Source organism: Pseudochaenichthys georgianus, chromosome 5 (assembly GCF_902827115.2).
Source record: "Pseudochaenichthys georgianus chromosome 5, fPseGeo1.2, whole genome shotgun sequence".
Lineage (NCBI taxonomy): Eukaryota > Metazoa > Chordata > Actinopteri > Perciformes > Channichthyidae > Pseudochaenichthys > Pseudochaenichthys georgianus.
Genome location: NC_047507.1, coordinates 23,219,658 through 23,449,548, shown reverse-complemented (window position 1 = coordinate 23,449,548; position 229,891 = coordinate 23,219,658). Strand labels below are relative to the sequence as shown.

The 229,891-nt window shown below is 39.6% G+C and overlaps 17 protein-coding genes, 1 long non-coding RNA gene and 2 other non-coding genes across 29 annotated transcripts; 8 read left to right on the top strand and 12 right to left on the bottom strand.

The window, feature by feature from the left end:
- Positions 1 to 1,052: 1,052 nt before the first annotated feature.
- On the bottom strand, positions 1,053 to 3,111 carry rabif (RAB interacting factor). 2 transcript variants are annotated; one of them, XM_034083466.2, is made up of 3 exons: positions 2,990 to 3,111; positions 2,352 to 2,497; positions 1,053 to 1,506 (listed from the first exon to the last, which is right to left on the bottom strand). In XM_034083466.2, exons 2-3 carry the CDS (start codon positions 2,493 to 2,495, stop codon positions 1,258 to 1,260), a joined length of 393 nt encoding a protein of 130 aa, XP_033939357.1. In that variant the 5' UTR covers positions 2,496 to 2,497; positions 2,990 to 3,111; the 3' UTR covers positions 1,053 to 1,257. The 2 variants fall into 2 exon arrangements, with proteins under 2 accessions (XP_033939357.1, XP_033939358.1); XM_034083467.2 differs by lacking the exon at positions 2,990 to 3,111 and having other exon boundaries at positions 2,352 to 2,698.
- Positions 3,112 to 4,373: 1,262 nt separating this feature from the next.
- adipor1a (adiponectin receptor 1a) lies at positions 4,374 to 15,481 on the bottom strand. The gene is made up of 8 exons (XM_034082613.2): positions 15,379 to 15,481; positions 13,589 to 13,840; positions 13,394 to 13,507; positions 8,227 to 8,398; positions 7,952 to 8,138; positions 7,255 to 7,442; positions 6,955 to 7,148; positions 4,374 to 6,186 (listed from the first exon to the last, which is right to left on the bottom strand). Exons 2-8 carry the CDS (start codon positions 13,733 to 13,735, stop codon positions 6,058 to 6,060), a joined length of 1,131 nt encoding a protein of 376 aa, XP_033938504.1. The 5' UTR covers positions 13,736 to 13,840; positions 15,379 to 15,481; the 3' UTR covers positions 4,374 to 6,057.
- Positions 15,482 to 16,789: 1,308 nt separating this feature from the next.
- Positions 16,790 to 36,421, bottom strand: inavab (innate immunity activator b). Of its 3 annotated transcripts, XM_034082114.1 has the most exons (11): positions 36,350 to 36,421; positions 36,130 to 36,233; positions 27,963 to 28,077; positions 24,759 to 24,892; positions 22,875 to 22,997; positions 22,518 to 22,749; positions 22,299 to 22,352; positions 21,462 to 21,768; positions 20,135 to 20,263; positions 18,733 to 19,438; positions 16,790 to 18,440 (listed from the first exon to the last, which is right to left on the bottom strand). In XM_034082114.1, exons 3-11 carry the CDS (start codon positions 28,015 to 28,017, stop codon positions 18,360 to 18,362), a joined length of 1,821 nt encoding a protein of 606 aa, XP_033938005.1. In that variant the 5' UTR covers positions 28,018 to 28,077; positions 36,130 to 36,233; positions 36,350 to 36,421; the 3' UTR covers positions 16,790 to 18,359. The 3 variants fall into 3 exon arrangements, with proteins under 3 accessions (XP_033938005.1, XP_033938004.1, XP_033938006.1); XM_034082113.1 differs by having other exon boundaries at positions 36,130 to 36,415; XM_034082115.1 differs by lacking the exons at positions 36,130 to 36,233; positions 36,350 to 36,421 and adding an exon at positions 31,585 to 31,772.
- Positions 36,422 to 39,927: 3,506 nt separating this feature from the next.
- gpr25 (G protein-coupled receptor 25) lies at positions 39,928 to 41,299 on the bottom strand. The gene has a single exon (XM_034082510.2). It carries the CDS (start codon positions 41,297 to 41,299, stop codon positions 40,184 to 40,186), a length of 1,116 nt encoding a protein of 371 aa, XP_033938401.1. The 3' UTR covers positions 39,928 to 40,183.
- An 18,491-nt stretch (positions 41,300 to 59,790) lies between these two features.
- On the bottom strand, positions 59,791 to 80,652 carry gdf11 (growth differentiation factor 11). Of its 2 annotated transcripts, none has more exons than XM_034083564.2 (3): positions 79,695 to 80,652; positions 67,048 to 67,421; positions 59,791 to 63,146 (listed from the first exon to the last, which is right to left on the bottom strand). In XM_034083564.2, the coding sequence occupies exons 1-3, from the start codon at positions 80,107 to 80,109 to the stop codon at positions 62,766 to 62,768; spliced, it is 1,170 nt and encodes a 389-aa protein (XP_033939455.1). In that variant the 5' UTR covers positions 80,110 to 80,652; the 3' UTR covers positions 59,791 to 62,765. The 2 variants fall into 2 exon arrangements, with proteins under 2 accessions (XP_033939455.1, XP_033939456.1); XM_034083565.2 differs by having other exon boundaries at positions 59,791 to 63,143.
- A 2,538-nt stretch (positions 80,653 to 83,190) lies between these two features.
- Positions 83,191 to 88,589, top strand: LOC117446731 (tropomyosin Per a 7.0103). The gene is made up of 6 exons (XM_034083097.2): positions 83,191 to 83,434; positions 83,702 to 83,776; positions 84,696 to 84,734; positions 84,961 to 85,122; positions 85,273 to 85,356; positions 85,858 to 88,589. Exons 1-6 carry the CDS (start codon positions 83,336 to 83,338, stop codon positions 86,347 to 86,349), a joined length of 951 nt encoding a protein of 316 aa, XP_033938988.1. The 5' UTR covers positions 83,191 to 83,335; the 3' UTR covers positions 86,350 to 88,589.
- A 689-nt stretch (positions 88,590 to 89,278) lies between these two features.
- On the bottom strand, positions 89,279 to 98,060 carry avil (advillin). 3 transcript variants are annotated; one of them, XM_034083614.1, is made up of 19 exons: positions 97,987 to 98,060; positions 97,530 to 97,604; positions 96,867 to 97,063; positions 96,684 to 96,792; positions 96,415 to 96,525; positions 95,162 to 95,367; positions 94,978 to 95,056; positions 94,276 to 94,374; positions 93,972 to 94,125; positions 93,754 to 93,854; positions 92,877 to 93,014; positions 92,541 to 92,699; positions 92,278 to 92,457; positions 91,377 to 91,534; positions 91,113 to 91,257; positions 90,041 to 90,229; positions 89,859 to 89,960; positions 89,694 to 89,804; positions 89,279 to 89,392 (listed from the first exon to the last, which is right to left on the bottom strand). In XM_034083614.1, exons 1-19 carry the CDS (start codon positions 98,044 to 98,046, stop codon positions 89,279 to 89,281), a joined length of 2,487 nt encoding a protein of 828 aa, XP_033939505.1. In that variant the 5' UTR covers positions 98,047 to 98,060. The 3 variants fall into 3 exon arrangements, with proteins under 3 accessions (XP_033939505.1, XP_033939508.1, XP_033939506.1); XM_034083617.1 differs by having other exon boundaries at positions 89,694 to 89,768; XM_034083615.1 differs by having other exon boundaries at positions 89,892 to 89,960.
- Positions 98,061 to 102,995: 4,935 nt separating this feature from the next.
- On the top strand, positions 102,996 to 106,780 carry olfml3b (olfactomedin-like 3b). Its single transcript, XM_034082132.2, has 3 exons — positions 102,996 to 103,174; positions 103,937 to 104,222; positions 104,797 to 106,780. The coding sequence occupies exons 1-3, from the start codon at positions 103,076 to 103,078 to the stop codon at positions 105,579 to 105,581; spliced, it is 1,170 nt and encodes a 389-aa protein (XP_033938023.1). The 5' UTR covers positions 102,996 to 103,075; the 3' UTR covers positions 105,582 to 106,780.
- Positions 106,781 to 107,884: 1,104 nt separating this feature from the next.
- Positions 107,885 to 114,463, bottom strand: cdk2 (cyclin dependent kinase 2). The gene is made up of 7 exons (XM_034083342.2): positions 113,766 to 114,463; positions 112,982 to 113,059; positions 112,763 to 112,883; positions 112,484 to 112,654; positions 111,876 to 111,977; positions 111,579 to 111,782; positions 107,885 to 108,801 (listed from the first exon to the last, which is right to left on the bottom strand). The coding sequence occupies exons 1-7, from the start codon at positions 113,879 to 113,881 to the stop codon at positions 108,697 to 108,699; spliced, it is 897 nt and encodes a 298-aa protein (XP_033939233.1). The 5' UTR covers positions 113,882 to 114,463; the 3' UTR covers positions 107,885 to 108,696.
- Positions 114,464 to 119,815: 5,352 nt separating this feature from the next.
- On the top strand, positions 119,816 to 127,468 carry pmela (premelanosome protein a). The gene is made up of 12 exons (XM_034082509.1): positions 119,816 to 119,878; positions 121,414 to 121,509; positions 121,610 to 121,756; positions 122,379 to 122,510; positions 123,149 to 123,310; positions 123,446 to 123,730; positions 123,983 to 124,990; positions 125,077 to 125,241; positions 125,359 to 125,461; positions 125,763 to 125,968; positions 126,058 to 126,148; positions 126,904 to 127,468. The coding sequence occupies exons 1-12, from the start codon at positions 119,821 to 119,823 to the stop codon at positions 127,052 to 127,054; spliced, it is 2,604 nt and encodes an 867-aa protein (XP_033938400.1). The 5' UTR covers positions 119,816 to 119,820; the 3' UTR covers positions 127,055 to 127,468.
- LOC139433824 (uncharacterized) lies at positions 126,958 to 129,985 on the bottom strand. Its single transcript, XR_011643228.1, has 3 exons — positions 129,633 to 129,985; positions 127,689 to 127,772; positions 126,958 to 127,046 (listed from the first exon to the last, which is right to left on the bottom strand). It is a non-coding gene; the product is annotated as an uncharacterized lncRNA (long non-coding RNA).
- A 2,604-nt stretch (positions 129,986 to 132,589) lies between these two features.
- prph (peripherin) lies at positions 132,590 to 138,653 on the top strand. The gene is made up of 9 exons (XM_034083356.2): positions 132,590 to 133,193; positions 134,940 to 135,000; positions 135,476 to 135,571; positions 135,886 to 136,050; positions 136,133 to 136,258; positions 136,348 to 136,568; positions 137,534 to 137,586; positions 137,801 to 137,874; positions 137,963 to 138,653. The coding sequence occupies exons 1-9, from the start codon at positions 132,646 to 132,648 to the stop codon at positions 138,035 to 138,037; spliced, it is 1,419 nt and encodes a 472-aa protein (XP_033939247.1). The 5' UTR covers positions 132,590 to 132,645; the 3' UTR covers positions 138,038 to 138,653.
- A 1,195-nt stretch (positions 138,654 to 139,848) lies between these two features.
- On the top strand, positions 139,849 to 150,346 carry timeless (timeless circadian clock). The gene is made up of 30 exons (XM_034082120.2): positions 139,849 to 140,525; positions 141,138 to 141,249; positions 141,369 to 141,522; positions 141,730 to 141,844; positions 141,968 to 142,030; positions 142,167 to 142,268; positions 142,390 to 142,545; positions 142,626 to 142,759; positions 142,980 to 143,067; positions 143,169 to 143,345; positions 143,453 to 143,670; positions 143,750 to 143,853; positions 143,997 to 144,166; positions 144,258 to 144,383; positions 144,528 to 144,679; positions 145,526 to 145,623; positions 145,700 to 145,823; positions 145,920 to 146,121; positions 146,230 to 146,369; positions 146,526 to 146,605; positions 146,696 to 146,819; positions 147,139 to 147,221; positions 147,314 to 147,468; positions 147,581 to 147,797; positions 148,058 to 148,126; positions 148,278 to 148,396; positions 148,540 to 148,816; positions 149,127 to 149,166; positions 149,259 to 149,365; positions 149,666 to 150,346. The coding sequence occupies exons 2-30, from the start codon at positions 141,168 to 141,170 to the stop codon at positions 149,794 to 149,796; spliced, it is 3,807 nt and encodes a 1,268-aa protein (XP_033938011.1). The 5' UTR covers positions 139,849 to 140,525; positions 141,138 to 141,167; the 3' UTR covers positions 149,797 to 150,346.
- Positions 150,347 to 152,032: 1,686 nt separating this feature from the next.
- On the top strand, positions 152,033 to 167,686 carry LOC117446787 (transmembrane protein 198-like). 3 transcript variants are annotated; one of them, XM_034083207.2, is made up of 5 exons: positions 152,033 to 152,523; positions 164,986 to 165,219; positions 165,842 to 166,417; positions 167,035 to 167,183; positions 167,444 to 167,686. In XM_034083207.2, the coding sequence occupies exons 2-5, from the start codon at positions 165,066 to 165,068 to the stop codon at positions 167,591 to 167,593; spliced, it is 1,029 nt and encodes a 342-aa protein (XP_033939098.1). In that variant the 5' UTR covers positions 152,033 to 152,523; positions 164,986 to 165,065; the 3' UTR covers positions 167,594 to 167,686. The 3 variants fall into 3 exon arrangements, with proteins under 3 accessions (XP_033939098.1, XP_033939100.1, XP_033939099.1); XM_034083209.2 differs by having other exon boundaries at positions 167,035 to 167,112; positions 167,444 to 167,586; XM_034083208.2 differs by having other exon boundaries at positions 167,035 to 167,124; positions 167,444 to 167,586.
- On the top strand, positions 156,447 to 156,520 carry trnan-guu (transfer RNA asparagine (anticodon GUU)). The gene has a single exon. It is a non-coding gene; the product is annotated as a tRNA-Asn (tRNA).
- Positions 159,908 to 159,981, top strand: trnan-guu (transfer RNA asparagine (anticodon GUU)). Its single transcript has one exon. It is a non-coding gene; the product is annotated as a tRNA-Asn (tRNA).
- A 983-nt stretch (positions 167,687 to 168,669) lies between the features above and the next one.
- Positions 168,670 to 175,821, bottom strand: mmp19 (matrix metallopeptidase 19). The gene is made up of 9 exons (XM_034083206.2): positions 175,570 to 175,821; positions 175,017 to 175,102; positions 174,746 to 174,876; positions 172,663 to 172,875; positions 171,867 to 172,112; positions 171,319 to 171,444; positions 170,753 to 170,917; positions 170,020 to 170,147; positions 168,670 to 169,777 (listed from the first exon to the last, which is right to left on the bottom strand). Exons 1-9 carry the CDS (start codon positions 175,663 to 175,665, stop codon positions 169,547 to 169,549), a joined length of 1,422 nt encoding a protein of 473 aa, XP_033939097.1. The 5' UTR covers positions 175,666 to 175,821; the 3' UTR covers positions 168,670 to 169,546.
- A 5,729-nt stretch (positions 175,822 to 181,550) lies between these two features.
- suox (sulfite oxidase) lies at positions 181,551 to 192,854 on the bottom strand. Of its 2 annotated transcripts, none has more exons than XM_034083777.2 (5): positions 192,711 to 192,854; positions 189,609 to 189,679; positions 189,172 to 189,340; positions 184,677 to 184,949; positions 181,551 to 183,584 (listed from the first exon to the last, which is right to left on the bottom strand). In XM_034083777.2, exons 2-5 carry the CDS (start codon positions 189,665 to 189,667, stop codon positions 182,361 to 182,363), a joined length of 1,725 nt encoding a protein of 574 aa, XP_033939668.1. In that variant the 5' UTR covers positions 189,668 to 189,679; positions 192,711 to 192,854; the 3' UTR covers positions 181,551 to 182,360. The 2 variants fall into 2 exon arrangements, with proteins under 2 accessions (XP_033939668.1, XP_033939667.1); XM_034083776.2 differs by lacking the exon at positions 192,711 to 192,854 and adding an exon at positions 190,433 to 190,486.
- Positions 192,855 to 201,670: 8,816 nt separating this feature from the next.
- Positions 201,671 to 208,868, bottom strand: mcrs1 (microspherule protein 1). The gene is made up of 14 exons (XM_034082937.2): positions 208,666 to 208,868; positions 207,160 to 207,302; positions 205,406 to 205,544; positions 205,140 to 205,304; positions 204,911 to 205,020; positions 204,712 to 204,820; positions 204,266 to 204,404; positions 203,694 to 203,769; positions 203,533 to 203,561; positions 203,335 to 203,427; positions 203,159 to 203,241; positions 202,973 to 203,060; positions 202,318 to 202,445; positions 201,671 to 202,068 (listed from the first exon to the last, which is right to left on the bottom strand). Exons 2-14 carry the CDS (start codon positions 207,300 to 207,302, stop codon positions 201,982 to 201,984), a joined length of 1,389 nt encoding a protein of 462 aa, XP_033938828.1. The 5' UTR covers positions 208,666 to 208,868; the 3' UTR covers positions 201,671 to 201,981.
- Positions 208,869 to 210,361: 1,493 nt separating this feature from the next.
- cyp27b1 (cytochrome P450, family 27, subfamily B, polypeptide 1) lies at positions 210,362 to 218,944 on the bottom strand. The gene is made up of 9 exons (XM_034082184.1): positions 218,525 to 218,944; positions 217,248 to 217,438; positions 216,675 to 216,865; positions 215,572 to 215,772; positions 213,557 to 213,720; positions 213,297 to 213,463; positions 213,120 to 213,201; positions 211,906 to 212,103; positions 210,362 to 211,473 (listed from the first exon to the last, which is right to left on the bottom strand). The coding sequence occupies exons 1-9, from the start codon at positions 218,735 to 218,737 to the stop codon at positions 211,360 to 211,362; spliced, it is 1,521 nt and encodes a 506-aa protein (XP_033938075.1). The 5' UTR covers positions 218,738 to 218,944; the 3' UTR covers positions 210,362 to 211,359.
- Positions 218,945 to 229,891: the final 10,947 nt, after the last annotated feature.

Sequence of the window (229,891 nt, the reverse complement as noted above, 5' to 3'; positions counted from 1 at the left end):
CGCTTCAACAATTAACATAATAGATTTGAAATACATAAAAAATTAGGCAATAACTATTATTTGCTTACTGGCATCCTGAACTCAATGGTTTCAACCACCTTTACACACATTGAGGGTATTTTTGTTTTCAATGCCCAGTACAGTATTCGAAACATAATACTCGACAACCATAATGTTTATGTATGTAGGTGTGCATCACACACTAAACAACAATCACAACATCATAGATCCGCTGGGTGCCATGAAATATTACATACGACATCTAGTGGAAAACTGCAGAACTACACCTTAAAGGTAGGGTAGGTAAGAATGGAGAAACCAGCTCGACTCGAGTGCGCTAGACTTTGAAAGTACGCAGCCTAAAAAAATCTGCCCCTTCCTTCAGACTTCCTTACAGAGCCCCTCCTCCAACACACAAACGTGCACATGACCAATGAGGGCACGAGATAAATTTGTGCACGAGATGGAAGGCTGACAGGCAGGTAGGCCATCCAGTTATTTTAGCCGGGCCGGCTATGGCCGTGCTTTTTACAGCGCCACGGCTTCAACAGATGCATTTTTTTTTTAAAATGTATTTATTGTATATGTATAATCATTTAATGTATTCATTGCTATCGGGATGTTAAGAGCATTCCATGGAATATAACAAAAAGTGTTTCTGAAGTAAATTACCTACCCCACCTTTACAGTAATGGAGGTTTAATAAGGTCAATGTAACACAATGTGTAAACTGTTAACTAGTTCTTCAGTGCAGGTTACTGTAAAGTTAACCATCATAAGGTTGCAGCTCTTTATACACCAGTGCCAAATGTTTAATATTTATTTGAGTGCAATCTTTAAAGAATTTTTCAGTTTTTTTCTTTGGAATTGAATGTATTTTAAATGTAGAAAGAATGGAGAAAGTTCCCATCACAGGTTTACAGAGCCCCACATCTTCAAACCTGTGTTTGGAAGGGATTTTAATCTCATAAATTAAACTGGAACTGATATTTCTTTGATTGAAAGACACTGAAAGGACAATATATCACGTTATCCAAGAAACTACTGCAGGATGGGATTCAATAACAGCTTCCCCAAAACATCTTTATTAGAACAAGATAATCACACTGTCAGTGTGATTGAGAAGAAAGATAGTGTCACCGTCAGTAATCATAAACAATGTACACATACCAGTGTATATAAGTGTGTGTGTAATGGATTAAATCCATGAAAGATGCATAGCTTGCCAGCACATTTTTAAAGTTCATGTAGTTCAGACTATACATTATTAACCCTTTCCAATGCAACGTAGAAACTTTTCTTGTCATCCAAAGAGTGCCAGCCAATTGGTCCAATCTCACAATCTGCACAGATGAGATACTTGATTCTCCCCACGTCCTTAGTGAAGCCCACATTCTCAAAAGTGTACATGTCGTCCACAAACCAGTGGGCGGTCAGAGTGTCCCCGTCCGCTGAGCCCTCTGTGGTGCTGAGGCCGCTCTTTTTCCGCATGGATGGGAGGAACAGCTGTTGGGGGGAAAACAAGGCCTCAGTTGACATCAAAACACTAACAAAGGAACAGAGTTTTGGAATTGGTATTTACATGAAAAGACTGCCATGTATTCCTCTTTTATTTAGAGTTACCCCTAGTTTGAACAAAGAGATATCACCTTTTTCTGTCATTTTTGCATGAACAACGATCTCAACGTATACCAAAAAGGTTTGCTATTGTTTTTTTATCAACTGACAAATTCTTGCAGCTGCCCTGGCTACCTGTTGCTTTTCAAGATCCTCTTCCTGGCTTACAACGATATAAAGGCTTCCTAGTAACTAAAGCTCTAAAGGCCTCTGGTTATATTGTGCCTGCAGTTCTCTAATTTCACAAGCCATCTATGTCCTTTTTATTCCTTTAAAGTTCCTAAAGGCAGGTGTGAGTGCTATAATTTATTAAGTAACGGAATGGTCTGCCAGTTGAATTGCATATATATTATTGATATGTAGTTACAATTGGTTATTTGCGGTGAGTGTTTTCGTATTGTTTCATGATTTTACAACACGTGTATGGATGACATCAGTATTAATGGTTGATGTTTTTAATTATCTTGTATTTATTCGATATCCAGGACAATGGTTAAATGGCATTGTCTTAGTAGGCTGTATGGGCCCTATTCTCCAGTCTCAGAAAGTTTCTCAGGGTGTGTTATTTCACTCCATTATGTATTATTTATGACAGTATTTTAACTGAAACTGTACTGAAAATAGAAATGCTCAAGGTGTGTACCTAACAAGTGAACCTATGTACAGATTTAACACCCAAAAAGCAATATATGAGCCCAAGGATGTGATCAGTCGCCTCATTTCAGACAGCTTACCTCCTTCTCTGCAAACACAGCCATCCCGGGGCACAGCACCTTGGATCCGCACCGCTGACACACAACAGTCTTGATGTTCTTGCCGTCCTCAGAAACCAGGTCGGACCGGTCCGTGCTTTCTTTGGACTCTTGATTGTTCTCCATCTCTGACCGTAAAAACAAACAGCAGATTCACGTTGATGTACATGCACTAAAGGCCTGGGACACAGTATCTCCCACCGGACTGTCCAAAATAACAGTAACTGTAATTAACCGTGATTAGTTAATGTTACATTAGAGTGCCTATGAAAAAAAGATGGGGCTTACACCCGGTGGACCGGAACTACAAATACTCGGAACCTCAGTAGTGCGGAAGTCCGTGACAAGAAACCCTCTAATATTTACATTTTTCATCATGCAACAATATCTTTGTAGCAGTCATAACGCTGAACCCCAGTCTAATATATGTATGTTAAAAGGCCATTTGGATATTCGCTTGTTTGATAAATGACCAAATAAACGTTAACTGAAAACCCCACCCCTGGCATTTAACATGCTAACATCCATGCTAACACTGAATTCAACAGACTTAGAATGAATAACCACATTATATATCTATATAAAAGACACACTCTTTAATAAAGTGAAACAGCCCTTACCTCAATATTGAAGTAAATAAAGTGTTAAGTATTACAATAAAATCGTAAAAGAAGACAGGTTTGCTTAAACTAGGCTAGCATTCTAGCTGGTCCTGAAGTGTACCAGCCACTAAATGCTCCCGTTCAGAAACACAAGTTTGTTCTTTGGTTCCTCATTAAACAACCTTCGTGATATATCCTGCTATTTCTGATATGTTTTAAAACTTTAAAATTACGAGAGAATGTGCCTACTTCCGTTCATAATAATGTGACGACGTTTGTAAATAAGTGAAATAGTGAAATTGAGGGTAGCATGGTTAATTGTAACTGTCTACTCCTAAGACAAGAAGAAGTAAGCACTGACTCAAAAGATACATTGAAAAGAGTGAAATGGATAATAAAAAACGTAAATAAAACAATGTAAGTCAATAAGTAAGTATTGTTACAATTTCAATGCAATACTTTTCTGTAAACAGCTTTTAATTGAATTATAGTTGAAGAATAAATGTAAAAGGTACATGATATGCCTATTAATTAGTCAAGTAGAAGTATGAAATAGCAAAACATGAACAAATCCTGGCTGCCAGTTTGAGGAGTCTGTGTTGTTTCATACATTGCTCTCCAACACTGATGTTGTAGCCACATACACTCAACCTTAATGTGTTTACAGACATTTCGGGAGAGTTTAAGCGAGGTGAATGCTTGTTTGGCTATATGCAAAAACCTAAATGAGCCACAACAACTCTCAACTGTGACACTACAGTACAGTGAGAGGCTGAACAATTATCCATCAACAGAGCATGGGAGATGAGTGCAAACACACACTTTGTCCGTGCATTAAGCACTGTTGTATAAAGCTCCTATAATATGCATAAAGCCCAGTAAGAATATTTTTTTCCCCCATTTTAAAATGAAAATATTGAAATTGTGACGCCTTGAGGGAGGCATGCATGATCTCTCGATTTCAAATAATGTTTGATTATTAGTCCCGATAGTGTGGCATTATTTATAATCAAATTCAATAATGGATCTATTTATTAAACCAAAAAGGAAAGTATGTGCTGGTGATGGACATTACAGATGCGATCACATCCCACATCTCTCTGCTCTAATTGATCTCCAACCAGCAGCGGATCCCAAGAAATCAAACAAGAAGCAGTTTTTTTAACAACGGTTTATGTGATTAAAACATGGTTACTCTTGATCTCTATAATTGAGGGAAATTGTTAAGAGAAAGCAGTGTTTTAGATACTCTGATGTAGACACACTGTGTGTGGTATCCAGACATGTACTGAGCATTAGACCATGAATCCTGTTGTCTTCACAGTTGACTTACTGCGGATATAACATTTGCAAATGTCACAGGACTACTTTGTGAGAAACAAATGACAATAGAACACCATGATTTTTTTACATGTGGAAAATAATTTATTACAATAATTTTCCAAGATTACCATTAATAAATATTTATGTTTACATTTCAGTGAAATGTATGATTTATCACTTTCTACACAGGACATTACACAAAGTCAAGAATACACATTGTTTTAGTCGTTGTAATAAAGCTCGAATAAGTTGATCTAGAAAAAGGAGTCTTAAACAGCAGTTGATACAACCTATCCATGGAGTTGTAAGTTCAATAATGATTCGATTGTATATATGGCAAGGAAAACAAGAAAAGTCAACATCTGGAAATCCTTGAAGCTCCTTTGACTGTTAAGATAGGCCGTTTTATTTAAAAACATTTCCGTTGGCCTAAGGCACAGGAATACTAAAAGTTTATATCAATCATACATAACACATTTTAAATCCCATATGGTGATTTAAAGTTTTGAATTTAATAGTATACACTAAGGTGCATTAGATATTTACACCTCTCATTGCATTTGAATCTAGCACAAAAGAAATATCTTTAGCAGACAAAAACACAATTTGACCGATCCAGATCTGTACATTGTGCGTCGCCCAGGAACTATTACTTGAGAAATTAGTAATTGTATTGTCTGCCTGATGGCAGGGAAGTTCTTTCGACTTCTACATTTTAGTCTAAATACAAGTGAGCAGATCGATTTTTGCAAAGTTGCAGCTTATCATGCTATGCTACCATTTGAAAAAGCATTTGCTTGGGTCTTAAGTCAATTATAACAATGCAGAGAATATCAGTGAAAATCTCAGTTTTTAACATCGTAAATTTCTTTCCTTTCATTTTGGCAATAATTTTGATGAGCATCAAACCTAGTGTTAGACACATCTATACATCATATTTTTAGGATTTTGCTTCTATGTTCCTTTCTAAATAATGTTGTTTTGTATTTATTTATAAAATGTAAGATTGACTGGGCCTTAAGAGTACAGTTTTTTTTTATTGCAGAGTGGGCATGGGTGGATTTGTAGCACTCCTCCGAGATTTGACACACCGCCGCACAATCAGTGTCAGCACAGTAAGAAAACATCTGGTGGCATCCATACACATTATGTGTATACTTTTATCCTCCTAGTACAAATGTGTGTGCAGACCCTCAAGCACATAAATGTGCCTGGACTGCTCCACACCTCACTCCTGGTGGACAGTACATTCATCCTCTGGCATGCATGGAAACTGGGAGGGAGGATAGGAATGGTTTACAGTATGTGCCCTCTGCTACAGCACAAATCATACTCTCTGTGCAATCGTAACGGATTATGAAAAGGCTGGGGTACTAGTGAGCTTCTAAGAAATTACCATCAGTTACAGGAATATATATATATGATTTTGGTTAAAATTCCATTTTGACCTTACTTGAAAATGTAGACTTCAAGTTTCATAATTATTGAAGAAGTAGTGCCCGTTGAAGATTCCCTCCGTAGTTCAATGGCTAGGTAATGCTACTTTATTGGAGCAAAAAAGAGCCAAACAGAAAGAAGACCACCAAAACCCAAACAAGATGTTAGCAAATCAGAAGTACAGAAGGAGCAACAAGTGAGACTATATTGAATTCCAGCAGCATTTTAAGTGATTGTGTGTGTTTTGTGTGTGTGTTTTTGTGTGTGTGTTTTTGTGTGTGTGTGGGACTATAAAGAAAAGTATGAGGAAGTCACAGTCAGGCCTCTCAGAGTAGAGTGTCATCTGTGCATCCTCCCTCGAGGCCGTAGCGAAACTCCTGCAGGTTGGAAACCCCGTAGAAATGGACAAAGGCCGCGGCCACGACCAGAACGTGAAAGATCTGATGAGAGTGGAACTAGAAGGAGAGGAAGAAATATTTTTAACGGCTTCATTTATAATCAAACACCTGTGTTTGATCAAAGAAAAAGAAAAATACCTCTTTTGACCACAGTTGGGACTGAAACAGCCACTGTGTCTGTGGGCAGAAATGTCTAGCAGTGCAAACTAACAAGGTGTAAGTACTCTACTAATGTTAGGGTACTTGTACTTTAGGACGTCCAATTATTGTACTTTATACTACACTAACACTTTTTTCTTTTTACATGCAAACTATATGATTAACTAATGAAAAATGATGCTTTCTTATCAATTAAAGGCCTCACAGACCTTCATAGATGTTTTCATTTATGTAGCGGATAAGATTTACTCAGGGATGTCCTGGCAGTTTTTGTGAGGTCATTATGTACTTTTAAAATGATGAAGTTGTAGATTTCACTCTAAAAAAACTAACAAAGCATCTATTTTTGGACCTTCAAGACATAGGTAACACTCTGAAATGGGCCTGTTTGCATAGTTAGTGCTTTATATTTAACGTACACTTTGCTAGCAATACTTGAGTACATTTATTTAAGTAGAATCTTAATTGCAGGAAACTAGAACGTATTTTACACTGTGGTATTGTCGAATTCTTTATTTTAAGCAAAGGGAATGTGTAAACATTGCAGATTTCCACCACGTTAAGGTGAATGAAGTATAATATCATTTTAGTTAGTTGGCAGGAAACAAAAATATTTGTGCAACTTTTAAAGTTCTGTAATATAATGTAATAACATCAAATACTAACCCAGATGTCACACTTCCCAGGGAAGTAGCGTTCAGGGATCCTGGCTGCATACAGGCCGGCCCCAGTGATGTACATGGCGCCCATCAGGTAGAACCAGCCCATCTGGCCCACTGTGGTGGCCTTCACAAAGCCCTCCTCGATGGTGAAGTGCATGGTGGGGACAATGCCGCTTAATCCAAGACCCATGAACACACCTAATAGAAGCATGAAATCCAGTTACCTACAATAAAAACTCCACAAAAACATTGCAGAGAAAAAGCTCATTAATACAAATGTACAATATCTTTAAGTGGTTGTCACCTGCTCTTGTAGGTCTGTGGCGAGGTGTAGAGAAGCGTTCCCACTGGGCCACTATGATGGCGGCAATGCCGAGGACACAAACAATGGTGAGGTAGATAAGTCGAGGCTGAGGGGAACAATAGAAGGAGTAATACAGCCAGGGCACGAAGGAGCCCATGATCAGGAGGGCGATGCCCGAGTAGTCAAGCCTGAAGAGAGGGGAGACAAAGAGACAACAGCTGATGATTCTCATGTTTCTAAACACATGTTTATTTCTTTAAAACTCTGCTGTGGAGTTTTTGTTTTTAAGGGAGGGACATCAATATGGTCTTTATTGTAAAGGTACATATCTCAGTGTTCGTTGAGCACGATGCATTGACATAAACTAATCTGACTAAAAGGACGGCTAATGGGAAAACTAGCCTTAAGCTAACTCGGGTACATTTACAGTTCTATCATGTTGATTAAGGTACATTAGTGTCCTTTGTCCTTCATATTGATTTTGACAAAATAATGGACCATTTAAACTCAAATAATAGTGGTGGGTGTGCCCCTTTGTTGGCAAGACCTGTAGGTCTAGGATGTCTGACATTTAAACCTGTTTACTCCAAGAGCAGTGTGTCTAAAACAGTAAAACACTTTGACAGTTACAAATGATTCCCTTAAGACATGCAAGGTGAGAATGTGAGAAGCCGTGTAAGGAGGTGCGAGGTCTTACTTGGAGAAGGTGCGGGACACTTTCTCAGAGTGGCAGTAAACGGTATGAAAAAGCCAGGAGAAGCTGAGGCAGAGCACAGCTCCCAGGAAGAACATCCCCAACACCACTTTCTCTTGCAGAGGGGCCATAAAATACACGTTGGGCCGCAGCATGGTTAACGTGCCCAGACAAATGAATAAGATCAGCCCTGAGGGAAAAAAAGAGGCCAATTTGACAGAGTTGCCAAGAGAAGAAACCACACATTTAGTAATGTTATCAGCGTGTTTTAAACGTACCTAACAGGTGAGTCCAGATGTTTCCTGTCTCAGTGTGAATTCTAAAGATGCTTCCAAAACACGCCCGGAAGGAGGGCATCGGGGGACGATGTCCATGCAGGAGGTAATCGTTGTCCTTTAGCCACTCTGGCAGCACATGGAAAGGGATGACCCTCCAGCGCCCCTCCCAAACCTGAAGAGTTAGAAAAGGTGTCACTCGGAGACATATTCATTCACTATGAGGCTCTCACAATTGGGGATACTGCAGTGACTACAATTTGCAACAGATCATTACTTTAAATGTAGTTTATTTATTTATTTATTTATATATATATATATATATATATATATATAGTTTATATCTCACTGAAGCCAGTATCTATTCTGTCTTCATCAAACAGGTTAGTCAGATCTTTTTGATCAGTGTTCTTATCGATGTGTTGTGACGGTATTTCATGGACAAATATGTTGTTTGTTGTAAGCTGACATTGGTCTCCCACGGAGATTTGTATGAGTCTCATACAACACAGAACATGTGTCTGACGTGGCAGACACACACACACACTAATGACTCACTACACAGCAGTTATACCTTAATCCCTGGTTGTTGCTGTTCACCCGGATCGGCAACCGTGTGCCCATGAACCTCTGCTGAACTAGTCATATTTCTACAAGTGCTTTAGAGCAGCCTTTCCCAAACTCAGGGTCGTGGACCACGGAGCGGACCGCCAGCTGCGCGTCCTCTATAACCACAGGAAGATTAGAGGGAAAGTGACCGGCAGCATGAGAAGGAAAGCGAGAGAAAGTATCAGCCGCACGGACGTGACTGCTGCAGTGTGATGCACATAGGAATACATATGGGGGTTATTCCCTATCTTTATTCAAGAGCGTGGTCTTTAAATTTGACAGCATACTTTATTGATTTCACGTTCAGAATATGTATTTCTTTCCCTCAAACCCTGTCCTCGCACTCAAATAGTGCCTGCTTGCGCTTAGATATGCTCAGCTTCTGCTCAAACTGTAGCTTGCACTCAGATATATTGCTGCTTACAAATTTCCTGTGTTCCAACTTAAAACCTTCTCCTCGCACTCAGGCTGTTTCTGTGCGCTCGTGAAATGTCTGCTCTCAGATTTATGCTGTGCGCGCTTGGATCTTTTGTGCAACAACCCTGTCAAAATCCCTCTGTGGGGATTCCCCACAGTATTGAGTATGTAAGTCGCTTTGGATAAAAGCATCTAACAAGTAACTAATGTAATGCACTATAAATGCGGTTGCCAGGTCCACATTGGGTATACAGCGTACGCCGGCTGGTGTTAAAAATCACCCAATAACCCAGCAATGTTAATGATAATATCTTCTCTGTTATTTTCAGGCATTCAAAAGGAGCAGAGGGGCACTGAGGGCATCCTATCAAGTCAGCCTCCACAAAAAAAAAGTTAATCAGTTGCCAAGTGTTGGAGTTTCTTTGTCTCTCAGAGTGTTTTACAATAGCTCTGTTCATTTAAAAGTGTTTAAAAAATATGTGTAATTTAGTGTTCGGGACAAGTATCTTCTTAAAATATTACTGACAGCCAGCAAAAAGGCAATCACCAAAAAATGGCTTGTGAAAGATCCACCAACAAAGGGAGAATGGATAAACATTGTAAATGACTTGTTTCGCATGGAGAGGCTGACTTTTTCTCTAAGACTCTGTAGTGAAAAATGTGACAATTACTGGTCCAAATGGGTTTTGCACATGAAGAGGGGGGTCACATAACCCCGAGATATTTATTTTATATTGCTTTACTCCTTTTGGTACAATAGTCTATAATTCGTGCATAACTCTGCTTCTACTGTATGTTTCACACAGATTGGTTGTGAACCCGTTGTGAGGGAGATCTTCCCATATCACAAGAATAATTGCTGAGAACATGTTGATGATGTATTACCCCAGTGACCTGTATGTTGTATGTTACTTGTTTGTTTTTTTCCTCTGTATTGTCTACAAATGAAAAATAAAGTATTAAAAAAAAATATATATATATGTGTACATAGTTTTTGATCTAGTGACAAACATTTAAATGTGGTTTCACCTGTGATGTACTGTATACTGCACTTCCTATAGTGTTTTGTCCCTTTCTGTTTACAACATGTTTGTTCTTTGTTCATTTTTGATAATTGTATAATTTAAATTTGTACTGTATATACTTGACTGCACTTCCCACGTTTCGTCTTTCTGCTTTGATCCTTATTTTTTCTGGGCAAGCTCAAAGGGAAGGTTGTTATGGTAAGAAACCTAACTGCTGCGATGCACTTTTATAATTAAATAAATATTTTCATTTTAAATTCATGGTGTGTTGCATTCTTTGTTTATAACTGTAGATATTATGGAAAATCATGACATTTTTTTAGCTTGGGTCCCTTAGGACCACAACATTTCTGTTTTGGGTCTCATGCTGAAAAAGTTTGGGAACCCCTGCTTTAGAGGAACAAACTAATAATTATATTTTTCAATATATTAGAAATAAGAATTTAATAGAACATTTAAACTGCATTTGAACAACAATAAAACATGACCAAAGTAAAGAAAGGAGCAGTAACAATTAAAAAAGGAGTTGTATTTTGAAAAAGTAAAAGCATGCAAATAAATAGCAACACATTAAAAAAAATTATGTAGTTTTTGGAAAGCTGCAGTTAACATTAATGTCTTAATCCCTGGTTTTATGACAGTTTCAGGGGGCCTCAGGTATTCAGGAAGATTGTTCAACACCTGGTATACAGCTCTGAGATGAACTGCGTGTTGAGTTTCAGCTCCTTTTAAATTGCTGTTGCAATATTAATGTGTGGAGAGATATTGCGTAATGTCATGAGATATTTAATTAGCCTTATTATGCCACATAGGAACGTTTAACAAACAATATTTAACAATCATGTTTTTCCCATTGAGCTGAATCTATTGTTGAAACCAGAGGCAACTTATATATTTATAACAGTAACACTTGTTGGTTTACAGTGCATGACATTAAGGATTTTGGGATCCCCCCTAGAAAATTTTGATTTTTGCAGGTCTTAGATGCCGTCTGGTGCATTCTCTAGACCCGCGGCTCCTTTAAGACTAGTTGCGGCTCTTTTAAGTCCCACTTATAAAAAAAAAAAAAAAAAAAATTGTCAGCAGAATTCATCAACATTTCATTATCACTCACAAGTCACACATCAGTCTATTAAGCCGCCCCCCCCATCCCTCTGAACAACCAATCACAAATGATTTCAGGTTTCGCGCTCTGATTGCAGGTGCGCGAGATAATTGCTCCGTCACACTGGGAAAACTAGCTTACAGCACTATGCAAAAATGGTAAAGGAATATAGGAAACGAAAATATGAAGAGGAATATCAAACATTTAAAGAGGACTGGGAACTGGAGTTTTTCTTCGTCTCCACCGGTTCGGGAAAATGCATCTGCCTGCTTTGTCACAACGTCATTTCACAATTTAAAAAGGTCCAATTTGCAGCGCCATCACGACACAAAACACCCGAAGTTCAGTACCGACTTTCCGAAAGGTGGAGAGTTGAGGGCTGAAAAGCTGACGAGACTCAAACAGAAACAAACTGCTCAAAAAAACGTATTGCACACTAATACAAGTGAAAGAGCGACAGAGGCATCCTGTGATGATCAGTAAACATGCTGTCTGTTATCTGTTGTTATGGGCAGTCAGCAATGTGTGTTTTGTGGTTGCAGTGAAAATAATAAATCACAGTTATTGCACTGTACATTATGCTTTTCATTCCTTAGTAACATATTACTATTATCCATATTCTCAAATGCATAATGGTTTCAGGGAGGAAAGGAGCGTTTTTGGATTGTGGCTCTTGCAAAAATATTTTTTCGTCAATGTGGCTCCTGATTAGGACAAGGTTGAGTACCACTGCTCTAGACTGAATTATAAGATGAACCACAATATGGTATTGTACAATTTCAATTTTATTCTTCATTTCACTTGTTTGTTTGTTCTTGTTTGTGTTTCCTCGCTTGCATGCCCTGCATAGCTATAAGAAATACTTAAGTTGTTGGTCAAGACACTTTCCATCTGATGAAAGCAAATGCCTTCCCAGATGTAAAAAAGTAGAAAACATTACATTCAGTTATAACTGCCAAAACAAACATTACTTACACTATTTTGGCCCCTGTTAAAAATGTTTGTAATGTTATCTACTGTAAGTTGGTCGAACGAATGCCTCCTCATCCGGAAGCTGACCGCGCAGACCCGAGCAGCAGTCGAGAGGAGCCGAGCGCATCCGCGAAGCACACAAAATGGCGACGTCAGAGTTCCCGTTAGCCGGCAAATCTAAATCTCTTCGGTCAAAATTATTTCCCTTTAGCGCAATACCGCTTCAGTTGTGCCACTTATGTGACAGACAAGAAGAGTATGTGACAGACCAGAATAGTCAATTCTAATGTCTAACACGTAATGTGGAGAAAGAGATGTCCTGTATGGGTTGATTGTGCGTTGATCTGTTGGTAATGCCTCGGGTTCCGGTGGGCATGTAAACAAATGCATAATGCTGCGCTATACTTTGTGGCCTCACCCGGTTGCATAGCGACACTTATTGTTTAGGTAAGCAGGTAGTCATATCATTAGCTAGAACTAGCTGGATCTGATCGATATGGACATAAACGCGAGTAAAGTCTAATCTGACGGGAGAGAGAGATCAGCTGCTGCTGACGAGTCGACACGCAGCTCTGCATGATCACCTGCAGCGGTGAGCGGACAAAACACACACTTCAGGTTAGAATATCACACGCAGTTATAGATATGTTTAGTTTTACTGTCGGGTCATTCATTACTGGATCCGCGAGCTGCATGATACTGGCATAATAGATTGCCCGATCGGGCAACCAGCAGGTGAGGCTTCATTGCCCGAGCTAAATACTAGATGGCCCCGGGCCATCGGGCAGTCATTAATGTCGAGCCCTGGTTTATTTCCAAGCTTTAAAAACAAAGGTGCTTGATTTGATCTGTGCAATTTATTCCAAAGATAAAACATCCAACTGACTTTGTTCTGACCTAATAGGCAAACCCTTCCTAAGTGTCAAACATTAGTATAAACCTTCGACTGGCAGTGTGGTTTGATGAGATCTTGATGGATTGGTGCCCTAACCTGAATCGGTACCCATTAAATATTGTTTATTAAATGAAGAATACATCACACCTTATGTACAAACTCCTCCATCTTCTCCATGGCATGGTGGGCCTGAAGTGGTAAGGTCAGGACTTCTTCGACCTCATCATCCTCCTCTTCCTCATCAGCAAGCATTGTGGCTCCCTTTAATGAAATAACAGGAGAATACTGAAGCAATTGAGCCATAACAACTATTCTCTGGGGAACTTTGTGGAACAGCCTTACCTCTGAGTGGACGCCATTCGATGCTGCAGGCCGCCCCCCTCCCTCCTCCAACAGTGGCCCGAGCTCCATCAGCTCCACATCTGGGACATGGCAGTCCTCAGAGATCCGACAGTCTGCATCACTTGCAGACCCGTTTCGGCCTGACATAGGGAGACTGCCTGATGACCCACTCACAGCCTCTGTATTCTGCTTCAGAAGGTGCACTTCAGTTTCCTCCTGAGCAACAATAACCAAAATCAGCTTTACTGGCTACTGTTGACATATAAAAGACATATACAAGAAGAGATATGAGTCAAAACTATTCAAATAAAAACATGGAGCTATACATAAAAAATAAACAAAACTACATAAAAATAAGCCAACATAATCACAATTACACACAGGCACAATTAGAATGAATGGCCAAGTAAGTATATGCAAATACAAGGAATTGTATGTGTGTTGTGCTCTGAATGTTCACAGAAACAGTTATACAACTAACTATATATATATATATATATATGTTTTGTATATACACAGAATGTGTCCTTAAGTGCATTTAACAGGCATTATATAGATAATACATAGATATGCATGTTATAAATGTGGCCTATACATAATTGGCCCATAATTAAGAAATATCCATCCATCAACCTTTTTGAAATTGTACCAAGCTGCAGAGAAGGGATTTTACCATCAGTGTAAGTAAGGGGAAAAAATAGTATTTTTGTAGGCCAACCTATAGCCTATAAATGCTTATCAGTAAGAATATACAGTCTGACCTGTATTAGCCTATGTTTTCAAGAAAGTAAAGTTTAGGGGTTTGGGTCGTGCGAGTTTACAATCCCTTCTTTGGAAGGCAATATAGCATAGCAATCCAAATGTTTGTCCTTATCTTATCTTATTTGTAATTGCAAGATGAATCTTATATCATGGCTTATGTTTTGGCCTCGCCCTCAATAAACGGGTTGGTCCGGAAATCACTTATTGGAGCATTACTAAATGAGTCTGTATACAGTGAGCATATATTGATGCATTCAGTACAGCACATACAGTCTGCATAGCCCTACATACAACACTGACACGCTGTTACGTACTCACGATGTTGTTTTATGTAAATGACAAAGTATTATAAAGCAGTAAGGTTATATAGTATTATAGCATACAGCAGATCCCTAACTTACATAAACATGTATCTAAATCCTGAAATAAAATGGCTGATATTTAATCTGGGTCGCATGTGAAATCCGTGTTACATCGATCAGACAACGGCAGAACAAAGGACCGGATGAACTTATGCAGATCAATGTCAACAAGAACACATTTCGCTCGACAGACGTAGTAGTGACAATACTGCATATATAATACAGAAAACTGACATTTGATACACGGTTGCCAATAGAAACAAAGCGTTTAGCATAGCCTGGCAGACGGCTGGTGATTAGCGGCGTCAGACGGAAAATGGAGTACAACATGTAAACAACCGCAACACACCGCCCAACATACGTGGATCCATTATAATTATACGGTTGTGAACACTTTAAAGCATGGAGCAGAACGACATTTTAATAAACCACCTGATACGCGAATAAGGTATCAGATCATGGGTCGCTTATATCGTGTTGCTAACGTTACCTTTAAGCTAGCGCCGAGCGGATGCTAACCAGTCGAGCAGGCGACACTGGTTTGAGAATAAACGTGAACCAGCGGCGAGGTAAAAGTCCTCACGACGACACAACATATACCCTGATCTAGATAGACTACTGTACTAACATCCGTTATTGCAATTGAATTCAATGTACACAAGTTACCTGACAAGGTAATGTTCAAACCAGGAAGGTGAATTATTTATCGATATGCGAAAACACAATCCTTTCCGGAAGTTGAGAGCTCTTCCGTAAAACCAACCGCAGCCCTCTCCGTTTTTTTCCAAAATAAAAGCCCCGAAGAAGAAGTAGAACAACCAGAAAAACTAATATATTTTCAAACTTTGCAAATCAGTCACTCTAGTTGAGGACATAATGTTAAAAATATGTCTTTATTATATAAAATGCATTAAGGATATTATAATCAGCAGAGAGGCCTGTGTATGTAAGTATGTGGCCTGTGTTCTTCCATTTTTTATATTCATGCACTTTTAAATATTAAAGTATAAGTATAAAGTATTTAAAAAAGAAGTGCCAACATTCACTGATTAATACATAATAATAATAATAATAATAATTATGAGAGCATGTATTTTTTAAATCGTGCTTACAAATTATATATGTTTCCCTGCATGACACCTTCTGGGCTCTGTGGATGATAAAGGAATCAATAGAGACATATAACTTAAGTTACATGTTATTGGTCTCATTCTACTGCCGTTGTGTGCTCTTCCCAGGGCACAGATACAGGCTCTTGTTTGCAAGCAATACATAATCCTTATGAATATGAGAAAACGACAGATATTGTTTAGATATTTCTTTTCTTTTCACCAAACGCAATGCAAGTTTAGTTTGAGATGGATATCTAACTGCTTAATCAATTAGGTATAAAAAAAATGCAAAATGCAGCTTTTCTGTATTATTAAAGTGTATGCTTTGACTGACACTTTTTTTAAAGACATACACTTGAACATTGAGAAAGTGGAATGAAGATTAGTTTGACTATTTCTCTATTTTCATAGGCAATACTTAACAGAGAACATATTGGACAGACTAATACATCATTTAAATAATTGCAATTTAAGCTTGAATAAATACTTACCACTCTCAGGTTTGCACACATTTGGACCAGGTGGATATGCCAACATTGGAGCTGAGAATGAACAATAGTCCCTATACACAGTGAAGGAAATAAGTATTTAAACCCTTGTAGATTTTGTAAGTTTACCGACTATAATTTTAATGGTAGGTTTATTTTACTAATGAGAGACAGAATATCAAAAAGATGATCCAGAAATGTACATCATGTAAGAGATATAAATTGATTTGCATTTAATTGTTGGAAATAAGTATTTGAGCCCCTTGCAACCAACAACGATTCTGGCTCCCAGACTGGTTACATAAGTCCTCTTCCTTAAGAAAGTACTCATAATATAAGAAAAAGGTTTTTAGTAGTAAGAATATTAGCACAAAATATAATCTTCCTTATTTACACCTGTGCTTTTCTAATATGACATGTCAATATTTCTACTTTGGAAAAAGCAAGATAAAAGAGGAAATGATTCTCAACACTATATGCAAACATTATTTTTTATTTTCTTCCACAGGGTAAACACTTCACAGATTTATCATCAGCAACGTAACACATTATTATTAGGTTCACTTAAACTACTTTAACTGATAAATTAAAAAAAAATACAGTAAAAAAGAGGCACACAAGGTTACATGATTGTGTTCTGTTTTTTTCTATATACACATCTCAAAACAGTCTTTACTGCTGCTGTATTTTGCAAACTCAGGTCCATGTCTTTTTCTATTTCAAGTCTGACTTTCCATAAGTCAAATGGTGCATATCACAATAAATAAACACATACATAGATCACTATGAGGGACCGGTCAGTGTGAAGCTGTAGTTGAATTTGCAGAAGGTTGCTTTCATTTGAAACGTTGAAAGCGTGTTTGATCGTGAGACATGATTGTGAATCACACATTGTCAGTGGTTTGAGAGCAGATCTTAAACACACTGACAAAGATCTGTTAAAGTTTGGGATATTTCAATTTGATTTGAACACTTTAATAGCTGCCAAACATCAAGACTCTGTTTTTGTTAAATTTGCTGCCTTTCAGCTCATGTGAGTAAATTAATATTTAGTTTCAACTACTTTATTAAGTCTATAAGTAATTCAAGTTAACTGGCAGACCCACAGACACAATAAGTAGAAAAACAAGACGCATTTCCCTCTAAAAGTACATGATTATGAAGAAACAACTGGGATCTTAAATTTAAGCAGCTCAAGTTCATTAACATGATGAAAAAAAAATCATGGAACATTATACACAAAATGTAGCTAAAAAAGGACATGTTACTGATTTACATTATTTTACAATTCATTGATTTCATTCGAACAGCTAGAAATTGAGCACCCCATCTACCACACAGCAAAAAGTAAACTTCTCTGTCTTGAACACTTCCTCAATTGAAGTTGCATAATTTTGCTACAGATTGCAACATCTAATGCAGCACTCTGTTGTATAACTAAGTAGTTATAGACATGTACATGATTAATTGATGTTAGTTCTTGTGAGATTACCTTCAACAGGGACCTTAATGTAACTAGTTAAATGTTACTTTTTAAAAACATACATTTTTCACAATCTGACAACAATGTTAAACTGTGATGGGCATTTCCCTGTTAGAGCTTCCAAACTATTGGCTGACGATTTCCGTTTCGTTATGTCATATCATAGTCAATTCGCATATCAAAATAACCCTGTATTTAAAGAAGCAGAAACTCTGTGGTCTTGTTTGATAAACTTAAATATGAGTTTTGAACTGTGGCAGGTTCAAACAGCTCTCAGTAACATTTAACAAGCATTGAATTCATATAGAGTGGACAAAAACAAGCAACCGGGGTTATCTTTACAGTCACTTTAGTAGCCATATCATTTTTGTATCAGATTGTAGTGTAAGATGCATTCGTTATTATGCCTTAATGCAGGCAGAAAGATAAACAAGAATCATGAAAAAACACACGTTTTTTAGGGGCTTAAAAAGTAAATTTGACTGGATTTTCTTAAGACTCCACTTTGGTTATTTGGTAATAAATGCAGTCGCCTCTCAGTTTGCGGTCCAAGGTGTCCTTGGTTTAAACTTGACTCATAAAGTGAGAACCGTCATCTACCACCCAGCGAGTCTCCTCTCTCTGAAGAGCCCTTCTCTGGATAACCTGAGTTAGCAACAACAAAAATAGAAACAATATAAGTAAATTATTGAAACCATGTTATTTTACAACATGAGTTCACCCACAGGTTTCTGATCAAACAGGCACATTTACCAAAATGCTTCTTAAGCCAGAATTTCTTATCTTAGTGATTAGGTGAATAAAAACAATTTCCTGTCATGAAGAACTTATTAAATTATTCATTATTTGGTTAATACTACTTGTTTCAGTATGTCTGTTTCTATGTTGACAGATTGTAAGATGTGTGTCAAAATATTTTTGTCTGCTTAGTGCTTACCTGCTCATGGTACTTCTGGTTTTGGTGAAAGGCGGTCTCCCGAGCAGAAATGTTTTTAACTCTGACGGCCCCCTGTCTGTCCAGAGAGCAGGACCTGGGGGACTTCAGCTGACTGCGGCGGTGCCACGAGGTCAGCTGCTCGTTCACTACTTGTTTTGGAAGGCCATTGGACCGGTACTGCGGATGCTCCCACTGAGCCGGGGAGGGGGAGAGTCTGATATCAGGAGGTAGAGGCCTCTGTGCTCTCTGGTGGAGCACAGCAGGGTCTTTATAGTAATACTCATATCTGTTGGGAGGACAGGGAGCCTGCTGGGTGTAATAGCCCCGTGCCAAGTCCAGTTCAGGTCGGTAGGCTGTTTCTTCAGTGTAATAGGCTTTAGGAAACCCGGGGCTGGACTGTTGCCGGGGGTTATGGTAAAAGCCAGTGCTCTGGAAGCCTTGAGGGCCACAGCTGCCCCCGGGACCAGAGTGCACAAATGCAGACTGATACTGTTTGGGTGAATCACAGGGCAGCTCCTGACACGGTGAGCTGTTGTAAGATGAAAACGAGTGTTCAGAGTTGCTATCCTCAGAGTTGACGTAGTTTGCGTAGTTCACAGCAGGAAGAGGAGCATCCGGTAAAGTTATTGCAAATTCTGTCAGTCGCCTCCTTGCACTTCTTGTGCGACCTCGCTCCCTTTCAAATGGAGACTCAGGGTTGGGTATTCTGTGAAAGGAGCAAGTGCATTAATATGGCTACCCAGGAAAACGTTTTTTTTCTTCAAAAATGCACATCTCACAGTCACTGTTTAAAATAATAATAAATGTAATGTGCAAAACAAGGTAAATAATAACATTTGCAGTAAATCACAGCTTTAGCTTAGGCAGTGGTGGATAGTGGGCATAAGTCGAGTCGTTTTTTTTAATTTATATTTTTATTTTACTTCTAAGAGGTAGTTGTTTTTTGCAGAATACTTTGTACCCTTACTTAAGTAAATTAGTAACAAGTTACAACATGTTTCTACTTCTACGTTATAACATTGGGCTACACACTTCTTGCTACTTTTACCATCCAGCTAAACTCACACGCCCAACAGGGAATGTCCAACAGCAAGAGACAAAAGCAGCCCACACAAAAACACACCCAAAAACGGTGTCCAAGCTTTGTTATTACCTGTTGGAACAAGCCTGATCGTATAATTGATGTAATAAATTGCATGTAATTAAGTTACTCAATACGTGAGCAGTTTTTTTACCAGATACTTTTTTACACTTATTAAGAAGAGTACTTCTTCTATCCGAGTCAATACAATTATTATAGTTACAGTCATTTTACCGTTTTAGTTTTTAGTTTACAGCCAGCACTGAATATAGTTGCGCTGCAGACATACAGTACTGTGGAGGTGAATGAGGGGGCGGCTACCTGAGGGAGAGCTGTCTGTGGACTCTCATCTCTGGTGTGGAGGGCATGCTGTTGGACTGGCTGTGGCCCAGCTTCAGGTGGGAAGCAAAAACAGCCTCCAGCGGGGGTAACAACTCCGTTTTGAATGGACTGTTGAACACACAAGAAACACATTATATTACATTTCTTTGTTTATCAAAAAATATTTTTCATAATGACATCAACATTAGAAATCCCAAAGATAAAGAAAAGAAAGCTAATGGATGAAGTGGAGTCTTGTAGTATTACAGCTGTTCTGCCTCAGCCGTAGAAGGACTACAGTTATCTATTACCCTGACAAAGAAGAATACAATTATCATAATATGGAGTTTTTAATACAGGAATTTACTAGTGGACAATAAAGCCAGGGTTCTTCCTCTTTGTCAATGTGTCATTTTGAAACCGGATGTACAGAAATGAGTTTCTCCCTTTGGCTGCTTTTGCACCAGAGCAAAAGCAGATGGCAGTGTTGCTCATATATGAACCACTGTCATTTACTCTGCTATAAAAGAACAAATGAGTTTGCACAAGATATTCAATTTCTAAATGAGCTTTTGCCCAGCATTGTTGAAAAGAAAAGACAAGTGTATTCTTGCTGCTGGATATTGTGCTCATGAACGAACACTAGCAACAAGGGAGTAACCAATCAGGGTGCCCTCATAGCCTTGAGGTTAGGCGTGGGGCGAAATGAAATACTTACATCCTGATTATTCAGGCCATTGTAATTGCACTTTAAGTTATTATCTTTAATCCAGATAATCATCAACCTTTTTCTAAAGAAACAGATATTTTCATTGCTTCAAATGTAGTACACATCTTTTTGAGTGAATAATCTGTCGCTTTTAAATCAGGTTCACAATCATACATTATAAGATTCCACTGTATTAATAAATAAACAAACTGTATTTTTCAACTTTACGACAATGACAGAAAGCTAGGGAGCTTTTTTATGCCCCATATTCACAAATATATCTATAATGGAAATTCACCACAATTAATTTATTGTGAATGTTTTTTGTTTACTGGATTAGCAATATAATCCTATATCAGCCCATCCCTGTTTGAGGTAAAACAGACTTCTTCAGTTGATGCACAAGGATTTGTTTCTTTTTCATTTTCATCAACTTCGGTTTTTCCCTAGAGTTTCCAAAGAATCCAACCAAAGTCGCCTCACTCACAAGCTTGCAACTAGCAACCACAAAATCTGCATTTCACACAGTTTACCAAGTAAAACAAACCACACTTTGCTTTCCCCAATTCTAAAAAGTTGATAAACAGGAATGGAGTCATGATGGATGGTTGGTGTTACCTCGACTTGTTGGAGGAGCGCGACTTCCTGTTCTTCTGGTAAGGTTGGTCCAGACTAGACTCTGTCCACGGGGAGTGTTGGATGGGAGGAAGGTCACTTGCAGGGCTTGAGCTGAAACTGGGCGTAGACGTGAGGCTGGGATGGGGAGACTGGCTTGGAGTCTGCGGCAGGTTTTGTGGAGCCGCAGATGGAGACATGTAGGAGCCTTTTGAGAAGGATTGTGAGGACACAGAGGGAAGCCGGGGCGGGTCTGTCTCTCCTGGATCAGGGAGTCCTGAAGACAGCTGTGATGACTGACTTGTCACTTCTAGGTAGAAACAAAGAATATATGTAGTGTATTATAGCTGCAGAAAACTATTAAGTGTTAATACAAATATATTTCCTCCATAGATTCTTTATGTATGCTTTGAAAAACATATTTTATTAAGATGCACCATGAGGACCGCAGTATTTGAGAAAATGTTTAGTGGACTCACAATTGTATGTTTTATAGGTAATGGATAAGCAGTGACTACCAGCTTTTAAACCACAACAAAGTTTGTTTTGCTCTAATTCTCATTGACAGATTTTAAAATGCTGTTTTCAGACTTCTAAATATAGAGATTTCCTGCTACCCTGTTTTATTTCATACTAAACTAAAGATGACTGGGGTTTGGACGGACAAAACAAGAAATTAAAAAACATCCTCTTGGACTTTAAAAAACCGGGATGGACTTCTTTTTTTACTATATTCAAACATTCTAAAATAGGGAAACAACTGATTGATTAATCTAAAAGATCTAAGATTCATCAAAAGTTAAAATAATTGTTAGTTGCAGCACTAAAGGTAAATCTTACCTTCATCTTGCACCACAGAATCAGACAGAGAGCTGTCATCAGATGTACCCAGATCTGAAAAACAGAAATAAATGCATTGATTCACATGTGAACATAATACATTTCTACAAATCTATGAAAATCCAGAGCTCTTTAAATCATTCATATTCAAATAACTTCCTGCTTAGGTGTAGTGAAATGGATTTTGACAGAAAACTATCTTCTAGTCTGTGTTCTCACCGTGTTGTGCAATATTAAAAGCAGGAAGTGGTGATGAACGGCCGTGCTCCAGGCGAAGCTGAAAGGCCGTCTCTTGCAGACGTTTGAGTTTTTTCTCTTCTCTCTTGCACTGCTGTAAGCGGCTCTTCTTAACAGCCTTACTCGGGTGAACCTCCTCGCAGAGCTTGCGTGCTGCCTCGTATATCTTCATCTGAAGCGCCAACTCAGCATCAACAAAACTCAGTTCTGACTCCTGTGAAATGAGGGAATGACGAGAGAGAGACAACAAGTGTGAATTGAACATTGTATGTCCTTGATGTTTACGTATTCTTTGAAATGACATTATTTAGTATTGCGTTTTATAAATGCTGATTTTACCTCTGCTCCTCGAGGGAAGCTTTGTTCATCAAATTTGAACGCAGCTCCAATACGTCTGCGGATCTGCGGAGGCTTCTCTCCTGGCAGCAGAGGGTAATCATCTGACAGCCGGCCTGTCAACTCCTAAACCACACAAAATATTACAAATCCAAATGTCCACAAAGATGCATTTGAATAAAACGAAAACTTGAATGATGACAGATCGTCTGGCTTGGTTTATCAAAATAAAGACATATTTTTTTTAATGTTATTAAATCCTTTCAGTTGAGTTGTCCAAATAAAGTATAATTATCAATAAGTGTTTTTAATGATGCCAATCAATGCTTTTTATCCTTTCGGTTAAGTTGTTTAAATAAAGATAAACCATCTCTTGAGAGTCCATTGAACCATGTCTTTGGCACTTTTGAAACAATGTATCACATTCAGTTCTCTTTACATGTTGAGGCACATATAGTTTCAAGGAATCTGTTGCACAATTCATCTCTGCATTTGCAGAGATTTCCTTTCACAAGACATTCTTCAGGTCTCACTTTCTCACTGTATCGAGTGTCTGTGCCCAACCAACCACAGAGCACGACATCGCACCATTACTGATTTCATTAACGAAGAGTCACAGAAATGGTTACTTTGAGTCACTCCTAACCAGCCACCTTTGCAGACAGACAAACACGTAAGCCTGTTCTTTTGTCACTAAAAGAAGGGAGAGGCATCATGGCTCCCATTAGTTTACCTGAGCATGTCCCGACAGGAGTGCCCAGCCCGAGTGTCAACAGGAAAGAATGATCTGTTCTGGGATTTTACCCCACAGCACTGACATATGGCAGAGAAACTTTCAAAAGAATATGTGTCCCGTTTCGAAACGACTGGATGTGGCAATTGATATTCTTATTTGGATATTTTCCAATGCAGAAAGAGAAGTAGAAATATTGAAAATGGAGAGGTGACGAGAGCAATATTTCATGCTGGATTTAAATCCAAGCTGTCATGAGAACATTGAAATAGCTTTGGCCAACTTAACCACCAGAATACCTCTTCAAAGGCTGTGATACATTTAAAAAAAATCTCACTGCAGCCGCATGGCATTGTCTGAAAGGAAAAGGATGATGTTTGCATTCTGCTCAGTGGTAAGAGCCAGACTAATAATGTCATTAAGGAGGACGGATAAAAAGACCTTGTGTTCCCTCTCATTAGACCATGACTGTGACATTGGGAAGCTGAGGCAGATACATTTAAAAGATGTATCAAATTGTCGGACATCAAAGTCAGTGTTTTTAAACCACTAACATTTTGGCTTGAAAAGAACAAGACCTTATAGCATCAGAAGTGTGGACACACAACTTTCTGACCCAAACAGCATTTCTAATAGATCCACATTAGTGGGGACATGGCTGAACACATCTCAGAAATGTCCTCTCTTGCAGGTTACTTTGTTCACCTGCAATAAAATGCGTCATCTAACATCCTGTACTAAAACTACCCCACCTACTAAATCCTTCATTAAAAGGACTGCTTGCCTCATTACGTAACAATTGTCTTGAATTTGAATTAGTTTAGCTGTACTAGAAATCTTTTTAAACCAAATTGAATGAGCTTAGAAGTTCAGGGTTATACGAGACATTTATTCTGCGACATGTTTTTAACATAGTTCTTTCTGCAGCCTCATTCGTTTTGAAACAGTTTAAACCTTCTGATGTTAGGGGTAGGAATCACCAGAGGCCCCACAGTACAATATACTCACAATATTATAGCAATCTGTTTTCTCCAATAGAATAAAAGATTTGACCAGTTTCTTCCAATCCCGTTGAGTTATTCAGATATACAGTATAAGCTGTATAAAATATCTCTCCCCCACCCCCAGTTCATTTGCAGATAACTTGTACTTACAGCTTCTCGGATGCAGACTTTCTTCAGCTCCAGTAGGCAGATCTCCAGTCGTTCTTGGAGAGCCTGGTGTTTGAGCTTCATGGCTCGTGTATGTGTGGTCACATCCTTCATGTGTGTCATTGGGCTGTCAGAGCCTGTGAAATGAAGGAAGCGCTTTTATATATCTCAGATAATGAGACTGTTACACATTTTGTTAGAGCCATTTTCCTTTCATCATTTTGGTTTGAATGTTTGGCTTAATAATATAAGGATTTAGAATAAACTTTTAACTATTTATTTTTGTGAGTCACACTACGCTTTAAAAGATGTTAATTAACGTCTTACTTATTTGCTGTCAAATGTGTGCTGTCAAGGTATGATGTGCGTGTCTATATGCCTATATATGGCATGACAATGGAACACAGCTCAGTGTGTGATTGGACGGGAAGCGGTATAGTCTTTTGACCATGTTCTTTTTGTTATATTTTTGATACGGAGAACTTTTAGTTAACTTTGAAGTGAGGACGTTTTTCTTCATGTTTGTATGCCGCCTTGATCAAAGAATAAATCTGATGTGATTCAACGCTACAACGATCTCCGCAAAGTTTGTTTGGAAGCAAAGAGAGGCGCGTCATAACCAACAACCCGATAGAGAAAAGTGGCTATTGAATGTAGAAACGGATTAAAACGCCATGACACATTTGTTATGCAATACAAAGCAAAGCCAAAACACAAAATGTGTGAGAACAAATTAGTGTTTTTAGCCACAATGAAATTAAAGGAAGAAATGTGCAGGGGAAAAGGAACATAATAAATCTATATAAAAATCACGAGCTGAGTGATATCTCAGATACAACAGCATTTGTTAATGTATCAGCCGTCTGTTTCATTTTATTTGTCATGTATAGCAATACAATTCCTTAAAAGTTAAAAGATTAAGTCATCAAATGTTGATTTAATTTCCAATATTCCATGTCTTTCATGTTCATAATAGCCTGTTCTATTTGAATGCATTTATATACTTGACTTGTTTTTCTGTTGCCTTGTAAGTATTCTGGCCTGCTTGTAGTATGCTACCATCAATGTTATTTTACAGCTTCAAATTAAATCTGGATGCCACAGATGACACCGTGGTTTCATTCAACACAACGTACATTTTGTTATTATCGTTGTTTTCTTTATTGGCATGTAGAATGGCTGGTTGGATCTTTGTAATTATAAACAACGTCTGAGTGTTCGACTGGTGTTGTCTGTAGCCTCGGTGACTAATGACATTAAGATTAGTTTCAGGGCTGTGGGAGTGGCTTCGGGCCAAAGGCATTGAGTGCTGCATACCTACAGAGATTATTAACAGGATCCCTGCAGGTACTGACAAACATCAGAGCTGCGACAGGAAAGAAGTGACAGCACTACAATAGGGCAAATAATTTCTCTTCCTAGAGTGACAATCCCCCCATTCTTCGTAGGTTGACCCTTTTTCATTGTATAGGGTAGACATCACGTGGCTCAATTAAGCCGCAAGGAATGTCAGAAAGGCCATTACTAATCGGTAGACACTGCTGGGCGTAGCAAAAATAAGACTGTCAAAGTTTGCTGTTAATTCTTTGTTATTGTTACCTTATAAGACTGAGGGAACTATTTGGATGACTTCCTTATTGACTGCTGCAACCTAAAAATACGATTTAACTTTGGAAATACAAAGAGCAACACCTTGAGCTGCACCTGTTAAATCGATTTGTCCTGTAACTTTCCAAAACGCAAAGATATTCAATTTAATGAGAATAAAACAACAACTGAAAATGTCTCATGATTGAGAAGCTGGAGCTAGAGAATTTTTGCTTGAAATAAATGAGGGAGTTGCGTGAAATCTGATTTGAGGCAGCTTCAGTTGGGTGAAGAATGAAACTTCTGTAACCTGCTCTTCACTTCAGGCTACATTAGCTCAAGTTGCAGTGGGCAATCTAAGCTTCAGGTTTTCCAAAAATATGATTTTTTTTCAAATAAATGATCCATATATATATATATATATATATATATATATATATATATATAGACAATGTAACAGGGCAATTTTTTTATTTGAAGTTTAATGTGGATCACTTACGGTGCTTGTTGTGCAGACACTAATCTGATATAAACTCACAATGTACCGCATGCGTTTTAGAGCCTGCTCGAGTTTTCACATGACAACTTGTTTTCTTGAACAACACAGACGCACTTGTTTTTACACTTGCTGGAATTACCCCAAATACACATCTGCTGTTTGCTAAAGTGTGGAGTTGATTTAAGAATATTTATTAAATTTGATTGAATTCAAAAGTGAGTCTTCTACCAAGAAAACCATAGCGTTATTGTTAACTCCTTGAAATCTGCTATGTGTTATTCTCTGAAAGGATGTCATGTTGCTTAATATTTGGTGAAGCACAAGAGTGACGTATCCAATAATGACCTAGCAATAAAAAAGGCGACCTGGTGTGTCGGGAGAATATTTATGTTACTAACGAGTCTCAATTTAACAGCAGGGAAGTAGAGCATAACAAGTTTGAAGTAACGGCCCGTCCACACAGCGGCGTGTGTTGAAGCTTCCAACGCTTCTGCCCATTCACTTTGAATGGGGTGACGTCACTTTTAGCCGAACTGCATCGTGAGAAGCGACAAAGTTGAGCAATGTTCAACTTTTGACACCTCGGCAGAAGCGTCAGCCAATCGAATCATATGCCAGTACAAGCTCTAGCCAATCAAACCGCTGCTTGTGTTTCAGGGGCGGGAGATTCATGTGATTGGTTGTTGGTCGAGTGTCAGACACGCCCGCTGGCAAGCGTCAACGCACGCCGCTGTGTGGACGGCCGTAAAGTGTTTCTTGGCAGAAAGCTATCAGCATGAAAGTTATTTGACATTTTTCATGTATCTTTAGGTCATTTAAAAGCAGGTGCAGCGATAAGATTACCAAGGGCTGAACTAAGGTGTGTCTTAGTTTCTACCTTTGTTTGCCTCTAGCAAAGGGTCTTCTGGCTGAAAGAGATTGATTCTTTGCTTTATAAATCAATTTGTAATTTAAATCAATCAAGTCTTTCACCATTTTGACAGAGTATACCTTTCACGATTGAATATTCTAAAAAACGCATAACGTGTATTCGTTCATTTACTGAAAAGATGTTTGTGATTTAGACTTTTTTGTTAATGTGTGATTCCCAATTACAACAAACAAAAGACAAGATGTTTTACCTGAGTGAAGGATGATGCCGCTGTCAGTGTCACTGATCTCTCCGTTGCCCTCCATGTCAGTGGATCCACTTACTGTTGCTATTCTTCACTGGGTAATGTCGACCCTCACCATTTCCTGGGAAGTAATATTTCAGCTTTAGCATCCATCACAATTTTCAAGGTTTTAGGTGTAATAATATATATTTAATTTATATAGCGCTTCTCATCTGCCAAGACAAATCTCGAAGTGCTTCACAACAAGGGATACTGATACGCTTTGAGATAATAAAAGACAAATAATTGTAATAATAATAAGAAATCAAAAAATAAAATATAAAATAGAGTACAAAAATAAAAGTCGGAGATAGCGATAAAAATGGCAGTACTCCAGGTGTACCGTGCTCAAAGTTTATTCGAAGGCCTGCCGAAAGAAGAGGGTCTTAAGGCCGGTTTTGAAGACCTCGGTGGAAGGGGCAGATCTCAGCTGATCTGGGAGGGAGTTCCAGAGGCGCGGGGCGAATGAGCAGAAGGCTCGGTCTCCCATTGTTCGGAGACGTGTGCGGGGGATGTAGAGAAGAGGAGCGTGGCTGGAGCGGAGAGAGCGGGTAGATGTCTGGGTATGAATGAGGTCACAGAGGTATTTTGGGCTTTGTCCATTCAGGGCTCTGTACGTGAGGAGCAGAACCTTGAACTGGATCCTGTAGTGGACTGGGAGCCAGTGTAGTTTTGCAAGTATGGGGGTTATGTGTGCTGACCTTTTTGTACCGGTGAGAACTCTGGCTGTGCTGTTCTGGACTAGTTGCAAGCGGTTGATGGATTTGGCTGGGAGACCGGAGAGGAGTGCATTGCAGTAATCTAGTCTCGAGAAGACGAGTGCATGAACCAGTTTTTTGATGTCATCAGTTGAGAGTGAGGGCTTCAGTCGGGAAATGTTTTTCAGGTGAAAGAAGGAGGTCTTGGTGATATGTTTGATGTGGGCTTGGAAATACAGAGTGGGGTCAAACCTCACACCGAGGTTGGTGACAACGGAGGAGAGAGGAATGAGCTGACCATCAAGGGAGGGGCTGATGTTGGCGGCCTTGGCAAGCTGGTCGGTGGTGCCTATCAGGATTGCCTCCGTCTTGCTGCTGTTGAGCTGAAGGTAGTTGGTGGTCATCCAGGAGCGGATGTCTTCCAGGCAGGTGTTTAGTGTTTGGATAGTGGTGGTATTGGGTTGTGTTTTGATGTAGACCTGAGTGTCGTCGGCATAGCAGTGGAAGTTGATGTTATGTTGTCTGATGATATGACCCAGAGGTAATAGATAGATTAAAAACAGGATCGGCCCCAGCACTGAGCCCTGTGGGACCCCGCATGTCACTGCGGTGTCGTCAGACCTGGAACCCCCCAGAGACACGTGGTACTTCCGGTTGGTGAGGTAGCTTGAGAACCACTTCAGAGCCGTGTCCGTCACCCTGGTGTAGGTCTCGAGGCGGTGGAGGAGGATGGTATGGTCCACTGTGTCGAAAGCCGCACTCAGGTCAAGAAGGACCAGGATGCTGGGTGACCCAGAGTCGGCTGCCATCAGTAGGTCGTTGGCTACTTTTATTAGGGCTGTTTCTGTACTGTGTGCAGGGCGGAAACCTGATTGGAAGGTCTCATACATGTCATTGTCAGACAGATGAGACTGGAGCTGTGCGGCCACGACCTTCTCAAGTACTTTGGCAAGGAACGGGAGGTTGGAGATAGGTCTGTAGTTGGAGAGGAGTTCTCGGTCGATATTTGTTTTTTTAAAAAGTGGGGTAACAACTGCTGTTTTGAAATGGACAGGCACCTCACCAGTCTGTAGTGACTTGTTGATGAGTGTTGTCAGGAAATTAACCAGGGTTGGCGAACAGGTTTTTAGCAGCGGGGTGGGTATGGGGTCGAGGGAGCAGCTGGTAGGCTTTGATTTGCCTATGATGGCTAGCAGTGCAGATGACGTCACCTCGTGTAACTTACATTTAATAGAAAATAGGGATAATTTGTGTCAGTGTTCAAACATTAGAACGGAAAATCTGAAATTTGACTGAACAAACAACGTGTAATATTTCACATTGTATTTCTGGTTTTATTGTCTTTTGTAAAAATCAAAAGACAAAATCAGAACACATTCAGACTGTGACAATTCAGCCAAAAAATCAGTGCAGTGTTTAAGCCAAACCTCTGGGAGACCATATAAGGGGAAAATACAACTGATTATATAAAATAAAATGACTACAAGCGATTAGGCTACAAGCACTAGATGAGTCAAAATGTAAACCCATGTCTAAGCCAAACAGCCTTAACAGAGGCTTTCCAAAGACTCATTACTTAATACTATGACCTGTTGATTGAGTGATTCAGGTGTGACGGGCCTTCTGACCCTATACAGTCAGGTGTAGTCATAGTCTCCCACAGCATGAGTACACACGCATGTTGCCAAGTTTAGGCAGTTTCGTGCGACTGCCTGTTTGTTAGTCTGTGATGTCATATAGTCACCATTATCTCACTCCCTTAGATAAGACTCAGGACTTATGAGCCATAAATTCGGCTGGTGTAAAAAAAAAAAAACCTATGAAACTTGTGGGTTTGATTATTAACTAAGAAAATATATGGTGGGTGCATACCAACACACAGGGGAGGTTTGTCACAGCTTGGGGGGGGGGGGGGTAAGCTTCCCAGCAGGCATTGAGTTGTGGAAGGAATAGATATGGTGAAGTCATGACAACATGCAAGAGTTATTTCTAATATATTTTATGTCCATTCTCAAGGTGACGTTCAGCAATCCATAGAATATATATCCCCTTATAATCCTATACATGACATAAACATGAGACAGCCTCTAAACAGCTCACATGACTGTGACTAGTCTTCGCTCCTCCAAAGAACCAACAATTGGCTGCTGTGTTTGCTGAATTAAGGTGGAACAGCTTAAAACAGCGCTGTTTCAAACATAGATCTAAACATGCTAATTTTAGCCGAAATGTTCTCTACAATATACAAGATTGCAAACAATGAATATATACATAACTATTTGCAGCAGTTTGAAACCCGAAAAAACAAATAGAGAAATAAACCCACAAGGGATGAAACTACTGATCTTTTTCCCCATGGTAGATTTTGTTCTCACCTACAGTCCAAAATCTGACGATAGACATTTTTGCTTGATTTCAATTATCAAGATACCTTTAAGGGTTTTTCAGTCATGAAGGAGATTGAATGTACCGATCAATTAAGTAATAGTTTCCAATAAAAGACAAAAGGAAGTTCAAATCTGGGGACGTCCAGTCATCGGTTTTTAAATGTTTTACATTTTCAGATTCCATATCACTAGTTAAGGTGTGCCAACTAAAGAAATTCCCTGAAACACCTTGATGCTCTGTAGATATGCAGTGTCGTACTGAACTACAAAACTCTAGCTAAAGGCAATGTTCCTCATTATTTTAAGTCAAGTGTCAGTGTACGTTTTAAAGAAAAAACAATTACAACATACTGATGGCATCAATATCACATATAGAAATATCAACTCCACAATAGTTAGGAGGAGAAGAACAGCTATGTCACATTAATCCAAATAACAGCCCCAAGAGGACAATAGATGAATTCAGTACAGGAAAACTGGACAACATATTAAAAATCCACTTACTTTATGAAAAACTTTTAAAAAACTGTCAAAATCCAAAGAGTGAAAACCTTCCCTCAGTATTCCCGACTTGAATGGAAATGCAGAAAACCTGAGCTGAGTGGAGTCCGGTCAGGAATGAGAGACTCGCCCAGTAAGAAAGCGCTGCCTGCTGAAGAGGAGTGGCCACATACAGAGGGCTGAACACTTGAGTCAGTATCATATAACTTAGTCAGTGCTCCCGTCTCAGCTTGAAACTGTGTCAAGAACAATGACAGAGATAAATAGAAATTACACTTTGCTTTACCCTCTTATCAGCGTCTAATGAAGGTGGTGCAACCTGACATGTGTCCCAGTACAAAAGCACCATTACTATACAAAAGTAGACGGGACATCAAAGGGCTCAAGATAAAATAAATCTACCAACAACACTCAACAAGCACTTAAGTATAGCATCAGTTTAAGAGCTGAAGTGATTTGTCAATGAATGAATTAGTTGATTTTCAACAAAAGAACAACTTTTGTGATTTTTCAGCAAAAATGACAAAACACTAGCTGGTTTCAGCTTCTCTTTATGATGGATGATAGAACATTTGGTTGTAAACTTCACCTTCCAAGCATTTTGTATTTGACAGATTAATTAATACAAATATTCATAGGTTTGCAGCCTTAGTCAGTTTATCCTCATGATGTTCGTAAACACATGCTGTCAAAGGGCTTGTTTAGCTGTTTTACCTCCGTTAATCTCTGGGTTCAGGTTTGTTGGACAACATGCATGTGTCTAAAGCCAGATATCACGCTTTCATCACCGGCAAAAAGTGGCTTTATGACTTGATAATTAACTGTTGATGACTCTTGACCTCGTCTCTTTTATTCAGAATAAACTGTTACAGTTCAGCTCTGCATGTACAAACAATATCTGGTCAGTGCATTTCTACTGCCATCTCCTGGAAGTTTAAAGGAGTCAGTAAAAATGGATAACAAATTATGAACTTACAAATGAACTAGCTTTCAAACCTTCACCACTCATCTTCTTACTTCCGGGCTACCAATACAGAAGCCCTTTTGTGGCCTGACATTTTTGCCGTCACTTAAAAAAGAGAGAAACACATGGTGGTGGGTTAGTCCGCATGATTTATAGAGACACCTGCTCGCTTTCTGCATGGCTGACATTCATATGAATCTCAATATTCATTTTGGCTTTCCAGGAATGTTGGTGCTCAGACCCGCTGAGAAAAGGTCCAGCAATTCCCAGACACTGAAGAATCAGTTCTCAAATTACATGGCACCGGGGAAAGCAGAAGATATTTGGTTTGGTAACTTCTACATTTAGGTTTCATAGTGTGAACTCAAGCAGGGGGAATTCACACATGCCTTCACGTTTGCTTTGACAATGTAGTGAAATATTAGACTGGCCTATCACAGATCAATGACAAGTTGACAACATTTGTGTAGGCACCAGCAGCTTATAACTAAATATTTGAAAATATTTGTTCTAGAAAGCTTTGACTCTAGATCGGCCAGGTTGGATTTATGTATATTAAATGAAATTGAATTACAAAAATGAACAGTGAAACCATTCTATAGTTTCTCCATCAAGAGAAGGTGAAAATGAGAGATTAACTGAATGCAGTTGATCACCAGTTCTGATTTTGAAGTCTGATCTAATAAAACTATAATCGACAGCATTTTTTTTAAATGTTCTTTCATGGAATTAAAATGACTCTGTATGTTGATAATACAACTTTAACTCGTAAATAACTTTAATACCAATAACTGCGCCTGGTTAAACCCACCTTCTTTGTTACGAACGTTGGCCTATAGATTATTATTGAAAATGTTAATCTTCAACTGTTAATGTCCTGCCCAGTGCATTTCTTGGTTCAACGATCATGAAAGTATAATTGCTACAAACTACCAGCGCCTGTATGGTTAATATAATGAAAGAACAGCAGAAGCGTCTTGTGTAAACAGGCAGCATACCAAGCAGTTTGATAACCTAAAATCAGATATAAAGGAAGTGATGTCATAGAGAACAAAAACAATCTCCTCTGTTCATGGGAAACTACAGATAAGAGGTTATAGCAACACTTCTGGCAGCAGATTTGCATTGTAAATAAGGAAGGCATGAAAAATGGATGTTATTGTGTCTCCCAATGTAAAACACTCACAATAAGTATATCATGGTGAATTATCTTTATCTGGATAGTCAACAATATCCACTATTGTTGTAGAGATGTGAAAAAAAGCCTTGTTTCAAATACATATTAAAAAAACGACTCACAACATAGATAAAAAAACGCAACATTGGGTATCATTGTTTATTTATGCAGGGAACTTTTTTTTTAAAGGAAGTTCACTAAAGCAACTATAGGTGTTGTATCGTTGTTATAAATATTATTTTCTTTACAAAATGTAATCTAAAGGGATTCCAATATGTTTAATTTTAGGGATAATATCCTGAATTGCAATTTTTTGACTAGAATTATTGTGACACTAAGTGATCATATCTTCCCATTCCTAAAAGTGACACTTAAGAGTTGTAAGGAATTTAGCTGTATCACAATTTATCTTCTTTAAATAATGCATTAACAACAGCTGTGCAGTTAAGTCCATCATGCTGGATGTGAAGACGAGTTAACAACTCCCGTCACACTGCTGTACATCACAGACACTCGTCCTGTGAAGAAGTTGCCAGTTGGTGGATGTCATGGGTAGTTTATATAAACCAGGGATACCCAAGAGACACAGAGAGAGAGCTTTGTGTAGGCAACACAGCAGCTGGCCAAACAAATTCTTTAAATATTTTTGAGTCCTTTTATAAGAGTACGGCTAGACCACCGTTGCCAGTGTGTGGAGCCATCAGCTGCCAGGGATTTCCCATTTTCCCCTCAATATATTGCAGTTTCGCTATTCCCCCAGGTGCAAAAAGGTCATCTTGTTGTAATGAAGCTCAAATCAAGGTAGTGTCATAAAATCACCACAAACCTTTAAACTTGAAAAAAGGCAAACAAAGTTACTCTTAGAGCTGCTGGGTTCCCTCCTGCCTCTTCCTGCCTGCAGCCAGCTTCAAGTTTTATGTTGCCTGAAGGCTCTAATTGACTGTAATAAAGATGTGAACAAATACCACGCGTATCTCAAATGAGGAAGCCTGCAGATAGGGTGTGCCTTTTGTGGATAGCTGAATTAGAAGTTTGTTCACCACAATGCAAATCAAAGTCTATTCTAAATGTTGGCCAAGCCCTACACTGTGCGAGTGAACAAGCCTAAACACATCAAAAGCATGACACAGAGACATTTATACATAAAGCTCCCATTAAGTGGCTATTATATTTAGTACTTAACCGTGAATTTATACTGTTTACATTTTCCATATCAGCCAGTTCAAGCTCTTTGTTGAAGCACAATGATGTTTACACAAAGTGAAATATTATAACCCAAAAGCCAATATGTTTACTATGGCTGTGTTACATTTAATTAACATATTCTAGATAACTTGTGATGCTACTTTCCTCTATATTTTATCTGACCTATTCGGTTTATTATGAAACTAAATGTGCTTCAGATGCTAAAAAATAATTATTTTTTTTACAAAGTTTGGCAGCACAGCTAGAGTTTGTAATGACTGTCCCACCGGCAGGTCACTGAGGTTCTAGGGGTTAAGCCACTTTGTCCTCTCGCGCCGGGCCAATGCTCAGGAATGTGTAGGCAGCAGAAATGTTTCAATGCACAGAAATCACAACACTAACAAATGGGACTGCTCAAAAGATGAAAAAAAGAACACCTTACACCAAAAATATATGATTACATTTCCATTTATACCCTAGCAATAATTTTCATTGTTCCTCCCAGACATTTATTCTTTAAAATGATGTGAGTTTCTGTTAAAAGAGGATGTTGCATAACTTCTCTGCTGGTCAGTGAAGTCAGGTTTATGGTGTCATGTTGGTTCTCTTTTACACAGAATTGTCACATTCATAAAATACCTGGGACTGACTGTCCATACAATACAGGCTTATACTAAGAAGAATGTATTCAATTATATAAATTAACTCACAAAATTGCATAACTATAAATTACAATAATGTTTGAGAGATTTACTTTCATATTCGAGCTAAAACTACTGGGAAAATAATAATAATAATAATAATGACATAATAAATATGTAAAGACAATCTGAACACAACACAGTATAAATGGAGGAAGATTTACACAATAACGTCAAATTGTACAAATAAGCTTGAGTTAAGTCTGGACATCTTAAGGGTTTAAATTAGGTCAGGTAACGTTATAGGAAACGATATGTAGAAAGGATAAATAAATAAAGATATGTTGTTTTTCCATCTGCTAACTCACCTTCAAAAAGCTGCAGGGCCTCAGCTGCAGAGAGTTTCTCAAAAGTTTACAACGACGCTTTAGTTGTGAGCATTTCTCAAACATTTTACTCACATACATTGTTACTTTTCAAAGAAACAATTAGTTCGTTAGCCTTGACAAATAATGCATTTCGTACATGCATGCAAAGAATGTACAAAAAAACGTCTAACTTCATCGCTTTTTTGCTCTTACCTTAGTAGCTAGTTAGTTAGCCTAGCATCGTGCCTCATCTGTATCCATACAAACTGCGCTCCATCGGCTCCCAGTATCCCAGATTTGAGCTGGAAGTTTATCTCCTATTTACAATAGAAAGGAACTGAGGGGAACAACACGGAGCCCTCAAATGTACGTCTTTCTATACTAAACGAGTCGATGCATTACAGTAGAAACGATTAATTAAAGTTGTACTCACTAAACTAAACTTTTGTTGGAGAGGCTACTTCTACAGACCAGAGAAGTAACGCATAGCTGTGCTGCCTTCAGGTGCCGTCGAAAACACGAGTGAAGCAACAACACACTGTATTTACCATGGTAACCCGCTTTTTCGATAAACAAGGTAGCTTACAAACGGAATTCAAATCAAGTGACCAAACTACGATAATTTACATCATGAAGAAAGGACTCAAAACAACTCAATATGGCGAATTCATTATTACTTTAAGGCGTTATTTAAGGTTACTGTCATTGTTTTGTTCATCCACTCTGCCGTTTTGTCCCTTGATTGCTAATATGAATGAATAGCCACAATATAAAATAATATTTCGTCTGGACATATTGGTTTATTTTTCATTAAGTGGACATTGAAAGGGCTCCAAGTACAACTTACAATTTAAGTCTTGAATTCACCAGCTAAAAAATGGGCTTGTGAACTCCTCATGGGTCATCCTCTGTGGGCGGTTTACCGGCAGTCACCACCTTTTCATGGGAATGTAATGTTATTCCGCAGATTTTGACGTCACCCGCGTAGGTATGTCGCTGGCATGACTAATTCATCCGGTATAACTACAAATTGTGTGTATAACCGAGGAGAACATTATATAATTTTTTTGAATGCACTAAAATTGACGATTAATCATATCAATTGTGCTAATTGCCTGAAAGGGAACACACAAGACAAGGATGTATAGCTTGATATGTTATGAAGCAATCAATCAAAGCTGATTTAGCTAGCCCGATACCACAAATTATAATTATTGAAGATATATATATACACGTGGTCCAAATGTGCCTGTGTAATGGATGAGGAAAAGTGATATATCAGATATCAGATATATAAGTCCGTTTTTCTTTATATCAGTAGCCTACTTTTTTCTTTTGCAAAAACAACAATATGCACACACAACTGTCTCAGTGGTTTTATCTTTTCCCATGCACGTTTCTGTGAATACATCTGAAACCATGGTTCTCTAATTGGTTTCATTGTTTATCTTTAAAGTTATGAAGAATTGTTCTTTGGAAAAGCATAGCATATTATTGAATACACGATTCAACAATAAATTACATGTTTGTCCAGATTGAGACGTTTCAGTACAAACCAAAGCCATGATCCTTTGTTGTTATAAATGTTAAATCCTCAGTTTACATGTCACCAGATATCAATAAGTTCACAGGTCACAGGTTCACATGTTCATGTCAATGCCTATTAAGAACACTAGACAACATGAGTTTTTCTCAGAAAGCTGACTCTGTACAGATCAAGTAGAGCTCATGTTGAGAGTACTTTTTAAGGAACAAGAAACCCACAGTTAATCACATAACCTAAGAGTTGCAGTGTTGAATTGTGTTTGAAGTGTTGCCTTATTGTGGTTAAACTGTGAAATCTTGTTCATTGTAAGTACTTTGTCTCTAAATGGAAGGGGCACCTTGTATGGCAGCCTCTGCCTCTTTATAGGTGAATGTTGACTTGTATTTGTAAAAGCGTTTAAGGGGGCGCAAAGACAGTGCTTTCATATTATTACATCAATACACCAGCTAGCTCCAGATGAACCTGTATTTTTATATGAAAGCCTACTATTATATTTTTTTGATCATCATTGTAACATTTGATTGAATCTTCCCAGAAACAGCAATCATGCTCACTAGACAAGTTGAAGAAAAGTTGACTTTTCAAATTGCATGACTGAAGTTTTGAAAATATGAGTTTTGCAAAGAGTCTTACAACCACAGAAAAGGAGCAGCGCTGTGAGAACTGAGAGTCTCTCAGACTGCGATCAGGAACTGAATGACAGCTCGCCCACTGTGCCAAGGTCACACCTTTCATTATGTGTGTACCAGACTGGCAGAATAAGTTACTCAGTTCATTAAAGGGTTTCTATTCTGGACTTTGATGCCAAACTATATCTTCAAAAGGAAATAACACATTACACTTCTAACAAATCAAAAGTAGAATTTGTAAGCACATTACATCTTATTAATAGATTAAAACTGTTATATTACAGTTGCGGATTGAATTCATCTATAGCTTTCATCATTGCACTTTATATCCCATCAATTCAGTGAAAGTCAAAGTAATGGTCATGCGGTAGGGTTTTCTCTCAACTATTTTAAATAGAAAAAAATAAACATCTAAAGGTACATTGTGACAAATAATTCTTAATTTTCTTATTCCAATTAAAAAACATTAAAAAAAAATCAAAATTGTCTGATTTGTCGGCCACATTAGAATATATCCTGTTCTGTCGTTTTTTGAAAGTATGCATAAACGGTGTTACAGCAATAAAATACTTAGTGTTATGCTGTTTATCTTGATACCAGACACATATGAGTTTTTTGTTGAGGGAAAATTCTAGACGCCGTGGCGTGCACCAACCGATTGTTTCACATTTGAAACTACACATATAGAAAAACAAGTGGGCACACATGAACATTTGAACTTTCATATACCCAACTCTAGCCTTAACACTCATGTGAATACCTTTGATTTACGAGAAGTAACATTTGGCCGTGCCTCAGGGACTCTACTTTGTTGGCAGACGCTAAAGAAAATCTTATAACGAGAGATTAATTACTGTACAATGTTTTTTCTTAATCACAATTAGAAACACCAAAACAAGACTTTTAATAGCTAATGCTGATACGTGTTTGGTCCATTATAACACATGGACATTAGGAAGTTGTATTGCGAATGTCTGCATAATCTGTGAATTATTGCTTTAAAACGTACCATTAATAAAACATTTAAAACAGCATTTTAGAAACATTTCAGTAGGGAACTGCAGAAAAAATGTACAAGGCTCTGCATGTTATAATTTAAAATAGCAAAAAACAACAGATAGTTTACTTTACAAAGGGAAACAACATGTTATTTCTTATTAGAGAATGTAAGAACAAGCAACTACAACTGAATAGTAATTACAGCATTTATTTAAAGAAATTCTGCCAAGCTCCAAACATGTTTATAACAAAATGTATTTAAATTAAAATAACCTGACATTTTTGTTTATTAATTTTACATTCAATTATAGATATTCTGACTAAACATCATTGTATTGACTTCACATGCCACGGTTTAAAGATGCAGCTATTTATATGCTGAGGATTGCAGTGAAACTCACATCTTTGTACCGTTTGTTTGAGAGGAATCACTAAGAAGTCATTTGCGACTGACATCTCTTTTGAATTAAAACACTTTAATTATTTCATCCTTGATTAACAATTATTTTATGGAAAGTTTATCAACTCATCATAACATTTTTTTTGTTCAATTATTTTTACTGTAATCCCGCAACTAAAATATACCATGTTGTCCAAAGTTAAAAACACAGTCAGTTTAAAATAGTCATTATTTTTTCAGCATTTATTTTTTAATACAACTTAATACATTCCTGCTTTTGATATATATAAAAGATAAGAAAATGCAAATTCAATTATTCTACATATTTAAAGACTATATTTAAACCTTTTAATTCAAACAATTTCAATCTACTTTTGTTAAAAAAATTGTTTAAGGTTGTTCATAAAATAATAAGATATCAATTACTGACTCCTAAATCTAAACTACTGCATGGTGTACCATAAGCAGATATAAACAGCATTTGTTGTAAATGAGAATACAGAAGAAATATGACAAAGCAAAATCACAAAACTGTACTTACTCAAAACAAATGTATTGCCATGTGTCTGGTTTTACTTTGTATTCAAACATCCCTTGAGAAAAATGTGCACAAAGTCTCTTATCATCACGATGAGCACGACATAAAGCACTTTTCTCCCTTCAAAGTGAAATAATTTCAAATGTCCTCTCCTCCTACTCACACATCTGGAGCTTAGTTCTCCCACCGACTGCCCCAGAGCTCTCTGAAGTGCCAACATTGGTGAAAGAGGCTGAAGAGTGGTGGCTCTGCAGGAACTTCTGCTTCCCTGTGAACCTCTTGCACAAGTTCTGGGCACTTCGTCTGAAGCTATTGTCCAGGAAAAAGTAAATGGCCGGATTCACACAGCTGTTGAGGAAGGCCAGGCATCCCGACAAGAGGAGCCCGTTACTCTGCCAAGACTCAGCTTCACAACTCAGGTCAGCTTCGGAGAGCTTCGTGCTGATAACGATAACTTTGAAGATGTTAAAGGGGAGCCAGGACACCACGAAGGCCAATATGATGGAGAGGACCATCTTCATGGAGTGCCTGTGCCGCGCTTCAGCCCGAGGATTGGCAGCACAGTTCTGATTGAGATACATAATTATGGTGCCATAGCAGAGCACGATGATCAACACAGGGATAACAAAAGTGAGTAAAGCCATGGCGAGGCTCAGGCCCAGAAAAAAGGGTGAGTTGTTTTCTTCCACGCAGGAGAGTCCATCTCCTGAGGGCTCCACTCTGCGGTACAGAAGAGATGGGATACCCAGCACCAGAGAACTCAGCCATACAGCAGCACATGTCACCCGGATGCACCTGCTGCTCCTGAGGTACCTCGAGTCCATCAGCTTCACCACCGCCAGGTAGCGGTCCACACTCATGCAGGTAAGGAAGAAGATGTTGGAGACGCGGTTCACAGCTATGATGAAGCTGCTCAGTTTACACAGAAGGTCTCCAGCTGCCCCAAAGTCCCAGTGGCCGCTGCGGCTTGCAGACATGGCCCACAGAGGCAGAGTGAGGACAAAGACGAGGTCTGCCAGGGCCAGGTTGACAACAAAAGTGTCCACCAGACGCCGACTTTTCCTACCTTTGCTGCCCACCACCAAGATCACAAAGAGGTTGCCCAGGAAGCCTGTGAGGAATATCATGTAATACAGTATGGGCAGGAAGATGTTGGAGCCACTAATGTGTGAGCTGGGACAATCCACCGTGGCATTGAAAATAAACAACCCAAGGTCAGTAAAGTTCTCACTGTAATTGTAGTAATCATAATACTCGGTGAAGGCGTACATCGTGAGAGATCACAGAGAGGCTCTGCAGCTGCTGTTGTGTGGCAGGGTGGTTAGTCTATGCAACATGCAGATACTGGGTATTGTAAAAAAACCACAGAGAAAAATAGATCCTTTTTCAACTCTTACCTCTCTGTCGGTGATAACTTCCTCTTTGTTACATTTCCACATGTGATTGGCTAAAAGGAAGAAATTGCAACCTTTTGCTTCATTTCATTAAAGTATCAGTTCACAGTTGCAGTGGTTTGACCTGGTTATGACTTTCCTGTTTGCAATCTAACTTAAATGATTACATATTCTCCTACTGTGTGTGTGTGTGTGTGTGTGTGTGTGTGTGTGTGTGTGTGTGTGTGTGTGTGTGTGTGTGTGTGTGTGTGTGTGTGTGTGTGTGTGTGTGTGTGTGTGTGTGTGTGTGTGTGTGTGTCCACCTCAAATGTCATATCTGCCTAATACAGAGGAGGACCAGAGGTGAAATAAGTTATCAGTTTTCTTTTTTTAAAGGTAATTTGTACTATCACAGTTGTTATTTTACTTAAGTTATGCAAATACAAGTAAAAGCCTTTAAATGCACACAATGTATTTGCATCAAAAAAGAATATCATCTTTATTTATTTATTTAGTTATAATGAAATATCATATTATTGAATAAAGCGTATTGATGCATTATGTTCATCACTAAAAGTTGCAGCTGGTAAAATAAGTAGAATCTCTGAATCTGAATCTTCTTAATCTTCTTAAACTGTCAGATACTTTAATGGAGTACGAACTACAGCCTCTGAAATGTAATTGGATAGTAGCAAAAGTAGCATCAAATGGAAATCCTTATATAAAGTTAAAGTACCATAAAAATGTACTGTTACTGTTTATTTATACTATGAGTGTGAATTACCTTCCACAGAAAGTATTTGTCTTTAATCACGGTGTATTGGATGTGTGTAACCAGTAGAGGGCAGGTAAGATTTACTTGTGTTTCCTGTGTGGCGACCTCCTGCCTGCTTGGGTTCAGAAGCAAATGTTACTGATCTTCTGCCCAAGAAATCTTTTGTTTCACTGCGTATTTCCATTTTATTTGTGAAAAGACACTTCCAGTTCAAGCTGTGAATAAGCAGGATGAATCAATGTCAGATAATATATCCGCCTCCTTTTATTCTTTATTCAAATCAGAGTATTTCACACATGTTCAACAAATATTATTATGTGCAGGCTCCGTTCACTTTAAATCCTTAATACCTTACATTAGTGTTTCCTTTTAAGCTACAGAGAAAGTGCCCTCAACTATTCGTGTGTGAGGCCCCTCAAAACTGTAGATCCACATAATGTTATCACTTCATACTGTATTAACGTTACATTCATCATGACCATGTTGTTCTGATTAAAGGTAACATTATAGTGTCCCTTCAAAAGATATAGACTTTATAAAAGAAGACACAAATTAAACAAACAAGGTTAGTTCAAATCCAATATTCATCAGCAGTCCCTTGGCAGCTCACCTTCAAAACACACAGAGAAAACATATTACAAAACAACACAGCAAGCAATAACATTTACTCAAAAACAGAACTAAAGATGACGTTTTAAATATGCAGATATCAAATGTCAAATGCTGATCATGGACAAGCAGCTATACTGTCTTATTGAAACTTTTACTTTCAGTTTCTCGATTTGAACAGTTTTGTTTTCATGTTCACTCTGTTACCAACTATGTGTAGAGACCAGTTAGCACTGACTCAGCATAAATGATTGTTTAGAGAAAGTGTGATTGTTGCCAACAATTAGATAGCAAACTGATTTCTGCTGTGCACAAGTCAAAAGGTGATTAATATATATTTCATCTTGTTTGTCTATAGTGTAATATTACCATTGTAATCTTTGTCAGATTATCCAAATACATGGAAAGAGCCTATAACTTACTGCCATGTTGCTTGAACCTGAAAATGACAAATAAATTGAAGATCATTTTCATGCACAATGGGCTATATCCTGGTCTGAAGAAGCAGGCAGCGTCTTTTGATAACATGATCTTACTGCTAAAGCTGTTGTTTTTAATCAGCTGCCGGGGATGTACTGTCACAACCACACAAACCAAGATGAACCCTGAAACTGCTTGACGAGGCATTGTGCATGAGCAGATAATCTTTACCAAATACTACACTGGTGCACAGGGTGGCTGTGGCTCAGTGGGTAGTGTGCTGGACTTCGAATCAGGGGATAGCAAGTTTGAGTCAGCAAGACACTTCACCCCAAATTGCTCCTGTGGGGTTTGTCCACAGTACTGAATGTATGTAAGTCGCTTTGGATAAAAGCGTCTAACAAATGGCATGTAATGTAATGTAATGTTTCCGTATGGATGGTATGATTCAACCAGCTGCTCAATGAATGATTAGGATGATCATATCAGGAGATATTAACTCTGTAGTCCAGCTCTCAGCTATTGTGCTGAGGATGTTGGAGGACAGTCCGGAGAACGCCCTATTGTTCTGCAGGACAGTTTCAGTTAAGAAAGCAAAGCGAATGAAAGACCTCCTTATAGGATCCCTGCTCCACTTTCTGGCATTGTGCGTTATTCAAACACTCTTTGTAGTGTCAAGGTGATGGGTCGATATACTCATCACGGCAGAAAATCCTGTCAGTCCCGCTTTGTTCGGTTTGACGACGTTCTCCCTCATGCTCAGCTGTACCTTTTTCCTTTAACAAGTTTTAATTATTTCTTCTGCATTCTTGCTGTCCTGTCAGTGGAACACTACATTCCTCTCCTCGAATAAGTGCTGTCTCACTCCAATTGAGCAGAGTAAATGTGAGAGCCAGTGAATGGAGCAGCCTCAATAGGAGAAAATAAACAATTGCATTGGTCCATGGGTGCAGCGGGGGAGAGCGGATGAGAGGAAGGGAGAAAGGCCTCCCTAACGTGCTAAGATTCCCATGGATACTCAGTCCTTTTTCTGTTGAGAGGAGGATCTCGTAAAGTACTTCAACAGTGGATGATTTCTCTTTTCCTTTGACCCTGTTTTTATTTGAGGAGAGAAAGGGTGGTATGCGTCAGGGTGATTGTTAGACATAGGGGGGTCACATGCACACACGTGCGCACTCGTATACACACACACACACGTACAATTTGCTCCTCACTTGTCGAGTGCTAAGTTTAAAAATGGAGTCCATTGTTTGGGTGTGAAAGGTTCTTGTTTTAGCTGTTTAACTGAATCAAAAGTTCCTTCAACACAAAGGATTGCACCCTCAGGCCTCCATTATGTGTCATTTTAAGTGAGGAGGGGCGTTCAACTGTTCCTGTTGTTAAAAAAAAAAAAACTTCATATTTTAAACCCACTTTTTTTAACCTTCACACAACGGATTTTTCTCTCATTAGAAATCACATGATGGATGCATTTTAGCAGCACCTAAAAGCCTAAAGCACAAAAGTAAAAAGTTCTATAGGAATACAAAGAGTTCAAAAAATATATATATTATGATGAATTTATCACAGTTTGTGAGTTTGTGCATATAGGCAAAGTCCAATTTGAGGATAGAAATAGCTCAAGCTAGAAAATTGATATCAGTGAGAGAGCATTTTTCAGATTTGAGTTGATAGGTGGTTGATGATCTTTTCAAGATGATATCCAGGCCCGGCTTCATTAAGATATTGTTGGGTTTTGGCTACCATTTGACTCAATTGTTCTGGGGGCTCACTTAGATTTGTGTTTACTAGCTTTTAACTTGGTGGTTTATGCCTGAATTCAATCATTTGTTCTTCTTTCACTTTGACTTAGTATTAAATTGAGATTCTGGACTTGTTATCGTTATTTGTATGATCACTGACTGCTTTCGAGTCATGCAGTGGATGCATTGCATTGTGGAATTGATGGCTGACATTTCTTTATTTGTTCTGAAGACAGATAGTGAATGTTGTCTAGAAGGCAACTCCAAAGAAATTGGGGTGAAAATGCTGAATTTAGCTGATGCTTTTAGCTTACGTTTTTGTTATCCTGGAAATCACATCTAAGAAAGTCAAAACAGGATGCCAGTGTGCAACACAGTTCAACTTTGAACATAGCAAGATCATCATAATGAAACTGAGAGCATAAGTGTCTTGTTTTTAGGATAGCCTACTATGTGGGTATGCGGTGAAAGATGCTCAGGCGTGTCCCCTTTTTGCCGTTACAGCAACTTCTATACTGCTTCATAAGGTTTACATTTTTTAAGCATGGTTATTATAAATTAGGAAAAAAATTGTTTTGCCCACAGTTAAATGTGTGTTCAGTTTTTTGTTATGTTTAATTGTAATGGGACATTTTACAGCCGGGGACGATATCCTTCCCCCATATCAAAAACAGTATCAAAAACACTGAGTTCCACTGACTACATCTTGAATAACAATTAAAATCTAAAATGTGACTTAGATCAACTATCATTTTCACTATGCTGTTAAGATTAGATTTTAACATCTTTGGCCCTTTTGTTTTCCATATGATTTTGAATGATCTAATCCTGTTTCTTGCATACTTACACCACATGTTCTTGTTTTGCTGTTGTATCTGATGCATTATTTGCTAATTGAACTTTTCGTGACAAAAACTGGAGGCTTTCAGTCTAAATGTGTCTCACAGAGTGCAGGTTATCCGTCAGAGCATTTAGTAAACACTGCTTAACTACTCAGAGAGGAGTCATGTTTCATCTGCTGCTGAGAACTTAATGAGCAGCTTTGAGAGAAGACAGGAGAAGCCTGTTGGCCCTGCGGCGGGATCAGGTTTGTGTGGAGGGGAGACTATAATGGCTAAATCATTAAGTAGGGAAATCATTATTGCACTAGCACTGCTGGCAGCTGGTGGCAGGAGTGTGAAAGACCAGGAAACATAAGCTGATACATGGAAGAGGTGGATGATCTGAAAATGCATTTCATTATATGTTTGACACTGTCCTGCATATATTACATTTTTAAAGTAGGTTTTTCAAGCTGCAAATTGTGTTATATGGCAGTAATTGCATTCTGCAGCTATTAAAACGTTTTGCAGTCGTCTTAAAGTAGGAGTGTGTAGGATTTGGGAAATGTATTTACAGAAACCAAAAATATAATATTCTTAAATTATGAATACATGTGTTTTCTTTTGCTGAATGAGCCCTTTGTATCTACATTGGAGCTATTCGTCTTCCATGGGGTTCACCAATCTTGCGCCATCATGTTCCTCAGTGAAACCAAACTCTGGCTCAACAAGGGCAATTCATGTTTTTAGGTTACCTGAAGCCATATGAGGTGTTCTGACAGGGAGGGGTAAGCGGAGCAGCACTGCAATCTGCATCGTCACTGCTATATGGCACTAAGTCTGATACAATGGGCCTTTGTTAGCCAGATAACATTCACTGATGTTAAAACAGGGCCCAAAACATCAGGCTTGATTCTACATGAACCTGTACCGTCTCTGTCCATGCTCCACATTCTTCTGCCTTAGCTCAAAGCTTGATTAAAACAGCCCATACAGTAGTCATGACATTACAAAAACAAAAGATCAAACCGACCTGATTCAAGCACAGGGGAAGTAGAACAATTACAGCCCAGGCTCAAACGTTAGCGTAGAGAATAAAGGTCTACTACATCCCTAACCCACAATAACAATATTTCTTAGCATGCAGTCATATCCTAATGAAATAGGTTGTCAATATGAACACTGTTTGTCACTTTTGTGTTTTCATGCATATTTTTTGCTGGGATGTTTTTCAGCTAAAGATACCATCAGCTCACATTAAAAAAGCATACCTCATTTAGATTAAAATTGAACTGCGATGTATCCCAGAATCCAGACTTTCTGTGTTTCAAATGCCACACATGTGTTAAAAATTCAAAATTGGCCTAATTATCATGTCATTACAATTAACTTTCTAAATCACACTAGTGAGGCACAACAGACTTTTGCTTTGCCACACTAACTTATGGGAGAAGGGTTGTAACAATGACAGCTTTATCACTTTCATTAACAATTTGCATCAATTACAGTCTACAATCCAGTCTTAACATCTGAGCTTCATTAGAGGCATAATGTAAAGTCAATACAATTGCTTTAACTTTCTAGTTGTTTTATGATGCAGATAATTTGTTAACCCAACACAATAATACCAAGACTTGTTATGAATTGAAACACTTTGGTGTAACCCTAAGAAGAAATCCTCTTTTTCAAAAGATACTGACAAGGAGAGCATGGACATTTGTAGAGGCTGCAGACTCGACCCGTCAGGTGTTCTGCTGTGACTGGACTGCCCTTGTCTCCCAGGGGAACGTTTTTGGAGCAGATGGCTGCCTCAGTGGGCAACGTTGAGTGTCAGCTGACAGTAAATGATCTTCTCAGCGAGGGGCCATTGTGTTACGGCTTGTCCTTGTAAAGCGAAGAACAAGGTTGTATGAAACTGTAAACGACGAATGATGAAAATCATCATGATCTACAGAGCGGGCTGGGATTGGTGGCTGACATTGATCCTCCTCATTTGAGCTGAGAAGAGCATCTGCTGCCGCCGGGCTGATTAGGAGATCAGGAGATGATCTGGTCCCGGGGTGATCCCAGAAAGGTGAAAGTCTCAGCTGTGTTCACAATGAGGGACCTGATCTCCAGGGGGAGAGGGGCACGCAGGTCCCCTCTGAAGCCAATCCTCATCTTTATAGTTGTATCTGTGTTTTGAGGGTTGTATTTCTTGGCCCTGTTACCACCATCGCAGGGACGTGCACAGACATTTGGAGGGGCTATTGCTCTAAACTGGAAAAAGGGCCTCCCCCCCGAAAAAAAACACAAGACCTTTTGAAAATTCTAACATAAACTCATAAAATAAAAACACAACACTGTCATTGCAAGTGACACTCAGTTGACTTTTATGTCCAACTGCTAAATTCGTTATTCAGGCACATTTTTTGATGCGGTCCATATCTCATTAAAATATCTAATGTTAGTAACTATTAAAGAAACAATGGGGACAATTCTGTTTTAATGTAGTTTTACCGTTGTTACTGCTGTGCAGACATTGGCTACTGATAACATAGGGCTTCTATAATTACCTTAAATAAACTAATTAATTAAACCAGTTCAATACACATTATTCTTATCATTCTTTATGAGCGTAGTAACGGTAAGGTATCTAATTACTTATTTATTTAGAATTCCATAACTTAATAACAGAGATGGTCAAGCTAAAGTGGAGACATGGCAGAAATCCTACAATAAAGCGGGACAGTAAAGTGTTCTCCGTGAGAGGGCGATGAAGAAAAGAGAGCGAGGGTGAGGGAGTTTACGGAGCAGAGTAAAAGACACAGAAAGACAGAAGCACAATAACAAGTATATTTAGGTGTTTTTTTTGTAAGTAACCGACGGTGTCAAGAGGAAGTAAAGTCCCCTGGTTTGTCCCCTATACTCTAACGGGCAGGAGCCAGTGCAGGCGTTTGGTGTGATCACCATAGCCATATGAGGTTGGACTCGGAGGGCTTTCCTTTGCTTCCAGCTGTCAGATTGTAAACAAAGTCACGTGACTGGGGGCAGATGACAGCGCCGACAAGGTGTGTTTCCCGCAGCGAGATGCTACAATACTAATTGTAGGCTTATCATGTTGTTTCGGCCACAAGAGAAAACAAAAAAAACTCTTGCTCTCTCCATAGGGGCAGGCCAGGCAAAAATGGCAAAAGGGCCGTTGCCCGGGCAACATTAGCCCGTACCTGTGCACGTCCCTATCGTAACAGTTTACTTGTCACATCTTTCGTTACGACAAGCTGATTGATCCGTCTACACAACCAAATGTGTCAAGACTATGTCCAACCCAGTCTCATAAAAAAAACGTGTAATAACTACGTTGGTCCACAACGTAGGACGTAGTATTTCTACAAAAACGCCTGTGAAATTGTAAGATGCCTACGTTTTTTTTCACCATTCATTCCAATGGCTGGCGTCTATGTCACGTGATCTTCACATTTCTCCCTGCAGAAAAAAAAACATGGCCGAACTTCGTTTTATTCTCGGTGTAAAATGCCTATTTTAAAGTTAGTTTGGCCATTAAAATGCCTTTTGATGTCATTTGATGCGATAAATATGAGTTGTTATTTCAGATTATGTGTGCAGTGGATGCACATGATCTTTAGTTTGCTAGTTATTACCTATATACAGTCTATGGTTATTACGAAGATTACTTCAGGAAATTGTGTCTACAACGTTTTCATTGTCACCAAGGTGGTTGCTAGGGATGCTGCTATCGATATTATTTCTGTTATGTTGTGTAACTGTTTAATGGTGTTATCTTTATTGCTACCCCCGTCAATGTATAGTGTTGGTCCACAGCACAAACGTATTAGTTTAACAAAATCCGCATCTAAGATTGTGGCATAGATACGTTATTTTCCTCTGTGCAATTCTCCATTTACTCAACAATAACACATAATTATCCTTGTGTTTATTTATTTGTTTGATTAATAAACACAAGTTGGAGTCCGTCAGGACCGAGGGTCGGAGCAGCTCATTTGCTTTACAGAATATTACACCCGGAAGTAAGTATTCTCTCCGCTTCGCTTGACAAACCCCGTGATAGTCCTCAAGCTCTGTGATTGGAGAGTGTGCCGAGCGTCGAACAGCACTTGAAATGGGATGGAACCACGGCAGACTGTCCAAAACTGGATTTGAACGGGTCCACCCCATCCCCCCCTCCCCCACCCCGTCCCCAGAACTACACATGCTGGCTATTGTGTTTCGCAACATGTTCTATGGCATGTCTCTACTAGGGGTTGTAGTTTTAAAAGACGTTTTCGTATTTCCCATAATAAGAAGTTGCCAGTATTAAACTGTGTACATCCCTGGAGGTTTAGGGGATAGGAAACACTCAAATTTAAAACATATAATTAATAAATGGGTGAAAATTGCTTGTGCGCATAATGGGCAGCATTACCCACATGCCAGCTAAGGTCAGAAGAGCTTTATTTAACAGCTGGTCTTATGTCTGTGACCCCTCCTGTTGTTAATTGATGAGCCTGAAACATGCACTTGTCAAGGTTCAGAGGCACATTTTGCAAATATGGCAGTAGCCATCGATCATCTTAAGATAAGATATACTTTATTGATCCCAAGTTGGAAACATTTGCGTTACATCAGCATGTGTAACAGTTGTAAATATGCAGTGGTGTTTATTTGTAAATCATTTAGTATAATCACACAAATTCTGTGTTTTACATTTAATAATTCTGTGTTCTTTATTTAATGATTGTTCAATACCTGACAAGGCCGGAGATGAACAACTTTGGTCGCAGGTTCCTCAACAGTGCATTACAAGACTATCAATATGTGTGTACCTCCACCATTAAACTGTCGTATTCTGCACATTTCTTATACTATTTACATACATCTTATATAAGAGTATAATACATATGTATAATATCAGTTAAAATAAGTGCTTCAACATAGTTAACATTGCTAGAGGTATACACAAAGTTTTTCATTCATTGCATAACTACACCGTTTGTGTATATGATATGTCAATAAACCTTAGAAAATCTTGAAATCTTGAAAGGGATGTGCAAAATAGTCATTATATACAGTCTTTAATGAACTATTAGTAGAGAATAACGAGTAATGAATATACTTTATAGGGATCCTATTAATATCTAATAATAAAAATAATGAAATTCAATAACATGCTTTAACCACTAGGTGTCCCTTTATATCAGCTGTGCACCTTTATGGTGTAAATACAGCCTATCTACCAATTGGATCAAATATAAAAGTCAGCCGAATTAGTGTTGATACTGCAAGGAGACGTATTGTGTGAAAATAAATGTAAGATGTTGTTTAATTGTTGATATATTTATGATCCACGTCACGTTTCCAGTGTTGGCGGCAGTTCCTCATGTTTGTCTAGAAGTCTTCTCATCAGGGCTCTATAAATACAGAACTACGGCAGATATGTAATATGTAATGCAGCCGAACTGTGTATTACAATGCCGTTATGTGATGACTTTCAAAGAGAAAAGCAAGCACACTCGGAATAAAGTGTTTTCGGTCTGTTTCCGGTATTTGTTTATGACGATGTGATGTGAGATGTGAGACTGGAATTGCACAGGGGAAAATAACATATCTATGCCACAATTTTAGATGCGGATTTTGTTAAACTAATATGTTTGCGCTGTGGACCAACACTATACATTGACGGGGAAGGAGGTAGCAATAAAGATTACACCATTAAACTGTTACACAACATAACAGAAATAATATCGATAGCAGCGTCCCTAGCAACCACCTTGGTAACAATGAAAACGTTGTATCGACACAATTTCCTGAAGTAATCTTCGTAATAACTAGCAAACTAAAGATCATGTACATCCACTGCACACATAATCTGAAATAACAACTCATATTTCTCGCATCAAATGACATCAAAACGCATTTTAATGGCCAAAGTAACTTTAAAATAGGCATTTTACACCGAGAATAAAACGAATTTCGGCCATGTTTTTTTTTTTCTGCAGGGAGAAATGTGAAGATCACGTGACAGACGCCAGCCATTGGAATGAATGGTGAAAAAAAACGTAAGGATCTTACAATTTCAGAGGCGTTTTTGTAGAAATACTACGTCCTACGTTGTGGACCAACGTAGTTATTACACGTTTTTTTATGAGACTGGGTTGCTATGTCTCACCTCTTGCTATGAGTGAGCCTCTCACTTTGTTTTCACTCAGTGGGGCTGCTCACACAGATTTCATTCTCAGTTTGTTATTAGCTGTGAGGACCTGTTCACATTAGGAGTGTTTTGGGTCAGCAGGTCAGAGGACAGGCTTACCAACACCTGGGGGACAGAGTTCATCGCTCAGAGAGCAATTAGGAGCAGAAAGGCTGAACCCCGACCAATGACAGGCAGGCGTATCACTCCTGGCTGCAATAAGAGGTCATCAGCGAGAACATGCATTCGTTTGTAAGGTGTTCAGAGGTATCATTGTGTGTGGGTCAGAGGGAACTGTGCATGCAGAGCAGGAGCAAGAAAGCATTGTTGATTTTCAGAGAAGATTGTTTGTTTTTGAAAAGATAAACAAAAAGGGGTGGCTTTAGAGGAAGGGGTGATGAATGTGTTGATGGTGGCATTTTGATAGGGGTAATTTTGACCTGACAGGGCCCAGGCTCTCTCATGAATCAAAATGTGTCAGCCAGGCGCTGGAGATGGAGGGCTGCTCATTGTGGCTCTGACACCCATGTGAGGGGCTGAGGCTGCTGGGGGTCAAGTGTGACACCTCATTAGGACGATGTTGATTTAGTGTGGCTGCAGCGCAACAGACCTCCTCCCATGGGGTATGGAGAGGCGTTTGAGTGAGGGGGTGGGGAGCACCGGGCTCCGGACAGAGAATGGGGGGCTACTGCTCTTCATCCGCAAGGCTGTCATCTGACAGCTTGCAAATCATGCACCTACGCCAACACACCCTGCCCCCTCTTTAAATCTCACCCTGTCTCTAGCTTTTAAGCATGCATTTATTTACCTAAGGCGCTGCGTGTAATTGTTTTTTAGAGATATACATGTGCATCTAATCTAGTTTTGTGTTTTTTTAATGTGGGGCCCTCTGGTTTGGTCAGTTTTCCCCCTCACTGAACCCAACACCCCTGACAGAATAATTTCGACCTTTCACCTTTGATCTTTGATCGATTTGAAATTGTTTTCTGTAATGTCAAGATTACTTCTGTTCTGATAAGCTGCAGTTGTGCCCCGCAACTCAAGTGCAAATTGTTATTTGCCAATTTCACGAACGGGAGTCTGAAGGTTTAGGAATTGGAGCTTCAATGTTTAAAAGCATGTTTAAAACCTTAGCTGATCCTGTGCATTATTTTGAGTTTTGAACTTTAGTTTGAAATTGCTATTGAGAGGGAAATATTTACCGAGATTAAACTTTGAAAATAACATTTCATTTTTGTCTAATACTTGCTAACATGCGAAAGTCAAACTTGAAGTAATAGTTTCATTGTTAAACCTTACTTAATTGTTTCATTTTTAAATACAAATAAAAAAGATGTTTTTATTTACAAAAATGTCTCTGTACACTCTCTGTTAAGCTTTTCCTGGTTTCTCATTAATACCACAGGGATTGATTTTGAATATTTGTGTACACAAACTCAATGTTGATCTTGAATGAGCTTTTGTAACTGTTTTGGATAATTGATAAGGCTGAGATGGGCTTTGCTGTTATTTTTTCTGAAGCATTAGCCCACAAAACAAATCTGTTAATTTTCTGATAATTCAAAAAGTTGAACATTAGGGATTTGATGGCAGGGTGCAAAAAGTGTTCGGGACAAATTTTAACTTTGACCTTTAGATGTAGTGCCCCCATCTGGCCAACTTGTCATATTGCATTAGAAATGTACAGGCACAGTTCATGCAAGTCACAGTTAAAGTTGTATTCCTGATACTTTGTGCAACATTGAGAACTACTGTGGTAAAAAAGACAAATATCAAATATCAATTAACAATATTCATTTTAATTGAGTTATATGTTTTATGGATAGCTAATATGTGCATTATTTAAATGTCAGCATCCCACAATGCCTTGCAAATGGTTAAAACTATTATGATTGATCATCTCAATTATTCTTCCATGCTGGCTTTTTATTCAGGTAGCTTGACTGATCCATTCATGTCAACTGATCCTCTGTCCCCTAATTTCTTCTCTGTTATTACATCTCAGTTTCAATTACAGCACAAAGACACACAATGCTGGACTGTCAGTGTGTCTCATTGGCTCGGAATTCATTGAGAAAATTAATGTCTGTCTTAGTGTCTGTGGCGGCTTGAATTTGATTACTGTGACTCAGAGGCCCTCACCAAATGTCATAGTTTGTCACCGGGCAGTTTCCCCCTCGTTCTGCACCACACAAAAGACATTGAGTTACCCTTTATTGCATGAACTCATCATGCATACTTAAATCCAAAATGATGGAAAGCGTTGAACCAAAGAAGTGTCAAAATCAGAAAGTGCATGAATAATGAATGAAATCACAGCTATGGTCAGTTATTATCCAAATAAAGACAATGGTTTTTGGCCTAAAAATTAAGGATTGTGTGATCGAGGTAATAAATAGCTTTCAAGTTTGAACTAATATTGCCAATAAGCCTGACCGTCTTTAGTCCCATGGTCTCTGAGATGTGCGCGCACACACACACGCACGCACGCACGCACGCACGCACGCACGCACGCACGCACGCACGCACGCACACACACACACACACACACACACACACACACACACACACACACACACATACACACACACACACACACACACACTCAGTCACACACACTCAGTCACACACGCACCCACAAACAAAGGTGCAGGGGGCCATCTGTCTTTTCTGATGGTACAGATCTGGGAAAACAATGAAGGTCTCGTGACATTTCACAGATTTCCCTCTAAACACTTCACACTTCAAACACACAGATCTCTGCTGTTTTCCTCGCCACTGTTGTCTTTGATCAATTAAAATCTTATAAGTTACAGAAACTATATTTGTCACCCACTTATTAATAAATCCTTCTTGCCAAGAATGAATGATTTATGAATGCTGTTATAGCCGATGTCACAGTCCACTTTTGTTGCCTTTGAGATTTTACTCATTAGTCTGAATAATAACTGTCACTAATTCAAGCTGTTCTCGAATGGCTTTTTGAATAGAAAGAGAGGGAGAGAGTGCGAGTGAGAGAGAGGCAGCAATAGAGAGGAGAGAGGCCTGAGAGATTAACTCCAGTGAGCTCACTCTGAGAGGCCCAGGAACGGCTGAATATTGTTCTAGTGGTGGGGAGATGGGGAGATGGAGGGGGGGCCGAAAGGAAAAAAATCCCTATGCAGCCAGAGAAATGAACTTGATGATCTCAGGGGGGCGGGGGGAGGATCACCATTCCTTGCTCCTGACAATCAAAATTAGATTGGCCAGCACTGTGTCAACACTAGCCTCAGTTAAGGCATGACAGGGGAGGGAGGGAGCGCAACCCCCCCGTGGGTGTTTGAGAGTTTGCCATGTGAACTATGGAGACCCCACAGTGCCTTTCACTGACTGCTCAGGCCTCAAAGAAATGCACAGCCCCTTTTTATAGGCCAGCACTGTAACCGACAGCATCTCTGCCCCAAGCTCTATATTTTGGCAACTCGTTATTGCTGTTTTTGCTGCCATGTTGCATTAAACCCTCACAACCTGCACAACTGGGACTACAATCTGCGAGGCATGTGAATCAGAACAAACAATATGAACTATAAATGTGAGCAATAGAGCATTAGTTCTGCATTTCTCTTTCACTCATCCTTATAATTTGAATTTTTAGGTTATGCAAAGGCAAATGTATTCAAATAGAACAATTCATACTTTACATGAACAGAAAAAAAATCTTTAAAAGAACATTTCTAAAGGAAAATATTTGAGGGAGAAAATGCAAACACATTAATGCTAAATAATAAATGTACCTGATATTTTTGTGGCAATTTATCTTGTATTTAAACCAAATATGAATATGCAAATATGGAAACATCTAAATAAAAGCTTCCTAAAATCAGACAAGCAACAAAGAGAAATTAATTCATGAACGTGTTTGAATAAAACAAATATTATTAACATGAGCTTTTCATATGTCATTTTTCTCAAAGTTTCTGTGGAACATTAAAGCACACATGTTACAATCACAGTAAATTGTTCATTTTTTTAATGTTTTTTGTCATTTTCTTGCATGAATGACACTGATGTCTGTGAAGGGGGGGGGGGGGGGGGGCTGAAACTCACTTGATCAAGGGTTGTGTTTTTGGAGGTTTGATCAGTGACCTGGATTATTTCAGTGTGTCCTGCCCATGAGAGAGGGAGTGCAGCTGTGTCCTCATATAACCTTCTCAATTGTTGTATTATATCATCCCCATAAATGTAATAGGAGAATTAACAGCTTTAACAATACTTTTGAGAGAAATAGCATCTAGATGTTTTTGTAGGTTGTCATTACCTTTGTGTCCCCACCCTACATCTGTAATATTAACTGCACTGCATGTGGTATGCTACAGATTGAAGATGTTGTTCCAAAAACAAGTCAGATTTAGGATTATTACCGGGCTGCAGGACGACAGCGTGGGACAAAAGCTTTTGTTTTTCACTCTCAGGCTGATTCCTGTTGTTGCCAAAAGTTAGATGTCCGACTGACTTTCAAGTAATCACACACTGCTGTGAGGAGCATTCAAAATAATTGGATGGAATGTGCAGATTGCCGAGTATTGGCAGAGGAAAAGTGGCCTCGTGTTTTCAGTCATCATTAAGATGTTGTACCTGTGCGAAACACGCAGAGAGTTCATTGCTCACATCCTGAATGAAAGATTTTTCTCTTTGATATGGTGTTTCAATTTCATGACCTAGTTTGGATAAATTGTAACATCTAAGGATTAGGATTTGTATTAAAAAAGATCTACATCTACTTTACATATGAAGATAATTGTATGATACATACAGTAAATACATTCCTTTCTTTTTTAAGACACATCAAATAAAATCAATAACATATTGGGACTTTTTTGATGTTTTTTTGCCATTTCTTCATAATTTCTGTTCGATTTTGAGTCAAGATGGATGGGGCAGCTGTAGACAGAAAGGAAATGCAGCAACGGTCTTGATGTCAGATTCAAACCTGGGCCTTTGCGGTAAGGATTTGAATAACTTCTAGGAACAAATTATTTCATTAAACTATAGTCAGTAGACAAATATTTACTGCTCCTGTGCTGTATGTCATGTCATTTCCCTTTAATTATTTTCAGATACGATTTCACTCAGATACGATTTCACTCTCTTACTTTGAAACAAATCTGTGTATTCATCACTGTTGTCCATCTATCACGGGTATCAACTGTACTGGTGAATCTTTAATGTTGTTGCATACCCCACAGAATAGAAATTGTAAAACTACAACAGGATGTACAGATATGAGTATAATTAAGGTCTGACTGTGAGAAAGGAAATCCTCCAGGGTTGGGGTGGGCATCCTGTCCCCATGTATACTCTCAGATCTGTGGGATGGCTCAGAGACATGCAGCCCCTCAACAGCATCTACAGCAGAGTCAGCATCAACCCAGATGGTGTGCTGCAAGCACAAAAGAGTGACAGCTGTCATTCACTGAGACCCTGAAACTCTGCAGGGAACTCCACCTACTGATTAACAAAATGTGGAACAAAATGAAAATGGATCAACATTAATAGGATTCCTCAGACCAAAATGTATTTTTTTTTAAATCACAGTTAAATGTAATTGGATTTTAAGACACAAAACAATACTTGTAACATGTTGTCTGTTGAGTGTTTTGAATAAAAAACATTTAAAAAAAAAAGTAAATACTTCAATTTTGAAACAAATCGGACATAGTTCAAGAAATAGTTTGCTAATGTAACATTAATGTCGTATTTACTACATTAGTACAACAGAGTGAAACAGAAATTCAATATGCAATGAACCACACGCTTCACTATTATTCCTTGTTGAGGATTTGGATTCTCAATACTTACATCTTGTGTCTCCCATGTTTTATTGTCATGTGAGATTCTTTCATCCCTGAGTCCCCTCTCTAAACATAGCCGGTCACTGAGCTTGAAAAAAAGGTGTTACTGATGACTGTGTCCAGCAATTTAAGCTATTGAGAGCTGCCCCCAATTCACCTTCTTTCTTAACTTTATGGCTATAATTGCCATAAAACTCTTCCCAAATCCTCCCAGCCCCCGCCAGCCTTTCTTGAAGGCTTTGTAAAATCTTCCATAATTGCCACTGTACTGTACTGTTTTCCTCCACAAGTGCCTCCATTGCGTAGTGTGGTCTTTATTTTATGAAGTTGGGTCAGAGTTCATCATGTTAGTAGTCATACAGCTTTGGGTGCAGCATTCAGCCCCTAACACTTCATGTCCAGCTTGTACTCCTTATGTGCCAAAACAATAAAAACATCCATCAATGTCCTCCCTTGTCTATGTAGGGCGGGTATGACTGATGATGTGTACGGCACATTGATGCACTTGAGGGGCAGGGGACTGTGTGAATGTTTGTTTATGTCAAGTGAGGATTTGTCAAAAGGTTTATGTCATTGTTGGCATCAGTCTCCTCGAGTTTGTACTGGGTGGTCTTTGTGTGTTTGCATCCGTAAAGAGCTTCGTTCTCACTCTCATTTGCCCCCTATTGATTCTCTAAATTAGGTTGATGAGAGGCCCTCCTATCAGGTGGCATATTAATTGGGTCAGGCTGGATCTTATATGACATCCAAATAATGGCAACCCGAACCCCAAGACTAAACCTTTGTCCCCTGAACGCTCTCTTTCACCAATTAGCCTCGCGGTGTATCTGCTTGCTGCCACCTCTGCTGCCCGTTAGGCTACTGTTTTCTAAGAATCAGGATGCCACCGGTGTGTGTGTGTGTGTGTGTGTGTGTGTGTGTGTGTGTGTGTGTGTGTGTGTGTGTGTGTGTGTGTGTGTGTGTGTGTGTGTGTGTGTGTGTGTGTGTTTGTGGGCATGTGTGTGTGCTTCTGAAGGTGTCAGAGCAACCTGGGGGGAGTTCACATTCTTGAATAAAAAACAAATTCATATTTAATTTTCAAAAACTGAAACCATTGATTCCCGGTTTGAATTTGACTACTTTAAGGACAACATACTAAATAAATAGGAAAATTAAAATTTTAAAACATCACCTATGTTGATAGACTATGATTTACAGAAAGTATCTGCACAGATATTGAAATATTTATTACACATTTCTAATTTCAAATCTATCGCCACATGAGATGACAATGATGATCTTGATCTATGATGAAATATTGCAATATTATCAGTAATATGACCTGGGCATTATTCTCAAGGAAAATTCCAACCAGTGCTCCCTGGGATGAGAGATTTAATAATAATTGCAATAACTGATTATTGCCATAGGTGTCGCCAAAGACAGTGATAACAAAACAGACATATTTGAGATTGTCATAAAGGGAACATACAGTAATGTAATGTGATCATTTTCATACTTGTATTATTTCTACTCCACCCAGTGACTTCCAGGAGTTACTCAACTGGCTTGTTGTATTGTATGCCTTTGTTATTCTATATGACCCTGTTTCTGTTTATTTGATTCTCTTTGCTTTTTAATGACTGTTTTTAAGTGCCATATTTCTTAATGCTCTTAATGTTAAAAAATGTTGTAAAGCATTTTGAATTGCCTGTGGGTTGTGTTGAAAGGTCCTATATAAATAAACTTGCCTTGGGTTACAGCAGGAAAAACAATTGTGCATAACATTTTAGTTACTACATTTTACAGTGCAGCAGCCATGGAGAAACACAAGTATTAGGCTTACATTTTGTTTTACTGCAGAATATTTTTCCTTTGGTCTATACATTTTTTTTTATCCCATCCCAGTTTCTCAAAGTCCAAGTTGATGTCCTTAAATCTCGTATTTTGTAAGCCCAACACTTTTTAGAAACTCCATTTTGTTCACCAGTCTTCAATTTAAAAAAAAATAAACAGCCAATCCCATAAGCTAAATAAATGATTTATTGTACAAAAGAAAAATGACAGTAAATAAACAACAAAAAAAAGCAAAAATAACAATTGAACAGTTATTCATATGCACAACCATTAAACTACAAAGTTGGGGTGATTTCTTTTTTTTAAACTACACAATGAACGGAGGAAGGACGGGGGAAAGTGAGAAAAACATTAGAAGCGGCGAACCTGTCCAAAATATCATAAATTTCAACATTTGGGAAGGTATTTACATAGAGATTTCTTACTCTCATATATTTATATGAAAACACTCTCACACATACCAGTATACAAACACTAAAATTCAAAATGCAACTTCTCAACGAGCCATAGATGTGGGCACAGCTAATTATTTCTTTTGACCACACATTACCAGAGCCGCTACCATCAGTCACTCCGTCAATAACTCAATCTGAACCTGAGAGCAAGGGGACCCTGTGGTTTTCATCTACATTTTTGGGGGCTTTCTTATAGGTTAAATGTCTGCACAGATTAATTGATGACAAATTTAAAAAAGCAAGGTTTTTAGGAGGCTAGAGTGAGGTAGACAGACTTTGAAATGCATTGTAATTATTATTAATAAATAGATAATTGACCAGTTGAATTATTTCCAACCACTGCCCCTAAACCAGCTTTTTCCTCCCTTTGAAATGTTCTAGCATATTCCTGCGATCACAAAAGTTACAGCACACAACATGTCATCCTCTACTTTGGCTAACAATCCCTGGATACTCCTCCCATTCTTGCATGGGTGCTTTCACTTAAAATACACACAAAGGCAAAAACATGTCTATGCAAGACAGTTAAAACATTGTTTAAGTCAAAAGGACGTAGTCTCTCTAACATGGTAACAAATTAAAGTTTGTGGGCGGGCCATTTCCAGTTAAAGCATTCTATTTTCATTGATCCAGACACTTAAGCTACACATGACTTATCACCCAAAGTGGGAAAGGAGGCCTTTCAGGCCACTGGTACGCTACGTCCAGGTTCCAGATTGGATAAAAGTGTGTGAGTGTATGGACAGGCCCCCGCTTCAGACAAAAGTCAGGAAAGCGTGATGGTTTCAAAAAGAAGTGATAACCTCTCTAGTTCATGGTTTATCACCAGAAGCTTGAATATTTTTTTTTCTTTTTTATGCTATACTGGACAAGCTCTCTTGTGCTTGGTAAAACACAAACAACACTTTACCTCCTCACGCCATGAACGTTCCATAGTGCAAAATTTATTGTTGGTAAGGTAGAGTGCCCCAAAAAAGGTTTTTGTACCCCTTTTTTAATATATACATATATCATTTATATATAATGTCAGAAGGCTCTTCCTTTATCCAACAGCATAGTGCTTTCGTTTACAACAAAAGGATATCTTTGCTTTGACATCCAGGAGACAAAGACAGACTTTTAGCGTTTCTAATCTACTCTGTGTTCAAGCACTAACAATATTTTACGATGATGACAAAACAGTTGAGGTGGAGGCGGGCATTTTAAAATGCAATCAAATGTTTTCTAATCTAAAGTCTGTGGTTGAGTTACATTCTCTTGATTTCCTTGTGTTATGTGGTTTGTTGTGATTTTTAAAAGCTATTATTTCAGAGCACAGTACTAGAGTTAGAGGATTTTGCATTTTTATCTTTTTTGAAACTAGTATTGAGAAAAAGTTAATTAACATCAAGTGTAATGGATGCAAACAAGTATGAGTGTGAAAAGTTCAAGTTATATTTATGTTATCATGTTTCAGCTCAATAGTTCACAGCAGGCTGAACATTACAGTCACTCTGTGTTTTTATTTCAGGATCTTTGCCCTCTGTTTGTCGTATAACTCTCACTCTCAAGCCTCTGCAAGTTATGAAACAGTGCATTTGCATCTCATTCAGGCAAAAGTTGAAGGTGTGACTGGTATTTTCCTTTTGTCACGTATAGAAGAAAGAAAATGTGTCGGGTTCTCGTCATCCCGCGGGATCCTGCTCCTCCTCCTCTCCCAGGCAGTGCCGAATCACTTGAGAGCGTTTCTACATTACACTTCTTAGTTTGAGACTTTAATGTGGAAGTAAAACCTAAATAAGTCTTATCTACCTTGGCAGAATGTCAGAAATAGCTACACTGGCTCCATTTATTCACGTTGAAAGATAGAGATAAAATAGCACAAGCTGTTTTCTCCCTCTTTTCTTTTTGAGTTTTACAAGACTGCAAATAAAAAAGATCAAAGTAACTGTGAAAGGTTTTGTGGACACTCGAGAATGTCACACTGGGGTGTTATACATTAATAGAGGGTATAGGTTTGGTTTCGGATCTCCTTTAACACTTAAATCTCTAGAGCACATTTCTAAACATCTGTAAACAAGATTTTGGATTTATACTAACAGTATTTCTATAGGTAAACCCTCCTCACGTACGTGTGGATTTAGTTCTCTTTGTTAAAGTGAAAGATTGCAAAATAATTCTGATCATGCCCCGTTGTAAACATTTTTCTCATTCTCAAGTAAATGTATCTGTAAAATTAAGTTTCTTCCAAACTCACCTTAGGACTGAAATTACTTTAAAAATATTGTAAATGCTTATGTCTCCTGTCAACTCGACCCACTAACCTGGACATTTCACAAAGATGCCGTTAAAAAAATCAACTTTGAAAAACCCACAAAACTAACACATACTCTATAACGTAGTTGTGTCTCATTTACTGTTTTCAGAAGCTGCTTCGCAAAGACAACCTCTTTAAATCATTCATGATGTATTTCCATCACTCAGTCCTTTGTTGATTCATGTTTAAATTATAACTTTTTTTTTTTTTTAAAACACCTTGAATCAATTTAATTACTGGAAACATGGAAACCAAGTGGGATGATTTTGTTGCTGAGCAAAAGTGAAATCTGGCTCCGAGGAGTGGGTTCTGGTGCCAGGGGAGACTCCGTAAGGGTTTTGGGTGTTTTGAAGCGATGGTGGCTGTACACAAGTGTGTGTCTCCCCTGCAGCCTAAGAGCAGCCACATCTATCCACCACCATCCCTGGGATTTTGCCGTGAATGATCTGCTGCTTGTCATTGAAGTAGAGCATGTTAATGGGGGACATCTTGGTCGGGGTGCAGCAGGGCCCTGCGGAGCCTCTGGGGTTGGCGTGCTGCACCAGGTGGGTGTGCGGGTATTTCTGCATGAACATGTACTCGCACTGGCCGGAGCAATAGTTGGCTTTGTAGCGTTTTGGGGCAATGATCCAGTCCCAGCCAAAAGCCTCGAAATCCACAGTCAGAGGGTAGCGGCAGCAGCGGGACTCGGTGGAGTGCTCGTCGCAGTCCAGGCCGAGGTTTCTCCGAGAGCGCTTGGTCGTCTCGAGAACCTTCACTTCCAGGAATGGCTGCTGGAATCAGGGGGAGGAGAGGCAGGACAGAGAGAAAGAGGTGGTTATAAGAGAACAACAACGCAGCTGATAGTAGTTGAGGAAAATTCATTTACTTGACAACATTCTGGGCAACCCAAACACAAAACATCTACAAGACATCACTACTTAATGCCACTGTTCACCTCATGTATTAAAGTGACATACACTAATTAGCTTTTTTCAAGCGTTAGATGAGAATATCTGTACACCTCTAGTGTGTTTCAATTAGGGCCTAGAGTTGGGAGGTTATTATCTTAGCTTAGGTAGGAGGAAAGAGCTTGTTTTCCAATGCCCATTTGGCAGTGATTACTGGAAGCTCCAAACTTATGTCAAGTCAACTGCGATATATCAATATATATTACAATATAACTGCAATCCCCCCCTGCCTGAAACACCTCCATTGGACTCCTTTGTTTACTTCCGCGACATAGTGACATCACAAGGTAGCACTCGTGCTTCTATTGGCTAGCTCTCCAACACATTGTGGTAGGCTACATCTCTAAGCGGTTGACCAATCACAACAGAGCCGGCCTAGAGCTATCCTATCAGAGCAGACTGGGCTCTGGTTTCAGACAGAGGGTGAAAAGAGGTACAGGCAGTATGAGAAAAATAAAGAGCTTTTTTGAACATTAAAGCATGAATAGAACATTAATGGTTAAAGTAGTTGAAGTATAAAGTGGGAGTTACGTACTGTAACTATTTCCTGACGGACAAACGCCTATCCTCCCCCCCTCCCCCTTTGCTGGTTGCATGGCAACCTCACGGCAACCACAAGCCTCTGGGTAGTAACAGTAACTGCAGCTGTTAGCAAAGAAATTGTTACAGCATACAAGTCTCCTTAAGACCTCAAAATGCCGTTTTTACAGTTCTGTTTGTGCACAGATTAAACAAAGAGCTTTGAAAGGGTGCTGGCAGGCAGATTTTGAACAGAGCTGGGCTAACTGTTTTTACTCTTTCTAAACGTTATGCTAATGCTAAACTAATCACCTCCAAGCTTTTGCTTCATATTTATTAACACACAGAGTAGCATCGATCTTCTCATCTCTTGTGTGATTCCCAAAAAACAGGAACTAGTCCTTTAAATCCTGACATAGTAGCTGTAAAACCAATTAAAATTCTTTAACATATTTGAATGGTTTATAATCTAAAGAATAGTGATCTGGGGTGAGAAGAAAGAGGGAACAGGATTCTTAAGAAATGTTGTGCACGGTAGCTCACAGCTACAGTTAATGAAGGCCCTTCCATCTGTGCTTTTTCTGCAACTCAATTCATTCTTAAGTACATAATGTCTTTGACAGGTTGAATAAGACAAATAGCTTTGTAAAGTTCCTATGGATTTAAATAGGCAGAGTGTAAATGTTGTCTTCAAGCAAAGACAAAGAAAACTCAGACAAAATAATTTGACGTGTCATTCCATATGTCAGCTAATCTATAAACTCAGAGAGACTGGACTACAAGCCACAAACTTCTTCTGATAGTTCAGCGTTAAACACTTAAGTATTGATTTAAGATGCCAGAGTAGGCCTACCGACATGCATATCTGTAGTTGGTTTGCTCAACGCACACAGCTGGCCATTAACAGGAAAGAGGCCATGTGTTGCAAACTGTGGTAAAACCCCCAACTAAGACGTTACAAGATAAACATTAAAACAGCGTGATACAATATAAAAGGTACTTAATCTAATTTACACTAACATAAATAACAGTTGCTAATACCTACTTTTTTTCTCCAAACAAAAACATTTCCACTTGATGCCCAGAAAAGAGCCAAAGGGACAAATTATATGAATCAGAAGCTGAAAGTGATAAAGAATTTGATATCAAACTGCTTAAAATGAAATAAAACTAATCCTGTGATGGTTTACAGGACCATATGAATGAATTGGTCTTTTTAAAGTACGAACACAATGCCACATTTGAGCAGCGATTCAAAGAGCATTGACAGAAACCATCCATGGATGACTCTGGTTTGATCCATGACCCAGGAGGTCATCTGCAGGCTACCATAACCTTGACCTTTGGGCAAAGCAAGCAGATCAAATATTTTACTCCATCATGTTTGTTTTACAAAGCCTTCCACTCCCCACAGTGATTCCAGCTGGGCCCGAGCACAGTTTTTGTGACGCATTCAAAAGAGGAAATAAGCTGAAAGGCCGTTGGGGTGAGACCATGTCAGCTTGGCCTTTAGAGCTTTTGTTGTAGAAAAAAGACCCAGAGAACAGGGAGAAGCAGAGTTTGAGTCTTTCTTTGCTTGTTGTGTTTTGTTTTATTTTGGTACGCTTGCCTGGGTTTTGGATCTTTTCCCTTTTTTCCGAAATGTAAGAATAATATTGCACACTGCTGTGCGATCAGAGGGCATGGATTTATTGGCCAAGACACCAGAACTGACCTCTGATATGTCTTGTGAAGACATGACCCAAATGACCACTTGGTACATATTTGGTGTTGCTTAACGGGGATAAGTGGCCTACATAATTCAACATAAATGTAGTAGGCTATATATCTGCATTCTGTCAGGAGCAGTAACTCTGGGATTACTAACCAGATTAATGATTTACGGGTGTTTGTTTGCTTTCAGACTGAAGTTTGTATTCATGTGCAAATGAGTCTAGACCAATAAACACAGTAAATAAAAATAAATATACATACAAATCCTGTTTTTAGGGTTTTAGGGCCAAGAGGAGTCCTTCAGCTCAATGGTTCATGGTACAAATCTTAAAAGAAGTGTCTAAACTATTCATCTTTTCCTATTTCCCATTGTGGCTATAATTTTCGTCAATCTCTGAAAGGAAAGTATGAAGAATATGTAAATGGTGTGAAGCGGTAGAAGATGGATGGATGGTGAATGGTGAGGTCGCATCCACACAAAGCAGAACTGAATATAGCATAGTCATGACTGACATGTCAAAGACTGCAGTGGTGATGTATTTAGGGTCAAAAGTACATGATGCCTTAATAAATACTGTATTTTAAGTTGTATTTATTTTATGTCAAATCCTCCATCTGGTAATATGGATATGATTAAAACAAATTATCCACAATTATGACACAAATCACAGCTGTTCCAAACAGTATAGTTTGCTTCTGTTTTTTAAATGTCTTGTCTTTTATTGTAATATTGTCACTTGGGAACCAGTTGAAGTCCAGCTGGGTTGTTACAGATGGTGGAATTCTTCCAAAGAACGAATGTTCAACTCTTAGGTTTGCAACAACAAACTAAAGGTTTGTCTTTTAAAGACCAATTAACCCAGAAGTTATGGAAATGAAGGGTTTGAGTCCAGTCTTCAACAAGTTGAGCTGTTTCATGCCAAATTTACAATCAAGGTTTTTAATTGACACCACACACTTGTGTTTGTGTTTGAAGTGAACCTCCGCAATAAGTAAGAGGGAAGCTATTCTCTGCTTTTTGAGGTTTCCACTATCCTGTAGTGTGTTATATAGGTTATATACTGCATCATCTATTAACTTCACTGAAAAACCACAAGGCATGCAAGAATATTGTAGGACAATAGTTGTATATATGAGTACGGCATCCTGTGTATTGGATTATAACTTGAGAGCGACTGCGAGCAATTTTGAGCTAATATTAAAACTAACCTATTTTTTTAAAGACAATAACAAAAAGCTATTGAGAGAAAAGGGGAGGTGAGGTTATGCCATCATTCTATTTTCTATTAATATTTATTAAAGTGAGTTTTAGTTCAGTCCAGGTATCAATACAGGAGCACATTTGTCTTTAGATCTATTTTCTTTTCTTTTCATGAAGAAGTTTGGTTGTCCTCCTTTGGTTAAAACATGACAATATATTTGCATTGATCAAAGCTTAAAGGGAAGTACCCCCCCCCCCCCCTGCCCCTGGGACAGGTCTGATGGTGCTTACCAGCCCCTCCTCCCCGGGTCGCAGCGAGGTAACGGCCAGGTCATTGCCGCTCTCATCAAAGGCGTTGATGTCGATTCCCCAGTTGGTGTGGGGCTGTTTGAACCAGTTCTGCAGAACGTGCTTAAAGTCAATACTCTGCCAGTGGCCGACCCTGGAGTTGAGCTCTATCTTCAGGGAGCGGATGCGGATGTGGCGGCTGCCCTGATCCGTGACGGGCTTCAGCCGGAGGATCTGCAGGTAGACGGTGGAGGTCTGCTGCAGCGGCCGCAGGTAGACCCACAGCTGGGCCTTCAGCACCTTGGTGAACATCAGCTTGGGGCTGAACTTGAAGAAGCAGCAGCTCGGCTTCCCGTTCACCTGCACCAGGGGCTCCGCTGTGGACAAGAGGACACATGTAAACATCTTTAAGCAGTATACTTCATAATATATCATTAAGATCATCAACATTGAAATAGCACTGAGAACTGTTTCTATAATGTCATTCCCAATTTCTGTCTCTTCTCAATTCCTGTTGCATGTCTTCTTTCAAAGGCATACAAACACCCCCAAAAAGAATGTTACAAATAACTTGATCACAACATGCATTTGCATTAAGTAGTTTTGCTCTTCTGTAAAAAACATTAAGGCTTCAATGTTTTCACCAGAGTTTCTGTTGATTGAATTTGGAATTTAGCAGGCTGAGCTTTTTCCAATCCATCCATGCTCATCACACTGTGCGTCAGAAGGGTCCAAAGCACTGTGTTTAGAAGAGCAAAGGCATAATACACTGCTGCTGTAACAAAATGATTTCCCAATTTGGGATCAATAAAGAATCTATCTATCTATATATATATCTATATATATATAGATATATATATATTCTTTCATCTACTCCCACTCGATGTACATTTCCAAGTCACAAATCATGGAGTGTTCAAAGTAGTTGTATTAAATATTATAAACTTACATGCCCAACTCACAGTTTCTTTTTGACTGCCATACTCTGTCTAACTTCAGATTTGAGCTACATTATCTGATGAGCACACGCTGGTGTTGTTTGGTCCATTCAGTCAAGTTACATTTGTGATCACATAAAAGTTGGAGAACAGTTCTATTTGCATATTAAAACAAGGATCTGTAATGGTGGCCAGTGGCCAGATGGTAACCTTAGATTCCCCTGGGTCAATCGTAATTAAATGGTCTACCCCACATCACAACTAGCAAGAGGTTTTTTTAATGGCTCGCACTTGCTGAAAATATATTTGTGGTGTGGATTAAGGGTTATGTCAAAGAACACTAGCCTTCTCCTAAAATAGGCAGATTTATTCCTGTCGTGATCCTCGGCTCTGGAGTTTCTGTGATTTGCACCACATGTCAAATCCGCTCATGGTTCATTTACATATACTTCCATCTGATATAATGACATCCATCCATTGCATTCATACATTCATTTCCATGTAAAGCGTTCATTTATGAAGGGAAATGTATTCTGTATCTATCTGGCATAATAATGTGCCAACTGAATACAATAGAATATCTAATCTGCCCATTTTCTCTGAGCATATTTGACATATCACAAATCTAGATTTGTGCAAAAATAAACATTTCACCTTTTTTTGTCAATAATCTTGTAGAGGAGTGTAGTTGTTTCTCCTCCTGAAAAAAGCAGATAAAAACAGTTCGGACCTGTCAATCATTGCTAAATCTGAGGTTGCTCAGGCAACCTGCAAATGCTTCCTGGGTCAAAAGGTTATTTGGCACCTCAGCCTAGTTAAGAAATGGGATCAGGGGTCAAAACCGTCAGCCTCTTTACATCTCAGGGGTGCTGGGGAGGGGCAGCCCTAATAGCCAGATTGAGTTTGAAGGTCAAGGTCGACCCCATGGCAATTGTAAAAAGCCTTTTTTTCGAACCAGAGAAACAAAACAAAATCCCAAAGATACATCAACGCAAAATCAGCCACAGTTTGTTTTTGTTTTGATTAGGGAGGAGATTCTCCAGCCAATAGTGATTTGTTTATCAAACCTCAATTGACCGAGAGAGAACACTGCACCCGGCTGTTTTTTTGTTTTAGTTTTTTTACACCAAACAAGTGTTGTAATTGAATTATGGTCATGCATTGAGGGATATGAATTCACCGAGGTACAGATGGGCTATCCATTAGAAGAGTCCAGGGCGAGCGTTGAATAAGGGCCAAGCCGGGGACAGACGTGGTCCTTCAGCCTGTATTTCCAGGGACAGTCATTAGCGAGTGTAAATTATACAGTGTCTCACGCTGGACAAACAATATGTCAATGTTCCTTTTGGTGGGTTGCTGGGGTCACAGCAATTAACGTGGATGGTGTTGTGTTTGCTCATCAGCACAAAACTGGGAATGAATCATTCTGCAGTTTGTTTGGGGTTTACTTGTGTTTACTACTTTTTGTTGTTTGTAATCGCTGCAGATGGGGACTGACACACACCAGCTCTTCCTTTGCAAACAGGTTGTGCTGCTTTTGTTCGGCTTCCCGGAGGATAAAAGAAACAAACCACTAAACACAGCAGAGCTGAAAGGGTTCAGCTTCACAAGCAGAGGCCTTTTCTTAAGGAGTAATCTGAGAAGCCCGGCCCATACACCGTGATCCAGTAGGACCTGGGTTATTAAACACACATGCACAACATATGAGCTCCGTCATGTTAAACAATGACTGCATTGATAGGTGAAATCAATTTGGGCCTTTATAGATCCTGGAAGTTACAAGTAAGAGGCAAACCTTGTAGGATGATTGCCTGCAGCTTAATTACACCCTACGTCTTGGCAGAGCGTTCCACTTCTGCAACACGAGCAGAGCTAGCTTGTAAAGATCAGAAACCAGTGGGACATTTAAAGCTTCTACCTGAAATACCTCATCTCCTGCTGCCATAACACAATATTGCTTAGAGAGCTCATATTTTTACTGCAACTGCAGGACTGTTTTTATGGCTAATTTCCTGAACATTTTGCTCAGTTATTCTTCAGTGCATAACTGATTTCAGTCCTGCAGTAAGGACATGCATTCTGATTTTGCATTCAGCACCACCTACTGGAGCAACGACACCTCTCTCCTTAGCCAAACTGGAGATGCAGAGAGACAGATGTCCCTATACAGCAATACAACTTATTTTATTTTTAAAAGCAAAAGACAAGTTAGGTGAAGTATGGACGCAGGCGGTGTTTTTCCAAAGGAAACAGGGTTGTTTGCTTTTCCTTCTCATGTTTCCAGCCTACGTCATTATTACAGCAGCTTATTTCCCTGTGGTATAATTGCCGCATATGCAGCGCATGAATTTTACTGCCAGCGTGCAGCAGGCCTGCAGGTGAGCCTATCAAACATCTGGTGGGCTCCCTGGGTACCTGTGTCCCATAGTGAGCCAGAGCCTCCTATACGTGCATGTTATGGGGAAACATATAGCATATAAGGGTTTATTCAGCATGCCATCTGTCCGTTTTAATATGACCGTAGCCTGTTTCAAAGTTAAATGCTTTCAATAATCAAATGCAGTAACGTTGAGCCAGTTAAACAGTTAAAAAACAGATGGAGAGGGAGAGTTAAGATGTAGCTATTCACTGAATAGTTAACACATGTTACAAGTGAGGGGGCTGTATGCTATGTTGGCAGTATAAATGGTAGACTCTAGTCAAATGGTTCTATCTTTGATTACCATGGAAGAGAAAAAGTAAACATAACATGATAAAATACTCAAGAAATACAAGAAAGAAAGTTTAAGAAATCTAAATTACAGAATTTTCTTTGTTAAATGTGAGGCAAACAAATTATTTCGCAATGAATGGTGTCAGTTTGGCAGGACTTTATAAATAAACCTTGTTTCATCTCAAAATGTTTCTGAATTAAAAAGAAAATTACACCTTTCTCATTAAAAACGTATTTTTGAGTTCACTTCCTCATGCAAACTCGTGAAAGGTGGCGGTGTGCATGTTGTGTGCATAGTATGTAACATGTGCCATCAGGTGAAAATATGTGGCTAAAATGAGGCGGGGAAAGAAATGGTCATATATTGTTAGTGTCCACAAGGACAATGCAAAATGGTATAAACCTAGATAGGAGTTTGATTTGCATATATATCTATATATTTTTTTCTTAATGGGAAATGCAAATGTGCTATTTTGCGGTGAGTGTGTGTTTGGGAGCTCTCGTGTTGAATAAATGTGACTCTAGGGTATCCCCACGCACCTCGGCATATTAATCATCGTGACACGTTCACGACCCTTCTAATAAGACAGGGGCCACAGTGCACCCCCTCAAACATCCCATCCCACCCCAGCCCCACTCCCTCTTTGTCTCTCGGTCAGTCCCAAGGGACGGGAGAGGGTGGTGGGGGAGGCCTGGCTCGAGCTGGGGATAGAGAGGAGGGGGTGTGTGTGTGAAGTTAGACCCCCTCATTCAGAAGCCCTCCCTTGAGACAACGGCAGGCACAAGACTCCTATTAGGACTGAGCACAGTAGCCCCCCAGGAGCAACAAAAGACACCTCCTAATGCTCCCTGTTCTAGCTCAGTGAACTCACACACACACACACACACACACACACACACACACACACACACACACACACACACACACACACACACACACACACACACACACACACACACACACACACACACACACACACACACACACACACACACACACACACACACACACACACACGCGTGCGTGCGCACACACGCACACACACACTCACACTCACTCACTCACACACACACACACACACACACACACACACACACACACACACACACACACACACACACACACACACACACACACACGCACACGCACACACACACACACACACACGCACACACACACACACACACACACACACACACACACACACACACACACACACACACACACACACACACACACTCATTCAACTACACATAAACACAACTACACATAAAACACAACTACACATAACACACAACTACACATAACACACATACACATTGCTCATGACCATCTTTTGCATACAGACTTATTGTTTTTGGTGCTGGGGTTGTATGTTAGTATTATGAGGGGGACGTCTGCGCACGTTGTATGGGGACGGAGCATGAAAAGATTGAGCGTGCAGTGAACTGCGATAAGATGGACAGCTGGACAGCAGGAAGCATGCTGGGGTCTCATCGCTTGTGTTTGTGTGCATCCACACATACATGTAAGACGTTAACGTTCAAGGACAAGGATGTTTCCAAAAGTTAAATCCAAACTTAGTTTTTACACATTTTGTATTTAGCAGATATCTAAAGACTGTTAATGTGTTTCTATTACAGCTGCTTTGGACTGATGACAGGCTTCAGATTATGAGTTTTGTGCTACTGTTTTTAAAGTAAACACCACTGCAAGGTTGACAATCCAACACAGCAGTAAACAAACTATAATGCCCACCATGCATTGCAGTTTATCAATTTCATATTTAAAAGCACAGAGAAAATATTTTGACTAATAAGGCACAAATAAAACTGAAATTAGCACATTATTAGTATATCAGTCAAAGTAAAAGAAGCAGATTGTGGTATGATGAAGCCCTGAAGTGGAAATTATCTTCAAAAATGTTTATATTGCGTTTAACGGGTTTCATCTTTTAGTCAACAGGGATAATTTGTTGACCAAAACGTACTGCAAACTAAAATGTGTTGTTCAAAATGTATTTCTTAGCCTTGGACTCCAACTGAAATGTGCTGTGACTTAAGGTTGTGTTACTATACCCAAGTGTGTATGGCTTTCAATTTGGCAGTGACCCTTGAGAGATTATTGTTTCAGAAACAACTGCAGCCTGAGGCGAGGGCTTCAGCGGGGACGTAGAGGTGACTGATGGGAAACGGAAGGAGGGGAGTAAACACTTTAGAGGCGGGAAACATTTCAGCCATTCAGAGGATAGAAACTAAAAACACACTAAATATGTCACAGAATAAGGTAATGTGCAATATTAGATTTAATCAAATCAAAGACAAAACCTGCCCCTATTGCTGGTCATGAAGATGCTGTGCTGTGCGTGTCCACTGCATTGGTTTTCAACTAGCAAACATGTTACCCTTGGTCGAGGATCCAAGTGATATATACTAAAAGAAAGAGTTAAAATACTGCAGACCACTGATTGGTCAGAGAGGAAAGTCACTTGCGAGACACAAAATCTGCACAACCTATACCTTTAAATAACCATGGTACTGTTAATAGAAAATGCAATGATGTTGATCATCACATTAGTGCATTGCATTTACCATTTAATGCGACGGAAACAAGGCAAGTTGTTACCAAGGAAATCTGCATGCCTACAACAGGTATTTTTTTTCACAATTTTGGGTCTCTTACTAGTACTTACATATGAACTATTGCTCGAAGTAACGAGCACAGCTAACCCAACACAAAAGCCCTTCAACAACATTCATAGAATACAAAACAACAACAATATAGAAACAAACCCAGTTCTGCACTTTGTTTGTTTATCTCAGTAGTTTTGCTAAAAAACGTTTGGCAGAATTTGAAAATGGAAGACTGATGATCTTCTGCTCACTGTTGATTGTGTTGCCTTGTTTGATGGAGCAAACTGCATATCTAAAATCCTCTTACAATATCACATGCCACACATGACTTAGTGTACAATCACTTTGTTGTAGTTCAAAAGGACTGAAGTTCGAATTTGAGATCATGTTTCTCTCTAGTGAGTATTGTTCATTTTAAACAGATGTAGTCTTAGTCTCTCATTAAATGTCCATGCTCCATGTAGCTGGAAGTACTTACCAGAATATGTAAGACAATAAAGTCCACCTCTTAAAGCAATTTGATATCAATTTGCTCACACTATTTTCCTACTTTCAATTAATGAGTGTTTGTTAATTAATGTCTTCACGCCTCTTTTATGATTGGTGTTTAAATGAACTACTGAGCTACTAGCATGCTCTCTTGCAAAACAATTCCTCGAATTCAGCAAAGGAAATCATAAATATGCACCTCACTATGGAGTGGGGGACTAATCAGTATAAATGCATTTACTGTTTCTTAATCAAAAGTCATCTCAAACTCAAACGTTTGTGTATTATTTTGTTCTTACATGAATACACACACGTGGACTATTATGATTTTTTTCATCACTTTAATTGCAAAAAAAGTGCCATATTTCTTCCTGGACGTCTTTCTATTTTAGCACAATCCCTGAAGTATTCCAAAACGATCAATCTAGGCCAACAGACAACAGAAGTGTGACTAACCCTCCCCGTAGGAAGCTTTCTCTTCTATACTGCTTCCTTGAGATTTCCTAGGCAAAGTGAACATATCGTTCCCTTAATGAGCCGCGTTGTACAGCATGTAAATCAAACTTGGCTCCTGTCCCTAAAGAAATCACTTCGACTGTGCATTTTCCATAATGAACTTCCTGGGGTGATGCGAGTATGGCAGCAGAAATACAACCACGGGTGATAAATACAGCGAGAAGCTGCTCTCCCTTGCCACAGCAAAGAGGCTAATTACATTTTCATGTAGGTAATCAAGAGGTAATCCATCGTTAATTGTGCTTCTATCCGACACAGTGGCTCCCTCAAGGGATCAAGCATTATGCCAATGCAGCATTTCCTTTGCTTAAACGCCTCTTAGATTTAATGGACTCTTTCATAAACTGATCCTCAGCAGCTCCTCGCACACGACCACACAGAGCCTTGGCGCATCCATCAACAATAATCCCCTCAATGATCTCCATTTTATCTTTTCACTCCCCTCCTCCTAATCATTCATGTCCCTACACAGGGCTTAATTACTGGTGTGAAGTAATTATTTCCTTTATTAGTGAAACGTAACATCTGTTTCAGGTCTTTTTAATTGTACCTATAAAACCCTTGCATGATTTCTGTCCCTTTAGGATGGGACTGGGATGCTTCTTGCTCCCTGCGGACTCCCTCGCCTCCCCCCCCACCCCCATTCATACCCGCTGTGTGAGCCGTGGTGCACCCAACTCCATCTCTCTCTGAAATCCTTTAAAGAAGCAACGAGTAGCTCACAGGCAGCGAAGGCAGATATTATTTTTACATAAGAAAACCGAAGATATTCATGCAAAGCCATGCCTCCAAAGTGACATCAGTGCACTCTTTCATCCAGTATCCCAACTTCTCAGGGTTGTATTTTGGTTAGGCACACATACAATTCTTCAGCAACATACTTTAAAATGGCAGGAGAGAAGACCGGCTGCAGGGACTGGTACACAGGAGCGTGGGAATAGGGGAAGGAGTGAGATTCCTGAGGTCCTGGGGACATTTTGTCCCTGTATTAATAGACTTTGGTCCCTTTGAAATTTTATTAGCCATAAAGTTGACAGTATGTTGTGCAATTTCTACAGACCTTTTTTCTTAAGATTTTACTTCTTTTAAACAAAGCTGTCGTGCCCCCAAGTGTCCAAACAATTCAACACAAAGTTTACTTTTCCTCAACTGATGGCAGCAACTACACAGGGAGAACAGGTGTCATCGTCAAACTGAGACCTCGACGGAATAAATAAATCTATAAAAACCTCACATAGTCATCAACTTCTAGCAAACACTGGCCAGTGAGTTGAAGACAGTCCGGCTTCTGCTGCTCTGTCCTTTTAGCGCTCTCCCTCTTAATTTTTATGGTTCCTGCACCTTCAGGAAATGACCCTTTTATAGGGTCAACACTATAAAAGACTTGTTTTTGTGTGTGTGTGTGTGTGTGTGTGTGTGTGTGTGTGTGTGTGTGTGTGTGTGTGTGTGTGTGTGTGTGTGTGTGTGTGTGTGTGTGTGTGTGTGTGTGTGTGTGTGTGTGTGTGTGTGTGTGTGTGTGTGTGTGTGTGTGTGGTGGGGGATAAGTGTTCAAGTTACTACCGGTTCGTCTTTGCTGCCAAAGAAAGAGACCCGATGAGGTTAATAGTCTCCTCTTCCAATATATCACATAGCTGTGAACTCTGTGACCCTTTTTGTCAATAGGAGAACTTTTCTCTGGAGTGTGTGTGTGAGAGTGTGTGTGTGAGAGAGGGAGAGCATCCTCATGTGTCTTCACAAGTGTGCACATGTGGAAATGTGTACATTCGTACCTTTACATGTAGATGTTCGTTTTTCAACTCAAGAGTTGTCTAAATCTATGCTCAAGCTGAAAGAGCCTCTTCTCAACAGGATTACATAATAAAACAAGTACAGCCCTCCTAATGTTGGTGTACATAAAATCATGAAGGAAAGATAACACATTTTGTTATAAAGTTATTGCTTATAGCAAGATTAGCTGATTGGTCATTAGAAATGTTTCACGCGTGATCTTCTTCTAAAACTGCTTTTTCAATCCTTTAAAAGGGTAAAGTGTTTCTTGCAGATCATTACTGATTTCATATGCTTTGAACACAATGCAATGTATAAATGTAAATGTGGAATAAGGCTCAGAGGGCCTGCTGCTCTCAGCTGGATTCTCTCTTACTGGGCAGTTTCAACATTACTCATTATTTCACAGCACAAATATAAGTTTACTCAAGGGAAGACAAAAATAAATAAAGCTTTCCCAAGACAACCCAAACTAAGTCATACCAATGAGAAGTATTTTCTGTATGATGTCCTTTTGTTGTTCTATTTATGTTTTTATGTTTCATGTGGAACTACTTGAGCAGGTCTCCCTTGGAAAAGAGATCAATGATCTCAATGGGATTTTATCTGTATAAATAAAGGTTTGAAATGAAATGAAACATATTTGTCCTGCTTCTTAGTATTAAATAGAACAGTTGAATAGTGGGTGTCAGTTTATCAGCATCACCACATGCATACAGAGACAGGGAGAATAAAAGGAGAAGGTCACTGTTGGGAGAGGAAGGTCTGGGCTTAATGTGGACAGGTGACAAATGAGAGACTACTGGGGTCAGATTGTCACCCCACCTCAGGCAAAACTGAACACACATATGCACGCACAATAACACACACAAATCAACGTAAAACAAACGACTCATATGTAAATGTAATAACATTTGTTAATAAAGAAAATCATCACTCATTCACGATGCTGCGCTGGAGAATAACCCTGTTGAACTGCTCCAAACTGACTCATTTTTTATGTACAGCGAGCGGTGCAGTTACCTACACAACACCATATGGAGGGAGATGTTTTAGTGCTGCACTATGATATAAATAGCTGTACTTTTCCATGAAATGTCATAGTAATTAGAGACCAGGAGGCATGGACCCTCTCAACCCCCACTGCGACACCCACGTACCTTGAGTGAATACTAAGAAGCAACTCTGGCACAGGTCCAGTTCAGTATGTACTGTGTGAACCCACATGGCCCATCAAAGGCAGTGTGCACCACCGTGAAAAGGGTGATTGGGTTCGAGGTGCGCAGGGAATAGTGTTTGAAGTCCTCCTTCTATCAGAGAGACAGAAAAGGCACTTTTAATCCTGTGGGATCACTAAGGCGCCACAGGCGAAAAGAGATGCACTCATTCTCTCAACTCTTCCATGAGTACCGGAGGAAAAGAAGAGGAAGGAGAGAGCGGGCTAACAGGGAGGAAGGTGGGGGGGTAGAGGGAGGGGTGAGGGGTGGCAATGAGAGAGAGATGGAGAGAAGGAGCAGATGATAAAAAACTGCAGCTGACGTGAAGAGATGAGGCAAACAATACAGAACAGGAAGTGCTGTAACATGACAGATACAGTGGTAATATCAGACATTAGCTCCTCTGGCTCTGCATGAGGCCGTTAGAAAATATGCAATTAGCCAGCGTCATGCATAATGTCTTTTTCTGGCTTGAGATGGTGTCATATCACTTTGCATGGTGTGTTGTGTGTGAGTGTGGGAAGCAAAGAGCATAATTCACATTTAGGAGATGGTAGATGTATCTTGTAATATGCAGATTAAGTGTGTTAAGCATGCCGTTTCATTGTATCTGCACAGGTGGAGACGGAATAACTCTATGTAGGGTTAATCTGCAAATCAGAGAGATAAGAAATTATACATTATCTCAATTGTCAGCATGCATAACATTTATGTGTTTTTTCAGCAAGTAATGGAAATTGGAACAGAGGGAGATATAGATGAGGATCAGCATTAGAGCTTGAAGCACTAACACAATTCTTTAGTTTAAATATCACAAAAATAGCCTATAGATAAAGAAAACGGTTGACAAATGACATGTCAAATGCTTTACGAGGACTCTTCAATTCACCTGTTAGATGTAACTGTGCACCATTCTCCATTAGAGTGAATGAACTGCATTGTTTACAGGAAGAAGACACAACTCTCAGAGGAAACAATTATAGGGTGAACAGAGATGTTTGCAAGTGGCATTTCAAAACGAAAAGTGAAAAGCCGAGGTAAAGAGTGGTGGGAAATGGAGATTCGTTTCAGATGACATTAAGAGCTGGCAGTTGTAACATGTCAAGAGAAGGTTGATTTGCTGTTATCAGAACGATAGGTGGGACTGTCAACATATTGATAGATATATAGATGTAGATATGTACAGATAAACAGATATATATATATATATATATATATATATATGTATAGATGTACAGATAGATGTGGTATAGATATATATCTAGAATAATGAGCATGTAATAATGTCAAACAGCACATAAGGACGAAGGCTCCTGCACACAGGCGTATCTTTGTTCACTCTGAGAAAAAAAAACTGATTATTAGGAGTGTGTTTTATCCGCCTTGTGCAGAATATATTACGTGTGTAAATGTTGCTGAACCCCACGATTCGCTAGGGAAAGGTCACACACTCCCCTCGACCCTAAGTGATTCTCTGTCTTTGTGTACCCGTGGTGAAAAAAAAAAAACGAGCTGCGCCCATAAACTTCGCATTTAAAAGGCAAGTGCGGCCGAGGGGGGCCGCTGCATGAGGGGAACAATAGCAGCTTTTTGGACACACTTTTTCTCACTGCGATGAACAGCAGGGAAACCGGTAGAGCCTCCTATAAAAGACCGATAGAGCACAGCTGCCAGGGTTCAACAGTAATTTTATAAAATGTCTCCAAGGGGCCTGCCTGCGGTTTATCAGTGGATTTATGGGGAACTATAAGAGGGCGAGCAAATAGTTAGAGGGGCAATAATCAGAGGGCCTCACGACGTGATCATAACTCCAGAATTTAGGGCCTTTATGCAAAATAAAGACATAAAGGATAAAGTGGTGCAACTGCTATCCAAATGCATTACCATTAATCATTAATGCACTTGACATTCACACGGCTCTGTCATGCGTTTACTCACAAACACATCATCCGAAAGAGAGAAAGTTTGAACATGACAGCAGGTGGACTGAGAAGCTTAATATTAGACTGCTGCTCCAACAGGACTCCATCATCACCATGAAAACAAAAGTTCATCAGGCCATATTGGAGCTGTCTATTTCAGAGTGACCTATATGCTGCTGATTATTGATTTATCAGCTCCACGTGAAATCCCTATTTTGACAGCCGTGGCCAGCAGCTGACCACAGTTTTTAGTCTAATGTCATCATTCTGCTTTAGGAACACAGTATAGAGCCCCAATCTAAAAAAGACAAGTAGGGTAGGTCAATGACTTGAATGAGCACCAGCTGCTCCACTGTCCACGCAGCAGGCCTGAGTCACTTGAGCCTAACTTCTCCACAAGTACGCGCATGACGCATTTGGAGACAATATTGTTGGGTTGTAAACTATTACTCACGCTCAGATGCCATGGTGATCACGGACTCCGTAGTGGCGTGGTACTCATCCTCCTCCATAAACTCATCCTGGGACGACGCGTCTCCCTGGAAGTCGTGATGGTCCAGCAGCTGCTGGAGCGGAGGCGCCTTGGGCAGCAGCTGATTGACCACCTCCCGGCTGATGTTGGGCGCGTGCTTCAGCCGTAGCTTGCTCAGGATCTGGGACTTGATGGTCTCCAGTCTCAGCACTTTGCTTTGCTCCCTCCAAACACAGGCGGAACACTCGTGAGAACCGGCGTCCTCGTCCAGCAGGGACAGCCCGGCATCCGTGGGCGTCTCGCTGGCCGAAGGCAGCAGCAGATTGGGCTCATCGCTCCCCGACTGTCCCAGGGAGATGAGCACCATCAAGCACAGCATGAAGTTGTACCTCGGCATGACGATGCGTGGACACCAGGCAATGCAACTTTTTTCTTTCTTTTTTTGTCTATTCAATCGCTTTATCCCGTTATATCCCCTCTCTCGGATGTGCGCCGCACTTTGCCTTATCCTACAACAGGCAGGGTATCAGTGACATGCATCTAATCCAATACAATCACCCCGAAGTTTTTGCGATAAATAAGATTTTGCAATCAATTTAAAAAAAGAAAAAAGTACGTCCCAGTGTGTCTCGGTGCAGGCTGTCTTGATTGAAAGTGAACAAATTATCTGCTTGTTAAATGCATAGCCCGCTCACGTGTTGTATAATTGTTGTTTTGGGGTCTTCTGTACAATTTAGTCCATGGAGGTGTGTATGTTCAGAAGTGTCACTGAAAAATGTGCAAGTGCGGTCAAAAAGGGGCTCTTTATATATCTCAGCTGCCCGGTGTCGTAATCCGTCTCCATTGGCTAAGATTGCAACAAAAGGCTTTTAGGTCTGTCACCAAGTCAAGAGGGACAGAGCGAAGGGAGGGTGCACGCACTGTTATGAGAGTATAAATGTTTTTACAGTGCACAAACAATGTCTCACATTAGAGATACTGCCCAATTAGGTTATTATGATGATGACAAAAACTATGGGTCATTGCGCCTGTTGTTAAAAAAGCTTTATTATGGTGTACAATTAGGGGAAAGCTTAATGGATTCAACACGAATGCAGCACATCCTCTCGTAAATCACACACATCTTAATATTTACGGTACATTTGAACAAGAAACCGACTGATGGGTATTGTTCATAGACCCATACTAGATGCAAATTATTTAGAAGTTGCACGTGCCTATCTGATGCATGACTGAGCGTCCGAGTGTCCGTGTAAACCAGTTAAGTAATTACTGGCCTACTCATTCTAAATCATGGCCTATAAAATTCAAGTGTGCTTTTAAAAAGGCTGCTTCTTATGCTAATGTGAAAACTACGTCTAACTGTCATTATTAATTTATTGATAAAAGTCATTCAATAGCAGCAAGTCTGCTTAGCCTACTGTATAAGTCTTTATAATGTATACATAGCTAGTTGACAATTATTTGATAGTTGTTATAATCCTTGCGAAAATGTAACACATTAAAAAAGAAATCATTGTGAATAATAGATAACTCTTCTTTGTCTCACACGTTATCCATGCCAGAATGCCTTAGGATCAGATACCAGAATGTATCCCAACCATCCATGAAGAGATGCTGTATTCATGGTTTATATCTGCTAAATAAAAGTTGTGATGGAACTGATTTCTTAATGTACTTCACTGGACCAGTTCTATCCTGCCCTCAGTGAACCATCACTGACCCACTAGTGTCACCTACTGGAGGAAAACACAGTTGCAGTTGCAGAACGGATCATGTTTGAGTTATATTATGAGCAATCTTCCACCACTGTCTGAATATAAGTGAATGAATATATGAAATCCATTTTGAGAAAAATAATAAAACAACTTGAGTTATCTTTGCAGCAAAGGGTGGTAATATTGAAATAGTTTTGTAGAATAAAAGTTGCATATTACAAACAGAAAACCATATGAGTGGTAGGCTATCATTCTTCTAATCTTACTATTACCCATGATGCTGAAATATTTTTTACATTGAGTGTACAACACATGTAAGACAGTGACAGGCAGAAGATCCAGGTCCAGATTTTTCTCTCCAACAATCTCATTAGCAGAGTCACAACCCAGAGCACCTGGCCCACACCATGAAATAAATGGTCATTTTTGGAGTATTCAATGAATGACTATAGTCATACATTGAATACACTCTTCTACAGAGGAAAATAAATATTAAGTCGTGATTTGCATTGTACATGATAAGCATCTACTTCTGTATATTGAACAGTATGTTTACATGTGCTTATAGTAGATATGAATATTAACCAAAATGCACATCAGCACATAAACAACTCAGGCATCAGGAGGCGCTTCACTTTCTGACCTCTGATGCTGAGCTTTTGTCACGAACCACAATTATCAAGAAACTCAGGCCATGATGATGATGCTATGGAACAAGGAGAGAAATATGAAGCAGTTCATCCAAGCTCTTCACTTAAATACATTCAATCAAACTGACAGCTCTCAAGCAGTGGTGGATGTACTCACTGTAACTGAAGTAAGAGCAGTTAGAGCAGTAATAACACAGTTTAAAAATATTCTTTATATATTTGATACATTTCCTTCAAGTTGAATCTTATCTTATGTAATGTTATGTACTCTTAAACCGTTGGGAATTTATCTTTTCAATATTGGTTGCATTGGCATGCATAATGGCGTGGCTATCGAACTTGCTTTTGTGATATAGATGGTGACACATGTTTTACAAAAGGAATGGCAAAGATAACAAATACATTTGTACTGCAATTGTGTGGTAGAAATTGTGAGGGTAAGTAGGCCTAGCTGTTTCTTGTAGACCCAACTGCCCTTAGCGTGTGTTTGAAGGAGTAGTTCAATGTATCTGTTGTTGTGCACCCAAAAAAAGTAGTGTGTGTTGGGGCCCCTTGCTACAGATAAGAAGTCTCTGTTCCACCTACAAGCGATATTATTTCACATAGTTGTGTCTAACTGTTAGCTAAGATCAAACTGTTCACTATTTCACAAAAAGTAAGATAAGTGAAAAGTAAAGTAATAGGTTTAAAAGTTATAGGCCTATCTTATCTTCAGCCTTGGGTATCTTTGGGGGTGGGTCCATGGTATGAGCAGTGCTTGGCTGTCCAACTTGATTGTGTTATGATTTTGATAACACTATAAATGTATGAGGATTAGCACAAAAGAAGATTAGTTTTTGTATTGTTATTGTAACCATGCACACTTCCCTCATCTATGCTAGGCTACTTCAAGTTTGTACAAATTACACTTAGACTAATACACCATCAAGCTCACCTGAAAACAGTTTAGCCTTGTTGTCATCAATTATTTCAGGACTTGACAAGCGCCACGGTGCCTGAGATTACCTAAAATCAAACAATTTACATTAAAATGCCGGCCCACAGTTATAAAACCCTAACCTTTGACTCCTCTGTGGGCGGAGTGAGGGCGTTGTGTTTAACGGAGTTTGGTCCCCGCGGCTCTCCGTAGATCACGGCCTGGGCGTCGGCAGTTCACTCACTGCTGCTGCTGCGTAGGAAACAACAAAACACCTCTTCACCCACAGAGAGCTCGGAGGTGTTTCTTACGTAAACCTCATCTAAAACATACAAAACAATGCATTCAGTCACGCTGGAAAGCAATGGTTCGCCAAGGAAACGGACAATATCGCGGGGATTGAGCGAAGATGAATCTCTCCGCAGCATTATAAAAGAGGTGAGAAATCACGGCGACGATACCGAATTTTGTTCAGAGCTAGTGTTTAGACAGTCAGTTTACTTTTAAAAAACCTATACCGTTAACAACGTTTTGAATCTATTTAATTATCGGTTTAACACTGACGTCTATCCAACGGCATCAATAAACCGTCAGGCCTCCAGCTTTACTTCACTTCCTTAGCTGACATTAGCTTGTTGTGGTTCTGACTAACGTTGTGATGCTAGGCTCTTCCTCCGACTTAAGGTGTCTTCTCCTTTCTTTCAGACCGAGAGTTCCTCCAGGCGTCTGACACGAAGCGACAGCCGAGCAGGCACCCTGAAGAGGAGAACCGACAGCCAGGTAGGAGCCCGGTATCACATGAAGATCATGTGAAAGATCAAAACACCTCGAGTTAAATAGTGTATTGATCTCTAGCTGCAATCACTTTCATTGTCCTGGATTTCTACAGTGTATGACTCATGTGTCATTCGCATTGCAATCTAATGATAAATACATGTAAGTCACTTAGTATATTTAAAATGTAAGTACTATGCTAAAGTGCAGTTTTGAAGTACTTTAATAATCTTTATTTGTTATACTTTATGCCTTTACTCCACTACATTTCAGAGGGATGTTGGTAATGTTGCTTTATTACGTTTTAACTGACAGCTTAAATCAGTTTAATATTGTCCTTGAACATTGAAGATAATGATGTCTGTGGCATTCTTTTCTGTTTTATACATTTACCAGTACTGATGTAAACTATTATCGATGACAATGAGTTTGATAGATATAAAGCTGTTGTTACACTAAATTCTGTCCACCATCACATTGCATGACCTGAGTAGAAATGTCAGTTATATTGCTAATGTTTTTTTATTTTTATCATACTTAATCCCATGTTGACTTTTTGAGAGCGGTTATCTAACATGGTGCAGGGCAGTATTTAGAGGTCACAACTTTTGATAGCTGCTTTTTCAGTGATAAATTGTCAGATTATGTTACACTAGACTCGAGAATGAACTACACAAAGATAGAACAAAGGGTAGGCAATGTTGGAGTGTTAGTGCACTTAAAACAGACTGATAGCTTTAAACGTTGCCACAATTGTTTTGTTATTTATTGTTCGGGTCATATTATAGTTTTTATGTGTAAACTAGAGGAGCAAAAGAGAAAGATCCTATATGGTCTTTTTGAGATCATGCATGCATTTAATGAATTTAATATAAAAACATTGTTTACAAATGAACTATTTTTAAATAGTTTGTTTTCCTTTCAGCACTCGGACCAGGACATCTACATGGGACTCCCAGAAATGGTGAGTATTTCTTACTGTTTGTATATTTATTTCAATATTACTATTTCAAGTAAAGTGCTATCAGGTTTATTAGATCAGTGATGCCTTTTCCGTTACATATTGAGGGATTCCAGAGGATTCCTCCCACTGATAGCTATGAGAGCTCATTAAACACTTGTCCACCTACTGACTGGCATTTGTTCCCTAAAGTTGCCCACACTGATCTGTATGTGTGTCTGTGGTGTAGCTGGAGCTGCAGGCCAGCTATGACGAGGTGGTGCAGGAGCTGCGTGGGCTGGAGGTGGAGAGAGAGACTCTGTTGTTCCAGGTGGACGTCCTGCAGGACACGCTGGAGGGTGTGGAGGAGCTGCTGGCTGAGGCCCACAGGGAGGCTCGGGAGGCTAGTTCGGTACGCTCAATAACTCTGAAACGTTGCTTAGCTTCAAAACAATTAAAACAAAAATATATATGGCTCCACCCTATCCCATCCTATCTAATGAGACGTTTATTTTGTGTTCCTTGTATCAGATCTAAAAGCGTTTTTCCTCTCTATTTTTAGGAGTTGGGACGAGAAAGGGAGGCCAAGAGGAAACTGGAGAGCACGGTCAGCTCTCTGATGCAAGAGGTGGAGAGACTGAAAGAGGTAATGGGACAATTAATGTTGCAAACTTTACAGTAGCACAAGGTTTCTGAATGTAAATATCTGAAGTCTTATGGAACTTGTTATGAGCATTTCTTATTTAACACAAATAAGGGAGAATGGTGCATGTTTTTATTCCCCGTGGATATCTTATAGTAATCACCTTTTCCTACCAACTTGTACAAGTTACTGACTGTATCACTAGCCATGGCAGTGCATGAAGTACTGTAAAGGTACACTAAAGTCATGCAGTATTAAACTTGATCATACAAAAATATATTTACCATGATGAAAATAAATCTGAAATTATTTAGCAGTGATGTTGGTTTTTCATTAAGTATCCAGTAGAGATAACATTTCACAATCATGTATTTAGTCGCCTATAAACTGAGAAATGAATGGCTTTTCTTTGCTGCCATATTGATAAGAAATAGCAAATAGAACCATATTTAGTTTTAACTCAAAGAATCTTAATTTAATGTCCAATTAAATGTGCGTTTGCAGGAGAGGAATAACAAGCCATCTGCTCCAGAAAACACACATGAAGGTGTGGACGAGGTGGACCAGATAACAAGACAAGGTGAAGAAGTGAAAAATGATTCAAAGGAGTTGATGAAAGACTCGTCGCTGTGTGAAACCAGAGCTAGTGCGTCAGAGGAAGTGGTAGAGAGCGACGGGAAAGAGGAAGAGAGCCTTCTGATGAAGCTGCGTATGATTGTCCATAAGCCCCTGGGCCACATGCCCTCTCTCGCAGTGGACAACCTGTTCGCAGACGGGGTCCTGCTGAGGTCTTGCGAAAACGGGTTGGAGGAAGGAAGAGACTCCGACAGCACAAGTGCCTACGAGGATGCATCTGCCGAGACTCCAGAGCAGGACAGGGAGTTTCCGGGTGAGGAGGGCGAATTGGATCTGCCTCACGATTCAGAAAAGAGTTCTCCTAACAACGCTCCGGTCAATGGGGATCCCAAAAACCCTGAAGCTTGCGTTGTGTCTTAATCTGTTTCATCTACTACTACTGGGCAAAAGGTCAAAGGTTATTGATTATTAATCATTTGGTGCGATTCAAGAGCTCTTTGATTTGAAAGTTACCAACATCGATAGTTTTGTTCTTTGATAACCACAAGGTTACGACGTACCTCAAAAGTTATAACTAACTAGTTGATCAATAGAAAATGTATCTGTAACTAATTGGACAATCTATTAATTGTCTCAGGCAGACATTTTACTAAATGGGAGTTTGAAAACGTCACCAAAGACCAAAAGGTAGTTTTCCACTAGTTTTTGTAATTTTACAACTTAATAAAGAATTCATCCTTAGCTTAATTGATAATGAGAATAATGGTTAATGGCAGCCCTAGTTGTAATACACTGTACGTTTAAATTCACAACAAAACAACTCAGGACTCGGGTGTTTCTCCAGCTCCACTAATAATGACTACTTAATACCATCTGCCAATAGTTTATTTTTAATATCCGTCTTAACTTTTCTTTGTTATACATTGATAGACATGGAAAAAAAGTCCATGCTGCTTTGACCTTTTACCTCTTTTAATCTTTAAATAAGCTTTGTTGTATACTAACAGCTGCCAGGACACAACATCAGGATTTACCTGTAGACAAAACACAGTGAGCTCTGAGGAACTGGACAGGGACAGTTCATGTTCATCACATTTGTAATTCCAGTTGGAGAGACATTTAAGACACACGCGTCAATGCATGTAAAGATATGTGTTGTTACTGTCCCCAGCTGCAGAGCTCACTGTAAAGAAAGTGTAGGACATGTTTATCGATTTTTGGAAGCTAAGAGCGGCTACAGGTAATCCAAGGCACTTGTTGGAAGGGTTAATACGATACAAATTAAAGTAAGGGAAAATGCCATCTTTTTGCTGCCTTGCTAATCTTTAAAAGAAGATTTATTTTTTTATCTTTTATATAAACTTCCCTTTTTCCTGTTTTTACGTTGAGATGAGGGAAATTGATTTGGCTGCATTTGCACTTTCTAAAGTTCTTGTGGCATAAATGTGTCCGATTACATTAAAGCAACATTCCCTTAACAACCACACCTGTCAGCGAGAAGTGATCAGCTGACCTGCGGCAGGCTGCCTGCATGGTTACACTGTACTTGCACATATGCAGTGAAACTTGCTGAAAACTAGTCTCTTTGTGTGTCTGATTGCTGTAAACACTTTGTATTTAATCGCAATTTTTTTTTTTATGTGATGTTACATTCCTTAAAAGCTTAAATCAAAGTGGACCCTTTCACCTCATTTGTGATAGTGTGCATGTGCACCTAAGAATGTATATCGATTTCCAAACTGCACATGAATTGATCCGTCATTTATTAGTACTTTTGCATGCAGTACACATTTATTAAATCATACTTTGATCCAAGGTATATACTGCAAAGATTTTGAAGGTACCTTTGTGTTGTTGCAAATGTGTTTCTACGGTGAAAGGCAAAATTAACTAATTGTTTACTTAAAGGGAGAGAAAACTACATGACGCTACCAATTTAATAAAATCACAATTTTCATATCTGATGCGGTTACATGAAAAACACGAGTGGAACATCATTTTTACTGTCATTTTAAAAAGGGGTCGAATGTTTGCAGAATTTAGCTGCTTATCATTTTGTGGGTTTGTAATATTTGTATTTAATCTTTTGTACTACTTTCATCACAACGTCTTATCACATAATGTTGGCTCACATGAGAATACTTGATTACCGGTTATGTTGGCGGCCATGATGCACAAACAGCTGCTTTCAGATGGGAGTCAGGTGTTACTGTCGTGCTGAGTGGTGCCACTGTAGTCAGTTCTTGATCAGGTCAGATGGTTTTACATGAACACACAATCATTTGTTGTTTTTGTCATCAACAATCCCTTTCATGTCATGATTTGTGTCTAGGTCAAAGGACTTGGTTTGTTGTAATAAACCAGTAAAGTGAAGTTACTTTGACTTTAAATCTGATCAATCATCTTTTATAATGAACTTAATCTCCTTATACAGCGCTGTTCAGCATTGTAGGCAAACAGACTCTTTTAGTGACAATTTCTCGAGGAATCCCATTGGTCCAAAAGAAATGTTCTTACTGTAATTTGGTGCATTTTATTGCTCTATATATTGTTGTCCTGAGCTTTGTATTTAAAGTTCAAATGTATCAGTAAGTTACAACAACGTATACTTGTATTGAAATCACATTTGAGACATGTCAAAATAAAAAGGGTGAACAATGCTGATGCTGATTTATTTTTACTTCCATATTCTTGACATGATAATTGGATCACACATTGTCACTGTTATTTTCCAACACAAGTCACAAGCTTATCAGCAGTGATAAACATTCACATCATGTTGGAAGTAACTTTTAAAATTAAGTTTTTATTTTGCTCTCTGAATTGTGTACGCCGGACGTTTGTCCAATCGATGGCAGAGCAGACCTTTATTAAATGTAGGAGTCAGAGCCTCCTTACATTTGATTTGTTGTTAAGTGGGAAACTCATGTTTAATACAATTGATAGTATTTTTTTTTATTAGGTGATGTTGATAATTTAAACCTGTTAACATATTCCATTTAGTTCCGTTTTTACTATTCAGGTTCTTAGCTGTATCTGTTTTTTTAAAAGTAAAACACATTTAAATGAGTTGTTTTTATGTCTAAATGTTATCTTGTGTTTTCATCAGTACTGAAATTCTTCTTATAGGTTTTCAGTGACACACAAATAATTCATCTGTTGATTGTACAACATCAACACAGGATACAATTAAGTACTGAAGATTGTATTACATTGATTTGGAACAATCAATTACAATATAAAAAGATGAATATATGCATTACATTTCATCGGAAATCAGATTGAGCTAAAGTGGAACGTTGCTAGTTATAGATCAGGAGGGGCTGACACACAACAGATATGAATCTGATCAAAACATCCCCACTTCTTTCTTCATTTTCAGTTGTTTCCACTGTGGCATGCTGGCAAAGTAATCTTTGTTAATCCCAAACATGTTGTTGAAGTCAGAGTCGGACAGGTATTTCTGAAAAAGCAACAAGGTACATGTTTACATCTCACAAACAGTCTATGGGGCAAAGGCATAAATCAGACATAAATTACCTTTTGTTATTAAAGAGTACATTTGTGCTTTATATAATAATAAATAAACATTGCAGTTGCTTTTTTTTGTAAGAAAAAGGCCCTTAAAGGTTTTATTATCTCACACACACACACACACACACACACACACACACACACACACACACACACACACACACACACACACACACACACACACACACACACACACACACACACACACACACACACACACACACACACACCTCTTTCTGGGTTGGGTCAACACCTTCGGGCAGCTCATTGGTGAGCTTGTTGACCAGGTCGTCAGGTGGAAAACACTGAAAGCTTTTCTCACTTTCCACACAGCTCTGCTCCTAAAACTCACAGTAAGGTTCAGGTTAGGGTTAACAGATGAATTGCAGTCATACATTCAGATGGTGGTGGATAGAAATTGTACATACCAATGCAACGCTAACAGGTGATACTTCATCTCCCAACTCCTTCTTCAACTCCTCATAGCTCTTTCCTCCCTAAAAGAAAGATATTTGATGTTAAGTGTATGTTTAACTCATACATTTATGATGCTTCATTTCAGTTCAGAACCACTCACACTCCACTTGGAGGGGTCCCAGGCTGCGAACCACCCAGTGAAGGTGGGCGGCTCAAAGCCCTGCTTGATCAGGACGATGGGGGTGTCTGGGTCTCTGGCGCCGGGGTGTGTGCGCAGGTACTCTCTGCTGGTCACCACTGCTTCTTTACGCTCCACCTCATTGGCTTCTTTACCAATCCAGAGAATCACCTGAGACCAACGATGAGCAAAGGCACATATTATATTTCCCTAAGTAGTATTGCACAAAACAACTTTAGGGGTGGCATACGTTGCAGCACGGACTCCTAACTCAGGAGTGGTTATGGAAAATGTCTCTGAGCAAGGACCCTGTTGCTATAGCAATAACACACATGTATCTGTTATAAACAAAGATGGGATTCATTGATCAACAGCCATATCATAGACTTTAGGGTCTATTAGTACAATGTGTAATTATGAACACTATTTCAAGTTACAAACAACTGTTGACTAAATTGTAAGGCATACTTAACAACAGTGGCCTTCAAAATGTTTGAAAACAAAGGCTGCGCTGTAGCCTATTCACATGTTGAGTTATATTAACTTGCTTATGATTAGTTATCATGCTGGTAGTGGCTTTAGTTTCTACCATTAATTAATTAGTTGAGCTATTTGTCTTTCCGTCATTTTCTTCTCTGCTTAAGAAACTATTAAGGCTCTTTAAAGTCCTCCTCCATATAGGAGGACGTTTAACAAAGGAGATAACTTTGACCGTTAACAGGGTTTTGTCTAAAATGTAAGGACATTTCTTAGAAAACATCATGAATATATGTTTCTTTGGGAGGAACTCTTTGTACTAGGAAGCTGCATGATTAATGCCTACAGTACATTGGCGCTAAATGAAGTCAGTTGCCCCGCCATGAACAATGGGAACTTGTAAATGTCTATAACTATGTATCCTGTAAATATAATGTATAATGTCCTTTATTGTTTCATGTGGAACCTATATGCTGCAGGTCTCCCTTGAAAAAGAGATCTATGATCTCAATGGGACCAATCTGGTTAAATAAAGGTTTGAAATTAAATGAAAAAAATGAACAGTGTCGCCTCACACCTGGTCCCATGTGTCCAACAGCATGACATCGTCCTCGTTGAGGTCATCCTGCGTGAACTGGGTCACTTCAGTCACGATGAAGCGTCCCGTCTTATTGGAGCATTCAAACAGGCGCGGCTGTTGGTCTAAAACGCTCTGCTGTAATCTACAATAAATCATATTGTCATATATTTATATAAGTCATATAATAGAAAATAAGCTTTTCACCCAATGTCTTCATTAGTCCTTTTGCAAATATCAGTACTGTATTTGTGTCATCATCACCTCTTGTCATTAGCATAGGGAGCTTTCCCTCCAAGCAACTCCCAGAATTCAAAGGGCTCCTGACCCTCTGCCACAATCTCCTCAGAGCCTTGTTTTGACTTCTGGCAAATCACAGAGCTCACCTCCTTAGCCATGGCTCTCTCGTCTCCACTGGATCCCTGGTGACAAACTCTCGGTTACTTTGATCTATACACTTTATGGCTGACATTATATGGACATCCACATTTTATTAAAAACCAAATGTGATTCTAGATTATATCACTCAGCACAATGGATATTAACCTGCAGCTATGCTAACATTCTTCATTGAATTAAGTCTTTCAGATAAATTGTTTAACCAGGCTGCAGGGATTTCTGATTGCATGAGTTGGGCGATAAGGCCCGTCTCACAGTCTGCATTATAGTTCCAGACCTGACTTTGTGCACAAGGGCCTCCTTCAAACTGTTGGCACAATGCTGGAGGCACACTGTTGTCAGACGTATAATGTATTTTTTACTTTTACTGTAACATTTTGGCCTTAGCATCTTTGCCTCTGTCAAGGTGGTTTTGTTTTCAGAAAGGGTTATGTGTTTTAAGGCAGGATTACAGACAAACTACTAACCCAATTTTCCTTACACTTGGTGGAATGTTTAGCAGCCGCCATTAAAGAACATAATCAATTTTGTAGCAGATCTACAAATATGTTTTCATTATTTAAACATTGCTATAGGGTATTTGGCCTTAGCAGAGATGTGCACTCACAAAGTGCCGTTCAAGTTATATGTTTACCTTTATGTAACTACAGATACACAAATGTGAACAAAAAATGTTATGAAAAGTATCATCATGAATGTTTGGTCACCCTGCAGCTGCATGTCGGTGAATGATCAGTTATATGATTTTAAACACCTCTTTTCTTACCTTTCCACACCACAGGTGGATTCCTGATTGGCTCTTTAGTAGAAACACATCATTGGAGTTGAGAGAGCTGGCCAGCGCAGGAAGCTCTATGGCTTTGGTGTTGGACGGGTCAGAACCGTGAACCTGGAACAACCTGATGGGCGGCTCTGGGTCAGTGCCCCCTTCTCTAGATGTGCCGCCCTAACATCAAAACAGAGTTTTATTCTGTATTGTAATAAGAAACTATATATATATCTAAATACATCATTTAAATGCAGTTGTACCTCATATATGACCATTTTGCCCTTGAACATCGCCATAAAGTGTCTTGGTTCCTTTCCCATTGTTGTTCTGACTTGGACTGGCTCGTCACCGTACTTCTGATCCAAGATCACTGCCTGAAATGCTGAGGCTGCAATTTCATCCTGTGTCGCATGACGCCCCTGAAACAATAAGTGGTAGTTTCATCATTTGATACAGTAATAAAAGGAACATTTAATGCAAGGACAGCAAAGGGCAGCCATCTTGTATGGAACTTTGTAAGAAAGGATAAATTGTCAGTGTATGATCAGGAACGACTTTTATTGTGTAAGACATTGGGTGTTAAAGCAAATTCTCACCTGCCACATATAGAGCAGGTAACTCTTCTTGTTGTTAACCAGATAGGTATACAGGATCAGGTAGCAGTCTCCTCCATAAAAGTATCCGTGCCATGAAGGGTCCACGAGGACAAGCTCCAGGTTTTCAATTCTCCACATCTGAACACATCACAAAGGTTTATTACCACAGAGATGCATTCGATGATGTGATCATGTTTATTACATACAGGGAGAAACCTTAAGTAATACAAAGCATTCATTTTGTCTTGCTCAGATATGTCAAACTCAATTTATATTCAATACGGTGTCCACCAGAGGACATGTTACAGTTGTGCGGCCCTACAAGGGTACAGCTTTCTTACAGAACACATTTTGACATGTGGCATTAACCAAAGCACAGGTGTAAATAATTCAAGTGAATGTTGAAATGTTTCAACACGAGCATAAGCTTACACTTTGTAGCAAAGGCTATCAGTCTATCAACGTTGAGGAACATATTTAATTTGAAATGTTTCTCATCTGTAAAACAGTTTAGGGGAAATAAACGTTCAAAGCTGTGAAGTGAAACAAACATTGTTGTGGAATAGTCAGGATCAGTGTTTTCTGTTATTTTTGCCGTGAGAGACTGAAGTACACCACTATCCAATATCCTAAACAATACTAAAAGCATTCATTGTTTTGCACTCCAAACCCAAATTCATGTATTGAGTCTGAGGAAGTGAAGTAATGTTATTGTTATGTATTTTTACATAATCATAAACACAGGAGAGAAAACAATTCAGATCAGACTTAGAAAAAGGTTTTCCTCACTGGCCTCTCCGGGCATCTGTACCTTGTACTGATGAAGCTGACATTATTCAATCATACGTTTTTGCAAAAGATGAAGTGCCACAGATACCTCCACTTCACCGGAGCCATTGTCCACCATGCGCTCCTGTGCAGCGACCTCTGGCATGGCGTGCATCAGAGAGGCATCAAACTTTTCCTGTGTGATGTGAGCTAAAGCAAAGTATGGTAAAAAACGAAAAAACGTTAGAGTTGATATGTTTATCTATCAAAAGCAATAGGTTATTTTAGTCTGTGCTTGTGTTTGAGTTAATTTAAGAACACACATACCCACTTTCCCTCTTGTATGCACTTTTCCCAGACCTTGAGTCTGGTCCTTCACAGTCCACCTCTGGAACAGCTGCTTAAACAGAGCTGACTCCGCCCCGTCATTTACCGTCTCCACATTTGTTGTCGCAGGGTAGCTTTTCGCTTTGATGAACTCCTGTAACAGCCACACAACTTAATAAGAAATACAATCAAGCAGAAATGATTACAGGGCTATGTAATAATACTGCATTCTAGGTGTCTACATTACTGAGTGTATCCAAGAGCAACCAGACAGAAGATAAGGATCTACGTGGACGTCACTCACCAAAGCTCTGGACATGGCAACCTGCCTCTCAGCTTTGTTTGCTTTCTTTCCCTTCCATACGAAGATCTTTGTTCCTCCTTGATCCAGGATGAAGCAGTCCTAAACAGATAGTTTCAATAAATATTCATGACAAAATCATTTGTGTCCAAACAGTAGAGTTTAAAGCCCTAAGCTGTGCAGGACTTGGTGAAATGTCACAGTAGACCCCCTAAGACTAACCCCCCCCCCCCCCCCCCTAGTTTACTTGCTTTGATTTAAACTCAATTCCTGAATGACTATAACATAATGATTATGTAGGTTAATTGAAATGCAGCTGAGAATTGAGACAAATTAGCCCTAATATTGCTGTGTGTTGTAAGTTTAGACTACACCAAATACATAAAAGAGGTGTATCCTATGATATGTTTAGTTTTGCACTTTCTAGTTTTAAATACTTCCTAAAATACTATTTCTTAGATCTCTCTGTTAAATCCCACACATTTAGGCTATTGTAAGTCATCCTCATTTGATATCTGATGGAATATTTCATTTCATATTCAATTCCATTCACTAACACCCACCCTAAAAAGTCTGGCGCCTTCCACTTTGACAACCTCTGTCCCTTGTTGTACAACCATTCAAATTGTTATTGCTCTAGTGACACCTGTCTGGACGTGGCAGTATTATATAACATTTGCATCCTTTATTTGACGACAAACTCACCTCATGGCTGAGGAGATCCTGAACCAGAGGTCTAGAAGCAACTTCTGTGACCTTCATCTTTCCATCATCATCTGACACCCTAAACAAAGTTGAAAACAGATAAAAAGAAGAAGGACACAACTCTCTACTTGAAAATGAAAAGCATGAATGGAACACGAGATGTCACAGAGGTGGGGCAGCTCACTGGTAAAGAGTGAGTTTTGATTTCTGTTCCTGGTCAGCAGTTTCATCTGGAGGTCCGACCGTCGGCTTGGAGCTTCTTTTGCCCAGAACACCCTCCAGGACCTCCATGTTCTGAGGGGAGTTGCTCTCTGCGTCCCCCTCGATCACTCGGATCTCCGCCCGGCCTCCTCTCTCTCTGTCCCGGATGTCCTTGGCCAACAACATGCCCTGAAGCATAACTCAAAGAAATGACTTTCTGTCTTACTTGTGAGATTCCATTAAAAATACATTTAATACGGAATTTTGAGATGATTAAATATTAATTGTTCTTTTCTATTCGTTCATCTTTTCTTGGACATGTAGCATTTTTTCTTAAATCCCACTATAATGATAGAACTATGTAACCTAAATATTGGCTTCATATAAAAACATTACTCATATTATAATATATATGTATTATTATTTATTTATGTTCACAGTCTTAGAAACACCAACTGGTTAAAACAATGTATTTATTTTACTAGTTTTTTGTTTTGCCAAATTTTGTTCATATTCTAGTTCTTGTCTGTTCTTACATGTTGTAGTATTTTAAATCACCACCTGTATATGTCACACTAGCTGTTATGTGTAATACTATTTGCACAAAAACCCAGAGTAAACTAATAGCTACATTTACAAAAAAAAGTGTGTGGTATTGACAAAATGATATCAACACCTAGAATATGAATACATGAGCTGTAAGTGTTAGTCCACACTGCTTTGCTGTTAAAAAGTTTTGAAGTGAATGCATCATTCAGTGCCTCAGGCCTGTTAACAGGAAGTAGGAAATTAGCTTTGACTTCACCCTCCCAGAGCTTTCCATACTGGTGTAATGATGGTATTTAGATCTGAAGAGTCCAGCATGGAAAAAGACTTGTTTCATATATATCCAGAAATATGATGGAATGAAAACCTCAAAGAGTAAGTAATGGTTTTCTACGTAATTCCAACTCTGTTCCTGTACTTAGTAAAATATAGCTGCTGTATTTCTGTCATGTTTAAGGCTTATCGTCATCTCTTAATGATAGTTGCTGGAGGTTTCTTGATGTTATTTGGTTAATTGTTAATGCAAGACACATTTTCATGAGAAAGGACAATACCTTTTTATCTTCTCTTATTTAAGAGTAAAAATATTGAGTGAATGCTTTTAGTGTATTTTATGCTCCAGTATCTTTCTGTGTTTCGATACGGATCCGCGCCAAAGAGTGGACACAGGAACCCAAAAACAAATCTTACTTTAAGCATTTCCTGTTTGTTACACGTGGGTCCGTTCCACTGAACAATGGTCTTCCCAATGTCCAACAAAAACACATCTCCAAGGTTGAAGCTCGTCCAGCTCATCTCCACCTGAATCAAATAAAAACATAGAGCAATACATCAGCATTGAATTAGTCTTTGCATCATTTTTCATGACAAATGTATGCATAATGTCTGTCACATGAGTTTATTTGAACAACACATTCTTAAGGCTATGACATGTACAACCCTGTAAGGAAACTGCCCACCTCTCTTGCAATCACTCTTTTCCTCCCTTTGACATGAAGCAGTCTCTTCACATCGTAGCTGTTGGTTTCAGTGTGCCTCATTCCTGATGCAACGCCACCTTTCTTATAGCTAGACAAGAGAGAAGATGAGATTTATTTCACTCTATTGTAACATTGGCCTCCTGTCCTGGCAGTCTGACTTACATTACTCCTTGTTTGAAGTAGCCCTTGAAGGCATCAGACTCGTGGCTCTGAACCTCGCGGTGCTGGACCGGAGTGGAGCCCAGGAACTCGTCTAGCTGGACGGTGTAAATAGCAGCTGCACCCTGTTCATCCTGAGAGGACTGACAGCCGATCCAGTAATGGACGTCATAAGCGAGAGAGCTGCCTACCTTCTGAGTCTGTGGGGAGAGAGCAGTGTGTGGACCAGGACGTTATCTGATGATCAGGGCTAGTAACAGAATACATTTAAGCAGGATATATGATCACATTGCCAAAAATGAGTATCTATAATCAGCCCAGTTTACAATTAAAATGTGTTTTTTAATTATGATTGATACTACATTTTATCATTACACAGAAAAAGTAACCTTTTTCTTGTTACGAAACCGCACCCCACATTATGACTGCATCCTTATTTTAAAGTAATGCAAAGTTATTCAGACTAAATAAATAAGAATATACTAATGGTTTACCGTGTTTATTGCAATTATTGTAATTTGTATTGAGTAACTCTATTTCAAAGTGGTTAATTAAAAGCACATCTGTCTCTACTTCCTGTAAAAAGTCTGCAATTACAACAGCAGTCTTTACTAAACAAACAAACAAGCAGCCATATCTTCTAAAACCACACCTTCTCAGACTTACAGACAGAAGTATGTAGCAGTCACCCTCGTAAAAGTTTCCATAAGATTTCTCTGGGATTTGTACCAGCTCCATGTTCTGTGCGCACGCACGCACGCACACACACACACACACACACACACACACACACACACACACACACACACACACACACACACACACACACACACACACACACACACACACACACACACACACACACACACGCACGCACGCACACACACACACACACACACACCACACACACACACACACACACACACACACACACACACACACACACACAGTGAGAGAGAGGAAAAAACTACATTTCAGGTCTAAAATTACCAGCAAACTTTCTACACATCATCACTGCTGTTTTAGTCATTTCCTCAGACTTTTTTTCCCCTTGAAACCTGACTGCTGATAAACATGTTAGACTAAAGTCACTATTGAACCATTTACCATAAAATCAAATTACCTCAATTCTCCAGATTATAATTCCCGCGCTGCGAGTTACTGCCCTGAATGTGTACTCCATGTTGCTCGGATGCACTCGAGTGACAATGTAGACTTTTGATGCTTTGTTTTCTGAAATTGGAAGAGGAAATGGTTATGAAAACTTAACTGTTTTGGTCTTTAGTTTAGTGTATTTGTTTAGTTGTCAGGGACTATGTACAAAAAGAACATACATCTCAAAGAGATAAAATGCTTTGCACCAGATTATAGCATTGCTTTAAGAACATTAAATGTTAAAGGATGCAATTTCCTTGAGAAGACAAATGTTAAACTATTTTCTCTAGATTTCTGTCTAACTAATATTAAGCCATCATGTTTAAATCTTATAGTTCATATATAATCAAACATACCTGGTATTCTTGTTTGATGACTTCCCTTGTCCGTGTATGGTGTGCCAACAGCTGATCTTCTATCTGATAGCAAAAGCCCTCAATCCTCTTCCCCTCTCTGCCTTCAAATCATTTGCCTGTGTTTTGCATCTTTCAGGACCTCACACGGTATTCTATCCAATCACTAAGGAAGGAACACAATCCTGTAGGCAAATGTTCTGAAAGAAAAAGGATTGACTCATATTCAAATGCACAAACACACACTGTCACTCTGACCCCCGCCATCTTGTCTGTATATTTTACACTCGGCCCTGTACCACCACGGTATGAACTAATGCACAGCTATGAGTCGAAATAATGTTCGTAAATAATACATTAGTGTTAATGGGCTTTGAGAAGAATGGTTTATATACAGTGAGATGGGTTTCTATGGCGACATATACTGTAAAAGCAGAGGTCAGAGAAGTACTCTGATCGGGTATGAGTAAAAGTAGAAGTAGTAGAGTGCAGGAATATTCTTGTGACAAGTAAAAGTCCTGCAATCAAAAGGTTACTCAAGTAACAGTAGAAAAGTATTAGCATCAAAATATACTTAAAGTATCAAAAGTAAAAATACTCATTCTGCAAATTGGTCCATTTCAGAATAATACATATTATATGTAGTGTTATCAGAGCTGGTAAAGGTGTAGCTAGTTTTAATGACTTTGAATACTGCAGGGTAGCTTGTAAATGTACTCCAGGTGTAACTAAAGTCTGATTCAATAGTTGATTATATTTCACATCATTCATCCAAATCTGCAAAGTAACTATAGCTGCGTAAATGTAGTGGAATAAAAGTACACCATTTAACTCTGAATTGTAGTGGGTAGAAGTACAAAGTAGCAAAACATTGAAATACTCAAGTAAGTACAAGACTACTACTGTAGACTAAACCAGTGGTTCTCAACTGGTCAGGCCTCGGGACCCACTTTTTCCTTAGTCAAAGGATCGCGACCCGACATTTTTAACCACTCAAATCTATTCAACAAAAAATGGTGTCGTAATATATATATATACGCTTTTCAGCATAGGCCTACATTATTAAATAAAGTGAAGTACAGTGCATATATCCCTTATATCCCTTCACAGAACAAAAGTATGCTTTTAAAAAATGTTTAATGAGATGATGGAATCAAAGCTGAACTGTATAACATAAAAAGGCACACATGCTGAAAACCTCCCCCAGGAGATTTTTTTAAATACTAACATAAACTACGCATTCTGGTACACTCTGAGAAGAAAATAAATAAATCTATTACTACCCAACATTTTAATAATATTTTATGCCATTGTTTGTTTTTCACTTTGTCCTGACAGCTTAACTTGCTGCTCCTCACAGAGAGAAGAGTAAAGAGGAGAGAGTCTGTGTGAATTACTTTAAACAATGGTCAGCCCAAGAGAGTACATGAAGTACTGAAGAGTACATCTTTGAAAAATAAAACAATCTGGGGTTGTGGAGTTAGACAGAAGTGAGCGTAGAAGAGGTCAAGCTGCATCGTGGGTTATTTAGACGGCAGGCTTTGACAGAGAAAAGGAATGAGGAAAATATATTGTTACAATGTATAAATAATGCAATAACTAATAATATGTACGTTACTTCATAGCGTGCATGTCAACACACAAGACAATCTCAACATGTTTGTTTTGTTTTCCTTAAACACACAGTCACTCCTCAGAATCATTTTCATACACAGCACATGAATAACACCCACACACACACACACACACACACACACACACACACACACACACACACACACACACACACACACACACACACACACACACACACACACACACACACACACACACACACACACACACACACACACACACACACACACACACACACACACACACACACACACACACACACAGTTTCATAACCACCTGTTAATGTAATGAAACCTAAATGAATGATAAAAAGGATGTATATTCAAATAATCAAATCCTTGTTCAAACAAACCTTATTCAATGACGGTACAGCGTGGGGTAAAGAAGTCATAAAGGTGCCATGCACTACCACGAAGAATAATTACCATATTATAAAAGATGGCAAATACAATGGACGTCTGGTTGTAGCAGCATCAAACAGAATCATCAGAGGTGCTTTTATTCCTGTGTATGAAGTTGAGGTGGCCTGATTATAAACACGTCAACTTGGTTCAGTTACATTTGATGAACAGATTTGAATGTTTTTTTTAACAGTGTCATTGTCGTCATGTTTAAAGTTTTAAAGACTCACTCCACATGATTTAAGAAAAAGGTGGAGTGTGACTTCTGTGAATTCAACTGTATTTCCAACCCAGTCTCACGGCATTTCGTGTTCACAAACAGGATTTGTAATCTATTGATTCGTGTTCACCATCACGATTTCCCCCTTTTTTTCGTGTTGCACAGCACGATTTTAAAAGCAATGTATTTCTACTGGTAATGTGTTTCGTGCCTGCAGCACGTCTTTTTCTCCGGTCGGGTCGTGGAAGACCGGAAGCTGTGTGGTTCATACAAACATGTTCTTACTCAATATCAAGCCACAATTATTGCTTTTATTTTAAATTGTATAATTTCGGACTTTTGTTGCCGTCTGTGAGGAAAATAAATGGGGCTCAGAGCCTCAGAATACTGAAATCTGTATTTTTTAAATCTTTTTTTCCTTCTAATTTGTTATTCTTTTCAAAATAACACACTGTTATTTACTCACCAATAACACACAATTATCCTTGCTTTTGTTTATTGGTTTAATTCCATAATCTCAGTCTTTTTTGGCGTTCGTCAGGAACTGAATTTCAAAATAAAAATAACCGGAAACAGACGTAGGACTGTAAGGGACATTTCGAGCATCATTGCGATTGTCAACATTTCTGAGTTTAGGATGGCCGAATACACTACACTACCCATAATCCCCAGCTATCGTTTAGGACTACAGTCCCCATGATTACTCTTCAAGCTCTGGGATTGGATGTTGGAGTGGCAGTGCGCCAAGGTTACAACGAGCGTCAAACAGCTGTTTGAAATGGAACGAAACCACGCCAGACTCCAAAACTGGAATCGAACGCCCCCCCAGAACTACACACTACACTATTGTGTTTCGCAAAATGTTCTATGGGACATCTCTACTGAACGTTTTCGTTTTTCCCACAATTAGAAGTTACCCACATGACAGCTCATTGTTACTTTGTAATTCTCCACTACAATTCAGAGGTTAACCTGGTATTTTTACTCCACTCCACTTATTTGAGTTACTTTGCAGATTCTGATTAATGATGTGAAATATAAACAACCCTTAAATCAGACTTTAGTTACAGTAAAATTCAGGTAAGGTGATTGTCAAGTGCCAACAATCAGGAGAGATATTTGATAGTTGGTGCTTGAGAAGACTAAACATTTATCTTTAATTGACATGAATGGAAACGAGTAATAAAGTATATTCATTACTTGTTATTCTCTACTAATAGTTCATTAAAGACTGTATATTATGGCTATTTTGCACATCCCTTTCAAGATTTTCAAAGGTTTATTGACATAATCATATACACAACTACGTATATCTGTGGATCTCCCGTGTTAACCCTTAATGTATAAAGGCTTCATGTTGTTTTAAATAAATATATATAGCTTTATATCTGTGATGTCAAAGCTTCAGAAACGTTATAACTTCTTAAAGCTTTTATATATTTCTTCATCTAGAGGAGTGTGTTTTTGGAGAGGTGAGAGCAGATGTTATGAGTCACAGTTCCCGCTCTGATTGCATCAGTGATACAGAACAAACCACCATGCTTTAAAGAGTGCCAATGGGCTGTGTGCTGAAAGGCGCGAGCAGGAGCTCAAAGACATCCTGCAGGGATGCTGAAAATGTCAAAATGCAAAACTATTGCATCATATTTTGTTAAGAATAAAAATAATACTGTTTTGATTTGCAAAGTCAATTTACCACGATTTACATAATGAGAGCATGAATAAAGGACCAAAAGCAATGCCTGCACACAACTTAAACAAGATAAGACACAAGATCTGCCTGCACCAATGATTCATGTCAAAATAAACGCATTGATTAGTTCATATTGTATTCAATCTGTCATTGTGCTGCTAGAGAGTTTAATGTAGAGAGTAAATAGTCTTCCTCATAACACAGTGCCTCTATGACTCCTGCCTCCACTCACATTACGCCTCCTCCTCCTCCGTAACATTGATGTCCTGTGTTTTATGGAAAAAGCAGCCTTCCCCTCAGAGCCTATACCTTTAAACATTTCATGGCCGGCTCAAAACCATTACAAATAACAGAAGGCAACACTTGGCCCTGCAGCAAAGAAACTATGTATTTATCTGAAACTATCACAAGCACTTAAAAAGAACAAGGTTTGTGCAGTTATGCAGTATTTCCTTTTGTGTATGCATGAGGGGAAAGAAGAGACAAAGGGAGGGACGGGAAGCCTGGAGCGCTGGGAGCAGAATTTGTATATTTGTTTGTCAATCAGGTAAAAGGTCAAGTGAAAATTGAAAGCAGTGTCTTGTCTCACTGAGGGTCTGTGTTCCTCCATCTTCCCCAGATGTTTCTGGCTCCTCCCAGACAACTTCTGAAACATTCCAGCCCACCTCTGGGAATCTGCTGGCTCCTCCACTCTCTCTCTCTCTCCGCTCCAGTCAAAACCTCTCCAGGAGCTGAGGACACCGGGCTGACACAAAATGAGAGTACTTGTTGTCTTTGTAACTTTGGCGTGCTTTGCCAGCGCTCAGCACCAAGCACTGATTGACTACTTGGAGCGGAGGCTGCAGACTATCGAGGTAAGAATCCTTTTACTTCCCTTTACCTCCTTGTACCTCCTTGCACCTCCCTGTCGAGCCCTGCGCTCCAGAGTCCCTCTGAGGGGAAACTTCCAGGGACAGGGCATTGGCAATGAAACGCAGATGTGAGCAAATCCTGAGGAAAAGGCTGGAAAATACAGCTCTGTGAGCTCCTTGTCTGTGTTCACAGACTGAGATAAACATGTAGTTTACAACTTAGAAGAGTCCATATTTGCATTGCATTTTTCCTAACGTCACATTATGGAAACGCTTTTTGGTTCCTAAAATGTGTATTGGCAAAATGAAGTATCATGATGATGTTTTAAAACAGTGATTATTTGTTATCATACAACAACACATGCCAGAATTTCAGTTTTTACTGTTGAGACCTGTGGAGAAAATTTCATTTCCTTTTCCTGCTCCGCAGGTCAGATGTCAGGGTCTGTTGAGGAGAGAGAGAGCTGGTATATGAGTCAGTGTTTTGCTAAAAAGGCCTTTGAGCAGGGAGGAAACTTGCCACGTGCGGTCGGAACCTGGTTGTTTGAAGGATGAGCTTCCTACTTATTATGCCCTTCAACTTCAGTCTATTTATTTATACTGGAAAAAACATAAAATGATGGCCTTGATGCATTTACAGTTCCTGTGAAATGACAATTGTGTATGGCTCACATTACTACTGACAACCATGTTGGATAAAAACAAGTGAGACAGCTTGTATAATAAAAATAATAACAAATGATCTGTCACCTTGTTTGAAAACAGGACCGGATCTCTTTGTGGCATGAGCAGACCGCCCGCTACGCCTCGGAGCTGAGGGAGCTGAAGCAACAGATGGTGTCCCAGCTGGAGAGCCTGGATAAAGAGAAAGAGTTTCTGAGGGTGACTCTGGACGGTGTGGGGACGAGGGTGGACCGGGTGGAGCGGGAGCTGGACTACCTGGAGACACAGAACGGTGCTCAGCCGTGTGTGGACATCGACGACAAGCTGATAGAGCAGCAGGTGATGCTGGTGAAGGAGAAGCAGAAGGCTAAGTACTCAAAACTATCAGGTGAGATGAGATGTGAAGTGTGTTCTGTTCATCAGAACACACGTTGAGTTTTAATGGGGATGAACATGGAACAAGGGCTGCATTTACAATAACCTGAAATGGAGAAAAGCATATTCTCAAGTTTCTGAATATATAACAGTAATTATGATTACAGAAGAATATTAGGCCTAGGCGTAAGAGGAGACAAATGAAAGAAGACAACATTTTCTCCATTTTGTAATTCAAGAGTGAAGTCAAACTTTAAGTTAAGTTCCTGGGATAGGAATAAAGGCCTAAATGCTGCGACTTGGGATCTATTTTTGTGTCACAGAAACTAAAGACTAGAAATCACAGGGTATGGTTTTAAATGCTGGACTTTTCTTGGCAACTTCCTGTTCTGTTCTATTGGTGACTTTTTCAACTTTCAAGGCGCCCTTTAGCTACTTTAGTGCTCATACCGGTAAGTTTATTGACCTAAACATTATTCCTTTAAAAGCAGTCATGAGATCTTTAAGTGCTAATGCAATGTAAACCATGTCAGCATGCGTGCCAGTTGTCACTTGTCAAATAAAGCCTGCTGCCCTCTCCTTTTCAGACTGCAGTGACATGATCTCCAGCATAAAGGCCATGAAGATCTTGAAGCGAGTTGGAGGGCCAAAGGGCATGTGGACCAAAGACACAGGCAGGGGCTCTGGGAAGGTCTACATTTTTAACGGGACAGACGAAGACACCATCCACGAGTTTGCCTCCGTTCAGGACTTTGCTCGCTCGCAGGGCATGTCTCTGGCCACGAACCTGAAGCTGCCGTCTACCTGGAAGGGAACAGGACACGTTGTCTTCAACAATTACGCGTACTATATAAACCAGGCAGAGGAGATGATGGTGGTTAAATATGACATGAAGAACAGCTCTGTGACGGACAGCGCTGTGTTTCCAGTGCAGGACCATCTCCCCGTGTACGGCCTGACCCCAGAGACATTGATGGACCTGGCTGTGGACGAGGAAGGCCTGTGGGCCATTTACGCCACGCGGCAGAATGAGAGGTACATCTCTATGGCCAAAATGGACGCCAACACGCTGGACATTGAGCAAATGTGGGACTCAAACTGTCCGAGGGAGAACGCGGAGGCGGCTTTCATCATCTGTGGCACTCTGTATGTGGTCTACAACACCAAGCAGCCCGGGCGCTCACGAATCCAGTGTGTGTTCGACGTCAATGACATGGTGACCAACGAAGAAGCATCACTGGTTTACTTTCCAAAGCGTTACGGAGCTCACTCCAGTCTGAAATACAACCCTCAGGAGCAGCTGCTCTACGCCTGGGACGACGGCTACCAGATCCTCTACAAGCTTGTCATGAAAAAGAAACTAGAAATCTGAGCTAAATAATATTTTAAACCATCCTCCCAAATCTTCCACAAACACACCAAAACAATGTATAGGTCCTTAACTACAAATCATGTGTACTTCATATTACTGCTGACAATGCTTATGCATAATGTGGCACAACTTTAGAAGGTGTGACTGGTTTCAAAGCGGTAATAATCAGTCTTGAAATTAACTTAGCTGTGTCATCCAATGACCATGATGTATTGGGTTTCATTCCTGTTGGGTTCCTATTCTTGTAAATGCTAATCTCAAAAACGCCATGAGGGGATTTCTTCCAACTTGGCACAAACGTCAACTTTCTCAATTATAAACCGATTTCAATTTGGGTTGCCAAGGGTCACTGCGACCTCACACACTCAAGTTATATGCTAATCATGACAATTGTAAACACATGTCTAATAGGATAAAATGATGACTGGACCAGTTAATGACCAAATGCAAGGCAATCTGTTGCTTTCAGTTTTGTCAATGTGACATACCATTTTATAACAGTTTAATTCCAGACTTTTAAAATGTAATAAGTAAATGTTATTAATTATTATTATTATTAAATAGTCTCAACAATTGTATTAAACCTTTGTTTTCTTTAATAATGCACATTGACAATGACAAAGTTGCAACACTTCATCATAGACAATCACTTTGGGCTTAGAGTCTGACTCTCCAAAAACAAACTTACTTTTATCAAATCTGATGAGAATTGTTGTCGTATTTCCACATCTGAAAGGTATCATGTGATCTGTTTATCTGACTTCCTATCAGACTGCACTGCATATCTGTTTCCTGAATCTTATCTTTGTCGACTGGACCGTTAACTTACCGCACTTACTAAAATGTGTATACCAGGCAATGCTTAGCTCAGAATGTAGTGGTAAAATGTAACATTTAGTTATTCATAAAATTTCATTTTGCAGCTTTTTAGTTCATCAGCCTTTACATCTTTAGGGTCAAGCTTGTTTAAAAACGTCAATAACTGTCAAAGTCAATATCTATGGTGTTGTCATGTGCTGTCTGCCTTGGCAACAACAGACAGCCTCAGAGATACAATGAATAAAACACATGATACGTGAAAGAAACAGCGAGCTGGCTAGTGCTGTTATATTTCTGTTTTTGAATTAGTGGAGCACATAGGTATTTTGTGGCCTTTGCTTTGTTACTAAATAAAACAACAACATTGACAACTATTTGAATTATGCCTCTCATGTATTGCAATTGTTTATTAATTTATAACATATCTATTTGATATGGTTTGCTTACAATATGATATTTCCCCATTATCATCTATTCCTATTTCCTCTTTACTATTGGTCATTGTGAAAATAAATTGCAACTACACCAATTAACATAGTGAGTCCGTCATATTCTGTGTGCACATCGAAGCAGAAAAAGCCCCTGAGTGAGGTGTAAACCTTTTAGACTTTGGGGCCCCTCAGTGGTCACATGAGAAAACACACTGTGGCCTACAGCATCATTATTGTCAGATTTTCCAAGGTAACGTTCTCTACTGAACATATCTTCTTAATTTCAAAAAAAAGTTTGAGGGTGACCTGCATTGACTATTATGGCTTATAAATACTACAAATAAAATGTTTTTCAGTTTGTTGATTAGTCGTATTTCATTGACATCACTCTGCACTTGACTACTGTTTTGTACTTCTGGTGAGATGCTAAGTCCGTTGTCTTAGTACTTATACTCGGTGCAATGACAATAAAGTTGAATCTAAATACTGTACAAAACAAGTTTGCAGAGTATGATAAATATGAAACACTTATTTTAATCTTTTTTTTAAAAACCTGAATATTATGTTTAATGGGGACCTATTGTGACTTTTGGGGCTTCCATTTCCTGTGTGAGTTATATAGGCTTGTGTGCATGTAAATGGTCTGTAAAGGATCAAATCCCAAAGGGAGTTTCTCTCCCACACACCAATGTTTGTGGATGAGTTCTAATCTGAAGACAAAACATTTCCCATGTTGTCCTTTCCTAGTTCTACTAACCTTAAACGTTTGTGAATGATGTCGCATAATTCAGTTAGTTGATTGGCTTTGCCATTTCACGTTTTGAACAAATCGTGAATAAACCATATATCTTAATGACCATACAGGTTAACAAAGCCATTTCTTATTAAATATTTGACCTGCAGAACAACCATGGTATTTGAGTCCCTCAAACCATTTAGCCATAATGGTTTCTCTTGGCTCTAGAACTCAAGAAAACATTGTTCACTTAAACTCAAACTGTGACGTACTCTGTCGCCCTTCAGACTAAAATTACCCTCCACGGACAAAGGGTATCAGCTGTTTAAACCAGTTTATTTTTTTCAAACTATAAACATCCATATAAAACTATTTATTACCTTTCATTAAAATCTAGAGTAAGAAAGATTTGACGGCACATTAAATTCTGTAAAATGACAACAGGGACTTCAGTTTGTAATCCTGCCAGCAAACGCCCAACAAACATTTGTGTGTGTTAACCAACCAAAGGTGCTGTTATAATATCACTTCAAGATACTTCAGACCCAACTTTAAAGAATTGAACTGCAAGAAAATCAACCTTTTAAGATCGTGTTGTTTCAGCACCAATGGTTTTAGATCAAAAGAAGATGCAACCGTCACTCACATCTTTCATTCAGCTGCTGCTCAATCTCAAAGAGCATGACGTTTGTTTTTTGCACTAACCCACAAACATTATCAATAATATTTAACTCTAACTACTAGACTATATCACTTTTGACATCCTAAAATGTGGGAAATGTAATGGCAGTTTACGAGAATCAGTCGACCTGCAGTCACTCAGAGGACTATCCCAATCACAAATAACATTAACATAAAAAATGGCAGTTGCACAAAAATATGCAGAATAATTATATTGAAAATGACAGTTAAATGTTTGTAACTATTATAACATCATGGCTGAAAACACAGCGAAAATCTCAGGAGGTCAACCGTCTTAGAAAGCTGGTTTTAAGTGTGACCAAACATCCATTAAAGGATCCAACGTGTCCCGTAGTGTCCGCTTTATGTCCATTCCAGTCGTGGAGATGAGGCGAGGAGGTCCTTATTGCTCAGACATTGTTGGCATTAAAATTAATTCCTATCCTGCTCAGAGTCTCAGGTGAGGAATTGGCATGGTGACGTCGCGGAAGTATCGATGGACGAGGGCGTTTTTGGCAGATATCCTTTTGTTTGGATCGTAATTCAGCATTTCCTGCAAGAACGAAAAGAGAAATACAGTCAAACACTGTGCCTATGAAGCAGGCGGCGACTAATGATTTGTTAATTGATGGTTTTATTAACCTCTATAACGGGATTTATCATTTTAGTCTAGAGCTGCAACAATGACTCATCAGTAAAATAACCACCAACAATATGGATAATCTATTCATTTTTTTGTACACATTTTTCAGGCAAAGATTTCGGGAAATGCAGTTTTTAGGTTCATAAAAATGCAGATTCCTTGCTTTTCACAGTTTTATTTTATACTAAAAATATTTGGGTTTTTTATTTAACAAAACTATATATTTTAAACAAATCACATTGAATCAGCCGATTTGAGCAGATTTACTATAAGGGTGTCATATACTAGCAGGGATGCAAACTCATCAGGTATGAAAAAGGTGACAAGGACCCGAGCTCCCCGACCCCACGGAATATCGGCTTTAAAATGAGGAATTACAGGATTTTAGCAGTCAGAACAACTAAAGCAGCAGGTAATAATAACAGGAATGCCAAAGAGTCACATCTAATAGAAATATATAAAAGCATTTATTTTAATTTTGTAGCAGTCACTTTATAATTTTGGCAGCACTGTTGAGCATTTTGAAAATGAATGTTCATGCCTCTGTGCAAGGCTTAGTCTGTATAGCCAGTGGTAAGTTCATAAACTCAAGTACTACTTGGCAGGGTTTCCGCTAGGATTTTTCCTCGCCGGTCAAATGTCCGGGCAGAATTTATTTTACCGGACTAATTTGAAAGTTACTGGTCATATTTCAATAATAATAATAGTTGTGTAGCTGAGTTTCCGTTAGCAGGTTATTACCGGACTATGAGCAGATATGCTTCAGTTTAAAACTCAGTTCACGGGGCTCATTTTTATATTGCTTCAGTTTATAATTGTAACAGATCGAAAAATTCAGATTCATTTTTCAATAAATGATTCCACAAACAACATAATTATTACATTCAAACAAACTACTTGTAGTAGATAACGTACATTATTCAACAGTTTACATTACATTTGAATAATAACACGGGAGAAACGGATCCTCTCTTTCCCCCTCTCCCTCCCTCCTGACAGCACGTCAGTTTCTCAAGCAGCTCCTGCAGCGCGCTAAACAGAGGGCGGGGCTTCAGGTGCTCATGCAGAGCTGCGTGTCTCGGTCAGACTCAGCAGCTGATCTGATCTCTCTCGCGTCCGGTTACACTTCACTCGCGTTTATGTCCATATCGATCAGATCCAGCTCTGCTGATCGGCCTTTATAGAGAGCACCGATCAAACTATTAAGAGTGAATATCGGCCGATAATGACCGGCGGCCGATCGATCGGAGCTTCCCTAATTATTACCAGACATTTTGACCGGCAGGTTTTGAATTTACCGGTTTTTAATAAAATTTTACCAGCTAAAAACCGGTAATTACCGGCTAACGGTAACCCTGCTACTTGGGTACAATTTTGAGATACTTGTACTTTATTTAAGTATTTCAATGTTTTGATACTTTGTTCTTCTTCTCCTCCTCTACAGTTCAGAGGTAAATGGTATTTAATCCCTTTAGTTACTTCACAGATGTGGATGAATGAGGTGAAATCGAATCAAGTGTTGAATCAGACTTTAGTTCCACCTGGAGTAAATCCACCAGCTACCCTGCAGTCTACAAAGTCATTCAAACTAGCTGCACCTTCACCAGCTTTGAGAACACTTTCATGATCAATCTTTATAAAACATATCATATATATTATTCTGAAATGGACCAATCTGCACAAATCTACTTTTACTCTCTTTCACTATATTTTGATGATAATACTTTTGTAGCCTACTTTTATTTGAGGAACATTTTGATTGCAGGATTGTTCCTACATTCTGGTACTTGTACTTTTACTCAAGTACAAGACCTGAGTACTTCTACTTTTACTGAAGTACAAGATTTGAGTACTTCTACTTTTACTCAAGTACTTGTACTTTTACTCAAGTACAAGATCTGAGTACTTCTACTTTTACTCAAGTACAAGATCTGAGTACTTCTACTTTTACTCAAGTACAAGATCTATACTTATACCACCTCCGTTTATAGCCTATGAAAAAAACTATTAGAAAACGAAGGCTAAAGCTAACGTTAGCACATAGTGACAATGTATGCTAGCTAGCTAGCTAGCTCAACAATAATATTGCGACAGAAAAACTTTTCAGTGCACATCACGCTCTGAACACCTGAGCGGCCCGTTCTAACAGCTGTGCACCAGGGGTGCAGTCTGAACGCACCCGTAGGTAATGTAGCTGCTGAAGCTAGACCATCTTCGCGGAGCAGCAGAGCCTTATTATACATCCATGAGCAGAGCCGACAGGCAGGAAGACTCGAGCACACAGCTCGCGCTTCATTATAATATATACAAAAATAACACCATGCGTGTCATGATGGCACATAACAACTCGCGGCTGCAGATTACTCCGGGTCCCAAACCCCCCCCCATACCCCAAAAATATTTTTATTGCAGATCTACATGAATCACACAAACGACCTATTTTGGGTTCAAAACGGCGAATTTCGCCGAAAGGTGACAAGTTTGCATCCCTGTACTAGTATGCTTGAGTGAAAGAGGGACAAACTATTTTGAGACACTGACTTCGCTACATTTAGATGTATTCAATGTTTTAGCATATCGTCGTGTTTTGATCTTACGGACTTCACAAACAAATACACAAAACCAACTTCCTTTACAGATGTAATCCGGGCTAAATGAATATATGAATGAAAGAGAAATGGTCTCACTCCGAGCAGTTCTCTTCCATCTTCATCAAGAATCGGCACCACTTTGGCTAAATCCTGCCGGGCCCACTTCGGGAAGGAGGGTTTGTAGTCGGGCATGGATGTGACTCCAGGCCAGACGGTCTCATCAGGCGTGCCCAGGGTGCGGAAGATTCTGAATAACTGATCGATCTCTGAGTCTCCGGGGAACAAGGCCCTCTTGGTGAGCTGCACAGCGGAGGAAAGTGAGGCGAGCCTGTTAGTTGGTTGTTACATATAATCCATTATGGGTCGTGTGCAGGCTTCATGCATTCATATTACCATTTCAGCAAAGATGCAGCCCAGACTCCAGATGTCGACAGCTGTGGAGTAGTATTTACAGCCCAGGAGGATTTCTGGAGCTCTGTACCAAAGTGTTACCACCTGAAAAATATCATGGAAGCAAGTTTGTATTTAGGAAAACAGGATTTCTTCTTAACCAAAACACATGATCAAGAGCACTTTTCTGCTGGGTATGGCAATAATAGAAATTGACTGATCGATCAACTGTGACTGGTTACCAGACAATAAGTTGTACAAAATGCCGATTACACAAATATAATTGAATAATAAACACACCTTATAAATATATACGGATCCATAAATAGTTGTATATAAATAAGAAGAAAAATAAATACATAGTGTACAAATTGTTGTCCTTCTAAAAACGGCCTACATATACATTAGCCTATGGAATACAAATTCCATAAATTCTTCTCTGATATCTCTGACAAAAATATAAATTGATGTGGTAAATCATGGTCCATAGAGAGAAAGAAGATCTGCCAAGAAAATTGCAATCCGTGCATCTCTAGTTTTGAAAATACATTTTAAACCATATAACTGGAAGGAGCGTGTTGATGTATGAACAGGGCAGACGAGGATGTTACCTCGTGTGTGTAAGTGCGGACGGGAACCCCAAAGGCTCTTGCCAGACCAAAGTCAGCGAGCTTGATCTCCCCCTGGGCGTTGATGAGGAGATTCTGGGGCTTCAGGTCTCGATGAAGAACCCTGTGAGAGTGGCAGAAGGCCAGGCCTTGCAGCAGCTGGAAAAGATAACTCTAAAAATGCACACAAAAATATATATTAACGCCCAGGTTAGTCAAATTGCTTTTAATTTCTTGTTGAGATTGAGGCAGATCTGCTTTGCAAAGGTAGTGGAAATGTACCTTAACCAGAGGCAGTGGGATACCAGCGACTGTGAAGGAGTCCATGAACTTCTTTAGATCCTGATGAAGGAACTCAAACACAAGGTAGAGCTTGTTCTCGGTGTGGATCACATCTCGCAACCTGAAACGTGTCAACCCACAGGTTGGCTTAAAACTGACGGAAACAAGTAACAGGAGAATCTTGAGATTTAGCTTAAAGCTGTAACATAAGGGACTTACTTGACAATATTTGGGTGACTGAGTTCTTTGAGAAGTGAAATCTCCCGGATGGCAGTGCTTGGTACACCCTCTGTTTCCCTGAAAGAAAGAAATGAACAGGTTTTGTTACTGAAGCTCAATCACTTATCCCAGGTTATGATAAGGTTGCCAGTTTAACTTCAGTTATTTATTTCAGCTCTGTTTTTCATGGTACGTTTGTTTATTTTAGAGTGATTTAAATTAATTATATTATAGATTTTATATTTTTTCTATAAATAACTTGGACGTCATTGTGTAGGAATAGCAGAGAGTTAAAATCAGCAGGTGCTAATACTGGGACAGCACACATTACTTTAAATAGATCAGTGTATTATCACTGACAGCTAACAAAAGAAAAAGATAAGCACAGCTTTTGCTTACTGAAGTCTTTCACAAATGTCAGAATACCAAAAAGAGAGTCAATGAATAACCCTACCTGCTGAAGTCTGCTTTTATGTGCAGGGAATGATATGAGTAGGGCCTGAACTAATGAACTGTAATTACACATCTTGCAAGTCCTCTTTGTCCTACTATTGTTTAGCTTGCATACCATCTTTGTCCATTAAAAAAAGCTCTGCAACTTTACTCTGACTATCACAACCTGATGATGACAACCTTGAATAAATGACAGGACTGTTTATACGGTCATGCCTAAAAGCCATTTTGAATTTGAGTAAAACATTTCCATCACAGTTTAAGTAAAAGTAGTGTTAGCTACAGTGACGTTAGCTCCTGCAGATGATAACAAACAACACAGTTCACTTACGTGTCGAGGCGGATTTTCTTCAGAGCAACAGTTTCTCCGGTAACTTTGTTCTTGGCTTTGTAAACCACCCCATACGTCCCTTCTCCTATCTTCTCCACCTTCTGAAACGTATCCATGTTACCGGTCAAGAGTGGAGGATGTTCTCTTTGTTGTTTTGCTCGTTAGCAAGACTCCCTCTTTGTGTCGGAGCTAACAACTGCTCGGTGGCTACACAGAAAGACGTTAAGTAGCAGCGCGGGGACCGACATATAATTAACGGCTGCTCCGGGTTCAAACGGTCCGGAAACAAAACACAGTCGGCGGTCCTGTCTACCATTAACTTCCTCAGATCAGAGCCAAAGCCTGTCGGATCATGTCATTTGTTGGACCTAGTGATGATAATACCCCCATATATGTCGATTAGCGTGGCGGCTCTTTTTCTCTGGAGAAACAACACAGTAGCTTTTCCCGCGTTACATTAGGAGCGTTCGTTTTTGTGTTCAAGACACCTCAACTGATTTAGCCAGGCGGTGTTAAAGAGTGTTCCCAGTTCACTGCTCAAAAAGAGCCTTCCTTGTGAATCGATGTGGTGAAGACACGTGTGTGAAATGTTTATTTAGAAAAGGGTGTAAATTGAGTTTAATTCGATGTTTTATTGTAATTCGGTTCACGTTGATAGAGGAGATCGTGTTGTACCGGAAAAGGAATCAAACGTCAGAAAACAAACCTCATGTTGACACGAAGATGACGTTTTTACGTCATAACCGCCGTGAACGGAAGTGATATTTTTTCTTATTTAAAATAACCTTTTCAAACTTCTTGTATCATACTACTACAAGTAAAAGGGCTTTTTAAAATGTGCTTTATAAAATAGGTAAACGGCGAGGGTGTCATAAAAAGACATAAGAATCACAGGTCTTTGGTCTATAGAAAAATATTTTAGTGAATCAAACAACGTTTTTGAATTGGTGCCTCACAACACAAGGACATTAAAAGCACATAATTATTTCACATATTTGGATAGGCCTACGTTTATGCTCAAGTTTTTTTCCAAAAGATAGGAATATTCACTTACTTGCAATGGTATGGTGTTTTGTGCATACACACATTAAAGGAAATTAGGAAATCAAATAAGGAAATGTACTGCAAGTGTGAATCATTTAAATAAAAAATAGATACAATTAAAACAGCTGAACATAGACTGTAAGACATGTACATTTTTATTTTCTAAAATAGGTTTTCTGAACGGTAGAGAAGGGGAAATACAGTTGCCCCCTCTAGTGGCAGTCAGTGTATCTGGGCCCACCCTCACTGGTTTAGACCATGGTTTTAGACCTATTTATATCACACTGGTGTAAAAGCTGGGGGGGGAAATAAATTATTCTTAAACAAAAAAGATGTATACACTTATTTTACAGCGGACATTTTAGCTTGTCATAGCAGATAAACTGGAGGAACAAATAACATTTATGCAGAGGTGTAAAGTAATTAGCTACATTTACTCAAACTGTAACCTTTTGAGATACTTATACTTTACTTGAGTATTTCCATTTTATGCTACTTTGTACGTTAACTCCACAGCAAATCAGAGGTAAATCGTGTACTTTTACTCAGCTACATTTACGCAGTAGGCCTACCTTTAGTTACTTTACAGATTTTGGATTAATGATGTGAAATATAATCAACACTCAAATAAGACTTTAGTTACACCTGGAGTAAATTCACAAGCTGCCCTGCAGTGTACAAAGTAATTCAAACTAGCTGCACCTTTGATAAACACATTAAAGCATCAGTAATTATAAAACATATGATATATCTGAAATGGTCCAATCTGCATAATGAGTATACTTTTACATTTGGTACTCTGAGTATATTTTTATGCTAATACTTTTCTACTTTTACTTGAGTAATATTTTGACTGCAGGGCTTTTACTTGTAAAAAAAAAAGGAGTATTCCTACACTCTGGTACTTCTACTTTTATTCAAAGTACTTTCCTCTGCATGTATGATGTCTTTGTTTTACCAGAAATGACAACATGTTGCAACCATGTCACACCTGTGTTTGGGGCTCAAGATTGTCCTGTTAAAAAATAGGATATTTTCACCTTTCACCTCACGTGTTTCCCTCTGATCATGTGTTATTCAATAGCAGACTTCGCCTCCAGGTCTCAGATTAACCAGTTGCAGACCCTCAGAGCTGCTGGGCCTCTCTGAAACCCCCCAGGGCCAAATGCAACAAAGATCCTCAGTCAGAATCAAACTCACATGTAACTACAGAAAAAGCACAGGTGTAAACAATAAAAATAATGATTGCAGAATTCCCTTTAGCTGCTTCAGTGTCAGGTTCCTGGGGTTGTGCATGCTGGTTCACTGTCACGATGTAATTCATTACAGGGACACACGGACAAAAAGCCATCATTAATCTATTTAGGTCACATCTGTGCTTTCCTGCTATTACAACCTAAAATGTGTGCTGTCCAAATGGCCTTTATTCATCTGAAATACGTAGCAGGATTGGTCATGAGGCATTGGATGTCATCTGTTTCTGCAGGAAGAAACAGCCTTTGTTAGAAGCTCATACAGCACTGCACATGATCAAAGCCCAGAGGCTGGACATGTATCCACACAGCAGCTTAATATGTGAAGGGTTGCCTTATTATGTTATGATTGAGGTTATTAGATATGAGTTAAAGGTATTCAATGCTGCTATATACTACCTGTGTATACATGTATGTTGGTTTCTTTGACAGTTTGGTCTAACTTACTTTTATTACAGAGATAATGTTACCAGTTTTCTCTATGGCTGCTAGTGCAAATCCTAAAATGTTGGTTACTTAATTAAGAAAACCTTTGTGTGGACATTGATAATCTGCCAAAAAGGCCACATTATTAACCCGAAAGTACACAAAAAGTACACTTCAGATGCTCAAGTTCCTTGAAATGTTTCACGCTTTGAAATTTCACCGATATCTGTTACGGTTCTTCAACAAAACGTTCACATGTAACAGGTTTATCTCTCATTCAGAACAATCAAAATGCTCTCCTCACTGATTACTGCACATCACCATGGAAACCTTTGATCTCTGGATATGTCGTTAGCTCAAATATAAACACCTGTGTCATGGAACACGATGATGTCATAACTCCAACTGACATGCTCAGAGCAGCAGACTTCAGATAATGGTTAATGGTCCTGCCCTCAACAGCTCTACGTCAATTATGGGGTGTCATCATATGCCGTTTCCATGGAAATGCATCCCTCGCCATAAAAGACAATGTTGCGACTCGCTATACATTAACTCCTATGAAAATGTTCAAAAAGTGCTCAAGCTTCACATGTGTGCTAACAGTCCAGCCGTGAAGACATCTACGGGACAGTTTTCAGATTTCTTCAAATGCCGTTGCCATGGCAACACAATGCTCGCCATGAAACACGGTTTTCTCATAACTTCAGTGAAAATCTAAATTCTTCACTTTCTTCTTACACATTACATTTCAGCATAGCAGTTTAGCATCAGCTTTTCAGCATAAAGCATTCCCACTAGCAATTTCTTCAGGAATTGCATTATGTAGTTACTGTAAGCTCTGCTTTGTGTTTGCACAAATGGACAATTTATTTCTCATTTTAGAGTGCTGGTGTTCCTTGCGATGAGAAAAACTAAATGGCCTTCAGAATAGGAATCATGATCACTGAGTAAAATTAGGGAGTTTTGTTTTATGCTTTGTGAAGGCATTGGATGACTGCTATGTTTGTTGTGTTCGTGAACTTCTTTTCCTGTCTCGTCTGATTTTGTATTGGCATTTCACAAACCAGACAGCCTTATTGATCTGCCTTTGGCCAATAATAAAACACAATCCCCATTTTCTGCAATTAATGTCCAAGCTTGATTTTGGCACTAATATTACATTTGATGCCCTTCCATTGCTTGTAACATTTCTTTAAGGCTATTGCTTAAAGGCTAACCATTTGATTTTGGTTCATTGTGAAGAAAACTACTAAAAACTAAATTGCAGTCAAATTCAACCAGTCTTCATAAAACATTGTTAAACACATCAAGAACTATTCCTATAAATTGATCAGTTGAAAAAATCAATGATATTACATTTTTTACCAATTACTTCCCAAATCTGGAAAAACAACTCTTTAATTCTGTATTACCGGTAGTTCTACTTTCCTAGGAACAATGTTATTAACATACTAAATAAACAAAGACTAATGGGCAAAAAGACTAACAGCCAACTATTTGTGGTATGTTGAGTCAGGTGCTCTGTGGGAAGGATTTATTCCTCCTGCACTCTGCTGTTAGCACATGAGGGGTCACATGTAGTGCAGCCTGAGCAGACATGAGACAACAGCAGTGGGAAAACCACCAATCCCCTTTGTATTAGAAAACACACTGACGCCGTCTTAGGAGTCAAGCTTTATCTTTCTGTAGAGATATATATATATATATATAATATATGTGTACATGTGCCTTCTCTATATAAGATATAATACATAACATGAGTGCTTAATGATTATATAAAATTAGTTTATCAAAATGACTGCATACATTTAGTTACAATAATTCCAAAGAAAAAGGAACGGTTAAATATATTGGGAAAGAGACAAATAAAAGGTAGTCACTGTAAATGATTTCAAAGATATAACTTACCTGTCCAATTTTTAAAAGAGTTTCATCCAATTCTTATGACTTTTTATTTGATCATAACCCTCCCAAAATGTATTTCTTCTTTTGAATAATTTACATTTTCTAAATCCTAAACATCCTTGTGTTGACTTTTGTTTTATTAAAGTGAACTTCCTGACCGACAATGCTCAAGGCGGCCTCTTCTGTAGCATCTACACTTTATTTATTATTTTACTTTCAATGCTTGTTCATTTTGACAAATATACAAGTCTACAACATCTCTCTGCTTCATAGTAGAATGATTAAACTGGGTTCGACTTACAAATTTAAATGTAGAGTTTTCAGCTCTACAGAACATGAACTGAGGAAATCAGAATAACATGAATCCTTTATTGTGATGTATCAATGACACCTTCAAGATGTATTGATGTAACTTGTTTTGTGTTACTTAAATATGCCTTAAGTGGGATTCTTTATAAATGTTATTCATGTGTGGAGTATAAACAAGTGAGAAGAGAAAAGTATTTTTACTCAACAATGTTAACATTTAATATGGAAAGATTTTACATTTCAAATCAGTTCCAGGATCAAACCACTCTTTCCTTTAATGTACTCTTGTCTTCTTCTGAAAGAAACTATGTGATGAGTAACATAAGCCGAGCACGGGTGTGTCTGTTTTACTGCAATCCCATATTCCTAGAGCTGCAGCAGCCTGAGGTGGACAGCAGGATGAGAAGGAATGGTTGAGGAAATAAAAGGATGCTATTGATTTTCCACCCACCCACTCCTCTTGTGACGCTCGTATACACATAGCTCTAAGGTCATACGTCAAAAACACACATGACTCGAGCCTTGCTTACAGCTCTCACCGTCGGTCCTTTTTGTTCTGCACGTACAACATTTTCATTCACACCGTGCAAAAAGCATTCATTGATTTGCCATTATTACACTCAGAAAATGTTGTACTACTTGAGGGATATCTGTTACTTTCGGTTCATGTCAATTATCTTCTTCCACTATATCGATTTTTTTGCATTAAGCAACTGTACAATTTCACATTTATCATGGGTAGACATTTTAATTCACCTTGAACTAGATTCACAAAACAAACACACATTACAGATTAAGTAAAAAAGGTGTATGCTCAGATACAGAAAATAAAGTGTACTAAAACAGATGATAATGTGAAATCTTTGAGTAACACATCAATTCTCCAACAAAAAAAAAGTTATCAAAACAGTACTTATCTGTTCTTACCAAAGAGGGTGGTGCCAGTCTCAGGCTCCCCATGATGTCAGAGGTTATGGAGAAACGTTATGGTAATTCAGTTCTGAGGCCCTCTTAAAGAGAGGGAGAGGACATTTCTGAAGTCTCTCTGGAAGTTGTGTTGGGTTCAGGACTACAGGGTGAGGCTCAGAGAGAGGAGACAGACGACCAGATTCAGGATGAGGACTCTGTCACTGGTGCTGCTGGTTTCAGCTTTTACATTTGCCACTGCAACAAGTGAGTACATCTCTTTCCCATGTCATTATATTTTCATAGTGCCACTTCATTGAACATTTCTAAATTAACAAAAGAATAACAACATTAAGAGAAACGGCATAGTTTTATTCTGTTTACCATCATAGTTTCTCTTTCTCTGTGTTCAAATATACACACCAAGCAAAGCCTTGTTTGTGTAGAGTTACTTTTCACCTTTCATATAACTAAATGTGCTGTAGTTTCAAGCAATAATAGTACCGTAAAAATAAAACCATAAAAACAGTAAAAGAAACAAAACAAAGTTTGAAAACTAAGTCTAAATTAATTGAGTTGTTGCTGTGTCTGATGTAAGACCATTTCTCAAACACAATTCAGCACCAGGGAAAGCGGAACATTTTAATTAAATCTAACCAAAACATCCCCATCTATTACACACTAGAATTACACACTAGAATATCTCTTTGTCTGGACTGTGAATCGAAGAGCAAATACATTGACTTAACATTTCACGCTCATGTTTTGCTGTCTGGGTTGCAAGGAAAGATGTGCAAACCTTTACATGCCAATATCACGCTGGTTTTTATGCCTATTTATATTTAGTACGGCAGGCGGTAAATATATTTAGTGTCTGCTTTGATTAAAAAACATAGTTCATTAACCACTTTTCTTTTCACACTAATACTTTAAAAAAAAAGATGCATTATGCTATTGGGTTGTACTTTGTAGTTTAATGCAAAACATTTACACACACACACACACACACACACACACACACACACACACACACACACACACACACACACACACACACACACACACACACACACACACACACACACACACACACACACACACACACACACACACACACACACACACACACACACACACACACACACACAAACTAAGGAAAACCGCAGTGAGCCAGTTGTCTGGGATCCCTCATTCCTCTCTGGGATTACTGGTGCTGCTGCTCAGCTGATAGTCACATGAAAGGGATTGAGGGGGATTGCAGGTCGTGTGACTCCCACCACCAAGAACCCCGACACCCCCCACCCCTCCCCCAAACACACAGACATGCTCGTTACATAAGCATCATGAATAAAACCTGCTTATTCTATATATTTTCTATCATTTGTGTTGGTTGATGATATTTAAGAGAATAATAAAAAATTTACATTTTTATTTGCACAGAGATTCAAGTAGTTCAATTAGTATCAAGCCATTTGTTGGTGCAGCTAACTACTGAAACTACTGGACAGTTTGGGCCAAAAACGGAAAGCAAATCATATTCCTCAATGAGTGATATCTTTAGCTGGCATGTACATTTTCTGGGTTAAGTATTTTATATAAACATTTCTTGTTTTACAAATGAGTGTGAACTGTGTTTCCTAAGTATCTTTTAGTTTTGCTTAGAGTAGCTTTGCTCTAGTTCAAGTATCCCGTGTGAAGTCATCGGTAGATAGCAAAGCCGGGCTTTTGAAATAGTTTCCCTAACACTGTGAGTTGCAAGATGTGGCCTCTTTTCCTGAAAGAGTTTGTGATATTTCTTCCAGAGCCTAGAAGTCAGTTCACGCGTTACCGCTCATGGAACTCACGGATGTATCCGGTGTGGAAAGATGGAGACCCGAGGTTCAGGAACTGTTGGTTTGGTGAGTCCTTTTTCCTTTATTTCTCAAAACAGAAATGTTACAACATTTTCTCTGCCATCCAATCTAAAGATGATACATTGTATGTAATCCTAATTTCCAGGTGGTGATGTAACTTTTGAAATGAAAAACGATGCACCCACTCTGACTGGAGCACGAGCAACCTTCAACATTAATCTGAACTTCCCACCAAACCAGACCATGCTCTCTGACGGGCAGGTGGTCTGGGCGCAAAACTGCACCATCAATGGTAAGAAAAACCCATTCCAGCTAGAAACTAATTGTGATATAATAATTGCCTTATTTGAATTCATGCTCAAAACCACAAGATCATTTTAACAGACATTTCACTAATATTGATCAAGTCATGAAACGTTTCGACATGGTGTTGTTTCTAGAGAAATTTCATTATTTTTGGTCTTTTCACATTTAGAAATTGGTATGATTTCTTTCAGCTAGGGGATACTTGATTTTTAAAAAGCGGCGACATATTAGCTTATAGATCGAAACAAATTTTTGTTTTAGTTATATGAAATATATTGTTAAAATATACAAATTGAGCATTATATAATGTAAATGTTTGTGTAAGTATGGAAAGCACCTCAATGTGTCTGACAGAAGAAGGGTTATGTAAGTGTAATCCTTAAGTGTAAGTGTCTTGCCTTAAATAATTAATGTTTTCTGTGAATGACTATTGTCAATTAATCCTAGCCATAAAGCAAAGTGCTTTTGAAGTTTTATTTCATTCAGAAAAGACAACATCCTCTCCCAACTAATATTCCCCCTGTGTTGACTCATGTTGATATGCAGTGTTATAGATGATCACACCTCTTATATTATTGATTATGAATCTATGACCTAATCCTTTTCAGGACGAGAGTACCAGGAGGGTCAGTCTGTCTATCCGGACCAGGACACCCAGACCACCGGAGTTTTCCCTGACGGCACACCTTTCAGGAGTCAAAACAAGAAGCCCCATTATGTGTTTGTGTGGAAGACATGGGGTGAATATATTCATTTTATAATATTAAGTCTGTTAAGAACCAAGGCTGCACTTTAGCTGTAATTTATGCCGCAGTAGAACATCCCAAACTTTCAAATGAAGCTATAACTACATCACATTAACATTAAATATCCATAGAGACAAAGAGCAGACAATAAAAGGGCTGTAAAGAATACAGGGGATGTTCTGCTCAGGCAGGGAATTTAAATGTAAACATTTGCCCCGGGTCTTACTCGTACAAAGCCTTGTCTGTGCTTATCTCTGACATCACCTTTACATTAGAAAACAAAACCTTAAAAAATAGTTTCAAAGGAATTACTTTTGTTCATCTTAATTTTCGCACAGTAGCTTCAGTTTATCATTTTTACTGTAGATCACCAGGCTTACCTGTTTTGGTAAACATGTTATGAAGTTTTTTCATACAAAAGGTAGCAGAATTTAAAAATGAGCAACTAAAATATAATCTGTTGGACTTTCACAACAAAATAAAAAACAGGCCTTTTTTGTGTCCGTTAAAATAGCCTCTCATGTACTCCTGATGAAAGTGACATCTGGAATGTCTCCAAAATGTGTGAATTTATTAAATGTTGTCACGATGAACGGACCACTCTAAGTAATCACAATGTTCCTCTATCCAAGGGCGCTACTGGCAGGTGGCAGATGGACCGTCCTCCTCCCTCTCTATCGGCACAGACAACGTCCCCCTGGGCTCGTACAACATGGAGGTTATCATCTATCACTGCCGTGGCAAAGACAAGTTCATCCCTCTCGGCTATGCCTCCACGGTCTTCGCCATCACAGGTGACCTATCGTACAATTTAAAACTATACTTGATAACAAATATTCTACAACATATTTTGTCTTTATTCATCATTACGTTTCTGTTATTGAAGTCGATAATAAAGAGTTGTTCTACATCTTTTACTCCGTCATTAGACCAGATTCCCTTCACCATCTCACTTGCCCAAATCAATGATGTAAACCAGAACGACCAGAACTTCATCCAGAACCGAGCCATTGCCTTCACTGTCAAGCTCCATGACCCCAGCCAGTACCTCAACAGCGCCGACGTCAGCTTCACCTGGGACTTTGGTGACAGCACCGGTACTCTGATCTCCAGAGAGCTCATTGTCACACACACATATCTCGCAGCCGGGACCTTCAAACCTCAGGTGGTCCTGATGGCAAGCATCTCCAATGGCTGCGGATCCCCCACTGCTGGTGAGATTGAACTAATGATTACCTTTTTATCTTCCAGGAATACATACTCTATGTACAGAAGTATGACATACATTTTTGCTTAGTTGTTTTAAAGGGGATATATTACGGTAATATTCAGCTTTGTTCTTTAATTTAAAACTCAATGGGTATTTCACATTATTTGGGGTAATTGGCACTCCAGATACACAAACGTATGTACACAAGCAGTAAACATGTTTTAATTCTATGTTCTGCTCTAAATGTTTCTTTCAGTTGTTCCTATTGATGCCTCTGCGATACCAGCAGTAGTTGTGGTGCCCTCCACCGCTGAAGCTGTCCCAGCAGTAACAGCAGAGGGAGGAGATGTGATTGCTCTTGATGTTCCTGCCTCTGTGCAGCCAGCTGAAGCAGCAGAGGGAGATGCAGTCGCTGAGACAGACGCAGAAGCAGTGGAGGTTGCCTCAGTTGCACCTGCAGCTGACGCAGCAGTCCTTCCAGAGGACACTGCTGCCGCTGCTGAAGATGCAGATGTTGCAGCTGAAGATGCAGAAGCAGCAGGTGAGGTGGCTACTGTAGCCCCTGTCGCACCTGCAGCTGAAGAGACAGCAGCTGCTGTAGATGTCGATGCAGCTGCTGCAGATGCAGATGCAGATGCAGTTGTTGCAGATGCAGATGCAGTTGTTGCAGATGAAACAGCAGTGTTAACAGACACAACTGAAGAAGATGCGGCTCTGATCAACGCTGCTGCTTCAGTTGCACCTGTTGCAGAGGGAGAAGAAGCTGCAGTGGCCGCTGCTGCCGCTGTTACTGTTGCACCTGCAACAGTAGTAGTTGAGCAGGAAGCTGACGTTGTGGCTGCTGATGCTGCGGTTGATGCTGATGTTGTTGCTGCTGCTACTGAGGCTACTGTTGCTGTAGATGCTGCTGATGAGGCGACTGTTGCTGCTGAGGCGACTGTTGCTGCTGAGGCGACTGCTGCTGCTACTGAGGCTACTGTTGCTGTAGATGCTGCTGTAAATGCTGCTGATGAGGCGACTGTTGCTGCTGAGGAGACTGTTGCTGCCGATGTCGTTGTTGCTGCCGATGCTGCTGTTGTCGATGATGCCGCTGTTATTTCTGCCGCAGACGTTGTTGCAGCTGAAACAGAAGCCCCTGCTAATACTGTTGTAGCTCCTGCTGCCACTGAGACCCCAATCGTAGAAGAGGCAGCACCAGCTGCTGATACTGAGGCTGAAGTACAGGCAACTGAGAACGAAGTTGCAGCTACTGCAGCTCCTGCAGGTGAGTGTTTACTACAAACTAATATTACTTTACAAAAAATTCAAAAATCATTATTTTAACAATGATAACATTTCTAATGCAAACAGCAAGTGATGAAGCAGCCGTTGCAGCTGAAGCTGAGGTTCAAGCAGAGGCGGAAATAGATCCAGCACTGGTTCCCATCATTTTGACTAAGAGACAAGCACCAGAGCTGACAGAAGACTGCACGGTCTACCGTTATGGCTCCCTCGCCACAGCCGTAGAGGTTATCCGTAAGTCAATATAGTTTTGTAACCATGACACTTTGAACCTCAACATATAATATTCTGCTTTACACAGCATGATTTAATCATTTTATATCTATCTTTCCAACATTTTCAACTCTGCAGAGGGTATTGAAAGTGTAGAGATTGTACAGATGACCAACGTCGTAGCAATGACGACCGAGTTGGATCAGAACGCTGTGGACATCACCATCTCCTGCCAGGGAAGGTAAGCAGTAACAAAATCATCTCTATACATAGTGCTACTGAAATGAGTGCTAAAACACAAAAATGTGTCATGCTGTATGCACATCCTGTTTCCTAGTCTTGAGATTGTTTGTACTCAGTGCTGGTTGTGTGAGGACATGCAAACAGTGGTGTAGTTGTTTATACTGTAGCCTTATGTTTGCTTGTTTTCACCAATTGGATTTCAACACATGAACACCACGATTGCATTGAGACACTTTTATAAATAATATATGAATATTCTCCCTTACTATGTCATCACATTTTCGTTCTTTTTCTTTAAGCCTGCCAAGTGAGGTCTGCACAGTGATTTCAGACGCGGACTGCATCACACCAGTGGAAACCATCTGTACTGCAGCTACTCCCTCTCCAGACTGTCAAATGATTCTTCGTCAGTTCTTCAATGACTCAGGAATATTTTGCATCAATGTCTCATTGACCAATGACGTCAGTCTTGCTGTTGCAAGTGCTAGAGTCAGTGTAATAGTAGGTGGGTGAAAGTAACATTTTCATTTATAACCACTAACATACTCAATATCTATATTATTTTCTTATTGGTATGATATGCTTCAATTTCAGCCTCCAGTGGTTCCCCAGCTGGAACCGCAGCCACAGTCGTGGGGGTCGTGGTTCTCGCCTGTGTTGTCTGTTGTATTGGTTTGATGTACAGGTGAGGAGTTCATTTTCAACTTCATTTTTACATTTGATATGAGGTCATCATGACTAAAAATAGAACACTTCAAAAGTTTGATTAATGAAAGATAAGTTGCAAACAAAGACACTGTAATAATGGTCAATTGGTTGTCCTGGTTGCAGTGTGTAAAACAGGAAACTGTCAAAACATTTCTCAGCACAATAAGTTTCATATTTTGACCCATTTTAAATGTTGGAAATTAAATTGTCACAGCAAAAAGAAACAGGTGATAACAGTATTGAGGGCTCACTTCAATTTGTGAGTAGCCAACATGAATAATGTAAAACATCTTAACAGCAAAATATTTAATAAGCAAGAGAAAGGTGTCCAGGGATAGATCCCTGTGGAACACCCAAACAAACAAGCTCCTGATCAGCATGCTAACATGCTCACAATGTCAATGTTAGCAGGCTGTTATTTTGCAGAGAATACATTTACATATTTTACTTATAAACACAAGACATAACACCTGGTACCGTGGACTTCTTTAAATGTAACCTTATTATAGTATATAATCCTGATGACACCTGAGAAAGTCGGGAACATGAATTTATTTCCACGATTTAAACATCTTGTTGAATTGTTATGTTCTTTGGTTCTTTTTTACATTTATGTCTTTATTTCAGGCCAGATCAACTATTTTGTTTCACTGGGGAAAAACACATTTTTTGTTTGTCTCGTCATGGGTGAACTCTTCTCATCAGTCTTTCTGGCCTCATGTTTCTCAACAGGCGGTTCAAGCAGTATCAGCCACTCAGAGAAGACTCTGACAGTAATGGAGGAAGCTCTGCGGTAACATCAATGCCTTTGTTGTTGTGGAACCTGTTGAGTCGTCAGTCACCAGGAGAGAGTCGTCCACTTCTTCAGGGGAGAACTGTGTGAATATTATCATCATCATCAGCTCATGCTCTCAACATCTACACCAATGCTACAATATTGACTTTATAAACATAACACTGCAACTATAATGATATTGTAACTCCCGGTCAATGTAGTAAACCAGAATCAATAAAATGAGCCAGCCCTGTGTGCAACAATGTGTGTAGAAATAGAAAGGAGCAAAGTTTGTAATAAAGAAATGTCATGAGAATGTTGAAACATTTTTAGAGGAAAGTGATATTTATTTGGACCTACATTATTTTGTATCAATTGGCACTGATAGTTTATAGAAGCCATAACTTATTCTTTTATTTGTGGCATACTTATACCAATTTGTAAAATCAATGTTAACATATTTCAGTTCATTTTCTTGACAATGTAATTTAAATCATTTACATCACAACACATTATTATATTTGTTACCCTGAAGTGAATAAAGTTGAACTTTATCACCAACAAGTTTTTGTAGTCCCTCCATTCATTTGTAATCCTTTGCATGTACAGTATGTTACACATGGGATGTTATGGGAACAGTTTGAGAGAAAAATAAAGTAATTATCAATCAACATAAATACAACACAATGGAAAGAATAATAAGAAATTGATTAATCCAGCATGCAGTTGTTGTTTCACTCACCACTGTTGGTTTCAGCAGCAGGCAGCTGTTTTTGAGAAAATGGCTCTGACAAACTGTATAGTGCTTCCAGAGACAAAAATATTTCTGTTGGTCGAGAGCAAAGATAAACTTAAAATGAGTTATAAATTGACATGCATTGATCAGATGGCGATCAATAGAACTTAATGTGAATGCATATACCTCCATATCTGTTGGATGTATGGTCAACTGTTTGTTAAAATATTAAGCTTAACTTTAAAAAGTGATACATTTTTACAATGCCCCCAAGTGGCAACAAACCTAATTAACAGATGCCGGTTTAACTTTTAAACCAGGCTTTGAGCTTTACCCAGCATGTTAATTGTTTGGTTTAATCATGTTTTTACCAGCTGAGGTACATTGCTAAACGTGGGCCCTTTGCACAGCTAAGTTGGAAATGATGACTCTCTTTACTTATTAATTTACGTCAGTCTTAACTGCTGTTATTATCTTTGCCCCATGCGTCAGCAAAAATTCTGCTTTTCCAAGCTTTCCAAAATGCTGCTGCCAAACTTTTGACCAAGCAGCTCAAGACTGATTTGTTAACATTTGCCTTTTCTTTGTTGTTTTAGAATTGTGTGCATTAGGATTGATGTCCGCATTTCCAGTCCGTTGCTTTGTCTCTTGCTTGCTATTTTATAGTTAGTTGCTTAGCCCTTAGCTCTTTAGTGCTTATGTGCTGTATAAATAAAAGTTTTATTATCATAACATGGTCAAATGAGTGAAATAGGATTCACATTTTAGATTACGCCACAAATAAAATTAGAAGTTAGAGATACACTTTTTTGGACAAAACACCATCACAAAGTTGAATATTTTAAAATCAACACAAGATGCCTGTTTTGGCCTTCAGCAAACCACTGAATAAAAGATGTACAGGCATGTCAATAACGTTTTACAGGTCTCCTATGCATTCATGAAGTGGTGTGGTTACAGGAACACTGCAGCTGAGTGTGCTAAAGAAAATACTAGCGTTATGCTACCTGCTCAATTAAAGAGATTTATTATGATGTCGCAGGATACATCCATGCATTAAACTGGCAAAGAGCTGCCGGTGGTAACATACACATGATACACTGCAGTGCCGGAAAAAGGATGACGTCAATGCAGCAAAATCTTTAATGGAAGGGGCTACATGGCTTGGCTTACACAGCAGAAACATATATGTGCAGTGATAGGGAAGAGAAGTAGAGATGGTTTGCATTCAAGCCTCTAAGTAAAGGTGGAAAAGGTGCTATTATTCCTTAATGTGAGTTTGACCGAATTTAACTTTTTGTCCAATTTCTGATGGCTTGAGCGTGGAAACATACGTCTGTGGAGAGTAAAATATGAGAGAAAACAGGAGCATATCATCCACATTTATCCACAAGACTTTTCGGGATATCAAGAGAAAACACCACTATTGGTGTTTTTTAACTTATGCAAGATCGCCAAGGTCCTTTTCTCTGCCTCACTATTTATTTACATAAATAAATAGGTACGTTTATCGAAAACCAGAGACGAGCACTGACTTGTTGAGTAGCTAAAAAACACAATTGAGGTATTACCCTTCAACATGTCCTAATAGTCTAAAATAAGGTAATTTAACAAAATAGAAATAGTCTTACATCTTAAGGACTAATGACATTGATAAACATTGCCAACCTATACTGTCACCAAGTCAAAAGCAATCCAGTTTAATCCCGTTTTTTTTCTGAATACATGCATTGTTTTGTGCGGTTCATGTCTGGATGGTAACCCTAAATCTGCAAAACGTACTGAAGCTAAATTAGCCCTGGCTAATGCACATCGCTGCTACCAACATACTTGTGTAGCACTGCAGTGCTCCATTACACCAATGACACAAACCAAGCCTTTAATTATCCTCCACCTTTTACGCGTCTCTCGTTCACATGTACAGAGTGTGTGCAGCACAACTCAACTCACTCCGGACGAGCACTGCAGCCGAGCCAAGCCCCACAGCATCGCTGGACGGACATCATGTTTCATATGAGGATCTTTATCTTGGACCTGACAGCTCTCCCGGATCACAGCATCCTCATCACTTCTCCCGATCAAACAGGCTGATCTGATACAAAGCTCCAGGTATTAGATTGTTTCCCCAGATTACCCGGCCAGACATTTACACGTCTTGAGTTCTCTCTCCACATAAAACGTGAACATGAGTCACACAAGCAAATACAAAGGCTTGATTAATTTGAGCAACTCATTATTGCTAACCACTCCCTAGCAACTGATCTAAAAAGGGATGCAATTTCCTTTGTCCGTCCTCTACCCTGCGGAAACCTACCTCTGCAATCACTGTGGCTGCAGGATGAATTGGTAACATCATGTATCCCAAGTGAACCAGACTAAACAATACACATAATAAACATCCTAATTGAATAAAGTGTCAATCAGATGTAATTATTTAATAAATGTAAGGAATTATTATTATTATTTAATTAACAAATTAAAAACAAAACAATAAAAAGTTGGTCACAAAAACATGTGACCAAAAAACATTTGCTAAATCCCCCTAAAATAAAATGATAAATAAATATATTCCTTTTATTTATTTTATGTATGACTGACTTATGTATATGCCTGTTTAGGTTTGAAACAGTATACATATACTTTGAGATTATTTGCGAGAGATATCTGACACTGTCCAAGAAGTGTGATAGGATGTATGGCCCCTCAGGGTATTCTCCGAGGACCAGTCGGATCAATCACCAATGGTAACATCTGGCTGATGGTTTTAGTAACTGATACAGTCCAGTTCAAAACCATTCAACTGCTGTGCTGTGTGTGTGTGTGTGTGTGTGTGTGTGTGTGTGTGTGTGTGTGTGTGTGTGTGTGTGTGTGTGTGTGTGTGTGTGTGTGTGTGTGTGTGTGTGTGTGTGTGTGTGTGTGTGTGTGTGTGTGTGTGTGTGTGTGTGTGTGTGTGTGTGTGTGTGTGTGTGTGTGTGTGTGTGTGTGTGTGTGTTCTGTCTGGCATACACACTGGAAATGCTGTTTCACATTTTGATAGACTTGCTTTTATGCGATGGCTTTTTGAATGTACTGTTTACATCTCTTACAGTTTAATCCTTCATCATCATGTTTTGTCCTGCTTTGGTTTTGTCTGCACTTGGGGAGCTCTGTGTTCAAAAGTGCTATATAAATAAAGGTATCATTACTTATTAAAGCGTAAAAATGCAGATAGTCTACTTACCACTGATAAGAAACCTTGACACATGGAAAGATTCGGGCAGGATATGGGGTGGGGATAGGAAGCACAGAGAGTGAGGCTGAGGGTGAGACAGTGGGGGAGGGAGGAGAGAGTACTGACCATGGAGCAGGTTGATTAGATTACAAGGCTAAGACTAACATGGGCCATTTATTACGCAGAGAGCCAGGCCTCGCAGCCATGCAGACAAAGAGGGAGGACAACCGGGTGTGTAAGTGTGTGTTTGTGAATGACGGAGAGATAACTGCACTTTTACGACTGTGAGCTCCACATGCTCCATCAGCAAGAGTAAACCCAAAGATAAATGTAATTCCAAAAAGTGATGAGTACAAGTTAAAGAAACCCTGCTGGTTGTACATTTGTATATGAAAGAGAAAGAAATATGACCCAATACGGTAAATATTTGTTTTGTATTACATACAAGACATACAAGGTACCAAGCATCACTTGGGACACAAAGGAAATAAAGTGGCACGCCCAGTCGCCACAGAGCATGCTCAGAATTACATCAACTTTATATGAAAGTGCTAGCCTGTCTGCAGTCCTCAATTATAATCACTTTGGACCACACACAAACACACACACACGCACGTACACACACACACACACACACACACACACACACACACACACACACACACGCGCGCGCACGCACGCACGCGCGCACACACACACACACACACACACACACACACACACACACACACACACACACATTCTGCATCACCAATACTTATGTGACATTTTCTCCAACATTTGAATCTATAGGATGGTAGAAGGATCTAAATGGTTTTAGAAGCTTAGAAGGATGTCCCATTAAAGGTACAATAAGGTTGTATTCAAAAATATATTCAACTCAAACAATAAATATTTTGATAATTTCTTCCAACTGTTAATCATGTGCACTGGGTTTTTATATTCTTTCACGTCTGTTGTCTTTGGGTCCTGATTTAGAATGTGCCAGAAACCCATTGTTAACCTGAAATCCTGACAAAGTTCTTGGACAACTCCTACTCTGCTAACAGGGATTACTGGATCAAGTGCATTTGAAAGGGATAGAATAACTGCAGAGTCATGGCTCTGCCCCAGACTCCCTGAATATCAATAAAGTGTTCCATTACTGTAAAAGGAGAGAGAGACAGAGAGGAGAGGAAGGAGACGGATGGAGGAGAGGAAAGAATAAAATCAATGTATCCACGTGATTCAATTTAGGCTAAGATTTCACAGTTTCTTATTGAGAACCAGGTAACACAATCGTTAAGGCACAGATGTGATGGTAAAGTTGAGAACACTCATGTGCATGCAAGAGCATATAATCATTTTGAGAAATGAGAATCAAAACTGAGTGTCAACGAGGTTATTTCAGTGAGGCGGGAGGGGCTGGATGGAGGAGACATCTTTAGATATCAAGGCGGCATAATGTGAGTTTGGTCTCCTGCCAAGTCTCTGGTTAAAAGGGTGGAGCTGTCAAGACAGACAGTAAGACAGAGAAAGGCAGGGTCTATCTCTGAAGGGTAGGGAGTGGCCAAAGCTGATTGAGAAAGCAAGGCTTCATGTGGGTGGGGTGAGGAGAAATTAGGAGGGGAGGGGGGGGGGTGAGGATGATGGGATAGCTTGCCTGTGTGCATAAATACCCGCAGCACTCTACAGTCTGATGTCCTGTTTCTTCCAGAGCATCTTCAAGCCTCCAGCTCTCCTTCTTCCTGCAGCCACAGAACAAGACCAGCCATGAGCCACTCTTCGATGCATGCCTCAACGTCCTACAGGCGTACCTTTGGGAGCCCACACCCCATCTCCATGTCCTCTTACTCCCCTGTGAACTCCCGAATGCCCGCTTCGGGTGGGCGCTATATGCGTTCAATGTCACCTGGGGTTGCATCCCGCCCCAACAACTACCACCAACAGCGCTCTCGCACCGTCTCCCAGCCCCCTCGCATCTCCTACGACAAGGTGGACTTCACCTTGTCTGAGGCCATCAACGCGGAGTTCCTGACGACCCGCAGCAACGAGAAGGCCGAGCTGCAGGAGCTCAACGACCGCTTTGCCAGCTTCATCGATAAGGTGCGTTACCTGGAGCAGCAGAATGGCTCACTGCAGCAGGAGCTCAACGTGTTCAAGGGCCAGCAGCAGCAAGGTCAGCCCAACCGAGCCTCCGAGCTCTTCCAGGAGGAGGTGAGGGACCTGCGCCGCCAACTGGACGCCACCGGCAAAGAGAGGGACCAGTACCTGATGGAGAGGGACAACCTGGCCGAGGACCTGGTCCAGCTCAGGCAGAGGTTGGTACCAACAAGATGAGAAAGAACCATATGATAAAGTATAGATAGATGGATAGATGGATAGAATAGATAGATAGACGGTAAGACGGATAGACAGATAGACAGATAGAGGGGATACATCTGGCTACAGAGAAAGTTGCATCCTATTTCTAATACATGATATTGTCCCTCCCAAGTCAAAGGTATCTCTTAACTTAAATGTTCTCCTATTCAAGGGTTGTCCGTCATATACATTTAGTACTGTTGGTGCTATTCTGTGTCACCATAGATAAAACTTTAACGATGCTGGATACAAAAATACAAGTTTTTGATCAAACAGTTTCGCCAAGCATTGTCTCTTGGATTTGACCAATAGTCAGACAAAGATCTCTGTCAGATCAACATTTTAGAATTTAAAAAAGAAAAAGGAAAATGTCACAGGGATAAAAATACTCTGAGCTCCAAAACGGTGTGCAGATCTTTTGTCGATTCCGGCAGTGTCACCATCCCTTAATTAATTGACGCTGTTAAAATGTACTGCTCATGATTTACTTGAAGCACAGAGAAGGTGGAGCGTCCTTGGGCGTTTGTCACTTAAGGAATGATGGTGGTGCAGGGCGTGGCACATTTGCAGACTGGACACCACAGAGCGGCTGCATGATACAGGACACTGGACTGCATCATGCGCATGAGTGTTTTCTATATACGAGAGTTAAATGAATCACTTGTGCACTAGCAGGATTCATCAAGAAGAAGAGCCTCGAAATGTGACAGAAAAGTAACCCACAGGAAAATCAACCGTACTTGTTGCCCAGTTAGATAAAGGACTGGGTTCCCTTTCATAATTATATTGACATTGTGTATAACAAATGACTGAAAACAGAATAGATGGACCAGACACAGGGTGGGGCCGGCTGAGGAGTGGGAGGGGAAGAGAGAGAGAGGAGGAAGAGAGGTTGGATATCAGGCACGGTGAGAACAGCGCTAGGAAAAATCAATGTGACTCCATTAGGTGTATTTTTCAGTGGCCCTTTGTGCTTATGGGATGGTGCCAGAGACCCCATTATGAAAAGGGCCCCTGTAAAACTACATGAATTAAAGATGAGGGAGCCGGGCCTACTATGTGATGCTTTCCCCACTAATCTACTTTATGTCCACTCCAGACATGGCATCTGTCTGACAGGACAGACGGAGCCCATCAGTCAGAGAAAGGGGATGTTGGTACTGTACAATGTGATGCAATTTGTGATGATTCATTACAGGACTCAAGGATTGAAACTGGATTTGCTTTCGCATTCAACAATACTTTGTTTTCATTTCATTAAGTTTGTTTTTGCAGGAGCATCAAATGGCATTTTGACTGTCCACAAATGTCTCACTCAAATGACTTTTACTCCACCGTTTTTGTCCCATCATACAGTTCACTAGTCAATATTGACAATTTAAATCTTTAAAAGAGATGGAAAGTGTGTGTATGTAACCTTATTCAGTGTGTGCAGATGACCTTATTGAACTGCAAAGACACATTAGCTGAAAGGAGCAGCTGCTGTTCCCACTGGGTGCACTCCAAAAACCTTTTTACAGGACAGGGAATTACCAAATTGATCCAGAAAGCTTTTTGCCAGCTGATGCCCCGGAGCAACCTTACACAGAAAGGTTGTTCTTGGACAGATTTGACCCACTCACTCTCCTCTCTTTTGTCTATTGGAGCCTGAAGGTTATCAACACATTGTTTGAAACATTTTGTCTTTCTCTTGTGTCCTCAAGGATGGATGAAGAAGCCCAGAAGAGGGCAGATGCTGAGGGTAACCTGGTTGCCTTCCGCAAGGTAAATGCTCAGCTCACTGCACCATGTAACCTTATTGATTTGTGTCCTCAGGCTCAGATAACAGGTCAAATGGACAGCTCGATCTCCAACTATTGCACAATAGTGCCGCTGTAGAATGACAGGGCATACTTCTTAAATGACAGGAATCTGCTGGACATAAAAGCAAATTCATTTTTTGCTTGGCCCTTTTGTATCGAAATGTTTTACCTCTGAGGCCTCATCTCTTATCTTTAGGTTAATTGAGCATAGAAAAATCCGTAGGAATTAAAACCTGAAATTGAATTTTTGGGGAATTTTTTTTAAAGGATTTGTTTGTAGCACATCATACCTCAAAATGTTTCTATGCACAGAACTAATTATTTCTGGGTTTTTAAATGTATTCCTTGAGGGACTTTAATATCATGTTTTATTGAGTATGTTGGATCAATGAATGACATTTCAAATTATGTTTGTTTCATATTTTTTTTTAAAACAGGATGTGGACGATGCCACATTGTCCCGTCTGGAGCTGGAGAGGAAGATTGAGTCTCTGATGGATGAGATCGAATTCCTTAAGAAGCTCCATGATGAGGTGAGTGATGCTCAATGTGAAAGTTATCTTTACAGGAGTCACCGGTCACAGTATATTATCTAGAGACCAATAATGATAGCCCTATTTTTTTTGCATGTTCACATTTAAATAGGATGTTTATTTTTTGTTATGTTAAATGAGTAGGTCTATACCATTGGCACTTTTGACACCTATAAGCAAAATGTTAAGAGCGTAAACACCCTGGAACCCTGGAGGATACCTATGAGATGTACTTGGATAAACTGGCTTTTTTTTATTGTTGATATACGAATGTTGTGTTCCTGACAATATGTTGTACATCTTGGTTTTATTAGGAAATCCAGGACGTTCAAGTGAGTGTCCAGACCCAGCATCTGAAGATGGAGGTGGAAAGCACCGCCAGGCCTGACCTTACTGGTGCTCTGAGGGACATCAGGGCCCAATATGAGACCATTGCCTCCAAGAACATGCAGGAATCTGAGGACTGGTACAAGTCCAAGGTAGGCAGACAGACACTGACAATCACACATGAACATGCAAGCTCATAATGTTTATTGAGTGCTTTATTTTCTGTTTCTGCAGTTCAATGATCTGACTGAGTCTGCAAAGCGCAACACTGATTCTCTGAGGCAGGCCAAGCAGGAGGCCAATGAATCCAGGAGGCAGATTCAGTCACTCAGCTGTGAAGTTGATGCAGTGAAGAACACTGTGAGGCCAAACACCATTTGTGTATTTGTATCTATCATTAAACACATTTCTCCCTCTTAACCCAATGTATGTACTGCTGTGTTTTTCAGAATGAATCTCTGCTGAGGCAGATGCGTGAAATGGAGGATCAGTTTGGCAATGAGATCGGCAACTACCAGGACAACGTCGGCAGACTGGAGGATGAGATCCACCACCTGAAGGATGAAATGGCTCGCCACCTCCGGGAGTACCAGGACCTCCTCAATGTCAAAATGGCTCTGGACATTGAGATCGCTACTTACCGTAAACTGTTGGAGGGGGAGGAGAGCAGGTGAGAATTTGGTGTCTCGGGTTAAAATATATGCTGTTTTAATTTCTTCTTTTGACCACTTTTGATTCCTCTCTTTACTAGTGTATTGAATATGTGTAATGTAATAGTAAGATAAGATAAGATAAGATGAACCATTATTAATCCCGAGGGGAAATTTAGTTCAAACCGGAGAGACGTGATGTAAGAATTACATATTTATTGTTTACACGTCATATGAATGAAATGATTGCCATGATAATACAACAGGAGAATGTAATGGTGTTTGGCGATTAGGCCCCGGTTTGCAGGATAATCATTCAGGAGGGAAAGCACCGCTCCGATGAAATCCCCGGGGTCTAGACACTGGTGGTGGTGCTGAGTAGGTGAGACCGGTCTGAAGAAGGAAGGTTTAGCTTTGTCCTGGAGGAGACTGGAGGCGAGAGGGGTGGAGGCGGGTTGCGGTCATCTGCAAATGACAACTGACAGGGAGGAATAGCAGGCATTTAAGGAATTTAGCATGTGCAGCTATTGGCTGCTGAAGGGTGACGCCCTCATATTTAATGAGGGGGGAAGGGAGCCATCGAGTGACGTGTAAGTGACTCGTGTTAGGTCTTCCTTATTGAACTTGCGCTAAGCTTCATTTGTACAAAGCAGCAACAGGGTAAGCGTGAAAAAACAGGACAGCAAAGATTCACACAGATTAATAAAATCAAAAATCAAGAAAAAATTAAAATGATAATAACAATAAAAGACTATATGAGATGAGTAAAAATACCTAATAAAATAATTCCTTATGAGTAAAAGGAACTAAACTCATCAATGTTAAGGTCATGCCAAAAAAGTGACTGTTTTGTTTTATTATTGTCTTTAGGCTATGTCAATGACCAACCTAAGATAATTTATATGCAGGTCTAAATCAAGTAAATACAATGATTTTTCAAAACAAATGAATTGTTTAACACACATATTTTGTATTCCCTGTTTAGGATTACTGTTCCCAGCTTCAATATGAGCATGAGCAGTCACCGTAGTGAGCGAGGTAAGCTATAATTATATTTTTTTCCAAAAATATAACATTGCAAATATAACAAAACATTTTAAATGTATAGTTGATCATTTTCACTAAACAACTTAACACTGATAAATCACAACTGATACTTCCACCAGGTTAATCCTTTAAAAAGGCATTCAGAAAAGTTTCTATTTTGTAATTGCAAATGTTCCCGAATGTAAAAATCTCTGATTTATAACAGACTATGATCAAACTCAAGACACCCCAAGCAAGAAGAGTGTGGTGATCAAGACAGTTGAGACTAGAGACGGAGAGGTACAATGATCAATAACTGGCTATTATATTGTTATTTAATCCTCCCATATGAAAGTGCATTTTAACTTAATTGCTTCTTGTCCATCAGGTGGTGAAGGAGTCCAAGAGGGAGCAGCCAAGAGACTCAGACCGCAACGACAAGGACGATGACGATGAGGAGTAGAACATGACAAATAAGAAAATGTGAAAGGCCAGAGCCATGAGAGAAAAAATACAGTAAAATGAGAGATCCCCACCCTCCCCCTTAAAAACCATCCATGGTCTATAGTCCTCATTCCCATTAGTTATGTGTGAAATCATCTAGCAGAGAGTCTCTCAGTGCAATGTTGAATGAATCCCTTTAGACGGTGTAACTGTGGTGCTATTTAAGCCACCCAACTTTTGCTAAAGACTTCAGTCATCTGTCAAAGCCATTTTAGTAACACCACTTGAGGCCTTGATTTACAGTGCAATCATTTGTAGCAGAGTATTAAACTACATGCTGAAAAAGAAAGTATGAAGGATTTTGGTTTGTGTCAGAGATATGATTAACATTTAAACTTCACACACTGCCCTTAGGTCAACACACCTTAAAAATGTAGAATCAATTAACCTAATTGCATTTGTTTTAGTAGCTTTGCTATCCTCTTATAGTGTGAACAAACAAATCTGGATTAGTAATACACATGTTAAACACAGGAAAAGTTGACACTGAAGAAGAACTAAAAATACTTTTGCTGAATGTGCTTTGCAATGCTGTGAATTAATAAGTAACTGAAAATAAAATGAATTGGAACAAATCTGTCTTGTCTGACCAGTGTCCATACAACTTGTTTTGAATTATATAAGCCCTGTTTTGATCAGAAGAACATTGATAACATTGTTAAACCCCTTTAACCAAAAAGTGAATACATGTACCACCTACCACACATACTGTTAATTCTATTTATTAAAAACCAGTATTTGCTTGCCAAGTAAAAAGCTACATGACCCAAAAATGGTGTGCTTGTTTAGGCAATATAGAGCACCGTCATGCGGCCTAAATTGTATGAAAGCAGGTTGTCCAGCAGATTGGAAAGTTGGAGAATCAAGTTACATTGTTTATATTGCATTATATATGTGTATTTTATTTAAAGTGGCAAACGTTGTTGCAAGTTAGTAAACTATGTGAAATCGAAATAATTGAACATTGGATTATTGTAATTTCCCATAAATGTTCAAACAAATACTAGTTACATTTGTGTAAATGTTATCTTGTAATTACAATTTAAAGGTGGGGTAGGTAAATTTGAGAAACCGGCTCGAGATACACTTTTTGTTATATTGCATGGAATGCTCTTAACATCCCGATAGCAATGAATATCTTAAGTGCTTTGACAACAAATCCATTAAAAAATGTCATCTGTGGAAGCCGTAGTACTGTAAAAAGCACGACCAATCATTTTAGCCGGCCCGGCTAAAATAACTGGATGGCCTACCTGTCTGTCACGGAGCGTCCACACTACAGCTCCAAAAATAGCTTGGAGCTGGGCGTGTCTGGAGCTTGGGGATTTTATTCAAGCAACACGGCCAACAACCAATCACATGAATCTCCCGCCCCCGACATACAAAGCAAAAACCCCCGGGGATTTTATGCGAGCAATATATATATAAACTCCCCAAACAGGCGAAAACCTACCAGTTTCCCCCACTGTCTCTGCCACCTCCCTCCATGCCTGGTTCCTCCGGTTTGTATCCCGGGAGGTGAAGAGGGTCTGGTCATACAAAACCGGGTGATTCGCTACGGCGATAGTTAGTTTCTCCTCCGACTTTTTTTGAAAATATAGAAATGAACGGCGGGATATCTCTCCCAGCTTAGACGCGGTTTGATTGGCTAGCGCTTCAGCTGTCAGATTTTGGGAAACGGGATTTGATTGGCTGGCGCTGGCTACTCCGGCGTCCCTGGGTCGCCTGAGACGCCTCGCTCGGCTACCCACAATTCAGTTCGGCGAAAAAGCGCGGCTACGTGACGTCACCCCATTGAAAGTGAATGGGCAGCTTGGAGCTGCTTGGAGCTTTCGACGCTCTCGACGCTGTAGTGTAGACGGGCCGTCAGCCTTCCATCGGGGCACCAATTTATCTCGTGCCCTCATTGGTCATATGCGCGGCAGATTTTCTCCGGTTGTGTATTTTTAAATTCTAGCGATCTCGAGCCGGTTTCTCAAATGTACCTACCCCACCTTTAATTGTATGAAGTTTTTATTATCCTTTTTAATAATGCCTCCTTCCTCAAAGAACATTTAAATTAACCTCTCAGGCGAACCCTTAGCTAAACTTTCAAGTGTTTTCTACTATTTCTCAGTCTGACGCACACAAACGTAAAACATGGCTCTGGTTCTAATCCTACCTTTCTTCTCCCCAAGACACCACCAATGTATTGATTAGAATCAGTGTAAAGTTGGTAAACCTGGCAAAGCGCTGCCTGACATACAGAACTCAGGGAAGTATTTTACCCATGATGACGACATTCTACATCCGCTTTCTACGTTTTCGCTCGCTGTCTTGGCGCGAGACTTGTCCGACAGAAGAGGAAAGATCTAACCAACAACAATAACTTCTGGAAAAGCTTTAACTTTATACACCGACGGCAGCTGAACACGGAACCTGTCGATTAACAGCGTTTAATCAATCTGGTAAATTATTCCGTGTTGCTTTTCTTCCTCCTAATCTATATTTAATATGACAATCTGCTATAAACTGACACTGGCTACATAACATTAGCTAGTATCCCTGCGTATAATATAAACCCTTAATATTGTACCTTTATATTAACTGTCACTTTATGCCTACAGACTTGTCTTTATTTTTTATTCAACTTGTTTTTGTTATTACTCTTATCATTAATCACCTTGTTTCTACAATGTATGTATTTACAACCAAAATACCTGTCATGAACAACAGTTATCCTTTCACAAGGAGTGGTCTATCTATCTATTTATAGATCATTTAACAAAGTAATCAATAAACCATTGATATTCTCTCTACAAGTGACATATGAGCCAGTTTAAGATGTGTTAACTGCTGCTAAATTTACTAAATGTCATGTGTATTAAGATACATGCTGTCTAAATGTATGTATATGTTATGATTTGTCCAGGTTAAAGCCCATTAGCAAATGGTGATGAATTATTCTGGTCCTAAACATCACAACAACAGTGAAGATATCTTTTTGAGTTGCTCTGTTGATCCTGGTCTAACTGTATCCTACTGTGTGGCTGATGGTGAGACTGAACCTTCCTCTGCAGGCTATCTGATGCTGTTTGGACATAATCAGGATGAATTGCGATCTTTTGGCAACGTGCAGTGCTCTGGGCTATCTGGAGGGAGACACCTATCACAAGGAAGCTGAATGCTTAGGTGAGTGTCCTTAACTAAATGTTATAAATGTCCTCCTTAAATACATGATATACAGTTTAACGATGTATAATGATGCAAAGCTCCTGTACTTCTCTGACTGTTTGGTCTCTGTGTTGCAGAGAGTGTGAAAGACTTGATCAGGTATTTACGCCATGAAGATGACACACGTGACGTCCGCCAGCAACTCGGTGCTGGCCAGATTGTACAGAACGACCTTCTACCTATCATCGTCCAGCATGGACAAGACAAGGCCTTATTTGATGCCTGCATCAGGTATAAACCAGAACATTAGGCTTGAACTTGTAAATAATATGCTCATAAAGATTTACAATATCAGGGGGACAACTAAGCAATTTGTTAAAATGCCATATTATGATTGATACAATAAACCCAATATTGAGATATATTATTGCCATAATGGTAGTATTGTTTTATTCAACATTGGTATTAGATTTACTGACTCTTTTAGAATCTTTTTAGGCTCATGGTCAACCTTACTCAACCTGCCATGCTCTGCTTCGGTAAAGTCCCCGATGACCCAGTGTTCAGACATCACTTTTTGGAAGTGACTGCTTATTTACAAGCCTGTAAAGAGGTATGGTGATCTTATCATGTCAAAAGATATGCAACTACTGTAATAACAACTTTAATTCAAGTTTAAAATGTACTATTTAACATAATAATTATTAACTGTTTCTGTCCTGTGCTTTAATTTCAGGCATTTGCCAGCGAAGCAGTGTTTGGCATTTTAAGTGAGACATTATACACGCTTCTACAACTGGTGAGTGTTTAACTGGTAAAAAGCAAATAGAAAGTTGCTTTTCCCATTATCCACTTCCTAGATTATACCATAACAATGTTGGTGTCCTTCGATGTGTTTCTTTCTGTCTATCCTGACTAATTTCCTTCTTTTTCAGGACTGGGAGCAGAGACAGGAGGAGGATAACCTGCTGATAGAGAGAATGCTGCTGCTGGTCAGAAACGTGCTTCATGTTCCTGCGGACCCCTGTGAAGAGAAGGTCTGACTTTACCTTTTACCAACGTGATCATATTAGAGGCACCTACATTCGCCCTGTAGAATATGACACTTTACCCCCCATCTCATATGTACATCTGATCTAATCCCCGTCTCTCCTGTAGAAAGTAGATGATGATGCCAGCATCCATGACAGGCTGCTGTGGGCCATTCACATGAGCGGTTTCGATGACCTGATCAAGTTCCTGGCGTCGGCCCAGAGTGAGCAGCAGTGGAGTATGCATGTGTTGGAAATAATCTCCCTCATGTTCAGAGACCAGGTACGACAGACGAGTCCCTCGGAGGCACACGTACAGGTTTCCAGCTGCTCTGTGTTTGAGCTCTTCTTCTTTCCTCACAGACGCCTGAAGCTTTGGTGAGCGCCGGCCAGGCTCGTTCAGCAGAGGAGAAGAACAGAGACGGTCTGGAGCTGGAGGCACTGAGGCAGAAGGAACACGCTGCAAAACGCTCCCGCACATTTCAGAGAGGAACCAGGTACAATCAAGCTCTTAAACAGTCGGCACAATCTTTATTTCAGAGCCAAAATGTGTTTGTTTTTTGTATATTCCCTGCGATATGTCATAGAACCCCTTCAGATGTGATACAGGAAGCTTTTCTTTGTATCCCATAAAGTTAAAGAATTGTTTGATTTACTGGAACTTGAAAAATAAATGTTTGTTCTTTTCGTCTGTGTGTGTCAATGTCTTTTTTTCAGACACTCTCGCTTTGGAGGCTCCTATGTTGTGCAAGGCCTCAAGGCCATTGGGGACAATGATGTGATTTATCACAGAAATATTCATAATGTGAGTTTGAGTCCTGTAGCTTATATATGAAACTTAAAAAGATCCTGGTGCAGTTATGCTTCAAATATATTTTCAATATGAATGTTCTTTTTCTCTTTTAGTTCAAAAACCATACTCATGACAGCGGCAAAGCAGTGAGACGTGTTCCCAAAAGGTATCGACAGGCTCGGGAATGTAAGGACAAACGGCGCTCCGCCTTAAACGTCCGACTCTTCCTGCGAGAGTTTTGCGTGGACTTCTTGGAGAACTGCTACAATCGCCTCATGTACCTTGTCAAGGTCAGCTAATATGTTTATGCGCTATAGGTGACTCACAAATAATCCTTCTTTTACCAAGGATCTGTGTAAGTAAAATACTCTAAACACTTTCATTTTTCCCTCTGCAGGAAAGTCTAAGTCGAGAGCAAACTCAGCAACACGATGAGACGTACTACCTCTGGGCGCTCAGCTTTTTCATGGCTTTCAACCGCGGCAACGGTTTCCGCGCTGACTTAGTTTCTGAGACCATGTCCATCCGGGCTTTCCATTACATTGAACGAAACATCACCAACTACTATGAGATGCTTCTTACAGATCGCAAAGAGGCCACGTCCTGGTCTCGCAGGTAAGAAACTCATCAGGTAGCAGGTTGACATGTCAACTGTTTGTTGGTCTGAGACTGATATGAAATACTTATTTTCTAGGATGCACCTGGCACTTAAGGCATATCAGGAGCTGCTGCTAACTGTGAACGAGATGGACCGCTCACAGGATGAAAGCATCCGTCAGAGTTCCAGCGTTATTAAAAGTAAGTTTCAGACAGCCATTTTAAGTTTGAACGGTAGCCTTTTTTCGAAGCTCAATTGGAACACAAATGAGCACAACAGCTTATTACTGTATAAGGGTTTAAGTATATAAATATCTTACTTAAATAATACCTTCACTCTTTAGGCAACATCTTTTACCTGATGGAGTACAGGGAGATTTTCGTGACCCTGCTCAGGAAATATGATGAAACCAAGCAGCCTCACTCCTACCTCGTAGACTTGGTGGAGTCCACTCATCTCTTCATGCGCATGTTGGAGCGCTTCTGCAAAGGGCGCAATAACTTGATGGTTCAGGTAGGTTCTTCTGCTAAGTTTATATTGTGTCTCAATGTTGTGTTTTTAGTTGATGCTAAGAATATTAATATTGTCCTTTTTACCTCTGCAGAAAAAGAAAGTTAGGCGGAGAAAGTCTCAGGGTAAAAAAAAGCCCCCGGCTCCAGATACCAGTCCGGAGGCTCTGGTAGAGAGCTGGAAGATTGTGGAGGAAGAGCTGAAGGCTTTAGGCTTTCAGGTCAGTGGGAGATTCACCCTCTCAAAAATCAGAACAACATGACAAATTGAAAAGCTATCATTGAATTGAAGTCTCTCCTGGCTCCCAGTAAAAAGGACCACATTTACCAACACTAAATACTACTTTTCTGTAATCTTTGAGCAGTTGTCAGAGTCTTTAACTGAAGGCATCGTGCCATTTGACGCCACATCTGAAACTCCACTTGAGGACCAGAGGACGGAGGCCATGGTGCGGGTGCAGGATGCGCTGCTTGTTCGCACGGGACCGGAGGCGCTGGGGATGCTGCGAGCTGCCAGGTCAGCCAGACTCAGCATGCCCTTAACCCCTCAGAATAAATAAATGTTTAGTCATTTAAAAAAAAAAAACTCCACTCAAAATTTGTTTTTCTTAAGTGTATGTTCCCTCAATGGTTCACAATCAATCAATCAATCAATGTTTATTTATATAGCCCAATATCACAAATGTTACATTTGTCTCACTGGTCTTCACAGTGTGTACAGAATATCAGTATGACAATACGACACCCTCTGTCCTTAGACCCTCACATCGTACAAGGAAAAACTTCCGAAGAAAACCCACAGTTTAAAGGGAAAATGGGAGAAACCTCAGGGAGAGCAGCGGAGGAGGGATCCCTCTCCCAGGACGGACAGACGTGCAATAGATGCCGTGTGTAAATTGAAAAGATAATACATTTGCAACATAGGTAGACCAAATATTTGGAAATGCATGTGTGTATAATAGGAAGATGAATCCACGAGGATGTCCATCCAGGACCGATGATACAATTTAAAGGTTACTTTTATTTGTGCAAAGTTTGTCACAAAAGAGCTGTCTTATTATTCCTCTACTGAAGGGTCAGATGTACTTTTGCAAAATCAGTGATTCGATCATATCAAAATATATATAATCATCAATCATAAGCAAAGGTCTAAGGATAGAGGGTGTCGTTTTTCTCATACTGATATTCTGAACAATCTGTGCTGTTGTATTTGCTGTAAAGTGTCTCTACTGTAGGCTATTTTTATTTTATGTACAGCACTTTGGCTCGACCAAAAATCGTTTATAAATGTGCTATATAAATAAAACTTGATTTGATTTGAAAGTTAGAATTGAATAATAAATCAATTTCTTGTCATTTTCAGGGAGGTGTGGCCAGAGGGAGATGTGTTTGGCTCAGCTGATGTTGACCCCGAGGAGGAGCTGGAACTTCTTAAGCAGATCCTGTATGCGAATTTGCCAAGTAAGTTTTATTAATGTTTTATATTTACGTGATCTTTTTTTATCACAGCATCAAACAAGTATTGAAATGATTTTAGGGACCTCTCCTCCTGAGCCTGTGGCAGAGGAGTATGAGGAGGATGCAGCAGAGTTAGAAGAGGAAGAGATGGAGTCTATCCAGGTGTCCGAAAAAGAGTTTGACTTTCTAGACTTTATCAAGAGGTGAGCAAATCTGTGACAGTATTTGCCACTGAACGCCAAATATTGGTGTTGTGACCTTTCTTATGGAGCGTGTTAATCTTCCTCCCCCCCTCGCAGGTTTGCCCAGCCCACTATTGTGCGTCCATACCTCCTCTTATTAAAGACATACTCAAAAAACACACCTCACACAAACCACTGCATCGCCCGAATGCTGCACCGCCTGGCTGTCGACCTCAAAATGGACGCCCAGCTTTTTCAGCTGTCAGTCTTCAACCTTTTCAACAAGATCCTGAGTGACCCGGCTGCAGCTGCTTACAGGGTACAGTCATGACATGAGAACAACATTCAGTGTTGTCTAGCAAGCCATATGTGATCGAAAGTCAGTGTGGACGAGACAGAGGCTTACTTTTTTTTCTCTTCTTCACAGGAACTCGTGACCTTTGCCAAGTTTGTGCTCAACCGATTCTTCTCCCTGGCAGCGAAAAACAACAAGGCATATGCTGAGCTGCTGTTCTGGAAGAATGTGGGTGCTGTGCGTGAGATGACCGAAGGATACAGCAAAGAAGGGTTAGTGCTTGTTTTTTTAATGCCTACTATTGTGTCTAATTTTAAGCTGACCATTGTTAAGACAAAGGCCAAATAAGATTTACAAGTATTGCCAAATAGCTAGTTCTTGGGTTCTGCCTTTTGAAATATTGCATCTTGTTGTCCTGAATATGTCAGAGAGGAAAAGAGACCGACATGGACTGAAGAGGAGGAAGAGGAGTTGCGCAACCTCTTTGAGAAGCACCGTGATTCTGAAGGTCTGTTGTCTTTTTGTTTGTTGTACAAGTTAAAAGATGGATTTGCACACTAATGTAGATTATTTTTATTGACTGTTCATTTGTGTTTAGTGCCAGATGTAGTGGAGACGCTGCTGCCGTTACTCAGCAACAGCAACCGCACCCGGCGCCAGGTGGTGACGCAGCTGGTCCACATGGGTCTGGCGGCCAGTGCTAAAGAACTGAAGAAACAGAAGTATGTACTTGAGAAAGAATGAGTAGTATATTGATGGTATAACCAGAGTATATATTTCAAAACCTTCCTGAGATGGTTAACTATAAATGGACAGAAACAAAATGTACATGATGACACTTGGCAAGATGGCACTTGGAAACAGTGCCATCTTGTTCCATTACATTTTGCACCACACCAAGACAATCTTGATTAATAAAAGCCACACGTCAAAGGAAAATATGTATTTGGTATTGTGAGGTGAACTGTCCCTTTTATTTGTGTAGGGAATGTAATGCAGGATGGCTCTATACACTACAATTAATTTGTTTCTTCCAAAAAGGAAAGGAACCCGGATTGTTCTGTGGACTGAGGAACAGGAGGAGGAGCTGCAGATGCTCCACGAGGAGTACAAAGACTCTGATGGTACCAGACACCAAATGATCGTCGTACCTCACAACCACTGTCTCAGAAAAAAGCAAAAACGTGATGCTAATGATGAAACCATTTTTCCACAGATGTGCTGGGTGACATCCTGAAGAAGCTCACAGCCAAGCGCTCCCGTGCCCGTGTGGTGGACAAACTGCTCAGTATGGGCTTAGTGTCGGACAGAAGAGAACTCTATAAGAAGAGGAGTCGCGGCGCTCCAGGGAAGAGCTCTGGGAAGAGAATGGTAGCGTCATTTCAGATCTACTCAAACACTTTACACAAGGTTATTTAGAATTGAAAAATAAAGACAACAATGCATATAATGTACATTAAAATTCACTCTTTCTCTGCCACAGACTGAAGAAGATTTCCTAGACGAACTAACACAAGGGTTCCCGGATGATCCAGTGGACAGAGATGATGAGGAAGAGGATGAGTCTGAAGAAAGTGAGGAAGATGAAGAGCAAGATAGGGAAACATCACAAAATAGAGGAAGGAAGAGCCAAAGCCTGAACTCGTCAGTGGAGAGGAGACCTGATGTAGGCAACATGGTGAATACACTTCAACAGGAAGGTGAGACAAAGGCCCTTTGTGCTTTCTTCAGTTGAGTGACATTGGCAAATGGTAAAATATTTAATATAATAATATTAATATAATACTTTCTTTGGATTACATTTATTCTTTTCAAATTGAAATGAGTCTTTTTGGTTAGTTAAAATCATAGAGATAAACAGATCTGGGCTTGACACTGTTGTTATGTGTTGACTGTGAAAACATGTTTCTATTATGTACTGTTAGGATTAGTTTAATTGTGTTTTGTTTTTTATTACCAGGCATGTCTGCTCCCTTGTTGTGGCTACAGAATCGTCTTATCAAAACGGCAGAAGACCGTGAAGAAGACGGTGAGTAACACTGTGAAAGATGTTTTGCAAATAGTTGATTTACTCTGTTGCAAGTGGTCATAGCTCTCAGGGAACTAACAGCGTGTGTGAAAAGCATAATGTCCTTAGTGTTGTTTGGTCTGATAATGACATTGTGTCTTCCATTTCACAGGTTTGTCCCAGCCTGTGCCAATTGTACCTCTGAACGAGGAAAATGAAGACGCAATGGACAAAAAGAGCTTCCAGAAGCTGCTGCGAAAACTGGGTCTTCGAGCACCTGAAAATGAACAGGTGTGGGGTTTTTGTGTGTCCTTTCACCTTGTGCTAAGTATACTGTAGCATTTTGATCTGATCTCTGTGCTTTCCTTGAGAGAGAGTTTCTGCATATGCAAATACAATTCTAACATGTTTTTATTTGACTGTTCTGTAAACAGGAGACATTTTGGAGGATCCCAGCAAAGATCAGTGTGTCCCAGCTGCGGAGTGCGGCTGCAGCTCTTAGTCCAAGAGAGGAGGAACCTACAGGAGGAGAGGAGCAGGACGGCTCCAGAAGTCCAGCCAGAGAATCTGAGAAGGAGGATGAGATGGAAAAAGATAAGGAGCAAGAGAAGGAGAAGGACAAGAAGGGGGTCTCAGGGGAACAGAGGGCTGAGGCTCTGAAAGCTCTGCTGCTCAAACGCAAGAGGAAACACCAAACCTCCGAGCAGACGGGTATGTGTCACAGATTGAGCACCTCGTCTCAGTTAACACTAGTTAATTACAGCTCTGTCAAGTAGGTAGGTGTTAAATGACATACAACAGCCTGCTGCGCCTCATGTAGCAGCCAATGATGTGTGTATGCATAAGAAAGCCACTGCAAGGCTGGTGGATCAACGGGAAACTAGATATAGGATGCAGCATTCTATACCAGATTAATTATTTTGGCTTAAATCCACTGCTTATTAAAGATCAGTAAAGGTTTACGATGATTTACTTTCATTGTTAAACTTCTTTGTTGTTGTTTTTTTTCTCCCTTTCTCAGATTTCACTCCTGCTGAGGATACAGAAAGTACACCTGAGAGGTGAGGCATCGCCCTTTGTTTTTTGTAAATCAGCTCAGCCGAGCAGAGATCTGAAAACTACTCAATTCTGTAACTGATCCTGTTCACACCAGGTCCCAGGAAAATACCTCAACTCAGAGAAGCAAACGCGGAGTGTTGGACGACGACAGCGATAATGATGATGATGATGATGATGACGATGATGACGATGATGAGAAAGGTATCTACGTGTTTGACATTGAATCAATCATTTCATATGTTAGTTTAAAGGTATAATATGTAACATTCACATGTAAAAATATTAAAGAAACAAACAGAGCTATGTTATATATAAGTTGTTGAGTTGTTAACTTATATTTTTAAACAATTTTCAAACCTAGAAAAAAACACATTTTAATGAAGGAAATTGTCTGTTTGATTTGGTCACCGACCACTAGTCTAAGACAAGTTACAAGCCTCAGACAATATTGACTTTTAATCCAAACTGAACATTTTGGCCGACACATTACTGTCTTTACAGAAAATGACTCCACCACTGCAATGGATATTGAAACCAACGGGGATGCAGATTCAGACAAGGAGGATATCTCTGCTCCTGTGAAGCGTAGACGGAAGATGGTCTTGAGTGATGACGAGGACGATGAGGAATAGTAACTTTCTTTAATGGACTTTAGAAACTGCAGACAGGGGAGAGATAAAAGGCCTTCACTTTACTTAGAGCTGAATACAGCCCTCTGGAGGCTCTGCAGTCCAGACAAGCGGAAACTATTAATGGAATACCTAATAACCCAAAGCAAAAGGCCCTTAAGACTGGTGGATACATGGAGCTTAGTAGGCGTTTGGCATTTCTTTGTTGAGCTTTCTTATTGCATGTTTGTAGTTATGATCGTTCATCAGCCTCTGTTGTTAGTCATGCTTTTTCTCTTAGTATTCTCAGCATGGACATAGATGTTGCTGTCAGAGAAAATGTGCATCACAGGTTTTCTTAACTTAATAATAATGTGTTTGATCTGAAAGTTTAAGGTTAATTGTTGCAATATTTAGTTAAAATTGCCTCTTGCATTTGTATTCCGGTCATTTTCAATGTCAACTTCGGTATTTAAGATTTACATGCATTTCTATTTGATAATAAAAAAAGAATGCTGTGGCTCACTGGCAGCTTTTGTTTTGTCACTTTGTTGCACTGTATCATTCTAACACTAGGGGGTGCTTAAGAGTTGAACTGTTACATTTGTGAAATGTTTTGATATATATATATATATATATATATCAATACCTGAATGTAGAATATCAAATGTTAACTCTTATACTGTACATCAATTAAAATGATTTATTTGAACAAGACTTTTATTAACATAACACCTCCTGTAATGAGTAAGGCCAGGCTCAATGAGAATAGTGACATAAAACCACAGTATATCTACTTGGCTTTATACTTATACAGAGATGACATGAACAAATATGTTTTGTTTGAGCTTTCTTATCATGTATGTGTGCAGGGCAGTCGCTGCCTGTAGTCTTCAGTGTGTTGCAGCTGTGTTGGAGGAGGTCTCCTGTCCCCCCATCTGGACCATGTTAGTAACTTCCTGTCACAGCATCTGCTCTGCCCCCACCCCACAGAGCCACAAGCAGACCTGACAGTCCACAGATACTGCTGTGAGTCAAACATGTGAGCATGACAGTGGGTGGGTGTACATTCGTAAAACTAAGAGATTAAAGTTATCTTGCTTCCTCTGCGTGGAGGACTGTCTCAATATGTCTCCATATGATAACCTAAACCAGGCTTTGACAAGCTGTACATTTATCAAAGGGAATAGCAAGGATGACTCATTGTTTTTATCAAAACATAAAAGCCTGGAGGCTGTATTGCATAAATGTTGGCAGCCAATGTATTACAAAGGAATTATATCATGCAAACTTTCAGTAAATGGAAGCCATATTGTAAATCGAATTGAAGATCTGGCTTCTACTTTTAAAGCTACAGAAAGTCATAGAAAATCATAATTTGCCTTCACAAAATGCCATAAAAAGACATCCACTGTATTACCTTGGTTAGAAATATGCATATAAACTTGTTTAACTTGTAATAAGTAATTAATAAATTACTATCGTAGATCAGTTATAATCCATCAGTTAGGACTATTGTGTAAATAAGTTAGTGTTGGAATCCAATGAGTTGTTGGTATACCTATCTGCAGTAGGCCTATTTCTCCAGTAGGTCAGAGGTCATGGTTTCTATGTGTTACTTGATAACTGAACTATCAAGAGAAAGCTAGTGGAAGACGACAAACGACAAAAAACCTAGCAATGTTTTGGGGTTTTTATGCTCTACAAACAGTTTTTTAATTAGTTATTCATAAATGTAGGCTATTTAGATTTCTACAAAACTTTTAAGTTACAAAGTAATTAACATGGAAAACAGGAACAACAATTCAGGATTCAAATATAAAATAGAAAGCATTAACATTTAAAAGAAAGGATTTAGATATCAATTATGACCTGGTCACCTATACATCCTTCAAAGGGGCCTTTATTAGAACGTGGTACTGTTAAAGCTAGCACTTTGGACTATCACCTAATTAAAAAAACAGCTGTAGTTCAGCTGGTGTGGGTCTTAATTATAACTTTAGCTGACATGTGTTCTCATGGGAAGTTGGACAACATCTGACAAACACAAGGGTTTTCTGTAAATGGACTAATTATGTGACTAATATTTTATTTATTTTGTGTCACATGCGACACAAACACCGTAAAAAATCTAAGTAAAATCAGGGTGAGTTTATTACAGGAGCTCAGGTATAGCCAGCTAGCTCATTAAAGCTAGGGCCTCGCTCATCTGTTGCTGAGCCCCCTCACCCCTCCCTCCGCTGCTGACGACGCTGCTGGATGGAGATAGAGAGGGGGATTGGGGGATTGCCTCGGAGGGAAACTTTTCCTCCTTTGTTTTTTTAAGTGCCGTTTACTTCAGCGACGAGAAATGGAAGAGGGGAGGTGTGTGAGGGAGGTTAGTTAAGATTTTCCAGAGAGGAGGAGGACTCGGGAGTAGTTTGGTGTGTGGAGCCACAGACGGGAACTCCAACGGTTAGACACGAAGTGAGGGAGAATGGAAACCAGCTAACCGTCCTCCTCACATCTGCACTCACAGCCATGTTTGCGTTCAAAACGTGTGCCTGAGGCAGGGTTGGGACAATAATGATGCCGTTGTTGTCGGTTTAATGCTAGTGTGTGAAGTTTAAACTTGTTAAAAAGAGCCTAGGGAGACGTTGGGAAAAAACCGGGTTACCCTGCTTTGTGTCGGTGAATGGTGGGGTGTTTTTCCTGTTTGACAGAGCAGATTGTCAAGGAGAAGTTACAACTGCCGAACAGCCAGGCTCAGCGGTAAGTTTTAAAATAATTTACTGAAGAAAGAAAATGTGTTTCAGATCCCCACATGACTAGATCATTCTTTGTATTTACAGGTTTGGTTGTCTGACTGCTTTTCTTTTTCAGTTGACATTTGAGTATGTTACTCCATTTACCGATAATGACTGATTGTAGTCGAGCGATTCCACCTCAGGTCCTGCCTGATGAGTGCCAAACTCTACAGCTGGACATATTTGTAATAACACGTAGCCAGCCTGCCTGCTTCCATGGCTGCTCCCCTTTTACATTTTACACTTGAAGCACATAATGCAATTTATCCTTCAGCCTTTGAGGACAAGGACATAATCATCCAGAATAATAATGTCTTTATTGGTGTGCACTGAACCAAACATTTAGCCCAACATTCCCCAGTGCTGGGCTTTGATCAGGACTGGCTGGGAATAAGTTAGTGATATGAAAGTTCTGCCATTGGAAGAGGCAAGTGGCCTGTAGTATAACATAATAACTCAATTCTTATTTGAGTTTTTAATAGTTTTAAATCCAGTCATGTGTTATAACATTGTTTGGCAAAGTTGAATAGTGTAGAATAAGCATATGGAAGCATCCCTCATCTTTTAGGCAAACATATGTCTCTTTATAGCCCACATTGGCGGTTCTGCTGTGTGATCCAGGCTGGGAGTGCCTTTTGGGTTTTTGTCTTGAGATGACAGCCTACATGTCCTGTCTTTACTGGGGAGTGCAGTCTGTAGTTACCCCCCCCAAGTGCACCACCCCATCTACTTCACTGTCAGCCTGCACCAGATGGTTTTACACCTTTGAAAAGGCAGAGAGGAAGCCCTTCCCTGCTCTGGGAAAGAGAGAAGGCAGGAAAGAATAGAGCACAGGGGTTAATGAAAGTTAGACTACACATGTTGTTATGTGTGGTGCCTTTTAATTAGCAAGGACCCAAGAGTGTCGTTTTTGTCTCGTTCTATGCTATGGTGACTCCTCTTATGTTTAACGATTATTATTTAAAATACTTTAAAAGAGTGTTTTTAGGGACAGAGAGTGTACACAGCAAGAGCAGCTGACCCACACAAAAAAGTAGGAATCCCCATTTTATGAGGACCGGCTTTAATTTTAGTTTGGGTAATTGCATTGTTTGGATCGGCTTTCCTCTTCAAACACAAGCGATGTTTCCCCCCTTAAGACAAAAAGGCCAGGCAAAGGTCTATTCTTCTTAAGTTATTGGCTGGCTTTATCAGCAGTAACAAACCTATCTGAAATGGCCAACTCTATGATTTATACTAATAAGTTGAATGAAATACACAATTCTTACTTTTTACTCTACATAATAAAACAAATGTGTTTGTCACAAGCTGTCTGATAGCCCTCAATTAAAAAAATGGAATATCTCTTATTTCTTTTCAGTTGTTGTGGCAGTTAAAAAAGACGAACTTCATTGCCTTCTATGGTAACTTAAACAATTGCTTTCATTTAGGTGGGTTTACGTCAGGGGTTTTCAGAATTGTTTGGTAAGCACTCCAACATTGTCAGGCCTAGGGATGGGACGATATATCATCTGGTAAGAAAGAACCGACGCACACAATGTTGCTTTGGTTTTGATTATTTATGCAGAGGGATTAATTATTTCCTTATTTAAGAACGAGTTGTCTTATCTTTGCAATATACATACTTGTTTCTTATCAAGGTATGCTTACAACTATTAAAATGGCACACAAGCATACCAGAATCATTTTGGATAGTGGGGACATGAAATTCTTACCATCCCATGCCTAGTCAGGCCACATGCTCAGGCCTCCTCCATCTGTCCATATGGACGACACATGGACATTGTGTACTGAGGAGGTACTCTACGCTTGTCACAATGAATATGAGCAGTTATGGGAGAGCTGTTTTGTATAATCTGCCTTCATCGGCAAATGCAGATGATCCCTTTGTCTTCCTGCATTACATATTAAATGACAAACTAAAGCGTAACTAAAAGAAATTTAACATGGCTGAGCATCGACCTTATTTCCCGTGAGACTCAGAGATGGAAGGATTCTGAGAATCCTGGGTGCAAGAGAAACCCCATTGTCACATGGAAACCACATAACAACTGATTCCAGTCATTTTGAAACATCCATGGGCTACTTATAGCCCTTAAAACATAGGTTATAGTTATTATGACATGAGAGGGGTGTACGTTTGCTTGGAAAATAAAGGGCACACGTGATATTTTAGGCTCTTGAGATCGCTGTAGGAGGTACAATTATTTTTAACTGGAATTTGAAAAAGACGGTAAATGGCTGCTCTAAATGATAGAGCTGCAGACATATATAGGCACTGCATGGAGGTCTGAAGTGGAGCGCTACTTACTCTGGCACTACAGCAAACATATTTACAACATTATAAGTTCATCAGTTTTATCGGATTTTACTTTGACAGTCTGCCTAAGAAACTCTTTAACCCTGTAAAAAGAAATAAAAAAACCCAAGTTTGATGAGAGCTAAACCAGTTTTAATATAATAATATCATTATCGCCGTATGACATTTTCCCAGATTGACTTCACACAGCACACTCTTGTAACTGTGTGGACGTTGTTCCTTTCTTCTGCTCTAGTCCAATAGCGTTCATTAGCAGAATATATTATCTCATACACAGTGCCTCACTGTCATGCCCTCACTAACATATGGACTCCACCGCGCCGCCTACTAAATGCTGCTCTCCACCACAAACCCTAATAGAGCGTTATGGAGCTGCCCCACCTAGCTGCACACGCTCCACACTGTTCCTTCTGCTGCTGGATAACTGCTTCAATTTACTGCAGCATAAAGTGTTCTGTTGGTAGATGGATATAACTCCTAACATGTTGTATTACCATGTGTATTTCTAATGTACAGTATACGCGCATGCACCATCAACATGTGACTCTTGAAAAGGCTCCTTATTGTGTTTCTGATCTTTCTCATGCCTCTCTTTAAGTAGCTCTCTGCATTTTTAAGTTGAAAGGCCTCCATTGTTAAGACTTTAATCAGGCCTGAGATTGAGAGATTATGAGGAAAAAACAAGTCAGAAAGGCCTACTTCTTTATTAAATATTGCCAAGTGACTATTATTTGGGTCCATGGCTAGAGAGCAGCATATTTGGCAGGCAGAATTAGGAACTTGATATTTTTTGGAAATAGGAGACAGTTTGAGTCCTACATTACATCTGCCAGGATGTGACTAGTCAGCTGCCAATTGTATCTCATTAAATATGATGTAAATGTGCATAACTCTAAAGAAGTAATGAAGACGTTGAAACACTTTCTGTGCTGTGTGCAATAGAAATGTAGCAGGGTGGATTGAGTCGGCACTTGGAGGCAAATCGTTTTGAATAATGTTCACAATTTTGAAAAGAAAACCCCTTTATTTTAGTTCAATAAAGGTGTGTTTCATCCTGCATATGTTTGTATCACATCTTGTCATGTAGTTTTAAGTCCATGTACTGGTAAATGTCTTTTGATCTAGCAACTGATGAGTAGGGAAAGACCATGTGACATACCGGAAAGGCTGCTTCTGTAGAGAACAGACCTGAATACAGATGAAGATGAATATATGATACATTTATCACAGATGCACAGAGCCTCTCTGATGTTATGCCTGATTACATTTGGCCCTTTAATGGCACCTTAGCGACAGCGAGGTATTATGTTAAGATTGTAAGCTTCTGAGAAACCAGCATCATAAGTAAGAACTTAACTGTTACGCATCATCATGTATATCCTTATATCGATATTATTTAAAAACTAAAGCTTTAAGACTAGCACACATTCAGCTTCCACAGGTTTGATTTTAGGCAACTTATACTCTTCTGTATTGCAGGAAGGAGAACAGACCTCTTGAAGCAAATGGCAAATGAATGAGGGTGGAGGCTGAGGTAAAGTGCACGCCCCTTTCTTGAAGGGAGGCATGTCTCTGTGGCGCAATTGGTTAGCGCGTTCGGCTGTTAACCGAAAGGTTGGTGGTTCAAGCCCACCCAGGGACGTTTTCTGTTTGAATAAACAAGACCTGGACACACCAATCTGACAACAAATACCTGACACAGACGGACCCCGACTGTTGCGTCTCTGCGTTTTGGCCATGTGTCGCACTGGAACACCATGAGTTAGGGCTGTGCGATTATGGCAAAAATCATAATCACGATTATTTGGGTCAATAATTGATATCACGATTATTTTGATGATTATTCATTGACCATTTATTGAACTTTAAAACAAATAATATTTTACCAATAAACAAGAACAACAAATATGTTGGAGCGCACTTACAAAACCATACTAAACATACATTATTAATATGATAAATACAAATAAATTAGACCAAAATAAATTAAATCAAATATGATGCAGTGCACTGTCACAACCTACTGAAAACTCCTTAACATATAGCCAACATGTTGGTAAAACATATTCAACATATTCCACTCAGTTAAACGTTGAAGGCTGGCCAACCGTCATGGTCCAGAAGTAACAGGAAATAAATGTTGAACTACAATTTAAGACCAAATAAAAATGTTTAGGCCACCATGGCAAATGCTGGTAGGGCTGCTCATGTCATCTCTTAAAGATTTTTTGCAAGAAACACCAGCCTGTTTACATGGTCTGGTTTCAGAGATGAGCGCAGGCAGGTGACGAGCCACCTGTACTGAAGACCCTCAGCCACGCCCCGACACATGGGGTGACGCCGGCCAATCACAAAGCTTTGATGTGTTCAAGTGCATTATTCTGGCACAGGAAGATTATGTTACAGGACATTAACGATAAAACAGAATATTGTTGTTCTATTTTTAGACACATCTCGCGATCGACTGGTTGGGCACCCCTGGGCTAGACCATAGGTCCGTTGTGGTCGCAAAGTAGTCAGCTGAAGCCACATCTCTCTCAACTTCCCCACGGCATTTGTCATATAGTGCAGGCAGCGCAGACCTGCTGAAATAATACCGAGGCGGCATCGCGTAACGTGTGTCCAACGTGTTGACAAGTTGCTTGAAGCCCTGGTTGCTAACAGTGCTAACTGGGCACATATCTTTAGCGATGTGAAATGTAATGACAAAGTACTTGCAAGTACACTCACAACACATGTCACTCCCACGTGGCCGAGTGGGCTTTTAGGGAGGGCGAAAGCGCACCCAGCAAAATAATCGTATTTTGTCAATTATGCTGTTTTCATAATCGTCGCAAGCCATAATTGTAATCGCGATTAAAATACGATTAATTGCACAGCCCTACCATGAGTGGCAATAACTCTCCTTACCAGCAGGCGGCGGTAGTGTGTATTCGTCATTCAAAAGAGGCAACAACCGGAAGAGAGACTGCTTGATACACCGAGAGAAGAAGAACAGACTGCGTGATATAAACAAACAACAAATAGTGTGTGCGTTCCATTTTCACTCTACAGCGAGAAGCTCATGGGGCTTTCCCGAACCTGTGTCGAGAGCTGGAGTTAAATGAAATCTCAGATTTAACTTCTTAATAGTTTGTTTGGGTCCCTCACTTCCGTTTCGCTTCTCATGCACTGATTCGCTAAGCTGAACAGCCAATCAGAGTGATTTCTTTGGCCGAAAAGGCGTCGGCACGGCTGAAAAGTCCTGACGGTGCGGGACACACCAATCTGAGTAGGGCGTGTCGACGCTTATCGTCGGCCTGACGCCCACCGACGCCGATAATCGGCCTGGTGTGTCCGTGCCGCCCGGACACACCAATCTGACAAAGAACTGACACAGACGGACCCCGACTGTTGCGTCGCCTCGCGTCTCTTGGTTTTGGGCCTAGTGTGTCCGTGCCTAAAGGCAGCGTTTCTCAAAGTGTGGAGCGGGGATGTGATAGGTGGGTCACAAACGGACGCGATGAACGGGATATTTTTTTAATTTATTTATCTTTTTAATTTTTAAATACATTTTTTGGACCTCAGGCCAGAATCGAACCTGGGTCCTCGCGGGCGGTAGTGGACTGTTACAGCCGGAGACTCGCAACGGCGATGGACTTTCACAGCGCCGGAGCCGCCGGGTGTTTGGGGTGGAGGATGCGGTACCGGCGCAGCGGCGCTGTGAAAGTCCACATCCCACCTATGCCAGAGCCAGCGGCCCACCAACGGCAGCGGCCCACCGGGAAAAGTCCCGAATCTCCCGATGGCCAATCCGAGCCTGCTCACACACACACACAACTGAAAACAAAATCATTTACAGACATATTTAAAAATCTCTCACACACACACACACACACACACACACACACACACACACACACACACACACACACACACACACACACACACACACACACACACAGCGTTGCAGTCGGGAAGAAAAGCAATGAGGAGCGGCACCTCCCCACTTCATAAGGAGTTTAACAGTGACACTTTTCGAAAACCCATTTGTGTCCCCCCACTTTACAAATAGGCCTATGTTTATTATTATTTTGTAACGCAAGCCGTCATCGCCACGGAGGAGCACACAGCCTCTGTGAGCGAGCTAGACAGAGTAAAGAGAGATAGAGAGAGCACACCTAATATAGATGTAAAAAATAAATTAAGAAATCATTCCAATGTGAACTATAGGACGGTAAAAAAAAAAAATGTTTAAAAGGGGAGTGATTAGTAAAATATGCATAAATAAAAAGAAAGAATGCTAACTAGGTAACATAAGATAAGAATAAACAAGTTTAAATGATTTGTTATTGGTAGTGATCATATTCTAAAGATGTTTGTATTATTGAAAAGTATACAGCTCTCTTTCATCTGAGTGTTGAGAGCTGTATCTATAAATTCATTTTGGGCTCAAAGTGCACCAGATTGATGCATTTCACTTTGACATTTAAAAAAATATCTTTTTTTTAAGGTTAAAGGTAGCATATAATAATGTTAAAATGTGCTAAATATATACACTGCAAAAAACTAAAAAAGAGGAGTAAAAGTAGCTCACGACTTGTTTTATTTTTTTAAAGTAGCTCTCATCCTAAAAAAGGTTGGAGACTCCTGTTATAGAACGATACATTTGACAATTTTAAGCTTGGCCTACCATTTTATTGGAGCGATGAGGAACAGGTGGGGCTTGAAAAGGCCCTCCTGTTCAAAGTGGGGAATGACAGAAAAAGTTTGAGAACCACTGCCTTAAGGTAACACAACAGTTGACGTGTTCAGGGGCGAGGTTCCAGGAAACCAGTAACAAAAGTATAACTGTTACACATTATCAGTTGCTGTATGTCCTTCTTTCGACAACAATTGAAGACATGAACTAAAGCACATTTAGCTTCCACAGGTTTAATTTGAGTCAACTTCTACTGTATTCTAGGAAAACAAACTTCTTGAAGCAAAGAGCAAATGAAAGCGAGTGGGGACAGAGATCAATTCCACACCCCTTTAGGCAGCATAGCATGTCTCTGTGGCGCAATTGGTTAGCGCGTTCGGCTGTTAACCGAAAGGTTGGTGGTTCAAGCCCACCCAGGGACGTCTCCTTTTTAAATAAACATACAAGGGAACAACCCAGGTTACATGTTACAGGGCTATTAATGCAGTTGTCAACACACCGTGACACAGTTAACTTTGCAGTGTGTGCATAGCATAGCACAACAGAGCTCTGAAAACATAATGTCATTGCTATATCTCAGGTTTTGAAGCTCGGGCTGAAATTGAAGTCCCAAATATCCATCGCCATGATCTAGTTTAATATCATTATTTATTTACTTGCAGTTGTGCCTACGTTTTATTTTTTGATTTGTACATTTATGCACTTTTATGATCATTATGAATTTTAACATATATCTATGGAGGATGTCAATAACATTTACAAAGCCTGAAAGCATTTAAAGCCTGGCAAATAGAGTACATTTACTATCATGTGGTGCTTTGTTCATTACGCAAGTTGTTACATCACACCAACTCCATACTGCAATATTTTCCATTGCGTAATCAGAGACACAATGGCAAGTGTTATAAAGATTAGCGTGTTAGCCAGACAGATTAAAAGCTTGTTTTCATAAAATTGCAAGGTGGCCTTTCCTGCTGTTTCCTATAGGAACCAATTTGCTGTTTGTGTTGACAATGCTAGCTTTCATGGCAGTGAAGAGCATACTGTCGGTAGATGCATCGTGTTTCCCAGACTCATTTGAATCTAGGCAGTGGTGTTGTTCAGATGAAGCGATGTTTCAGTGTTGATGGTTCATCTTTTTGTTCCTGTCTGCTCTCTGTCACAACACAAGGGTCAGTTCCTGCTGAAAGCTGATGTTCCACTTCCTCCTCTGGTCCTGAGCTTCCTGCTATGGAGAGACAGGAAGCTCAATTGTGGCCCATATGATGTCTTGCTCAATATGAGAATTAAAGCGGATGTTATTGTGACGATGAGCATCAATGTATCCATCTTTATAGTATGGGGGTTATAGCCGTTTGAATGACCCCCACTGTGACCATAACCTTTATTCCCATGGTTCCTTCAGCTGGTTAGAGTGTTCAGCTGAAGGTGGTGAAATGTATTGCTACAACTGCAGAGCGCAGACCCCGGCACGTCTCACATTCTTGGTAGAGTCTTCCGAGTGAAGTTGTCAGACAGCCAGGTCATAATACGGCAGGATTTCAGTTTCTCAGCTGGCCATAGCCGTCAAGTTGGAGGAGCCCTTGCAGAATCCTTGGATCTGAACACACACGCCCACCCAACTCTTCTTCAAACACACCCAAATTTGCTATGTGGGGAACTCTTTTAGTCATCCCAGCCTGTTCCTCAGCAGCTGAGCACTCAGTCTGCTCAGCCCCCCGCAGTGTTTGTTCAGGGGGAGTATACTCCTGGGCAAGTTTTTGTTTGAAGGGTAACATAATATTACAATAGCTCATTTTCAGCTAATGCTTATTGTTTGTCAATTCACAGTTCCTCCTGCTGCCGCTTAAGTAAACGTAAGTGATACTTCTAGAGGCAATTGTGTGTTTTGTTTTTCTATTTTCTTACCATTGGACTCCAAGAAAAGGGGTTTGGTACATTTCAAACCTCGACTGATCAAGCTTGTCCTAGCTGGAAATGAAATACTCTGTAAACTCTTTAGCCCTTAATCAGCCGGTCAGTGGGTCCACCAACTATTCGACGGATCGTCCCTGGTGGAAATATCTCTCTGACCTTAGTGATCCTTTGGCGTCATAATGAAGATGACAAAATGTTTTTGAGGGAAATATATTAATAAAAAACCTTTTGATGGATTGCTATTAGATCTATTGTATGTAAGGTCCTTTAAAGACAAATGTGATCCTCTGACTCTCCATCTAGCACTATTATGAGATTTACATTACATTACATTTAGCTGACGCTTTTATCCAAAGCGACTTACAATAAGTACATTCGACCAGGAAGACACAACCTTGAAGAAAACAGAATCATATAAGAACATCAGGTTTCAAAGAGCCAAGTATTTCAAGTGCTACTCAACTGGCTATAGATAAGCCAGTCCTTTATTAGTATATAAGTGCTCTGTTAGCAGTTCTTTGTTAGTAATTCTATCGCTCGAGGTGGAGATTTAGTTTTGAATGTTGTCCAGTTCTTTGTTTTAAAGCTGAAAACAAATTAATTTCCTAGCTCTACTGACATTTTTAGCATACAAAACTTAAATAATTATTCCAAAACATCAGCATTCTCACTGTGAGCATTTTAGCAAGCTGATGTTGGCATCAAGCTACAACTAAGTAAGTACACTGCAGCCTCACAGAGCTGCTAGCGAAGACTCCCAGTCTTATTGAGTTGTATTGAATTAGTTGCCAGGCGACTTCAGCTCGCAGAAAATTCAGCTAAGAAGAAGAATCGGAAGGGCCTCCAGAGCGCTACGTCATTAAGATAGATAGTTCTGTTTCTAGTTAGGACACCCTCCCTCCATCAGTCACCAGCGCTCTGAAGGCAAATACTTGGCACACATCTTACAGCAAACACTCGGGATCTCCCCTCGGTGCTCTCAGCCATCTTTATGCGGTCTCCTTTTTTCGTCCGCATGGTTTCCTCTGAGTGCCACTAGAGGTCACAGCATGGGCCTCAGAGTCTTTGTTTTGCCCCATAATGGCTCCATTCTCCGTCAGCAGCAAGGCCTTCCAAGCCTGCTAGACATAGGACACCATTGTGACAGAGAGGTAACGTGAGGCGGACTCATGGGGAAATGTGTGAACTTGTGGTGTTAAGTTAATTACTTTTAAAATGGTGATGAAATATAAACTAGTTCACACATAGCGCCTGGTAAACGAAAAAGTAGTCTGACCAATTGCAATAGAAGATCAAACAGTATCCAGATATGATGTGTGTTAGAGAGGAAGACATTGGGCTTCATTGATTTCTATTAGACTCTGACATTTGACCATATAATGGTTTAACTGGAATCAATAAGCGGACCACAAAGCGCTCATTCAAAGTCAGGCTCTCTTGAAGCAAAAGAAAAAGTCAAGAGAAAATCTTGTTAGTGTCCAATAACCGAAATTATTGTGAAAAGAAAAAAGGGCTACTGAGTGATATGTTACTATATGTTTGTATTTTGTAAGATAGAGACATCAAATCACGTGTGTTTGTGTATAAATCTAGAGAACAATAGATTACCTGTACTTTTTGTTTTACCTTTCGCTGCATTCGTGTCCTATTGGACAAAGGCCAGCTGGGGCAAAGTGCTCCAGGGACAACCAATAGCAATCTGTAAGAAGTAAACGTATAGATACCTTTGTGGAAGTACACATTCACATTTGAACACTTCCACAACATGGAGAAGAAGATCACAGTGAAGAGACCAAAGCCCTCAACAATGAGCTTCCTGTGTCTGTCAATCCGTTTTCTAACCTCTTATCCGGGGTTCATGGGGCTGGAGTCATGCTTATTGGGCAAGGAAAGCCAATCCATCACAAAACATTTAGACTTAAACTCAAGTGTCCTCAGACACAAATATAGAGATTATATTTAAACTCTTCTTGTGACACTGCTGACCACCAAGCCGCCGTCCCGCCCTGAGCCCCGTGTGTAGTTTTATTATTTCCTGCAACAAAGTTTGGTTCCTCATTTTAAGTTGGCTAGAGTTGATCCACAGAGCTCCTTTTTGTTTGAAAATATTTTATTTTGCCTTTGTCTCATTCTATCAATATTACTTTTTGACTTGCTTTAGTAAATTATCTTAGCTATTAACGTATATCCTCAAAGTGGAAATACACTATAATATAACCTCCACTAACCCATATTGTCCGGACTCTAAATGACCACATCCTAAATGTGTGTCTTGTCTTTCAGTAAAGAATCCGACATTGACGTTGTCACTGATGGGAAGCAGAAAGAGGGAGACAGGGACATGAAAATCTGCGAGAGACTAAAGAAGGAAAGAAAACGTTCCAATGGGCTCTCTTTTTTTCCATGTCAAGTAATTCATAGGCAGGACATACACATTACAGAGCCCTGTGTCTAAGTAGAAGTTGTAACAAATGAGGCACATTTTACTGTAAAAGAGGACACATATTTAAGGTGTGGAATGTTCCATTTGAAGGAGAGGTAGTGGATAGACAGAGAAGACAAAGAATAAAGGCAGGAGGGACTGTTCCTGACTGTTTGTCCCAAGCAGAAAACGTGAGTGAGCTGTAATCGGATCTCAGCTGTGGTGAGATCATACATGAGGCCTCGGAGCGAGCCGTCCACCCACAGACCCTCAGCCCCACTGCAGCCTCTGGCTCGCTGCAGACTGAATATCAAATGTAGCTTTTCTATAGTACCAATTTAGGTGAAATTAAAAAGAACTACTACAAATGTTTGAGGCATTGTGTTACGTAAATGTGATTGAAAAAAGGCGGGCCATATTTTACACTGTACTTTAGTATATCAGCTTGTTACTGTAGTGAAAACTGTGCATCTCAAATGTGGGAATCTCTTTTTCTTGTTGGATGAACCGAAAGACTTGTGTTCACTTTTGAACAAATATTCCTACTTCTTATGCCTGATAAACATTTTCACAGTGCTGCAAAAGTCAACATTTTAGAGATATATGACTTTTACAGTTACATAGAAACATGTGGCTGTTATCATAATAAATGATCAATTACCTGTAGGTGTGTATATCTTTAACAATGAAGATGGTCAAGGGGGTTTAGTTGGAAAGAACAAAACAAAAATGGATTAATTGTGAAGAAAAAAGTATATTCAAACAATTACTTTTCTCAGAAGACCGACCATTGATGGCTGTCAGAGTTTATGACCCTTAAGACAGGACAGAGATCAACAGGGTGCCTGTCTCATTGATTAAAGCGAGTGAATGAGCTGCTTGTGTGTGCCCAGGTTGCATAGCTTTGTGTTGAGTGTATGACAGCTGCGCATACAGAGCAGCTAGGCAGAAGTCACAGTTGACCTGGAGGTTTCACACTTCACATTTACCCTGGAGAACTTCAGTTTTCTGTGTTGATCAGAATACCACACCATTTCTTCATTTTCCGGTATTTCATAAACATGTCCTCTTCGTTTAAATTCCCCAGACCTGCTCAGATGGACTTGAGATAACGTCACCAGAAGTTTCACCCTTGTCCCGAACTCCAGCCTCCCGCAATCACCCATAATGGCAGACCTCAGCGGGCTGAGCACCGAGGGGGCCGGGACAGGCTCGGTCGAGGTCGACGCCTGCAGTTTGGAGATAGAGAGGAAGTATGATGTCATCCCTGCCGTCATATGCTCCATGTGTTGCCTGTTCGGCATCATCTACTGCTTCTTTGGTGAGGATCCCCATAGACTATGGCATCAGGGAGGGTCAACTAAATGTTTTTGGGATGAAATCACCTACCATCAAAATGCCACGTGTAGCTTCATAGTACTGCATTAAAAGTCACCTATTGTGCAAATTGTGTCCCCTCTGTGTAAAGACATTCTGAAAGCTTCAAGAAAGAATATTCTCTCTCTTTTTGTCCTGATCCATTTATATAAAAACATGTCTGAAAATGAGCTGATCAGATTTTGGCCACTTTATGAAGTCATAACGTTGTTTTAGCTTGTGTAACCATCAGCCAATCACCAACCAAGGTAACCCTGCTGCAACTGATGCTGCAATGAATGATCTGTTTAGTATTTGGAGCCAAACATTTCAGAGACATGTTTGTATATATCTGAGACCTGTAATATATTGATGAAAACGGTATAATAGGGGACCGTTAAAATATCAATAAACGTGTGCTTTTGCTTGATCTTAGTGGTTTCACACAAAAACATTCTCACTATGTGTCCAGAGTTGCTTTGTTGAGCTTGAACCTTTCACATTTATATTAAAGGATAAATGTTTATCCTCTGATTTTACATCTCCTTATTCCTCATTGTAACTATTTCCGGTTTCTCCTCCTCTAGGTTACCGCTGTTTCAAGGCAGTCATGTTCCTGTCTGGTCTGATGTTCGGCTCCGTCGTCATCTTCTTGCTGTGCCACAAGGAGCACGTGCTGGACACGCAGCTGAGCGTGGAGGCCAGCGCCGGGATTGGCCTCGGCATCGGCCTGCTGTGCGGCCTGGTCACTATGCTGGTGCGAAGCGTCGGCCTCTTCATGACCGGCCTGCTTCTGGGCCTCTTATTGGCTCTCGCCGCCCTACTGGTCACTCACCAGTTCTACACTCCAACCACAGTCTGGGTCCCACTGGGTTCCCTTCTGGGGGCGGGCATGCTGTTTGCTGTGCTGACACTGCAGTGGCAGAAGCTCTTCACCATGATCTCCACGGCGGTGTTCGGGGCAGCCATCATGACAGTGTGTGCTGATTACTTCGTGGAAATGCTGGTGTTGGCTAATCATGTGTACGAATGCTTGCGCCTTACAACCGGGCCACCTCTGTGCTGGTACAGCTGGGTCATTCTGGGCATCTGGCCCGCCCTCAGCCTCATAGGAGTACTGGTCCAGTGGAAATTGACAGATGACAGCTTCTCGCACACTGACGGTAAGGAGGAAATATCATGTGCCTTTGAGTTCTAAATGTCAACTTTCAAGAATTGCACTTAAAAACAGAGGAATAAATGTGTCTTCACAAATATCAGGCAACTTACTCCAACTAGGTGAAACAGTAACAGTATTCACAGAGCAGGAACAGCCAATGAGAGACCTAGCTCTGCCCCTTTTCAACTTTCTAAGAAAAATCCCAATTTCTTGCCAATTGATAAATATGGGCCCAGATGCTTTAAGTTAGTATTTTGTCAGTTTTTATTTAAACTAGGGCTGCTCGATTATTGGAAAAATCATAATCTCGATTATTTGGGTCAATAATTGTTATGGCGATTATTAAATGCGATTATTCATTGACTTTGAAAACATCCATTTGTTGGAGAAAAAAAATGTGAACAGTATGTTTTTAACAGTTGATTACCCTGAACTTTAAGTATAATTCAACTGAAAAAATTATTTTAAAAAAATTATCGTTTTATTTCGATTACGTTGTTTTCGTAATCGTTGCAAGCCATAATCGTAATCGTGATTAAAATACAGTTAATTGAGCAGCCCTAATTTAAACCATGATGTGATGTTACAAAAATGCCTTTGATTTTTCACTTCTTCTTGTAGTGGTTATCAGTCGGAGACAGAAGAGAGTCCAGCTGATGCGGATTCGAGAGAAGGACGCCAAGAAGCGACAGCAGGCAGGTGGGCAGGAAGGCACGTACCGCCGTAAACCCACCCCAGTGAAACGTTACGCTGGGGATCTACTGGCACCGGTCAGTGTCACCCAACATGGCGTGTGCTGTAGATACTCATTAGTTTGTTTGTATGGCATCAGTTTTAGCTCACCAGTAAGCCTAGGTCTGTCATGACACTAACGAAAAACAATAATATTGTTAACTACATTTATTCTTGGCACAATATAGCCTCCAATTAAAGCAGTTATCATCACAGGCCTAACTAATGCCATGAAATTCTTGCTGATGTCCCTTTTTGTGTGTACCTGGCTCATCTCTCCCGGTGTTGTTTTTCTCAGAGCTACCTGCAAAGTCTGCGGGACAGACAGATGGGCACCGGCACTTCCCTTAGCAGCATCGGCACTTCCAACCACACCATGATTGACTTTGACTACGACACCGGGTCCACCGCGCCCCTCACAGCTACAACCCCAGTCGTCAGGGTCTGAGCCAAACAGAGAAAAGAAGGGACTACTTAAAGCTCTGCGGTTCTCTAACTGTGTCCTCCTAACCTACAAACGGCTCCCCTCGTGCTCTTAAATGGATTTAGAACTAGGATGTGCGTCTGTTCTGTCAAAGAGAATGCTGCTTTTTGGGGAGAAGTGAGAGGTGTTTGATGAAAGCTATAATATAACCACTGTGTTCCTCAGAGAAACACTTAAACACAGACACTAACAAAGTAGGGTCCTCCATTTCCTTTTATCGTGTATTAAATACATAAACAGCAAGTACGAGCCTCGTATGTTATTCTGTTTTGGTAGTGAATAATACAAAACAATATGTTTGACGTTACATGTACTGTTCTTAAAAAGTTAGTCATTGCCCTGAAGTGTTGTGTTATTACCTGTCTAACTGTGTGCTTGTAGAAGTTGTGAAAGTTTATCATTAAAATGTGTATTTTTTAGAGTTTTTTAAAGATAATGAAATATGACAAATGGATACATGGAGTATGACAGAGTGTAGCAAAAGCTGAAAGGTGCAAATAAATAACAGTTTGTATTTTCTGTCAGAATACAGTAGGTGAATAATTTAGACTGTGTATGTTTGTGGAGTAAACGTTTTATAATTTAATTTATGTAAAGTACATGGTAAGGTTTAAAAAAGGACAAAAAACAAAGCATGTTTGTTGTTAATTTGTAGATTTTTAAATAATTATCCATTGTGTTGTTTGAATTCTGAAGGGACAATGCACTTGTTACCTGAATCTGTACATACCTGTTGATAGAAATAAATACATGTGTTTGATACAAAACTGTTTTTTAGTTATTGATCGAGTCACTGTTTGTCTTTTTGAGCTCTTAGCAACACTGGCAGCATTACTCAACAGAATTTCTCATGGGCAATAAAGAGGCTATGTGGAGGATTTCCTATGCAACTGGTTGGGTTGCCATGGAGCCTCCAAATGTTTTTTGCATACAACACAATGTGAGCCTTTCATCAAAATGAACGATAAATATCTTGCTATCCTTTTTACGGGAATGTTGAGCCTATTTTCTGGTGACAGGGAACTGCAATTGAAAAGGGCAATTATAAGAACAGACATTGTCTTGTTTAATTGTAAAAAATGTAACATTCTGGCTTTAAAAAAAATCAGGACACATGTATGTCACATTATTTCTCACAAATGGTTGTGACTCATACGTTTTGGAGGTGTTTTTAAGGAGCGATGAATAACTTTTTAAGTGTGCACAAAATGTCTGTAAAGAAAGTGCACACTCCCATCATCATATTACATCTTACTGAAGAATATAACACACATAATTCAACACACATGTTGGAGAGAAAAACAGAAGGCCTCCCTTGATTTCGCCCTGAGATCATACAAAAGATTACATAATATTGGCACAAAAACACATTTGTACTCATGAAGTCAGCCTCACAAAAGTCACTGCAGAGGTTTGCGAGAAGCCTGGTTTAAATCAGGTCCAGTGAAATAAAATCAATCCTCAAATTCCCTTTAGTTTCCTTTACCAACAAAATTACAATTTGTATCAAATACTCACCCTGTGTTACCTTGAAAAAACCTCATCCAAAAACATGGCCATGTTAACAACAGCATTAACATCTGCTTTTACTTCACAAACACGTGGCATTGTTGAAAATACATTGGGAAGTATGAGGCAATCCACGCAATAAATTAGACTTTCTTTTGTAAGAGTTTGTAAATGTATCTGATATAGTTTTGCACTTGAATGCAATAACGTATTCCCTTTTTGATAATATGTCACTGTGAAGACATTCGAGGAAAAAGTTTCTTAAATAATTGGAGGTAACAGGTTGAGTATTTCAGATACAAAAAGTAATTTAGTAGGGAATAGATCTTCCACGTGGTTGGTGACAATTCACAATCTGGTTGTGTGGAGCCGACCTCTTGCTATACGCTGCCCCCTGATGGTCGCCCCCTAGCACCGCATCCAGCGCTCCCTCTTGCTCAGAGGGTATCCTCTGTCGACCCCCAGCCGGTCATTCACTCTCCAGTACTGGTCTCCCTTAAAGAAGAAGATCTTGCCGTTGGTCCAGGTGAGAGCTGCATCTGGATCTGATGGCACCCCGGAGAAGAGCATGGAGAGTGGTTTGGGGTAGATTCCCAGGTCAGTGAACTTCAGCTCATCCCACTGCCAGTGCTCTGAACCCTGCACAGGCAGACAACAAAGACACACACACACACACACACACACACACACACACACACACACACACACACACACACACACACACACACACACACACACACACACACACACACACACACACACACACACACACACACACACACACACACACACACACACACACACACACACACACTGAGGATTTCTGCAAGGACAATAACATATTGGGATGCACTAACATGTTTAAAGTGTGCTAATGATACCTTGATGAAGACCATCTTCTTGTTCTTCTCCAGGTACAGGGCTGCGTTGATGTTCGGAGGGATGCGTTTCACCTGTTTGGGGTAGCCGTCGTCCAGCATGAACATGGTATACCTCCACACTTTATCACCTGTGACCAGGAGACAAACATTCACACAGTTGGACTCACAACTGGAGAACAGAAGAAGAGCACACAACCAGGTGTGGTAAAGAAATAGATTCACTCGTACTGTATTACAATCTTGAAGTACTTGTACTTTACTTGTGTATTTCTATGTTATGCTCCTTTTTCAAAAATATTGAACTTTTTACATGACTACATTTATTTTAAAGCTGTAGTTAATAGCTGTGATGCAGAATCATATTATTAATACAAAATAAGACAAAATAAATACGAGAGAATGTATAAATATACTACCGTGCCTTATAACAAGTAGTCATAGTGGGGCTATGTTTACAAGATGCAACATTGAGAGACACAAACATCAATAGATAGAATCCAGTAACAATATGTTGTTCTGAAATAAGCCATTCTGCAGAAGAAAAACTCTCACTTTTGGCACTCTAAGTATATGTGATGAAAATATGTTTTTGTACTTTTATTCAGAATTCAGGACTTTTAATATAACGGAGTATTTCTTAATTGTGCAATTACTGCATTTAATTAAGTTAGATATCTGAGTGTTTCTTCTCCCACTGACACTGACACACGACAGAAGCACTGGACAGCTGTACCTTTGAAAAAGTACGTCTTGTTGGTCCTCTGAGAGTGCACCGCAGCGTTCAGGTCTCCAGGCAGGGCCTTCCACAACCTGTTGATCTGTATCGGTGTGTTGTGTCCCAGATCAGAGATCGTCCAGACGTAGTCACCACTGAAGGCAAACGTTTTCCTCCATGGACCTGATCAAATATTCAGAGAGGTACTTAAGTATTTGTCACAGGTTTTGTAAACCTACTAAAACAATATTTGTATAATGGTGTATACCTTTATAAAAAAAGGAAAAATGAACTCGTCTTCACACAACAGAAGATAGACAAATATTGAAAACTTGTTATGTAAAATTAATTGAAGTTCAACAAATCACCATTTTATTTTTTAAAGTTTTTAGACTGTTCCTCAAAGGACCTGTCATCTCATATTCCTTTCAATCTTATATTATTTAATTTGTTCGAACTTTTACTGTAGATCATGAATGTGTCGGTCTATTCCCTGTAAACGTGGTGTGTTGTGGACTAAGATAAAGTCAGGCTACAATGGTGGTGCGTTTCCTGTGTTTACTCTCAATTAATCCATAACTTACCCAATATGATAGCGTCCAGTGCAGCAGTGCAGGGGTCAGGGATGATCTCAGTGTCATGGCTGCTCTCCGTGGGAAGCAGACTGTTCGGCAGTATTGGACTGGCCAAAGTGCTAGTGATGCGTTTGCCTATAAAACAGAGAAAATGTGTCAATGCAAACTAGACAGCAATATTTGTGTGAAATATATTTGGCTGCAGAGAAGAAATGTAGAACAAAAAAGGTTACCGCCTGAATTGCCTTTATTTATAAATAATGAAGGATATCTATGTCATAGACTGATTAACTTTAAGGATCCAGCTGCAGATTTAATTAATATTGGGCTTAATGTATACCATACTTTAGTGTAATTGAACCCGGATATTTTAATAAAGAATTTTTTTTAAGGGTGTGAATAATTATTAATAATAATGACTCTATTATTGTTACGTTGAGTTAACCCTTTTTTTCCCGCCCAGTATTTGCTATTTTCTCTTATATATTTGTTACTGATTCATGCCAATTCATAAATACTGACACAAACAGTCCAGTAGGCCTTCTTGATGCACTCACCATATAACATCTGGATCCCCTGCACATCATCTGTATGAAGCCTGAAGTTGGCACGGTAACCGGAGTAGACTGGAGCCATCAGGGCGCCTCTGAACTGAGAGTGTCCCAGGCCGAGGGCGTGGCCGATCTCATGAGCAGCCACAATACGCAGATTAGTGCCATAATACGATCTCTCAGTCCAGAACTCATCCTCATCAAAATGCACAATACCAGACTGTGGTGACTCAGCATGAGCCAGCACATGACCTGCAAGTGATACAAATAAACAATTTAAAAGAATGTCACCCTTACAATGTCACTTGTATATAAATAACCCGCCTTACTTTCCCTTGAATTCTCGATAAAAAAACATTGCTTTCCTTGTTCCTTGTTATTCATCCTCTCATTCTTCCCTTACACTCACATTTTCAGTACAAACTTGTATGCTTAAGTGTGCTTAATAGTGAGATTTGAGAAACAAATGCATGCGTTTGGGAAAAAGTGTGTTTACTACTGGACAAGAAATACTTTAATTATATTGCATGAGCAGTGTGAGAGTTTGGTAACAGATGTTTGATGACTAAAATTCATCGAGAATTTTCTTCGTTCTTTTTTATTTTTTAATAGAGAAGGCATGCAGGATAGACAGAGTTTTCTTCACTTCAAATTAGTTATTGATAAGCAATTACAATCTGTGAATAAAGATTCCTTTAAAAGGGCATTTCAGCTTTAAAATCACAATTAGTTTCTTTGTTTCAGGGGACAGCAGGGCCAAAAGTAGCTATGTTTCTACATTTAGATAGAATAGAAAACTGACCACGGCCATCAAAGGGGAAGGGGCAGAATCCATCTTTCTTATGGAAGGAGATCTTGATGTCTGCTCTGCCATAGCTGATCTCTCTGAAGATCAAAGCAGCGACATCACTCCAGTACTTAAAGGCAGAACGGACGGCCATCTTCACCTCGGTTTTCTTCATGTCAGGCGTGTAGTTGTAGATACGGTATGTCAGACTCCTTTTTCTCCAACGACCTACAAGAGATGAATACTATATTTCTATGTGACCACGACCAAACTGCCTACTTTACTAGAAGTAAACATTTTCTACATTGGTCACTGAGAATACAAATGAAAAAATAGTCATTTGGAACATTGTCACTTCATTTTGAAGTCCGTGGTTTCCCAGTTATTTAGTAACTTCACATAGGGTTACATCTCATGATTCAAAAATACTTTAAGTGCACTGGATGTTAATAATTCCTCGTGAGACAAACAGTTTTTATTTATTTCCAAGTACACTGAACAAAAATATAAACGCAACACTTTTGTTTTTGCTCCCATTTTTCATGAGATGAACTCAAAGATCTAAAACATTTTCTATATACACAAAATAACCATTTCTCTCAAATATTGTTCACAAATCTGAAAAGATCTGTGATAGTGAGCACTTCTCCTTTGAAGGAGAAGCCGAGATAATCCATCCCACCTCACAGGTGTGACATATCAAGATGCTGATTAGACAGCATGATTATTGCACAGGTGTGCCTTAGGCTGGCCACAATAAAAGGCCACTCTGAAACGTGCAGTTTTGCTTTATTGGGTCTGGGGGGGTCCGAAAACCAGGCAGTATCTGGTGTGAGGGGTAGGGGTAGGGGTAGGGTTAGGGTAATGTTGTGAATCGAGTGGCCTGTGTTCGTCGTCCATTACATACGCCTGCCCATACCATAACCCCACCACCACCATGGGCCACTCGATTCACAACATTACCCTAACCCTAACCCTACCCCTACCCCTCACACCAGATACTGCCTGGTTTTCGGACCCCCCCAGACCCCCCCAATAAAGCAAAAATGCACGTTTCAGAGTGGCCTTTTATTGTGGCCAGCCTAAGGCACACCTGTGCAATAATCATGCTGTCTAATCAGCATCTTGATATGCCACACCTGTGAGGTGGGATGGATTATCTCGGCAAAGGAGAAGTGCTCACTATCACAGATTTTTTCAGATTTGTGAACAATATTTGAGAGAAATGGTTATTTTGTGTATATAGAAAATGTTTTAGATCTTTGAGTTCATCTCATGAAAAATGGGAGCAAAAACAAAAGTGTTGCGTTTATATTTTTGTTCAGTGTAGATTTATAATAAGGATGGACAGCTGAATTCAGGTGTCCAAGTATTTCCCTAAAGCTTTTAAAGTTTCTTAAAGCCTTAAAATGGAAATCTATTAGATCCTGGACCTTTCCAATTTGCCAACAAGCATCTAAGTTTTAAAGGTCCCCTATTATACTATTTTTCATCAATATATTATAGGTCTCAGAAATATACAAAAAATGTCTCTGAAGTGTTTGGCTCGAAATACCAAAGAGATTGTGCATTGTAGCATAAACCCCTCTGTTTCAGCCCTGTTTCAAAAGTGCTGATTCTGTGTCTGTAGCTTTAAATGCTAATGAGCTGCTGCTGGCCTCCATCTGCGAGATATGTGGTTAAAAAAAACCACAATGGTGCTGTAGAATGAGATTCAGGTGTCACCTTGGTTGGTTATTGTCTAATGGTTGCACAACCCAAAAAAACATTGTGACATCACAAAGTGGCCAAACCTTACAGCTCATTTTCAGACATGTTTTTATATAGATGGATCAGGACAAAAAGAGAGATCCTCTTTTTTCCTGAAACTTTCCGAATCTCTTAACACAGGGGTCACATAATTATGCATAAAATACATTAAAAAGTGGCATCATAGGTGACGTTTAAAGTTAAATCTACAAACACATGTTAACCTTTCAGGACATGAGCATAGAGAATGTAACCTGTGCAGTTTGCCAACAAATCTGTAAAGCAGCAATATGAACTTCATGCTGTCAGTTTATTTAAAGAGAGAATCAAGCTTAATTTCTTGACTCACCCATCACTCTGTATTTGTGTTGTTTATTGTTGAAGGGATCCTCCATGCCACAGCGAGGCTGTCTCATCATACCCACAGTGGCTTCATCCAACTCTCCAGTAGGTGGCAGATCATTCACTCTCTGAAAAACCCTGGAGACAAGAATGGATCAAACATCTGCACACATCCTGCTCCGGAGCTCCTCTGTATCTGGGAGGATCGTTGATACATATCTAACTGATTCAAAGTACCCGCATGTGTTTCCTCTTGAAAGGGGAATAGTTTATTTTACCTGAGAGCTTCAATGACCTCCTCCAGGTATTGGGGGTCCTGCGGATCAGCGGGGTCATTCAGGTAACCATACTTCATCAGATAGGCCTGTTCAATCAAAGGCAGACAAAAAAGCTCTTAAAAGAATAATGTGAACGTAATAAGGATGTCAACGTTTGTAAAACATTTGTAAATGTGGTTGTTTTTCTGCTGAACAGAAGAACATTGTAAAACGTTATGGATTTATTAAGGATGCAGCCACATTAAGGCACCTAAAGCAGAACTGTAGGATACAGTAAAGTCCTATTTTAACTTCTTACAGGATTATATATAATGCTGTAACCTTAACACCCTTCTCCCCTTTCGTTATAAATGCTTTGTTTGCTTTTATTCACATGCATTTTTTTAATATGTATGTATGGATGCGTTTGATTTCCAGACAGTAAAATAAAGTACATTTTGAATAACTAACTAAAAACATGAGCATGTTTATATAGAGTATTAAACAGTTTGTTTACTCACTGTTGAGAAAAAAATCTGATTGTGAGTGTATGTTTGAAAAGTAAAAATCTTACCGTTGCTTCATCTAATTCTGTCCATTGCACCACTGCACAAACCGCTCCACTGAGGCTGAGCAGCAGCAGCAGCAGCAGCAGCCTTGTGTAGTCCATATTCAAGTTTTCATCAAAACTTTCTGTTCCTAAATAATCCGGGCTGATGCTCAGAGCCTGAAGCGCTCAGCAGAGTCTCTCAGCACCAACAGACTGTGTTTGTTCTCTCAGCGCTGCAGCAGTTTTAAACTCAGCCCGGCAGGCGTGTGACTCAGCTCTGTGGCTGTGATGATCCATCTCTGAAGAATGAGGATTACACGAGCAGCCAGTTGGCCTCCAGCCAGCAAGCCTGCTGTTAAACTACAGCTGTTCAGATGTGGAGCTGCAAAAGTGATCTACACACACTCTCTTTATAGGTTCAAGCTACCGTTACACTCTCTAAAGAAGTCATTCACCTGAAAGAAACTAACACTATAAGGCAGGGGTGTCCAAACTGTTTTCACGAGGGCCACATACAGAAAAATATATGAAGGGCTGGGCCACTCCCTAGAGATGAGGTATATTGCCTCTTAAGTTTAGTTATAAGTTGGAAAAATCAATTCAATGTAGGTAAATTATTGGTGATACTTGAAAATGCTGTAAGGACAGCTCTCCATAGGGTTTCATAGCAGCTCATTCCTTAAAACAGAAGCTTCAGATTGATTATAATAAGAGGAAATATGAAGGGTTTATTTCAAGGTTGTTATGTAAATTTGTCATTGGGCTTTTTTATTATCAACTTAGATTTGTTAGGACATGTTTTCAACTTTAATGGACTACATTTATTTGAAAATTGGGCGTATTAACACATGAATACTGTGTAATATATTTGAACATATATACTTAAGAAGTACAATATAAGACAAGTAAAAGATTAATATACTTTCATTCAGTCTATACTTTTTGAATTTGCTGAGGGCCGATTCAAAATGGTCCGCGGGCCACAGTTGGCCCCCGGGCCGTAGTTTGGATATGCTATAAGGCAAGGCAAGGCAAGGCAAGTTATATAGCACCTTTTCAACACACTTCAAAGTGCTTTACAAAAATGAAAGACATTAAGAGCATTAAGAAATAGTGCAGTGGAAACACATTATAAAATGGCATTTCAAAACAGTCATTAAAAAGCAAAGATAATAAAAGAAACAAAAAATACATGGATAAAAGTTACAGTGCAGTCTAAGATATGAATAGTTCAATTAAAAGCAGCGACAAAAAGAAAAGTCTTCAGCCTGGATTTAAAAGTAGTCAGAGTTGCAGCGGACCTGCAGGTTTCTGGGAGTGTGTTCCAGATATTTGGAGCATAATAACTGAACGCTGCTTCTCCATGTTTAGTTCTGACTCTGGGGACAGAAAGCTGACCAGTCCCTGAAGACCTGAGAGATCTGGATGGTTCATAATTTAGCAGGAGGTCAGAAATGTATTTTGGGCCTAAACCATTCAGTGCTTTATAAACCAGCAGCAGTATTTTGAAATCTATTCTTTGACACACAGGAAGCCAGTGTAAAGACTTCAGAACAGGAGTGATGTGGTCCACTTTCTTAGTGTCAGTGAGGACTCGAGCAGCGGCGTTCACGCCGATGATCTTGGAGCAGGTTTTAACAATGCTGTTCAGGCTGTTCCTGTTTTTCAGTGTAAGGCTATGGAACCAGCAGATAAAAGAAAAACAAATAAGGCTCTCAATGAATGCTTGGTAAAAACAACAAAGAATGAAAGGCCTGACAGAGAAAGAGCTCAGTTTGCGAAGAAGGTGCATTCTCTGTTGACCCCGCTTCACAATACACTCAGTATTCACATCAAATGTGAGGTGGTCATCGAAAACGGTGCCCAAGTATTTGTATGATGTGACCATTTCTACCTTGTCATTGTGTATGATGCACTCCTTAGGAACATCCTTGTGACGTCTAAAATCAATGATCAATTCCTGGGTTTTAGAGACATTTAAATCCAGAAAACTGTCATCGCACCAGGAAATAAAATCGGCAAGAGCACACTCGTGGCCTGACTCTGAGCCGCTAAGGAGGGACAAGAGGGCGGTATCGTCAGAGAATTTAACCAAGTAGCTGTTTTAACGATTATAGAATTTTTTTTTTTTTATTGTACTTAATTAAATGTGAAGCCTTTGGCCACTTTTTAACCTTTTTTCTTCTGTTGAAATTCAGGTCAGAGTAAATGGTAAATGGACTGTACTTATATAGCGCTTTATCCAGACTTGAAAACCCCTCAAAGCCCTTTACATACTACATGTCATTCACCCATTCATACAGAGCAGTGAATGTTACTCTAGGAACTAACATGCATACCCATTCACACACCGTTGGCCATGCCATCGGGAACAACTCAGGGTTAAGTATCTTGCCCAAGGATACATCGTCATGTTGACTGTATGGGCTGGGATCGAACCCACAACCTTCTGGTTGAAAGATAACCGCACTCCCTCGTAGCCACAGACTACACCTAGATTTCTGGCTTTATCTGTTGTTTTGAACATTGCAGACTGGAACTCAGCGCTGATTTTTATACATTCTGCCTTGGCTCCAAAAACAATTACCTCAGTTTTATCTTTGTATAATTAAAAAAGGTTCTGACACATCCAGTCATTGATTTCTTCAATGCACTTACTTTGAATTGGAGCATAGTCTCCTAGTGAAAAGTTTGTGTAAATGTACATGTCATCTGCATAGCTACGGTAACTTACTTTGTTGTTTTTCATTGTCTGTGTTTAAGTAGATGTCATTGCAGACCTTACCAAGAGCAGTCTCAGTGCTGTGGTGTGGACGAAACATTTCCATTTGACTCCCTCAAGGTCATCAGGTTTGTTGTTGATTCCCTGGTGTCGATACAGAACTCAATGTCCTTCAGGTATGTATCAAATGCAGTTAAATTATGGGCCTAAACCACAAAAGGAGCCTTACCCTCCACTTACAAATTCCTGTTGTCCCCACATCTATCCCGAGACAAATATTTATGTTTACTCCTCAAACACAAATTGAGCCATCCTTGGACCCATCCCTGCTGACAGGCGACAGAGGACATGCAGATCAACAACATGTTTTGGCTTTGTGTAAAACAAATGGGATTTGTAAAGAATTATATGTCCCACACCACTATGTTAATATAATCAAATTCAACTCAAGTTTCCCATGGTGAACCAACAGAGAATTATTTTTATTATAATTATTAGTTAATTGTAATTTACTTGGTTTTACAGTCCACAAATGTACAGATTCAGTGTTGTCCCTTTCAACAACTCTGTTTCCAGAGGCCAAACGCTACCTCCCAGCTACCACTAGCACTTCTTGCACTGAGAGACCAGCAGGTGAAAGCATCTAGCAACAAAACAGCCAGACATGTTTCTTATGAGTTGACGTAAGTGAGTGAATTTGGGACTTACATTTGTCAGGTAGCCAGAAAACATGACACATATTTCATTGCTCTGTCTGAAAGCCAAATGTGTTTATCAGCTTATTGTGTGGTATTTCTACCACGTAGCTTTAAGTACATTTATTGAGTCTTAGTGTTCAATATAGTTAAAGTTGTCAAACGAATTAGAGATGCAACCTTATAACTGCTTATATATTATCATTCTGCCACATAATCAAAAGAAAGTTGCTTATAATGTTGGAGAAACTTTTGAGAAACAAGAACCTTTTTTAGAATTTATGATTTGGCTGACTCCACATTTAATTCCTGATTGTTGCAGTGTCAGATTTTGTATACATTTATATCAAATTGCAGTTGTGTAGATTTTATACAAATATGATTTTAAACCAAAGCAACATTACATTCTACAGAATTCATAATGATTAAGTTGTGGATGACTGAAGCGTGTCTTACAATGAAACTGTATTGGGACATTTGTACGTTATATTTACAAAATGTGGATAGGACGACAGCAGGCAGTTGTGTGGTTCTTCTGGTGTATACATGTTACAGCAGCATTAGCATTATGTTACAGCAGGGCAGCTGGTCTCAATATGCGAGTGAATGATGGTACTTCCTCAAACTTTAACCTGGGGCAACATACCAACAATAGATTTTAACTTTAATCAAATTCAGTGAAGATAAATACCTTTAATTCTGTCTAAAACACAGGAAACCAACTCCTACAGGTACAGTAGGTGTTTAATGTACAAATTCACATTAAACTAAGAATTACTCATCGAAACAATTATATTTGGCTTTTTCTTGTATATCTCTTTGATCATTTTCCCAGTCTACATGCTGCAAATTCCTCACTGTATCACAACGTACCACACAGAGAGATGAAAGTGCACTGGTTTGCATTTACCACCAATGTGACACAAGCCTGTGTATTTTCTGATCTAGAGAGAAATAAAAACAAAAGCCATCTGTTTCCTTTCTAATGTATTGTGTCATTGTTATGACAGTGATTTTAGCAAACAACAAAGAAATAAAGGAACAGAAAGGAGGAAGAAGAGAAATGTGGGAGTATTTTTGATGCCTTAACTGGCAATCTGAAAATCTGAAACTCCACTCTATGTTTGAGTCAACAAGGTAAACGGAGCAAGAAGAACACTAAGTCCAAACTATTCACTTCAATGCTTCAAATGTTTAATGTCTCATCTTCTACTTAAGTTAGCAGATATGTCTTTATTTATTTTTGTGCAGACTTTGCTTTTCCTTGCTTTCAGTCATTCCTCCTAAGACTTAGTGAGTAGTGCATGGTTGCCCTTCACTGCACACATACTCAGAGCAGCGTCAAATGTCTGAAACCAGCTAAATAAATAAATGTTAACTGTCTGGGTTGACTGCCCAATCATATAAATGTTTTATTTTTTCGACGCAATTTCTGCTTACCGGATTTCTTTTTGTCATTTGTGACTCAGAGACAGATCACAACTTCCCGCTGGGTCAGAAGCTACAGTATGCTAATAAACAAATGAGTCTCACAGTACTCATCATGCATGGGAAGTCCTGGAATACATCTGGTTTGATTATGAGAAAACATAATTCAGGAGAACAACAAATCACCTGAATATGGGATAGTTTATTGTGGTTTCGGTTACTCCAAATATGGGGATTAGACTACATATTTGAATGAATGCATTCCTTTATATCTCTAATCATAAGTCCTGACATGACAGCTCATCTTTTACATGGACTTGTCCTCCCTTCCTCCCTCCTGTTCACCTTCCAACCAGCTGCAATCTCTTTTTTCAAATGTCTGTCTGAGTCACTTCATATCCTGTTTCCTCTCTTACCACCTTAAGGAATCACTTCGTAAATTAAGACTTAAAAAGAGACTACAGAGTTGTCCGCAAAAAATAACTGTATCCTGATGTTAAGCAAAGGAAAATTCCGCTTTCAAATAATGTATCACCAACATGTGAAAGCCACGTTCCTAATTTCTACTGAGAGGCTTTTGAACGCTAACCTTAAGTGACCCGGAGTGAGCAAACAAAGAACACCGGTAAAGATGAACCCTCATCAGTCCCACAACAACTCTAGCAGTTTTCTAGTTTATAAGCAAACCTACAAGGGGATCTGATACTATAAAGACCATATTAAGTCATTGTATTAATGCAATGTTCCTAATTGCAATAACCCTTGAAGAAGAATCAGATTTAACATGCTTTATCAAAAACAGTGGTTTAATTTCAGTCAGGATCTCCAGTAACAATTATGTTCATCAACAATTAATCTTTCTTCTATATTCTCGATATATCCTTTAGTTTTATATGAAATAAAACAGGGAAGAGTAGGGACATCTATATTCTTCAATCAAAATGTTCTGCTATTTTCGCATGAATAATTACTTTAATGATTATTAGATTTTAGATGGGGATTATGTTTGTGTGTGGCAGCTCTAAAATCTAGTTAAATGTATTTGTAACTAATGTGTTAAAATAAAAATAGATATATTAGTGCTGTATGACATTGACATACAGGACAATAACTTTACCACCTTTTTGCACAAAGCAACAATGGACACAAGAGAAGTATGATTGTCAGTGTAAAATTAGAGCTCTTTATTTATCATCTTCAACGATAATGTACATTTTACACAAAACAGTGTTGTCTAAACTGTGGTCGAGGAGCGCCCTTCTTCTGCAGCGTCGTAGTATAAACACAGCTGCTCTGAGCTGCAGCTCCGCAGAGAGGCGTGGTGCTTGGAGGGCAGCTCCACTGACTGAACGGATGATCTACGGCACCGACCTCTGCTCCTCATCTTTGTCCTTTAAGCTACTCAAACTTTTCCCATAAAAAAGTTATTAAATAGTTTATTCCCAAGGTCAGCAATGCCACAGCGGCAGATAAACAATGCTCCCAAATGATTAGTTTCAGTTCTACTCTTGTGAAAAATGCAACTCTAATATCAAGCATTTAAAGTAATGACTTTATAATACACTTAAAATGTGTTAATATTTCAATTAGATATCAGAATATTATTTTAAATAAGGCTTTTAAATCATGTTAACCACACAATTAATTCAACCCTTGCAATATACCAATTACAAAAATACATAGAAAAACGTTTTCTTTTCGAACAGACCAGAGAATGAACATGTTCCCCTTAAGACCAAAGTGAATCAACAATCGATAAAACAGGACATGTTTTGGTAAATGTAAGCCTTTAGCTTCGTTTCAGATTAACTCAAATCTCAAAAGCAACACTTGCATAAATACTTCAAAGCTGTGCGTCTATGAAAACGTATGTCCCTCCATCACTTCTGTGCTGAGTACAAGTGACAGATTTAAATAACCTTTTCAAGCGTAAACCTTTTGGATTGTGAAAACGGATGAAACCACGGAGTCTATTCCTCGTTATCGTCTTCTCTGATCTTTACCTTCACTCTGTGCCAGGCGTTACTCAGGACCCCCCTCAGGTTCCAGATGGGAGGAACAGTGTCTGGCTGCATGTTGTAACTGTTGTCAACCGCTTTACAAACTATCTCCAGCTCCTGAGCCTCGGCAGGAAGAGGGGCCGTCACCTCCCACAGCTTCCAGGCCCAGGCCCGTCCCGGGGGGGGTGAGGGTCCGGGGGCTTGTCCCTTCTCACTGCTCCTCATCTGGGCCACCTGCCACGTCTTCCCTCCATCCAGAGAAACATCAACACGCACCACCTCTCTGCCTCCTCCACTCCAGGCGTACCCCTTCACGGTCACCTCTTCAGAACTGCGGTCCACCACGGCCCCGTCTGTCGGCACGGTGATGGCCGACTGGATGGGCAGCTCCTGAATGGCCGGAGCCGACTTGAAGTCCACCGTGTCCCAGTCCGTCCCAGGGGAGAAGCCCTTGTAGTCGTTCTGCTGCCAGTGGCTGCTGCTTTCCTCTGCACTCACTATGATCTTCCCCAGCCACTTCACGTTGCGTGCGCCCACTGTGCCCGGCACCACGGCACGCACCGGGTAGCCGTGGTCGGGGGGGATATCCTTGCCGTTCATCTCATAAGCCAGCAGGACATCCCCTTCCTCATTAACGGCCTTGTTTAGAGGGATGGAAGCACCGTATGTCGTCCCGGTCACGTCTTTGTCCAGTCCTTCAAACTGAACATGGAAAGCCCGCTGAGCCACATCGGGCGAGTAACCAGCGGCCAGCAGCACGTCTCTGAGCCTCGCCCCCCCCCACGTGGCGTTACTGATCGCAGCGATGCCCCAGTTCAGCCCTTTCACCTGCTTCACCTTGTTCATCTCCGAGCGGCGGTTACCGGCACACTGCAGCGTGGCTGTGATGGTGTGTTTGGGGAATCGAGTCTTTAACTCCTCTAAAGAGAGCGTCAGCACTCCGCCAGGTAGCCCCTCAATGTGCAGATGATATGAAGCCGCGTCCACCTGGGGGACGGGCAGGTGGTTCCTTTTGAAGAAGATAGCGGAGGGAGTGATGAAGCTGTCAGAGAGGAGCTCAGGAGGCGGCTCTGCGTTGAAGGGCTTCAGGTTGTTGATGTGCAGGGCGGGGTGGCGCTCGGGGTCCGTAGAGTAAGGGTCTGATGTCTTGATAGCCTTCTGCTTCTTCACATCTTCTGCACTCAGCTCCCCAACCTTGTGTTAAACAAAGAGGAGTTTTATTTGGCACTCTTATGGCAAAAAGTTGAAAAGCCTTCGATCAGATGTTTTTTTGCACTTAAATTCGAGGAAACATATATAATGCTTGTAGACTTAGAGCTTTGTTAACAACCCAAGTGTATGAGCACAAGCAAGCCTTCTTCAGGGTTCTTGCTTTTACAATGTTGTCATTAAATATCCTTATAAGTTTCTTATAAGTTTTTTTTAAAGTGTTTCCAGATGAGTGACTTGGATTGGACATGAGCAAGTGTTTTTGTTTCTAATGACAGCTTGAAGAGTGCCAGTATTTAGCCTACAGCTGCTCCTCAGTATACAGTACGCAGTAGACCTTTTCATATGCGTCTTCTGCGACAGACAAAAATAAATGACAAGTTCATTTCAGGATAAATTCAACATCCCCTTCTTAACAGCTGCATTAGTTTGGCATTTTTCAAATGTTCTATTTCTCAAAGATACAGCAACATTTTTTATGGATTTGTATAATAAATAATTGCTTAAGGGGATGTTATTTGTATGTGTATTGTGGCTTGCAAACACTTGAGTATCTTGTCCTTGTGTCAGTAAACTGTGATGGATGTTTACAGGCGACAGACTGAGAAATAATATTAAAGTTTATACCATATTTTTTTCTGTGGCTCATATATTTTGAGTATTTCTACTCTTTTACTTATATTGCATGGTGAAGCAGCCTTTGGTATATGACATGGTTCAAATCAGTAAGTCAGGGACAGTTGAAACGTAATGGTCTTGAGTATATTGTAGCTGCAAATCTCAGACTAACCAACATTGGCTCGGTGTTTGGCGTTGGTGGCTTTGTGATGAACGCCCTGTCTGATGAAACTTGTTCCACCCAGTGAAAACCCTTTATTCCAAGATACTCCCATGTTTATATCCTGCCAATAGTTACTGGTTTTATATTCAATATGCTGGGGTTCTTTTTTACTTACAGCCATTAGACTTACAATACTCGTGGTGTAAGAGGATAGTTGTATTTTTTTTTTTTTAATTTGGATGAACACAATTTTTTTTTTTTGGTAAAATATTAACAGGAACCATGAATGGACCCACCTTATACTCTGAGAGCATTTCCAGCACATGTTCCTGGTTGTGTACAGCGTACAGCGCCCAGAAAGGTTCGAGAGCTCCCCCTGCTGCCAGCAAGATTTTATCCCCTCCAGGGTGCATGGCCACGAACTTAGTGATGTCATAGACGCCTCCTTTGAACGTGACCCAGATGCCATGTTCCAGGGAGCGGTGAGTGGTCACCTCCTTCTGACTGAAGATAGGAAACGCTGAGGTCTTCTCTATGGTCTGCACTGTGCTGGAGTCCTGCTGCTCAGCCTGCACCGGAGAGGAAAGAGGAGAAATTCATTGTGTTATCCTTCAAAAATCACATTTGAATAACAAGTTGACTGGAAACTAATAATCCAGTTTAGAAGAATTGTAGAGAGCATGTTGCGAAAAATCATCTTGCTCAGTACAACTGTGATTGAGAGGTCACCTGGATTAGTTTGTGTTTACTTTGTTACTGTCATTATTCGTCACTTTTATGCCTAGACTTTTATGGCGGAAACAGCAGTGTTTGTTCTCATGTTTGCACACGGCGACAGAACTGTGCTAGGTGTGTTTAACCTGACGCTATGATTATCTTTAGCGGCGCTCCCTATTATCTGAACAGCCTCTGTAGACGACATACAGACTGAGAGCAATGTTACATTATACTGAGACCTTAGGAGAAGCATATCATTAACTCTGGGTCGATACTAGGGAGCTCATTTCGTATGTGGTATGATACATGGAACTAAAGTAAATGTGGATTAAGTCACAAAGTGTAAACAATCCTATTTAGACAAATATTATAGGAAAAAAACAAAAACTAATATTGTTTATTGAAGTCATCGTTGGTCGCTTTGGATAACAAGTGTGAGCTAAATGACATACAATGTACTGTAATGCAATATCCCTGTGGACACATGTGACAAATGTCAAAGTAAATGTTTAGTATTTATACATAACAAACAAACAACAAAAGCTAAAAAGACTCCAGAGCCTGTTTTAGATATTGTAACTACGCAAGGAACAAAACTTGAAGTTGTTGCCTGTTACAAATACCTTGGTATCTGGCTTGATGATTGTCTCTCTTTTAAACTTCATGTCAATAACCTGCTAAAAAAACTGAGGGTTAGGCTAGGGTTCTTTTTCAGAAACAAGTCCTGTTTCTCGCTTGAGGCCAGGAGAAGGCTAGTCACTGTGACCTTTTTACCTGTGCTGGACTATGGGGATTTGTTGTATATGAATGCACCTGCCAATTACCTGAGCAAATTGGATGCTGCGTATCACAGTGCTCTGAGATTTGTCACAAATTGTAAAGCGCTTACTCATCACTGTACCCTGTATACCAAGGCAGGTTTACCATCTCTCTCTGTACGGAGGCTCAGTCACTGGTACACTTTTATCTATAAAGCTTTGTTGGGTAAACTCCCGTATTATATCTGCTCGCTGATAACACAGAGAGTTGCAAGCAGCTATTGTCTGAGGTCACATGATGTGGTCTTGTTAGATGTGCCAAGAGCAAGGACTGTCTTAGGTAAGTCAGCTTTTATGTGCGCAGCTCCACTTGCTTGGAACAATCTTCAGCAAGAATTGAAACTGAGCAATCTCATTCCTCTGCATGTTTTTAAAGCTAGGGTAAATGAAATGCTTGCCGATACAATGGGCACTTGTAAATGTCTATAACTATGTATCCTGTAAATATAATGTATAATGTCCTTTATTGTTTTATGTTTCATGTGGAACCTATATGCTGCAGGTCTCCCTTGAAAAAGAGATCTATGATCTCAATGGGACCAATCTGGTTAAATAAAGGTTTGAAATGAAATGAAATGAAATTTAAAATCATATTTCTGCAATTTTACACTTCAGTGTAAGTATGTACCAGTCTGATTGAGTGTTCTCAAGTCTGAACTATTTACATCTTCTAAAGAAATGTTGCAACCAGCTAAACACAGGATGTGTGCTAAGCATGTTTGCACGTTGAGTAACAAAAGATGTGGGAGTGAAAATTGACAAATGAGCTGACAGACGCTCCTGAGCATTGCAAACCAACAGATGGAGGCTAGTGACTGCCCTCACTTTAAGGGGGTGTAGGGCAACACAGCAAATGATTTACCTCTAAAGTTAATGTCAGTGGACAGTTCAAAGTGGCCAAATCATGCATTTATTATTACATTCCACCTTATACTACATTAACACATCCAAACTGTGTTGCTCTAGAGATCCACATATGATTCCTTAAAGTAAGGTATGTGGCAAAGAAGTGCAGCAAGTGCATAGCAGCAGTAGCATGATACGGATCCAGATGTTTGATGAATCTTCACCTGGTTAATATATTTAAAAAAACCTAATATCTAAAAAGTATGTTACTTATTGTAGAGGCTAAGCCAACGCTTTAAGCCTCTGAGGATCCGCTTGGTGGGTGTAATTGACGCACACCTTGTTTGCTGCGGAATAAAAGTTAGAAACAAAGTTTCCAGTTCGAAATAGTCCATTTATTTCCCTTTTTTACTGGTTTCTTCCCATCATTCACCACACGATATTTATGGTTTACAGGGGTCGGCAACAGGCGGACCGCGGTCCGGATCCGGACGCCGACCTATACGGACCCGGAGCTATAATCAATAATACATTAATAGGGGATTTTTCGGCGCCTCCCGCTTTTTTAACGCTGATTTGGGTGACTTGTGTAATTCGTGGAGAACCGAAGAGTTTTCGTTTTGGGGGTGGGGGGGAGGGAGTCAGTCCGACAGACGGACAACTTCTCACTTAAGAAATCTAGACCGCAAAAATAATTAAACAAGCGAGTACCTGTTTTTCCTGGCCAAGGACAGGTTCATGAACACAACACGAGCGTGACGTGTCTTCACGTGGTATATGTCTCGTCTGAAAGGAGTGCTGAGCACCGGAACGCCGCTCCAGCCCTTAAAATATCGCAATAGCAATACCCATAAGGAGCCGTACACATGCCGCAGTGTTTGCGTGGCTGTGTCTTTAGTTGTAAGCACAGTGGCGATCTGTTGTTATTAGCATCTGGTTAGCTAGCTATGCTAACGAATTTAATGAGCTTTTCTACAACCAGGTGGAAGAGAGCTATCTCCTGAGAGGCTCAAATAACCTCAGTTTAGTGAGGTTAAGGCACACCTTTATATGATCATTATAGTTATTAATGAGACTAAATGAAAAACAGGTATAAAATACTATATGACAGCAACAAACAAGTTGTTAAAAATAACAAGAATAGAGTTTAAAAGGGGAGTGATTTGTAAAATATCCAAAAAGGAAAATATGCTACAGTTCTGTTTCATATGGATGTTGAGAGATGTATCCATAGATCTCTTAATGTTGCTCTCAAAGTGCACCACATTGATGCATTTAACTTCAATATTTAAACATTACACATATCCACAGTATTTAAGTAATGTTAATTGACAATAAATATTGTTGTTTTTGAATTGTACTTTATTTATTTGATTGGCAGTCAGTTGTTGATTACATGCAGACGTTGATAAAGCTACAGGTCACTTCAATATATATCACACTAATTCATGAAGCAACTTAGACATTTTGATGTTCCGGACCTTTGCATGGGGACATTTTCTCTAACTGGTCCTCGTTGAATTTTAGTTGAAGACCCCTGGTTTACACAATACCTTTTGCTTTGTTCTTAATCCCGTGTGTGTGTGTGTGTGTGTGTGTGTGTGTGTGTGTGTGTGTGTGTGTGTGTGTGTGTGTGTGTGTGTGTGTGTGTGTGTGTGTGTGTGTGTGTGTGTGTGTGTGTGTGTGTGTGTGTGTGTGTGTGTGTGTGTGTGTGTGTGGTGTGTGTGTGTGTGTGTGTGTGTGTGTGTGTGTGTGTGTGTGTGTGTGTGTGTGTGTGTGTGTGTGTGTGTGTGTGTGTGTGTGTGTGTGTGTGTGTGTGTGTGTGTGTGTGTGTGTGTGTGTGTGTGTGTGTGTGTGTGGTCAAAAACTGTATGGGCCTTCCGGCAGAACCTCTCTCCAACACACATAGGTTCCTACCTTTATACCCACAGTTAATTGGCTCCTACACTTATCATGTTTCAATTTCTTTAGTCTAGAACAGGGGTGTCAAATTACATTTCATTGTGGGCCACATTGGCATTATGGTTGCACTCAAAGGGCCGGTTGTAACTTTAAGACTATATAAATATATACATATAAATATATAATATATATGAAATAATGTATTATATTACATTATTGGCTCTGCATTGGATTATTATCAGTTCTGGTAATAACTTCATAAATAACTACATCTGGAAGCAGAAATCTAGGGCAAACAATTGAAAGCAACTATTCAACAATTACACCAATTGTATTATATATCATATTCTTTGCAAGTTCTTGTGGGCCACATAAAATGAGGTCGTGGGCCAAGCCTTGAGTTTGACACCCCTGGTCAAGAATCATAGGAAAAGATGCTTGATATACTTTGCCTAGGGAAAGCTAAAGAAGTTAAACATCGTCTTTAAAGGTCTGTTCTCCTCCTAACCTTGTGGTGGTGGAGGCCATAAGCCAGGACAGCCCCCGTACCAGCCAGCAGTCCTGCCAGGCCATGTCTCCAACTGGGGCCGTGGGCGCGCTGGTAGGACCCCCCATCCTCACTGCTGCTGCTCCAGAGACGAACTGCACACGACACTACAGCAGGGGTCACTTGATGCCTGTGAAATTAAACAAATACAAATGTGACTTTTACGCAGATCAAACCAACCTCATTATTGTGTTCAACCGAATGTTCAAGGATAACAAAACTATTGACTAAATAAAAGATAAAAAAGGGAATGAATATCTATTATTTTGCTCAAACACAGCTAGAGTTTGCCGTTTTAGTTTCCTTTAATTAACCTTTGACCGGGTGGAGAACAGACCAAACCTAGCTGCTGACAGTGAAGAACCAGTGAATGCCAAAAGTATAATAACGCAGTGTACCTTTGAGTGTTGAGAAGTCCAAATCTAGTCAGGCTGTGGCAGCGTCTGAGGAGCAGCATTGCACTGGTATGCTGGGAAGAAATTGAGATAAGAAAAAAAGGTTAATTCACGGTGAAATAAACAGAGCATATCTATCAGATAATTAATATTTTAACCCCTTTGAGTGCAGACCAGAACTAGTGTAGTGCAGGAACCTCTAGTGAAGAGCAGACAAACTCAAAATTCACAACAAAAATATTTACGGTCATCTGGGTGCCGACTAATGCTTGCTTTACCACCAAGATTACGGTACATGCTGTAGCTATAATAATAATGAATTACATTTATTAGAGCGCTTTTCCAAGTGATACAAAAAATAACTATTAGAGCTGCAACAATTTGTCAAATAATCGTTGAATCAACCGACAGGGCAACACATTGATAAACCAATCATTGTTGCAGACTTATTTAATATTTTAAATTTCAAATGTTTTCAGCCTTTAAAATATGGTCATCTTCTGCCCTTCACCATAACTCCTCATATTGAACAGAATAGCTTTACGTTGTTGACTGACAAAACATTTAAAACGCTTGGACTTTGAGTAACATGGATTATTTTTGGCCTATTTTCAGCAATGCTATCATTAACGACAATGGACTTTACAGATGAACACAGTATGTCAGAGTTTCAGACGTCCAACAGTCGTACAGGTTACAAGCTCTGTCTCTGCTGTGTCAGGACCTATGGTCAGGACACAGTGGACGTCACATAGAATAGCTGTTGAACACAAAAAGGCTAATGTGTGTAAAACATTTTTACTTCGAGGCTAAGTAGTCTGATATACCATTTTTATTTTCCAGGGTTACCTCACCAATCCTTCTCTGTCTTTACAGCCAACATGTGTTCGGGGAACATGTCAAAAGGAAGCTGTACATCTTAAAACTCCTCCTGAACTGACCAACCAGCTCGGGGGGCGTGAACAGAGAGAGGGCTGGGCTTCAGTTTCACTTTTCTCTGACCTCAGACATGTTGGTGGATGTGTAACTCCCTTTTAGTGATCAAGGTTGGTCATGCATACAATAAAGAAACCAACTGTACCCTGTGTTCTTCTGTTAGTAATACTTTGACAATAAAAGAAGAACTTTATGACCCCAGTATGAAACAAGTGACACAATGTCATTATGCTTTAAGGAAAACATCTCTGGGTAGGGCTGCTTTACAAGAAAATATCTGAATGACTAACTGGCAGGTCAAAGGAAACAGATTACAGGAGCACCGGACCAAAACCTGAAGCACACACTTTTCTTGGATGAGAAAACAAGTAAATCATCTAAATATAAATATAACATTCAATCAGTAATCACACCTGTCTTATCAGTCAAAAGTGTCTCCTAAAATCACTCAGGGTTATCTTCAACCAGCTTTTACCACCTCAGTATGCCAGGCAGCAGCCAGACGAGTGCCAGTAAAAGTCCAGGAGTTCAGAAGGTGAAATGGTAATCTGCTACTGTTTGGATAGGGTCGCACTACTGTTGCTGCTGCTCAATATTTCTGACTCAAAATAATGCTGAAATAATTGTTTAGCCGCTCATCTTTGTCAATCAGTCAACTAACTTATCGTTTTGGTCTCAGTTGAGTAAGGTTTTCTTTACTCAGCAAGTAATTTTTTAATGCTGACTGACTTTTACCACGAAAATTATGAGTACCTGTTTGGTAAACACACAATTTAAAGTGAAGTTTTTGAATGATTATTCGTTAAGCAACTCCGTTTTGGAGATTTGTCTATTAAACTAATCAGTCAGTCGCCAAAATTAAGCTTTTGTTTCCCAAAAACTTCTTTAGCAGATGGCAGCACTTAATTCACATGGTAACAAAAATGTCAAGGAAAAACAAAGTTTAAAGTTTAATCGTGAATTGTAACACCAATGTATCCACTGCTCACATAATCAATGGTATAAAACGGTATTTTGGTGATATTCATTTCCAGTAATACCATTTGAATTCCTATGTGCTGTGGTTACAACAGTCATATTTCTAATTATTTTTTTTTAAACTGAATGACTTATTTCCAGTGGTGGCAAAGTACTAATTTGCTTAAGTAAAATTACTAATACCACAGTCTAAACATAATCTATAACAAGTAAAAGTCCTGAGTTGAAAATGTTACTTAAGTAATATTAGAGAAGTGTTATCAGCTAAATGTACTCAAGTATCAATAATAAAAGTACTTATTGTGCAGAATGCCTCTTATAAAAGAGTAATATTATTATAGAATATTATATGATTCTGTTGTTATCATTAGAAAAGACATACAAGTGTTTTTAATGTTGTAAATACTGACTATGAAGCATGTTTTGGAGAGTATTTAAGCGAATTAGTAGAAATATATATATATATATATATATATAATATAAAACACGTGTATTTATGGGAAAAGTAACTACAAGTGTCAAATAAATATAGCGCAGTAAGTAGTAAGTAAATGTCCCTCTGACAATTAAATGAAGTAGAAGTACAAGGGGGCAGAAAATGGAGATATACTCAAGTAAAGTACCGCAAAATACATAATTTGAGTATATCTACTCCATTCCACCACTGCTTATTTCAACAACAGAAAAACATAACGTGTGAGCACATCTCTCGTAAGAAAGTGATTTAAAGTGGTATCTTTGCCAGATCCTTGAGTCTTCTCAGTTATACATATCTGTCTATTAATAAACTATTCGATTAGCTGACACAAAAAGTAATAGTGTTAGTCGACTAAGCATTTCTTATTTCTTTGGTGTAGGAAAGGACAGCCCTAAATATTCCACATAAACATTTCCCCCACTGTCATATTTTGTGTTAGCTTCATCACAGTGAGGGCTCTGCCGAGGTGAACACATTACAAAACCTATTCAGATTACGAAACATTATGAATAACAACACATTGGTAAACATTGGCTAGAAACCTTTACCCTGACACAGGTCACCATCACTATCCTCACGGCTAATTTAGCTAACATTCAAAATAGCACTGTTAGCATGTCCGCCTTCACCCCCTCACTCAGATGAGTTAATATGAAGAAGCAACGTGAATCATAGTTTCCGATTGCTCATATTAAAACACAATCGTTACTCACTTCTGTTTAGTCAGTCGCCTGCTTGAACTCTGCTGCTCTCCACTATTCATAACCGAGATTACGAAATGAATGCTTTGAGCTGTTGTATAATAACTGGCCGAGCTGCGTTCAAGACAACCAACGTTAGTCAAATGTGAACCATTCACTGCATGAGGTGGACACCAAACGCCTCTCTGCAGAACAGGCGAGGCAAATACATATATAAAACCTGCATCAAATCATTAATCTGTAAGGATTTAAAGCTTTATCTAATCTATCTAACAAATTAGTCTCAACTTCCTACAATTCTATTGCAGTTGTTAATTATTAATCACATTTACAGCCACATTATCTCAATAACCATAAAGGGTGGCTCATTAGGAAACAGTAGCAACGAGTACCATAATCTGAATCTGTACTAATATTTGAAGTGAATATCTGTCACTGGTCTGTGGCAATTTGAGTGTAGAATCTAACATTGAAATGTGCAGAAGAATAATTCAATATTATTTGGAGAATACAATTGAAATGGTGAGGACAATTTCGAGCCTTACGACGGGGAGATCTTCACCGCGAAACGAGGCTTTCACTTAGGGACCAAATGACTTTTCAATTACACAAGAACATTTGTCTTTTTAATAAATCGACAGCTTCCCGATCGAATGAATGTGAAGCAAATCCACGCTAGAGCATGCATGTGTTGAACAAACCTCTTTTTATTGCATTTTAATACTTTAAATACGTTTTATTATTATTTTTGATGGAAAAATTAGCTTATTTCTTCGATACCTTCCAGGTCATGTGACCTAATCACTCAAAATCAATGCTAGGTCAAAGAACTACACTAGCTGCATAGGACACACCTCTTTGTATTGCATATTAACACTCTAAATATTTTTATATTAATATTTTTTATGGAAAAATGAGCCTATTTCTTCAATACCTTCCAGGTCATGTGACCTAATGACTCAAAATCAGTGCTGGGTCAAAGAACTACACTGGCTGCATAGGACACACCTCTTTTTATTGTATTTTAACACTCTAAATATTTTATATTAATATATTGATGGAAAAATTAGCTTATTTCCTCAATACCTTCCAGGTCATGTGACCGATTCACTCAAAATCAATACTGGGTCAAATAACTACACTAGCTGCATAGGGCACACCTCTTTTTATTGTATTTTAACACTCTAAATATTTTATATTAATATTTTGATGGAAAAATTAGCTTATTTCTTCAATACCTTCCAGGTCATGTGACCGATTCACTCAAAATCAATGCTGGGTCAAAGAACTACACTAGCTGCATAGGACACACCTCTTTTTATTGCATTTTATTACTTTAAATATTTTATATTAATATTTTGATGGAAAAATTAGCTTATTTCTTCAATACCTTCCAGGTCATGTGACCTAATCACTCACAATCAGTGCTGGGTCAAAGAACTACACTGGCTGCATAGGACACACCCCTTTTTATTGCATTTTAACACTCTAAATATTTTATATGAATATTTTGACGGAAAAATTAGCTTATTTCTTCAATACCTTCCAGGTCATGTGACCTAATGACTCAAAATCAATGCTGGGTCAAAGAACTACACTAGCTGCATAGGACACACCTCTTTTTATTGAATTTTATTACTTTAAATATTTTATATTCATTATTTGATGGAAAAATGAGCTTATTTCTTCAATACCTTCCAGGTCATGTGACCTAATCACTCACAATCAGTGCTGGGTCAAATAACTACACTGGCTGCATAGGACACACCTCTTTTTATTGCATTTTAACACTCTAAATATTTTATATGAATATTTTGATGGAAAAATTAGCTTATTTCTTCAATACCTTCCAGGTCATGTGACCTAATGACTCAAAATCAATGCTGGGTCAAAGAACTACACTGGCTGCATAGGGCACACCTCTTTTTATTGCATTTTATTACTTTAAATATTTTATATTAATATTTTGATGGAAAAATTAGCTTATTTCTTCAATACCTTCCAGGTCATGTGACCGATTTACTCAAAATCAGTGCTGGGTCAAAGAACTACACTGGCTGCATAGGACACACCTCTTTTTATTGTATTTTAACACTCTAAATATTTTTATATTAATATTTTGATGGGAAAATGAGCTTATTTCTTCAATACCTTCCAGGTCATGTGACCGATTCGCTCAAAATCAATGTTGGGCTAGGGTTAGAAAAATACACAAGAAGAGGAACACTTTCCAAAGCCTTAACCAGTGGTGTCAGCAATTATTATTACACTATGTTAAGACAGACACCAGTAGAGGAAATAATGGCTGGTAACATAAGCAGAAGCCTCACCAAAGACGTGTTAAAGAAAATATCCTCTGAAGTGAAGAAAAGTGCAAGGCTCCACGATGACATGATGCTTGAAGTCATGTTGAATCAAAATATAATCAAAGAGAGCAGCAGTCATGCATCATCAAAAGGCTATCTTCAGCACCTACAAATTGATCCGTTTGCTGTGCATTTATACACAGATGCTGGAATAAAGATATTGACTGAGCACTTGAAAAAGCCAACACCTATGACTCTCTACCTTGATGCCACAGGCAGCATGATACAGAAAATTCCTGATCAAAATAAGCGGGTCTTGTATTATGCTTTGGTTTTGCCCGGAATAGGTAAGGATAAGCCTCCCTTGCCTGTCACAGAACTGATCACCAACAGCCATTCCATTCAATCTATTTCCCATTGGCTCATGGAATTTAAAAGAAAGTTGTCTTACATAACAAAAAGAAAGATAGCACAGGTTGAGACAGATTATAGTTGGGCTCTGATAAACAGTGTGCTTCTGTCTTTTAACAGGGAAAATATGTCAGTGTACCTTGACAGAGCATTTGAGATAGTGTCTGGAACTGAACTGATTCCTAACTTCACTGTGCTGCATCTGTGCTCTGCTCATATCATGAAGGCTGTGTCACAAGCATTTGGAAAAAAAACTGTAGACAGAAGCACACAGGAATATGCAACATTCTGTTTTGTGTACATCCTGAACTGCACAAGTATGCAGGAAGCCCTTGATGTTTTTTATCATATGTGTGTGTTTTTTGATGCAGAGGAGTACACTCATTCGGTGAAACAGAGCAAAATGTACCTCGACGAGTGCATTTTGCAAACTCGGGACTTGAAACTGGAGGAAAGTGGACATGTAATGGGAGAGGAGGAAAGCATAATGGAAACAAATGCTCATAGCATTATTGGAAAGTCCCCTTTTACACAAGCTTTTCAAGTCAGACAGGACCAAGCAGAGAGTGACATTCTCTCTGACAATGCTGTTCATGTAACAAACCACTACTTCTGTCCTGGTGTCATTGATGCACTGTTAAAAAACTACATGGGGATCTTCCCATTGTGGAGTGGTTTGTTGCTTGGGGATCTGTCGCGACATAGAAAAGATACTTCTAAAAAAGATGGAAGTCATAAAACCAGGGATACCAACTGCCATGTTGAGCTCTGGTTTGGGTTGGTCAAACACTCCATCCTTTTAAAAAAAAGTACCTGAGACCAGCTGAGTTTGTCTCCAAAATGTATGCCTCAATACAAGGAAGATATATAGAGCACATTGAGCAACACAATCTGCCAATGCATATTCTGGACAAAAACTTTGGACAAACTAGCAGGCCAGATGATGACCACGAGGAACAGTGGAACAAGCGGGAAAGTTCTGCTGGTCACACCAAGTCCAAGTCCAAGTACTTAAATCCACCAAAAACACTACCCAAGCCTAAGAGCCCACCTGCCACAAAGGTGAAGAAAAGAAAAGTGGACCAACAGGAAAAAGAGGCACAGGGAAATGTGAGTTTCTCTAAGACTTACTATGTTCAAAGTGTGTAAATTGTTCTCCAGCATTTTAATTGTAACAATGGAATAAGTAAATATTGTCAGAAAGTAAAGCATGGACTAAATTGGTAAAGAGTGAGGTGAAGGACAAAGGACATGAAGTATTATAACCCAAGATGATTAGGTGCATGTTGTAGGGGGAGAATATGAAGATGAAAAATGTAAATACAGCTTACAAACTTATAACAGAAACTATATTTCCAAATCAGACTTTAAACTGCAATTACAGTTTCTGTTCCTGAGCAGCCTGTTTAATGTCATTTAGTGAAAACTCTAAAAGGGACTGAGGTTAAATGCATAAATGTGTGTAAATATTTAGAGTGTTAAAATACAATAAAAAGAGGTGTGTCCTATTTAGCCAGTGTAGTTCTTTGACCCAACATTGATTTTGAGCGAATCGGTCACATGACCTGGAAGGTATTGAAGAAATAAGCTCATTTTTCCATCAAAATATTAATATAAAATATTTAGAGTGTTAAAATGTAATAAAAAGAGGTGTGTCCTATGCAGCCAGTGTAGTTCTTTGACCCAGCATTGATGTTGAGTCATTAGGTCACATGACCTGGAAGGTATTGAAGAAATAAGCAAATGTTTCCATCAAAAATATTAATAAAACGTATTTAAAGTATTAAAATGCAATAAAAAAAAGAGACTGAATTTGCTTCACATAAAAAGAACATTTTTCTTGTCTAATTGTAAAAGTCATTTGTTGATGGTCCCTACGTGAAAGCCTCGTTTCGCGGAGAAGATCTCCCTGTTAAACTGACGCTGCTGGCGGGCAGGGCCGCCTTAATGCACGTGCTGACCTGGGCTGAAGCCCAGGGGCCTACGGAGATCAGGGGCCTATCATGAGCCAATACAAAAGTTTAAAAAAAAAAAGTTTAATAAAATTTTTTTTTTTTTTATTAAAAACATTTAAATAAACAAAGTCTTGGCTTTCAGAATATGAAACTTTTATTTCCAAAATCACACGATAAATACATTTTTGAAGCTTGTAAAGGGAAGATGACAGCTCTCACTCGCCACTCACTCCCCCTCCCTCCGGCTGACATTATGAATGTAAGGCGTTTAGTAATCATAGATAACACGGCAGGGTCCGTTACAGTTTGTTTTCATCTGGTTTCAAATAAACAAAGTCTTGGCTTTCAGAATATTAAACGTGTTTCGGCAAATTGATAAATACATCTTTGAAGCTTCGGCATGATTACAAGCGGAGAACGGAGTAACTTGACGTCACAGCAGGCACAACAACAGCCGGTGTTTCTCGAGAGTGTTTTCCCCGGGAAACAAACACAATACACACAAATGCAAAAATACACAAACACACACACTCGTGAGCTTCCCCCAGACCAGTAAACCAAACGAAAATATCTTCCCTCCGTAGTATTTTGATCATTTGCTCCGCTAATCAATCAGATCGATGGATTCCAGAGATTTTTCTCAAAAATGATGACTCCGAAACAGTCAGTGGGCATCACTTAACAGCTAATCAGAATGAGAATATGTTTCACATGTGACGTATTCAAATTGCGAGTGATTGAGTGACAGATGAAGGTTGTTTAGGAGAAAAAGTTTGAGAAGAAAAAGTTTGAGAGTGGCGCTCGGAAAAGGAAATTGTTGAGGGAAAAGGAGTTTCGAGACAAGCAGCTATTACAAAACATGCCGAAGCCTACAGGTTATTTTAAACCTGTAGGCCGGGATGAGGAGGAAGGACAGATGAGTTTTGTACCGAGCGGCAGCGGTGCCGGCCGCGGGGCCTCGGAGCCAAGTAGGCCGTCTGGTTCTGATAGCGATGGAGTAGCGGGAGAGGAAAAACAGACAGGAGGGACATTATCCGTTGGAGGAGATGGAGAGGACGACGAGGACTTGCTATGTGGAGGGGAGCCAACGGCAACCGGACAGATACATGAGGGAGGCCCGATACGTCACTGATCTGGAGGAGAGGACCAGGCGCGCGTAGAGCAGAGTGGAGAAGTGCGATCACAGAGCCTGCTGAGGCTATACATGACTTTGATTTGTTGTTTAAATAGGGGGCCTACAAAAACTATCAGCCCCAGGGCCTGATGGCAGGTTAAGGCGGGCCTGCTGGCGGGTCCATGGAGACTGACGCTGCTGGCGGGTCCGCGAATGTCTGTCGAATATCCAACCTAAAACTAAATTCACCGCGGTGCCTAAAGGTCATTATTTAAAATAAGGCTGTATTTTCGAAAATGTTAAATAAAAAACGTACTCATATTCTTGCAACCCTAATACACGTTCTTACATATTAAAATATGTACCCAACAGCAGGGCTTTTTGCCCCAGGGCATTCCAGTAGCTTCATACTAACACATCTTACTAATTTTGTATTAGTATATCAGTAGGGGAGAGTGGGGTAAATTGAGCCATTTTTTTAGTTATGCTGTCCTCTAAGCAAGGAGAAATGACACATAGTAAAAATGAAAACACACACCTATAATTCAGGATGTCTCCTATCAATGGCAATGATAATAATTAATATTTGATCAAGGGCAGGGAAAATATTACTTCTTTAAAAAAATAAGTCTTGTGGTTCAACTTGCCCCAGTGTAGGGGTAAGTTGATCCAGGTCAGGGGGTAAATTGAACCACTGTTCAAACCTGAGCATACCTACAACAAATCTTAAAGGTAACTATAAACAATAAATAACAAAGCTTAGTTTTTCTCATATTTTTTAATATAAATTTCGATTGAATTGATTGATTTTATTTTAACATGTTAAAAGGAAAAGTAATCATACAAATGGTGATACAATTTCATACATCTTACCAATCAAACACAGGGTAAATTCAACTTTAAATGTAGCCTACAATGAGCTCTTATTATCAACTTGGCCTACTTTCATTAATTTCTCCATTGAAAAACTGGCACAATTTACCCCAAGGCCACCATTTTAGAAAAAATAGGCTAGCATTAAAATTCAGTCATCTTTAGCTTAATGATTCACATGGTTTAATACGCTGACATCGACATATACAAATGTGTTTCAACCTGGATACTTTTTTTTTACATGACAGCCGATATAGCTGACATCTAGAAAATGTACTTTGACAAGCAAAAAACGTTTTTTTGTAAAAATGTTTACTTACCAGACCACAATGAGTATCTCTCTTTCACGCAATGAGAAATGGGTGGAGCTTGCATAATCTCTGGTCACTTGATTACAACTATAAGGCGTTGCCTGGTTACAGGGGGTGGTTCAATTTACCCACTGGCTCAATTTACCCCCTTCTCCCCTGTATGGTATAATTATATTATTTGTGTTGGAGCAAATAATGTGTTGATGCAAGCTCATAGCATGCAAGTGTTCCTGTGTTTTAAATAGAAACACATGCATGCGCAATTGAACCCTCCCTCCCTGTATTCACTGTTTTTTCATGTCCTTGAATTGTCATACATTCTGTTTTGTTTTGATCTGAAACCAAAATATAAGATATCGAACTGATTGTCTCTTCCAGAGATTAAACTCTGTGTGAACCCTTAATTCACCTCAGTGTGCATGGTAAATATTCAGAAGGAAGTGCCCTGCAGGTTTGAATGAAACACATAATGATTAACTGATATTAATGTGTATAAAATAAAGGCTTAACAGCAACACCTGGGCTGCTGTAGAGCCTGTTGTAGAGCATAACTCACTCTCTTTATAAGGGCTACTTCTGCTACTACCTTGTTTTTGAACAATAGCTGCAGTGACTTGAGTTTCTTCTTCTCTCTCTCTCTCTCTGCTACTCACCGAAAATGACATACAGAGGAGCTAAAGAAGTGCAGCTTTGTTAGGATTTGACCACTCTTGTGTAAAATGTGGCAGAGGCTTGTCGGTTTTTCTTGCTTAAACGTTGCTTGTGTGAGCCGTGCCATGTTTTGGGGAATCCCGTCAAAACATAACCATCCATCCATCTTCTCCCGCTTATCCGTGGTCGGGTCGCGGGGGTAGCAGTTCCAGCAGAGAGCCCCAAACTTTCTTTTCCCTGGCGACATCAACCAGCTCTGACTGGGGGATCCCAAGGCGCTCCCAGGCCAGCGAAGAGATATAATCCCTCCACCTGGTCCTAGGTCTACCCCTTGGTCTCTTCCCAGCTGGACGTGCCTGGAACACCTCCCTAGGGAGGCGCCCAGGTGGCATCCTAACTAGGTGCCCGAACCACCTCAACTGGCTTCTTTCGACGCGAAAACATAACCTGTGGCATATATATTGAGTTGGGATGGAGTTTCTATGGTTACAACAGATTCACTGGACTGCATCGCCTGTGTTTTGGTGACGATATTTCCAACTTTTACAGTGACCCAACCACCCTCTGACAGCTTCATGTGAAGGTTGATTTATGTTGTGCTTAACACAAATAGTGCGATTGTATTTTCTCTTAATTTTTTATTTACTTCTGTTTTGTTGATTGTCAAGTGTTGTTTTGGAAGGGCTTGTCTTGTTTTGTGGGACCAAGGTAGAATAGTTAATGAAATAAAAACTAATGGGATTCTGAATACAATTAAAAGAAATGCCTATAACGTTTGTGCAATGGATCACAACATCCTGTCGCTCATTGACACATTTCTCTGACAATACACTTCCTTTAGCTCTCAGTTAAAAACTGATCTGTTACATATGTAAAGACTAAGCCACAGACATGTAAACCACACCTTTAGTAAATATGTGTTCAAGAAAAATTGTATGCAGTTTGGTGCAACCTGCGGGCAACTCAATTTTGACTACAACTACAGCTTTGTTTTTATATATATTAAATTGTATTTTAGGAAAAAAAAGTTGTCCCATCTGATGTCCCGAAAGTCGAAATTAAGCCATTCCTGGATTTGTGTATGTTTTTGTAGTTTTTATTTTGTAACCGAGTACTCTGAGAATAGGTGATCATTATTTGAGCCTGACCAGATTAAATACAAATACATTTCACAAAAGTACAATTTACTGAGTATTTGCTTCTATTGCTGCTGTAGAGAATCCCTGTCACTTATACTGCATGTGCTGGGCTTTCTAGATGTACCTGTTGGCAAAGTGTATACTACATAATCAACGCTGCAGCAATGATAATGAAATTAGATATTTCAACAGTAGATTAGACTCTTGAGAACTTTGTGTAAACAAGTTTAATATTTTGAAAAGTATTACTACAGAATTTAAATACAATATTCTGAAAATGTAAGAAAAAAACAAAAACAAAGGCTTTACCATGACAGTGTCTACATTACAACATGGAAACTGTCCAAACAACAAGCAACACTTGTTACTACCTTTCCCCAGGATTTAGCTGTAGTCAGTTTAATAATTCATATTTCAGTAAACATGGCCGTTGTCACTCTGATTTGTGGTGGCACTACCATGCTTCATGAGATAACCAGTTAGTCATGTCCTGTATGTTCACTCTTCTGCTCAGGGTGGACATTCACTGCGGGGCCATCTTGGCTGCTTCAGCTTTTATTAGTGAGATGAGTTCCAGGTTAATGAGAAACACAAAGCGGAGGCCTGCAATCTAAAGATACAGATACAGTGCGTTAGTGCCATGTGATGTCAACTTTACCAATAAGAGATTGAAACATTGCTAGTTAGAAGGGAGTATAGCACTTCAAAATGTAACATGATTTGGGTCGTATGTTGGTGCATATGGGGTTCAGTTTATGTCCTCTGTGTTCTATAAGAATACTTTGAAATTATTTATTTTTCAATAATAAAATGCAATAAGCAATTGGTTGTATTTTACAAGGAAACATTTCCCACACACCTCCACCACGGAGTTGTTGTTGAGTTTCCACTTGTTGCCCGACAGGACCGGTCTGCCATCTATGTAGATGGGTCGTCTCCCCTCATTTGCGATGAAAAAGTCTCCGTTATTCTTCAATTTAATAATTCCTGTCGACAGAGAGAAAATAAATCAAGATTACAGACTTAAATGGGTAGTTTGGTTAAAATTGATTATTGATTCAAAACGTGACCGTGACCTTTAAGGACTCAAAACCCTCGGAGTTCTGCATTATTGTGACTAATGCTGTGTTTCTCAAACTTTTCTTTATGTGTTCCCTTAATGTTCCCTTTTGAAATATTTTTCAGCCCAATACCAGCAAGAAAAACCTATGAAAAAAGACAAAATACAGTGCTGCGCCAGTGGTCTGGATAACTCAAATGTCACTTTGTTTTCATGTTCAGTCCACATCTCGTCCAAATACACATGAAGTGACTGAACGTGTTGTGTGCAAAACTCAAAAATTGAACTGATGCAGTTATAATTGGGCTAAACAATCTCAATTTAAATCATAACTAAATATATTAGCAACGTTAAAATAGTTCATATGCTCTAAAATCTTTAATTGTGGAAATGTTTCCCTGTTTTTCGTTGTTTTGCAAAATGGTTTTGCTTTCAAGTGTTCAAGTTAGTTCACCTTGTTTTCTTGATATTTTCCAGGCAGGTCCCTCTAGTGATAGATCCACATCTATCGGTTTGTCCTTGGTCGCCCGGCCCAATGTAATCTGTGTGAACATGAATAAAAGTTAAATAGCATAATCGGATGAATACATCATCAAAGATAGGAATCCCTCTCACTCTTCCATTTCAGTTTTTTTCTTACCTCCCGCGATCTCATGAGGTAGCGGACCATTCTTCCTCGTAGCGCTGCTAGTGTCTGGTTGTCAAAGTCAGGCATGCTCATCCCTATTGACACACAGATGAACACAAATGAGTTAACTCAACTGGATTAATAACAAACCAATGTACCTAGAAAGCCATCTGTTTGGGATTGATTACCTGTAATACTGTCCACGAGGACCTGCCAACGAGGCAACTCCTGCTCTAACTGTCTGATCTCTCTTTTCTGGTGCCGATCGGAAATCATCAGCTCTGAAATAAAGACAGAGGTAAATCAGAGGTTTCAAGATGATCAAAGATGACATGCATGCTAGATGAATTGTGTTTATCTTGTTTCTTCATAATCCAATTTCTTACCGTGTTCCAACACCTCATCTCTACTCTCCCTGTGTGAAGAGACACACATGAAAATGTATCAACATTGAAAGTTCATGCACAAACAATACTTTAGTGAAAAGATGATCAAATATATTTCTTATCAAACAATACCATCTTATGCAAGATACACAAACTCTTACTTTAGCTTTACATCATCAACCATCTGTTCAGCATCAGAGAAGTTGAGGACCTGGTCACCTTTAGGGAGAGGCTGGACTGTAACATAAAAATGACAAAGTTACAAACAGAATGACTACGCTCATTACTTTGAATAGAAAAACAACACAGGACTTACTCACATAACACTCAAAGAGGCTTGAATTAAGTTTTCAGTTTTGTATGACTCTTCAAAAAGGGTATCTTCTGTAATGGCTTCCCTGATTTTATAATAATCATTTCCGAGAGGCATTGACCATTTTTAAAAGAGCCAATGATGTTTTTGATAAGTGTAATAAAAAGCTGAGAGTTATGAGTTGATCTTGGCAAGTGTATTAAACAATTACAGCAGTTATATCATTAGGCATGTTGAACCAAAATGAACATTTCTTATCAGTTTTGAGAGCTGTGCCTTCTATATCCCAAATCACAAAATAGACTTATTGCAGTTTCGCTGGCAGATATACATATATATTTTTACTAAATAAAAATGTAATATATTACTAATTGCTTTGAAGATACATTGGTATTTATCTGTGTAGGTATCTCTACTCACCGCTCTGGTCATCCAGTAGGTAGTACTGCTTCAGCAGCTGCCAGTGTACCAGCAGGCTCTTGGGGGTGCGAGATTGGTGAAAAACAGCGGGTTGTTTGCTCAGAAGCTCCTGGAACACGTCCAGCTTGGGCTGACTGGTCTGTTCAGTGACAAATGTAAAGCAAAACCTTCTTATAGTGTACTTAACATATTATGATGCCTGCTAAAACTTCAACTTAGATATAGGTAAAAATCGCCACACTTATTTTTACGCTATGTATCGGCCCTTCATATTGGAAGACATTTTTCTAATGATATTTCTGGACTATATTTAATATTAAAGCATTTATTTGTTGATACTAATGAAGTGCCAATGTCACCATGCATCGTTATAGAACATTTAAAAAGTATGCTATTTGTGCAATGTTTATTAAACAACAATTGCTAAGTGTATCACTTTCACTTACCGAGCCAACCTTAGCCAGCAGGGCCTCCTCAGCCTGACTGAAGAGAGCTTTGCTCTGGATTGCCGCAATGGCTTCTGGGTGAAGCTGACGCATGGCCTGCCATGCTAGCCTGAACAGAGAGACAACAGAGAGAATTAAATTACTTTTTAATTGAGTCGCCAACATAGAATATGGAGGGAAAGGTAAAGCAGCTACTTACTTTGAGATAACAGGGTCGTATAGGAGTGAGTACCACCTCTCTTTAATTTCCCGCAACGTGAAACGACAGCTGAACTTCACCCCCAAATGAACAGAGGTCAGGTCTGTGGTCTAGAGATAGATACAGACTCATTAGATCATAAACTGACTCGTACAAACTTGTCACAATTATTATTTATATATTCATTATCCATCTTATTGGACAATGATGTTAACGTAATACTACTCACCTGCAACACTGCATTTATAAGTAGCAGGTCATCAGTGGGTTTCCATCTTCCCAAGTCTTTAGTAATATGTAGAGGCTGCTTGCTTTTCTTTACTCTTTTGGTGATGGGGGCAGGGTTGACTACCATGGTGAGAGGCAGTGAGAGAGAGGTTCCTGACTTTGTCACCTAACATAAGGACAAACAAATATTCATCAAACCTCTGTCGGCTTATCATCTTTGCCACTAGATTGTTCAAAAGTGTGTTGGGTTTCTAAAGTCTTATGTACCTTCTTTTTCTCGCTGGATGAAGGTTCACTCCCTGAAAAGCGGATAGGCTCTATGACAGGAGGGCCTTTGACTCTGCTGGAAGACTTCACCAGACTGCTCTCCACCAGTTCATCGTCAAACTTCTTCCTCTTTATTGACCTAAAACATCATTGTATAAATACAATTATAATGCAACCGTTCAAACAATTGCATATGCACCACTGGAATACCAGTGTGCGAAAAAGTAGACGTCCCACCGTCCGGGACGTGTTATTTACAATATCGGACAAGTAGATCTGTCAATTGACTTGTCCGGCGGACAAGTGACGTTTTTTGACAAATTATTGATACATTCAGTTTGCAAAAGGCAGAACTCATTCGCAAATTGTACGTGTCCGCCATTGTTCGTTTAGAAATGTTAGTTTCGGTTCTGCTTGTCGATTCCTAAGGAAATGCATCTCGCCCCTTTCTGTACAGTTAGACGGGGGCGGGCGGAGCGGGGTGGGAAGTGTAGCACAGTGGCAGGGTTGGGAAGCAAAACTCGGTTCCGAGTAGGAACAAATAACAATTGTCCGGTCCCGGGATTAATAAGAGTTGTGAGGACAGGAGGCGAGGCCGAGCCCCCGAGCCCCGCGGACTGCAGCTCTCTCTATGCTCCGTATCAGCTGATCGCTGCACGGTGCCGCTCAGCGTCTCTCTCTCTCTCTCTCTCTCTCTCTCTCTCTTTCTACACACAGCGGATCCGCTGCCCGTTAACAGCCTCATCTTTGTCAAACTTTCTTATGTTCTTTCTCTAACACGTAATGAAGGTTATTAAGCGTTTTAGCTCCTGTGTTGTTAATATTGACGCCATTTCCTTTATGAAGTGAAGCAGCCTCCCTGTCTGTGTCCTCGCGCTGTCCTCACATCCTCGGACCTCCAGACTCAGAGGAGCACAGGGATGTCAGTATTGTTTATGAAGCAGGGTAAAGAAAGTACATTATTGAAATGAAAATACTATTTATTAACTTTTACAAACAGTGAGCAGCTGCAGCATGTGTATTGCAGGACATGTCTAAGCGTGCAAGCGTCTTTGAGTTGTAGAAAAGCGCTAGGCCTAAAGGCTATAAATATAATGTATTATTATTATTATTATTAGGTTATGGCCTATGTGTTGGACATGTGTGGTTGGACTGTGTCTCCCAGCAGGCTGCAGTGTAACATCAGAGGACACTGGGCCAATTGTACATTCTCAAACTGCACCACTTAGAACTAACTAAACAATGCAGAGATTATTTTTATATAATTGTATTCAATAACTGTAAGACATTAAACAGTATGAAGTGATTTGTAAATAGAAATACAGATTTGACTTAATGTTTTCATAAATATATTTTTCTCCCAGTTTGACTTATTTTTACCCTCTCAAAGAACCGGAATCGAGAACCGAAAATAACCGGAATCGTTAAAATCCAAGCGATATCCAACCCTATGTGTGATGCGGTAAAATCTTACCGCTCACTTTCGTTAACGGTGTCGTAAAAAATGTGGAAAATGTAAAATACGATGACAAAGAAGAAGATTCCAGTGGCCCCAATTTTTGTCCATTCTGGACAAGTGAAAAATGTATTCGGACAAGTAAATTGCCAAACTCACTTGTCCATGGACAAGTACTCTCTAAAAACTTTTTCTCACACTGAATACACAGTAAAGATGTACTAACAGTAAACAACACAGCTATGCCTTAATGCCAACAAATAGATACATGATGGAATAATGCAATATACAAGTATACCTTGAGGAACTTCTGCGTTTGGGAACACCGCTGCCAAATGCTTGTGTTGCAGTCCTTTTCCCATCTTTGACTCCAAGTGACTCTTCGTCCTCCGACCGACTCTGAGCACCAGCTACACCAACTACAGGGTCGCCGGCCTGCATCTGTTCAGCCACAACATGAAACACATCAGCAAATAATCCAGACTCAGCTCAGAGAAATATACTTTCAACACGGCAAGATGTTCTATGGCCAGAGGTGGAAGAAGCACTCTTGTACGTAGAAATACCAGAGAGTAGGAGTAAAAATCCTGCAATAAATATTGCAATGTTACTCAAGTAAAAGTACAAAAGTATTAGCATCAAATTATACTACTTAAACTACCAAATTTCAAAGTACTCATTATGCAGATTGGTCCATTTCGGAATAATATATTATATGTTTGATTATAATTATTGATGCTTTAAAGTGTTATTCGAAGCTGGTAAAGGAGCAGCTAGTTTTAATAACTTGTTGATGCTGCAAAGTAGCTTGTGGAATTACTCCAGGTGTAACATTAGTCTTATAGTTAAGTGTTGATTATATTTCAACTCATTAATCCAAATCTGCAAAGTTAAAAAAAAATATCACATACATGTACTGGAGAAAAAGTACATGATTGATATCTGAATTGTAATTGGGTAGATTGAACAACTCAAGTAAAGTACACGTCCCTCAAAATGTTACTTAAATAAATAATGTACTTTTACTCACTACATTTATTAAGTAACTTAGTTACTTTGCAGATTTTGTTAAATGAATCTACCCTGCAGTATACAAAATAATTCAATTTTGCTAGCTTTGATAAACACATAAATGCATCAATAATTATAACCAAAACATTGTAGCTATTCTGAAATGGACAAATCTGCATAATAAGTACTTTTACTTTTGGTACTTAAAGTATATTTTGATGGGAGTAGTGTAGTACTTTCACTTGAGTAACAATTTGATTGTATAACTTGTACTTGTAACAGAGTATTCCATACAATCTGAGTACTTTTCTCTGGTAGCTTTAATTATTTTAACAACACTGTGTGATATTATATTTTGTACTTTAGCTCAAAAGGAAACTTACAGTCAAAGTTATAACCTGACAGACGGACCAGCATGAAACTGATTATCCTCAACATTACTTAACAACTCTGAGATTGTAGATCCTGTGTTTATGTGTATGGGAGTCAGGGGAAAGGACTGGCTAATCAGATTAGCAATGCCTTTGTTTACATACGTTAGCTACCGTGCATCGCTTTCTGCCTTCAATGTGTAACTTTTAGTGAGAATTTAAGAACTGTGGCAAGATGGAGAACTTGTCCAGACAATATTGCACTGCATCCTGTTCGGTTAGATAACCTAATTTGTTCAAATATAAAGCTCGTTAACATTCGCTAACTAGCATTAGCTTAGCAAACACACCGTTCTGACGAGAGCTGGCGTTAGTTGCGTAGCCAGAGCTAACACAACTAGCTTCACTGTCTTGGGACTCACCTTTCCCCGTTGTATTCCTTCGTTCTGGTATTTGAACCGTTAGCTGGAGTCTGTATGGTCTATGTATGCCTTTTACAAACACATCAGTAGCTAGCTACATGGCTAACTGGCTACATGAATTTGACGTTTTCCTGTTTGCATTAGCTGCTCTGCTAGTCTGTTTTCTTCCTGTGAGGTTGTAGCACCTTGACGGCGCATTACTGCCTCCTTCTGGACTGGAGAGTGAGTCTGAATCAAACTTTAAAGCAGTTTTCTGACTTGATATTTTACATCTACTTACATAATCTACCCAAATCCATATCCAACTATTTATAACCAAGGTTGATGAGTCTTGTTTGCATTTTGGGCCAATGTCATGGTACTTAAATGCTATTAAATTACACATTTAAAAGCTTTATTCTTGTTCAAATATTTACACGTTCCCCCTGTTTGCATAGTAGCATACACTTTATAATTATGATGAATTATTTAGGCATATTTGTGATTCATGATATTGGGCTACACATAGGCTCTACATAAAATTGACTTGATTACTAATGGGCCCAAGTTAAAACATTTGTAACTTTGAACCCCACTCTTACTTTATAAAGTGCTTTAAATGTAACCATATGTGTAAATACCAATACAAAATGTTAACATAAAGAAATAAATTAATAGGTTTATTAACATTTATTTTTCATTCCTTATCTTTATATGCAATGGGGAGTTGTAAAATCATATATTCTTTTGTTTAATATCAAGTCTTGGGCTTGTCCTACTTTCTCATAATCAAATAACCCCCACCAGGATCATAGAAAAATGGTAGCAAGACAGGAAATGTTTTAATGTAGGCTTTAGTTTAGGGTTATACTTTTTTCCTTTTCCCACCAGGAATCCCAAACTTTTCCCGTATAGTTTTATATTTTTGTCTGATGCCCCATCAGGTTTACCCAGAGTAGAATTACAAAATCAGCATTTCTCTCTGAACTCTAGTGTTGTTACTCCTGAACCTACGCCCCACAGTTGTATTTAAACATCTACTAAGTGTAGAATACATATTTAAACAGATAAAGATTGTAGATTCCAGAGCTGACATTATTTTTACTTTGAGGTGGATCTTTATTTTTAGATCAGAGGAAAGTCTTAGGCTAGAAAACGTGGCTAAACGTGCCCTTTCACCTAATTGGTTGGTTTCACTCAATTCCTAGTTTGGTTTAGGATCATGATTTTATAATTTAATCCCACAGACACTCAACAATTAGATCTCTCCTAAGGCATTTTTAGTTATTCTTACTTTGGGAAAAACTATAAAATTCCACAACATTCTGCGTTTCTGAACCATCTCTCTAATTCACACACAGACTAGGCAACTTTTCATTTTTCACTTTCATTCACCGAGGCTCCGCTGTAACAGTTTGCAGCCCCCCGGGGGAGGCCTGCCTTAACCTTTGAAAACCTCTTTTAAGTTGAACATCATTGTTTTTCACTCCATTGACAGTGGAGCTATATAGTCCAAATGTTTGACCCCCAGCTGCTGCACCACAGAGGAACTTTGATACTCTGAGACAAACTGAGAGAGATAAAAGCAAATGCTGAACCAAGGGAGGGATTTTGAAAATAAGTGTGCATTACATTAACACAAAAGAAAAATGTATTATTGACCTAAAATGGACCCCCCAACAAATCAACAAACAAGCAAAGTCCAACCTGACATTTTTTAATGATATTTACAGTACCAGTTCTAAAATGTGTTAAATTAGAATAAATACAGAGTTCAGTTACTGAAACGTATTACATTTACAAAATGGTGGCGTAACACTCAAACTAGTAGGTTTATAAACAATGTAAGACAGATAAAGTAGCATTGTGCTGCACTCTTAAATTGTTGCATATGTTAAAGACAGTATAGACAATACCTGAGTGCAAAGAGGCCTCTTTTAGGGATTTTAAACAGCATAATATATTTCTACACAGGAATCATTTCAATAGCTGCCGTTTTTATAAAAACATTTTTTTAAAGGAACCCGTCACTAAAAGTTAACCATAATCACCTTATGAAGAACACTTTGATTAATACATCCTGTCAACTCAACATTCCTACAACAGCTGAAGAAACAGAGTGTTCATGTGTCTGTGTCTCTAGAAATACAACATACTGTGTCTCAGACTTACTTACAGAAACGCTCTTTGTATTAAATATTTGCACGACCAGGGCACATACGTTAAGAGTGCAGAACGTCAGAGGTAAACTCAGATTTATGAAGGGGTTACATTAAAATCAGTGTCAAATACAGAAATGGTGCAAATTCAATGGCCTGGCTCACTTAAGGATAAAGTTTGCATTTTGGGTTTTGAAACATACTGAAGGTGATCACTGGTTGACTCTTGGCCTAGGTGCAAATAAGAGCTTGATGGTGATTTACTTCTAAAAAAACATCAGCCCACAGTATTACATTTGGAGTTATACCAGAGGAAATCCTCAGTGATGAGCTGTCACTGCTCATCATTCGTTCATCTGCCCTCCTTTACCAGCAGCCTCGACACACTAGGTAACAGATATGGAGGGCTTTGGCCTTTTCAGTGACAAAGGTCGAAGGTCCGCCCTTACTGCGTGCAACAGTCTCACGTTTCCTGCGATAACTCCACCCGCTATCACTCTCTACGGCGAGAGAGTAACATTCTCGTTCGTGCAACAGACCAGTTCAGGAGAGTGGGTCATCGTTCAATAAACTGGAGGCTAATGACACTTTCAGGAACCAGAAGCGTTCTGGTCTTGGCTTTCACGGAAATCCCTTCTGGGTCGGGCTTCACATCAAACTCTAAGAGGATCTAGTGTGAACAGAGAAAACAAATTAAACAGAAGGAAAAAAATCAAGTGCTCATCATGTGCAAAGTGTTGGGTCGTGACTCTTAACTAAAATCCCTAGATTAAGTAATCAAATTCATTCATTAGGAACTGGATTTGCATTCATCTCAAATCACTTTCTTTGAGTTCCCTATACATTCTAAGAAAAATGCAGCAATAGGATTTGAGGATTAATTGATTCATTAATCTGTGTACATGCTGCATTTAAGAGAAAGTATTACAGTGTTGGGGACAAATATATGTAAATGTTATATAAATGTTTTTTCTTTACATGTTTGGAATGGATTAAATGGATTTGCATTTACACACTTTTACATCACAGTAATTCACTCTCTCTGGTCGTCGTCATCATAAACTACCTATCAAAGACTCAAAAACAAAAGGTGACAACTCACCCTCGAAAGAGCGAGGTAGAGCTCCAGTTCGGCGATGCGACGCCCTATGCAACTGCGCTTTCCCACCCCAAAGGGTATGGAGGCATACGGGTGGAACGTCTGGTCCTTCTTCAACCAGCGATGGGGCTGAAATGTATCTGGATTCGGAAACACGGCTGGATCTCGTGATGTCGCGAAGTGGCAAAGGGTAATCAGAGTCTGGAAGAAAACATTGTACTGTCAGAGATTTACAACATTCACACTGTTTTTAAGAGATAGAATATTTTTTTAATAAGGTTCACCCTTAAGCCAAACTCTGTGAAGTAAAACATTATTAGCTAGCTATCTTTTTGATATTTACAACTTAACTTGTATAAAAGGTATTACCAAGTTGAAATGGACTTGGAAGTAATCAGTTGCCTCGAAAACTATAAAGGAAACATTGCAATAAATTAAAAACCAAAACCTTTACATTTAGCACAGTAAAAATGGCTCCCTTACAGTGTGAATAATAATAATAATAGCTTGGATTTATATAGCGCCTTTCATGAGACCCAAGGTCGCTTTACAAGGAAGAACAAACATAACAAAAAGGCAGTCAGACAACCAGTCAGACAGACAAAACAACAAATAGATTAGGGGCCAAAGGCCTTAGTGAACAGATGGGTCTTGAGGGCCCTTTTGAAGGCGTCAAGCGTGGGGATGTTGCGGATCTCCGCAGGGAGGGCGTTCCAGAGGGTGGGGGCTGCCACACTGAAGGCTCTGTCCCCGAAGGTTCGCCGTTTGGTGCGGGGGGTGGTAAGCAGGCCAGAGTCTGAAGACCGCAGGTTCCGGGGAGGGTGAAGGATGTCCGATAGGTACTGGGGGGCATGGGCATGGAGGGACTTGTAGGTAAGGAGGAGGATTTTGAATGATGTGTGGGACTTGACCGGCAACCAGTGGAGGTGGATGAGGGTGGGAGTGATGTGCTGCCACGGCTTTGTATTTGTGAGTACCCTAGCAGCACAGTTTTGGACATACTGGAGCCTGTCCAGGGTTTTGTTGGGAACCCCAAACAGGACACCATTGCAGTAGTCCAAGCGGGAGGTGACAAACGCATGGACTAGGGTTTCGGCAACCGACTCCGAGAGTGACGGTCGGAGTCTGAACACCTGACATTAGACAGATTTCCATCCAGACAGTTAACATAGAGTTTCAAGGGTATTATAGTGTCTTTATTCCCTCAACTCACTCACATTTTTAGGGATGAGGTAGCCTCCAACCTCGATGTCTCTCTCTGTAGTGACTCTTGCATTGGCAGGAATGACCGGGTACAACCTGGAAAACAAAGTTCAATAATGTAAGCAAAATGAAAGTTGAGGGTCGAAAACAAGATGTTTTCAGGAAATTAAGTGAAATCTTTTGAGTTCTACCTAAGCACTTCTTTGACGGTGGCCTTCAGGAGAGGCATGCGGGCCACGTCTGCTGCCTCCGGTATGCTTCGTCCCTGCAGCACGCTCAACACCTCGTCCCGGAGCATTGCCTGCACCTCAGGGTGACGGGACAGCTCGTACAGCGACCAGGACATGGTGCTGGAGATCTGAAAGAACGTGCAGGGTGTACAAAGGTTCATAATTCAGGAAGATATGACGGCAGAGTACAGCGGACAGACAGAGAGAGTGATTGTTCTTACTGTGTCGACTCCTGCAAGAAGCAGCTCTGTGACGTTGCTGTAGACAGTCTTCATCGGCATCCCGGCCCGCGACAGGAAGTAGGTCAGATAGCGGCCCTCCACCTCCTCTCCACGGGCAACCTTTTCTGCTTCAGCTGTCATACGCTGGTCAATGTGGCCTTTAGCTAGAGACAGAGAATAAATGATTTCTGGTGAGATCTTCAGAGTGATATCATTATTACCAAATAAGTATCAAAAACCAGTATGGCCTTTCTGAAGATCTTAGTTGTGTTCATATTCTTACATTTCTGATAGTATTTTGAGTATTTTTCCTTTAGGTTTACTCTTCACATTTCATATTTGTCAATGCACATGAATGTTGTAAACGCGAAATGTATAATCATTGGCTCATTATAAATATTTAAAACATAAACTCGACTCGATATTCTTAAAATTCCTTCAACCACATCATGACAGATGTTCAAGACTTCCTATCGCAGATGATCTTGTAGTGCGTGAGGGTTAAGGATTTTAATCTCCTGCTTCCTGATCCAGTTTGCACCACAGTGATCATTTAAACATGTTCGATTCAGATCTGGATGAGTCATAACGTACTCTCAGAGTGAGTGGGTGGAATAATCTAATGCTGAGGGGAACCAGATTTAGCCGTAAAGAAATTAGGCCGGACAGACGGAAAGTAATCAAAGAGGGTGTTTTGGTGTAATTGTCTAGGGGAAGTGCTAGCATTTGTCTCATGAATGTCCCTGATAATACATGGTGTTCCTCAGGGGTCAGTATTGGGTCCACTCCTGTTTATTGTCTACCTGCTCCCCCTTGGCACTATCCTCCGTCATCATGATGTCCATTTCCACTGTTACGCCGACGATACCCAGGTCTACATTTCCAGCAAACCCAACACTGCCCTCCCCCCAACCTCTCTCACCAACTGCCTCCAGGACATCAGGAGCTGGATGAGCAGGAACCTCCTAAAACTCAACGGCAGCAAAACCGAAGCCCTGCTGGTTGGCACCAAAACCACCCTCTCCAAAACCTCATCCTCCCCTGCCTCCAACCTCATCATTGATGGCCACTCCATCCCCTTCTCTGGCCAAGTTAAGAGCCTTGGTGTCATCCTGGACAGCTCCCTCTCATTTGCACCTCACATAAATAACATCACCCGGACTGCCTTCTTCCACATACGCAACATCTCCAGACTCCGCCCATCCCTTTCTCAATCGAACACTGAAGTCCTGGTCAATGCTTTTGTCACGTCCCGCATCGACTACTGTAACGCCATCCTCTCAGGCATACCCACCAAGCTCATCAATAAACTACAAATCATACAGAACTCTGCAACCCGGATCATCACCGGCACCAAGGCCTCCGAACACATCACCCCCATCCTCATCCAACTCCACTGGCTCCCTGTTCAATCCCGTATCAACTTCAAAAACCTACTGCTCACTTACAAAGCCCTACATAACCTGGCCCCCCCCTATCTGGCTGACCTTCTTCAGGAGTACACCCCCTCTCGCTCCCTCCGCTCCTCCTCTGCTGGTCTGCTGACCGTCCCCACCCCACGCCTCGTCACCATGGGTGCTCGGGCTTTTAGCTGCACTGCTCCCAGACTCTGGAACTCCCTCCCCCCGCACATCCGACAGTCAGACACAATCACCTTATTCAAATCCCAATTAAAAACCCACCTGTTCAAATCTGCTTACTCACTGTAGTGTAGCTTTTATTTTATTTATTTTTTATTTAGTTATTTTTATTTTTTTTAAATGTACGGTGTCCTTGGGTGTCATGAAAGGCGCCTAAAAATAAAATGTATTATTATTATTATTACATCTTTAAAAAAATGTATTTTCTGTTTATGTTCATTTTTAACATTTCTTCCAAATGTTCTCTCTTTAAATACAGTGTTATACATACATCCATCCATCCATCACTATCAGAGTACATTTCCAAGTAGGCTGACATTTTTCTATTCTTTCTTATGTCACCACTAAACTCAATAATTAGTAGAAATGACCTACCAAAGTCGAACATGTAGTCCCAGCTCTGACAGAAGGTGTTCCAGGGTTTAGGAAACAGCCGGTGCAGCCATTTCGGCATGAACATGGTGGGGAGCGTTGTTACAAACATGGTGTTGATCGATTTGATGAAACGCTCCGTCTCTTCAGGGACAACCTCATCCAGGCAACCAATTCTTGATTCAAACAAAACCGAGGAAATGCCTGTCAAATAAAAAGAAGGTAAATGAGGAGGTGAGAAACACGCGGCACGAGGGCTGATAGAAATGTTAACAGATGATGAAACTATACTGTATCTACTATTTGGCCCTTTTTTTTAAGGTAAAATTGTTTTTTCAACAGCAGTTGGCCGAGCTTCCACTCAACACTACAATGAATTTGATGTGTCCATACAGTCACTGGATTGATCTGTTTAGTCTGGGAGAAATATGGGAGAGCAAAAGGAATAAATGTATCTTTTCTTCATGGAAGAATGAAGGCTGAGGAGCCACGAGGCAGGGAATGAGCAATGGCTTTAACAGGATCTATATGAGCTGGTAATAAGAAAAGTACATTTACTAATGTGCTGTACAATACTGAGGAGCTTCTATGTTACTTGAGTATTTCCATTTTATTAAATATGTTTATTCAACAAAATGTCAGTGGAAAATATATATATCTTTTTACGGGACTAATTATCTGATAGCTGTAGGTATTACCTGTACTAACTTAGTTTGGATATTATACACAAACACATGATGAGTTTACAAAAGAAGATGCAGCATTATCGGTTAAGCTATTTAACTTCTAAATTATAACTAGTTTAAATAAGCTCTGTCTCCAATGTGTGATAACTTTGAATGCGGTTGTCTTAGTTGTAAGGTTACTATTTTGCCGAATTGCTATTTATACGTAAATGATAATGATATGTATAATTGTTTCACTATTGCAAAGGTGAAGTGAAGGTTACTCGTTATTGATCCATGATTTGTTTTTAATGTCCTTGTCACTATCAGAAAACCTATCTTCCTGTATCTGAATGGCCCTAATTACCAATGTTTACACGGTGTAGTACACCCTGTAGTGACGCATTACGTTTCCACGCCTCAGACCACATTAAATCTTACCCTCGAGGCCGAATCGATAGAACTCGCTTGAGATGTCAACGACAAGGCCCTCAGAGCTTCTGCTCAGGCGAAGTTTGGCAATGAGGTCGCTGACCACGCCGTTCAGGGTTTCATCGTAGGCTTCCACAGCTTTGGGTCGCAGCATGTGCTTACCAAGGAGACTTCTCACCGACTGCCACTCCTCCCCCTCACTGGGAACAAACAGAAAGAGAAATGAAGAAACACTTGTGTTAGTTGAGTATCTCTGCATGTTTGTGAGTATTTAACTGGTGCATTGAAAAAAAAGTACACTGAATGTGTCATTTCTTATTATTATATTGTTCAGTTCTGTTAATCTGTCCCCACTCTTGAGAGGGTATTCCCTTAATAACTAGGGTTAAATATAGAATGATGAATGAATGAGTTGTGAACAGTCTTATCTTTAAGTTGTGTCTTTGTTATCAGTTAATATATTACATCATTTCGTAATGCCATAGTTCTTACTACGAATTACAAATCATTCAAGTTTGCATTTATCTTGTGATTTGGGGATTTACAATAAGAGAGTAAGGGCTGTCTCAGAGTGCTACTCACGAAGTCAGGAGTCCGTAGTGATGTCCCCTGAGCTTCCTGTAGTCCTTCCAGGAGGAGAGGTCAGAGCGCATGGGGTGCTGGCCCTCCTGCCTCAGAACCTGCTCAATGAGCGCTGGATCAGCAACATGAACGGTCAGAATGGGGCCAAAGCTCGCCTTCCACATGGGCCCATATCGCTGCAAGCCCTCCAGCTACAACATGAGGGAGAGGGGGATGACCTTGTGAAAACGCTGCAAGCTATGAACTGATTGGCAGCATCTTTGATGATACCCGGCGGAGAACTAAAGATGTGTGCAGGCTTCTTTTATTCACTCATAATTAGATCATTCATGAGCTGCAACAATGAGCTGACTATGATTAATCGATCAAGGAAAAAAGTAGCACCAATTGTTTGAATCATTGAAGTAAATGTTCATGCAATGATTCCAGAAAGTGCTGTTTTTAGTGTCTCAAGTGTATAAATGTTCTGCTTTTAACTGGGTTCTTCCTTATTAACCTGATTATCTTTGTGTTTTGTACTGACAAAACAAGACATTTGAATTCATCACCTTGGATTTTGTGAAACTAGAAGGGGCATTTCACAATTTTCACATTTGAGAGACCAAATGATTAATGAGTAATGAAACTAATTGTTAGTTAGTTAGGACAAAAGAATATTGGCCTGGCTGTGTCTATTACAGGCCAATATTCTCCTGTCCTTGGCTTGTTTGTTACTAAAGGTTGAAATAACTTACAAAATGTGTAAAAGACAGTTACACTGCAAAACAAATATATTAATATTTAAGCCCGAGTGTTTTGCCTATAGGTTATCAAGGATGCATTCATTATGGCCTCTTAATATATTAAATAAATACATATTTTTAGAATTCAGTCCAGTGACTAAGACACAGCCCATACTAAATGTATTCATATTCAAAATAATCCTACCAGCGTTAACAGCAAACCTGTTAGATATGACAAAAATATATTGTCTGCTTTAAAAACGATACACTCATATGGGGGTTGTGCCTGGGGGACCCCATTTATAAGCACCCATTCTGTCTATATTATTTGACACCCTATCAGTGGGGGTAGGGGCAACCTGACAGTCAGTTTGAAGGAGATGCAGCAGACACTGATTTCCTCGTTGTCCCCGTCTATTTTCGATCTACACAATATGCAAATTAGGTTTAACCTTCCTAAAATAACAATAGACAGATTACACAACTAACGAAGAAGGGTGCATCTTGGTGCGATCAGCTTTAAAGAGGCAGGTGTTGCAAATGTTCATATATTACCTGCAGATGGTGCAGCCGGGACAGCCCCCGTTTGGCGAACAAGTCCCATGCGAAACTGGCCACGGAGGGTCCGGGCATGTCCTGCAGGGTCTTGGCTGCATGGTGCTTGGCGGATGCGCCCTCAGACCACCTCTCCATCCACTTGATCAGGGGGATGGCACTGCGACCGGATACTCTCAAAGCTTGTTGCAGCATCCTTCTTACTATGATCATGAATCGGTGGCTGGACGCAGCACTCGGAGCTCATTGCGGCAGTATTTATAAGGCGCTAACTCCTCGAACCCGCGGAAATCTTGGCCAATCACCTGTGTGAATTCAGCGCAAGCCCCGCCCCCGTCTGGATGAGACTGTGAAGACCTGAGCTTGAGGGGAGGTGTGTCCAATCAGAGGGCTCGAGCTCAGACCATCCCAGAGACAGCACACGTGGAGGTCCTGGATAAATAATACATGACTTCTCTGATACTCTTGAGGCTTATCTCCCCCTGCAGCACTTTGCTCTCTGATAGTCCAGCAGACATGTTTCGAGTGAACATGTGGAAATTAGGTATTGTGTGCTTAATAGACCGCTCGACCCTAAAGGCCAATGTTATTATAGATCCCATTGATTTAGGCGGGACAAAACCTCAAGCAGAATTAGATAAATCAATCAAAAAAGGGGGTTGGATTACGATTTTGAGGTTTAATATTAGCTAAATACGAAATGGCCTGTTGACCTGACAGTTCACAGACAGTTCACCTGACAGTTGACAGTTCAATCTTATCTTGAAGAAAAAGGCGTATCAGGGACAGACTGTCTTTTTAAGACTTGGCATGGCTTTTTTTAGCCAGCTATGACCAGAGTTGGGTGTAACGCGTTACTGTAATAATATTACTTTTGTCGGTAACGGAGTAGTGTAACGCGCTACTTTTATAATTCAGTAATCACACTACAGTTACTAACATTTCCCCGACACGCGTTACTTCGTTACTTACTAAAATCAGTCATAATCAAACCTCAACAAACACCTGCAAAGAACACATGCTAAGGTGAAGCTAACGCACAGCTATTTGTTGTTTGTTTATATCACGGAGTCCGTTCTTCTTCTTCTCTGTTTTCCGGTTGTTGCCTGTTTTGAATGACGAATACACACTACCGCCGCTTGCTGGTAAGGAGAGTTATTGCCACTCACGCATGCGCAGTTCGTACGTGCTCGGCTGAAGTCTTTGCTATGTCTGGTTCCAGTGCAACACATGGCCAACACGCAGGAGAACACGCCGACGCAACAGCGTGAGCAGAGATAGACTGCGCAAAATATACAGATAGCAGGAGACAGAGGACAGCCACGGTCAGATAGCAGGAGACAGAGGACAGCCACGGTCAGATAGGGAAACATTCAAGAGCTATCTGGATCAGTCTTATGCGACAATGGAAACTGAACTAAAGAGAACATTTGAAACTTTAGCAGTCTGCATGATCTGCCTGCAGGGAGGGCCCGGGCCGGCCCTGCGAGTAAAGTAACGAGTAAAGTAACGAGTTACTTTATGTAGAGAGTAACGAAGTAGTGTAATATATATATATATTTTTTTAAAGTAATATGTAATATGTAATATATTACTTTTTTTTAGTAACGACCCCATCTCTGGCTATGACACATGTTTTAGCTGACTTGGTGGGTTTCCTACATAGACTGTATGGACGTAGGGTCCGTGACGTCACCCATAGGATTCTGCAGAGTTGCCGAGAAGCCCTTAGTAGGCGGACCGAGCTGGAAGTTCCTAGTGAGGGATCAATTCTTGACCTGATTTAAATTTGATCTGGAATCTGTCCAAGGCACCATGTGTGCGAACTGTGAAGTAACATCCCAGGGACTGTACTCAGAATCTGCTTTGATATTTGCTCCTGTATGTTGTATGCTCTAACTGGAATATTAGATCATCCAGTTTCACAGAAACATTGACGTTTGATTGCCAATCCCAGCTTGATGAGAGAGTTAGACTAAATGTACCCTTGACCGACTTTTCCGTTATGGTTCGTTTAAACTTGTTCAGCGTTTGCAGGGTATGCGTGTTGAAATGCATCATCTTGTTACCAAGTGGATCCTAATTATCATAATCTTAGCTACCTATCACCCCAACGCCAGGCCATAAATATGTTAAATCATAAGGTATGAACAGTCTATGGTATGAACCTAGGTATGAACCCAACATTGTACAGTAAAAAATACTTCTAACAATGCAGCTGCCAAATACTATACAACAACCAATGGTGCATATTTAAATTACTGCAGCTTGAGAGAGAAACACATATGGGTTGGTTCCTAAAACTGAGCCCATCAGCTAACTAAATTACATATAGTGTTTGTTCCTATGTGCAGAACCACAGTGGACATATTATCCATGCAGAAGTATCCTGTAGTTTTACTAAAGGACAGATCATGTCAGCCTGATGTCAGGGTATAAAGGATCAAATCTTACATCACATTATATTTTCACATCAGCTGTAGGCTTTATGGAATACAATGCAGAGTATTTAGACATTTAGTGTTTTAACCTTCTGGGCCAGTCTAATGTGTTGGCATTTTGCAAAGGTCAAGTAAAGAATGCATGATTTTATCTAGCTGGGGGCTGAAGGAGGATTTATGAGTATGACCTGCTACAGCTTACTGTGAGGAAATCTAATCGTCTAACTCAGTGGTTCCCAACCTTTTTTCCCAAGAGCCCACCCAAATGACTCCTGTTGGAAGTTAGTTGCGCAACAGCGGTAATTAAAGTTTAATAGTCTCAAAAATGCTACAACTACTGTCAGAAACTGGATGAATGATGTATTTTGTTAAAGGAGGATGAAAGTGTAATTAAGGAGCACTATTGGAGTGACTTTGATGGTTATTGGACTCAAGATTTAATTCATTTGGATTCCCGCTGTATGAAGAAATGAAAGGACGGCGCAGAAGTGGAAACAATTCACAAAGGGATTAAACTGTTTAAAGTAAACCGGATTTTGCAGATGTGTTTATGTGGATTCAAAAGTCGTAAATAATCTACAAAATGGAGGAGACCGATCTGATTGGAGCAACTGTGACAAATAATCCAACTGAAACCGGCATGGACAATGACTATGTTTTTAAAAATGCGCTTATCCAGAAAAGCCTGGTTTGGACACTTTACAGGCAGAAGAAACATTTCTATTAAAGAAAGAATGATACATTTCTGTCTTTTTATGCCTTTAATAGCTACTAACTTGAATTTGTATTCAAATTAATTAATCAATTATTTTATTGTAATGTAGAGACAAGGCTTTTAGTGACAATCATGTATTGCTTTACAATTCTATGTAAAAAAAATAAATATATATATATAATTTTTTAAAGTCTAAATATGATATTTGGCCTCAAATCATCTGAGGCCTGGCGCCCCCCCTGCAATATTTGGCGCCCCCCTAAGGTTGGGAACCACTGGTCTAACTGATAGTAAACATGTCACGAAGCAACTTTGATAAGATACATTGAAATTATGGAAAAACTGAGGAACACAGCTTCTGGGCTGGTTTTGAAGGGATTTACGTAGAAACCTTGTGATGAGTAACATTTTAAGAAACATCCATGATAGTGATTTATCAGATGTCTTTTGCATTAATTCTTATCGAGCATAGAAAATACAAGAAATAATTGATTTAAAGACATAGAGGTCAAGCTACTGTGAAGAAATTGAATAAAAGCACGAGTGGGATCAATTGCAGCAGTAGAACAGTGAGAAATACAAATAAGATAAGGTTGCACAATGATGAACAGCCAATACGACAACAGCCTTACTGGATAAAGACCCCCGGGGAAAAGAGTAACATCAGGAGACCTCTTTTAAGCATTGTGGCAATCCCCACATGACGTGACCTGTGAATCAGGAGACACAAAACAAACCGTGATGCTGAATGGTGAAGTTAAAAGTGCAACCAAAGACCTATCAGAAAACCTCTTTTCATAAGACTTCCTCTGTGTGTTAATGTGTGGTTATCTTGAAGGATGCAAGAAATGTACATGAACACATAACCACTTTTTAAACAAGGTCACATTGTTTTGATGAGTCGGGGGCTTACACAACGCACTGCAAACAAATCAAACAAAGATACGTTGTTTGCTTTACCTCTGGCTGTTCTACTGCACTCATATAACATATACTTCCCTCATTTTCTTCATGGAAAGATGTAAATCTGCACATTTTGCACCGGCATGGGGGCTCAGAGGCTCATCTTCAGTCTCATGTTCAGCAGGCTGGTAATTTGAGACCACACAAGAAGCTCACACGACTTAGACGCTCTAAAAATCCAGACATTATTTGGTAAATCTGGCCATGCCTGAGTAACAGGGATTAATATTGATTATAAAAAACATAATAAGAAATCCTGTCAAAGAATGGCTTCTTTGTGCTGTCGTAAGGTGCAAACTGATGTGGCCCAGTCGTAGATCATGATATGGAGCACAGCGGGGATCGCTGAGAGGTATTTCCCCTTAATGTATTGGCCCAGTGCCAGAGTGAGGCTGCTATATTGCAACATTAGTGTGTTAAAGTTCATGTCTGCCTGTCTGTGTAGTATCGGGAAAATGATTTACTCGGGAAAATGATTTACTCAAACATGCACACAGACACACAGATGTCTCGTGGTTGTGCTAATAGCTTTCACTCACTCAGCAGGCTGGTGAGGATAGTGTTTGCGGTTGCTCCAAGCCCCCCTGCACTCTTTACTGTATATAGTTTATGAAAGGCCATGTTTGTTGCCTGATTATTACCCATATTTGCATTAAGTCAGTGGTTTCCAAACGTTTACCCTAAATCGCCTTTAAGTGTTCCAAAATGTTGCTGCCAAGCTTTTGTCTAAGTCCTTTTAAGTGTCTCATGTGACTCCCATTTTCATTTCATTACCCTGTCTTACTATCAATTAAGAATCCAGTTCATCATGTCAGCCCTTCATCAGCAGCAGGTCTCTGATCAGTTTGTTGGATGTTCCTGACTCCATGTTGTAGACACATGACACATGTATTGACACATGTTTTTGGAAGACTCTGATTTGAAATAAGATTTGTGGACACTTTGAGAGCTGCATTTTGTGCAGATTGTGTTTGGTGTTTTATATTTTTAGCTTGATGCATTTCTGTTATTTTGTCTTTTATAGTGTAGCACTGTGTAATGTCTGCTTTTAGAAAGGCCTAAATACACTTTTTTACTTTTGTAGTATTGTTATAATTATAGTTATTAGTAACAGTAGTAGTATTTTGTCTGATGTATACCCAAACAGTGCCCTTTGGTACCAACCATCATGTTACACCATGTATTTGTATTATATGGATTGTGAAATGGATGTTATTTAAAAATATTAATTAGATATACAAATATTATTACTGCATCATTAATTAATACAAATAAATTCAAATGTGGCAATCATCGCATTTGTACAACTGAAGCTAAACCAAATGTGTCAATTTCAGCAAATTTTTTATATAAACTGTTTAATTATTAATTGTTAGCATTTCAACTTACTCTTAGCTATTCAAACTGTAAAACAAAACCTACATATTTTAACCTTTCATATGTTTCACTGTTCAGAATATAATATATATATTATTTTTTTTGCAATAATATTAAAACATATTGCAATTTGCAAAATTGCATTGAGTTTCCTGCATGTCATTAAGCTGAAGAGCTGGGACAACACATGCCGTGTACCTAACAGCTGCTGCTGAGCACACAGGATATGAGGATGTGGTAATTAAATAAAAAGAAAAACTGAATAATTTTTATGAATTTTTGTATCATGCGGTAAGATAATGCAGTTTTAAAAAAACTCTCATGTGAATGTAAAATGTAAAATAGGTGTTCAAGGTTTGGTTAGGGACTTCTGTTTATTAGAACATTATTATTATGAGAACATCTGGACACAAGATGTGCTCTGTGTGGTATAAAAGAGTTTTTCAGACGTAGACAATGAACTCTCTTTGTTCCTGGGATACAGACCTACTTTATGAGGTATTTGACACATAATGATTCTTCACAAATGGCCCTCGGGGCTAAAAAACAACTAACATGGGATTGAGTGTAAATCAGCCTTTTGTAAAAGTTTGATCATATCGGAAACATCAGACAACTTCAGAAGCTTTACATAAACTAAATGTTTATGTGATTTGCTGCTGAACACTGTCAAATAATGTAGACGTTTTGTACGCTTAAGTAATGATTGCATGTTGTGTTTACATTTTGTAGATGTTCTCCTGTTAGTACAGCACTAGCTGACCTTAATACTGTTATTAAACCCTGATTACATTCCTCACAGTTTCTTTCTTAATCACATAGCTTTGGATTTGTTTCCTCTGAAGCTTGTTTGTACTTCGTGGTATTAGCTCTTATGAAATGTTGAAAACAGCATCTCTGTATATTTGTCGGAAAAAAATTGTTTGTTATTTGGCATTTCTAAATATGTTTCAAAGAATGTATATATCTAGCTAGATTTTCAAAGCATTCGTCTTTGTATTACTGGCCTACATGCTGGGGATGTTGATCTTTCTGTATGAATGGTCTCTCAAAAATACACTATATTAATATGTTTGTGTAGAAATTGAATTTGTGCTGTAATGGTGGCAATAATCAAAATGTCTTAGGGCGACCAAAACCTTTGAAAGACTTTGAAAATGTGGGAAATACACTTATTCACAATTAGATAAGAATGTCAACATCACTACCCTGTATGTCTGTGACTGGTAATCATTGCAAATCTGCTCTGTTAGATTTAAATGGTCTATGGTGGTTTATAAGTCTGTTGTCTAAAGACAGAATCAAAGAGATCATGAGATCATAACTGCACACAGTACACTTATCTTTGTGCCCACTATCACGGTGGGAAAAAGAGGAGGCTAGCACACTTTTTCTGTTATGGTGTTATCTTTTTCACAAATGGGAGGTTAACTGAAACCTACATCAGCTTTCAAAACAGGAGACAGTTCCACAGATAGGGAAAAACAGAAATGCAATTAAAAGGATTCATTGTGGAAGCTTACTGAAGGCCACGGTGGAAGTTCACTGTGAAGTCACATTTGCAGAGTGCAACGTTTATACAAGTATCTTTTAAGTGAATTTGATAGATTGATATAACACTATGTATTTCCAATAATACACTTCTATAGGATGAATATATTTTGGACATTTCATAAAGAAATTAAATGTTGGAATTCGTTTTGCATTAGTCTTTTTATGGACCGACTGGATAGACAAAATGAATGGTATCACCAATCCAAAACAAACATATATGAAGAATGCATTGGTCCGAAGACAGACAGCTCCGAAACACTTGACTATTAGAAAAAGGATCAAAGTACAGATTCAGACTGACCGGGGTTGTGGGGGACCACTTGGCATTGTGTCATATATATTTCGGTCATCCGATGCAAGCTGGCTTGAATAACTAAGCAGTCATGATGTCATGAGCAGCAGGGGTAAACAGTTAGAGCTGCAGCTGCTCTACATTTCCAAATAATTACTGATGTCTATCAGCGGCAAGGCTTAATATTAAATGTTTCCTAACATTTATCACTTACAAGTGTTGGGGGTTGGGCAACATTTGACTTGTCATGACGATAACTGTATTATTGTTGTATTTGGTACAACTCTACTGGCCACTTCTTACACCCGAACAGTATAGATGATTTTCTGAAAGGCTGTTGTCACCCTTGATTTATATTGTGCTATATGCATTTTCTAAAAGAACGTCAGTTTGAATTAGGGGTGTAACAAGATACAGGTATTGCAGAGAACCATAATGTTTGAAAATTATTTCTATATATTATAAGTCTATATAAATTGTTATTTTTTCACTAGTTTGTACGGTTATGGATTAAGACTCTCTCTCGACATCCCTATAATCGTGTTGAGTGTAATTTATTTGCCGAGAAAATAGAAGAAACGGACAATTCACAAAGTTAAAGACAAATTTGACTTGAGTTTTTGTTATTTTCAAATCTTATAAAGATATTGCAAGTTATTGTAAAGTATTTTGGTCAAATAACCAATTAGTAAACAATATTGACATCAGGACAGTCCTAGTTTGAATAATAGTTGACCAAATGTAGAAAAGTAATGGTAGGAGTTTGGAGCACAACAATGGCAACAATGTTTAAGGAGACCAGGGGCCTATACTGCGAACCTGGTTCAACCTAACCTGGATATGTTTGAGTTAGCCGGTTGGCTTAATCCAAAACATACGCGCTCTCGCTAAACTGTCCTACGACGCTGGTTATCAAGTGGATCGCTCAAGCCAGCCGTGTCCTATCTAGTGAGGTGCGCGTTCACATGAAAGGGGTGGTATCTGGAGCATTCGACCAATCACAAACATAGAGAAGCGCACTGACAGCGCAGCGTCATACTTCCTGAATGAAAAGTGAACTTTAATACTAGTCAAAAATGAAGAAGTTAAACTTTAAACATCCATGACTTAAACACTTTATCCAGGATCAAAGCCACAGAGCTGCACCTGCAAGGTGAACACAGCTGGTAAAAGAAAAAGTGTTTGAATGCGTACATTAACAGGTTTATGATATCACTGCCCCGTCTAAAACACGATCTGACTTTAATTACATTTGTCTCGAGTGTTTCGTCAACTTATGTGTTGCTTAAAATAATACTTCTGCATACAGTATGTGACACTGTGAGTGTTGCACGGCCAGATACGGCTCAGCTGACTCAGATAATAAAATATATGATACATTATGAAGTGATATGCCGCGGACTGTACTTAATGTACTCTGATCCGGTTACTTATGTTGTGGCCGATATTTAAGTAAGCTTTCTTAACGCTAATGTTATAATAGTCAGATTGCTCTGAAGATGGAGGTGATATTCTATTAATGTTCACGTTCACACAGTCGGTGATTTTTGCCGGCCGTCTTTCCTGCGACGGCAGCTTTTCTGTATTTCCTTTCTCCTGTAATATGACTTGATCGCTTTAAACTCCGCACACTGAGCTCTGATTGGTCAGCAGGCGGTGCTTTCACTGAGTTGAGCTCTTAGCCTGCAACCTAACCTGGGGCCTATACTGCGAACCTGGTTCAACCTAACCTGGATATGTTTGAGTTAGCCGGTTGGCCTAATCCAAAACATACGCGCTCTCGCTAAACTGTACTACGACGCTGGTTATCAAGTGGATCGCTCAAGCCAGCCGTGTCCTATCTAGTTAGGTGCGCGTTCACATGAAAGGGGTGGTATCTGGAGCATTCGACCAATCACAAACATGGAGAAGCATACTGACAGCGCAGCGTCATACTTCCTGAATGAAAAGTGAACTTTAATACTAGTCAAAAATGAAGAAGTTAAACTTTAAACATCCATGACTTAAACACTTTATCCAGGATAAAAGCCACATAGCTGCACCTGCAAGGTGAATACAGCTGAAAAAAGAAAAAGTGTTTGAATGCGTACATTAACAGGTTTATGATATCACTGCCCCGTCTAAAACACGATCTGACTTCAATTACATTTGTCTCGAGTGTTTCGTCAACTTATGTGTTGCTTAAAATAATACTTCTGCATACAGTATGTGACACTGTGAGTGTTGCACGGCCAGATACGGCTCAGCTGACTCAGATAATAAAATATATGATACATTATGAAGTGATATGCCGCGGACTGTACTTAATGTACTCTGATCCGGTTACTTGTGTTGTGGCCGATATTTAAGTAAGCTTTCTTAACGCTAATGTTATAATAGTCAGATTGCTCTGAAGATGGAGGTGATATTCTATTAATGTTCACGTTCACACAGTCGGTGATTTTTGCCGGCCGTCTTTCCTGCAACGGCAGCTTTTCTGTATTTCCTTTCTCCTGTAATATGACTTGATCGCTTTAAACTCCGCACACTGAGCTCTGATTGGTCAGCAGGCGGTGCTTTCACTGAGTTGAGCTCTTAGCCTGCAACCTAACCTGGTCCCGACCAGGTTAGCTGCTTAGCATATATTACCATGGAGATCTAGCCTGCTAAAAAGAGAACCAGCTTCGTAGGACCGGAAAGCCGGAGTTTTCCCTGAATTTAGCCGGCTAAGCGAAAATCCTGCTTCGCAGTATACCCCCCTGGAGTACAGGCTCAGATATGAGTCACAGTGTGGGAAAACAGGACAGTTGGCAGAAGTTGAGACAAAAGTAAAGAATGTTCTCACTTGACTTGAAGGGGCTGAAAAGATTAGGTTAGCATCTGGGTCAGTAGGAGTTTCTCATCAGTCCAAACCTGAGGATCCCATGAGGGGAAGGATTTGATGCAGCAGGCCTGCAGGATGGAGTTTTGGCTGTGATGTGGCTGTGTACAATCTGACCTCAGTTGTTAGTGCTGCGGGGGAAAAGCTGTAGTGGAAATGTTTACCTTACCTTATACCTTATATGCTTAAACCAAATGCTTCTCCTAACATTGTCTAAAATGCTTATACCATTTCCTGAGATGTGCTGTTCTTCTTTTCCCAAGCGCTTCAAGGCTACAGAGCTGATTTGGCAGACTATGTTGTGTACTCCTCTATACACAAAGTCTCACAAGAACTTCCCTATTCTGAGAACCGTTATCTATAGCTCAAGGACAGGTGTCTAATAACAATGAGACCGTGTGAAGACAGATTTCTGAGCTTCCCGGCCTTAGCTAGCTTGGCTATTTTATTACTACTGCGCACACTCCTGCAGACTATCCTATACTCTGTGAGACCTGTGTCTTTGTATTGTGTTTTTGTATTTGAAGCTTCAAATAAATAACCAGAAAGACAACTCGGTCTGTTTCACCATTTATTTTTGATCTTTCTGACTCCACAGTATTGACTGGGTCTAAGATTTCCATAACAAAGCACATCAGGATTTCATGTGGAAGTGCTTCGGCTGCCATCTAAACCAGGCCTCAGAAATGCATGCCTTTACCTGAGTATTAGGACGGAAGAGGAAGGAAGACCTGAGTGCCAGTGATTTGGCAAAAATACAGAAACTGTGTGAGTTGTAAATGTAGAAGGCAGAACATACCTTCTTTATGGATGTTACGTTCCCTACTGGGCTAGGGGAACCAAAGGGAAGTAAGTAACACAAATATAAAATGATCAGGCGAAAGAAAAAGGAGAGGAAGCTGATCTCTGAAGCCACAAGCAGGTCTTTTAATGGACAAAAAGAAAAAGGGCCCACCAGCCAACTTGTAAAGTAAACTAAGATACAAATATATATTGGAGCACATCTACTAAAAATTAACGAAACACAGGTCCCACACTATGCCATGCTACACACATGCAGCCAGAGGAGAGGGAGACTGCAGCCTTCCTCAGGTCCTGATTGGGGATTAGGAGCACCTGGAGGAGAGGCTGCACCTGGAGACAATCAGAGGGGGAGGGACACACA

Excerpts from the sequence above, each read along its gene's own strand:
- rabif (XM_034083466.2), bottom strand. The coding sequence starts at position 2,495 with ATGGAGAACAATCAAGAGTCCAAAGAAAGCACGGACCGGTCCGACCTG. Across the intron at positions 1,507-2,351 it reads CTGTGTTTGCAGAGAAGGAG|CTGTTCCTCCCATCCATGCG; the intron begins GTAAGCTGTCTG and ends TCCCCCCAACAG.
- adipor1a (XM_034082613.2), bottom strand. The coding sequence starts at position 13,735 with ATGTCAGGCCGAAACGGGTCTGCAAGTGATGCAGACTGTCGGATCTCT. Across the intron at positions 8,139-8,226 it reads CATCTGGACTCACCTGTTAG|GGCTGATCTTATTCATTTGT; the intron begins GTACGTTTAAAA and ends TTTTTCCCTCAG. Across the intron at positions 7,149-7,254 it reads CCACAGACCTACAAGAGCAG|GTGTGTTCATGGGTCTTGGA; the intron begins GTGACAACCACT and ends TGCTTCTATTAG.
- inavab (XM_034082114.1), bottom strand. The coding sequence starts at position 28,017 with ATGGAGGGCAACGGAGAGATCAGTGACACTGACAGCGGCATCATCCTT. Across the intron at positions 22,998-24,758 it reads AAGTCTGCATCCGAGAAGCT|GAGTTGACAGGCCGGCTGTC; the intron begins GTAAGTACAAGT and ends TGTGTGGTTTAG. Across the intron at positions 19,439-20,134 it reads CACAGACAGCTCTCCCTCAG|AATACCCAACCCTGAGTCTC; the intron begins GTAGCCGCCCCC and ends CTCCTTTCACAG.
- gpr25 (XM_034082510.2), bottom strand. The coding sequence starts at position 41,299 with ATGTACGCCTTCACCGAGTATTATGATTACTACAATTACAGTGAGAAC.
- gdf11 (XM_034083564.2), bottom strand. The coding sequence starts at position 80,109 with ATGCCGAGGTACAACTTCATGCTGTGCTTGATGGTGCTCATCTCCCTG. Across the intron at positions 67,422-79,694 it reads GATCACCATGGCATCTGAGC|CGGAGCCCCTGGTGCAGGTG; the intron begins GTGAGTAATAGT and ends TCTTGTCCACAG. Across the intron at positions 63,147-67,047 it reads GACCCGGGGAGGAGGGGCTG|CAGCCATTCCTGGAAGTGAA; the intron begins GTAAGCACCATC and ends CCCTGATTCCAG.
- LOC117446731 (XM_034083097.2), top strand. The coding sequence starts at position 83,336 with ATGCATTCAGTCACGCTGGAAAGCAATGGTTCGCCAAGGAAACGGACA. Across the intron at positions 83,435-83,701 it reads TCCGCAGCATTATAAAAGAG|ACCGAGAGTTCCTCCAGGCG; the intron begins GTGAGAAATCAC and ends CCTTTCTTTCAG. Across the intron at positions 83,777-84,695 it reads AGAGGAGAACCGACAGCCAG|CACTCGGACCAGGACATCTA; the intron begins GTAGGAGCCCGG and ends TTTTCCTTTCAG.
- avil (XM_034083614.1), bottom strand. The coding sequence starts at position 98,046 with ATGGAGTACACATTCAGGGCAGTAACTCGCAGCGCGGGAATTATAATC. Across the intron at positions 94,126-94,275 it reads TTGCCATGTCCAGAGCTTTG|GAGTTCATCAAAGCGAAAAG; the intron begins GTGAGTGACGTC and ends TGGCTGTTACAG. Across the intron at positions 91,535-92,277 it reads TCCACCTGTGGTGTGGAAAG|GGATCCAGTGGAGACGAGAG; the intron begins GTAAGAAAAGAG and ends GTTTGTCACCAG.
- olfml3b (XM_034082132.2), top strand. The coding sequence starts at position 103,076 with ATGAGAGTACTTGTTGTCTTTGTAACTTTGGCGTGCTTTGCCAGCGCT. Across the intron at positions 103,175-103,936 it reads GGAGGCTGCAGACTATCGAG|GACCGGATCTCTTTGTGGCA; the intron begins GTAAGAATCCTT and ends GTTTGAAAACAG. Across the intron at positions 104,223-104,796 it reads TAAGTACTCAAAACTATCAG|ACTGCAGTGACATGATCTCC; the intron begins GTGAGATGAGAT and ends TCTCCTTTTCAG.
- cdk2 (XM_034083342.2), bottom strand. The coding sequence starts at position 113,881 with ATGGATACGTTTCAGAAGGTGGAGAAGATAGGAGAAGGGACGTATGGG. Across the intron at positions 112,655-112,762 it reads TCCCACTGCCTCTGGTTAAG|AGTTATCTTTTCCAGCTGCT; the intron begins GTACATTTCCAC and ends GTGCATTTTTAG. Across the intron at positions 108,802-111,578 it reads ATGGAAGAGAACTGCTCGGA|GAAATGCTGAATTACGATCC; the intron begins GTGAGACCATTT and ends TCGTTCTTGCAG.
- pmela (XM_034082509.1), top strand. The coding sequence starts at position 119,821 with ATGAGGACTCTGTCACTGGTGCTGCTGGTTTCAGCTTTTACATTTGCC. Across the intron at positions 121,510-121,609 it reads GTTCAGGAACTGTTGGTTTG|GTGGTGATGTAACTTTTGAA; the intron begins GTGAGTCCTTTT and ends CCTAATTTCCAG. Across the intron at positions 125,242-125,358 it reads CACAGCCGTAGAGGTTATCC|AGGGTATTGAAAGTGTAGAG; the intron begins GTAAGTCAATAT and ends TCAACTCTGCAG.
- prph (XM_034083356.2), top strand. The coding sequence starts at position 132,646 with ATGAGCCACTCTTCGATGCATGCCTCAACGTCCTACAGGCGTACCTTT. Across the intron at positions 136,569-137,533 it reads TTGGAGGGGGAGGAGAGCAG|GATTACTGTTCCCAGCTTCA; the intron begins GTGAGAATTTGG and ends TTCCCTGTTTAG. Across the intron at positions 137,587-137,800 it reads CAGTCACCGTAGTGAGCGAG|ACTATGATCAAACTCAAGAC; the intron begins GTAAGCTATAAT and ends GATTTATAACAG.
- timeless (XM_034082120.2), top strand. The coding sequence starts at position 141,168 with ATGAATTGCGATCTTTTGGCAACGTGCAGTGCTCTGGGCTATCTGGAG. Across the intron at positions 142,546-142,625 it reads CCCTCATGTTCAGAGACCAG|ACGCCTGAAGCTTTGGTGAG; the intron begins GTACGACAGACG and ends CTTTCCTCACAG. Across the intron at positions 143,854-143,996 it reads GAGTTCCAGCGTTATTAAAA|GCAACATCTTTTACCTGATG; the intron begins GTAAGTTTCAGA and ends TTCACTCTTTAG.
- LOC117446787 (XM_034083207.2), top strand. The coding sequence starts at position 165,066 with ATGGCAGACCTCAGCGGGCTGAGCACCGAGGGGGCCGGGACAGGCTCG. Across the intron at positions 165,220-165,841 it reads CATCATCTACTGCTTCTTTG|GTTACCGCTGTTTCAAGGCA; the intron begins GTGAGGATCCCC and ends CTCCTCCTCTAG. Across the intron at positions 166,418-167,034 it reads CAGCTTCTCGCACACTGACG|TGGTTATCAGTCGGAGACAG; the intron begins GTAAGGAGGAAA and ends TTCTTCTTGTAG.
- mmp19 (XM_034083206.2), bottom strand. The coding sequence starts at position 175,665 with ATGGACTACACAAGGCTGCTGCTGCTGCTGCTGCTGCTCAGCCTCAGT. Across the intron at positions 174,877-175,016 it reads GAGGTCATTGAAGCTCTCAG|GGTTTTTCAGAGAGTGAATG; the intron begins GTAAAATAAACT and ends TCTTGTCTCCAG. Across the intron at positions 170,918-171,318 it reads ACTGGACGCTATCATATTGG|GTCCATGGAGGAAAACGTTT; the intron begins GTAAGTTATGGA and ends ATATTTGATCAG.
- suox (XM_034083776.2), bottom strand. Across the intron at positions 189,341-189,608 it reads GGACTTCTCAACACTCAAAG|GCATCAAGTGACCCCTGCTG; the intron begins GTACACTGCGTT and ends TTAATTTCACAG. Across the intron at positions 183,585-184,676 it reads AAATGCTCTCAGAGTATAAG|GTTGGGGAGCTGAGTGCAGA; the intron begins GTGGGTCCATTC and ends GTTTAACACAAG.
- mcrs1 (XM_034082937.2), bottom strand. The coding sequence starts at position 207,302 with ATGCAGGCCGGCGACCCTGTAGTTGGTGTAGCTGGTGCTCAGAGTCGG. Across the intron at positions 204,821-204,910 it reads TACGACCCTGTTATCTCAAA|GCTAGCATGGCAGGCCATGC; the intron begins GTAAGTAGCTGC and ends CTCTCTGTTCAG. Across the intron at positions 204,405-204,711 it reads TGCTGGCTAAGGTTGGCTCG|ACCAGTCAGCCCAAGCTGGA; the intron begins GTAAGTGAAAGT and ends GTCACTGAACAG.
- cyp27b1 (XM_034082184.1), bottom strand. The coding sequence starts at position 218,737 with ATGATCATAGTAAGAAGGATGCTGCAACAAGCTTTGAGAGTATCCGGT. Across the intron at positions 217,439-218,524 it reads CCCGGCTGCACCATCTGCAG|CTGGAGGGCTTGCAGCGATA; the intron begins GTAATATATGAA and ends CTCATGTTGTAG. Across the intron at positions 215,773-216,674 it reads CTATCGATTCGGCCTCGAGG|GCATTTCCTCGGTTTTGTTT; the intron begins GTAAGATTTAAT and ends TTTATTTGACAG.